The 288,358-nt window shown below is 42.2% G+C and overlaps 1 protein-coding gene across 4 annotated transcripts; it reads left to right on the plus strand.

Annotated features, from left to right (window-relative positions):
* The first annotated feature begins 10,958 nt into the window (after positions 1–10,958).
* SLC16A7 (solute carrier family 16 member 7) lies at positions 10,959–145,452 on the plus strand. 4 transcript variants are annotated; one of them, XM_075930718.1, is made up of 6 exons: positions 10,959–11,284; positions 13,919–14,046; positions 84,292–84,534; positions 128,977–129,120; positions 134,143–134,955; positions 138,443–145,452. In XM_075930718.1, the coding sequence occupies exons 3-6, from the start codon at positions 84,321–84,323 to the stop codon at positions 138,712–138,714; spliced, it is 1,443 nt and encodes a 480-aa protein (XP_075786833.1). In that variant the 5' UTR covers positions 10,959–11,284; positions 13,919–14,046; positions 84,292–84,320; the 3' UTR covers positions 138,715–145,452. The 4 variants fall into 4 exon arrangements, with proteins under 4 accessions (XP_075786833.1, XP_075786828.1, XP_075786835.1 ...); XM_075930713.1 differs by lacking the exon at positions 13,919–14,046 and having other exon boundaries at positions 10,960–11,284; XM_075930720.1 differs by lacking the exons at positions 10,959–11,284; positions 13,919–14,046 and adding an exon at positions 12,139–12,723.
* The last annotated feature ends 142,906 nt before the right edge of the window (positions 145,453–288,358 follow it).

The following is a 288,358-nucleotide window of genomic DNA, read 5'->3' on the forward strand; positions in this document are numbered from 1 at the left end:
ACTTCAAAGGGGCTTTGCAATGCAGAACCAGGGATTAGCTGGAGTCCCCAGCTGATCCCAGGCTCCTAATGTGCTACCCCTTGAAAACATGGCCATGGTGCTTCTAAGGGGCAGCACTGCATGGAGCCTGAGATCAGCTGGGGACTCCAGCTGATCCTGAGCTATATGCAGCACGCCCCCATTGAAATGCTGCCATGGCATTTCAAAGGGGAGGAGCACGTGGATTAATCACAATTAAATTTTTAAATTGCTTGACAGCCCTATTTAACTTTTTAAAATCTCAATATCTACTATCATTAACTAGTGACTGACACCTGCCATAATTTCCCACAGCCGTGAATATTTAGAGAAATGTTTTTTTAAAAAAACCTTAAAAATAAACATTGATATTATCTGACAACTATATATTAAAATAATTTTGCCAGTCCTATATATAATAAACAAACACACTAAATGTAGCTCTATATATACAGCCGAGTTTTGAACTTACCCAGGAGGTTGAATCACAGCTTATATGTATGAAAAATAGCATTTCCTCAAAATTACAGCAATGGATTGAACTAAATACCAAATAATTTGACAATGTAAATCTAGTAACTTAAGTAATTTTTTTATTTGTAAATGAGGGTGGAATTTGGCTCTAACACTTCAGCTCCTGGGCCACTGTGTACCTGGATAACCCAGGACATGAGGGCTACATCTACACTGGCATGATTTTCCGGAAATGCTTTTAACGGAAAAGTTTTCCGTTAAAAGCATTTTCGGAAAAGAGCATCTAGATTTGCGGAAAAGCATCCTGCCAAAGCACTTTTTGCGGAAAAGCGTCCGTGGCCAATCTAGACGCGCTTTTTCGCAAAAAAGCCCCAATTGCCATTTTCGCGATCGGGGCTTTTTTGCGGAAAAGAAATCTCTGCTATCTACACTGGCCTTTTTGCACAAAAGTCTTGCAGAAAAAGACTTTTGCCCGAACGGGAGCAGTATAGTTTTTCCACAAAAGCACTGACAATCTTACATGAGATCGTCAGTGCTTTTGCGGAAATTCAAGCAGCTAGTGTAGACAGCTGGCAAGTTTTTCCGCAAAAGCAGATGATTTTGCAGAAAAACTTGCCAGTCTAGACACAGCCGAGATGTTTCAGTATATCAGTTGCTCAGAACAGCTTTTGCATAACTGGCCGTGTCAAGTAATACCTGCCACTCAATACAGTGGCATTTCTTGGTCTGTAACATAACATTTGAAGACTGTGCCCAATCAGTTCCAAATTTTCAGGGAATATTCTGGACATCAGTGGAAAGAACTCCTCTTCATCTGGGTGACAATCAGAAACCCAAAATATTGTAGAAGCCTGACTTCCACACAGTATTAGTATTCATTTCATGCTGCAGACATAGGGACACCGTGACATCAGAGATTACTAAAACATAGCATTTTCTATCTCCAATTCACCTGCATATTTTAATTCTATTGATTGAAATGAGACTGTGGCAGGGTCCCCACTCTGGCCCCTTGGTCTGGGATACCTTCTTGTCCACAGATCAGCCAGAGATGTTTCAGGTGCAGTCACTCATGATTTTATTGTTAGTTCCCACCACCTTCTATGTTGTGCAAAGCTTCGTCAATTCAGCCAGCTCCTCCATCTGCCTGGGCATTTACTCAGCCACACCCTGGCTCCTTGCCCTCTCATGGCTTCCTTCCTCTGTCATATATAGCCCTCACCCAGTGAGGCCCACAGCTGCTTCTAATAGTCCTTCAGGCATGGGCTTGCTCAGCTGTTTCCCCACAACCTCTGTAACCAAGCTACAGCGGCAGAGCTCTGGCTTCGCCAGCAGTCTGTCACAGAGCCATTACACTGCAGTTCAGCACATAGGTGCTTTGACAGAATTGGGGGGTATGTTTTGGATTTCAAGCCTGGAATACATTTCATAAAGGAGGATAGCTTAAAGGAGGAGTGATAATGAAGATTTGCATTGCAGCTTCCTCCAGATTATACCAGGCTCAGGCAAGGTCAGTTACTTTTGCCTAGTGAAAGCTGGTTTAGTTCTAAATGATATCCAGTTGGGGTCACAGAAAGCACCAAATGGGTACTGTCAAGAAGAAGCTGCTGATAAAGCAACAAATGGAGGAAGAGGGGTGGGTTAGATAACATCACAATAAAAATTTAGATTTAGTGGCTGTGTCCTGAAAAATTGCTACACATTCAGGAGAAGAGATTGTATTTCAGCCCTTCACAATTTTGCTTACATAACAAATGAAGTGTATGGCTCTTTAGTAAAAAGAGTGTCTCAAGTGAATGTGTGCGCACATATTTCTTTCCACCAGAATAAATTTGCTTTTCAAACTATGGGAAAGGTGTAAATCCAGAGTAACTGAGATAAAGGTATAAGCTACTGTACAATGCAGGCAAGAAGCATAAACCACTGAAAATGCAGCCATTCTAGGATTAAAGAGTAGCTGGTCCAGACTCTCTGAGTAGAGACATATTGCACACAGCACGGAAGTTTAGAAACAGACCTGAAGAACGTTTGTAGTCAAATGAAACTGAAGAATGAATTTAACTAAATAAAATATATTAGCTTAGGATGAGATTTAGCCAGGTCCTTGGGACAAAGTCTCTTAATACTTATATAACCCTTCTGCCTGGTACAGTCTGAAGCCACAGGAGCTGGGGTCAATACCTAGGGGTTCCACTTAACCATACCAAAAAAAAAACAAAAAACAAAAACCACCCAGATCCAGCCATCTCACAGTAATCTGGGAAAATTTAAAGTCACCCCGGTGCTAATGAAGAGATGGTCAAATAATGTCAAGGGCTTTTGAGCAGAAAAGAGCGTCTAGATTGGCACAGATGCTTTTGCGGAAAAGCGTCCGTGCCAATCTAGACACGGTTTTGCGCAAGAAAGCGCCGATCGCCATTTTCGAAACAGTTTTCAGTTTTCAAAACACTGGCCCTCTTGCGCAAAAACATTTCTGGAAAAGGGCTTTTGCTCGAACAGGAACATCAAAGCATTTGCGCAAGAAGCACTGATTTCGGACAGTAGAACGTCAGTGCTTTTGAGCAAAATAAAGCGGCCAGTGTAGACAGCTGGCAAGTTTTTGCGCAAAAGTGGCCGCTTTTGCGGAAAAACTTGCTAGTCGAGACGCAGCCACTGTTTCTGAAGTCTTCCCCCCTCATCACTAGATGCTAGAGAGGAGCTGAATCAGACAATGCTTACACTTACTAAACAAAAAACAAACAAACCCTCTCCCCCAACAACAACAAAACCCCACAACCTTACAGAACCTATAATGCCCATAAGTAGTGAGGGCCTTACGTTTTTGTCTCCTGTGAAAACTGGCACTTTCAAATGTTTTCTGTCATAACACTCAATGACAGACTCCTGCAGCAACTCCTTAGACTCAGAAGATGCTTAAAAATCAACCTTCTCAAGTCCTTATTATGCTACTGTATATAAATGGAATGTGTAATAGGATACAACAGTTGTTTCTATGGAATGAGATATATTCTTCCGGAAAATCCTAAGGTACAAAATACTCTTCATTCTGTCAGATGTACCACAACAAATAAAAATAAAAGTTCCATGCAATAATATTCAAATGCAGAGCTTTTCACCTAATTGGCTACAGCTCCCAGATATTTTGTGGGGTGTTAAAATTGTAACAACCCAAAGCACAGAACTTCTTTTCTCCTGTACGCAGGCTGACCTCTCCCTGCTCATCCTTACCATTTTTATATGATATATTCTCTGCCAGACTCTTGAAATCCCCCATATATACAGGTTTATAACTAATGCTTTGCTTCAAATCCAAAACTATTAGAAGCATTTTTTTCCAGATTGTAAAAGCACATTAAAAGAAATAAAATGGGGGTCGGAGATAACTGATTTATAATTAATTACTTTGATTGTTCATCATTACATTATTCAGTTAAATTCCATTATGTCTAAATGCAGAGAATGGAACTCGAAAATCAGTGCTTCATTGGAAAGGATTATGTGTTTTATGTTTTATAGGAACTGGCTATGGTTCAGCACTGCTTATGACTTCTAAGGGACTACAGTGTGCTTGGCTAGTTTTTCTATGGAAAACAGCTGTCACTGCCTGTTATGACACCTGTAGAGTATGGCTTGGAACAGGGTAGCTCCTTTATGAAAGATATTGTGCTAGCTTCTGCCCTTATGTACATAATTGCAATACCATTGACATCAATGAGGTAGTATGTTTGTAACTGAGATAATTGGCCCCGAACACACACATAGGTTTCTTCCCCAATACTCCCATCAATCATTGCTTATTTTTGCCTGTTATCTGTATTCTTCTAGGCTTACATTTCTTCCTAGTTTGTTGATCTGTTTTTAAAGTATATTACTAACCCTCACACCCATACACCAGCCCTCACACACCCTGCCACCTTATCACCACCAGCACTATTGGCTGTTGTTACAAAAGCTATGTCTAGACTGCAAGCCTCTTTCGAAAAAGAGCGTCTAGACTGCAAGCGGAACTTTCAAAAAAGCAAGCCGCTTTTTCAAAAGAGAGCACCCAGGCAGTCTGGATGCTCTCTTTCGAAAAACCCCTGTTTGCATTCAAGAACGCCTTTTTTCGAAAGAGCACTTTCGAAAAAAGGTGTTCTTCCTTGTGAAATTAGGTTTACCGCCATCGAAAGAAAAGCCACGTTCTTTCGATTTAATTTCGAAAGAACGCGGCTACAGTTTAGACACAGGTGAAGTTTTTTCGAAAAAAGGCTACTTTTTAAAAAAAAAAACCCTGAGTCTGGACACAGCCAAATAGATGCTGAAGTATTAAGCCTTTTCCAGAACTAAAAGCAAGTATCACATGCCGTAAAAGGAATTCTTAATGAGTTATGCTTAGATTTAGAATCTAGAGGTAACACATTTTTCCCACTTTTGTCTGTCCAGAACTATGTGTTTGACTCCATCATAAGTAGTGCCCATGACAAAAGCGTCCTTTTCAATCATCTTGTGATGTCATTCTTTGTGTTCTACACTTTATTTTCCCCTATATGGCATCTGTCATAGTACAGCCATTTCTGTCTGATTATCAAGTCCACAGACTGCTGACCCATAAATTGCAGCACCTACTCATTTGTTACATGTTCTGTCCAATAAATGCTCAAATTATTTCCTAAAATAATGCTGGTGAATGTATTCGTTTTCCTGTTATGTACTTTCACTGTCTCCCACATTTCTGACTATAATTTTAGTAGGTAGATGTATCTTCTTATTATTACAGATGTCTGTCAAACAGGAAAATGCTTCACTGGCTTTTCCAAATCTTTCCTTCACTTTGTGAGCCGGCCCTTAGCAGATACTGTACACAACCTTGTCTTACACTGGTGGCAATCTTAAACCATTCCAGGTCTCCTTTCTCTCTGTCCTGAAGCTGCATAAAGTTTCATTATATAATATTTTTACCAAACAATCTTTCCTGAAATTCCATGGTGTTTCAGAAGTTTCCAGAAGGCGTCTGTACATAATAGCAAGTTCCTTGATCTGGAAAGGTACATGCGTTAGGTATATTATTAACCCATGATAAAATAGTCCCTACCTGGAAGAACTTTCAGTCTAAGTAGACAATATAAAGCGATGAACAGCAATAAATAAATAAGAAGGAAAATGGAGAAGGGAGGATAAGGTGCAATAAAAGGTCACATCATTCAGATTTCTAGTGCATATATCTTGTCTTTAATTATATTAATACCAGTTGTAAAATAAATCTAAATATTTCTCAGAAATCCACTCTTTTTTTTAAATCTCCTCCTCCCTTACTCACCCACAAAACAGAATATCCACTCATCCTCAATCACAGTACACTCTCTATTTCTTAACCCATATTCCATCTCTACATGTAATTTCAGTTTCAACTCTATGCCTAAAGAGAGAGTGTTCTTTAACCAAAATTAAAACAATACAAATACAATAATAACATTAAAATGAACGTTATCCAAATTTAAAAAAAATGTTTAGCAACACAATCTCAACAACTACAATTTTTCCAGGCTTCTTCCACTAATTTGTGAGAATCCTATATATTAAATTAAACCGTATTAAACAGTACATATTTAAAATAAAGCAACTCAAAAATTAGAAAAGGGAAAAAATAAGATACCCCATTCAATCATAATTCTGTCCCTTGTGTATATCCATTATACTGCAGCCTTTACTTATATATATAATTTTTTCCCTACATGAATGGTCAGCAGGTTTGGAACCCAGAATCTTAAGATCTTTGGCACAGACTTAATCTACTAGAACTAAAGGACAAACCTGTTGTAGAGTTAGGCCACTATCTTCTTTGTGGACCAATCCCTAGAGGGGACACAAAACATGCTTTGCCAATGGTTATATAACTCTAACCAGGGCTCGACAATTAGGGCAATCTACTCACCTGTGGCAAGTAGATTTTAACCTGGTGCGGCGTGCCAAACCACGTGGCTGGTGAGTGGGGCTCACCACCGCTTGTCGAGCCTTGACTATAACTATACCAACTGAGCATACACTAGAATTTTGTTGGAAAAATGGCCATTTTTTTGACAAAACTTGTGAAATGTCCACACTGCAATTGCGTTCTTCCACAAGAGAATTGAACAGAGGGGTTTTTCCAGCATTGGTAATCCTCATTCTATGAGGAAGAAGCCTTTTTTCCAAAATAGTTCTTCTGCAAAAGAGAAGGACAGGGACAGGGAAGAGGGAGTTCTTTCGGAAGAAGAGGAAAGAGGAAAAAGCACAAGTGCCATGGTAGCCATTCCGTCCATAGCAATCACAGCTTACATGTGAGAGAGCATCCGTTCAGTCTGGACCCTCTATTTTGAAAAAGCAGATCACTTTTTTGATGCACTTTTGCAGTGTGGACACTCTCTTTCGGAAGAAGTTTTTTTGGAAGATCTGTTCCGAAAAAAAGCTTCTTCTAAAAGAAGTCTATAGTCTAGACCCGTGGTCCCCAACACGGTGCCCGCGGGTGCCATGGCGCCCGCGAGGGCATTTCAATGCGCCCGCCAGGTGCTCGGGGCTGGCCTAGCCCTGGGCACATGGCGCACGGGCGCTTGCGGGGGGAGCGCGCTTGGCGGGGGGAGCGCCAGGCGTGCGGCACTCGGCGGGGGGGGGCGCCGGCCCCGGGCACGCGGCGGAGGGAGCGCTGGCCCCGGGCGCGCGGCACTCGGCGGGAGGGGGGGAGTGCCGGCCCCGGGCGCACGGCACTCGGCGGGAGGGGGGGAGTGCCGGCCCCGGGCGTGCGGCACTCAGCGGGGGAGGGGGGGAGCGCCGGCCCCGGGTGCGCGGCCCTTGGAGGGGGCCCTGCCCCCGGGCGCGTGGCAAGGGGGGGGCCCGCCCCCTGGCATCCGGCGGGCAAACGGCCACGCCCCCTGGCGCCCGACAACCTCAAAAGGTTGGGGACCACTGGTCTAGACATATTGAGTGAAGAACAGTTAATGTGATTCCAGTTTTTTAAAGAGGCTGAAGAGGGGATCCTGGCAGTTTTAGGATGGTAAACCTCACTTCAGTATCAGGCAATATGGTTGAAACTATAGTAAAGCACAGAATTATCAGATTCACAGATGAACATGATACACTGGGAAAAAACTCAACAGGTTTTTCCAAAAGGGAAATCATGCCTCCAAAACCTATTCAAATTCATTGAGGATATGCTGGTCAAGGAGAACCAGTGTAGGATTTGGGCTGCTATTTTCATCTGCAACAGTATTTTAAGTTTTGCTCGCCTGTTTGATTTTTTTATATTCTTATTAAGAACAAAGACAGAGATTGTGTGCAGCTTTTACCTATGCCAGATGGGCTTATAAGTATACTTAGAACAGATAATAGCACTAAAAATGTTATTGGGAAATGGTGGGAGTGTAATATATAAATGCACACTTGAAGATTGCCTCAAACCCTTATGTCAAGCAACTAGTTGGGAGGGGGTAAAGAGAGATTGGGGTAATAAAGAAGTGGAAGTGAAAGCCATGATCCTCCAAAACAAAACATAATCATAATTAGTAAGCGGAGAACATGTATTTCAAGTATAATTATACCTTCCGATGAGGGGGCATGAACATTGGGAAACAGTGTCAGAGTTGTGGGACATGTTTGCTGGAAACTTAATCCCAATAAACATCGTATTGTCTGCATTCCAGACTTCTGGTCCTCTCTCTGTCTGCATGACAAGAACTAGGGGAAAGGGTGAAGGGAGTTTCTATCAGAGTCATTGTGAATAGTTCTCTGAAAGCATCCACTCAATGTTCAACAGCAGTTAAAAAAAAAGCAAACAGAATGTTAGGAACCATTAGGAAAGGTATATAAAATGAGACAGTAAATATAATGCCAATAGTATGGCTATATTACTGTGTGCAATTCTGATCACCCCATCTCAAAAATAGATATATTAGAAATGGAAAAACTACAGAAACAAGCAACAAAATGATTAAGGGTATGAAACAGCTTCTATATGAGGAGACTGGTGCTTTTCATCTTGGAAAAGAGACAGTTAAGCAGGGGGATATGATAGAGTTCTACAAAATTATGAACGGTGCAGAGAAAATGATTAGGAAAGTGTTATTTACCCCTTCATGTAATACAAGAACTCAAGGTCAGCCAATGAAATTACTAGGTAGGTTTAAAGCAAACCTACTGAATTATTTCTTCATGCAAAGCAGTCAACTAGTGGAGCTCATTGCCAGGGATGTTATGAAGGCAAAAACTATAACTGGGTTCAGAAAAAAAAATAGATTAGTTAATTAAGGATAACTTCACCAATGGCTATTAGCTGATATGGTCAGGGATACAACCCCATGCTCTAGGCTCTGATTGCCACATACTGGGACTTGATAAAAGGAGATGAATCATTATCACTTATGCTAGATGGACCATTGGTCTGACCCAATATGGCCATTGCTATGTTCTTATGTGTGTGACAGCAATGAAATAGTGAACCCACCTAAGCCTGGGTTCCATTCCTGGATCTGGGAGCACACTGTCAGAATCAGAAGAAAATCAGAAGAACTAAGTCCATCACTTTCATACATTTATTTTAAAAGGTTGAATGGAATTTGATGTTGTAATGTTAGGCCGTGTCCAGACTCAGGGGTTTTTTCGAAAAAACTTCCCCTGCGTCCAGACTCAAGCCGCGTTCTTTCGAAATTAATTCGAAAGAACGCGGCTTTTCTTTCGATGGCGGTAAACCTCATTTCACGAGGAAGAACGCCTTCTTTCGAAAGTTCCTCTTTCGAAAGAAGGCGTTCTTCAATGTAAATAGGGCTTCTTCAAAAGAGAGCATCCAGACTCACTGGATGCTTTCTTTAGAAAAAGCAAGCCGCTTTTTCGAAATTTCTCCGTGCAGTCTAGACGCTCTCTTTCGAAAGAGGCTCTTTCGAAAGATGCTTTCGAAAGAGCCTCTTTCGAAAGAAGCCTGCAGTCTAGACATAGCCTTAGAGACCTGAATTCTTGTCCTATCTTTGCCAGTGCCCAGGTCGTGTCACACTGTTTTCTTATATATATATGAAGGAATTATAGTTTCTGTCTCCAGATATGAAAATGTGAGATTAATGAGTTATATAGAAAAAGTATCAGTATTCAATTGTTGAGATCAAAACATACAATAAAATATAATTAGGACTGCAAAGTCTAACACACAATTACTAAATGTTAGAATCAAAATAGCTCACAGAACTTTAATTTGCCCCACTTATGCATCTGTGTTATGATACAGTCTTTACTTACATGATCATATACATTTTGAACCAGACTCATCTTCAGAGCAGACTCTTCAGAAGATTTAGTTGCCACTTTAAGAAACATCACTAAACATGTGTGAACTTGAATTTTTTTTAGTATTTATAATTTGGCCAGATGTGGGCTGATTTTCACAGTAATAATATAAGACATGTCCCTTTTAAAAAGGCCATGCCAGTACTAAATTTCAAGTCCTGGACTCAAGAATGAGAATGTTAAAATTCTTCAACAGAAAGGTCACCAGAATTTATTTTTAAAAACAGTGGAATAATGAATTTTTCTGTAAACTCATTCTCAGAAACAGTCGAACAATTTTAGCTGCCCAACTTTCTAAACTACTTCCCCCTGACACAGACATCTGACATGGAAAATTTCAGCCCGAAAGGTTAAAGTGCTGCAGCAATGTAAGCAGTTGAAAACCAGATCGTGTATTTAGACGTGTCTGGCACGCAATAATAAAGGCTAGGAGAGCTTGACACTTTGCCTGCCAAATGCATGAGTGTCATGTGAAAGGTGTCACAGGACGTATCTTCATGGGCCAAGTGCCCTTGTCCTCTCCTTCTCCCTAAAAGAATCAACCAAGCAGGAAAAAACAAAAACAAAACACACACACCATACAATTGCTTGGTTGTACTGGTGGGGTGGGAGGATGTCTCAGTGTATCTTGTAGGAATCTGGGAGATAATTCTTGTCCCTGTAGAAGAGTGCAAAGATCAATTGATCTTGCAGGTGTTCCTGGGTCTGGGAATGTAAGAAATTAGGAAGGCTGCCCGCTCCCCACTAACGCCCCTCTCATTGGACACCTGCTTCACCACCACCATCCACATTTGCACTTCTGGTTAAACACCCGCTCTCCTCCCGCTACTGCCCTTCTGATCTGACACCTGCTCCCTCCCGCTGCTGCCCCCGTCTGACACTCGAGTGACAGTCCCTCCTGCTGCTGTGCCCTGGTCTGACACTCACTCTACTTCCGACCGTTACTGCCCCCCGATATGATACCCGCACCCCGCACCCACTTCCCCTCTGGTCTCACACCTGCTCCCATCCCACTACTGCCCCTTGGTCGGACCCCCACACCCCTCCCGGCCTCACTCCCGCTCCCTTTCCCCCACTGGCCCCTGGTCTCACACCCGCCCCCGCCCCCTCTTTCTCGGTCTCCTCGCGCCCCTCCCGTCCCTTCAGCAGGGCCAGGAGCCCGGTTGGGTGGCCCAGGAGGCGTCTCCGGCAGCAGCCTCCGCCCAGCCACCCGCCTGCTGCTCCAGCCGCCGCCGCCGCGGCTGGCCCTTTGTCACCTGCCCCAGGAAGCCGGAGCCCTGCACGCCGCGCGGCCAGCAGGCTGAGGCAGCCCCGCAGGTCCGGGAGCAGCAGGAGTAGCCGCTCCGCCTGCCGCAGACAAACACAGGGGCTGCCCCCTCCTCCGGCTGCTGCTGGGGACACGTCATGGGGAATAAATAAATAAATAAACCCCCTCGCCCAGTGGCAGTGAGAGGAGCCGGCGGCGGCGGCGGGATTAGAGCCGGCCCACCCAGCCCCAGCTAGAGACCAGGTAACGTACCCGAGGCAGCAGGAGGGAGGAGGAGACCGCGTCTCTTGGCCCCTGCCTGGAAGGGCGGGGGAGGGAAGGGGGCGCGCCTCAGGCCGTGTGCTCCGCGCTGCGCTCATGCTGCTGCCCCGCAGCGTGGGCAGCGGGCGGGCAGCTGCCGGGGCGGCCAGTCGCTGTCACACAACCCGCCGCCGAAGTGCTGAGGTGCAGGCGGCGGCCCTGTGCGCCCGCGGACACACACCCTGCGCAAGGAGCGGCTGCCATTGGCTCGTGTGGGGGGATGCCCCGGCTGCTCGCTCGTGGCCACTGACGCGTCCCCCGCACGTGAGCTGCTGCCCGTGGTGGGCAAGGGGCCGGGACCCCAGCACAGCTCCGCTGACACAGCCCTCGCTGCTGCCCTTGGCTTGCAGGCAAGGCCCAAGGGTGGGTCCCCCAGCCCAGCCTCACTGACTGACACGCAGGGGCATCACTGTAGCTGCTGCCGCCCTCGGGCTGTGGGCAAGGGGCGGGGGCCGCACCGCAGAGCCCCCCCCCCCCTCTACACACACACCCCATTACAATTGCTGCTGCCCTGGGGCTGGTCCCTCAGCTCAGCCTCGCTCACTGACACGCGGGCGCGCGCGCAGGGGCATCCTGCAACTGCTCGTGGCTCGCTGCGGCAGCCCGCAGGTTAACGCCTTCCCCCCACCCAGACACACACTCTGCACCAGAGGCTGCCGCAAGCGCACACACACCAGCCACCCCCGGCCGTCCCCACAGGCTGGGGCCCCCGCGGCGCGACTTACACCTGGCAGCCCTTTTGCCCTTCCCCGCCACACACACACACACAACGGAGAAACTCAGAAGCCGCCCCCGCCGTGTTGCCCCGCCCGTGGCGCGCTGCGAGGCGCTAACTACTCCAGCCCTGGTGGGGGTGTTTGGGAGACTCAAGCCACGCGGCACTGCGTCCTGGGGCTGCCGGTTATTGTGGGGAGCCGGGCTGGGCACCTCCGCTTGCAGCGGTGCGGGGAGCGCGGAGCCGGGACTGAGAGGGGCTTGGCTCACGCCTGTGTGTCTGCAGGCGCAGAAGGAGGCGGCAGCATCACTGCGAGCTTCCTTAGCCCTCTCAGCGCAGAGCCCGGCCCCTTTCTCCTCCCCCGCGCTGGAGCTGCGCCCCGGAGCCCGCCGCTGTCTCGGGCGAGGCGTGCTGCAGACTGCACAGCGACTGGCCCCTGCGCCTGCCCTCGGACAAAGCCGCGCGGTGCAGGCTGCAGCCTCCAGAGAGGGCTGGGCCGCGGGCGGCTGGCGATGCTGGGCGAGCGTAGCAGTTTGTCTGCTGCAGGCTTTGCTGCCCCCCGGGCGCCCCTCTGCAGCGGCCAATGGGAAGCGGCGCGCAGAAGGCAGCTGGCGAGGAATGGAGGATGAGGACTGTGAACGGGAACCGGATCCTCCTAGGAGGGGAGGTGGGCTCGGCCGCCAGGCGTCTCCCAGTTGGTTCTGGGGGAGCTGGCGCCGGGTGGAGCGCTGCGCTGCGGTGCTGAGTTCGCTCCGCATATGCCTGGCAAGGCCTCTTCCTTGCTCACACTGTACAAAGGCACTTACACGGGGGGAGGGGGAGACTCCGGAGAGAAAGGTGGGAACTACTTAAAAAAGATTAATGATGAGAGGCGGGGCTGAAGGCAATGGAGAGCCTGGCCTCGCAGCCCTCGGTGAGCTGTGGGGAAATATGGCCAGAATAAGTACACTCCCCCTCCCCCGAGCTCTGTATTTATTGCTCTGATTACTGCTACAATAACTTGAGTGTGGGTTATGGTTGGTAGTTATAACCCTGGCAATGTATAGAGAGAGGAGTGAACACGGGGGAATTCATTTTGTTACTTCAGCTACTTCATATACAAAACTTCCAGGATATAGCAGTGGATGCAAAGTAAACCTTCAGGAGTGTTTCCAGTTTAAAAGGCTGCCTTAGCAGGAGGGGCATAATTAGCTTTGCACCACCACCACTATTGTAGTGCAGGATGCCATGGTAAGGGGGCATCACTAGGCACTGCCATCAGTGCCTCAGCTATTTGTGGCTGCTGGAACGGCCCATATAAAGTTACAGCTGAGGCATAAGTTTAGAGCAGATCAAGAACCTACCGTAATCCATGCTGAGGTTCATTTGTCCTCTGGCTGTCCTACTATCCAGTAGGTACATTATTTCATCAGTCCCTATTCCTGATACAATATCGTAGGAATGACTCTCTCTGAGCTGTCATATCTAAGTTCAGATATCAGGTGCCCCACTAGTGAAATTGGAATCTTACTGAAGTTACTGTTGAAAGCCTGTGTGGTGAAAACATATATATTTTATTGGTCTTGATAGTAATAGTAATTATTTGCATTACTGTGCATACAGTTTGCCATGCAGGCGTGGGATTGTAAACTCAGCAGCACATCAGATGAGCTGAGCAACATACCAGCCCAAATCTAACAAGAGTTGAATCATATGAAGGTCATGTTTAAAGTCAAATATTTTGGGCAGATAGAAAAAGTAGAAAGAGAAATTACAAGAGAGGGCCAATAAAGCAAGAATAAAATGAGTGCATTTAAAGTTTGTTGTATTTAGAAATATTAATCAGATACATATTTTTTAAAAGAATTTTCTCCCCTCTCCAGATTTACACTGTATATTAAACTTCTTTAATATTGAAGATTTCTGATACTCTGAGAAAGGATGCTGAATAGATGCTGTTTCTCTATCCACTAAAATGAATTTATAAATTCATTTTGAAAGGTAGAAACTTGTAAGTATCAGTTTCATAAGAAGAGAGTTTTATGAGTTAGACCAGAACGTTTTTTCGGGTCGGGGCTGCTAACTCACAGAAGAATCAGTTGGTAGCTGTACACAAATGAGAAGCAAAAAACAAAACAAAACAAACAAACATTCCCCCCCTCCTCCCCGCAACTCACTCACATGGCCTAGGACTGAGAAGGAGAAAGACACTCCGCACATTCCCCTCCCACACCAGAGCCTAAGGGGACCCATCATAGTACAGGCAGTCCCCGCAGTTATGAACGGGGCCCTCCCTCTCCCTGGTCTCCAGCAGACCAGGGAGAGGAAGCAAAGCGGGGGAACATGCGGGCAGCGGACAGCCCAGACGTGTCTGGGCTGTCCGCTGCCCGCGTGTTCCCCCGCTTTGCTCCCCGTCCCCCTGGTCTGCAGACCAGGGGGACGGGGAGCAAAGCAGAGCAAAGCCACGGAGCCCGAGGGCAGCAGGACAGCCACGGCGCGTCTGGGCTGTCCCGCTGCCCCCGTGCTCCGCGGCTTTGCTCCGGACGCCTGTGGTACAGCAGCTGGGGCGCTGCTGGTTGGTCCTGTAGCGCCGCTCTGGGCGCTACTGGACCAACCCAGCAGCACCCCAGCTGCTCTGCCCCAGGCGTTCCCAAGTCAGCCGCTGATGAAACTGACCAGTGGCTGACTACAGGAAGCCCCTACCCCGGGCTTCCTGGAATCAGCCGCTGATCAGTTTCAGCAGCAGCTGACTTGGGGATGCCTGGGGTTCTTAAGTTGAATCCGTATGTAAGTCGGAACTGGCGTCCAGATTCAGCCGCTGTTGAAACTGGTCAGTTTCAGCAGCGGCTGAATCTGGACGCCAGTTCCGACTTACATACAGATTCAACTTAAGAACAAACCTACAGTCCCTATCTTGTACATAACCCGGGGACTGCCTGTAGAATTTGCATACTCCAGCCCCATGGTGAGGCAGCAGAGGGGCTAGAGTGCTAGCATGGGCTCCCCAATGCTCGAGGGTTGCGGGGCTGAGCCATGGGGGCCAGAGCCAGATAAGGTGGGGGCCACATTCAGCCCCCCAGGCCAGAGGAGACTCAAACTAGATCTGATACAAGCTGAGCTGAAGTTGTTGTACCATATTGTTAATCACATTTATAGAAGTCTGAACAATTATTTACAGTGAAGATTCAAAATAAGTTTTTTACTTTATTCAAAAAAAGTATGATTTAAAAAAAATACATATATATATATATATATATATACATACATTTAGCAATCCTATCACAGATTCCTAAGTGGTATATAATTTGAGACATTTATTAACTGTATTACAATATTTATTACACTTCACAATAATTGTCTTGTCAAATCTAAATTAGGTGCCTAAATTGGGGTGCATAATTCCAGAGTTACTGAAGCATCTGTTGGCCTGTCATGGGATAACCCCGATTAACCACATCTGGCCTGGCCTGCAGACCTGAGGTTACTTACCTCTGGTTTAGTATATCTGGCACATAATACCTTGCAAAGATGGCTATAAATGTTCTGTGCTGTTTGCCTGTTCTCACTTTCAGGTGACATTATAAATAAGAAGTGAGAATCATTATCTCCCATAACTGTAAACAAGGTACTCTTTGGCTGCGTCTAGACTGGCATGGGAGGTATCCCAGAAAAACTCTGCTGCATCTAGAGAATGCATCTGCTCTTCTACTTTTTTTTACTTTCTGAAGCCCTGTCTTCCTCCTCCCACGAGGAAGAAGGGCTCTTCCGAAGCAGGTTTTTTTTTCCCCAAAATTTGGCCTGTCTTCACTGGCCAAATTTCGTAAAAACCTCTTCCAAAAAATTATCAGAAAAAGTTATCAAAAATTGCGCAGCACAGTTTGCATACATTTTTCCAATAAAGCCCTGTAGTGTAGACATCGCCTGGGTGACTTTGGGCATATCACTTAATATTTCCTATCAGAGTTTCCTTAACTATACAATGGAATGTATGTACCTTTGTAAAGAGCTTTAAGGTCATCAGATAAGATAAAGCTATATAAGTGCTATCATTATTTACTATTGCTATGTTTATTATTGCCGAGGAGTAGGAAAAAGTGACCATAAAAAAGCTGCAGTCTCTTAAGTGCCAACAAAGTGTAGTAAACAGTGCACAATTATATAACAGTTAGTAGGTTTGATATTCCTTTCCTTATTCTTTTTGTGCTCCAGCTGGCAGGCAACAAGGATATCTCCTAAATGCTCTCTCTTTGTACTTTGAATGTGTGAGTAAAGAATGAAGGGTGGGGAAACTAGCTCTCACAAAAGTGTGAGCTGAGTAAGACAACACAAGAGAAAGGAAGACTTGTGAATGGAAAAGAAAAAAGATAAAAAAAGTGACAGATGTTTTAAAAAGGCAGTTACTGGAAGTTTAATTTCAGAAAGACATCATACACCATATCCAAAACACAAAATATGTTTTAAACATTTTGAAAGCTTGAATCCTTAAATACACATTTTTAAAAAGAGGCAAACAAGTTTAAAATGACTATTTTCACTCTTATCCCATTTCCAAGGAATCAGCCCTGGTTTTGTACCAACCATATAACAATTGCCTAAACATTTCCTGCACCTTACTGGTGATTTAGGTTGCCTTGGAATATACTATACAGGTTGAACTTGTGTGGTCTGGGACTCTCTGATCCAGCAACATTCATGGTCTGGGAGAGGCTGCTGACAGCTGAGAGCAGAGCTGGCTGATGGTGCCAGTGGGGCATTGGAAACTGTGGTGCAGAGCCTGCAGTCGATGGTGACAGGAAGCCAGAAAGTTCTGCTGGAGTCTACAAGGTTAGGGAGCTGCAGAGTAGAGATGTTAAGGACTAGTCGACTACTTGACTATCTGATAAGCAAATGCCTATTGGATAGTCAGTCGACTAATTGATCCTCCCCCCCGCCCCTTGTTGCCTCTCAGGTAGAGTCAGCAAAGGAGAGGGGAGAAGAGGGCATACTTCAAAGTGGCCGTTCTGCACAGCTCAGCGTGGGCTCAGCTGTGCGGCACTGCCCCTTTGAAATGCCAAAGCAGCATTTCAAGGCAGCAGCGCCATGTGGAGCCCAGGGTCAGCTGGGAACTCCCAAGCTGATACTGGGCTCTGTGCGGCATTTTCCCAGAACCCGGGAGTTCCCAGCTGAGCAGGGTTTTGGGGAAATGCCACATGGAACCTGCGGTCGGCTGGGGAGTCCTTAGCTGATCCCAGGCTCTGCTGAAATGTGGCACAGAGCCAGGGATCAGTTGGGGAGTCCACAGCTGACCCCGAGTTCTGTATGGCATTTCAAATTGGCAGAACAGCATGGAATCAGGGGTCAGCGTGGGACTCTGAGTCCCCCACTGACCCCGGGGTCCGTGCTGCACTTCTGCTTTGAAATGAACAAGAGTGCCTGCTGGGGACTCTTGTACACTTCAAAGCTGGCATACCACATGCAGCCCAAAGTCAGTGGGACTTCCCACTGGCTCTGGGCTGCACACGGAATTCCTCATTCCTCCTTTGAAATGTACAAGGAATGCCCCTGCTAGAGGAATGCGGAAGTGCCTATCGACTAGTCGAATACTCGATGGAAATTCCATCGACTACTCAACTAGTAAAATAACTGATAGTTAACATCCCTACTGCAGAGCCTGTAGCCAATGGTGCCGTAAGTGTCAGCAGGACTGCTGGAGCTCACAGGGCCACAGAGCCTGAAGGGCTGCTGCAGCCATGGGATGGGGGCAGCAGTACCAGGTGGCTGGGGAGCGCAGCTCAGCAGGGAGGCTGGCAACCCCCCAACCTCTCCTGGTACAGAAAACTCCTTTGTCCAGGATTGGTCAGGTCCTGAGGAAGCTGGACCAGGAAGGTCCATCCTGTACTAATAAATTATGAACAGATTCTCTATTAACATGCAATTGCATACTGTATTATAGAATGTATATATGGTATTTATAAGTAATGTCCTGGAGGAATTGAATCCCTGCCCTTACACTCTAAAGCATGTTCCTGTGCCACTTGAGTTGAAAGACAAACTATGGAAATAGAGTATGTATTGCAGTTGAGACACATTAAAAACTAGATATCCTGACTGAAATCTGAAATCTTGAAGCAGTGCAGGTATTTTTATTGTTCTTTTTTTTCTGTGACCCGCACACTGATGGACAGCTGTTAAATGTTTTTACATAAGAAGAGTGTTTTAATGAAATATTGATTAAGGGGAGGATGGATGTTGATGTTTGAGTCCTGCGTCCTCCTTGTTTTAGCCAAAAGACACTGTAAGCAATTGTGGTATGGTCTAGGGAATGCCACATAGGATATGTCTAGCCTACATGCCTCTGCCAACAGAGGCATGTAAAATAGGCTACCCAACATAGTCAATGAAGCAGGCATAAGGGAACGATAGACAAAGGCTTCCCCTGTTGACCGACCCACGTCTTGACTACTGCACTGTGCTGATCATCAGCTGAGCCAGCACAGCATGGCAGCCATTTTTATTTTAATGAAGTTGGGGATATTTAAATACCCGCTTCATTGACTACGTTGGATAGCCTGTCGGCAGAGGCATGTAGTCTAGACATACCCATAGGCTACGTCTACACTGGCATGATTTTCCGAAAATGCTTTTCCACGAGGAGTAACAGTTGTTCGGAATAGGAAGCCTAATCCAAACTACGTAGTACGTGCCGTGGACATTTAAAAATGGCGGCGCCCGGCAATATGCAAATGAAGCCCGGGAAGTTTGAACTAGGGTGGTAGTGTAGATATACCCATAGGAGTTAAGGGCTCCTGTAAGAGAAGAGATGATTATTCTTCCAGTCTAAGCGGAGAGGACTGTTTCTTCTGGAGCCAAATGGCTGAGATTTTTGGTCTTTTAGTTATTGCCACTACTACAGAGGAGAATTTGAATTGTTTATTTTATCCTATTAGCTGCATTAACCGTGTTTGTTTACTTTTCTTACTCTGCTGAGAAGGAGACTCTTTTGTCTTTGTTTTCCCTAAAGAGTGGAACTGAAATTGTTTAGTAATCCTATAGAGAAGGGAACATGTTTTCTTTGGTTTATTTGGTTATTTGGTTAAACTCTAGACCCCAAACATCTACTTTGACCCTATTCTCTTATTTATTTCCCCACTGACTTGAAATGTTTCTGCTGATGTTTCTGGGGAGAAAAAAAAACATGTATTTTCCTGCTGAGAAAGAGTCCTGGAGAACTTGACCTGGGGAGAGACGAACTTGTTAAGACGTGTTTGTAATTTTGTTTCCTTCAAGGGATTGGTGATTGTTTATTCCAGATTAGTATAGTATTGGCGTTTTCATTGAGAGTAAGCAGAAGTGTTATGAGAAGAGAGAAAGGGAGGAACTAAATGCTACAGAGCCTTGAAACTGAAGACAGGATATTTATTTTATATGGATCAAAGGTGGATTTGTTTCTTATTTTGGGTCAATCCAGCATCACATTCATTGACATTCTGAGTTCTGCCATCCTGCAGGCCTTGGTCATAATCTTACTATGGCTAGGTCTATACTGCAAAGATAAATTGGAAAAAGAAAAGCAATGTGCAGTATGCAAATTGCATATCTTTTTCCACTTTGCTGTCGAAAGAGGCTTTTCTGAAATTTGGCCTGTCTACATGGTGCCAAATTTCAGAAAAAAGTGCTCTTTCGATACAGCTCTTATTCCTCTGGTATACCAGAAAAGCAGTGCAGCCTAGATGTAGCTTATGAGACAATAGCTCAAGCTGCCCGAAACCCCTTTTCCACTAGGTTTGGAAGAGACTGACACACTCCAAAAATTAGGAGAAGCTGTGTTGGAAAGAAAAGACGATGACCCAGCTGCATTCAGGTCCACCATTAGGGCTTCTATGAATCCCTGACATCAAAATAAAGCTACCCTCTGCCAATGGAACCTACAGCCAGCTATAGTTCTTTGTGAGTGGGTGCTTTGCTAGTGAATAGAAATTGTAGCCTACCTCTTTATAGCTATGGGGTGAATCATAGAAACATAGAGCTGGAAGAGACTCCGGGAGGTCATCAAGTCCAGCCCACTGCCCAAGACAGGATCAATACCAACTAAATCAACCCAGCCAGGGTTTGGCAAGCCGAGACTTAAAAACCTCTAGAGATGGAGATTCCACCACCTCTTTAAATAACCCATTCCAATACTTCACCACCCTCCTAGTGAAATTGTTTTTCCTTATATCCAACCTAGACCTCACCCACTGTAACTTGAGATCATTGCTCCTTGTTCTGCCATCTATCACTACTGTGGACAGCCTTTCTCCATCCTATTTGGAAACTCCCTTCAGGAAGCTGAAGGCTGCTATCAAATCCCCCCTCACTCTTCTGTTCTGTAGACTAAACAAACCCAAATTCCTCAGTCTCTCCTCATAAATCATGTGCTCCAGTCCCCTAATCATTTTGGTTGCCCTCTGCTGGACCCTCTCCAATGCATCCAAATCCTTTCTATAGTGGAAGGCCCAGAACTGGACACAATACTCCAGCTGTGGCCTCACCAGAGCTGAATAAAGGGGAATAATCACTTCTCTAGCTCTGCTGGCAATGCTCCTCCTAATGCAACCTAATATGCCATTAGCCTTCTTGGCTACAAGAGCACACTGTTGACTCATATTCAGCTTCTCATCCACTGTAATCCCCAGGTCCTTTTCTGTAGTTCTGCTCTTAGCCAGTTGGTCCCAAGCCTGTAACAACGCTTGGAATTCTTCCATCCTAAGTGCAGGACCCTGCACTTGTCCTTGTTGAACCTCATTAGATTTCTTGTGGCCCAATCTCCTAATCTGTCTAGGTCACTCTGGACCCCTATCCCTTCCCTTCAGCATATCTATCTCTCCCTCTAGTTTAGTGTCATCTGAAAACTTGCTGAGGGTGCAATCCATCCCTTCATCCAAGTCATTAATAAAGATATTGAACAAAACCAGTCCTATAACTGATCCTTGGGGCACTCCGCTAGAAACTGACTGCTAACCTGACATCGAACCATTGATCACTACCCATTGGGCCCAACATTGGTAGCTGGTTTCAGTACAGACATATAGTTTTAAGAGCTCGATTGTGTACCCACTAATTCCCGTCTGTGGGCTGTAGCTCACCCCTCAATGTGGTTGGCCAGTCCTGCTGGTTGGAGAATGAGGGGTACAAAGTTATGACGCTTTGCATCCCCATTCTTTCCTGTTCCTGTGAGGGCACTGTGCAGATTAAGGAACTCCCTTTTCCTCTTCAGTACCCAGGATCCTGTCTGGTCTTTTTATGGGCCATGGAAAGTTCTGTATGCTGCTCCCCTCCAACCCAATGCAACACACCATAATGCAAGAGGGCCATCACATACTCAACACTGGGAAATATGACACACTGTTTAATTTTCAGATTTTAATCTTTCTCATATGTAATACACTCAACTAATTCTTGTACTTTGAGTCAGTTGTAAGCAGTGAATATTCCAAGTACATTCCATTACAGAAGACACTGGATCTTGTTCAAGTGTCTGATTGTTGCTCACTTGAATGATTTATATAGCAAGCTAACAACGTGAATTCTGAATTGCATTTACAAGTTAAAGTTTGAAATTTATGCTGTTGTTGGTTAACAAAACAGGTCAAATTTTGTGTTTGCCAAAGAGTATGCAAAATTCACTCTTGAGGAGTATTTGCATTGGTGAAGCTAGATCGCTATCATAGTCACAGAAAGCAGGACCCAGCTTGTGCACACCATCTATATGCTTTCCACAGCATAGCTAACTTACCTGGATAGATACACATTTTGCAAACTTCATGGGTTGCTAATTTTAAAAGCATAGCAAAACAAAATCCTAAACCAGTGGTCTCCACCCTTTTTAAGCATGAGATCACTTTTTTAATTTAAGCGCAATCTAAGAGCTACCTCAAACCCAAATACCTTTGCCCCGCCTCCTTTATACCCCTTCTCCGAGACCCCGCCCCTGCTCACTCCATTCTCCCTCCCTCCCCCATCCTCCCTTCCTTTCACCAGGCAGGGGCAATGAGTTGGGGTGCTGGCTCTGGTCTTGGATTAAGGGATTTGGAGTGTGAGAGGGGCTCTGACCTGACCTTGGGGCTGACAGTTGGGATGTAGGAAGGGGTTCTAGGTGCAGGCTCTGGGAGGGTGTTTGGGTTCAGGGGTGCTTGGGGCTGGGGCAGGAGCCTCGGGTGCAGGAGGGGGTTCATGACTGGTGTAGGGTTTCAGGATGTGGGCTCCGACTGGGCACTCAGGTGGCTGCTGGGTGGTGGTGCAGTGAGGCTAGGGCAGGCTCCCTGTCCTGGCTCTGCACCACTCCCCAAAGCAGCTAGCACTCTCCAACCCAAGTCCCGATATGTCCCCTCTCTGCTCTGTGGTGATAGGATACAGGGTGCGGGAGGGGGCAACTTGACATCAGTGCCTCTCTTCTCCCTTCCTTGCCCTGCACAGAAAGCAGGAGGCTCCTAGGGGTGGGGGAGGCAGCTCCAAGGCAAAGGTAAGGAGTTGCGAGGCAGTGGGGGGAGGGGCAGCTGAAGTTCCAGCACTTAATAGCTTCTTGGCCAAACCAGTCAAGATCACCTCTCAGAGGCTCCAAGATCTGCCAGTAGATCCTGATCTACTGGTTGGTGACCACTGTCCTAAACAGTGTACTGTGCTGTATGTGATTTTCAAAGGCTCATAACTTGGTCAAATTGAAATAAATTTTCTCTGCACCAAAATAAAACACTATTTCTATGCTAAATTTCAGCTTCCAACACCAAACCAGTCAGATTGTGGGTATGTTTCAAAGAATATCATAAGAATATATTTGTTGTAGAAAACATTCACACTCCTCTCATGCCAACAGGGCTATACTGATTCTGCTCAACCATAAAATAAATGTTAAAATAGAAAACAAGCCTGAAAAGTGTCAGCCTAAAAGAAAATTGTGAGTATCCAATAGCAGGTAATTAGAACATGAATGATTATAAAGCACTAAATAGTGGTTGTTGCCACTCCTGCTCTAATGTTTAGTGATCTTATTAGTGACATAGCTGGATTGTGACTGAATTATATGATATGGGAAAATAAGATTAAAGGAAATATGTCAGCTATGAGCACTACGATCTGAAAATGTATAGTATCTATGCATAAATTATTATTTGTATTGGAACAGGTAGTAGTGAAGAGTGAACTTCAGCTGGTTAGAAGTCTGAGGGGGTAGTCGTGTTAGTCTGTAACTTAAAAAAAATTAAAAACTAGTGGTCCTGTAGCACCTTAGAAACTAACAAAAATATATATAGTGTCATGAGCTTTCATGGGCACAACCCACTCCACTCATCTGAAGAAGTGGGCTGTACGCACGAAAGCTCATGATACTACATACATTTTTGTTAGTCTCTAAGGCTATGTCTAAACTACACCCCTGTATTGGCAGAGGGATGTATGAAAGTGCAAATGAAGCGGGGATTTAAATATCCCATGCTTCATTTGCATAATCACGTCATGGCACTGTTTCGAAAAAGCGCCATTTTGAAACTGAAACTGCAGTTTAGACGTGGCTTTTTCAACAATGGGGCACCTTTTTAAATTATCCTGGAGTTCGGGATCTTTCAAAAAGGCGTCCTGTTATCGAAAAAAACGCGTCTAAACTGCAGTTTCAGTTTCGAAATGGCGCTTGTTCAAAACAGCACCATGACGCAATTATGCAAATGAAGCATGGGATATTTAAATCCCCGCTTCATTTGCACCTTCAAAGTGCCTCATTTACATCCCTCTGCCAACAGAAGGGTGTAGTCTAGACGTAGCCATATGATACTACAGGACCACTCATTGTTTTTTAATTTTTCCTCAGCTGGTTAGGAGGTGCAGCTGGGTTTCTGAAAGTCTGAATGTTTACTGGAAACTTATTTGAACTTTTAAAGATTCCTCATGATCTCCTGAACTCTATTTCCACTTCTTTGTACAGTCTATGTCTGCCTCTCACTAATGACTCCTGCTACTGGCTGTCCCTCTCAGCACCCTCACTTCCAGTGACTGACCTCTTTCCTAGTCTTGCTTTTGGCGGCCTTATCATGAAGTTGTTCTCTTCGTAGGCCTGCAGATCTTCCTTTTGTGAGCACCAGGCTCACCTTCAAGGGTGTAATAGAGATGTAGCCGTGTTAGTCTAGTTTAGCGGAAACAAAAAACAGGACTATGTAGCTCTTTAAAGACTAACAAGATGGTTTATTAGGTGATGAGCTTTCGTGGGCCAGACCCACTTCCTCAGATCAAATTGTGGAAGAAAATAGGCATGACCATATATACGAAAGGGATACAATAAAAAAAAAAGTGAACGCATATAAAAAGGACAATTCAAATATCAGAACAGAGGGAGGGTGGGGGGGAAGGTAAATGTCTGTGAGCTAATGATATTAGAGGTGATAATTGGGGAAGCTATCTTTGTAATGGGTAAGATAATTAGTGTCTTTGTTAAGACCCAGGGGTACAGTGTCAAATTTAAGCATGGATGACAGTTCAGAGGTTTCTCTTTCTAGTCTGGTGTTAAAATGTCTTTGAAGTAGTATGCAGGTAATCAAGTCGTTGAGAAACTTGCAGCTACTCTCTCACACCACATTTCTCTTTTGTGGGTGTGGAAATCTTCAGGTGAAGGCCCTATTTTCTCTCTCCCTGCTTTCCCTGCCAGCCAGATGAACAAAACAAAACAAAACAAAACAAAAAAAAAGGCAAGAGATTGGGAATCTTGTGAAAGGAAGTGTAACCTTCTACTGAAGGCTGCAGAAGGTGAGGATTATATTTGCTGGCATAAATATAGAAGAAAGAGGAACAGAAGTTGTTGAACAATAGTCTGTTTCCTATTTCTAAGCAAAGAAAGGAAATAGGCTATTACTCATGATGTGTCAGTGTTCAACAAATGGTCTTTACTAACCATCTGTGTTTTGTGTTCCCCACCTTTCTTCTTTATGTACTTAAGTCAGCAAACATAATCCCCTGCTACTGTGGTCTTTAGGTCTTGAACACCCTTCAACTGGATCCTTTCTGCTTTGGCAACTGAAGTTTACCTATCACTATTCTTCTTTATCATACATTTCATCCTTCCTAAAGGAACAATGTCAGATACAAATTAAACTTTCAGACATCACAGAGATTAATTAAATGATTATATTTTCTCATTATTAAATGAGTTTTAAGCAAGAGGAAAAAACATCTCTTTATTTATTTTGTACTGGGTTTGTACATGGTAGTCCTGTAACTAATTTCAGTGTTTTAGTGAGATAACTGCCAGTCTTAGAAATTCCAATTGTAACTAATTGTTATTTTCAGATAGATGTAATTCATAGTGAGAACTGCTCCTTACACTGTGAACTTTGAAAAAGTACTAGGCAGAGCAAAATGGGAAGTTTTCTTATAAAATCTGTTTCAGACACTGGATAAATTCACTGGCTAAAATCAAAATAGCTGATGGTGTGAAACCTTAGAAGTATTAATATGAGATGTATAGTGAATAGTTAGGGCAAGTTTAGGTTTCAATTTATTTCTCTACTAGAAGCTACAGAATTTGTTCTCCGTGTCATTTAGACATGCAAGGTCAACTCTTTCAGCAAAGAGTCGTATACTGAGTCAAAATTCACACAGAAGGCTGTGAAAAACAAAATTTGCACTGAACTTATAATATTAAAATCAATTAAATCTTCTTTTCCTTATTTTTCTATTTTCACAGAAAAAGTGTGGTAATTTTATCAATCAAAAAGGGAAATGTTTCTGTTGAAAATGGTGATTGCATTTTTACACAGGGCTAATGAGTAACAATTTGTAACTTGTTCAGAGTTTTGCCTCATGCATTCATTTATTTTGCCCCATATATTCAAAATGATTAGATTTTACCCTACATCAAAACTGTGAGCTTTTGGAAATAAAATAAAATAAAAACTATGCAGATCTAAAGCCAAATCTATAATACTGTATATATTTGGAATGATATTTTTAATTAATGCAGCAGATAATAGTTATACTAATGCATAAAATTCTAATTAAACTATAAAACCTAATATGAATTTTTACTATGTCTATGAATGAATCTGACTAAAGAAATCTGCATATTATAAAATCCATATTTATAGTTAATTGCTGGATAATTTTGTTTACATTAGAAAAAAATACATATTTGCAACACATGGCTGTTACTGTTTTCAAGAGAATGCATGTGATATTTACTGCATAGCTGACTTTTGTGCTTTTTGATGTAAGCTGAAATAATAACTAATGATAGTTTTCAGTCATTGTACTTTTATTTAAGTGATATGAAAGACTCATGAGCTCTGCATGTGGAACTCTTATTAATATTATCAATAGACTGAAAATCCTAGCTGCCTTAAATGTGGGCATTCGTATTGGATTCTTATCTGAATTTTTTCCACATGTTTTTAAAACTATGCTGTCTGTGCAATATGAAAGAATTTATGATAGATTTTCATAAATGATAGATTTTCATAAATTATAAACTACATGGTGACTATCAGAAAAATCATGTGTAGCAAATAAAGAAGTTTCATGGGAGATCCTAGGTGGACTTGTATAAGAATTAGGGAAGAACACCAGTTTAACTCTGTAACTTCCCCTTTTATGAAATAGCATCGAGGCAGAAGCATCATAACTTCATACTTATAAATAATTTGAGATGCCTGTTGCTTTCGCTATTGGGTGTTCAAAATAAACAATAAAAACATACAGTGTGGTCATAAACCAATCAGAATTACAAAGAGTCTTTAAATGCTCAGACTGTTTAAAGTCCCTATTGTTATCAAGACTAGATTATTATCGTGGATAGCATCCCTCTTCTAGGTAATGTATTACTTTTTATTTTCTTTTACATTTGCCTACTGATAGTAGATAGCTTGCATGGATTTAATTAGTAATTTGAAACTAACTGTGCAATTAACAATAATAAGCCAGTGTTATACAGAATATTATGTAATGTGTACCTCAAATTTATTATGATTATTTCCTTATATAACTCTGCTTTAAAGACAGGTATGAAAACAGGGCGTTATAACAAAAATATAGCATGGTTGAGTGGTGGCACTCACACATCTTGTCATTTCAATGGGCTTTGTTCAGATACTGTACTTTTCTTTGTATATTTTGTTAGCACTTCTGTGAAGAGAAAGTGTTTATCAAAGATGAGTTATGTGAAGAGGAACTTAATGAAAAGAGAAATAGCACTGTTGTCAGGAAAGGGGCTACAGAATTAGTGGATATCTGAAATAAGTTACAGAAGCAGGAGAGAGCTTTTGTTTACTGTGGAAAGATGAGAGAGATCAGTAAATGGATTTTGACATGGGTAAATCAGATAGCAAAGGTAGATGATTTTTGTACAAGTGTGGGGAACAGAAGGCCAGAATCCAAGATGCCAACGAGGATCCACCCTGTACATTGTTAAAGTGTGCAATTATTTTAAGAAGACAAGAACAATCATTTTAACATATTCAGTTTAAAAGGTCTTACTGGGATAGGCTCTGGAGATAGGCATCTCCATTTTTATGAGGGCTTTGGGGAGACAGCAATAATAAAATCTGTCTCTGGCATAAAACAGAATGTAAAACATAGTAAAACATAGTGAGTGAAATGTGGGGCACTGGGCAGTTACACATTCCGTTCATTTTGCAATGTTTAAAGTTTTTTTAAAATAAGGGACTATAGGTTTCTCCAAAGCAAACAATATGACAGTCTGTTTTAATGAAACTGTCTCCCACCACTAGCTTTAGCTTCAGGCATTTTAAAATTAATAGACTGGTTTTGAGTAAAGCACAAGTGACAGCAGTTTTCAACTTTTTATTCATTATGTAAAAAAGTTATTTTGCTAATAGTTAAGGCACCAGTAATTTTCAAAGAGCTGTTTATGCACAATTGAAGGCAAAATGTTGGGTAAGTTTTCCATGAAGACAAATTGATGATTGGTAGGGTTGTCCTTGTGAGAGCCAGCCATATTATAACAGTTTAGAGACAGAAAGCCTGATGCTGAATCTCCCATTCACTTCTACAGTGGAAGATTAGGGCCTGAGAGGCAGATCCTCAGGTTGTATGACACAGCTGGATTGAAGTCAATAAAAGTGTGCTCAATTATGCCTTCTGAAGAGGTAATACTAAATATATAAAAAAAGAAAACTGAAAATATAGGTGACTTCAATGGCTATCTGAACAGTATGCAAAAGTAAGGCAATTAATTATAATGATGTTAAACTTGCATTACACTTTTTTATTGATCATTATTGCTTCTGTACTGAGAATCACTGATATAAATTAGATCATTTTGGGTTGGGGCAGGGTGTTTTGTTTGTTCTTAACTGGATAGGAAATATATGTTTCCATTAGAAACTGCCTTGCTTCTGACACCTGCTATGAAGACTGCTTAAATGAAGTTTTTGTTGTGGTATCTGCGGTGGAATCAATGCCGCATAATGAAGACTGCAGTGTTCCATGCTGTGGTGTGGTGGTAGCACACTAGATTTTTAAAAGTATATGAAGTTTAAATCTGTACATTCTACTGAGCATCAGGCTGAAAACACACTTGTGGTAAGAGATTATATTCGTGCCCTTGAAACCTAGATCTTTGATTTTAGTTTAGATAATCTCTGATCTCAGGTGAGTCTTATGGCTCTTCCTGTTCCTCCTAAAAAGGTCCTTCTCTTGCTGTAAATGTCTGTTATGTTTTTGTTAGTTCAAGTGTAGGCTCTAGGTTGGCCCCTGAATTTTAATTACATGCAGGTATATTTGGGTGAGATGTGAAAATGTCCTTCGTTATTCAGTGCCCAGCAGAGAAAGTGAAGCAAGATTTTCAAAAGTATCTACATTGGCTTTGTGTGGAACTTGTGCTCCTAAGTGACATAGCTCTTTTGAAAACTGCCTCTCTGCTATAGACAGAGGCTCTGGAATGATGTGGATAGCCATTTCAGTATCCATAAGCAAGGGCACTGGGAACACAAGGAACAGCCTTTTTTCCTGGGTCCTGTGAGACAATGTAGCCCTAGATTCATAGGGGAATCACAGGGGCTAAAGGTAGCAAGAGAGGATAGAGAGAGGGAATGATTGATTTTCAAGCCCCACTCTGGAAGGAGGGGCAGGGAAGGCTTAACAAATAGCTGCCTTTCAAATTTCATTCACAGAGATCCTGGGTGCTCTGAGTACATCTGAACCAATACCAGCCACAGCCACATGACCGTGCTTTATACTCCCTACTGCTCTGAGAGCATTTTCATTCTGACTTGCTGGCTGGTTGCAGCTACTTGTGCGCCCCTTCTGAAAAGTGTCATTGGTGGTTTCAAACTACGATGGTCTCACTACACCTCGCCAAATGTACTGTATATTTGAGAGAATTTGTCTGTGCATCTGTGTGTCTAGCTGTTTGTTCAAGAATTCCTCCTAAACAATAAGGCTAGGACCACCAAATTCTGCATAAAGCTTCTTGTCATAACATAAAGCAAGGTAAGGGTTTTATTATGCTAGGAAAATGGGGATGTGCCTAGAATGGGATTGCTTCTTAAAAAACAACACAGAAAAGAGACAGAATCAACAGGCATGTGAAAAGGGCTGGCTGAGGGTGTGCTCCCTATCCTGGATTATCCCAGCCTTCAGCCCCCCCCCCCCCGGACAACCCTTAGGACCCTAGGAATGTATACTCCTCCATTTAGGAGAACCAGATACCAGCCTTACCAACGACCGAGAGAACCGTTCCGCCAACAACCCAAATATGATTTCCGCAAACAGAGATCCCAGTGTCGTAGACCACCACAACAACAACAACATGCCACACCCCATCTCCCATCCGGCAAGCAGCAGGTTTGAAGGCCTGGTCAAGAGCCAGGAAGCCAATCCGCTGACCCTCTCAACTGCTACCCTTCAGTTCCACCACCCCCTCCGAGCGTTTTTCCACCAATGGTCCCTCATTACCTCGGACAAGTGGGTTTTGAACTTAGTCCAATATGGCTATGTCATCCCCTTTACCTCTACCCCGCCCAACCACCCTCCTACCCCATCCCTTTTCAGGGACCCCTCTCACGAAGCCGTACTCCTGCAAGAGGTTTCACACCTCATTCAACTGGGCGCAGTAGAACATGTACCAACACAATTCCGAGGCTGGGGATTCTACTCAACGTACTTCCTAACCTAGAAGAAGACAGGAGGTTGGCGCCCCATCTTAGACCTCAGGCGCCTCAACAAATACATTGCATACCACCGTTTCAAGATGGTTACCCTCTCAACTATCATTCCTGCAATCGACCAACATAATTGGCTTTCGGCTCTCGACCTTCAGGACGCATATTTCCATATTACAATTCATCCTGCTCACAGACGCTTCCTCTGATTTACAGTGGGTACCCAACACTACCAATACAGGGTGCTCCCGTTTGGTCTCTCCACAGCCCCCAGGGTATTTTCCAAAACCCTATCGGTAGTAATGGCCTTTCTGCGACACCAAGTCATCATAATATTCCCATACCTGGACGATTGCCTCATAAAAGCTGCATCTTTCGACGAAATGAAGGCCATGACAGATACCACAGTAGCCCTTTTACTCAGTCTTGGGTTTCATGTAAATTATGCAAAATCCACTCTACGCCCAACACAGAGACTGGAGTTCTTAGGCGCCCTCCTCGATACAATCGCAGCAAGGGCCACTCTTCCCGAACACAGGTTCGCGATAATCTGCGACCTTGTCTGAGCAACACAAGCGGTACCTATTGTCACGGTCCGCCACTGCCTCAAAATCCTCGGACACATGGCCTCTACGACTTACGTTGTCAGTTTGGCCAGACTCCACATGAAACCTCTTCAGTCCTGGCTCGCTACGGTATACAGATCCTTCAGGGACCAAATCTCCAAGTATGTCGCTATCCCACCACGCATTATCAATTCCCTGCTCTGGTGGACAATTCCTCAAAATATGCTACACGGCGTTCCCTTTCAACATCCAACTTCCACTCTCACCCATTCAGGAAGCATCACAGCCCAAGGCAAATGGTCATTTCTGGAGCAAACACTCCACATCAACCTCTTCGAACTACGGGCAGTCAGATATGCATGCCAATACTTCATTCAGCATATAGCCCACAAGACCATCACCATTATGACGGACAATACCACCTGCATGTACTACATCAACCGGCAGGGTGGCGCCCGTTCCCCTTCCCTATGCTCGGAAGCCACCAAATTCTGGACCTGGTGCCTCTCACATGGGGTCACCCCTTCCACTGTGTATCTTCCCGGAATACTCAACGTCACAGCAGACGCCCTAAGTCGCATGTTCATGGACCAGCACGAGTGGGAGATCGACAGATACGCCCTCACTCCGATCTTTCGTCACTGGGGCCAACCGGAAGTGGACCTCTTCGCCACAAAGAGCAATCGAAAGTGCCACCTCTACTGCTCCAGGGGAGCCCTGGGGAGAAGTTCCCTCGGAGATGCCTTTTCCATCACATGGGACGCCTCCCTCCTGTATGCCTTTCCCCCTCTCCCACTCCTACACAGAGTCCTGGTCAAGATCAGATCGAACCAGGCACGGGTTATTCTAGTGGCACCTGCGTGGCCCAGACGAACATGGTACCCTTACCTCCTCAAGATGATGGTAACGGACCCGTATCCCTTCCCTCCACATCACGACCTCCTCTCACAAAACCATGGTTGAACCCTTCACCCGGACATCCCCAAGCTGAAGCTCCACGCTTGGCTCCTTCATGGCTCCAAGATGCCGAAACTGCCTGTTCAGAACAAGTGAGACACATACTAATTAATAGTAGGAGACGTTCCACCAGGAAAACCTACCGATACAAGTGGACACGTTTCTCTCAATGGTACGCTCAAACCCATGCAAACCCACCACATCTTGCTCCTGTACATACCTTATTGGACTACTTACTCTCTCTGAAACACTCCGGCCTAGCACTCAGTACTATCAAGGTCCATGCTGTAGCCATAGCGGCCTTTCACCATTCTCAACAAGGCACTTCCTTTCTCGCTGACCCACTGACCAAGCGTTTCTTCAAAGGCCTGCAGAACACTTTCCCTCTGGTCCAGCCACCTGTCCCCATTTGGGACCTGAACCATGTCCTTAAGAGCCTCACAAAACCCCCGTTTGAACCAATAGCGACCTGCTCTTTGTCTCACTTGTCCATGAAAGTGGCTTTTCTCGTCACCATTACCTCCAGTGGGAGGGTGAGTGAGCTTGCAGCCTTAATGGCTGACCCTCCATACACCGTATTTTTACAGGACAGGGTGATACTCCGACCCCACCCTAAGTTCCTACCTAAAGTACCCTCCCCCTTCCATGTGAATGAACCCATACACTTACCTGCCTTCTTTCCGAAACCGCACACGGAACTGGTCCAGACCGTGTGGCACACTCTCAATGTCCGACGAGCATTAGCGTTTTACATAGATCGCATGAGACCCTGGCGAGCCTCGCCTAGACTTTTCATCTCCTATGCTGAAAGATCTAAGGGTATGTCTACACTACCCCGCTAGTTCGAACTAGCGGGGTAATGTATGCATACCGCACTTGCTAATGAAGCCCGGGATTTGAATTTCCCGGGCTTCATTAGCATAAGCGGGGAGCCGCCATTTTTAAATCCCCGCTGCTTCGAACCCCGTGTAGCGCGGCTACACGGGGCTCGAACTAGGTAGTTCGGACTAGGGTGCCTATTCCGAACTACCGTTACTCCTCGTGAAACGGTACCCTAGTCCGAACTACCTAGTTCGAGCCCCGTGTAGCCGCGCTACACGGGGTTCGAAGCAGCGGGGATTTAAAAATGGCGGCTCCCCGCTTATGCTAATGAAGCCCGGGAAATTCAAATCCCGGGCTTCATTAGCAAGTGCGGTATGCATACATTACCCTCCTAGTTCGAACTAGGAGGGTAGTGTAGACATACCCTAAGGGACAAACAGTCTCATCTCAGAGAATCTCTAAATGGATTACATCCTGCATTAAAACCCCTTATACCCTATATAACAAAGACTTTCCTGGACCTATCACAGCTCATTCCACTAGAGCGGTAGCTTCCACGACCGCTTTTCTTCGTAATGTTCCATTGCAGGACATTTGCAATGCTGCTACCTGGTCATCTGACCACTTGTTTGCACAACACTATGCTCTCTCCACCTTGATAGCATCTTCTATGGTGGTTGGACAAGCAGTGCTATCCACAGTTACTACCACACGGCTCCAAACCCAGCTCTGCGAGCCGACAACTGCTGTGTAGTCACCCAGAGTGGAGCACCCACGGGGACCACTCGAAGGAGAAGAAAGAGTTACTCACCTTGTGCAGTAACGGTTGTTCTTTGGGATGTGTCCCCGTGGGTGCTCCACTACCCTCCCTCCTTCCCCTGCTTGGAGCCTGATACTCTGGCGGGTAGAGAAGGACCGGAGGAGCCGCGCGCGCGCAGGCGCCCCTTCAGTCCCAACGACACTAGAGGGTGCTACGGCGCCTACGCGCCATGGCAGAAACAGCAAGAAAAAGTCGCACCAGCACCCAGAGTGGAGCACCCACAGGGACACATCTCGAAGAACAACCGTTACTGCACAAGGTGAGTAACTCTTTCTTCACTAGGCCAGTGTGAGGTTATTCAGCATAGGGGAAGCCTTGTGACTTCTTACACACTTGTCGGAGGCTAGGCCTGAGGCTCGTTGGTGTGCTCTGCATTGTGTATTATGTGTGTGCACCTCAGACCAGACCCACACAGACAAACCACCAGGAACAGGCTTTATTCTGTAAAAAAACATAGAACAGGATCACAGTTCAGCAGCCCCTCCTCTCTGCATGCAGCCTGCATGCTGCTTCTAGCTCAGTCCCTACTGAGACCCTGCTGGGGGCAGAGGATACATTGTGGCAGGAACCAGAAAGTGCCACAGTTTGTAGTCCACAGCTTGTAGTTCCGAGGCCTGCTGTTGACCACACTGGACCATGGGCTACACTTGTACAAAAATTGATCAGCTGTAACTAATATCAAGATAAAAGATTCTTCTTCAGAAAGACATTCTTCTTTTGCAACCCACGAATATTGCAAACTGCCAACTTGACAATTAAGAACCCCGTAAAAATTAACAGCCTGCAACCAGCAACCCAAGATGTGTAAGCCACTCAGAAAAAGCCCAAAGCTACATCTATGCTGCAGACTTCTTGCGCAAGAGCTGTTTTGCACAAGAGTTCTTGTGCAAAAGGTCTTGCACAAGAGTGCATCCACACTGCCGTGTGCTTTTGTACAAGAGCATCCATGGTAGTGTGGTAGTGCAAGAAAACTCTGATAGCCATTTTAGCCATAGGGGTTTCTTGCGAAAGAAACCCCTGTTGCCTGTCCACACTGCCTTCTTCCTTGTGAGGAGAGGAATTACTCTTGTGCAAGAATCCCTATCTTCTGATGCTTTACTGTAAATTTACTTGTACAAGTACCCGTGTGTAGTGTAGACGCTTCACAAGTTTTTGCGCAAGAACAGGTGTTCTTGCACAAAAAGCCTTCAGTGTAGACATAGCCCAAGAGAATAGAGGATCCTTATAGCAGGCAGTGAAGGCCAACAAATGTGAACTCTTTCAGATCACATAAACTTTATAAAAAAAATTGCATAGTTGGGTGGCAAGTACCACAGGTGTATGGATTTTTAATAGTTTATTTTAAAACATTTCCATAATGGGAGAAAATGCCAAATAGCATTTCTCTTGGTTGGTTGGTTGGTTGATTTGTTTGTTTGTTTGTTTGTTTGTTTGTTTGTTTGTTTTGGGGCACATGTACACAGCAGGGCTAAACTCAAAATCAGTTATAAAATTTGTTATGCTAATTGCGTAGCTTAAGTCAAAATAGCTTATTTCGACTATTGGTGCTGTCTACACAACGGTTATTTTGAGATAGAACACTCTTCTCCTGACTTTCCTTACTCCTTGTACAATAAGGGTTACAGAAGTTGGAGTAAGCATTCCTCCAGCTTGACATTATTTTGACATTATGTCAAAATAACTGCTTGTGTGTAGACGCGGTCTATGTTATTTCGGAATAACATTAGTTATTCCAAAATAATGCTGCTCGGCTTTGTAAAAAGTACATTTACAAATAGTAAATTGTGGCTCAACTTTGACAAGACAGCATCCCTTTAATTAGGGAATTCCAGTGAAAATAGTTTTTTGGAGGCCAGGGTTGAGTGCACAAAGAATGCAAGGTCAGACCTCCACTGGAATCCTGAAGTTTCTATGTGGATAAGCATTTGTCAGTGTTTTATTAACATTTGTAATGAGATGTTTAACAGCAACAGGAGGTTTGGGTGCAGAATTACAGGACTGAATCTTTTAGGCAAAAAAGATAGCCACCATGGCGTGAAATTCTTACAACTGGACAACAGACACAATAAGAGCTTGTTTACTACCTGTTCACGCCTTTCAATCTTATTAAGAGCAATAAAATAGGAATAAAATAAAGAGCACGCTATAAATCTATGAAACAGAAACCCCTATGAAATTAATTATTCTTTTAATTAAAAATGGAAAGGCATATATTTCAGTTATACTGGAAATACTATTTATTGCCAATTTCTCCTAATAATAAACCTTTAAATTTGAAATAGCTTGACCTTTTCAAAAGTCAATTGATGGTCAAAGCACTGTGACAGGAATGTAGAATAATTAAGAGCAATACCCTCAGTGGTATTATAATGGAGGCCTTTTTTTTTTTTTTTTTTGCATTTTTCCTCTGATTATAAATGCAAACTACTTTCTCCTTCAAGGGCAAGAAGTTAGGGAGAAGCTATCAGCAGCTGTGTCAGGTTCTGTTCAGAAAACCATGAAACATTATGGTGTCATGTCAACAGGCATTCCATCCTCCACTTCTAAAACAGAAAGGCATGGAAAGAACTGTCTAATTAATTTCCTACACAACTAATGGATTTAAACGATAGGCAACAGATCTATTTAAGGAACAGGTAATCTACTTAAGAAGCATTTATAACTCTATGACTAGTCTGTGGCCTAAAGCCAGAAGACCCCCTGGATGGACTACATTGACTTAGAATTCCTCTTGGACAACATATGCTTCAGCAGCAGCTCTTCTACCCTGGGAAAGGAACAGCATGTTTCCTTAGCTGCTGTACCACCACCTTACTTCTTTTGGGGAGATGCCTGTGTCAAAAACAGTGCTCACCAGACACAATATGGTGTCTCACAGGAGAAAAAAAGGAGGATGTGATCTTCAACCCTGTCATGCCACACCCGTAGAGTCCCACCCTTTAAGATTCTGAACCGTCTGGCTGTGATCCAGCAAAGCACTTAAACACATGCTTAACAGCAGAAGGCCTCTAAGATGAACTGTTATTGTATCCAGAACCACTGAATCACTGAACAACTGTGCTCCCAGCCTGATTGGCCATAGCCAGAACCTTTTTTATTCAGTGTAGTTAGTAATGGGTAGATTTTTTAAAACAAAGTGATATTTCTTATTTGACTGCTTTTTATTTTTGAACTTTTATCTATTAACTGTCATTTTACAATATTTGGCTTATACAAATATTTTACATTTAACTAAGGGTACGTCTACACTAGCCCCTAGATTGATTTAGGGAGGCTAATGAGGGCGACTGGAATTGCAAATCAAGCCCGAGATTTAAATATCCCACACTTGATTTGCATATTCCCGGCCGGTCGCCATTTTAGAAATTGACTAGCCCGAAGTAACTGCCCGCATCTACACGCGGCAGTGAAATGGGCTTCCAATTTAAAGCCCCTAATTCGAATTAGGTGGTAAACCTCATTCCAGGAGGAATGCCACCTAATTCAAATTAGGGGCTTTAAATCTGAAACCCGTTTCACTGCCACGTGTAGACGCAGGCAGTTACTTTGGGCTAGTCAATTTCTAAAATGGCGACCAGTTGGGAACATGCAAATCAAGCGCGGGATATTTAAATCCTGGGCTTGATTTGCAGGTCCGGTCGCCCTCATTAGCCTCCCTAGATGTATCTAGGGGGCTAGTGTAGACTTACCCTAAGTTTACAGTTGTCTTGAGTCAAAGAAATATTTGGGTATAATAAATTAATTTCTCCTTTCTTGGCTGGTTAATTTGGTATTATACTACAAATAAAATGTTGAGGACTTCTGCTACAGGTGCAAGAGTATGTTGGGTCACTATGGCCCATCAAGCTTTTACTACCAACTGACAGAGGGGCTCCAGAAATTGCCTCATTCTGATATGTGCCTTCTAGTTCACCAAAGAAAGTCATGTGATGTCTGTAACAGAGGCCACTAACCCCTTGAAAAGGAGCCACGCACATGTGGATTAACTCTTCTGTGTACCTGTGTCTAGTACATTTTATGGGGCCCCCTACACGCTCAGGTGAAGCAAGAAATTAGGGGTTCTCTGTGCAAGGAAGGGATGTGAGGTCTGAGGTCTGGACGGGAGGTAGGGTGCAGGAGCAGGCTGCGGGTGTGATGCAGGATCTGGGTGGAGGGTAGAGTGCAGGAGCAGGGTGGGAGTGGAGGGTCCGGGTATGTGGTAGGGTTCAACAGCAGGCTGGGGATGTGGGGTCTGGGTGGGAGGGGACAGGGGATTGGAGCTTCTATCTGGGGCAGCTGCTGGGGTGGGCATAGGTGCCTCTGTGCTGCCCCGCACTTGCAGGCACCACACCCTGCAGCTCCCATTGAATGTGATTTCTGGCCAGTGGAAGAAATGGCGGTGGAACCTGCCAGTGAGCACAGGGACAGAACTTCTCTGTGCTGTCATTCCTTGAGCTGGGGGAAAGGAGGAGGAATAACAAAGCCACTTCCCACTCCCATGAGCCTGATGTAGCCTGTGCGCCTTGATCCAGACTGTGAGGCTCGTGGTACCTCCAGCCATGTGAGGCGGGGATCCCTAAATCTTATAGGTTGGAACAAGACAAGCCTGCAGGCCATAGGTTCCTCATCCCTTTCTTAAATAAATGCTAGTGTCACACTGGTCATCAGTATCATTGTGGGATGTATGTACAAACACTGTGAAAGGAGTTATGTATTTCCCTGAAAATATGGTAAAGTCTGTAGATATTCATCTCCACCAAAGGTGAAAAACAGGATTTCTGATATACAAGGAATGTTAATTAATCTACTTGTTGATATGTAAATTGAGTATTGTCTTGTTTACAATGGGCTTCCTATTAGTAATCTAAACTGAATGCAAATTAAGGTTTGTGCGGAATACAGGAAGATCTAATAGGAAGAGAAGAATAGCAAGGGAAGTGATTGCTATCTGGTAGAAACACTTGAAAGGTTTGTTTGACTATGTTTGGGAGAAGTCAAAGAAGACACAAAGGCATCCTTCACCGAGAAAAAAAAAGTTTGGATCATGAAAAAGAGGTCTGGGACAGGCTTACTTGAAAGCAATGAAGAGAACTTTGGGTGAAAGAGAACTTCTTTAGACAAAAGAATCATTTGTTAGTTAAGTTTACTCTCTAGAAAATGTATCATTAGTTTGATTTACATGTAACTATTTATTTCCAATTATATTATTCACTCTAACTGGATCTTGACATTTTTTATTACAAATATTTTTGTTTCAGAATAAAGCAATGTGATAGGACTGAACTGAAACTTACAAGCTGGTGTGTTCTGTTCCTTCAGGAACAGCAGACCTGGTAATTCATAGACTCATGACTTTAAGTTCAAAAGGGACTATCATGAGTCTGAGTGGTTTCAAGAAGGGGAAGAACATGGTGTGGGAGTGCTGCTTCCCCCATGGCTTCCACGTCCAGTTTTTAAGCCATATTTTTCTTTGCTCCCTTCCATTCTACTAACTGGATGATCACTAGCCTCCTCAGGGTATGTCTACACTACCCTCCTAATTCGAAATAGGAGGGTAATGTAGGCATACCGCAATTGCAAATGAAGCCCGGGATTTGAATTTCCCGGGCTTCATTTGCATAAGCGGGACTCCACCATTTTTAAATCCCCGCTCGTTCGAACCCCGTGCCGCGCGGCTACACGGGGCACGAACTAGGTAGTTCGAACTAGGCTTCTTAGTTCGAACTACCATTACTCCTCATTCCACGAGGAGTAACGGTAGTTCGAACTAGGAAGCCTAGTTCGAACTACCTAGTTCGTGCCCCATGTAGCCGCGTGGCACGGGGTTCGAACGAGCGGGGATTTAAAAATGGCGGAGCCCCGCTTATGCAAATGAAGCCCGGGAAATTCAAATCCCGGGCTTCATTTGCAATTGCGGTATGCCTACATTACCCTCCTATTTCGAATTAGGAGGGTAGTGTAGACATACCCTCAGTCACCCTACTCTTTTACATAATCAGCTACTGCATCTTGGTTCTCTTTCTGAAAACTCTCTGACCAATGCTTTAGTGTCTCCTTTTTTGGTTCCTTCTTCCTTCCCCTCTATCAGTGTACCTCTTTCTGTGCATATCCCCTTTTTCTTACTATTAAATCTTATTCCTGGGTGATTTTATCCATTCTTGGGGTAGTCTAGTGCTTATAAGAGTATTCATCTACACATATCATAAGTACACTCCCATATCAATATCTTTACCTTGGCTTTTTCTCCTGTTCCAGTTTCAAAGCTCTATGTCAATTCCATGATGTTTATCTGATAGTTCAAGCTCTGCATTAGGGAAAGAGGATTCTTCAGTATACCCGGCACATCTTAAGTATGTGCAAATCAAGCAACTGTGTATATGCTTGATTTACATATCAATATAAATTTTTTTTTAAAGTCATTCTATCCCACATGTAGATACATTTGTCTGCTACCTGGTAATTCTCTGCCTATACTGTTTCAACCTCTTATACATTGACTCACACCTTGCATTCCCTTGTCTCTGTAAAATGCCATGACTAACCTTATCTTCTACTCTTTCTTTCTTGACCCACTTCCGCATTCCAAACACTTCCTTTTTCAGTGGGTCTTCTGCTATATCAAAGTAAACTCTTCAGTCCCATCTTCATATGTCTTCATATGTCTCTGACCCTACTTAGATCTCATCTCTTTTCCTACCATGCCACCTCCTCATGGCCTGCTGTCTTTCAGTTCAGTTCTACCTCCCTTTATGCTTTCTTTACATTCTTTTAATACAAGTTCCTCTGTACTTTTTCCTGTACTGCCATCTACGTCATCTTGCATACTGTGCAATTATGCCCTGCTTCCACAAGTCCCTCGTAAAATATCACTTCTTTGTTCTCTCATCTTCAGGGGGGGAAAGCAAAAGGGAGGACCAAGTGATGCACATGGGCAGTGGGTAAAACCCTGGCTGGAGAAGGCTAACTCCCCCTACCCCTGAACCCTCCCCCTCTCACCCAAAGCCCCACTAAGGAGCACAGTGAGGGGGGACAACGTGAGGCCACAGCCTCCAGAGCCTGGCAAGAGCACAGGAGGACTGGAGAGGATCCACATGAGAGGGGAGCCTGAGTAGGGCAGAGCTTGGGCATGGTCATGCCTGGCTGTTTTGGGAGGCAGCCTGCTCAATCCTCTGCCCATGCTCCTGCAGCAAATTAATAAAAACATATATTAAAAACTAAAAATAAAGTGTAACTAGTATAATTCCTGGATTCACTGCAAACACAAGAGAGCACATGATTGTATTTAGTCTAAACCTACAAGCTTCCTCACCTGCCTCTCTTCTCTGTTGTATGTTACCTTTAGGTCATTTGATTGTAAATTCAAGATTGAGACTGTAAATTCTTCAGGGCAGAAGCTATGATTTTCATTTATCTGTAACACATTTGTAGAAACAATAAAAGCCATAGTAATAAAAGGGGAGCGGAGGGTCCTCTATTGAGCCCACTGCAAGGTGTCATTTTGACTATTACAGCACACAATTCCATCTAGTTAGTTGTTAGGATGCTGTAAAAGAGGAATCTTTATTATAGTTGACAGGAAAGAAAAGGAACAAACTTATTAGGAAGGATTCTCACACATTGGCTGCAAAAGGAAAGTAAATAATTTCTAAACTATGCCACAAAGGTATGTACTTTGCACATTTCTTTCAGCAGCATGTAGAGGACATACCCACCTTGCCCCCCCCCCCCCCCCATGGGTATAACTAACAGTGTAGCCAGTTAGATATGGACTTAAGCAAATAGAATAAGACATGCCTAAGGGCATGAGTATGTTCTCACATTCACACTCTGAAGGAGAGCAGGTAGCAAGGAAAGGCTCCTTCAGCTCCCCACTGCTGGAGCCTGCCCACAACAGGAAAAGACTTTGGCAGAGAGGAAAAGCTCCAGCCTCTGCCTTGCTGCTGGCACTTTTCCCTTTCTGGCAGCAAGAAAGGCAGTGGGGAAAGGATCTGGCAGCTCTCTCTCTGGCAGCTCTCTGCCCTACAACAGTAAAAGACTCCAGCAGCAAGGAAAGACTAATGCAATGGGAAAAGGCTTTGACAGCCCACCATAGCTGGGGCCTTCTCTTGTAGCAGGCAGAAACTCCAGTAGTACTCCAGTAGTGGGGAAAAGGCTCTGCCGGAGGGTAGCAACAGGGAATAGCTGAGCCAGAGCCTTTCCCCACTGCAGTGGAAAGCTCTGCAGTTTAGAGCTGTTCAAACATTTTGCCACTATGACTCTTCTGTCACAGTCTTTCACTAATATCCGTAATTAGCTACCTGTGGCAATGTGGACCCAGCCTGTTTTTCACTGCAGTGTGTAGCTACATGTATGCTCCATGCTGCTACCAGTGATTAGTAGTGCAGATATAGACTGGGAGACATCCAGATAAAGCATATAAGCTTATCTCTTAGAGCTCGTTGGGTCTAAGATCCAAGTTGTTTATTATGTGCACCTCTCAGGGAAGAGACATAGTCTAAGGCCTTTGGTCGCACAGGCCTACTCTTCTTTGGTCTGTGGTATTCTGGGCATCTTCTGATAGTCACAATGAGGATCTCTCCCTGCCACATTGCTACACAGCTGGTCCATATCCAAAAAACTTACAGCCTTATAACCATTATGTGCTCTTCCTAGTAATTCCAGATCATATAGTTCTTTCTTCTGGTGAGCTGCCAACCTGAATCCTACCCATCATATAATGATTTATGATTACCTTTCTACTGGGACATTCCAAAAGAGCAAAACTCAGCCAGAAGTTTCATTGTTATGTTTGAAAATTACACAGTGTGTAATATATTAAACAGCATCTTTGTCAAAATCATGATCATTTCAGTGGGGAAACTACAGACTTAAAAGTATTAGGGAAACCACAGACTTATCAGTGTAGAGCAGGGGTCCCCAACCTTTTCAACCACAACATCACTTTTTGAATATAAGTGCAATGTAAGGTCTACCTCAAACACAAATATCCTTGCTCTGCCTCCTTTGTGCCCCTTCTCCGAGTCCCTAACCCTGCTCACTTGGTCCTCCCTTTCCCTTTCCTCCCTCCTCCATCTTGCCTCTCTTTCACCAGGCAGGGGCAGATGGTTGGGGCACAGACTCTGGCCTTCGGCTAAGGGATTCGAGTGTGAGAGGGCTCTGAGCTGAGCCTGGGCAGGGAGTTGGGTCGCCGGAGTGGGATCATGGTACAGGCTCTGTAAGGGAATTTGAGTTCAGGGAGCTCAAGGCTAGGGCAGGGGGTTGGATGCAGGAGGGGGTTCATGACTGGGGCAGGGGTTTGGAGTTGGCTCCAGATGGACACTGCTTACCTCAGGTGGCTTCTATGTGGTGGTGCAGTGGGGCTAAGGCAGGCTCACCCCTGCCCTGGACCTGCACCGCTCTCAAAAGCAGTCAGCAAACTCCCTCCATCCCAAACCCTGTTGTGCTCCCTCCCCCCAGTTCTGTAGCAATAGAATACAGTGTGGGAGAAGGGGCACGCTTACATCAGCTCCCCCTCCTCTCCCTTCCCTGCTCTGTACCACAGGCAGGCGGCTCCTGGGGGGCAGCTCTAAGGCAAAGGGCAGGAGTTGCGCAGCAGTGGTGGGAGGGTCAGCTGAAGTTCTGCACTTGATAGCCTCTTGGCCAAATGAGTCAGGCTCACCTGTCAGAGGCTCCAAGTTCTACCAGTAGATCCAGATCTATTGGTTGGTGACCACTGGTGTAGAGTAAAAAATATATGCAAATATTCTTCCTTTAAGACTTGTCTCAGGAAATGTTATAATAGAAACAATATTGACATTCTCATTGAGTCTCCTTGAGCTTTTTAACAGAATTTAAGAGGAATACATGAGTGTAGCTTTGAATCAGTTTGGATTCTAGTTTAAATACTAATTTACTTCTGTCTAAGACTTGTAGTTAAGATATACAAGAATACATCATTACGTGACATCAACAGTGCTCTGGATTGCTGCAAAATTGCAAGTATTTGCTAAGTCAGAGAATGAGGCATTCTGGATAAGAGGAGCTTTAGGGGGTAGCTGAGTTAGTCTGTTAGGGTACGTCTAGACTACAGGGTTTTGTCGACAGAAGTTATGTTGATAGATACTGTTGACAAAGCTTCTGTTGATAAAGAGCGTCTAGACTACATCCAGTTCTGTCGACAAAGCAAGCCGCTTTGTCAACATAACAGTGTGGACGCAAAGGACAGTGTAGATGCAATAAAGCCTTCCATCGACAGAACTCTGTCAACAAAAGGCGTTATTCCTCATAGAATGAGGTTTACATACGTCGACAAAACTGCTGAGTTTTGTCGACGTTATGTCGACATAACTGAAAGGCAGTGTGGACGCAGGTATAGCTTTGTCGACAAAAGTGGACTTTTGTCGACAAAACCTTGTAGTCTAGACACACCCTTAGGGTGTGGACTTTTGTCAACAAAACTATACCTGTGTCTACACTACCGCTGAGTTCTGTCGACATAACGTCGACAGAACTCGTCAGTTTTGTCGATGGTGGTAAACCTCATTCTATGAGGAATAATGCCTTTTGTCGACAGAGTTCTGTCGACAGAAGGTGCTATTGCATCTACATTGTTCTTTGCGTCTGCACTCTCATGTCGACAAAACGGCTTGCTTTGCCGACAGAACTGACTGTAGTCTAGACGCTCTTTGTCGACAGAAGCTTTGTCAACAGTATCTGTCGACAAAGCCTCTGTCAACAAAAGCCTGTAGTCTAGATGTACCCTAAAAGAAAAAAACAACAAATGGTCTGGTAGCACTTTATAGACTAACGAGACATGTACATGGTATCATGAGCTTTCATGGGCATAGCCCACTTCTTCAGATGACTGGAGTTATGAGTTAGGGATATGAAAACTCAAAATAAATAGGAGAGGTGAAGAGGAGTGGGGAGAGAAAAAAAGGGAGGGGGATGGGAGACAGAGCATCATTAAGTATCTGGAGAATGGGTATTTAAACCTAAGCAGATAAAAATCAAAGTCAATAGATAGATTCCTAAAACAGGAAGGATACAATTCAGGGAGCTGGGTCCTGCACCCCCATCAACAGCCAGATGGGACTCTCAGGCTATGTCTAGACTACAGAGTTTTTCTGAAAAAAAGTGTCCTTTTTTTAAAAAAAAACTTCACCTGCGTCTAGACTGTCGTCATGTTCTTTTGAAATTAAATTGAAAGAATGCAGCCTTTTTTTTGACAGCGGTAAATCTGTTTTTACAAGGAAGAACGCCTTTTTTCAAAAAAGCTTTTTTGAAAAAAGGTGTTCTTGAATGCAAACAGAGCATTTTCGACAGAGAGCATCCGATTGCCTGGGTGCTCTCTTTTGAAAAAGAAGATTGCTTTTTTGAAAGTCTTGTGGCTGTCTAGACAATCTCTTTTGAAAGGGGCTTTCAGTCTAGACGTACCCTCAGATAGCAAGTAGAACAGACAGTTTATTCATTGACAAGGATACAGCACAGCACAGACATGTTAACACAGGAACCAGAAGCAGTCAGTACAATCCATCTGGGGGAGAGGGAGGCCCAGAGCCAGGGCCCTAGATCCCCTCCCTGCATCCTAAGACAGACGAGAGGGCTCACCCGCCCCCAATTGGTCCCAGTCCTGCAGGCAGCCTCTCCTCCTCCTTTGTTCAGATTCCTGGGAAAGGTGTCACCTGGTTGCTCCCCTCACCTAGGCTCAGGTTACAAGACAGCCTGAGATATTGTTGTGTACACTCTAAGTTGGGGCATCTTCCCCCTCAGTGAGAATCACACCCAAAACTCCCATCCTCAAACAGGCACTGGATGCAGTGCCCAGGGAAACTCAGACACACACAGAAAGTTACAGTACAGCAGCACAGGACAGTAGGAATCACATACATTGATGGGCAAACAGAGTGAACACAATCTCTAATTCATCACGTAAAATAATTATAAACAATTCCTATTGCAGCCTGTATATGGAGGGTACTCAGCCCACATATTGGACTTAGTTTTCATATACGATTTACTGTTTGCCTTCACTGACGGCTTCCCCGCGGCTTTGCAAAGCTGCGCGGGGGCTCGGGCGCGCCTGGGCTGCTCTGCTGCCGGCTTCCCCAGGGCTTTGCAAAGCCGCAGGGGGGGCTCGGGCAGCGAGGCAGCCCAGGCGCGCCTGGACTGCTCCGCTGCCGGCTTCCCCGAGGCTTTGCAAAGCCGCAGGGGGGCTCGGGCAGCGGGGCACCCCAGGAGCGCCTGGGCTGCTCCGCTGCCGGCTTCCCCGGGGCTTTGCAAAGCCGCGGGGGAAGCCGGCAGCGGGACAGCCCAGACGCCCCGCGGCTGTCCTGCTGCCGGCATCCTCAGAGGCTTTGCTCCCCGTCTCCCTGGTCTTCTGGTCTCCAGCAGACCAGGGAGACGGGGAGCAAAGCCGCGGAGGACCCAGGCGGCGGGACCGCGGTGCGTTTCGGTCTGCCGCCCGTGTCTTCCTGGTCTGCTGGGGTGGGGGGGAGGGCGCAGCTAGTACACCCCCCCCCCCAGCAGACTAGGCTTTTCTCCGGACGTCTGTGGCAGAGCAGCTGGGGTGCTGCCGGTTGGTCCCGCAGCGCCGCTCTGGGCGCTACTGGTCCAACCCAGCAGCACCCCAGCTGCTCTGGTCCTGATTCAGCCGCTGCTGGTCAGTTTCAGCAGCGGCTGAATCAGGACGCCTGGGGCAGAGCAGATGGGGTGCTGCTGGGTTAGTCCAGTAGTGCTGAGGAGCGGCGCTACTGGAGCAACCCAGCAGCACCCCAGCTGCTCTGCCCCAGGCGTCCTGATTTAGCCGCTGCTGAAACTGACCAGCGCTGACTACAGGAAGCCCGAGGCAGAGTTACTCTGCCCCAGGCTTCCTGGAATCAGCTGCTGATCAATTTCAGCAGCAGCTGACTTGGGGACGCCTGGGGTTCTTAAGTTGATTCTGTATGTAAGTCAGAACTGGCGGTCAGTTTCAGCAGCGGCAGAATCTGGACACCAGTTCCGACTTACATACAGATTCAACTTAAGAACAAACCTACAGTCCCTATCTTGTATGTAACCCGGGGACTGCCTGTATATCCAAATCCCAAGACAACTTTAATATCCACCCATGAAAGCAGGCGCCTTTATAAATTTGTTTGAGGAGAACAAACTGATGTATTTTTTTAAATCTTAAGAGTAAATATGGTTTCTGGGATAAACATATTGCCTGGCCCAAATACATATAGTAATGCTATAAGAAGGAAAAATGGGAAAAAAAGAGACTTTACAAATTATCTAATCTACTCTTGGACTACAAACACAATTAAATATGCACTAATAATAATTGTATATTCATTGCACAGCATCAGTACAAGATGGAGTTAATGGTGTTTGGGTGCATTATGTGTATTTTAATATGGCATAGATTTCTTTTAAGGTTCTTTTGAACTTTGCATTTCCTGGAGTTGTAAAACTTGTTTTAAGAATAATTACATTATGTCTCAAATAGTTTTTAACCTTTAAATAACTGATACACACTCCAGTTTAATTTTAATTACAGTTTAATTTAGTTTTTTAAAATCTGGGAATATTAGTAATAAAAATACGAAAGTAAATTTCTTGATAGGCAATGTCTGCAATAAGTACAATAAATAGTCCAGATATTATTATGAGATTTATTTGTAACAACCTATCATTTTACCAGCTGCTGTATACTATATCTTTTAGGATAACTAAATAATAATGGTGTTTAACATTATATTAATTAATACCTCACCAATAGTCCTTGATGATGGGGTGTGATATTGTGTGAATATGTTAAGGGGTTAATTACAGTATATGAAAAAAAGCCTTCTAAGATGTGTTTTAGTTTTCATACATTATTTTTTGTCTCTTGGTAAGTAGCCTGTTTGTCCACAATGATCTCATGTTACTCATTTCTAACTTGGCACAGATGATTTAGATCAACAGCATGTATTAACATCTGGCTTCATAGTTTGGCTGAATTACTTGTGCAATAGCAGCATTAGATGAAAATGGCAAGCTGTGTACATAATTTTAGGCTCAAGGGCCCAGTTTCCTTGCACAAAGCTGGTTAAGCATACTGGCAAAGCAGTGAATCTGAGATGTTAATACAGGCAAATATAATTAGCTTCATAATAAAAGTTACAGCAATTCAAGAAGTGGATATAAACTGAGGAAATAGTGCTATCACTGCATAATCTGACTGGTCCAGTAGTAGTGCTGGAGATTGCTAGCAGACATATTGTTCTGTATTGCACAGTGGAATGTCTGGGTTAGAGAGGAAATTAAGACGGCAAAGCCATCTTTGCTGAATCACAGATGTCACAAAGCATAGTCTCAAGGGGAGAAATGATGAGTGTTTGCTATGTATTTATACGTTCTCTCACAGTATGTCTACACAGCAGCATTATATTGGAATAACTGACATTATTTCAAAATAACAAAATGTGCATCAATACAGCAAGCCATTATTTTGAGATAATGTCAAGCTTGAGGACTTCTTACTCTAACTCCTGTAACCCTCATTTTATAAGGAGTAAGGGAAGTCGAAGGAAGAATATTCTTTCTTTGATTTCCTGCTGTGTAGACAGTGCCAAAAGTCAAATTAAGCTATTTCAAGTTCAGATACACAATTGACATAGCTGAAGTTCCGTACCTTAATTGGACTTTTGCCCTGCTGTGTAGACATGCCCTCAGTGAGCCATCTCAGTAACATAAGAACATAAGAACGGCCGTACTGGGTCAGACCAAAGGTCCATCTAGCCCAGTATCCTGTCTACCGACAGTGGCCAGCACCAGGTGCCCCAGAGAGGGTGGACCAAAGACAATGATCAAGCAATTTGTCTCCTGTCATCCCTCTCCAGCCTCTGACAAACAGAGGCCAAGAACACCATTTTATCCCCTGGCTAATAGCCTTTTATGGACCTAATCTCCATGAATTTATCCAGCTTCTCTTTAAACTCTATTATAGTCCTAGCCTTCACAGCCTCCTCTAGCAAGGAGTTCCACAGGTTGACTACACGCTGTGTGAAGAAGAACTTTCTTTTATTAGTTTGAAGCCTGCTACCCATTCATTTCATTTGGTGTCCTCTAGTTCTTCTATTATGGGAACTAATAAATAACTTTTCTTTATTTGCCCTCTCCACACCACTCATGATTTTATAGACCTCTATCATATCCCCCCTCAGTCTCCTCTTTTCTAAACTGAAAAGTCCCAGTCGCTTTAACCTCTCCTCATATGGGACCCGTTCCAAACCCCTAATCATTTTAGTTGCCCTTTTCTGAACCCTTTCCAAGGCCAAAATATATTTTTTGAGGTGAGGAGACCACATCTGTACACAGTATTCAAGATGTGGGCATACCATAGTTTTATACAGGGGCAGTAAGATATTCTGGGTCCTATTTTCTATCCCTTTCCTAATAATTCCTAGCATCCTATTTGCCTTTTTGACCACGCGGTCAAAGTTTTCAGAGAACTGTCCACGATAACTCCAAGATCTCTTTCCTGATTTGTTGTAGCCAAATTAGCCCCCATCATATGTACGTATAGTTGGGGGTTTTTTTCCCCGATGTGCATTACTTTACACTTATCCACATTAAATTTCATTTGCCATTTTGTTGCCCAATCACTCAGTTTGGTGAGATCTTCTTGGAGTCCCTCACAGTCTGCTTCTGTCTTGACTATCCTAAACAGTTTGGTATCATCTGCAAACTTTACTACCTCACTGCTTACCCCTTTCTCCAGATCATTTATGAATAAGTTGAAAAGGATTGGTCCCAGGACTGACCCTTGGGGTACACCACTAGTTACCCCTCTCCAATCTGAAAATTTATCATTTATTCCTACCCTTTGTTTCCTGTCTTTTAACCAGTTCTCAATCCAAGAAAGGACCTTCCCTCTTATCCCATGGCCATGTAATTTACATAAGAGCCTTTGGTGAGGGACCTTGTCAAAGGCTTTCTGAAAATCCAAGTATACTATATCTACTGGATCCCCCTTATCCGCATGTTTGTTAACCCCTTCAAAGAACTCTAACAGATTAGTAAGACAGGATTTCCCTTTACAGAAACCATGTTGACTTTTGTCCAACAAATTATGTTCTTCTACATGCTTCACAATTTTATTCTTTACTATTGTTTCGACTAATTTGCCCGGTACTGATGTTAGACTTACCGGTCTGTAATTGCTAGGATCGCCTCTAGAGCCCTTTTTAAATATTGGTGTCACGTTGGCTACCTTCCAGTCATTAGGTACGGAAGCCAATTTAAAGGATTGGTTACAAACCACAGATAATAGCTCAGCAATTTACCATTTAAGTTCTTTTAGAACCCTTGGATGAGTGCCATCCGGTCCCGGAGATTTGTTAACATTAAGTTTTTCTATTTGTTCCAAAACCTCCTCTAATGACACTTCAATCCGGGACAGTTCCTCAGATTCATCACCCACAAAGGACGGTGCAGATTCAGGAATCTCCCCAACGTCCTCAGCCGTGAAGACTGAAGCAAAGAAATCATTTAGTTTCTCTGCAATGGCTTTATCGTCCTTGATTGCTCCTTTTATAGCTTGAACATCTAGGGGACCCACAGGCTTTTTAGCAGGCTTCCTGCTTCTAATGTACTTAAAAAACATTTTGTTATTTCTTTTTGAGTTTTTGGCTAGCTGTTCCTCAAAATCTTTTTTTGCTTTTCTTATTACATTTTTACACTTGATTTGACAGTGTTTATGTTCCTTTCTATTTATCTCACTAGGATTGGACTTCCACTTCTTAAAAGATACCTTTTTGTCCCTCACTGCTTCTTTTACATGGTGGTTAAGCCACGGTGACTCTTTTTTAGGTCTCTTGCTATGTTTTTTAATTGGGGTATACATTTAAGTTGGGCCTCTATTATGGTGTCTTTAAAAAGTTTCCATGCAGCTTTCAGAGATTTGGCTCTAGTCACAGTGCCTTTTAATTTCTGTTTAACTAACCTCCTCAGTTTTGCGTAATTCCCCTTTTTGAAATTAAATGCCAGGGTGCTGGACTGCTGAGGTGTTCTTCCCACCACAGGAATGTTGAATGTTATTATATTATGGTCACTATTCCCAAGCGGTCCTGTAACACTTATATCCTGGACCTGATCCTGCACTACACTCAGGACTAAATTGAGAATTGCCTCTCCCCTTGTGGGTTCCTGCACTAGCTGCTCCAAGAAGCAGTCATTTAAGGCATTGAGAAATTTTATCTCCACTTCTCTTCCTGAGGTGACATGTATCCAGTCAATATGGGGGTAATTAAAATCCCCCATTATTATAGAGTTCTTTATTTTGGTAGCCTCTCTAATCTCCCTCAGCATTTCTATGTCAGTATCACTGTCCTGGTCAGGTGGTCGGTAATATATCCCTACTGCTAATTTCTTATTATTGGAGCATGGAATTTCTATCCATAGCGATTCTATGGAACATGTTGATTCACTTAATATTTTTATTTCATTTGATTCTACATTATCTTTCACATACAGTGCCACTCCGCCACCCACCCGGCCTGCTCTATCCTTTCTATATATTTTATATCCCGGTATGATTGTGTCCCACAGATTTTCCTCATTCCACCAGGTTTCAGTGATGCCTATTATGTCAATCTCCTCATTTAATACGAGGTACTCTAGTTCACACATCTTATTAGTCAGACTCCTAGCATTTGCGTACAAGCACTTTAAAAATTTGCCACTGGTTATTTGTCTGCCCTTCCCTGATGAATTGGATTCCTTTGAATGCGGTTGTTTGTCAGCTCTGGCCCATGGTTTGCCCTCTCCCCTCCTCTCTTTCCAACTACAGCTTAGAGAATCTCTATCAATGGATTCTCCTCTAAGAGAAGTCTCTCTCCGATTTACGTGCATATCCGCACCAATCGGCTTTCCCCCATCTCTTAGTTTAAAAACTGCTCTACGGCCTTATTAATGTTTAGTGCCAGCAGTCTGGTTCCACCCTGGTTTAGGTGGAGCCCATCCTTCCTGTATAGGCTCCCCCTCTCCCAAAATGTCCCCAGTTCCTAATAAATCTAAACCTCTCTTCCCTACACCATCGTCTCATCCACGCATTGAGACTCTGAAGCTCTGCCTGCCTACCTGGCCCTGCTCGTGGAACTGGAAGCATTTCCGAGAACGCCACCATAGAGGTCCTGGATTTCAGTCTCTTTCCTAGCAGCCTAAATTTGGCCTCCAGGACATGTCTCCTACCCTTCCCTACGTCATTGGTACCTACATGTACCACGACCACCGGCTCCTCCCCAGCACTACACATAAGTCTATCTAGATGCCTCGAGAGATCCGCAACCTTCGCACCAGGCAGGCAAGTGACCATACGGTTCTCCCGGTCATCACAAACCCAACTATCTATGTTTCTAACGATCGAATCACCCACTACTAACACCTGCCTCTTCCTAACTGGCATTCCCTCCCCATCAGAGGTATCCTCAGTGCGAGAGGATACCACAACATCCTCTGGGAGGAGGGTCCCAACTACGGGATGGTTTCCCTCTGCTCCCATTAAATGCTCTGTTCCCTTGAGACTTTCATCCTCCTTAAGAACACTGGGGCTCTCAGACTGGAGGTGGGACAGTACTACAGTGTCCCGGAAAGTCTCATCAACATAGCTCTCTACCTCCTTTAGCTCCTCCAGTTCAGCCACCCTGTCCTCCAAAGCCAGAACTCGGTCTCTGAGGGTCAGGAGCTCCTTGCAACAGGTGCACACATACACCACCTGCCCAAAGGGCAGGTAATCATACATGTTACACTCGACGCAATAAACAGGATAGCCCCCACTCTGATGCTGGGCTTCTGTCTCCATGTTTGTAATGAATAAGTTTAAGTATAAACTGGGATTCTTTTTAAACTTCTGGAGTATAGATTATTCTAAGAGTTAGGTTTTAAAGAAGGACAGAAGTCACTAGTGCCCTCTAAACTCCCCCTCTAAACTCCCTCTCCAAACTCTCCTGTTAGCTGTTCCTGGGCGCGCTCTCCCTGGTCGCTGAGTCACAGGCTTATATAGCTCTGGTAGCCCCTCCCCCGACTGAGGCTCAGCCAATTAACAGAGGCTTCTAGATTTCAAACCTTTTAGAAGCTCCTTCAAACAAACAAACCAACCAACAAAACAAACCAAACAGACAAACACAAGCTCAGCACACTGAAAATAACTCCCCCCCACACAAACACATGCTTCAGAAAGCCACTTACCACAAGGGTCCCGTTTTTACTCCTCTTTTACCTGGAGAACTCCCTCTCCAAACTCTCCTGTTAGCTGTTCCTGGTCGCGCAGTTCAGTGCAGAATCAGATAGCGGGTTCAGCAGACCTCAGTCAGACTGCTCAACAAATCCACAGACTCAGTTACAGTTACAATAGCACAAATATGCTTGTGACAAGATACATAGCCACATCAGACACCTGTTTATACTCTAAGGGTGTGTCTAGACTACCTAGTTTTGTCGACAAAAGTGGACTTTTGTCGACAAAACTATACCAGCGTCTACACTACCGCTGAGTTCTGTCGACATAACGTCGACAGAACTCAGCAGTTTTGTCGACGCTGGTATACCTCATTTTACGAGGCATAACACCTTCTGTCGACAGAACTCTGTCGACAGAAGGTGTTATTGCCTGTAACATTGCGTCCAGACTATGGAATTCTGTCGACAAAGCAACTTGCTTTGTCGACAGAACTCAATGTGTCTGGACACTCTTTGTCGACGGAAGTTTTGTCGACAGTATCTGTCGACAAAACTTCTGTCGACAAAACGCGGTAGTATAGACGTACCCTAATACAAACAAGCTGTGTACTGCCCCCTGACGTGGTTTTTAACCACCCATTAACTTGTCCATGTTGATCTAATCAAAACATCTCTCTCCATCACACTGTCATCCTGGCTTTATCTTTAGCAGGGTCAATGTGTTCTCCTTATCTTTGGGGAGTATTTTGGTACCACCCTTCTGGAATGTGTTTGCATGAGTGTCCTTTTCCTAGTAATTTTTTGCAACATGTTTGTGTGTGTATTTGCAACACCAGCCCTGTTCTTGGCAGGTTCATGAATTGGACAGTGAGCGTGTAACATGATAGGGCCTGATTTGACCTGACTTCTGCTAACCCTTCTTTATCTCAGCAGGACTTGATTTTAGTTCAGGCCTGAGACCTTAGACCAGACTACCTCAGGATCTCTCTTCTACTACATTTCCTCATAGCCAATTCACAAAACTGGATCTAAAGTGAATTTTTAATATGCATTTTAACCTACAATATAGAGTGACAGTTTGGTGCCATCTCCATAGGAGGGCTAAGTTCAAAGAGAGAGAAATCCCCAAACAACCCTTCCATCATAAAAAGGTATGGATACCTCAGTTACCCACTCTTATCCCCCCTTAATAACAGTAATTTAGTTTTGCAGCGAAACTAAGAATTTCCTCTTCCAGGGTAATACAAATATAAAACTTCTATTCTGTCTTATCCTTGGGCAGCAGCTCCCTATCAGGATCTTATTAGTTTTCTTCTTTCTCCAGGTATAATTGTATCTCATCCATTTATTAACTCTCTCTGGGTCACACCCCTCATTGAAATCTCCCACCCACCCAAAGTATCACTCCAACATGCCATTGGTGGCCCTCACTGTTAGAATGGAGCTCAAAAACACATACTACAGCTATGAGACCACCAGCTCTCCCCATTTATCTTCCCCTAAGGGCAATTCCTTTGACTCTGCCTTTACTTTTCCTCTCAGTTCTTGGCCTTTTCTGGCTCTCTAGCAAAAATAAAATCCTCCTGTCCCCAGTGTATTTTACCCAACCACTTTTTAGGATGTCTTTCCAACCCATTTTACTAGATCAGGGGAGAGCAATAAATCGCCACTTCATTTTCCTATGTCTAGTAAACTCATCTACATGGCTCTGTCGATGGAGCCATCTAGTCTAGACATACCCTCATTGTGCATAGGAATGCTCAGCACCTTGTAGAATCTAAAGCTCTGACTCTCCATTTTTTAATCAAAAATATTTCATTAACTTATTTTCATATGACTTTCTAAAGTTCTTACTGTTTTTCAACTCCTTCTGTTCTCCCCGAATTTCTTTGCTGAGTTCAGCATGTTAAACTTGCCTTCCAACATTCATAGAATACCAGTACTGGAAGGGACCTCGAGAGATCATCAAGTCTAGTCTCCTGTCCTCATGGCAGGACCAAGCAGCATCTAGATCATTCCTGATGTCTATCCAACTTGATCTTGAATATCTCCAGAGATGGAAATTCTACAACCTCCCTAGGCAATTTATTACAGCTTTTAACTACCCAGACAGTTAGGAAGTTTTTCCTAATGTCCAACCTAAACCTCCCTTGCTCCAATTTTAAGCCCATTGCTTCTTGTCCTATCATCAGAGGTCAAGGAGAACAGTTTTTCTCCCTCCTCCTTGTAAAACCCTTTTAAATACTTGAAAACTGTCCCCTCTCAGTCTCCTCTTTTCTAAACTAAACAAACCCAATTCTTTCAATCTTCCCTAATAGCTCATATTTTCTAGGCCTTTGATCATTTTTGTTGCTCTTCTCAGGACCTTCTCTGATTTCTCCACATCTTTCTTGAAATGTGGTGCCCAGAACTGGACATAATACTCCATTGGAGGTCTAGTTAGTGCAGAGTCAAGCAGAAGAATGACTTCTCGTGTCTTACTCTGAATACTCCTGTTAATGCATACCAGTATCATGTTTGCTTTTTTTTTATGCAGCAGTATTGACTCATATTTGAATTGTGGTCCACTCTGACTCATACATCCCTTTCTGCAGTACTCCTTCCTAGACAATCACTTCCCATTCTGTATGTGTGAAACTGATTGTTCCTTCCTAAGTGGGGTATTTGCATTTGTTCTTATTAAACTTCATCTTATTTACCTCAGACCATTTCTCTGGTTAGTCCAAATCATTTTAAATTATGATCCTATTCTCCAAAGCTGTTGTAGCCCCTCCCAGCTTGGCATCATCTGCAAACTTAATAAGCGTACTCTATATGCCATCATCTAAATCATTGATGAAGATATTGAACAGATCCGGTCCCAAAATAGACCCCTGCAGAGCCCCACATATTATGCCCTTCCAGCATTATTGTGAACCATTAATAACTATTTTCTGAGAACAGTTATCCATCCAGTTATGCACCCGCCTTACAGTAGCCCCATCTAGGTTGTATTTTCTGAGTTTATTGATAAGAAGGCCTTGTGAGATCCTATCAAATGCTTAACTAAAGCATAGGTATACACATCCAGAGCTTCTTCCTTATCCACAAGGCTTGTTATTCTATCAAAGAAAGCCATCAAATTGTTTTGACATGATTCGTTCTTTACAAATCCATGTTGGCTGTTCCCTATCATTTTATTTTCTTCCAGATGTTTGCAGATTAATTCCTTAATTACTTGCTCCATTATTTTCCCTGGGACAGATGTTAAACTGACTGGTCTATAGTTTCCTGGGTTGTTCTTTTTATAGATGGGCACTTGATTTTCCCTTTTCCCGTGTTCTGCTATCTCTTCCGACTTCCATGACTTTTCAAAGATGATAGCTAAACGCTCAGATACCTTGTCTATCAGCTACTTGAGTATTCTAGTCTACATTTCATCAGGCCTTGGTGTCTTAAAGACATCTAACATTTCTAAGTAATTTTTAACTTGTCCTTTTTTAATTTTAACTTCTAAGCCTACCCCATTTCAACTAGCTTTCACTATGTTAGGCATCCCATCACCATTAATCTTCTTGACTAAAACTGAAATGAAGAAGTCGTTAAGCACCTTTGCCATTTCTATGTTTCCTGTAATTGTTTCTTCCTCTTCACTGAGCAATGGGCCTACCCTGTCCTTGGTCTTTCTCTGTCTCTAAGGGTATGTCTATTCTTGCCCCCTAGTTCGGACTAGGGAGGCAAATGAAGCATACCGAAGTTGCTAATGAAGCGCGGGATTTAAATATTACACTTGATTAGCGTATTCGCGGCCAGTCGCCATTTTAAAATGCCAGTCGCCCGATTTAAGTTGCCTCGTGTAGACACGGTAGTCCGATCCAAAACCCTTCCCTCGAATTAACTGTTACTCCTCGTGCAATGAGGAGTAACAGTTAATTTGAGGGAAGGGTTTTGGATTAGACTACCGCGTCTATACGCGGCAAGTTAAATCAGGCGACCGGCATTTTAAAATGGTGACTGGCCGCGAATACGCTAATCAAGCGTGGGATATTTAAATCCTGCACTTCATTAGCAACTTCGGTATGCTTCATTTGCCTCCCTAGTCCGAACTAGGGGGCAAGTGTAGATATACCCTGATATTTTTGTAGAATGTCTTTTTGTTATCCTTTATGTCTCTAGCAAGATTGAGCTAATTTTGTGCTTTTGCCTTTTTAACCTTGCCCAGCATACTTGTGTATTTATATTTATCCTTTGTAGTCTGAGCTAGTTTCCACTTTTTATAGTACTCCTTTTTGATTTTTAGATCATGTGTAAGATCTCCTGATTAAGCCAAGGCGGTCTCTTATCATACTTTCTGTCTTTCCTATGCAGTGATATAGTTTGCTTTTGGGCCTTTAATAATGTCCTTTTGAAAAACTGCTTACTCTCTTCAGTTGTTTTTTCTTTTAGTCTTGCTTCCCATGGGACCTTATCTTCCAGCTCTCTGAGCTTACTAAAATCTGCCTTCCTGAAATCATTCTCTCTATTTTGCAGTTCTCCCTTGTACCATTCCTTAGAATCATGAACTCTATGATTTTTTATTCTTTTATTCATTCCTCTCTTCCCTGCAAGCACATGCTGCTTCACATTCATAACTAAAATGACTGTGCTTATTTAAAAACATATATGGCTCCAGACAATCTAATTTTGCTCCTTGAAAATTTTAGGAGACGTTAATCTTTTCTTCCATTCCACTAATCCTAAAATCTTTGTTCATGGAGGGTCAGATTCTGATCTCTCTTATATCTCTGTAAAGTAGGAGGAACTACACTGAAAACTATTGAATTACAATAATATAAGAATAAGGTCTATATTCCATTCTAGATCTAACCTTGTTTTTGAAAATCTGCATTTCTTTTCTGACACCTTTCCCACTGACTGTAAATATACTTTTACTTTATTTACTTTACAGTAGCAGTTTTAATGTTCCCTGGCAGATTCAGAAACTGAATAGAATTCATCTTACAAAACATCCCAAGAGTTAAAGTTCTATGAAATAATTATAAATCAAGTCTTTCCCTATAACTTTTGTCATCTGTGACATTCACATCATATCTTTGAGTGCCCTATTCAGTTGCTATAATAACAACGTCTGTTGTTGGAAACTTAAAGTCATGATTGTCACATGCATGCCACCTGAATGGAAATAGGAAAATTATACTTTGACATAGTATCACATGGCATGCTTAATTTATCTGGATGTAACTGGCTGAGAGAGGTTCAGCCTGTTACTCTACTGGCATAAATTGACTTCCTTGTTGGCTTTGTGGACCATTAGTCACTAATTTTAAGTAGTAAGCAAAGTGCTTTGCAGTTTGTGTAAAGTATGGGACGGTTTCCAACAGAAAAAAAAAATAAAATGAGGATGTGGATGTTTTAAAAATATTTGTGGCTTCATTTCTAATGTTTTCACTGCACTTTAGCATTATCTTTGTTGTTGGTACATCTTTCATAACATGTTACACAATATAGATGAAAAATTACAGATGGTTTCAGAATTCCTTCAAAGCTGGAACTTTGAGCTTAAAGGAAAAATCTTCAAATTGTAAATTATAATTCAATATGCTGGCTATCAAATAGCTTAGGTCCATTTTTATATAGTTTGCTATACTGACTGAGTTCTGATATATTACCTGTAAAATATTAAACCTTTTCTTAAAATCACTGTTCATGTTATTAACAAGGGATCTCTGCTTCTGCTACAATTTAAGTCAATGGAATTTTTCATTTGGCTTCAATGGGAATTGGTCTGGAACCATAGACTTGGAAGATTTATATTTGGTAAATATTTAAGGGCCACAATTAGAATCAGAAGTCCATGATGCTGGGAGCTGTACAAAATAAGAGTGATTATGGCCTTGTCTCGACTTCCAATATAAATAGATGTAGACTTAAACTCCAAGTGCCATATTTTCAAAAAATCATTTTCCGGTTTCCATTTTTGGTGAGTGCAACTTTGTGTATTCAGTTTTTGTTAACTGTCTTTGTAAACACAAGTCCTGATGCTTCATTGTCCTCCACTTTATGGTGTCATTTACACATCTGAAAAGCAAATGAGAGCAGGACAGAGTCAGAGTATAGATGCCTAATATTTTCTGAAAATAAGACCCTTTAAGTTGTCTCAACAGAATTTTGTAATATCAGTGATGAGTTTTGAAAATCTTGGCATGTCAGTCCCATTTCAGTGCTTTAATAACAAGATCATTCTTCCTTTCTAAACCAGCCCACTTCTTTATTTTTATGATATTGCTCAAAAATTGGTAAGGCAAAACATTGGCGTGCGCACAGGGTGTGCTGGGTGTACCTGGGAACACCCTAATGTGGGGCGGACTGGCAGACTGGCTGGCTGGAGGCTGCTGGAGGAGGAGGGGTGTGACCGCGCAAGCCCATCCCCGCAAGAAGATGCCGGCGGCCGCAAAATCAGAAGCTGCGCAGCCTGGCGCGCCTCGAGGCTGCTGTGCATGCTCCGGCGGCCCCAGGCACTTCATAAGCCGGGCTGCACACGATGAAGCTGGTGGAGGATGCGGGAGGCCTTCGGGTGAGTGCCCCTCCCCTGCACACCCCCGCAACTCCTCCTCCCCTCCTGTAGGCCCCCCCTCCCCATCTTTATACCCCTAATGCCGGCCGCCGTCTCCGGTGCGGCTCTGGCGACGGCAGAGGAGCCGCTCACAGGGGGAGGGGGAAGCGGGCAGCCAAGCTCTCTGCCTCGCCAGTGCCACTCACCTGCCTGTGCCCCAGAATATTTGCGCAAGAGGGCTTATCCCTGAGCGGGAGTGTCAAAGTATTTGCGCAAGAACCACTGATTTTATACAGTACGAAGTCAGTGTTCTTGCACAAATACTCATGGCTAGTATAGACAGGTGGCAAGATTTTGTGCAAAATCTTGTCAGTCTAGATGCACCCAGTGATTTTTTAAGGTTCTGTTATTTCCATCCATCACCTAAGCAGTCATTAATTCACCTTCCTCTATTCTCTACCTCTTCTTTCATTATAGTGGTGTTCACATTAACATTTAATATAATTTTGGTTCCACGAGTCATGGTTACAAGGGGAGGGGCTCACACAGCTAGGTGCTTATAACTACAACAAAGGAGATTTATCAATAATTTGTTATAGTTCGTGAGCAATCAAGAACCCTTTCTTTACCTACATTTAGAACCCTGACAACTTTAAATTAGAGAGGGGGAAAAAGTTTATGGGAGATTATGCAGCTCCTTGAATTCTACATGTAAACAGCTTTTGGTCTCTCCTAAGTAATTTTATCAAGAAGGTGAGCTTTGCTATAAGATAAAAGCTCTTTTGGCTGCTAAATTCTCTGAATTGGTTCTAATTCCTGTAGTATCTACAATGATCTTACTGTCTAGCTATATTTATAGTAAGGGGAATCTTACATGGCACCAAGCCCATCAGATGGCATATTTATCAGGAAATAGTGAATCTCACCAAAGCAATAAGGGAACCACAGCTCTTTTTGTCTGTGCTCAATACACAGAAAACAAGTTAAGGTTTGGGAGGCAGTAAAAAGAATTTAAATGATGATAGCAGCACCTTAAAAGTTTTCAAGAATCATAAACCTACAGGGGACTAAAAGATCTGCTTCTAAGGTGAAATTTCTGTGCAATTCTTTATTGATGAAGCACTATAAAATAAAACTCAGCAGTTTGTCCCAGAAATATTTATTGCCCTTTCCAAAATTTGTTGGATGATTTCACAGTTGAAAATTGTTATATGCTCCAGTTCTTTTCCAGAAACACTTTTGCACTCTGTACAGCTTAGTTTGAGGAGAGAATGGAGATTGGAAGAACTGAGGGATGACCCTATCTATATTCGTACAGAGCTTTAAAAATAATAGGATAAAAAAGGCTATTTTATACTACAGTGCAAAACTTGCAACTTCATATTCTATTGGATCTTTCTGACTCTCTCTAAAGTTAATGAAACTCCCATTGACTTCAGTGGCCATTGGATGATGCTCAATAGGCTGCATCCAATATGATCAGGTCAAAAGTTTCTTCCTGAAATACATAGAAAAATCAGCTATTTTCAGCAAATTTTAAAAAAGCATTTAGGTCTTGTCCACACTTTTCAGCTTCATGAAAAATGAATAACACTATCTGTTGTTCCTTGAAAGACTCAAAAGGTTTCTTGTGGAACTCTTAAAGTTTTCAAGGATTTCTGGTTGCTTGTCTCAGATTATCATCATCATCTGAGGACTTGTTATGAGTGGTTTTTTAAAAATACCCTCTGACTTCTATCTATTGTACACTAACAAAAGAAGCCTACCCTACCTTCACTAGATTGTGAATAAAGCTTTCTCGGAGAGAACAAAAATGAACAAATAATATAGGCCAAGTAATCCATAAGCTAAGTAAGAAGTAAAAATCTTAGGTGAAAGTTGATTGCTTATTTTGTTACTAGTGTTAATGGTTTAACATGTGTTAAAGGTTTAACATGAATCAGCCTAGACTTTTCTTGTATAAACAACTCTCCTTCTCCTACCCTTGCTTATTGTAACACAGGGCATAAATGCATGTAGGGTCAATGAGGGTGAACCAAAGCTCTGGTCACAAGGATACAAAGGTGACCTTGTTCTATTATGATGTCAGATATTTTATCTGAATACTCAATCGACTCCTCCAGATATATCATTGAGAGGGCTAGCACTGATATTAAAATACTGGAAACATGAAGGATAGAGGTTAAATAAGAAGTGTCTAACAAGTTCAATGGGCAGAGTGAATGATAAAATGTAATCTCGGCTTCAAAAAGTGTTTATGCGCACAGCATTCTGATATATTGCTGAAATAATGTATTGCTGAAATAATTTCTTATTGTTTGTTGCAATAGTTCTGATTTTTTTCATTTTGAACAAACTCTGTGTTGACACTAAGGCTGTATCTAGACTACATGCCTCTGTCGGCAGAGGCATGTAGATTAGACACATAGGCAAAGGCAAATGAAGCCGCAATGTAAATGATCGCGGCTTCATTTACATTTACATGGCTGCCGTGCTGAGCCGACAAACAGCTGATTAGCTGTTTGTCCGCTCAGCGCGCTAGTCTGGACACTCCCCTGCCGACATCAAAGCCCTTTGTCGGCAGCCCCGGTAAACCTCATCCCACTGATCAGCTGTTTGTCCGCTCAGCGTGGCAGCCATGTAAATGTAAATGAAGCCGCGATCATTTAAATCGTGGCTTCATTTGCCTTTGCCAAAACAACAAATCTACATGGTTCCGTCGACGGAGCCATGTAGTTTAGACGTACCCTAGGATTAGTTTTAGCTTCCTTCCTCTTCTCTTTTCTGCACATTCATACTGCAGAATATGAGCAGACAATAACTGGGCTTGTGTCTAATGCTTTTTTTTGGTTTATCTGTGCTAGGAAATTGAAAAGCACAAAACTACTGCTCCAGATAAGTCATTGGCTGGCATATCATGTGTAAAGCCCAACTTAGTTTGGGTACTGAGCCCTGGCTGACTTACAACCTACCTTTCTCTTTCCAGTCCTTTGTAGCACTTAAAATCACTGAAGCATATTCTGCATCCTGGACTGGAGCTTTGGGGAACTAGATGCAGGGCACACTTGGTAGAAGTCCCTTGGCACTACAATTTGCTTTCAGTGTTGGTCTCTTGAATACCTAATTTGTTGACCTTCAGAACATAATGGAAAGCTCATCTGTTTACTTCCATTAGGGAAATAACAGTGGGATGAATTTTACAGAGGTGGTTGCTTTGCATTATCAAGGTTGCTACTAGGCTGCCCTCCACTTCGGTTTGGAAAATTTCATCAGCTTGGAAATTGTCAGATTTATTTTGAAGACACAGGAGAATATTTTTGCAAAGCCTGAAGAATTTGCTTTAATAATGTATGAGCTATATTATTAACAGTTCTCATGATCTGAAATGTTCACTTTACATAAGGTTTCTCTGTCTCTTTTTGTAGTTCAAAATTGGCTTGTTATTGTTCTGCCTTCAAAATTTCCACTTGCATAAATCTTGAAAATTTATGTCTTGGATTCAAAAATGAAGAAAATAAATTATAATTTAATCAAATTATTAATTTCATTTACTTTGGATAGTTTTAGGTCCAATTCTGTTCCCCAATGATTTCAATAGGAGGGTTTTTTTCTTGTTATTTACTTTAGCGAGAAAGTATGGCCTAAACTTCCAAAAACATAAGCTCATTTTTGTAGTCTCAATTTTTTAGTCTCCAGCATAAAACAACCGTGATGCGATGTCTTCTTCTTTTTTAGATTTAAGTCATATTGAATTTGTTCTGAAAACACTGAATAAACTAAATACTTCTTTTCAAATTAAGCCTTCCAAACCACTCTTGGAAAGTTTTGTGTAGTGTCTAGTACTTCTTGTGTCTCTTTACCAGTCCAATCAAATCCCATACCAAAGCTCTCAAAAATAAATAGATTTTACTGAGTGTCTCCAGGCAATCTTACAGTCACTTTTTAATCTTTATACAGTACAAGAGTGAGAAGCACTTTAAAAATGTAGATAGATTAGACACATTTTGACATTGGCTTATGTAACATGCAGTTTTCAAGGGCAGAAATAATAAAATGTTTAAGGATTTTCCATTGGAAAAACTAGACACAACTCTCCATCACTGAAAACTGATCAAGAAAAGAAAAAGCCTATAGAGAATATATTCTACAATAGCTCCCCTCATAAGTGATTTATTTCAGTGGCCAAAACAAAGATGCCAGAGTTGCTTACATAAAATACACTCTCATTGAAAGCTTTTCATGACCTTTGAATACATGCTGTGGTGATATTTTCCTTGTAGGCAGTGGATTTCAATGACACATTCTGCCCACAATTTCCAAATAGATAGAGGAATATGGATTTTGTTTCATAGCCATTATTAGTTTGGTCAGATCAGCCCAGCCCAGCCTTTAATATAAAGATAGGGTGCCCCCCCCTATTCATAACATATCAGATAACTTTATCTTCATTTACTTACATAATTGACACTGACAAAAACATCCCTGGGGAATTCAGAAACAATCAAAACAATCCCAAAACTTTTTTTTAAACATGGTTAAGGCTGCTAGATTATCAATTATCTATGCAATTTTCTTTATTTAGATTTAAATAACTCTAATGATGCCTATACAAGGCCCCCAGGACATTAATACCACATTAACATCACACTTAAATCTCAACAGAATTAAAACAATTCAATGGGACTTCACCCAACTAGCCATCTACAGAAGCACTTTTTCACCTCTTTATCAATATGGGATGCAAAACCTCAGCATGCTCCAAAATGCTTCTCATGTTTCTGCAAGGTTACCACATTGTGCTATTTCAGCTACGGGGAGCAAGTTCCAGAGTTTCAGAGATCTCACAGAGATTGTCCTGCCATCCATTCCCTCTCTTTAATAAAAAAGAGGATATATCTTGATCATTTCTGCTGACTGTTACTGTGGCAGTATGAAATGTGGAGAGAGGCAATCACTCATAAACCTCAATTTTTAGGGCTTTATAGTTCATAACCAACACCTTGAATTCCACTGGAGATTAGTGCACAGTCTAAATAACCCCTAAATTGTGAAACCTATTAACTAATGGCAAACATGTTCTTAATCAAAGTAAGTGATATTACCTCCACCATCTCCTCAGCTACTTGCCTCACCACGCCATCATTACTTTGTTCTGACGTAGATTGAGCTACAGCTATCATTCATAACCTTATGAGCCTCATGTTTATGGTACAGACACATAGATAAACATAATTTGTTGGGAAAAAGTCAACATGGTTTCTGTAAAGGGAAATCATGCTTTACTAATCTACGAGGGTATGTCTACACTACCCCCTAGTTCGAACTAGGGGGGGGGGGTAATGTAGTCATACGGAGTTGCAAATGAAGCCCGGGAAATTCAAATCCCGGGCTTCATTTGCAACTCCGTATGACTACATTACCCCCCCTAGTTCGAACTAGGGGGGTAGTGTACACATACCCCTAGAGTTCTTTGAGAAGGTCAACAAACATGTGAAAAAGGGGTATCCAGTAGATATAGTGTACTTAGATTTCCATAAAGCCTTTGACAAGGTCCCTCACCAAAGACTCTTAAGTAAAGTAAATTGTCAAGGGATAAGCGGAAAGGTCCTCTCATGGATTAAAACTGGTTAAAGGTCAGAAAATATATGGTAGGAATAAATGGTCAGTTTTCAGAATGGAGAGAGGTAACAAGTGGTGTTCCCCCAGGGTCCATATTGGGACCAATCGTATTCAAACGATTTATAAATGATCTGGAGAAAGGGGTAAACAGTGAGGTGGCAAAATTTGCAGATACTTCTAAACTGCTCAAGATAGTTAAGTACAAGGCAGACTGTGAAGAGCTTCAAAAAGGTCTCACAAAACTAAGTCACTGGGCAACAATATGGCAAATGAAATTTAATGTTGATAAATGTAAAGTAATGTTCATTGGAAAAAATAATCCCAACTATACATATAAAATACAATGGAGACTAATTTAGCTATAATTACTCAAGAGAAAGATCTTGGAGTCATTGCAGATAGTTCTCTGAAAACATTCACTCAATGTTCAGCAGCAGTCAAAAAAGCAAACAGAATGTTAGGAATTGTTTAAAAAGTGATAGAGAATGAGACAGATAATATTTTATTACCACTATATAAAACCATGCTACACCCACCTCTTGAATACTGTATACAGATGTGGTCACCTCATTTCAAAAAAGATATTTTGGCATTGGAAAAGGTTCAGAAAAGGACAACAAAAATTATTAGGGATTTGGAACAGGTCCCACATGAAGAGAGATTAAAAAGACTGGGACTTTTAATCTTAGATAAGGAGAGTAAGGGGGGACATGATAGAGGTCTATATAATCATGACTAGTGTGGAAAAAGTGAATAAGGAAAAGTTATTTACTTGTTCCCATAATCTAAGAACTAGGGGTCATCACATTAAATTAATGTGTAGCAGGTTTAAAACAAACTAAAGGAAGAATTTCATCACACAGCACACAGTCAATCTGTGGAACTCCTTGCCAGAGGATGTTGTGAAGACCAGGACTTTAACAGGATTCAAGAAAGAATTAGATAAATTCACGGAGGTTAGGTCCATCAATGGCTATTAGCCAGGATGGGTACGAATGGTGTCCCTAGCCTCTGTATGTCAGAGGCTGGAAATGGATGTCAGGAGAGGAGTCGTGTGATGATTACCTCTTCTGTTCATTCCCTTTGAAATACCTGGCATTGGCCACTGTTGGAAGATAGGATACTGAGCTAAATGGACCTTTGGTCTGATCCAGTATGGCCGTTCTTATGTTCTTATGTATGTGAGCACTAATACATTTGGACTATGTCTACACTACAAGGTTTTTGCGCAAAAACAATTGTTTTTGCACAAAAACTGGTGGAGCATCCACACCTCAAGCGTGTTTTTGTGCAAAAAAAAAAAAAAATACAGTAAATCTACAGGACAGAGGGCTGCCAATAGAGTTATTCCTCTCTCCATGGGGAATAACTCCTTTTTGTGCTATAGCTCTTGCGCAAAAAGGCAAGTATGGATGCTCCACAGGGGTTTCTTGTACAAAAAGAGCCTATCAGAAAAAGCACAGGTGCTCTGATGGCCATTCTGTTAATGGCAATCAGAATGTTCTTGTGCAGGAGCGTCCATGCACTGTGGATGCTCTCTTGCACAAAAGCGCATCGTTTTTGCAATGTGCTTTTGAGATGTGGATGCACTTTTGTGCAAGAAGTTTTTGCAAAAGATCTCTTCTGCAAAAAGTTTCTTGTGCAAAACCCTGTAGTGTAGACAAAGCCTTAGACTCCCCCCAAAGGTGGATAAAATATTACTACTCTATTATACAAATGACTACCTGAGGCGAAAAGGCTTCAGTTCTACAAAGTATTTAAACCTAAAGGTGAACATGAATGAACTGAACCATATGTTCAAGTGCTTTAGTGAGATTTAAATGAGCTGTGTAAGATTGCACAGAAGGGCAGTAGCAGAGTCAGGAGTCCCAGGTCTATGCCTTCAACCACAAGACTGCCTTTCCATCTCACATGACTTTCAAATAAAAAGTCCTTAAAAGCATACAAATGAGTAAAGTTTTCATAATTTTTATAAAAAACAAAGACATACATATTTCATTACAATACAGCAATATTAAACAGATATATAATTGACACTATTATTTCACCAGGAATCTCGAATTATACACAGTATGCGAACCACTTCTGAAAAAAGACTGTGAAAAGAGAAAAGAATATATATGCATATCAGTGACACATATCAGCTTCATGTAGAAACATCTATACTTGAGAGGAATGATGGGCCTGTGATTATGGTGCTAGCTTCGGATATGATAGAGCTGTGTTCATTTTCTTATTCTACTACAGTTTTCCTGTGTGAGCTCAACAATGTTACATAGTCTCTCTATACCGCATTTATCTAGACATATATAACAGAGCTTTCCTACCTTACAAGGATGTGGTGAGGACAAATATATTAATAATGATGAAATGCTCAGGTAAGATGATCATAGAAAGGCCCTAGACATGTACTTCAACGGGGCCTTATGCTTTTTTAAACTCAACCATTTAAACAGCAATATTATCAAGAAATAGCAAAAATCTATTATCAGTTAATACATTAGTTGGTATTTCCTACTTAGCAGTGTCCCATAAAAGAAAATATTAGAATACAACATTTAAGATAATGAAAATAGTGCTATTAAAAATCACCATTTTGGAATCAAATTTAAGTTTGTTTTGTTAGGATGAAATATACATTTCTTTTTTATTATTAAGAATAAAGTCCTCATATGTAGCTGTGTTATGGTCCCTGTGGTGCAAAGCTGCCATATAGCTATACTTCTTTATCTTTTGTTTAAAGAAGCACTCAATTTCAAGTGTTTTATTGACAGTTAATGAATTTGTTGTTACCTGTTATCATATGGAAGAGCTGTTTCACATTAGAGCAAGTATGCATGGTCACTTAGAACAAATCAATAGACACTTTGCTGTGGCTTATAGGCAAATAAAAGATCTTCATTTAGTGATGTGCAGCTAAACAAATATCTGCCATGAAAGCTTTTACGTATGTTGTGTATCTAGGCTGTTTAACTATCATTTATCATTTTTCTCTAATTATAGTGGAATCACAAGTACAATCTCAATCTCTAGTGCAAGGAAACAACATTGCTATTTCTAAGGCATATTTATTGCTTTTCAAAAGTCTTTCAATTTTACGTGAATGTTATTTATAAGAAGAATCTCAAGGCCTAATCCTTTTTGTTTTTCAAGAGTAGTTAAAGGATAATATTTTTCTAGTAGAACATAAACATATTTTCCTTCCAAATTATGTTAATTCACAGATAATTACATGTCTGCTATGCTTTTTTAGTAAGTCAAGCAATTTTTGATTAAACATATTAAATAATTTGTTATAATGAACCTGAGCGTTGTTGAAAATGCAGATAGGAAACAGACTATACTAACTGGCAGTGAGTGACTGAAAAAGTTTGATTGGATGACTGTAGCTCTTGTAATGGACAACTTAGCATTTTATAATTAGAAACAATGAGTAGCTCTATCCAACTAGAATTTAACAGCCCATAGAAATGAGTTATTATGCTGATAGTTCCTGTCTATAAAATTCCCCCCTCCCCATTATTCATAATGAGGTATTTTATTGTAGTTTTAGAGATACTTAATTGTGAAGTGGCATGGCAAAGTGGCAGAGATCTACATACTACCAGTAAAAATTGTGAGCAAATCTGTTAGATTTACTCGTGAGCACATCAAAATCTTGGGTGAATAGTTGTCTTGCACTTAGCTTTATTCCACATCCCTCAAAGGAGTTGTGTGTTTGATTTTCAGTGTTTGTTTCTCCATTTTACAGAACTGTATATTGAAAAGATATGCCAGTTTAATTATGTGAGTACTGTATTAGGTTTTTGTTTACAATGGTGGTTTTCATCATAAAAATTCAAATTAAGAAAGCTCTTACTGTGGATATCTAGAGGATAAAAGCTGTAGACAATATGATTCTACAAAATAGAACAGTGCTCTGATTGGGTTAACACAGTATGTATACATTTCAGCAAACTACAGTCTCTTACCTAAATTGATGTGAGATTTATCTATAGGTACGTTGATACATATTCAATATATTTCAAGTGCCATATTGAATCCTCAGGTGCACCTAGAGCAACCACATTGACACAGTATATTGACACAAGTATTATAACTGAGTGCATAATTCAATCCTAGTAATATTAGACAGTGAATATTGTAGTATAATGTTACTGTGAATGATTTTCAAAGAAGGCTTAATCTCTTGTCGAAAGGGTGTAACTCTATGGGTATGTCTAGACTACATGTCTCTGGTGACAGAGGCATGTAGATTAGGCTACCCAACATAGGCAAAATAAGCTGGGGAAGGCTGGGGAATGAGGCATATTTATAAATGATCTGGAGAAAGAATGTTCTTTACAAATCCATGCTGGCTGTTCCCTATCACCTTGCAACTTCCAAGTGTTTACAGTGTTTATAATTTTAAAAATCTTCATTGCTTCAGTTATAGGCTTAGAAATCAGATTTTTTTCCAGGGACTAATTCAGAAAATACTTTTAAACTTTCTTTTACTGCTTTTTTAGAGTGTAGTGATGCATTTAAGAGAGTGTTTTGTAGATTGTTTTCATTTGACCAAGTATAAAAATAGACAAATTGCATGTAAAATAGTCTACTATATTATTTATTTAGGATAGAGCATAAGAAATTTTCCTTGACTCCTTAGGAGATTAAATAGTAGTAGCTTAGGGTATGTCTACACTACAGCACTAATTCGAACTAACTTAATTTGAATTAGTTAATTCGAACTAAGCGAATTCGAACTAGTGCATCTAGACCTAAAAACTAATTTGAATTAGCGTTTTGCTAATTCGAACTAGCATGTCCACATTGAGTGGACCTTGAACCGAAGTTAAGACTGGCCAGAACCAGTGCCGGCAGGGCATCAGGTTAGGACTTAGAGTATGGAGCTGCTGCCTCAGGCTATCTGAGGGCTGTGCTTAACGGGACCCGACCCCCACCCTGGACAGACAGTTCTCAGGGTTCTCCACCTGCTTGTCTACCTCGATGAAGGACAGCAAAGCAGTCCTGTCTTGGAGTGCCCTGAGTGCCCACACTCGGCACATCACAGCACTCAGCCATCAGCCCAGCTGCACTTGTCTCAGGCTGCTATCCGGGGGAGTCAATCGGGGGGCTGTCAGGATCCAGGAGGCCCTGCAGGAGAACTTCTACCCCGAGGAGCCCACAGAGCCACTCCAGTCCTCCCCATCGGGGGCTCGTGCCCCATTCCTCCCTCACCTCCTTCCACTTACCCCTCCCTAGCCTCCTTTCCTGATATAAAAAATCAAGGACATGTGTATTCAAAAATAGAAACTCTCTTTATTTAACAAAACTGGAGGTGAGGGGGATTAACCTCTGGGGAGACTGGGGAAAGGAGGTGGGAGAGGGGAAGAGAGAGAGTGGGAGAGGGGAGGAGGAAACCTGGGAGGAGGGAGCTGGAAGGGGGAAGACAGGGGAAGGAGGAGGGGAAGTATAAAACTGTGGTACGCCATATCTTCAGTACTGTGTATAGATGTGGTCTCCTCACCTCAGAAAAGATGTTTTGGCCTTGGAAAGGGTTCAGAAAAGGGCAACTAAAATGATTAGGGGTTTGGAACAGGTCTCATATGAAGAGAGGCTAAAGGGACTGGGATTTTTCAGCTTAGAAAAGAGGAGACTGAGGGGGGATATGATAGAGGTCTATAAAATCATGAGTGGTATGGAGAGGGTGCATAAAGAAAAGTTCTTCATTAGTTCCCATAATAGAAGGACTAGAGGACACCAAATGAAATGAATGGGTAGCAGGCTTCAAACTAATAAAAGAAAGTTCTTCTTCACAAAGCAAATAGTCAATCTATAGAACTCCTTGCCGCAGGAGGCTGTGAAGGCTAGAACTATAACAGAGTTTAAAGAGAAGTTAGATAAAGTCATGGAGGTTGGGTCCATAAAGTGCTATTAGCCAAGGGGTAGAAATGGTGTCCCTGGCCTCTGTTTGTGGAAGGCTGCAGATGGATGGCACAAGACAAATGGCTTGGTCATTGTCTTGGGTCCATCCTCTCCGGGGTAGCTGGTGTTGGCTGCTGTCGGCAGACAGGCTACTGGGCTAGATGAACCTTTGGTCTACCCAGTACGGGCATTCTTACGTTCTTATGTTCTAAGCTCAGGGCTCAGTGTTGGGGGTCTCACTGGACCAACTTGATTTTCTTGCAAGCCTGCTCCTGGGTTCGCATGTGGCCTTTGGTGTCCAGGATGGCATCTATCCTGCCCTACACGGCCACTTTCCTGTGCCTAGTACGGAGATTGTGAACGTTGGAGGCCTCCCCCAAACCTAGATGAGGTCCACAATCTCCGCACTAGACCAGGTGGGCGCCTGCCTCTTGCGGCCCCGGACAGGCTCCTGGGAGCTGCCAGCCTGGTCCTGGGAAGAGGCGGAGGGCTGGGTGGCAGTGGGTGGCTGGCTCATGCCGTGCCAGGTGCAGGGTCTGCTGGCTTGCACTATAGCCAGACCATGGCCCTTTAAGGGCTCCGGGGACAGGAGGGGGGCATAAGAGTTTCCCTGGCTTGGCCCAGAGTGGCCACCAGGGCAAGCTGGGAAGGGCTAGCCTCCCACTAGTTTGAATTAAGTGGCTACACAGCCCTTAATTCGAACTACTTAATTCAAACTAGGCATTAGTCCTTGTAGAATGAGGTTTACCTAGTTCGAATTAAGTGCTCTGCTAGTTCGAATTAAGTTCGAACTAGCGGTTTGTATGTGTAGCGCCTATGAAAGTTAATTTGAATTAATGGCTGTTAGTTCGAATTAACTTGATAGTGTAGATATACCCTCAATGTAATACTTGGACTTACGTGGAAGATACGTGATTTCATCAATGCGAATAGTCTCGCCACCGATGCAGATCACAACTTTTCCATGCCATTCTGTTTGGTGTGATTCTCATCCATTTCCTTCCATGAATCTTCCATAAAGATCTGCCCAATGTGCTGGAAGCCTTCCTCTTGTTCTTTTCACATCTCGTGGATACCAATGGAGTATATCTGCTGTCCATCTTTATCTCTCTGTCTTGATACATGTCCAGCCCATCTCCTTTTCCAGTCATACATAATTTGGATGATACCATTGACACCACTTCTTGCATGCAGATTGTCAATGGTAATATGCTGCAGCCTACTTACACCCATGATACATCTTTCCATTGCTCTTTGGGTGGTTTTCAGCTTTGATTCTTCTGTAAGCAGGGGCGGGTATAGGGCAGGGTGAACGGGGCGGCCGCCCCAGGCCGCGCTCTTCAAAAAGCCACACGCATACGCCGTGGCGCCGCTGCACATGCACATGGCGTCACTGCGCATACGCCGTGGTAAAGTGGGGGGCCCCGCGGACTCACGCTGCCCGGGGCCCCGCAAAACTGTCATCTGCCCCTGTCTGTAAGCATTCTTTTCCAAGTTTTGAAGCCATGCGGCATTACTGGAAGGATACTGGTGTTAAAGAGACAGGCTTTTGCGGTGATGGTAAGTTGGGAATCAGCAAAAATACTGCGTAGATTCCCAACCCAACATCTTCCTCCTGCTCAATTCTGGGCCCAACTCAATATCCATCTGCAATGCTCGTCCAAGATATACATATTTATCCACCAGCTCGACGGACTGTCCATCCAACTGCATGACATACTCTGAATAATATGCATTTTTCATCCACTTTGTTTTTCCTGTGTGGATAATCAGACCAATCTCCTTTATGTTCTTACCAATGTCATTGAAGAGAATTTGCAATGTTTCAGGTTTTGACACAATTAGAACGCTGTCATCTGTGAAAAGGAGCATTTGAAGAACCTCACCATCAATCAGAAATCCATCTTTCACTTCAATCCTCTATGAGAAATCTTCCAGAATGCTGGTAAACAGTTTTAGTGAACAAATGTTCCATAGTAGTAAATATATACCTACGGATCTTTCCCAGAGTAATTTGAACTAATTACTCCCCAGTGCTTTCTGGAGCTCTAAGTCCAAGGCAGCACATCCACATTATCAGAGCTTGCCTCAGACTAATTTTAAGGCTTCTCCATAGTGTGAACACACTAGTTTGAATTTGTTAAATTGGGAGTTATTAAATGGAATTTACTAATTTTGAAATAGATTCCTAGGGTAGACATGGCCTTAAATATTCATCTCACTTACACTGATGTAAATCTGGACTAACTTAATGAAAGTAAATAGTGTAAAATTGGAATGGAATCGGAATTCATTCCTGTATGTATAATATGACTGATAATGGAAGCTTTGTTGATATAGTTTAGCTTCATCAGCCACTGGTGGCCTACAATCTCTGCTTATTTTCCCAACCTAGACAAAACAGTTCCCTGCTTATTATTCTCCTCAGATAGTACTCTCATTGTTCATAATGGAAAATACTTTCAAACAATAAAAATAACAGTTATTTGTGTAGTTTAAACATATGTGCAACATTTGATTCACAGGACACAAATATATAAAATGATAGGGTTTGCATAGTGAGCAGTGATCACCCGTCAAATGTTTCCAGTGATATATTTGCTATTAGACAAGTAACTGTATGTGATAAGATGTCTGGTTCCAGCACCCTGCATGGAATTATTTATTGATTTCAGTTGCATTTGGAATTTCTGTTAGAACAAGCTGGTTCCCATCCAAAGCTCTGGGGGTATGTCTACACTACCCCGCTAGTTCGAACTAGTGGGGTAATGTAGGCATACCGCACTTGCAAATGAAGCCCGGGATTTGAATTTCCCGGGCTTCATTTGCATAAGCGGGGAGCCGCCATTTTTAAAACCCCGCTGGTTCGAACCCCGTGCAGCGCGGCTACACGAGGCTCGAACTAGGTAGTTCGGACTAGGATTCCTATTCCAAACTACCTACTTCGCGCCCCGTGTAGCCGCGCTGCACGGGGTTCGAACCAGCGGGGTTTTAAAAATGGCGGCTTCCCGCTTATGCAAATGAAGCCCGGAAAATTCAAATCCCGGGCTTCATTTGCAAGTGCGGTATGCCTACATTACCCCGCTAGTTCGAACTAGCGGGGTAGTGTAGACATACCCCCAGAGCTTTGGATGGAACCAGCTTGTTCCACGAGGTGTACCGGTAGTTCGGAATAGGAATCCTAGTCCGAACTACCTAGTTCGAGCCCTGTGTAGCCGCGCTGCACGGGGTTTGAACCAGTGGGGTTTTAAAAATGGTGGCTCCCCTCTTATGCAAATGAAGCCCGGGAAATTCAAATCCCGGGCTTCATTTGCAAGTGCGGTATGCCTACATTACCCTCCTAGTTCGAACAAGGAGGGTAGTGTAGACATACCCTGGCTGTTCTTGACGTACATTTAAATATACAGTAAGTTACACAGCATAAATGGTTTAAATCAGTAGCCCTGCTGTTTTTCACAATATCTTTAATTTCTAGTCATTTGATCAATTTAGTTTAACCTCTTACCAAAGCTTCTCTCTAAACAAAAAGTTTGTCTTCATCTGCCAAACCAGGGAAGTCTCATTAGCTCCAATCCAAGAGTAAAAATGGTCCTGTGTTCTCTTTTAGTCAGCAAGAACTAAGGAGTAAAAGAGGAAGTCTTGTGGGAACTACTTAAGTCCCAGGTGATTCAGAGTGACATACAAAATCTTTTAGGCTCCTGAACCGGAATACCACCTGTTCTGATAGTGATAGAAATGTAGCCGTGTTAGTCTGGGGTAGCTGAAGCAAAATACAGGACAATGTAGCACTTTAAAGACTAACAAGATGGTTTATTAGATGATGAGCTTTCGTGGGCCAGACCCACTTCAGCCTGGACCACTCTACACGAGAGATCCACTTCCTGGACACCACAGTACAAATCAACAATGGAAAATTAGACACCACTCTGTACAGAAAACCCGACTCATACAGTTACCTACAAGCTTCCAGCTCCCATCCAGAACACACCACACGATCCATCGTCTATAGCCAAGCCCTTCGATACAACCGCATCTGCTCTAATCCCACTGACAGAGACCAGAAGCTTCAGGATCTCTACCAAGCATTTATAAACCTCAACTACCCACCCGGAGAAATAAATAAGCAAATTGAAAGAGCCAGACGAATACCTAGAAACCATCTACTTCAAGACAGACCCAAGAAAACCAACAATAGAACACCACTTGTCATCACCTACAACCCCCAACTCAAACCTGTCCAACACATTATCAATAAACTACAGCCTATACTGGAACAGGATACCATACTCCAAGAGGCTCTGGGAGACAGACCCAGAGTCTCCTATAGACATCCACCTAACCTCAAGATGATTCTTACCAACAACCACAGGACATACCACACTAATACCAACCCTGGTACCTTCCCTGGCAATAAACCCCGTTGCCAGCTTTGTCCACATATTCATTCTGCTGATACCATTATTGGACCTAACCAAGTGAGTTATAAGATCAAGAACACATATTCCTGCGCATCCAGAAATATAATTTATGCTATCATGTGCCGAAAGTGTCCGTCTGCTATGTACATTGGACAAACATTTCAGACACTTCGCCAAAGGATTAATGCCCACAAAACAGATATCAGACAAGATCACAAAGAAAAAACAGTTTCTTACCATTTTAACCATAAAGGACACTCTCTCAATGACTTAACCACCTGCATTCTGCTACAAAGACCTTTTACATCTGCACTTGAAAGGGAATCCTCTGAACTGTCATTCATGTTAAAATTCGACACTCTCTGGGAAGGAATGAACAAATACTCAAACTATCCTACCCATTACCAAGATAGCTTCCCCAATTATCACCTCTAATACCATTAGCTCACAGACATCCCACTCTCCCCACCTCTAATATCATCAATTCACAGACACTTACCTTCCTTCCCCCCCTCCCCCCGCATCCCTCTCCTGTTCTGAAATGTGATTTGTCCTTTTCATATGTGTTCATTTTTTTAAAATTGTATCCTTTGGTATATATGGTTGTGACTATTTTCTTCCACTATTTGATCTGAGGAAGTGGGTCTGGCCCACGAAAGCTTATCATCTAATAAACCATCTTGTTTGTCTTTAAAGTGCTACATTGTCCTGCATTTTGCTTCACCTGTTCTGACTCACTGATTAAATCCACTGGGTCTATCTGCCATGAGTCAGTAGAGTCCCTGTAACTCACTGTAGAGTCTTAGAATATGTTAATTTACTTCAGAATGTGCTCTAGGGAAGAATTCTATACTAGCAAGGAGATTGGCTGGTGACTTAGTAGGCCTTTCCCACATCTGCTTTTCATGGTGTGTTGCTTTTCTGCTTCTTTTTTTTTCAAGTTATTAAGACTATAGGAAACAAAATATCAAGGGAAAGAAGAACAGATAAAAAATAAAAGAAATTAAAACATGTGTAAACTTCCTCCAGAAAGACCAAGATCAGTGCTCAATAGCATTGTGAGTAAGCATAAACATTTAAAATATGTGTGAGTGGTGGGAACTGGTAATGGGAGAGCTACTCACTTATGTCCTGCTATTCCATATGATTACTGGTATTTCAGCTGGACCTGTGCTATTGACTTGTGCTTTTGGCTGTATAGGAGATGGTATTAAGGATCCAATTGATGAGCAATGACAGATCACCCCTCCCCCCCCACACACACTGAATCCCATAGATATCAGTTAGGCTAAGTACAGGAGCAGAAATGCATGCACACTTACTACAAGATATTGAGTTAAGCCTTCAGGAAGTTTAAAGGCAAAAAGGTATGCTGCATGTAGCAATTATAATAATACATAGATGCTCTAGTGATAAGATTTTTGTATATATAGACATCAAATATTGTTTGGTGGGCTGAAAGAGTGACCTAGAATGGACAATGATGCTCTCAAGGTGTGATTCCAGCATTGTATTGTATTATCAGATACTTCCAAATGCAAAAGAGTTTCTTTAAACCTCTATCACATACTCTCTGTCTCTAATTCATATACATAAGGTATATACATGTACAGATTGAACCTTGCTGGCCTGGCACCCTGAGGATCTGACTGGTTCTGAAAGAGGGAGTTTGCTGGACCAAGGGAGGTTGGCCCCTCTGCTGATAGACTCTAGGCTTTTCTGGGATCTGTCAGCAAATTGCCAGGCTTCTAGAGTGCCCCTGGGCCACTGGCTTCCCAGCTCTTTGGCCATCCCCGGGCTGCTGTGGCTCCACTTCTCCAAGGATGCCACACTCAGCTGCTCTGGGGCAACCAGAGCTCTGCTGTCCTGGCTGCCAGGGCTCTGCTGTCATGAATTACCAGGGCTTCACTGCTCTGCGTCTGGATGGGCCTCCCAGCTCCTCAGCCAGCCCTGGCCCTGCAGGGACTCTACAGTTCCAGGGCCGCCAAAGCCCAGCTACTCCAGGGATCCTGGGGTTCTACTGTCCAGGGGTCACCAGGGCTCTGCTGCCCCAAGGCCGCTGGGGCTCCTCTGTCCTGGGACTGCTAGGACTTCATTGCTCTGGAGTCACTGGGGCTCTGCTGTCCCAGGGGCTACCGGAGCTCCATGGGACTGCCAGCACTTTGCATCCCTGAGGGTGCCCCAGGACTCCAGGCCTCTGCTGCGCTGAGCCGCGGCTCTCTAGTCCAGAAGCTCTTTGGTCCAGCAACGTCTGTGCTCCTTCCTGCCAGACCAGAGAGGTTCAACCTATATAATGTACTTTATATATTTTAACACATTATGCAACATTTTGTGTATAAAAATATTTTGATAAAATCTAGTTTTTATGTATAAGCTGAATTTCAATAGAAATTATAAAGACTCTATGACAGCAGTCTACTCATATATGCATCTATATGTCATTTTAGAAAAGCATGACTCATGACTTTTTGCTACTAAACTGATTAAACTTAAACTGACAGGAGAGTCACTGATCAGATTGATGTTCTCAATGTCCTACATTCAATAGAGTTTACTCTTGATTTATTAAGTTTCTAGATAAACATGATTTACCTAGTTTCTTGTGCACCTATTTTTTCTGTGCTTTTTGGTAATTGGCATAGTAGAAAGATTATCAGTGCCTTTATATTTCTGTTCCCTCCAAGGTTACTATATGTAAAAAAACCCAAAATGTATTTCATTTCCTATTATAGTCATTGTTTTTGTGATTTTAATTATTTTGATTCATATTTTCTAATAATGATGGAAAATGTTTGTTTTGCTAAATTTTATCACACTTAACAGAAGGCTACTCTGGAGTATTAAACTTTTTCTCTGATGGTGTAGAAGTACAGAATGATACCTTCAACAAATGCATATATTTATTTTTTTGTTTTTGGTTTTTTACTTATTGACAAACAAAGCTTACGATGAATAAAGTACTTCAACTATCAGTATAGACTTCTGTTCATGATTGCTATATGTGACAATGTTACAATAACAGATTAACACATGATAAGTTTTGATTAATGCAGATTTACAGGCCTATTATTATTATTAATGAATCAATGTTATCTTCTGTTCATTTTGTACTTTGCCAAAAATGAGTATTTTATTAGATTAAAAAAACATTGCAGTAATGAATGAATGTCAGTCACATAATTATCAGTCTGCTCCTCATCAGAACTTCAATTTGAAGTTTTGTTTTTCGGTTAGAATTACATTTAGAGACAACTGCATGTTAAAACCATCTTTTGAGTTATGTAAAGGAATTCCCTCTGTCTAAATGTTCCAAAGAAAATTTGTAACAAGCTATAGAGGGAGTCCTATGAATTCTAATGAAAAGGCTGATGTGATAAACAAGAACTCTAGAAAGAGCTCTGCAATTGTCAGTACTGTGGACTTCAGGTATTGGAGGTCAATCAGTGAACAGTGCCAGGTGTGACAGAAGTTTCTCTTGAGGGGTGACGATGGGGATTCAGGGATGTAAATAATTAAAATACATGTTTCCTTAAGATTTGAGGTTAGTTGTATTCAGTGCATGGGAGTTGATCTGGGAGGGTCCCCATTTTGGAGTGATATAACATGCCTCTTGACACTTTAGTGGGTTAGTCTGAACCCTCTTGTTCTTCTCAGCTATTTAGTGGCACTGCTTTAGAGGAAGACCACAACCTTAGCATACTATGCATGGTTTCTCTGTATCACTTTCTTCTGCATCACTTGAATCTATGGCAAATTACAGAAAAAAAAGAAAAGGAATGTACCTACATAAATAATATGATAAGCATCTTTCCATAGGCTCCTTTTGGTGTCATTGTAGAAGTATGTCTGTGAGAGATACAGCAATGTGATATCCTCATAGGAGGATATGTCCTGTGTTAGTAAAAACTTCCTCCATTAAGGAAGAGGGAGGTTTTTGATCTCCCCAGGTCTAGTGTTTTACAATGGGTGGCAAAATACACATTAGAATTTGATTAAATCATCTTAGACTTTAAAGTAAGTTTGTATATACATCGCTGTGTCAGCTCATTAACGCTTGGCCAAAGTACATAGTAAATTTGTTATTAAACTTCCTCTCTTCTCCTGTGGAAGTCAAGCACAATCATAAATTCTTCCTTCCTTGAATTTGTTTATGCTAAAGTCTTTTCTTTCTCCAAATTATGTTAGTTTTGGTACATACTGTTCTTTTGTGAATAAGTGATTTTTTTTATTCTCATGGCTTAGACAGACAAACATTTTGCAAACAGACATTTACTTAAATGTTCTTGTATTCAGTTACCAGTTCCAGGTAATACACCAGGCAAATAGAAGTCATTTTTTTACTATTGATGTAAGTTAGGTAAGAAATATTGAAACAAACACAAATATGACAGAGACTAAAAATTAAAGGGGGTGGACATAATAAACAGCAAATCCACTTAGGCATTATTATATGGCTGGCAGACTTTACGATGGCCAGGCAAGAGATTTAAAAAATAGCAATGTGTCATAAGCAGTTATTATATTATGTAGGTACATCTTGAGAAAACTTTCAGTTTGAGTCAAACACCTGCCTCTCCTGTAATAAAATGTAAGAATTTTAATATTTCTTTGATTGTGAGGCCACATCAATTCAGTTCTCTTATCAACTACTTGTTTTTAAATGTAAGAAATGTAATTTTGTTGTTTTATCAACTTTTTTTTAATGTAAAGAATGTTTCCTACCTCCACTAATACCATGTCAAGAAAGATGGCTGAAATACCCATTCTATTTACTGGAATAATATAGTATTGTAAATCTCATATGATCTCAGTGTGTTTTGAACTCAATAGTTCCTAGTGTGAGCTTTATTAGTACAGAGAAACAACATACTTGCCCTCTCTTAGCAGATCTATATATTGGTTTTGATTTTTCCGCTCAAATTATCTATGTAATTTTAATTTTAGTTTTCAAATCAATAAATTATCTTATTCTTATATTTCTCTGATATTACAAAATATACACTATCCAGAGAATTTTTCTCTTCTCTTCAATGTCACTTACATTTTCTTATTTTCAGACTGGACACAAATGACTGATGGGCTTCTCCTCCCCTCCTTAGTTATAGTAACTCTCAAGTAATTGATTTTTCAAGCCTACTTTCCACTTTTCTAAGTTTCTTTACAACTTTTTTCAGTGTCTCTTTAAACACTTACTGCTTGCCTACTTTTCAGTGTAATGTAGCATTAATGTCAATTCCTTTTATTGTAATTATAATTGATTGGTTTTTCCAGGGCACACTTAGGCCATGTCTACACTACAGATAAGACTGAAGCAGCTGCAGTCGATCTTTCGGGGTTCGAACTAGCAAGTCTAGTGAAGACATGCTAATTCGAACTGAGATGGCACTCCGGACAATTCCAGACGTCCTGCTTCTATGAGGAGTAAAAGAAGTCAAAGGGAGAGTGTGCTCCCTTTGACTTCCCACAATGTGGACAATGCCAAAAATTGAGTTAAGATACTTTAACTTAAGCTATGTAATTAACGTAGCTGAAGCTGTGTATCTTAATTTGAATTTATTCCCTAGTATAGACCAGGGGTTAGAGAGTTTTTACTATGTCAGAAGTTCTTACTATTTCTACAGTTTTTCCCTTCAAGGGTATGTCTACACTGAAGAGTTTTTCCGGAAAAACTGCCATTTTCTGGACAAACTACACTTATGTTCACACTGCAATTGTGTTCTTTTGACAGAAAGTTGAAAGAACGCAGGGTTTTTTCCAACAGTGGCAAACCTCTTTCTTTGAGAAAGAAGCCTTTTTCCAAAAGAGCTCTTTTGTAAATATGCGTGTGTGAACGGGAAAGAGGGTTTTTTTTTTTCCGAAAGAAGAGACCTTCAAGAAAAAGCACATAAGAACATAGAATGGCCGTACTGGGTCAGACCAAAGGTCCATCTAACACAGATGCCCTGGTGACCACTCCATCCATAGTAATCACAACTTAAATAATGTGGACACTATCTTTCGAAAAAGCAGCTCGTTTTTTTGATGCACTTTTGCTATATGAACACTCTCTTCTTTGAAAGAAGTTTTCTGGAAGATCTCTTCCAGAAAAGCTTCTTCAGAAAGAAGACTTCAGTCTAGACATGGTCCTACAAGTACTGGAAAGATTTCTTGAAAGGATAACTTTCAAGCCAGTAGATATATTTGAAGTGTGACCCCTATGTAAAGTTCAGTAGTTTGGAACTGATTTTCAGCTTTAGCCTATAATTTGAATCCAATCATATGTCCTGAGAGAGAGAATCTGTCTCAATTTACATTTTATTACACAATATGAGGACTCATCACTGAGACTTAGACAATATACATTACAATGTACTATTGCCCATAAGAGTATTACTAAATGAATAGGGAGAAAAATTCTCTCTCCGTTCAGAAACTGATACTTTCAGGTAAGCATATGGGGTTTTGGTAGGAAAACATACAGAAAATGTGTTAAATCATCCATGTTTGATAAGAAAAGAAAAGAGAGACAATGGACTGGATTCTAATCTCAGTTATGCTGGTATAAGCATAGAATACCTGAAATGATTTTTACGGAGATATTTTCTAGTATAACTAGAATCAGATTCTGTTTCTTTTTTTTACAATGTACTGAAAGCTGCAGAGCTTTGTATCAAGATGCATTATTTGCCGATAGTTATGGGTCTTTCTCTCTCTCTCTCTCTCTTTCTTTCATGGTAGTTATTTTTTAAATAGATATACTTTATTTTTTTAAGTTGCAGGACTTACTTTGTTTATTATTACTTTAAACTATATTACATTATAGAGTTAAATGTTGGTATTGTATACATTGGATTGGTATAATCGTAATGGGTCTAAAATATTGATGCATGAATCTGAAATATCTTCAGTTCAAACTGCTGAAATATAGAAAAATAGGTTCATGTCTGAATTTTTGTAATATGTATTTTCTGTATCTGTCCAAAAGGTGTGTCAGCAGATTAAGGAAATTCTGATCAGTGGTTGGTAGGAATCTCTGCAATTACCCTGTAGCTCACCCTCAGTTGGTATGCCCACAGGAATGAAGTAATGTATTTCATGCTAAGCAACATTTTTTTTCTGGATGCTTACAAGAAGGGTTAATGAATCAGCATGTCTTTTGGATGGCCAGAGGGGATTTTTTTTTTTTAGTTTTAGCAGTTCAGGCCCTGATTCAGCAATGCACTTAATCACGGGCTTAAGTGCTATGCAGAAGTCAATTCTCAGCTAGCAATCTTTGTTCCCATTGTCTAGATTCTTTATTTCTTTCAAATAAAAGATCTGATTCTCCCCTCACATCTGTGAAACTCAGTGGAGTTACATGAAAGAAAACAAGCTAAGTGAAATCAGAATAAGAGATAAGGGTTCTTTTTGTATATCGCATATATTATGTGTTATATGTATGCAACAGATCCCTTATTCCTGCCAAAGCCAGTCATGTTTGGTGGGATAAAAAAGCCAAATTATTTGGGCTTCTTCAACTTTGCATAGGAGCCAAATGTTTTTTGTGTTTTGTTTTGTTTAGCCTGGTGAAGTCTGCCTTGATAAAGGAGATGTTTACAAACTTCTTAGAAAATCAGAGTGCAGCAATATTATGCATGGGCTAGGCTGGTAATAGCTAATCATAAAGCCAGCCCTTATGCTTGTTTTCTAGCATATATTGCATGCCTTGCTAGATACACTTTACTATGATGATACTCAGAGCACAGTCTGGAGAAATTAATTTAAGATAACACAGTTCATTTTTTACATCTTGCCAATCCTAGTCATATCATTGACACCACTGATACAATTTGCTATGAGAAATCAATTACAGGAAGCCCCACTGGCAAAAGTATGCCTAATGGGAATATACACATAATTCTGGGTTTGTAACTGTGGTTTGTTGTTACCATTTGAGCTTAAAACAGAGCTGAAATGCCCAAAAAAGGCACAGAAAGGGAGGTCAGAGGCTTTATTGCATTCTCTGCACATGTTCTGGAAATGCATAGAAGTAAATACTGAGGCTAGGTCTACACTAGGGGATAAATTCGAATTAAGGTATGCAACTCCAGCTATGTTAAATACATAGCTGGAGTCAAAGTATCTTAAATTGCACTTTGGTGCCATCCACACTGCGGGAAGTCAAAGGGAGCACACTCTCCCTTCGACTTACCTTACTCCACATAGGAGCAAGACTACTGGCACTGACGGAAGCACCTTCTCAGTTCAAATTAGCATGTCTGCAACAGATATGCTAATTTGAACCCCAGAGGATTGACTGTGGTAGCTTCGATTTTCTCTGTAGTATAGACTAGCCCCGAATGAATGATGCTCCATGGTGGGAGGATAGCAGGAATGGGAAGTGGACACTCTAGCCAATATGTTTTCCATTGACACCAGTTGATTTCTATGCAGGATATCGATGGTCTTGGTTTTCAGAAACCAGATGAGCAAAATACAAACGTTAATTAGACAGACGCCAACAGAGGTGGATTTGATTTGCTTATGAATTCTTGGGCTTCATAATTACTTGCCCAAAGATTAGTAAATTTTAAGTAGATATTACTGATAGCTTTTAGAAACAGTAGACTGCAACTTTTCACTATCAAAAGGTAAAATCAAGCTTTACTTTAAAGCTGTGTTTTAATTAAAAAGACACATCCTTAAGACACTGGAGCTATGTCAGTGTGCACCAGTTGAGAATCTGTCCCAAAATGTCACATCTCTATAAGTAATTAATTGCTAAATATAACTCCAGTGATTGGTTTAAATGTTCTGTATCTGATACTGTATTTTATTCCCTGAATAACTATTGCGAAGTAATACTCCCTCTCCCTCTAGGATAGACACGGCTTTAAGGCAAGTATCGGTACTATGGCTACATCTAGTCTGCACCTCTGGTATCCCAGAAAAGCAATGCCAAGTCCAAGGAACTCAGCGAAATTGGAACTGGAAAATTTTTTGAAAAAGCGGATGCACTCTTTCGCCGTCCCTGTAAACCTCGTTTTAGGGATGTGTCAAAAGGAATGTGTCAAAAGAGCACTTTTCCCCAAAATTTGGCACCATGTAGATGAACCAAATCTCAGAAAAGCCTCTTTTGACAGTAAAGCAGAAAAAGATACACCATTTGCATACTGCAAATTGCGTTTCTTTTACCAACTTACCATTGCAGTGTAGACCTCGCCTTTATGTCTTCTAATGTCTTCTGGTAGAATGTTGGAGTTTGTTCTCTATTGTGATTATGATTTATATGTAGGATAATATGTATTTGTTAAAATCAGTATACTAAAGCAAAAAAGGACACTATTTGAAACATTGTTTCTTCTTTTTATTTACAGCTTAGCTGGAAAATAGACAAAGCCTGACAATGCCGCCAGCAACAACAGAACCACAAAGCACTCCCCCAGATGGAGGATGGGGCTGGGTTGTGGTCTTTGGGGCTTTTATCTCCATTGGATTTTCCTATGCATTCCCAAAAGCCATCACAGTGTTCTTCAAGGAAATTCAGGAGATCTTCCACACATCATATAGTGAAATAGCTTGGATATCATCAATTATGTTGGCTGTTATGTATGCGGGAGGTAAGGCATTTGAGAAACTACCAAATAGTATAGCTATTTAGAGTTTTGTGTAGTTTTAAATATTGTAAACTTAATTCCTGTTGCTTGTGCACATACTCACCATACACTGACTTATCATGGCATAGTTATAGCTACTCCATAATTAAGGTTGCATCTATGTTTCCATCATTAACCCGAATATTGAACCAACTCCTGATCTATTTTTTTTCTAAAAAGTAATATCAGTGAAGGCTAGGTCTGGAAGCAAGGTAAGGTTGTTATACTTGTCCTGGATTGGACAAAAAGGTTCTTCTAAAAGATTCTAATGTTAGCACTTTATAGTCAAAAAGCCCTCCCAAAATTACTCACTCACTCACTCACTGGTTCATCTAGTTCAGATAGAGGTCTTGATACTTACTGCAAGGTGTTGAGCATACCAGTGGGGTGCTGAGTGCTTTCATGCTCAGAGCCTCACAAGAGTGCCCCGTACCAAGTATTAGTTGATTGAACTTAAATTTAGAAAATTCAGATTATATTAATATCAAATGTATGTGCCCCCTGTGGTCTCTCTGATGGCACTTTCCCTCAGATATTAGATTTCTTGTTCTTACCTGTCTTCGGTGGAATCTCATGACTCTTAGACCAAGACCTATGTATACCAGATGCTTATTGCCCTGGAAGTCCTACTGGTTTTCAGGTATCTGCAGTTCCTTCCTTTGAGGATGGAAAGGCCAGTGAATAAATATTACAAGATATCATGTTTTTTAAAACAAACAAACAAACAAACAAACAAACAAACAAACAAACAAACAAACAAACAACTGCATTTAAGGCTAGAACAGATAATTATTACACATTAGTAAAAAAGGACTAAAAATAAAACTTGTACACATATCTATCTTACCTAAAGTACTAGAGTCCCACAACGACAGCCAAAGCAAACTTTGCTTCTTCAGGCATCCCCATGAGCTGTTCTGTCTGAGTATCTTTCTCCATACCCTGGAAAGTACAATTTTAAAACCCTGTTGGGTTTCTTCATTCTCTGGGAACTTCTTTAAGTGTTGGTGGGCTTGGCTCCCCTGATCAGACAAGTACTATAGTTTCTCCAGGGGATTAACTCAGAGTTATCAGAGACAGTAATTCTGGTTTTGTCATTCAATGGCAGTGGAAGATAATATGTGACTATTATAAGACATCACCTTCCTGTCTGGAATGTTCCACATGGTCCTTCAAGGGACAATGTTTAGTCAACAAATATTTGTACTTAAAATAGGCCAGTTGCAGATTAAAGGTATGTCTATACTGCATCCCTCTGTCGGCAGAGGGATGCAGATTAGGCAGGTCGACATTGCAAATGAGGCAGGTATTTAAATATCCCGTGCCTAATTGGCATAAAAATGGCCCTGCATTTTGCCTACTCAGCACTTTGTCGGCAAAAAGCGGCAGTCTAGAGGCGGATCTGTTGAGAAATAAAGCTTTAATATCAGGCCCTTTAAACCTAAAAATAGCCTATTAAATAATTGCTAGACTTATGATTTCATTTTTAACAAAGTAAGATCCTAGCCCCTTTCCTTATAGACACAGACCTCATAGCTCCTGGCCTGGGATGTTGAGGTAGGAGTCCTAAGGCAGGTAATGGAGTGACTATAGTACTTTGTACCATGTCTGTTCTGGGGAAGGCTGAAGGCTCTTGCATTAGCTCCTTCTCCATGAAAAATCTGGGAGGCATAAAAGTGTCTTAAAGCCATTTTTGCTTCCTTTTCCCCTTAGCTGTGACTTCTGTGCAGGGCCACTGAGGGCATGGAGTCTGTTTTTAAAATGCTCTTCCCTGCAAAGGTTTGTAAAAGGTAGATTTTCCCAAAAACCTTAAGTAAGGCCACTAGGGAATTACTTCAAAATAATTTATTTTGAAATAGTAACTCCTGAGATACCTATTTTGAAATAAGATTATTTCCTAAGGAAAGTAAGAGTTATTATTTCAAAATAACCAGCCCCTTATTTTGAAATAACGTGCTTGGTAGTGTGGACACTCTGCTTGTTATTTCAAAATAACTTCCTAGTGTAGACCAGAGCTAAGTGTTTTGTTCCCCGGGATTAATGTTTTAATTTACAAAACCATCAATATAATCTGTCAGTTTGGCCTTTAATTTTTCCCAGTACAAATGCTAATGATGTAATATTCAACAAAGTGAGTATTCATTTTAGTGGACCACAAAGCAGTTTATTTATATTACCACTTATTTTTATTTAGTATTTCTTCAAATCCGATAGCCGGCAATTTGCGAATTTCCCATTTAATCTAGACTAACCAAAAGACACCTCAGTCAATGTAAATAATGTCAGTACAAGAAAGCTATGTGAAGCTATTTTGATGTCTTGTTACAATACTAACAGTGGTCAACCCTGCCCAACATAACCTTTCTTTGAAGCTACAGCTTCTGTATAACTACTTCCTAAAAAATAAACCATTTAGACAATCACTGGCAGAATATGAAATAGGCAATCCCTAAGAAAAATATTTGAGAAAGAAGTCATTCTATTGTTTCCCCTCTCTGATATGGTCATATTTGCATTCTAGCATTTGATGTACTGTAATCTGAAATAAGCAGGAGGTACAAGCTGCACTGTTTATTATGAAGTGAAATAGGCATATCTAAAAGGTTCCTGGTACACTTTGTTCATCATACTGCTAATTAAGGTAATTTGAAAAAAAAACCTTAAGATCTGACAGTCATTATGGCTTAGCTTTCAATCTGCTAATCACCTCAGTGGGGTCACTGAGTAAGTTAGATTCTTTTCAGAGGTTCTTTGCTTTAGAGGCTGCAGCCTCTTGCAGTAATTGCATCTGTGTGGCAGTAGCAAGATATTAACTTACCTTTCAATGTTTGAAAAAAATGAAACTATTAAAAGGCATTCAGCAAAGAGCAAAAAGAATGTTAATTATGTTTGTCACTTACTTCGTACTTAGAATAAATGGCATTAAAGTATAGCAGGCCATCTGGCAATCCATATGGTCTCCCAGAGTCCTGGTGAATTCTAACAAATAGGTCAAGCAAGGTGTTCATCCCATTAGGAAAGCACTAAGCAGAGACGGCAAACAATATGAATTAAATCAATATGGAATCTTTCCCCCCTTTCAATCTGATATAATGCACACTTATATGGTTTTAACAATGAGCACATATGAGCAATCTTTATCGTTTTTTAGTTATTTTCTGTTTGTTCAAGCTGATTAAATTGCTAATGCTGAAAATAGAGTCTTCTGTGTGATCATAGTACATAGACAATGGGCAGCCAGTGGCAGTGAGAGCTACCCATATTGTTCAGTCTGTGTAGTCTGAATCATCCTCTCTAGAGAAGAGCAGTAGTTCAGTCTCCATGGCAACTCATTCTTCTGCCTCTCTTGAGCAGAAACTGTCAACTGTGTTAAATTAAAGGTGATGGTTTTGTGATGGATTCTTGATCATAAGGGACTGAGATTGAGACCACCTAACTTATTTTACTGGAGGCCAAGACACAAAACGTCATGATGTCAGTGGCTATAATGCAACTTATTTTTATCTACCTATAGACCTACTTTTATAGTTATAAATATAGATAGATAAATCCTTGCTTTCTCTTTATTTCATAAATTCATGTTTTTACTCTGCACAGAATTAACATCCAAAACATAGCCACAGCAACACAAAAGGTTTCCTCCAAATGGTTGCCTTCCGAGGGATCAATCAACCTTCCATTAAAGCCAATGGAAAGATTCTCATTTTCTGCCACAGAAGTTTGGTAGAGTCCTTAGTGACAACTATGAAGACAGTTCCATGTGATATCTCAGTTCACCTTAGACATGTTTCACCCTATGTGTTAGTTTTCCTTTGGAAATAATATTTGTTTTTACCATTAGACTCTGTTTTAATATTGGATTTTTCAGTGCTAACTTCCATGGGGGCCCAATAATGATTATTTGGGTTTGGTGCTAGATTTAGAAAGATAACATCACTAAGGCTATGTCTACACTACAGAGTTTTTTTGGAAAAATGGCCGTTTTTCCAAAAAAAAAATTCACTTATGTCCACACTGCAATCACGTTCTTTCAGAAAAAAAAATGGAAAGAACAGAGGGGTTTTTCCAACATTGGTAAATCTCTTTCTACGAGGAAGAAGCCTTTTTTTTCTGAAAGAGCTCTTTTGGAAAAAGACATGTGGATGGGGAAGAGGGAGTTCTTTTGAAAGAAGAGGAAAGAGGAAAAAGCACAGTTGCCCTGGTGGCCACTCCATCCATAGTAATCATAGCTTAAATGTAAGATAGCATCCACACGAATGGATGCTACCTTTTGAAAAAGCGATTGCTTTTTCGATGCGCTTTGATAGTGTGGACGCTCTCTTTTGGAAGAAGTTTTTTGGAAGATCTCTTCTGGAAAAGCTTCTTCTGAAAGAAGCCTGCAGTCTAGCCGTAGCTTAAGAGCTAATCCTTCAACTCTTCAGAACTGCAGAATGGAACATTTCTCTGAAAGAAAGGTGGGTATCTGTGATTGAAAGAAAGAAAGAAAGAAAGAAACAAACAAACAAACAAACAAACAAACAAATGCTATTTCCTTGTACAACTTCAAAGTCCCCTGCCATTGTCTGATAACTTTTCACAAGGAAACAGACAAATACTATGTAGGGTAAGATAAGATGGTGTCATATTATAGTCTTTATTAATTAAAATAGTCTTCTTTCCCTCCTCATCCACAAGTTCTGGTAGTATTTAAAATTAAAGTCCCACATGCATGATATAAAGGAATGGCACTAGGGGTAGACCATGGTGTCAGTGAAAACTAGCATGATGCTGAGTGCCCTTAACCAAGGCTCCCTCTAAGTTGCATAGAAGCACAGCCCTGCAGCTGCTTAATCAGCAGCTCCCCAGTCAGGTAGCTCCCTAGGGAATCTTGCCCTTAATTCCCACTGTCTCAACATCTATTTCAATGGGGGTTGAGGAACCAGAATCTATCAGGACTGACTCTTAACAGTTGCCATAGTTCATCCAGAGAAAGATCCATTTCCATTATGAGCAAAGTATTTTTTTTAAATAGATCATTTATAAAGAAATTTATGATTCTTCTGGAATGAAATTTGCTATAGAATCTTAAGTAATAATTGTGACTTTTTTATATTAGATAGGTTCATATGGTGAACAAAAATTACAGTTCACTTTTTCTTCTTTCTTTTTTCCATATCTGAAGCTATCTGTGTATTATGATACTTATTTTTATATAGCATCAAACTTAGAAAAGGATTTGTTCAGAGGACAATTAAAAAATAACCTACATAAAAAAGTTTCTCTCTTCTTTGTTATATATTAACCAGGAAAATAATTTTTCACGTGACATGTTCAAAATGTTTGCAATTTTACGTCAGTGGGAGTTTCATTGATATTGCTGTGAAGATGAAATGACATGCTCTGTAGAAATGACATTTTGCAAAATTCATGTAACACAAACAATACATGGCTGCATTTTTTAACTTTTACACTAAATCAGGCCCCTATGATTTTTCTGTTGAGGTACTGAAAGGTTTGTCCTGAGTTTTACAGAGTTTGTCACACAAATCAGAGTGGACATGAAGAATGTGATTGAGAAACTTTCTTGTTCTGACCTATATCCCTTGTTTTGAGGGACGAAGCTATATTCTCCACCAGAATATGTAAAATGATGAATTTTAATAACCTAATTTACAGTGTCCTTGAAAACAGAACTTAACAACTTTCCAAATGCCTCATGGGCATCAGGGAATAGTTCACATTTAGTTTAAAATATATGTACAACATCTATGTCAAGTTAATTTGAGACTGCAGATAAAGGAAAGGGAGTCATAATGAGATGACACAAGAACAGAGAACTGTGAGTCTCATTAGCAAACTGAGACAAATAAAAGAAAAGAAGTTTCAAGAGTAACACAAATAGTATAAATGTACAGTAGCTTAATTTTAAAAGAGATGTGCATGTTAAAGAAGCCTGAGAAATCCTTCATAGGCTAGTATAACCTTTTCTTTCTATGCCACTTTCAAGACTTTGCTAATAAGATTGAAGGTATACTATATAAGATGGTTTCTAAGTACTGTCATAGCAATCCTCCTCCTAAATCCTCAAGCTCACCTAATGCACAGAAAAAAAACTAGCTTAAAACTGGACACAGAAAGAAAGATACAAAAAAAAACTTCACTTGTGACTTTTTTAAAATGTTGCTGTTTTCAAAGTAGACTAAACATTTCTTCTACTTTTCCTTCTTTGCTTATTTTCATGTTGGGCTCAGATTCAATAATAATCATATCTTCCCGGAGGTCACCTGATCTTCCCCTCAGGAAGCCTTCCTAACAGTTAGGAATATGTTGCTATGAGGAGAAATTCCATCTGATTTCATCTTACATTCTAATGTTTATCATAATTCTAAATAATTGCTTTAGAAATATTAAAAATGTCACAAAACTGTCCCTCAACCTCCTCTACTCCAAAATTGTGATAAATGACAATATAGTGTATACTATAAAATATGTTTTCAGGTTAAATTTTGTATGTGGCATGAATTATTCAAACCATTCACATTTACATACATCCATGTAAAATGAATTATTTTATTTATCATTCAGCAGAGCAACTATTTTCATCCCTAACTACCAGTTTTACTTGAATAAACTTTTTTTTTTAAAGCTGGACACTTACATCAGCAAAGTAGTAATACTACCAATATTTCTATCCAAAAATAAAGATTCTTTATTCCTGTCCTGTTTTTTCTGAGTAACCACTCATTGAAAAATAATAATAAATAGAATCATCATAAAATACAGTCTCTGAGGACTGAAACCTTTGGTTTGTTTAAGATAGATATCAACTTACAAATGTCCTTTGATATGTGCATTCAACTTGTAAAGCATTCTTACTTTGTGTGTGCTAATAATATTGGATTAGTTCCCATATAGGTCAGCATATAGTTAAGATAAGTATGTCATGAGACAAAAAAGGTTGAGAAACAATGGGTTAGCACATACGGAACTGTGAGATACTTAGGCAGATACCCAAGAAAGTACCCAGGGGAAGGAAAAGTCTATCTGGTCCTGCTGTGTATACTATTGTAATCATATTGCCACATTAAATGAAATAATAAACTTCACATATTACAAAGTACCCTTTATAATGCATAGCTATTCCATTGTTTTGAAATCTGTAAGAAATATTTGCTTGTTTATTTTTGAAGTTGAATGGATACTCATTTGTGAGATATTTCCATTTGTCCCAGAGTCAAATAGCTGTGACTATTCAGAAGAATTCAAGTTAAGATTTGTAAAGATATGTGGTTGATTGTGGAAATAAGTAGATCATAGACTAATTAGTGAAAGATGGGTACTGACCCTGAGGGAACTCCAAAACACAAATAATGAGACCCAAGTGACCTCGCTTCTGAGAGTAGTATATCAGTTAATTTAATTAACTGGTTTTCAAGCTTTGTGGGCAGATCCCATGCCATATCCACCACCTAAGGTTTCTCAATACTATCAAATCCTTCTTGTGGCCTTTTTAGTAGTCTGTCATTTTTAAATTTACCTTTTACAAATGATCAATTATAACTTTATTTAAAAGCAAATTATGCAGCTTTTTTTTTTCCTCTCAGGATTTTAGGAGTAACAGGGAACATGACCAGACTCTTGCTCGTTTTCCCGCACAAGTCTCGGGAAGCTACTCCCTCTTCCCCAAAGTAAAAAAGTAGTGACGCAGTTGCACTACAGATTAGCATTAAGTGTATTCAGATGAAGAAATATTTCTTCTAGCTATGCTAACTTTGACAACCAGATCAAAGAATGTGATTAAACTAGGCGACTTTGTTGTGAAAAAAGATGTTGATTTCTTCACTTAATTCTAACACCCCTTGCAACAATTTCCCTCTTGATAACTTCTGCAAGCAATATGCTCTGTTCTCATTCCTCTGTATAAAGCTTTAAAATTATTATAATTAAATGCATTGATTTGACAATTTAATTGTTCTCTTCAAGTTCCTGCTGTTATGATGATTTATATTACAATACCAAACAGGGACCCCAACTGAGCTCAGGGTCTCATTGTGCTAGATGCTGTACACTAAAAGAAAGTCTCATAGTCAAAAACCTTGCAATCTAAGCATGGAAAGACAGATAGAGGGGTTGAATGGATCTATTATTATCTGCAGTTTATGAATAAAGAACTGAGGCACAAATAGATTAAATGGCTACAGGATACAAATGTTTCTTTGTCAATGCTACACTTTTTAAATGGTGAGACCACTTATGGTGCCATTGCAATTTGATGGAGCTCATGAAATTATCTAATCTAATCTATCTATGTTGTTCACTGAGTAGTTGTTTTTTTTACAAAGTTTCCCTAAATAAAACTTCCCTAAATCACATCATCCACTCCACTAAAAATAGTTCAACTGGACATATCTCTGATTAATCCAAGTGCTCTGCCAAGTTTACCCTCTTGTAGTTGCTTGATCAACTGAAGCATGACATCTCTTCTGCTTATTGTGTGCTGTAAAAGTGGAACATACTTTATGTGAACCAAGTTGAACATAGTTTATTTTCAGCAGAGCTGCCAAACAATTCATATGAAAGACCAGTATCAGTTGGCCATAACAGTTCTTCTCTGATGGGATGAAGCACCATATACTTTGCAGTTCTGTGTGACATTTCCTTTGACTATCCAGCAACAGAAATGGGTTGAATTGATTATTTCTTCTTTTATAAGAATAAGCTTTTTACTGTAGTGGAAATACTAGTTTGAATTTGGATTTTATCTCTACCTTGTATGTTTTTGTTAGTACTAGAATGTGTTTGGTTTTTAAGTATGTGAACAATAGGGGAAGGCAAAACGAATTTTCTCACCTTGCAAAGTCTGCCTAAGGCTCAGGCTCCACGGTTTCTCTGACAATAGAGGCACAAGGTTTGATCCCTATTTTCCCAGGGGCACATATTACCATAAATGGTCAGGGAGGGAGTGGCACAGACTTTTTCAGTGGCCAGGATTGACACAGTTGAGAGACTGAGCTTGAAGGACTGTAGCTGTGGGTGTGCTCTCTCCAGGCAGAGGAGAAACCAAGGAAGAATGATGTCTCCTTGAGATAGAATTCCTCTCAGAACTTCTCCCGTGGTGGTTCTCCTCTGAAGTGTTCCTTCAGTACGTCTATGCCTAAATGTCACAATTAATCCCTGCAATTACATATTTCAAACAAGAATGCCTAAAGTTTAGCACCTGAATTGGTGTTTATACAGCTAATTAAAATAGCTCTTATTTTGACAAGTACTATGAATTAATTTCCTAATTTCAGCACATAGATTCTATATCTATTTCTTGTCCTCTGCCAGACAAAGTACAGTAAAAGTAAAGAACTAATTCTGGAGTATAAATTCTGCTTCGATGAGGGGAGAGGATTTGCTATGTCTGAAGAATCTTCAAGCAATATTCAGATTGAAAGCTATTCATTCTGGGATATTAATTTAGGTCTGGGTAGATAAAAAGCAATTTAAAATATATTAGTTGGTTTTGTTGAAATTGGATTTTTTAATTTAAATATGAGTTTAGTTTTTAAAAATAAAATTATTTAAAATGAAATTTGAAATTTACAATCTAAGTTAAAGCCTAAACTTACTATAAACTATTAAATTCTCTGTAATATCTTGGGATCAACACAGCTACAAGAACACTATACTAAGTTTTAAATAAGTTAAACCACTGAACTAGTGATAATCACCAGCTAAGTGCGTGGAACCAGAGTCTGTAACAGCTTTAGCCTCCTCTGAGATATAAAGAGTATATTTTCTTCATTTCATGTTAACAAAGTATTTCAATTCAATGTCTAATTAATTCAAAGTTAAGTAACAAATTAGGAATTGAAAAAAAGCAAATGAGCTTGTCATTCATCAAACTATGAATAAAAACTAAGTGTGAAAGGATATGATCTTCAAGTTGTGAAACCTCAAAGGGCACGGTGACCAGAAACAAACATTTCCCTTCTCTAACTACAGATAATTCCTTTGTTTAGTAAATTTGTTAATTTTAAATAAACATCTATAGTAACATTTCTTATGTGTTCAGAATATGTATGATAGTTTTATTCATCTGAAAATGTAAAATATTGCATTATCTGGTTTTACCGAAAGGAGAGGAAACACTGGATGTAGTTTAATCAAGCCACAACTTTATTATTAGATGACTGGAACTAACTGGCAGATAAAGGTGGACAGTGCATGTAGCTCCATGATCATTTCAATATTAGCTTAGTTGCTTCTACTACCACCCCCTTTTTCTTTCTTAAATCCCAGCTTAACCCATTGCTAGGAGCTTGTCATCCCTTATCCTTGGAATAAAGGATGAAATGGGCTATAAAGGAAGAAAGGGTTGCTTTCCTGAAAGAAGAGGCCTCCAGGAAAAAGCACATGTGCCCTTGTGATCACTCAGTCCATAGTAATCACAACTTAAATGCGAGATAGCATCCAATCAATGTGGATGCTATCTTTTGAAAAAGCAGATCGCTTTTACGATGTGCTTTTGCTGTGTGGACACTCTCTTTCAAAATAAGATTTTCCAGAAGATCTCTTCTGGAAAAGCTTCTTCCAAAAGAAGTCTGCAGCCTAGATGTAGCCTGTATGTCTTCCCAATGTTGTATCCACACTGGACATCCTTTCCATAATTATATAGTTAGTGCAAAATCATAGTTAACTCCTTTCCCTATTCACTATAACAAAGCCTTCCCAAACCCACTGTGAGGAAGGCCACTCCACCGTGGCCATTTGGTGATGATGAAAAAAAATCCTAATCAGCCACCCAACAAAGGAGGAGCTTGTGCAATGCTCATCCTAGGTCTTGACTGACCTGGTCTTTTGCCACTTCCCACCCCTGCTCTTCATTTTCCCTCTCCATTGCACCCCTTCTCCAAAGCCCCTTCTCCTGAGCAATGCAACCTGGGGAATTACTGAAGGGCCTGGTGCAGAGTGAAGGCAGGGGTTGGGCTGTGGGAAGTGGAGTGACCCAGTTGCCTCCTTTGCTGTGCTGCCCATCTCCCAGCCAGGTTGCTCTGCTTCACTGTGGCAGTGTAAACTGGAGCCACCCAGCTCCAGCCTGTCAACATGATAAAACTAACTTACAACCTTGAGCGACAAAAGTTTTGCAGACATAAGTGCGGGTGTAGCCATGGGTAGAGATGACCTTAAATAAAGCCACCATGGTCTAAGTAGTTGCTACTGAAAAAAAAAAAAAATGGAGAGGTGAAAATAGGGAATCAGACAGTGGAGCTATTGGGACATGCACAGATGAATGGCAATCTTCATCTGCAGAGTTGTGCTGGTGTTTCAGACATGTAAAAGAGCCCCTGAGAATAAATCCAGACCTTGGAACTGATCCAGAGCTCGGAACTGATCCAGAGCTCATGATGCCTCTAATCCTACTAATATTTAGGCATGTGTGTAGACCAGAGCTTCTCAAACTAGTTACCATTATGGGCTGCATGCGTGGTCAAAGATGTGTTGCGTGGGCTGTGTCCAATACTACATGTATGGCCCTGTGAATGGCACATGGGCCACAACTGTATGCAAGTGGGCGCATTGATTTCAAAGCTGTGAGGGACTATTGAGGAACATCAAGTTAAACAGATGGCTGAGGGTATGTCTACACTAGAAACTTAAGTCAAGTATTAGGCTGACTTACAGCCATGGCAGTAATTATTGTGGTAATTCATGTCCATACTGCAATGGAGGAAGGTTCCCAGGACTTCTTGGCCCACACCAGCTGCCAGCTGATAGTGGGGTCTGGCCCTCTTTTTTTCCTCCCAGCTCACAAGTGGGATCACCACCTGCCTGGGCTTCTTGCCTTGGCTTCCAGCTGGGAGCAGAGTCCCTTGTCTCCTGGCTTACAGCTGGGAGTGAGTCCAGCTGCCCAGCTCTTCAGAGGAGCAGGAGGTGGGGGACAGCTCTAACTGCCCAGCTTTCATGTCAGTTTTTACTGCAGGAGATAAGACATTGACAATATAGGCAGCAACCTGATGTTTTCTATGCAGTGTTTACATAGGCATTGCATTGCCCTAACTACAGCAACATAAGCCTTACACCTCTTATGGAGCTGGAGATATTATGTTAGTAGAGTAGGACACAGACATCTCTGGGAGGAAGGCTGTAGTGTAGACACTTATAAAATTAGGTCAATACAAGCGTCTTTAGGTTGATCTAACTCTGTATGTAGACCAGCCCTTAGTTTCTTAAGGACCAGGTCTTAAATTAGTTTAGCTTCAGTGGCCTACTTCCCTTAGGCACTTTTGATATTCCATCTTTAATATGTTATTTATTCCCACTTGTTAAATGAAGTAACATAAAATTGTATATAAAGTATTAATCACTTCTCTCCGAGGAAAAATATGAATAAATAAAATAGAGAAGATTAACCACTAAGATGTAGAGCATTTGAGCAAAGATGGGGTTGAACTCCTTATTTAGATAACCAGTTGACTAAGCTCTTCAGTATAAAACCTATTTGCTGCTAAACTTATCTCTGCTTCTTATTTTGCTCCCATTTATGTAGGTCTTAAATCTTGAAAGGAATGATCTTTTCCACATGGAATGTACTTTACATTTTTACATTATCTAATGGGATTGCTCACTATCGCCTTTTCCTTTCAGCACTGTGTTATAAAATAATGAAATTTATTATTATGATTTAGAAGGAAGAAAGAATCCTGCAGTGCATACACTGAGCTTCAGCACAGGCCAGTAAAGCACTGTGTCACTGCTTGCCCTGCAACTCTGGGAGCCTTGAAAGGACTTTGTCTTGTAAATGAAACTATATCTCCCCTATGTTGATTTTTTTCTGATATTTCACGCTTACTACCTAGTCAACCTTGCTGTGTCCCACAGTCCTGATACCAATAGATCACATAAAATCATGCTGATCACACTCTGGCTTCCACAGCGCAGGTCCTTCTTGCAGAGTGACCTCAACAGACTCTAAGTCTTGAATTTCCACAAACTGTCTATGCTGTAGTGTCTTGCTGAACACTTACAGAAGTCACTAAATTTATAGCTCTCTTAAAAGAGCAGGACCAAGCAGCTCATTGCCTTGGGTGAGGTTAACAAACATTCTATGTTAATCAAAGCACCGAAATAGTTTATAGTAAAAGTTAAACACATTTACTAATCAAAAAGACATAGGTTGAAATGATGCCAAATTGGAAGGGGTTATAAGCAAGCAAAAGTTAAAATTATGCTTCTAACATGAAAACTGTTTTCAGAAATTACAATCTTTGAGAAGGTTTCTCATATATTTCCAGATCCAGGGGAATTGACAGTCATGCCTGGCTCCTGGGCAAGGTGGTGGGGGGCCTGGATCTGTGCTCAACACAACCTTGAACATGCCCCCTCCTTCCCAGAGTGTGCAGCATTCCACCAGTGATGTAAAGGGCTCAGGGTTACAGTCACCATCTCTGTGAGCTCTGGACCCATTAGAATTGCTAGATCTTGGCAGGCCTGTCATTCTCACAGATGTAAATAATGTCTCAAGTGTAAGGCAGTAGAGATTCAGGCTCTGTGACAATTGAGAATGCAGAATTTATTTAGGATTAAGGAAAAATGGCAAATTAGAAATTTGCTTTGATCACTGCCTGTTGATACATGCTATAAAAATTTAAGTGGCAAGTTGTTCAAGTGCATGCATCAAATAGCTCAGCCAGGTTACTCTCTAGTCATTCCTCATTGAGACACATTCACTTTACTAGAAAATCATTTTTTCCTAAAGAAAGAAAATAATTTGTTTACTATTAAACCCAAACAATTTTCTCATCACAAGCACATAAATTAAATTCTTGGAGAAGCTGATATATTTCACTGGATCATTTTAATATGTTCTGGCTGAAGAATATCAACATAAATCCTCAGATAAAAGGTGGTTCCAGCAATGATTGATGTCTAGGCAGCATTTTTAATATAGATCATAAAGCCAGTAGTTTAATGGCTATTAATTTATTTTTAATTTGTGATGCATTACAATCATTTGAAGTAAGTTACTTTCCATTTATTCATGGAGAACAAATAAAATGTCTGCTAGTGGTGTGTTGTTTTATTTCTTGATGTCTGTTAAGTAAATATGCCCTTTTCAAAGGCCAAATACATTCTGCCACAAACTCCTGTATGATGGCATTTGGTTACTAATTCTTTTCAGCAAAATTCACATTTCCCTACACTAGGGTTGCCAGGCTGCCTCTGTATTGAGCCAGACAGCCTGGGATTTTTGCCTCCTGGCTGGGAAAAAAATTCAGAAAGTACCGGATATTTTAGGTATCCAGTATTTTCTGAATTTTTTTACCAGACAGGAGATGAAAATAACAGACTGTCTGGTTCAATACTGGACACCTGGCAACCCTACTTGTCACCAGGGCACTTCCCTCTGGCTGGTGTCTCCCCAGGTCCTCACTTTGCGTTCCAGTTCCAGGCCTATGTCGCTCCCAGACCACAGTGAACCCTTTGGCAGTAACCACTATCGTTATCTCTCAGTCCCCCTTCTGAGGGGAATGTCTCTGTACTCTGGGGTCCTCCCCTCCCAGAGAACCCCGAATACCCCTATGCTCACCTTGCCTCAGTGACCCACTGTCAGTCTTCATCTATCCTCTGCCACGGGGGCAAACTGCAGTCTGAAATGGCCACTCATCACTGGCAAGGGGCCATGGACCTGCTGCCTTTGCCTATCCTCTCTGCAGCCTTAGTACACTTAAGCCTTGCCTCAGACCCTGCAGCCTGGAAGTAAGGTCAGGTCAGAGCTCCCCATCTCTGCCTGCCTTTCCCCAGTACTGTTTGTAGATCTAGTATTCTCCAGCCTTGTCTCAGGCTCTATAGCCTGGGAGTGAGGTCAGGCCACAGCCCCCCAGCAATGCTCTATCTCAGGAAACCTCCAGCTTTCCTAGCAGCCAGGTCTCTCCTACTTCCTAGCTAGAGCAACAGTGTGTGGCCTCCCTCCTGGAGCCCTTATTTATACAGCCCCCAGATGGACCCTAATAGGCATTATCAGCCTCAGCTGTGGACTTTGCTCTCAGCCTTCTCCCAGGGCTGGGTTTTAGCCTTAAAGGGCCATTGAAGGGTAGATCCCCCCCATCGCATATACTATGAAATACTCCACTGACATTTTTGCTGAAATCTAGGAAGCATGTCAAATTTTGACAAAATATATGCTGAGTTGAAAAAATTAAAGGCAACATTTTAATTTTCTTGAAAACACAGTATAATGGCCTCCTAGGAACATCCTCTTCATAAACAGGATTAGGTCCATAGGTGATAGAACTAGTGGTGCTGGGGGTGCAGCAGCATCCCTTCCTTCCCCCATCCCTCCTCCGGCTTAAAATGGTTTCCATCATATACAGGGTTTATGGTTTGGATCAATGGCTCTCAGCACCTCCATGATACAAATTGTTCTGGCACCCCTGGTTATGACTTTTTAACAACCTAAAATACTTTGCCAACTAAAAATCCAGTCCTGATTTAACATTAGCCCTCATGCATGCTGAAACAAGACATTGGGAGTAATATTTGACAGTTTCAGCTGAAATTTTTTAAAAATTGGAAATTTCAATTTTAGTTTGACATTTTGAAAATGAAAATTTTCAACATGATATTTCCAAAATAAAATGTTGTTTTTAATTGTTAGAGAGACGGTGTGGGTGAGGTAATATCTTTTACTGGACCAGTTTCTGTTGGTCAGAGAGACAAGCTTTTAAGCTTTAACAGAGCTTATCTACACTTGCAAGAAGACTGACAATCCAGAGGTTGATCTTCTAGCATTCGATTTAGCAGATCTAGTATAGACCTCTTAAACTGAACACTGAGGGCAGATCCCACCAGTGTCTAGTACTCCTCCTTCTAAGAGGAGTGAGGAAAGCCAATGGAAATGTGTGCTCTATTCAGCTTCCTGCTATGTAGACACCACCATGTGTCAGTTTAATGTAAGCCAAATCCAGCTATGCATTTTGCATAGCTGGAGTTGCTTACTTTAAGCTGATCTGCCTACTCTAGTGTAGACCAGGCCTTATTCAAGCCTTTAGCTGCTCTTCAGATTTTTAACTGTTAATGAATTTTATTGTTTCAAAGTCTAATTTTAAATCAATATTTTGAAATGTTTTCTTTACTCAGATGAATTTGTTGTTATGTTTGTTTCAATTATAAGAAACAAAATAATTCAGTTTTAGTTTATTGATTTTTTTCCAGCCATTGAACCAAAAAAAAAATTACTTAATCAGCTCCGTTTGGGAATTATAAGCAGAGTTGTGTGGCCACTCAGACAGTCAGATAGGAGCAATGACATTCAAAGTACTACGAATCCTAAGAATTCAAAAATCATGTATCACTCTCTCAGAAATCATAGACTGATGTTAATGTCATGAATAATCAAAATAATAAATGAAGGGTTCTTTTCATTTTAAGCCATTAGGAGCATAACTAGGGCATTGTCCCACTACCAAGCCTGTTATTTTGAAATTTTGGGCTTTTTATTTCAAAATAATAACTCCTTCTTGTGAAGCAGAATAAGTAGGGTGGTAATGTAGGCAACCGGAGTTGCAAATGAAGCCCAGGATTTGAATTTCCCGGGCTTCATTTGCATCTTGCCGGGCTCCGCCATTTTTAAATGTCCGCTAGTGCGGACCCGTGCCACGCGGCTACACGCGGCATGGACTAGGTAGTTCGGACTAGGCTTCCTATTCCGAACTACCGTTACTCCTCGTGAGTAGCTGCGCGGCACGGAGTCCGAATTAGCGGACATTTAAAAATGGCGGCGCCCGGCAAGATGCAAATGAAGCCCGGGAAATTCAAATCCCGGGCTTCATTTGCAACTCCAGTTGCCTACATTACCACCCTTATTCGAACTAGGGTGATAGTGTAGACATACCCTCTGTCTGTCCCCACTAACTTTGCCTTTTCCTGGGTTATCATCAGGCCTCCACAGAGTGTTTGATCACATCTTATTACTGCAGCATTTAAATAGACAGACAAGAGAAGAGGGGAGAAGAAGAGCAGGAAGACAAAAAAAGGAGAAAAAATACATTTCTGTTTTTATCCCTAAACTGTAAGGCCTGGTCTACGCTAGACCAGGATGGTCAGCTTAAGGAATGCAACTCTAGCTATGCAAAATGCATAGCAGGAGATGGCTTATCTTAAGCCAAGACTTGGAGGCATCCACATAACATTGCTCCCATCTGCTTCCCATATTCCTCTCAAAAGGAGAATTGCTGGATGCCAGCAGGAACTTCCTTCAGTATTCGCTTTAGGAGTCTATATTTGGCCCACTAAATTGAACACCAGAAATTTGACCTTTGGGGCCTCAATATTTCAGTAAGCATAGATGTGCCCTAAGTGTCATAAGAAAGTCTTACTTGTGTTAAATGCTTTTTTAATTTTGATAAAACTGCAGTGTCAAATAGTGATGAAATTTTCATGAAAAAATTAGGAAGTATTCTACCCTGAATCCTGCAAAATGAAAAATTCTTCCAAATTCTGAAATTCTTCACAAAGTTCTTTCCACAAATTTTGCCCAGCTCTGGGGTGGAGTAGAGGCTAGTGGAGCAGAACTGTATGAAATAAATATGTTTTAAAGTGGATTTGATAGATAGTGAGACCTTTGAGATAAAGAAAGAGGGAAGGTCTTCATGGTATAATAAATACCTTTCAAGCATTTTAAAATTCAGTGCACTCATACGTGCTAAGTGTTAATCCTCACCTAAGAATGGCCATACTGGGTCAGACCAACAGTCCAACCCATTCAGTATCCTGTCTGCTGATAGTGGCCAAGACCAGATTCCCCAGAGTGAGGGAACACAAGAAGTAATCCTCATGTGATTCATCCCCTGTCACCCACCTCCAGAGAAACAGGCTAGGGACACCATTCCTGCCCATTCTGGCTAACAGCCATTGATGGACCTAACCTCCATGAATCAATCTATCTAGCTCTTTTTTTAACCCTGTTAAAATCCTAACTTTCACCACATCCTCTGGCAAGGAGTTCCAGAGGTTGACTGTGTGCTGAGTGATGAAAAACTTCCTTTTGTTATTACTACTGCCAACACTGGAAGATGGATCTATACAGAGCTTCTGGTTCCATTCAATCTTAAATCTCCTTGTTTCTAAGTATTTAAATTATATTGCTTCAAGTCTTTTTGGTCCATAAGGAAAAAACAAATAGTGTAATATGTAGATGTCAGCCTGTCATTAAAGGGCCCCATCAATCTCTGTAGATCTCATTTTTAAGTTGCTTGAAAAAAACAAGGATTCTCAGGATTTGTTGATAGCAGAATTTATTTGTGGGTTTTCTCATCTTGTCAGCTTGCCCATTTATTAAGTATTCACAAGGATCAACACAAGCTATCATGCTGACATAACTACAATGATATAGTAGCCTGAATTTCTATCATGTGACATAAAGTCACTGTCACTTAATTTTGATCTTATTGACAGTTTAGGTCTAATTTTTCCAAATTATTAGTTTTAAATTCCCAGACTGAAGCATACAAATGTAAGCATCAATTATACATTCTAATAATTCCATAATTTATCTTCATACAAGTTAAAACTAAGATAATCTAGTTTGAAACATCTTTTAATCTACCATGAGCCAATTACATTCATATTAGTGGGTTTGAAAGACACCCCAGAAGATAATTTGATAGTTTGAGTAATTTGCAGCATCTACAGCTTCTAAAAAGTTCACACTGTAATTGCCAAGTGTGCTATTTGGGTTTAGGCATTGTATCACCATATGTACAGTTTTATGCACTTCTGCTGTAATAATGAAACAAATCTGTGATTCACTGCTAACAATTACAGTACTTCAGCACCCATCTCTAAATACTAAACATAGCAGTGTTAGCCAATTAATCTTATAGCCAACACTTATTTTAAAATGCATCTTGTTTTTATGCAATTTGAAGCCTGTCATCTTCATTGTACAGACAGTGGTTTCACAGGTTCAGTTTTTCATTACCGTTGTTCCCTAACTCACTTCACAGTTTAGCTGCCAGTATAGAGTCTGTTTGATGTTGATTAGTTCTTAGTTAGTGTTAGTCTGACAGCTGTGTTATTTAATAGTTTACTCAAGTAGTAGAAATTACCTTTTCAATTAGACACCTCTGTTTGTATTATGATAAAGGGATAAGAACAGTGAAGCATCATGTTCAGTAAATAATATTAATAGATGTTTATTTTATAATAATAATAATATATAGATACTTATTTGTTATTAAAATGATCTGGACAACCTGAATAAATTATTTGAAGTAAATAGGATGAAATTAAATAAGGACAAGCACAAAATACTGCACTGAGGAAGGAACAATCAGTTACACGTGTACTAAATGGGAAATGATTGTCTAGGAAAGAATACTACAGAAAGGGATCTGCGGATCATCATGGATCACAAGTTAAATATGAGTCAACCATATAACATTATTGCAAAATTAGAAAACATCATTCTGGGAAGTATTAACAGGAGTTTCGTATGCAAGATGCAAGAAGTAATTCTTCCACTCTATTCCACGCTGGATTATGGTATCCAATACTGGGTGCCACATTTCAAGAAAGATGTGGACAAATTGGAGAAAGTCCAGAGAAGAGCAACAAAAATTGTTTAAGGCCTAGAAAACACCTATTAAGGATGATTGAAAAAAACTGAGTTTGCTTTATCTGAGAAGAGAAGATTAAGAGGGGACATGATAACAGCTTTCAACTACCTAAGAATTGATACAAGGAAGAGGGAAAAGAATGGTTCTTATTAACCTCTGGGGATAGGACTAGAAGCAGTGTGCATGGGTTGCAGCCAGGGTGATTTAGGTTGGACATTAAGGCCAAGTCTACACTAGGAAACTATTTCAAAATGAGTAAATTTGACTTAATAACTCCCGATTTACAAATTTAACCTAGTGTGCACACTACAGGGAAGCCTCAAAATTAGTTCAAAGTAGGCTTTGTTATTGTGGACACGCTACTTTGGATTTAGCCCCAGGAAGCACTGGGGAGAAATTAGTTCAAATTACTCTGGGAGTAGTTATTTCAAAATAGCACCACCGGAGTATCCACACTACCATTATTTTGAAATAACTATTTCTTAATTAGTGTTACTCTTGATGAAAAGTAGGAGTACAGATTCAAATTCCATGGCCCATTATTTTGAAATAACGGGCATGGTAGTGTGGACACTCCACTTATAAATTCAATTTTTGGGGGGTTATTTTGAAATAAAGACCTAGTCTACTAGAGTTCTTTGAGCTGGTCAACAAACACGTGGACAAGGGTTATCCATTAGATATAGTGTACTTGGATTTCCAGAAAGCCTTTGACAAGGTCCCTCACCAAAGTCTCTTAAGTAAAGTAAGTTGTAATGGGATAAGAGGGTCCTCTCATGGATTGATAACTGGTTAAAAGACAGGAAACAAAGGATAGGAATAAATGGTCAGTTTTCAGAATGGAGAGAGGTAATTGGTGGTGTCCTCCAAGGTTCGTGTCGGGACCAGTCCTGTTCAACCTATTTATAAATGGTCTGGAGAAAGGGGTAAGCAGTGATGTGGAAAAATTTGTAGATGATATTAATCTAATCAAGATGGTTAAGACCAAAGGAGGCTGTGAAGAGCTTCAAAAAATATCTCACAAAACTAAATGACTGAGCAACAAAATGGCAAATGAAATTTAATGTTGATAAATATAAAGTAATGCGTATTGGAAAAATTATCCCAACTATACTTACAACATGATGGGGACTAATTTAGTTACAACTACTCAAGAGAGAGAGCTTGGAGTCTTTGAAGATAGTTCTCTGAAAACATCCACTCAATGTTCAGCAGCAGTCAAAAAAGTAAACAGAATGTTAGGAATCATTTAAAAAGGGATAGAGAATAAGACAGAGAACATCTTATTGCCTCTATTTAAAACCAAGGTACGTGCACATCTTGAATACTGTGTACCGATGTGGTTGCTTCATCTCAAAAAGGATATCTTGGCATTGGAAAAGTTTCAGAAAATGACAACAAAAATTATTAGGGGTTTGGAATGGGTCCCATCTGCAGAGTGATTAAAAAGACTGGGACCTTTCAACTTAGAAAATAGGAGTCTAAGGGGGGGTCAGCCTATGGAACTCCTTACCAGAGGAGATTGTGAAGACTAGGACTTTAACAGGGTTCAAGAAAGAGCTAGATACATTCACTGGATATTAGCCAGGATGGTTAGGAAAGGTGTCCCTAGCCTCTGTCAGAGGCTTGGAATGGGTGACAGGAGAGGGATTGCTTGAAGATTCCCTATTCTATTCACTTCCTCTGGAGCATCTGGCATTGGCCACTGTCAGTAGATACTGGGCTAGATCGACCTTTGGTCTGACCCAGTATAGCCAATCCTATGTTCTTAAGCGGTCTCCAACCCAAAATATTTTCCCCTCTCCTGACATAAATATAGACAATGTTAAAACCTTTTGTGTGAGACATAATATTTTACTTTCTTTAAAAATGAAGCCTGGCCAACAAGTCACTAATTGGGGGCCAGACCCCATCTGGTCATGAGCATCATAACACTTCTTCATACACATACCCCATACTGGCTCTGAGCCCATCATACACCTGAACACTGTGCCCTGATCCCTGAGCCCATCATGTCTCAAAACTCCTGCACTCCCACATCTCCAGACTACTGCAGCCCTACATCCTTAACCCCCTGCCATAAGATTGACAGAAGAGAGCCTGAATGTGTGCACGATGCTGGATTTGACCAATTATGATGTAAACTTCAAAGAAACGTGTGAAAAGATGTAGTAGCTGAAGTCCGATTAAATAAAGTGTGCAACTACAATGTATCAGAGGGGTAGCCGTGTTAGTCTGAATCTGCAAAAGTGGCGAGGAGTCCTGTGGCACCTTATAGACTAACCGAAGTGTTGGAGCATAAGCTTTCGTGGGCAAAGACCCACTTCGTCAGATGCATCTGATGAAGTGGGTCTTTGCCCACGAAAGCTTATGCTCCAACACTTTGCTTAGTCTATAAGGTGCCACAGGACTCCTCGCCATTTCTGAGTACAATGTTTCATTTATACTATTATTAATCATTATGTCAATTTTCAATACCATTCAGTTACATATTTTCAGTCATAGAAATGGGCAATCTTATATGACTGTTTATTGACCACTTGTTCTGAATTTTTATGTAGTTTGGCTCTTTGGTTTGAAAAGGTTGCCAGCCCCTGGTCTAATGCTCAGTATGGCTATTCTTAAATTCTTATGTTTTTATTAATATCATTGGGAGGTCCACTGTCAAATGAGGACAATGGTCTGAATATCACCATAACAAATATCAAGACTTAACACTAAAGTCTTTGGCATTACAGTGAATGTGTTTCAGAAAATGGTTTAAAACTGAGAACGTTATATTCTTAGTCATTTTCATTTAAGCAAAGTGCGAATGCATAGTCTTAGTCTGTGAAAATCTGTTTTTTAGTAAGATTATTCGGAGAGGAAAAGAACTACTATAAATACTATACTGGTTAGCTATAGATAAGTACAATATTGCTATGAACAGTGGGAAATTTGTCAATGACACTGGAATACTTAATATGCCCAATCTTTATTTTGAGGTTAGTAATATTTTGTTTCAGTTCCATGAAAGTAGACAAAGTAGATAGGCTCCATGTTAATCTTTTCAAAAATACAATACTTATATCAGCAAAACTGCACAAGAAAAGATATTGCCAGACTGTCCTAAGTCTTTTGCTTGTAACCATCCTCACAGAAAGAAAAAGAAACACCTGAGATTTATAGGTAATATTTCAAAGAAGTGGACCTGAGCAGGAATGCTGTTAAGTGTTTTACTGGGGGTATTGCTATATTTAGAATCATGCTTCCTGAAATCACCAGTGAAGAACTAAAAAAGTATATATTTCATGAGTTTTATCATTAAAATAACAGTTCTGTATCTTTAATTTAGTTTAGTCATTAGTGGTTCCAGTTTGGTTTTTCATTTGAGGATGAAGCAGTCTTTTGTGACAGTGGTTCATTGTTCAGATGACAAGTAGTAATGTTAAGATAAAATTTCTAAACATTTTAGAGATGGAAAAAACTATGTTAAGTTTAGATTCATGAAAGCACATGAGCCCCAAGGGAATTGAATTAATCATAGTTAAATGCTAAGCTGGAAAAGTTCAGTCTGTCTTTTCTTCTCATGGAAACATTTATTAATTCTGCAAAGGACCTTACATTTACCAGTGAATTTGCTAATGTTCATGCTGATATAGTTACCTCTTAAATTACAAGCTGCTGGTATATGTCTAAACATTTTTATCCCACCTCTCTATTTAAAATATTTGAAGTGGCTTACCATATTTTTAAAACTATATATATATATAAAAGGAAAATACAAGACCCCAAGGGGGATGGGCATAAAACCTGCTAAAATGCTTTGAGAGGAGCAGCATACACACACAAATACACACACATACACAACTCAAACACCAATAAAAGCACAGGTAAAAAGGATGGCTTTAGCCTGATGCCAAAACAATGACCAGCATTGGCACCAGGTGAATGTCCTGGAAGGGAGAATTCCATAGCCTGGGGGCAAAGGCTGAGAAGGCCCTGTTCCTTGTAGATGTCAGCTTTATCTCCATAAGTGGAAGAACACGGAGCAGAGCCTCCCAAACGGACCTCAATACCCAGGCAGATTCATTTGGGAGGAGATGGTCCTTGAAATACCCTAGTCCTACCTGTTTAGGGCTTTCTAGGTCATAACCAAGACCTTGAATTGTGCCCAGAAACATACCAGAAGCCAGTGTGGCTGGTGGAGCAATGGCACAATGTTCTCCGTATAATTAGTGTTAGTTAAAACTGTAGCAGCCACATTCTGGAACAGCTGAATTTTCTGAAGACTGTTCAGAGGCATCCCTACAAAGAGCACATTGCAGTAGTCCAGTCGGGATGTGACAAAAGCATAAATCACCATAGCCAGCTCATTCTTATTTAGGAAGAGTTGTAGCTGGCGGATCAGCCAAAGCTGCCAGAAAGCGCTCTTGGTCACTGAGGAAATCTGGTTCTCAAATGTTAGAAAAGGGTCCAGGAGGATTCCTAAGCTGTGTGTCTGTTCTTTCAAGGGAAGTGTGACCCCGTCCAGAACAGGTAACACATCACATTCCCGGATAGATGGCTTCCTGACCCACAGGACCTTGGTCTTAACTGGATTCAGGTTATCTGACCTCATCCAGTCCATCACAGCCTCCAGCCACTGGTTCAGATCAGTCACTGGTTCAGATCAGGAACCTTGCGGGACTCCATAGCACAGTCACCGTGGGGTTAAGCAGCACTGCCCCCTAGCTCCACCTTCTGAAAGCATTCCAACAGGTAAGACCAGAGCCACCACAAAACTGTGCCTCCGATACCTAACTCCAGATGCTTCAGAAGGATACCAAGAGGTCCAAGAGAATCAACAGGGACACACGTTCCCTATCTATCTCCCAGTGTAGGTCATCTACCAGTGCAAAACCAGGCCTGAAACCAGATTGAAATGGATCTATGGTTATGGTTTTCTGAGAAGAGCATTTGCAATTTACATATAGTGTGCTGATTCGGTTTCTAGCTATCTTCTTTACAATAGCATGAGGGACTCTTAAAAATAATATGCTCTATGTCACATTGTATCTATTTATATTAATCTCTTTCATAGATATTTTGACTCCATCTCATTACAGGTACTACCTATTCTCTCCCATTCTAAGAATTAGAACCAGCAAACACTTATCTATGTGTATGGCTTTACTCATGTAATAGTCTTATTTAAATCAATAGAAATATTCAAATAAGTAAACTTAATCAAGTGCTCAAATGTATGCAGGATTTTACTTAACTCGTTGAAAGTGTGACGTGAAAAAATATTGTCCCATCAGCATTTAAGAGGAAATTCTCCTCTAAAATAAGTTGAACTAAAGAGACCTGATTCTGAGGTCATACAACTCTTTACATGGGGGTAGGGGAGGGCGGGTCAGCTCAATTGTATTTAGCTTTTTTCCAAAATTGGGACTATTTTTTAATACAATTGATAATGTTTTCTCCTGCTGTGTTACAACAAAGAATTACTTAATGTATTAATTACTGTTAGTTTTGTTCATTTGCCTTATTGTGACAAAAAAGATCCACAATCGCACAAGAGATAATAAATATCATTGATGACTTGCCATATAAATAACAATCAACATGGGTATTAAAAACTGGGACAATTCCCACTCTAAAAAAAACTGAAGCTAGACTTGGAATTTTTGCTGTGTCACTGTGTATGTGTGTGTGCATATATAAAACTGCATTAAATTTTAAGTTAAAGTTTCTAGAGTGCATCCACACAAACCCTCACCATGGCAAATGAGGAAACAGCAACTAAGTCATTCAGCAAAGCTTTTCCACCTAAGTATAACCCACAGCCCACAAATCTCATCCTTATCCTGAACCAATCAACAGTCTTAACTGACCATCTCTACTTCTCCGGTGCAACAGATATGCAGATTTCAATCCTGTAATGTTGACATAAAATATAATCTTTAGAGCAAGCACTAGTAATATAGCTCACCCATTTGTATAACTATTTTTAGAAACATTGCAGAAAAGCAGCGCACAGCTACCTTTACAATTTGACATAAACCATTGCTATTTTACGTATATGAGTACAAACCCATGTAAAGTGAAGTCTTACAGGAAGAAGCAGTCCTTTTGCTGTGTTTGCAGGGCACTGTCAACAATAAAGCCATGCAGATATGCCTGTTCAGTTTTCTGACAACCTAATTAGCCTGAAAGATCTTCCTGCCTGATTGGCTGAGGAAGCTGGCAAGCTTGCTCTTGAATTCAGCAGCATCAGCAATGTTCTGGCTACAGAGCACATGTCTGTAGCCATGCTTCTTCCTGTGCTCATCCTGTTCCAAGCCCCACTTTTGCATTGTTCTACTTTGCTCCAGCATGGGCTCTCTCTGGCACCTAGCCTTGCCCATAGACACAGAAATGAAGGGTGCGGGAGGTGGGGATGCAGCACCCCTCGACATTCTTACTTCCCATGCCTATGGGCAAGGTTTTGCAACTGGCTTCCCTGTGCCCAGGGGCCAGCCTTGCCAGTTCTGGCTCCACCAGCCCTGAATCCCAGGCAGCCTCTCTAAGGCCCTGCCAGCCCCACCCTCTTCAGCACCCTCCCAGGGTCCTGCCACCCACTGTCCCTGTGAGCTCTGCAGCCTACTATGATCCAGGCTACCGGCACTGGAAGCTCCACTGCCCTCAGGGTCCTGCCACTGGCTTGGAGCTCCACAGCAACCTCCAGCTCTATCTAGGTTGCCAGCTCTCTTGGACTGGACACACAGTTCAGTGCAAGAGAGTTGGCAACCCTAAGGGTGACCCTAGTTTGTGGTGGTGAGGGAACAGGGATTAGAGGGGGGCAGGTGAAGGTCATCATCTCACCCTAAAAATAATTCCAGTGCCATTGGCTTTGCCCTGCCTTGCCTCACTCCAGGTAACTTGGCTCTGACTCTTTGCTCTGATTCATGACTTCTGATTTAGTCTCTGACCCTTACTTCTGGCATCTGACTTCTGACTCTTGTTTTGACCATGGACTCCAACTCCTGGTTCATGCATCTGGCTGTGACCCTTGGCTGTGACATTTGGCCTCTGATTCTGGCTATGAGTTCCAATTCCTACCACTAATGCATATACTCACAACTGCCTGCATCCTGCTTTGGTCAGTTTGAGCAACTATCGCTGCAAAGAGCATCCCCCATCCCACTATTGTCCTGCTAAAGACAATGGGTGGCTTACAGACCCTACTGGTCTAGGCTGCTGCCTGGAAGTGCGGAATGCAATATTACAAGAACTAGCTGCATCATCTCAAACTCTGATTTGTAGTGCCAGCAAACCAGATTCCCCTGCCTGACACATGTAATAGTCATATGATACATGTTGACGGTTTCTAAATCAGTGATAATTCCTCTTTCTTCAAAACCTGCAGACGTTCTCCACTTACCAATCCAGAATGGAATTATCAGCCTTCTGACTGGTCCCGTCTCCTAGAGAAAACAAGCATGGACAAGCTTGAGATCATTATTCAACCCTGGCTGTAAGCCCTAGTGACCTGAATAATAAGCACAGAGCTGCCCTTCAAGTGTTGCAGCAGGGATGCTGGACTGTTGCTAAGTATGCCCTGAAGTTCCGCTGCTTTGTAGCAGACGCCAAGTGGAAGAAGGCTGTGCAGCATTATCATTTTTGTCTCTGGCTATGTGGCAACATCAAAGATGAGGTAGAATGGATGAACTCCCAGGCTGGCCTGGACTTCTGGATTAATCTTAGCATACAGATGGATAACTGCTTGAAAGAATTTCATCCAGAAAAAGGACCCTCTTCTGAGCCCCGCCAGCCTGGTTGTCTCCAGTCCCCCCAGTCACAAACACCATCATCCACTATTTAAGGGTATATCATTTTTTAGACTTCATTAAGTTAAATAAGCAGTTCATTGAATTTTCAAGTCTAATTACTTCTCTAACTGCACTTGTAGGAAAAAGAGTCTAGTTTACCTGGTCCAAATGTCCTCCAGTTGACTACAGTAGAAGTTCATTGTAAAACCCATCCTGAGCTATGCGGACCCCACAAATCCATTTAAGGAGGAAGCCAACTGATCTAGTATCACATTAGGTGAAGTACTGTCCCAGCAAAGAGATCCTAAGGGTTGATTTCGCCACTGTGCCTTTCACACTTCAAATTAGCCCCCACAGAAAAGGATTATAGTAAACGGGACAAGGAGTTCTTAGCCATCAAGGCAGCACCCAAGGAATGTCATCATCATGGTCTAGATAATACTGAGTCCTGCCATGAGTGGAGGGGACTGACTTATATGACCTCTTGAGGTCCATTCCAGACCTATGATTCTAGGGTCATCTGTAGGAACAAGGGCATAATTTTTGGAAATCCGGGGGTGGGGGTGGGGAGGGGAAAGGGATAGCAGCCATCCATACCAGGATGCTGCTTGCTTTTCTTCCTATTCTCCTAACTATCAGGGAGTGAAGGAAAACTATACAGATTTTGTGAATCACTTCTCTGTTCCTCCCCTCACCAGCCAGGAGCAAGAGGCATGCACACAAGCCATGTCCTTTCCCCTCACTCCCTGATAGCCAGAGGAATGGGGGAAAAAGCAAGCAGCATCCCAGTACCCACGGCTGCTGCCCCCACTGCTCTCCCGCAATGGTGCCCTTGTTTGGGAGCCATGTTTCTCATGCAGGCTCTTACAGATCAAAGAACCTGGAGTACCTCTGAATGGTCAGATAGCAGGTCCACTGGTCCATCTTCTTTGCTCATTTGACTTCATAGTTATCTGTTACTTGAGAACAAGCAATGGGAAGGCTGATGCTCTGTCCCATAAGGATGAATACTGGAAAAATGGTGGGGAGATTCCTTCCACGATTCTCAAGACAGCCAGTTTTATCAATAGCACAGTGGAGAATAGTCTGTTGTCAATTTATTCCTTGTTGACAAGCAACCTCTTCATTGGTCAGATCTGCCAGACCCTGGGTAATGTGGTGCCTCATCAGCCCCTGTCTTCAAGTTCCAAGACGTAGATCTCTACTACAAGGACTGTATTTACATATAAGATCTTCAGATTCTGAGGATATACCATGTTAAGCAGACAGGGGGCTGCATACAGGGGAGTTTAAGAGGGAGAGCAAGAGATCCCACCACTGAACAGGCTGCCAAGTAACTGTACTAGCTTTTGGTGTGAGTGAGTTTGCTCGACTGTTTGAATTTGAATTTTGATTCTGATTTCAGGTGATTTCAGTTTCAGTTACTGTGGCACTTGGGATTGTCTGTCTGGGAGTATTTAATCCTTCGTTCCCTTGATTGCCATGGATCAGCCTTCCCCTGTGGCTAACAAGAGATAGGCCTAACCTAGGTGTGAGGAGGTTTTAAAAGCCAGAGGCAGAATGACCAGGGGAGTGAAGCAGATAGGGGCTGCAGACAGAGAGTTTGAAAGAGGGAAAGCTACTATGGTCAGGAAGACCCGCAACACCGGTGCCAGCACTGCTCCTGTCTCCTCTGCCTTTGCATGTAGCCAGACAGACCACTTGATCATGGATGACTCTACCCAAATCCTGGTGTGGTTTTGCAGGGACGGTAGCTTTCAATTCCCACTTTCTGAAATCCAGGCTGGGGGAACCATCGAATGTGAAAGATGCCTGCTGGGGAATCTCTCAGGAAGCAGGTGAGAGAGCTATAGGAGGAGGTGGCTAGGCTGAGGAGCATCTGAATCTATGAGCAATTCCCAGACTGTATTCATGTGCAGACAGCTGAGGTTAATGTAGCTGTCCCACTACAAAAGGCCACTGACACATCACTGGTGGAGGAGGAGACGACTCGGGGCATACTGACAGCTGGTCATTTCTGGCAGCAGGCAGTGCTCTACCCCTACTCCCAACCCTCCCACCTTGGTACTGGAGAACTTACTCTGTTCTTGATACAGGAAATAAGGAATCAACCCCAAAGCGGAAGAGGAGAAGCCTTTTACCCCCAAGTCTGGGAAGTCTGCTGCCACCACTGAGAGAAGGAAATAGAGAAGTGGTGGTCAGAGACTCTTTTCTAAGGGGGACGAAGGCTCCCATCAGGTTGCTCTGACATGTCATCTCAGGAGGCATGCTGCCTGCCAGGGGCCTTGTAGTGGGTTAGACATGCCCCCCCACTACCATAAGGGAGAAAATACCCCTCCGGAAGCCATTTTGGGTGCAGCCTAGCCCTGCCCCATCACCTGACTGGAAGGTAAGGAATGTGGCTAGGACTATAAGAACTGTGCCAGGGAGCTCAGTCTGGGTCCAGCCTCTGAGGGACACAGAGGCCTGTCCAGAGCTCCTGGCTGGGGAGGCTAAGACCTGGCCTAGGCCTCCCACCGCTGCCTCCCCTAAGGCCAGCAAAGACTTCCCTGTCAGGGCCGCTAAGGCCTGGCCAAGCTGGCCAGCAGAGCTACCCTCTGATTCAGAGGAAACCGGGGCTCTGCTGGTACCTGGGGATGCAGAGGATTGGCCTGAGCACAAAGTCCTGCTCAAGCCCTGAGGCCTGTGGACACCCAGGGACCCTGAGGGCTTGCCAGAACCGGTGGACCGGCTGGAACCCCGATGCCTGCCTGAACCCTGGGGCCTGGTGAACCCGCTGGACGCTGCAAGGTTCCAACCCACCGAAGCCTGGATTGGGCCGCCTGGACCCTGCTGGGACGACACAGCCCTCGACTCCCTGACTGACCTGCCGGAGACACAGGTACTTGCGAGGGGGGAGATGAACGCTGGCCCAAGGGGTAGCACTGGCTGAGAGCAGCCCATGGCCAGCACGTTGCGGGCTGGAGCCCCTGCTGAGCCAGTAGCAGCTACACTGCTGCATCCTGGGCTGTGGCACAGTGGAATGGGTGGGCATGCACCCCCCTGCCACCCACCAACCAGGTGGCATTCTCCCCCTTGCCACTGCTGCAGGTGCACTACCTGCCCAGCTCCTGAACAAGGAGCTTCCTCAAACCAGAGTGTTTGTCGCCCCGCCCTGCTCCAGGGCCAGGATCTATAGACTGTGTTTTGCTTCCCCACCCTGCTCTAGGGCCGAGGCTTGCTTAGTGTACTTGATGCCCTGCCCTGCCCCAGGGCCAGAGTCTGCTTGTTGCATTAGGTGTCCCCTCCCTGCCTGAGGGCTGGGCCCTATTCACTGTGTCTGTTTACAGCCACGCCTTGTACTAGGGCCTGGCCGCCATTTTGACTGCCGGAGTTTGTCAGTGGCCACGCCTTGTACCAGGACCTGGCTGCCAGTGCTGCCCTGCCTGGAGCTAGGGCCAGGCTGCCATTATGACTAGTTGTTCCTCCCTGCACCAGGACCCAGGCTCAGGTACTGTGTTTGCCCCGCCCTGCACCAGGGCCCGGGCTCAGCTTACTGTGTTTTGTCACCCCGCCCTGCTCGAGGCCTGGGCTTGTTTAAACCTGTGTTTGGTGCTCCGCCCTGCTCAAGGGCCCAGGCTTACATACTGTGCTTTGGAACCCAGCCGGGATCCGGGCCGGACCTTTTAAAGGTGCAGGACTAGGGCTGTTGTCCTGCCCAGAAGTCTACATTAGACTTCTTCCCCCGTGGCCCGGACCTGAAGCAAGGCCGGGCACGTGAACTATTACTTCTCACCCTGACCTGAAGCAAGGCTAGCTATAGACTCACTGACTTGGACTATTTTAAGTCACGATAGTGTAGTGGGGCGGACTGGCTGCCTGCTGCGCCGGAGACGGAGGAACCCTCCCGAAGGCCTACCGGCCAACAAACAAGCCCCCAGAAGGGGAGGGAGCTTAGAGGCTGTTGTGGGCACCACCTACTGTCCGAGCTAATTCACAGGACCGACGGCTGGTGTCACTGTGGCGGTGAGTGTACCCTGTTACAGGCCTGTATTCAAGATGCTACGGAAGCATTGTCGAGGATTATCTGGACCTCTGACTACTACCCTATGCTACTCATCCATGTGGACACTAATGATACTTCAAGGTGTGACACTGAGTGGATCAAGAGTGACTAGAGGGCTCTGGGAATACAGATGAAGGAGTCTGGAGCGCAGGTGGTATTCTCTTCAGTCCTTCCCGTCAAACTAGGGGCTCAGGCACAGACAGGTGCATCCTGGAGGTGAATGCCTGTCTTCAAAGATGGGGTCACCAGGAGAGTTTTGGCTTCCTTGACCACAGGGACTTGACCAATAGGGACTGCTAAGCAGTGATGGGTTTCACCTTTTGAGGAAGGGGAAGACTGTATTTGGATGCGGACTGGCTAATCTAGTGAGGAGGGCTTTATACTAGATTTAATGGGGAAAGGTGACCAAAGGCCACAGGTAAGTGATGAACATTGAGACCTAGGAGATGTGTCAGAAATGTCATGCTCCTACAGACCACCTACCCAGGTAGAAGAGGTGGATGAGGCTTTTTTTAAACAGCTAACAAATTCATCCAAAGTGCAGGATTTGGTGGTGATGGGGAACTTCCAACTATCCAGACGTATGTTGGGGAAACACAGCAGGGCACAGGCTATCCAATAGTTCTTGGACTGCACTGAAGACAATTTTTTATTTCAGAAGGTTGCAAAAGCTACTGGGGCAGGAAGCTGTTCTAGATTTAATTTTAACAAATGAGGAACTGCTTGAGAATTTTAAAATAGAAGGCAGCTTGGGTGAAAGTGATCATGAAATCATAGAATTCATGATTCTAAGGAATGGTAGAAGGGAAAACAGCAAAACAGAGACAATGGATTTCAAGAAGGCAGATTTTGATAAGCTGAGAGAGCTGGTAGGTAAGGTCCCATGGGAAACAAGACCGAAGGGAAAAACAACTGAAGACAGTTGACAGTTTTTCTAAATGACATTATTAAGGGTCCAAAAGCAAACTATTCCACTGTGTAGGAAGGATAGACGGTATGGCAAGAGACCACTTTGGCTTAACCAGGAGGTCTTGCATGATCTAAAAATAAAAAAGGAGTCTCATAAAAAGTGGAAACTAGGACAAATTACCAAGAATGAATATAAGCAAATAAAGTGAGTATATAGGGGCAAGATTAGAAAGGCAAAGGCACAAAATGAGGTCAAACTAGCGACATACATAAAGGGTAACAAGAAGACTTTCTCTAAATATATTAGAAGCAAGAGGAACACCAAGGACAGGGTTTGCCCATTGCTCAGTGTGGAGGAAGAAATAATAACGGGAAACTTGGAAATGGTAGAGATGCTTAATGACTTCTGTGTTTCGGTCTTCGCTAAGAAGTCTGACAAAGTAATGCCTAACATAGTAAATGCTAGTAGGAAGGGGGTAGGTTGAGAAGATAAAATAAAAAAACAAGTTAAAAATCACTTAAAGTTAGATGCCTGCAAGTCACCAGGGCCTGATGAAATGCATCCTAGAATTCTCAAGGAGCTGATACAGGAAGTGTCTGAGCCTTTAGCTATAATCTTTGAAAAATCATGGACTTTGGGAGAGATTCCAGAAAACTGGAAAAGGGCAAATCTAGTGCCCATCTATAAAGGGAAGTAAGAATCATTCGGGGAACTACAGAGCAGTCAGTTTAACTTCTGTGCCAGTAAAGATAATGGAGCAAGTGATTAAGGAATTCATCTGCAAACAGCTGGAAGATAATAAAGTGATAGGTAACAGCCAGCGTGGATTTGTAAAGTACAAATCATGTCAAACCAATCTGATAGCTTTCTTTGATAGGATAACAAGTCTTGTGGATAAGGGAGAAGCGGTGGATGTGGTATACTTAGACTTTAGTAATGCATTTGATATGATCTCACATAATCTTCTTATCAAGAAACTAAGCAAATACAACTTAGATGGGGCTACTAGAAGGTGGGTGCATAACTGGTTGGATAGTTTTTCTCAGAGTAGCTATTAGGTTCACAATCCTGCTGAAAGGGCATAACGAGTGGGATTTCGCAGGGGTCTGCTGTGAGCTTTTTACAGAAACTACTCTTAGAAGCCAAGCCTAGGGATGCTGGAGGGACAGGGGGGTATTGTTAGGAATAAGGATCTGCAGCTTTAGCCCTACTCCTTCCTTTGACTCAAATTTGACCCTGCTTTGCCTCATCCAGGCAACCTGGACTCTGACTCTTGGCTGTGATTCCTGACTTTGGCTCTCACCCTTGGCTATGATACCTGGTACCTGAGGCCAACTCAGACTCTGGACTCTCATTTCTGGCTACAGATGCTTGCTCTAAGCACTTGGCCAGCTACCTACTAAAATCACTAGTAACCACATTTCCCTGCCAAGCATCTAGTGTATTAGGGTTCTGCTCTCTGACTGGGGCTTCTAGGTGCAAGCACAAATCTAATAAATAATAAATTCTATTTCTGTTGTTATTATTATTAATAAAAAAGAACCATGTATAGTGTAATACAGGCAGTCCCCGGGTTACATGGATCTGACTTACATCGGATCCCTACTTACAAACGGGGTGAGGCAACCCCGCACTAGCTGCTTCCCCCCAGCAGACCAGGGAGACGCGAAGCTAGCACCCCTCCCCAGCAGACCAGGGAGACGCGGAGCAGCTTTTCTCAGCAGACACCTCAGCTTGAGAATAAAGGACTGAGGGAAGTGAGGTGTGGGAGAATAAAACTGAGCTCTGGAGAAATGTTTGGCTAGAGTTTCCCCTACAATATGTACCAGTTCCGACTTACATACAAATTCAGCTTAAGAGCAAACCTACAGTCCCTATCTTGTACGTAACCCGGGGACTGCCTGTACATGAAAGCCAAACCAACTCTATATTACTCAACAAACTCATGAACAAAAAACCAATAAACATGGTTAATGTTCAAAAGTTGTTCAGAGTGAAGAGGGTGATGGGTGATCAAAGTAACATAGTTTAGCTTAAGATGAAGAACTGATGCATGGAGTGCAGATGGGATATTGAATGACTTAACTGCTTTTGCCATACTTTATATGCTTTGTGCTAATGAGCGATGCAGTTTAGCAACCTTAAGTCATCATTCCCCTTTATTTCAAGGAAGAGAGAATATGTAGATATATGTACTGTAAATTTTAACAAGTTTTAGCATCTTAAAACGTATGTATACTTTTTTGGGTTCCCTTCTTCCACGATATTTTGCCCCCCACCCCTTCTTGCCCTTCCCTCCAACCCAACAGCAGGGATCAAAAGCTTTTGGAAATAGACATCATATCATCTTATAAAGCACATTAATCCCCAATTAGAGCTACTCAAAAGTAAAACAGATTTTTAAAGCATTGTCCAAGGATGTGAACAAGTTTTAAATATGGTCAGAGTAAAAATTTTATGTTTCACCTAACACCCCAGAAGCTATTTTGCAAGCAGTACCAGGAAATTACAGAAAGCATTTGTTGCTGAGTAAGTAGTTTATAAAGGGAAAAGTAAGGTTTTGTTTTAGCAAATTAACCTAGGGCTTTTTGTAGAAACAAATCAACTTATCATATGCAAATAGGTTTTGTAGGTAGTAAAAAATTCAACCAACATTAGTGGTTGTTTTTTTTTTTTTTTTTTAAGATTGTAGAGCTCCTCAGACATTTCCAGTTTGGTAGAAAACAGAAACAATCTAAATCCAGACTGAGACTGACTGCGAACCATATGGCTATACTTGCAGTTGTGTTTATATCATCTCACTTGGCAGTGAATTCCTGCAAGCTAAAAATAAAACTGTTGTGCTTATTTTCATTTTCTTTCATGATTTTTCTGTAATGTACAAAAGTGTCACGGTGTTAAGTTTGACTTGTTTCAAATCATGGTTTCAAAGTGATCAAGCATGCTGTATGGGGTTTATTGTTGACATATGCTTAATTTGTATTAAGCAACCTCTAGTGTAGTTCAGTATAGATGTCAAGACAGATAAGAAAATTAAAAGTGGGTGGTACACTAAACACAACGGAAGCACAAAAAGGTATTAGATCCACCACAAATTAGGCAATGAGAAGTTAAATTAGAAATAAGAACTAAGAAAATACAGTAATTCCTCACTTAACACGTGCCCGCTTAACACATTTTCATGATAGCATGATTTTTTGGGGGGGAGCATTTTTTGAACAACACAACCCGTCCCCGCAATAACACGATTTCCCTTTCCGGCTGGCTGGTCGCCGGCAGCTGCGTGAGGCTTCCCCTGCCTCCCAGCAAAGTGGCAGAGGTTCACCGCTCGCCGCACCATTCTCCAGCGACCCGCTCTAGGGATGCTTCACTCCCTCTCTCCGCCCCCCATTTACAGCTGGCAGCTGGGTTTCCCCAGCTGGCCGGTCGCTGGCAATTGCGAGGGGTTTCCCTTGCTTCCTTACAAAGCAGCGGAGGTTTGCTGCTCGCCGCGCCATTCCTCAGCAACTCCTCATCACCGGATGTGAGGCATCCGGCCCGAAGGGGTCACCGGGGAACGGCACGGTGAACAGCGAACCTCTGCTGGTTTGCCGGAAGGCAGGGGAAGCCTCGCGCAGCTGCTGGCGACCAGCCAGCTGGGGAAACCCAGCCACCAGCTGCAAGCCCCTTCCCTTCTCCAGAGCCAAACACCTCCCCTCCCTGCTATTACCCAGTCCCCTTTCTCTCCCAACCTTATGTCCCGGTCCCAGCAGCTAACAAGTGCAGACTGGATCTGCGAGTGCACGTGCGCTTGAAATGCAACCCCCATCTTTTCCATTATTTTCAATGGGAAAATTGACCCCGCATAACATGTTTTCACTTAGCACGATCATTTTCTGAAACGTATCTACTGTGTTAAATGAGGAATTACTGAACATTAAAACAAAATAATTTACTTATTGAAATAGATCTCAATGCTGCAGTGAGCATATACAGAACACGGGAAAGACTTGAAGTTGACCTCTGTGTTGAACTAAAGGTCATTGGTGGCAGTTTGATACCTGTGCCAGCTAATCCCTGGTGTTGTTATCTTTTGCAGTCTGATTTGATATCATCCAGATATGTTACGTTACAGAACACTTTTTTTTCTATCAGAAAGAAAGTTACCTGTTTATGGGAAATCTGTCTAAGAGAAATGTATTTGTTCTTAGTGTTAAACTATAATTGAACAGAGAGAAGAAAGCAGGAATTATAGTGTCCTAGAGTCTTTTCTTGCTATAAATTAGTGGAGTATAACTAATTTATTCAGACTCATAAATGTTGTTCTACCTGAGAGCTCTGCAGGATATAGATTTCATGCCAAATAAATCTTTCTTTATTCTATTCTGTGGCCTTAAAGCTGATCTGCCACTACCATTCCTTCTTGGAAATATGAAATGGAAATCTCTAGGTATTATGAAATGGAAATGTTATCTGGTTTGCATCCTTTGAACTCTTTAAAACCTTAAATACAAAGCTGTTTCATTGTCTCCAGACTTAGATCATTCATGAACTGTGTATTCCTTTCATGGATGATAAAAGATCAGAACAGGTAAGTGTGTGAGTATGTGTGTAATAAATGTATAACACGTAAAATGAGTCCTAAACATTCAATTCAGTAGAAATATCATGTTACGATTTTTAATAGTAGAATATTTTACTGCTCAAGTTCTTTTAAGATCATATTAGCACAGTGAGCAGTTTTAAGAAGGAAAAAGGTCATTCCTTCAAACTGCTTCTTTTTACCTTATTATACAGTCATGTGTAGTCTTTTTCCATCATGGCTGAGGAAAAGAGGAAAGATTAAAATGGTGAGAGGAAAAGAACAACATAGGAGATTGGTGTCCTTTTATTTAAAGAAAAAATAATTATATTTATTTAAAGAGAACAATAATATTCTATTTCTACATTAGAATCCTTCATCATCTTCAGCCAGATCTTTGGCTGGTGCAAACTGACTGAAATGGAACTGTAGATCTATCCCAAATGGGTTTAATTTACCACTATGCAGAGGAGCAGCACAAGGTGAATTGATCTCTAAGGGTGCATCTACACTGCAGGGCTTAACTCAAAATTAGCTATGCAAATTGAGCTACATCAATTGCGTAGCTTATTTCAAAATAGCTGAAATTGGGGGTGTCTGTTTCGAAACAGAGCACTCTTCCTCTGACTCCCTTTACTCCTCGTACAATGAGGGTTACAGGAGTCGGAGTAAGAAGTCCTCCAGCTTTACAGTTCTTCAACACTATTTTGAAATAACTGCCTACTGTGTAGATGCGGACTAAGTTATTTCAAAATAACGCTAGTTATTGTCACATAAGTACTCAAAATCAAGAGTGCCATTTTAGGAGGGCAAAGGTGGGGCTCCTTGCTCTTCTTTTGCTTCTTCCTCATTGTGAACAAGGGGATAGTACACAACTCATAGAATCATAGAATAATAGGACTGGAAGGGACCTCGAGAGGTCATCGAGTCCAGCCCCCCGCCCTCAAGGCAGGACTCAAGTCACTTACTCCTCTTCCCACTACCCACACCAGCCAGGAGTCAGAGGAATGCATGCAAGCTTTGTACTTTCCCCTCATTCTGACAGTCAGGGCAAGGGGAAGAAGAGCAAGCATTGTTCTGGAATGTGCAGTTGTAGATCTCCCCCGTGCCCTCCCAAAATGCCCCGTGCCCTTGAGTGGCACATAAGCTTTGTGTTGGCCCTCTGTACAGAGGTAATGTCCATCCTTACACCTTTAAGAGCCTTCAAGTGCGGGTCAAAGAGTTTATTATGCCAGAAGTCTAGGTTAACCTTCCTCTGCGTAAAGGTACTTTATATATAGCCAAATGCATGAAACAAATACTAAAGCACCTGCAGAATACATGTCAAATTAATCAGTAACTTAACCAACAATAAAGATTATTCTTTGGGTTTACATTAGTGGAATAAAAAAGAATGTAAATGTAAAAGTAGTGCCATTCACGGCAATCTGGCATCCTGTGGTGTGCAAGATAAGCGTAACTTACATACTGACAGGGCAGACTTTGTTGCTCTGTGCCTTCTGTAATCATTTAGACCAGTATAAAATTGATGTAAAATGTTCCATTCTTAGCACCAGTGGAAATGATTAAGTAAGCCGCAAGGCAATAGAGAATCAGACCTAGAAGATGACATGTATAAGAGGAAGAGCAACCAAACAGAGGGGTGTAAAATAAGCCACACAGGAATTAGGCATTATCACAGGATATATATATGGCATGGAATCATCGTGAAGAATTTCAGAGTAATGATTTTGAGAGATTGTTAATACATGCAGATTTAGTGTTCCCACTAGTGACAGTTTAAGAAAAAAGCTCCAGATAAAAATCCAGAGTCCTTTGCCATTTGATAAAGCTGCAACTGTTGCCATCTTTCTCCTGATAATCTACTGAATAGTCCATCTGTATTTCTTACTTTGATAAGAGTTCTAGACTTTTATTATCAAGCTGGTCATCTACTGTGACCAAGTTCCTTCCAGTTTAGTCAAACAGGATACTTCTATGATGTTTCAGTTATCTGAGGAATGTAGTGTTTGGGAGTTCTCAGACTGCTATAAAGGATAAGTTTAGATGCTAAGAAAATGGGAGAAACTTTGCATAAAAGCCAGCAAAAATGTTTCCATTTTTCATCAGCATTTTCACTCTTCCATTTTCATGATTTCTCAAAAGAGCAAGGCTAGAGAAGCATGAACGAGGAGAAAGTTGGAAACCATTTTTTCCTGTATTTGTTATACACCTCAGAGGCCTTACATAATAGTGAGAAGTTTTTAAGAGAAAAGCAAGGAGAAGAACTATTAGAAACATGCAAGAGCATTCTTAAGTATCTCTGGGAGGCCAACAGAGCAGACATCACTGACTGGCATGTTTGTTATGAATTATTCCCTTTAGAAGCTGTTTTTACTTTCTCAAGGGATGAACTGTCTTCCCTCAGGATTCAGGAGGAGGGGTGAAAGCTAAAGCTTTTTTGGTGGAACTGGGACTGTCGCTCCTTTTTACATTTTGCTTGGGATGGTAACTTTCCCAGCCATGGACTTTGGGAAAACTCCTTCCTTTCCTCAACCTTAAACATAACTGTGTTGCAGTTGGTCAAAGTTGGAGCCTGGAAAAATCAAGCCATTGGAAAGAACCTGAGATAAAAACAGAAGTATAAATATCTCTCTTGAGAGCAGACCTCTGGGCTAAGCAGTCTTGAGGCATGACGTCTAGTAGTGACTAAGCATAAAGGGATGGCTTTTGCAGAATCTTACGTTATTGTTAATTCCTCTGTTGATGAATCCAGGCCCCAAGAAGAAAGTTTTCTATTTTCTGTTTTAGTAGAAACAGTGTATTGTCAAAGTTTTGCACATCTCTTTAGACTGACAACCTCAAAAAGCATTTGGCTACCAGAGCTGGAGAAAATGTTGAGTGTACATGTGTAGCCTAGTGGTATAAGTCTTGCCCACTAGGGTTTCCTTCCCCGCATTACCGGGGACCCACTCACCCAGGCGGGAGAGTGTCATTCACTCTTCTGCAAGTCGTACCTTGCCGTGGGAGTTTAAACCTTTGACTTCCCACTGAGTGGAGCTCCGCTCATCAGGCGTATCGGGGGCCGAGGAGGTGAGTAGGGCCTCAGGCCCACTCCCACTCCGAGCCTCGACCCAGGGCCCTAAGAACCGGGGGAAATTCGTTCCCTTTGGTTCGGTTGGTGTGGGTTACCTCCCGCAATGTACCAACCCACGAGCATTCCTACACTGTGCTCCATCATTTCCTACCTCCGTCGGTCGTCTGCTCTCTGCTCCCTTCTGCTCCAGAGAGCTCCCTTCTCCTCCGGAGAGCTCCCTTCTCGCTCTCCTCCTCCTCTGCCAGTGACACCCCTTTTCAAGTGTCCTGTCAGCTCAGCATCTGACTGGGGGGGCATGGCGTGCCGCAGTCAGCCTCGGGTTGCTACCGTGTATGCGCGGCCAAGTCGGGCCGATGTGAGCGAGCTGCTCCTCCCCCTTCCCTACGCTGGCGGTGCACTTTCCGAGCGTCCTGCTGGCTCAGCGTCTGATGGAGGGGACAGGGCGTTCTGCACTCCGCCTTGGACGGCCTCAGCACATGCGCAGCAGAGCCAGGGCCGAGGCAGGAGAGCCGCTTAGCACCATAATGCCAGGGATGGTGCGGCTTTGGTGCGAGGTGCCAGACGTCCCCGTTACACACCCCCACCCCTAGTTCCCACTTCATCCTATTGTCTTTGTGATCATTTGTCTGTGGAAAGAAAATCTGCGTTCGCATGTGTCTTACCTGGTCGGTGCGCAATCTCCAATTGGTAGGGCTATAGTGAAAGATACCATCTCATCACTCTTGGACTGGAGTCTTTCATCGAGTTCATCCATCTCAATGGAGTGTGGTTGGTCTCTAGAGTGAATGGATTTCCTAAAAGATAATACCTTAGTGAGTCAATTGCCCATTTTACTGCCAGGGCCTCTTTCTCGATCGTAGCGTAATTCTGTTCGCTAGGCAAAAGTTTCCAGCCTTTGTGGAGGACAGGATGTTTGGCTCCCTCCACCTTTTGGGATAATACCGCTCCCACACCTGTCCCTGAGGCATAAAAGGTTTAGAAAAATCTGGTTGCACTAAGGCAGGAGGATGGCTCAATCGCTCTTTCAGTTCTAGAAACGCGTCTTCACACCGAGGTGACCACTAGACCTTATTGGGCCTTGTCTTCTTCACTAGGTCTGAGAGGTGGGCCGCTATTGTTGCGAACCCTGGCACAAATTGACAATAATACCCGGTTAAACCTAGGAACTGCTGAACTTGTTTCTTTGTTGTCGGGGCTGGGTAGTCTCCCAGGGTATGTCTACATTAGCTTGTTAATTCGAGTTAGGTAGGCAAATGAGGTGACTGGAGTTGCAAATGAAGCCCAGGATTTAAATATCCTGGGCTTTATTTGCATGTTCCCGTCCGGTCGCCATTTTGAAATGTCACTAGCCTGAACTCATTGCCGCATGGCTACACACGGCAGTTAAACGTTAATTAAGACCCTATACGAATGTTTCACTGCCGCGTTCCTGGGATGAGGCATACCTGGGAGGTTAACCAATGCCCACATGCAAGGAGGCACCAGCGTGTCCAGACTGCCCCGGCATAGGGGGACAAATGCCTTTGTCAACCGTGGAGTGTCCAGACTACCGTGCTGAGCCGACAAACAGCTGATCGGCTCAGCACGGCAGCCATTTAAACTTAAATGAAGCGGCGATTATTTAAATGTACACTTCATTTTCCTATGCCAGGTACTCTAATCTAAATGCCTATGTCGCCAGAGGCATGTAGTCTAGACGTACCCAAAGTGTTTCTGACCTGACCAGAAATTAAAACTATCCAAATCTCTTAAACTCTGCTGGAAACCTTATGGCAATTATCCAAGCTTCAGTGTGATTAAACAAAGGATTGCATTTTTAAACTGATTTTTTAAACTGAACTTCCATCTAGGACAGGAGTGGGCAATAATTTTTGATGCGGGGGACACCCCAAGATTTCTGAAAGTGGTCAAGAGCTGCACTCTTCCATGATATTAATGGCAGAGGTGTGCAGTCTAGGATGAAAGTTGGGTGCAGAAGGGAGCTTGAGGTAAGGGACTGGGGTGCAGGAGGGAGAGTGGGATCTGGGAGGGAGTTTGAGTGAAGGAGGCAGTTGTGACCTAGGGCAGGGGACAGGGATGTGAGGGTTTGGTTTGTGACCTAACGTAGAAGAGGATTATGATTTGAGTTGCCAGATCTGGGACGGGGTATGGGTGCAGGAGGGGGGCAGAGGGTTGGGGAAGAGTGGATTTGGGGTGCCTAAGACAGGCTATAGCCAGGAGACTTACCAGCCTGCAGAGCTAAATGCTTGCAGAGCTTAAATTTTCTCAGACTGCCTGCCTTCCCCATGCCTGCACAGGCTGCACAACCATGTGCTTGTGTAAATAACTGAGCCAGAGGAGAGAAGGACACAGTGCTTTGAGTGCTGCCTGTTATTCAAACAGGCAGCTCCCATTGGCCAGTTTCTGACCAGAAGTCGGCCAATAGGATTGTGCTGGGGGTGGGAGTTATGCCTAAAGCCTTCCCCCCTCCCCTCAGGGCTTGCAGTTTTTAAAGAGAAATGGATCCACAGCCGCTTTTCTGAGTGGTGTGCAAGGCTGCGGGGCAAGTAGGGGAATTTATCTGGGGTGTCCTGCTACGTCTGCAGGCCAAATCTGGTGGCTTGGTGGTCTGAATTCAGCCTGTCGACCATATTGTGCCCAGGCCTGATCTAGCATGACCAGATGTCCCAATTTGATAGGGACATTTCTGATATTTGGGGGTTTGTCTCATATAGACGCCTACTACTGCCACTCTGTCCCAATTATTCACACTTGCTATCTGGTCAACCTACTTCGAACAGGGTGAATGAAGACTTATGCTGAAAATACTGATGGAATAGTATGGGCCTAAAACATTTGTATCACCAATAGTATCAGTTTTAAGATAGATCTGTCACTGAACCCAAACTAGGATGAACTTCAAACAATGTATGTAACTAGTTTTTGAGAACTTGATTTGGGCTGTCAATAAAAATGTGGATGTATATTTCTTCAGGTGTTTATTATAGGAAATATATACAGCAACCAATACACAGTTGGAACCAGAATGATTTGCAGTAAACCTAAATATAATGCTTAGCATTTCATTTTATATCTGGTGACACTTTTGTTACCATTTTAAATATTTGCATTTTTTCTATTTTCTCACTTGGTTTTTAAATTCAATTAATATAATGCTTACAGAAGAAAAACTGTTAATATTGGCCAGGGTCATAATCAGGTGTAGTGCATGCTTCCTAAAGCAGCTCTGGTAACTTCTTTATCTTGATTTTTAACACCATGTATTTCTGTTGTGAGTCTTTAAAGAACATACAGAGCACATCATGACAGATTACATACTGATTCTTTGTTTGGTATGGACAAAATTACACTGGAATAAATAACATTTGAAACTAAAAACCAGGTCTGTAGCCATATAGTTTATAAGTCAGTTATATATGACCCATTTTAACGTGTTAAGCAAGTGAGTAACCTCACTGGCATAATTAAGTATGTTGTCCTAGTTAACAGAGTGATTACTGGGAGTTCAGAAAGATCTTTCTTTCTATCAAAAGCTGTTGTAATCAAACTCTTTTACAAATCTCTTCCACTCTGTTAACTATAGTTTTGATATAGAGATACAGAGTGCCACAGTGATTCTTTCCAGGTTGGCAAAATGGTGTTCTTTTTGGAGATTTCATGAGAACATAAATTCAGTAAGCATCAGACCACAGTGCAAGATCTGTTTAAATCTCTGAGTTTGATTTCTCAATTCCATGCTTCTCAGACAGTGGGCCTAATCCTGCATTTCTTGCATACCCATAACTTCCATTGACTAGGCCCATTGTTGTCTTTGAGAACTATGATTAACAAGCTTGCTTCACTTATGTCTACATCCTTTAATGGACTTCCATGTCTATAGGTTATTACATAAGGCCAGTCTCTGCAAATGCATCCTTGAAGTGAGTATCCTTTTGATTTCTACTGTGTAAGTTCTTGTGTGGTCAGACTCACAGGGAAGGATTTGTACTGTAGAAGCAGGACTAAGGAAAAGGGGATTTGGGTGACCATTTCCAAATTTGTCAGTAGCAGAGCAAGAGTCTAGGTCACTCTGACTCCTGCTAACGCGAGAGCCAGAAGAGATGCTGTGTTCGCCTTTCTGTCTCTCCCATATTGATTAGAGTAGAATGCTTACCTCAGTGAGAGCCTTGAGATTAGACAGTGTCCGATGGGAACTGAGTAGGCAGGGAAGTAATTGTTTAATGTTATATGTAATAGAAAGGTATATATATTAGCTTTTAATTGTTTTGTATTTGAAGATCCGCTTATAGATATCTTCCCTTGCAATATTGCTCGAATAAACTGCCTCTAGCTACTTGTTGCTTAAAAACAATGCAGAGTGAAGGCTTGTTTTCTTCCACAGTACTCACTGAAAACACCCAACTGCAAATATATTTATTACTACATGATGGATAATTTATCCTTTTCCTGTCCATAGGTCCCATAAGCAGTGTCTTGGTGAACAAATATGGTAGTCGGCCAGTGATGATAGCAGGAGGTATATTGTGTTCATTTGGAATGATTGCTTCCTCTTTCTGCAACAGCGTCCTGGAGCTATACATATGTGTAGGAATGGTTGGAGGTAAGTGACAGGTTCAAAAATGGTAACTCATCCAGTTAATTTCTCCTATCCTGAACTGTGCACCTTTAAATTGATTTTTAGGATATTAAATTACTGCCCAGGATATTTCATGCACCTCTGATTATTTTGTTCAATAAATGCCCTATGTACGTGACATCCTGTACTGCACTATAATTACAATACAGGAATTGACTGACTCATGACTGCACTTATGAGAGTCATTTGTATTGGATTTTTCATTGATTTTTTTTAAAACCTTCAGACATCCCATACTTTGAATAAAACAGCAAGACAACTAGAGGTCTAGTAAATATGCAAACTCTAATACTAAGCTTCTATAAGCTCACAAAAATATATTCATACCCAGCTCAGAGTATGCTGGACAGGGCCCAGCTGGCCTCAGAATAAAAGTACAATTGCTAATCCACCAAAGCTCTGGAAGTGATCAAAAGGAGGGAATTAACGTGATAATAAGGTGCCTATATTAAATTACCAACCACCAAAGGGATTCTAATTTTTTAAAAGCATCTCTTTAGAATAAACAAAGAAGCGTGGAATACATAATTGACATCTTATTCTGTCACTGCAACAAAGCTTCTGTTTATCTGTAATTGACTTGAGTAGAAGTTAATCATTTTGAAAGAACCCTTTCTTACTGAATGTCGTGGGTTTCTTGTTTGTTTTATTTTATTTAAGAGCTCACATCCCTACTTTTTTAGAGCCAAGCCCAGAGAGCCACTACCTGGCAGAAGGAGTGAGCTGCTTATGGAAGAAAAGGGAATGAATTCTTCCTCTTAGACCTCATAGAAGGCGCATTGCTTGTAAAGCTCTGCAGCTCCCGTGTATCTCCATCTCAGGAAAAGGTCATCAAGTGGATCCTCTGACTGCACACCTGCCCCGCTCTGCTACACACTTATGCATTGCTGTTCAAGGAGCTACGGCTATGCACCTCCTCCCGCACTGCCCTTTTCCAACCCAAATAGAGTTTCCAGTTAACCAGTGATTCCACTACCAGTTGTGGCTGTGGGACAGTATTTCTTACAAAATCATTATTTTAAAATAATTTTACACCTTACTTCGGATACATGTCTCAAGCTCATCTGAAGAAGCGGGCACCATGAAAGTTCATGATACTATATATATGTTAGTTTCTAAGGCTATGTCTACACTGGGAAATTATTTTAAAATAATAACTCCTGAAATAACTATTTTGAAATAGCGTACCCACACAACAAGGCACCATTGAGAAAGTGCAGATTAATATTGAAATAGCATGCCCACACTGATTGGAGCGTGAATCACATTTAAAGCCCCTCTGGAAGCAGTCCGGGGAGGACATCAGGAGAGCAGTCACTTCCTGTAGCCATTTCCTGAGGCTAGCTGAGACTCATGCTTAAGGGGCTCCTCTCTTCAGCTGCATCTCACACTCCTCTTCTGCATTGACTACTCCCCCCAGGGACACCAAACTCACACCACATGCTCTGGTTGCCCTTGTGGATGCCACATCACTTTCATCATGGAGCCAGAACTTCTGCAAAGCAGTCACCAGCTCTTGGGCCTCCTGCTGTGCCTCATGGCACAGTTCACACAAACTGCCCATGTGGTGCTGCAGGAGGACGATGACCAGTATGGACCGGGGGACCTCTTCACCCTAGCTCTGGTGTTCCTCCTCATGCACCACTCTCCCTTCCATCTTCCCCTAAATGCCATTTAACACAGATTCTGGCAGCGGGAGACCAGTTCTGACTGGTGGGACTGCATTGTCCTATAGTGATGGGACAACCAGCAGTGGCTCCAGAACTTCCACATGCGAAAGGCCACATTCCTGGACCTCTGTGAGTGGCTTGCCCCTGTCCTCCAGCAATGGGACACCTGGATGAGACCCACCATTGCCATCCAAAAGTATGTCACTATTACACTTTTGAAGCTCACCATGCTGGACAGCTACCACTCCGTCAAACTGGACAGCTACCGAGAACCAGTTTGGCATGGGAAGATCAACTGTCAGGGCTGTGCTCATGCAGGTTTGACTATTTCACTATTTTACTAGGAGAGTGGTAAAGTACTGGAATGTGTTACCTAGGGAAGTGGTGGAATCTCCATCCCTAGAGGTTTTTCAGTCCTGGTTGACAAAGCCCTACAGGGGATGGTTTAGTTGGGGTTGTCACTGCTTTGGGAAGGGGGTTAGATTTGGTGACCTCCCAAGGGCTCTTGCAACCCAATGAGTCTATGTTTCTATGGTTCTATAGATGGTGAAAGCCATCAATGCCATCCTGCTGTGGAAGTGCATCACCCTGGTCAACGTTGACCCCATCGTCACTGGTTTTGCTGCCATGGGCTTCCCCAACTGCTATAAAGGCATTAATGGCACCCACATCTCCATCCTGGCCCTCGATCAACATGCCTCTGAATATATAAATAGGAAGGGGTACTTTTCTATCATGCTGCAGGTCCTCGTGGACCACAGAAGCTGGTTCACAGACATTTACATCAGGAGATTAGGGAAGGCGCATAATACCTGCATCTTCAGGAACTTGAGCCTCTTCTACAGAGTGCATGCTGCCACTTTTCTCCCCAACTGCACCATCACGGTCAGGAAGGTGGACCTCTCCATGTGCATCCTGGGTGATGCAGCCTAATCCTTGCTTCCCTGGCTGATGAAGCCCTACATGGGCAAGCTGAACCCCATTAAAGAGACCATCAACACCAAGCTCAGTAGGTGCTGCATAATTTTGGAGGGTGACTTTTGCCATCTAAAGGGGAGGTTGCACAGTCTCCTCACCCACCTGGACCTCAGTGACTGAAACATCCCCCATGTGGTGGCAGTCTGCTGTGTGCCCCACAACCTTTGTGAAATAAGGGAGAGACTTTCCTGCCTGGGGCGGGGAGGGAGCTGAGTCTGTGTGCTTGGCCAGGGCTTTTGAGCAGCTGAGCACCATTGCTGTTCGGCAAGCTCATTAGGAGTCTGTGCTCATCTGGGAATCTGGGAGGAAGAGTTTCAGCCAAAGCCAGCTGTGAGACTCCCCTCTGAGCCGCCCCACAAGGGGCCTCCTCATTGCCTCTATGTACCTTACCTCTCCCACCCCTCCCTTCCCTTACCCTCCCTTCTCACACTTCCCTGAAAACCAAATAATAAAGCCTTGTTTGTTTGGAAACACAACTATAATTTTTAATTTGGTGAATATACAACAGGGGAGGGACTGGGGAAAGAACCTGGAATGGGGAAAGGGTGAGAAATTTCCTCCTCCCCCTAAGGGATGGGATTGGGACTGGCACCTTTGTGAGGCTACAGCTGCCTAGGAGGCTGCATCGTCACATGTTTGTGGGCCTCCGCAGCCTATGTGAGGCATGGGGGCAGGTACAGGGAGAGATGCAATTGCTGGGAGTTGGGGATGTGTAGGCTTGGAGGTGGGAGTGCGGGTGCAGGGAGTTGCGGGGTGGGAGTGGGTGATGAGAGTTGGGGGGCAGGAGCAGGTGCTGAGAGTTGGAGGGGGCAGGTGGAGGGAGTGACTGGTGGACCGGTCCTTAGCCATGACCATGAGCTCCATGATGGTGATGCCTAAGGAGCTCATGGCCTAATGATGGCATGACGACTGTTTCCACATTGTCTGCCTCAGTTCCCAGTCAGCCTGGAACTCCTGGCGTTTTCCTCAAAGTTCCACACCACGTGCTCATGGGGTCACCTTCACCTTCAGCTTTCACGGAATCGAGAAGATGGTGTGGGAGGTGGTGGACACATCACCCTTGCAGCTGGGCCAGCTGTGAAGAAAAGTGACAAGGGCAGTTATCCCAGGAGACACTGTGCATGAAGCCTAGCCCAAATCTCTGAACCAATGACGATGGGTGCATTTTGGCTGAAGTTGACAATGTTGGGGGGAAGTGACTGTCCCTCCTCTCAGGAGGGCATCTTTTTGCTCGTAAAAGCGGCAGGTCTGTGGTGCCACCCCAGAGTGGGAACTTTCCTCCCTGGCCTTTGTTTAGAACTGCTGTAGTTCTTTAATATTCATCCATACCTGGTCCATTCTGGCAGCCATCCAACTGTACGCATCTGCATTTTGCTTGCTGGTACAGAGATCCTGGATGTTTATCTCCTCACCCCAGATCTCGATGAGATCCAGGATCTCCAAATCAGTCCAGGCCCGTGCCCTCTTTTGCCCCGGACAGCGGCTTCAGAGGTGGCTACAGACATGCTGGCAACCAGGGGGGCCTCGCAGGGAGCACTGGTATCTGCCATGGCTCACAGACAAGCTGCTGTGTGGCACGAGGCTAGCAATGCTGTCCTGATGCCACAAGCCCTTTCCCTCCTGCCTGAAGCTCTAAAGATTTCAGGAGAATGGGAGCATTGGAGTTTTCAGGAGTGTGGCCAGAGTGACCACAAGTGCAGCTGTGAGAGGCCTCTGGAGGCCAAATATTTTGAAATAACAGTAACTGAGTGTCCACACTAACAATATTTTGAAATAACAATTTTGAAATAAACGTTATTCTTCATCACAAGCAGAGGTTATTATTTGGAAATAACAAGCCCGTTATTCTGAAATAATTTTGATATAAAGGGCTTGCTGTGTGGACACGCACCGTGTTATTTCGAATTAAGGGAAGTTATTTCGAAATAACTCCCGAGTGTAGACATGCCCTAAGGTGCCAAGGGACTACTGATTGTTTTTAAAGTTACAGATGAACACGGCTACCCCTCTCAGACTTTGAATACATGTTCAACCTTAAAAAGAGATACAGGGATAAAAGGCAGTGGATTTATACTTCTAAATATAATCTGCTCTCTTTTGTAGATGAGGTGACATTTAATAACTTTTGTTAAATGAACCAGGAAAGAATTATTCTACAGCTTAGTAAAATACAAAAATGGTGTATTCAAGGTCTTTCATTTTCCATTGCCAATAGCTTTTTATCTTCACTGGGAATCTCTAAATGGCATTTTAGGTTTTTTTGAATAATTTTGCCTGATTATCATGAAAGGTTTTCAATGTATTACATACAATAACAATGGGTTCTTTTCCTGTTTAGGTCTTGGCCTAGCCTTCAACTTGCAGCCTGCCTTGACTATGATTGGAAAATATTTCTATAAGAAGCGTCCCATTGCTAATGGACTGGCCATGGCTGGAAGTCCAGTGTTTTTGAGCACACTGGCACCTCTCAATCAATTCCTCTTTAATGTATTTGGATGGAAAGGAAGCTTTCTCATTCTGGGAGGACTTCTTCTGAACTGCTGTGTGGCTGGGTCACTTATGAGACCTGTTGAACCAAAACAAATTCCTCCTGTGAAAAAAGATGTTGAGAAGGGAGCAGGAGATACTGACTTGCACATAAATAACAAGAAATCATTCTGGCAAACCCTGAATAAATACTTAGATTTATCTCTCTTTAAACATAGAGGATTTCAAGTTTATTTGTCAGGAAATGTTATTATGTTTGTTGGCTTCTTTGCCCCAATAGTATTCTTAGCTCCTTATGCCAAACACAAGGGAATTGATGAATATTCAGCTGCTTTTCTGCTGTCTATCCTAGCTTTTGTAGACATGTTTGCTAGGCCTTCAATGGGACTTGTCGCAAACTCCAAATATATCCGGCCCAAAATCCAATATTTCTTTAGTTTTGCTGTCTTGTACAATGGCATATGTCATATCATGTGCCCACTGGCAGAGGACTATACAGGCCTGGTGGCCTATGCTGTACTTTTTGGGTTAGCTTTTGGAATGGTTAGCAGTGTCCTTTTTGAATCGTTGATGGATCTCGTTGGTGCTGCCAGGTTTTCCAGTGCAGTGGGACTTGTCACAGTTGTGGAGTGCTGCCCTGTTCTCATAGGCCCCCCTCTAGGAGGTAAGGATTACTTTTTTATTCTCCTTTTAGATGACTTTGGACTGACTGTAAATAGTGAAGTTATTATAATATTAATCTAAAGTATTAGACATGCATGTTTATGTTGCCACAAGAACTATAATGTATTCGTTGCTTTTTCTTTTGCATTGACGTCTTCAACATTACTTTTCTTTTTTGGCATTTCACAGATTTAGATTATATTGCCTAGGCATTCATGGTAGGTAGTATGCATGGTGCATATCATAGGTATATAGCTAAATAGTTAGAAACTCAGACATAGGCAAGCTATGATAAGAAATATTTGCTTTCAGAGCTAGCCTACCAGTCCTTTTTTTCAAGCGCTTTACTAGGGCATGTCGAGACTTGCTTTCACTTTCAAAAGAAGATATGCAAATTCATGCTTCTTTTGAAAAAGAAAGTAATTGAGATGCAGTTCTTTTGAAAAAAAAAACCCTTTTTCGAAAGAACCGTGTAAATCTCGTGTTTTTTAGGAAGAACGGTTTTTTTGAAAGTTTTTTTTCTCTTGAAAGAATCGCATCTAGACTACTTTCTTTTTCAAAAGAACCTCTTTTGAAAAAGTGCTCGGAAGAAGATATGCAAATTCACACCAAATTTGCATATCTTCTTTCGAAAGTGAAAGCATTAGTCGCGATGTCATTAGCATATTTTCTGCCGATGCTTTTTGAGCAAGAGGTTTTTGCGCAAAAAGAAGCAGTGTAGCTGCTTCTGTTTTACACAAAAACCTCCTTGTGTGCAAGATCCTTATGCTAATGACATCGTGACTCACGCTAATGAGTCTGTCATTAGCATACTCTTTGCCACAAAAACTTTGTAGTGTAGACAAAGGTTCATGCGCAAAAGGGCCTTGATAGATGCTGACCTCAGAGTACTAAGCGGAGTATTGGTCTTCATTAAAAAAAAGATTTTCGTATACTAATCACTTTCAGAATTATAATATAGAGATGGAATTTTCAAAAGATGTTATTAAGGGGATTGGGTGCTCAAATCCAATTGTAAACTCACAGACCAAATATTAATTTGAACTAAATATATACAAATATATACAATTGAACTAAACAATATTACATTTTGTAAGTCTGAATTATCAGTGTAGATCCTAATGCTGCGAGCAGTTACAAACTGAAGTGAAAGTACAATTACTGAAGTCATAGGGACTGCTCACGTGGGGTACACTGCATGCTTATTTCAAAATAAACTATGTCTAGACTGGCATGATTTTCCGGAAATGCTTTTAACGGAAAAGTTTTCCGTTAAAAGCATTTTTGGAAGAGCATCTAGATTGGTACAGACGCTTTTCCGCAAAAGCACTTTTTGCGGAAAAGCGTCCGTGGCCAATCTAGATGCACTTTTGTGCAAAAAAAGCCCCGATTGCCATTTTCGCGATGGGGGCTTTTTTGCGCAAAACAAATCTCAGCTGTCTACACTGGCCCTTTTGTGCAAAAGTTTTGCGCAAAAGGGACTTTTGCCTGAATGGGAGCAGCATAGTATTTCCGCAAAAAGCACTGATTTCTTACAGTAGAAAGTCAGTGCTTTTGCGGAAATTCAAGCGGCCACTGTAGACAGTGGGCAAGTTTTTCCGGAAAAGCAGCTGATTTTCCAGAAAAACTGGCCAGTCTAGACACAGCCTTCCGGAATAATTATTCCAAAATAGTTTATTTCAAAATAACACATCTAAACTGCAGAAAAACCTCAAAATGAGTCAGGCAGGCTTCCCTAATGTAGACATGCTATCTCCATTTACAGCCCCAGGAGACACTGGGAAGGAATAACTTAGAATGGCCCTGGTGAGGTGATATTTCAAAACAGAAGCTGTGGAGCCTCTACACACGCCTTATTTCAAAATAGCTATTTTGGAAATAGGCATTGTTCCTCGTAGAATGAGGTTTACAGGTTTTGGAATAAGCTGTCCACTATTTCAAAATTATTTTGAAATAATGGAATGGCTGTGTAGATGCTCACGTTGTTATTTCTAAATAATGATAGTTATCTCAAAGTAACAGTGCAGTGTCGACGCACCCTAAATATTTCCAGGACTCAGACTATGATTTGTACTGAAATAACATTTGTTGAACTTATCTCTTAATGCAAATTTGAATGATGCTATCTCATTTTTTATTTTACTAAAATTAATATTTCACAATTATCAGGTAATTCCAAATGAATCTGATCTCATCTTATGCTCACTGATGTTGAAACACACAGATTCCTCTAACACAGGCACTTGGCATGCCACCTAGTGGAGGAACTTGGTCTATGACTAATAAAATCCAGTCCCCTCAAGCATTTTTGAAATCAGTATCAATATTAAGTCTAATATTAATGTAATGTTAAAGTATTCAACTATTTTATTTTATTCCTCATTTAGCAGGCTACTGAAAAAAAATCATCTTTATTCTGATATGGAAAATTTGTTTTTAAATGTTGCAGTTTCCCTCAGATCAGAAATTCCAAGCTTCAATCAGGTCTAGTTAGTATGTCCACTGTTCAAAAAAGCATTTAAGCACGTACTTAAATTATATTAATAAACCCTTCAATAAGGCTACTCGTGCTTAAATTCAATAAACCCTTCAATAAGGCTACTCGTGCTTAAATTAAAATATGTGTTTATGCTCTTTTCTTTACTGGGAGATTGTCTTTTAATTTGAAAGTTTAGAAATGCAACAGAAATACAAGAATGACTCACTGTGAAAAGGTAGTCAGAATACATTTTTTCTTTGAGCCAAATGGCTTATGTATATTAACCATGCCTGCTCATTGTGGCATTCTGTCCCCTTCTGATACTGGTAAAGCCATCTAGAGATTAATAGTCCGGATACAACCTTGAATAGCAGAGCACATTTTTTTAGCTACTAATAACTCATGTGTTAAGACATGATGTCACAAATTTGATTTCCATTGATGAGGTGAGGAAGAATTACCTATACAAGTTTGGGGACTCACTTCAGAGTTTGAAACTCAGTTTTCATGGCAGTGGTGTCTGCACACCCAGGTGAAATATTCTGTCTTTGGGGTCAGAATAAATGGAGCATAAATAGCAACTGCACAATGACCCATGGTGATAGGAGCTGAGAAAGCAGACACCTTTCCAACCTCTTGTCTGCCAGTGCGCCCTTCCCCCCACTGAGAGACATTCATTTCAAAACAACAGTAGGGGGGAGGGTGGAATTCAGCCCAGAGCAGAAAAATATACAATCTACTATTATTGACTAGACTGTATGTCCTTAGTCTTTCAGTTATTTCACTACAGATATCAAATACAATACATGCCAATCTAGCTAATATAAGATTTGCACTGTACATCTATCTATGAAAATGCCGAATCTTGGACAACGTCTATAGCATTGAAAGTACTTTGAATGCAGCATATTTCTTGATAATACCAGCAGGAAGGAAGGACCTGGAATTCATTTCTGTCTACAGTCAGTATATTTTCAAGTTTTATTCTGTTTTTGTTTCTGTCTTTCAGGTTGGTTGGTGGATATAACTGGAGAATATAAATATATGTATATTGTCTGTGGATCAATTGTGATTGTGGCAAGCATTTGGTTATTCATCGGTAATGCCATCAACTACAGGCTTTTGGCAAAAGAAAAGAAGTTAGAAGATGAAAAACAGAAAGCATTAAAGAATGCTGATCCCAAGGAAGCAGAACCTTTGACCAACAATGAGAACGAGGAGGCTGCCAACAGGGCTGACAAAGTACTCAATGATACTTCAGAAAGGGAAACTAATATTTAATATGAAATATGGCTCAGATGTCAATGTTTTTGACTTCTATTACGAGTATTTTGTTGAGATATAGGCCAGGTTTTGTAGAAATAATGATCAGCCAGAATACTGGATGAGAACAAAAATTTGCCCAGTGCCAGGATTCCAGACAAATTGCCATCTACAGTTTGTTTATTTATTTTGGTGATGAGAATTGTAGGTTTCAGAGACAACGACTCTATTCCCATGAGTCCTCATGTGCTATGACTATGGGCAATATAGGTCAGATAAAGTTAGACTTTACGGTCTTCCATGACAAATTATCTTGTTCCAAAATAACTTCTAATGCAACAGTATGTGTTTAGTCTTGTTTCAGAAGCCATCTGTCTTAACCCTCAGGACTGCCAGTGCCTGTCAACTTCTGCCCACCAAAATATTTTGTCCTCTGGTCACATATTTAAGCAGTTACTTTTTAACTCTGAGAACACTCAGGCTGCATAAATACAAACTGGCTTAAAAAGCTGTGTGTATTAAAAAAGAAAAGATGAACATGTCAGTGGTACATAGCTTGTAAGGCTAGTTAACATTTCATTCACTAGATACGTAGACTTAAATTAATGAGAGAGACTAACTGGTTCAGGGGATAGGAATGGTTCAGCTTTTTATCTCTCATGACCTAATCCAATATCCACTAAAGTCAAAGTGAGTCTTTTCATTAATTTCAGTGGGCTTTGGATCAATCAGTCCTTTGGTAATTAATTCAAATCACAGCCATATGTTTATTCGCAGAAGGTCATTATCTTTGATAGCCTATGCAAAAGGAATTTTAAGACTTAACTTTGGGTCCTTGTGCCCAGGTAACCTAATTACAATTCTCATCTACCCTCCCAACACAAGTCAAAACTAACTCCTTTGTTGACTGTATGAGCAGAAAGGCCAAGAACTGAACCTTCTGTAAAATAATTGAGACATACTGACAGTGCAAGGTGGGAAACCTGGCATTGTTACTGCCTGTGGTAACTTTTTCTTTTTTTTACTGGATTTTGGTTTTGTATCAGTATTGCATAAAATGCACATTCAATTTCAATTGAAAAAAACATTTTTTCTTAAAGGAGTACAAAAGTACAAATATTAAACAGTATCTGCTTATGATTTCTCTTGAAAGTTAATACTGAAAGCTAATTTAATGTTTGTAGAAGTTTCAAAATGATGGCATGTGAAATTAAAATATTTCTGTTTTATTTAGGTGAGTAAAGAAAGGTGCTATTCATAAATATCGAAGGCAGGCACCTCCATATGCATGCATCTCAAATTGTGAAAATTAAAGGGCTGATTCATGCAACATTTGTGAACTAGTTATACACTATTGACACTTGATTCAGAAAAAAAACATGCTATTTTGCAGTACATTTTAACACATCCCTTTTTATGAACATATTAAACAGACTGATAAACTAAACAGAAGATGAACTTTCAGATACATTTATCATATAACATAAATAAATAATTAAATCTGTGAAAAATTGGGAAGTTGTGTGTACATTTAAGGTAGACTTGCCCTAATACTCTTGTTTAATTTGATTATTTACATCAGGGTTTTGGGGTTTTTTTGCTTTTGATGTACTATTATATTTAATCTACAATGTATTGCATAGCAGAAGCAACACGTTGTCCTTCCTTTCAACAATTCAGCATTGTTTTCAGTAGTATACTAAATCCACTTCCAATGCTGTGCAGGAAGGTAAATTGACATTTTCCAATGCTCTTTCAGCAAAGCTGGACAATTAAGAGAAAAATCTAGTGATTTTATAGGAATCTCAGTAATGTCTAATGCACAGGACAAGCAAATCTTGAAGAAAAAAAACCCCATTGTTACTCACTTTGGGCTGAATTAAGAGTAGATTCAGTGCTGTGTAATAGGTAGTCATGGCTATGTCCCCACAGGGGGTTGGTCACAGTTCCTGCACTGCCTTGCCTTACTTCCAAAGATCAAAACATTGGAATAAGCTAAACTGTGCCTAAGGGCCACACAGTGGAATCCTTACTTATGCTAAGAAGTACCTTATTTCTTAAGTAGTACTATTAGTAACTTTTTTAGTGTTCTGCACCTCTTTTTGCTCCTAATTCTGGGAAACACTAAGCAACTCCCTCTTTATTTTGGAAATGAAGGGTGCTGAGCATAGTACTATTAAACAGGTCTCAGCACCTTCCTGGATGAGGCCTTTTGATTCTCAGATTGGTGACAAATGGGTCATTTGGCATTTTCCTTATTAATATTTTCTCCCTCCATTGTCTTATGAAACTACTAACCAAAGTGGTGTAATCTATAGGAAAAAGGTGCTTTTCATCTTCATAAATGGAAAATACTCAATATCAGCAGCAAATAGACAAGCCCTTTACTTGATTAAACTGATTTCTGAAGCACTGGATAATAGCTTTCAGAATAAACAGGTGATGATTTCTGTCCAAGAGCACTTAGGTTAGTGCTGCCCTTGGCTTCTTTTTGTCGGACCTCTGCCATAGAGTTAGTCTCCCTTGATGCACGTCAGTTTGGGTTCTCATATTACACAGGTGTAATATAAGAATAACATAAGAGTGGCCATACTGAGTCAGACCAAATGTCCATCTAGTCCAGTATCCTATCTTCCAACAGTGGCCAATCCCAGAGGTGTCCCAGAGGGAGTGAACAGAACAGGTAATCATCACGCGATTCCTCTTCTATCATCCATTTCCAGCCTGTGACAAACAGAGGCTAGGGACACCATTCCTATCCATTGATGGACCTAACCTCCAAAAATGTATTTAGCTCTTTTTTGAACCCTGTTAAAGTCTTGGTCTTCATAACATCCTTTGTCAAGGAGTTCCACAGGTTGACTGTGCACTGTGTGAAGAAAAACTTCCTTTAGTTTGTTTTAAACCTGCTACCTATTAATTTCATTTAGTGACCCCTAGTTCTTAGGTTATGGAAACAAGCAAATAACTTTTCTGTATTCACTTTTTCCACACTAGTCATGATTTTATAGACCTCTATCATATCCCCCCTTAGTGTTCTCTTTTCTAAGCTGAAAAATCCTTGTCTTTTTAATCTCTCTTCATCTGGGACCCATTCTAAACCCTAAATAATTTTTGTTGCCCTTTTCTGAACACCACTAAAATTGTATACTAGTGTGAGGTTCAGGACCACATTAATTGCAGTGGTGTTAGTCGTGCTACCACATGGCTATTTTTTTAATCACCTCTTAAGAACAGAGCTTCACATGCAGTTAATTCTTCTTATTTTGGCTTTCTCTCCCTCTGTACTATCCTTTTTAACTACAAAGAAATGGTTCACACCAATGAGTCTGGTTATTTCTTTTATTTTTTTTCAAGTTTTAATACAACAGCAACCCTATTCTCATTGAATTATTTCAGGCTATCTCCACTTCTGGACTATTCCCAAACTCACTTTCTGCTATTAAACCTTCTGTCATAAAAAGCCACATACCAGAGCCCTCCACACTAAAGAGCAGGGATTGTGAACTATCCTGAAAGTTCTGCAAGGTCTCTTTTCATGAGCATTGCTCTTCTTTACAGGGTGAAATCCTGCTGTAGAAGTCAGTGGCAAAACTCCCATTGATTTCAGTAGGATCAGATTTCATATCAAGTCTCTTCCTTTTCTGACTCTTGTACTTCTGCCAAGACTTTTCAGCGAGGATAAGGGAGATTTGTTTCAATGTTAATGTAATGGGCCAACCTTTGATCCCAATGATGATGTCAATAGTAGTTGTACAATTTGTTTCAGTAAGCAAAATCAGACTACCTTGCTGTAAGTTAGGCTAACATTTTTACATAGTGCAAAAATGGGATGAAGGCAACTTTTGCCAATTTCTCTATAGGTAACTATATTTTTTACTCCTATACAGGCATATAAATGGAGCTTTTATTGTTTTCTACCAAATACAGAATTTCAATTTTAATAAATGTTCTATGTAATCTTTATTTGTGTTGTTTTGATATTAGTGGGTTTTTTGTTTGTTTTTGCATTTAACATGTAGAAAATCTTTTTCAGCATAAATTGCATCTTCTTCTGAAATTTGGTATTTTTGTTCTGTCATCTTCTATCAATTACACTTTAGACAACCCCTAAAGAATGTTAGCAAGTAATTAGAAAGCCTCCCAAATATTTTAAAACTCTAATGGTAATATTTTTATTTTATTATTATTTAAAACAAACATTGCAAATTTAGGATCAGAGTCTCAGAAATCTGGGATTTCTCTGTTGACCACCAGCTGTAGCATTGGCCCACCAGGAGAAGTTTTGACCCTTTACTGGCTTGGGTTTTTACACATATCTTCACTTTTAATACTTGCTATGGTATCATACCTAAATGAAGTGTCCTGTTGACTTTTGGCTCAGATATAATAGGTTATTATATATCTTTAATTACTGGGATAGATAGACTCAGATCATGGAAACAAATTACAGAAATGTTGGTAGATATATATTACACATTTCTCAAAGGGAAAATATTACAGTAATGTATTTTACAGGTTTGAAACCAGTATTTCTTTTATTTCAGAAATAATAAGGGATTTGCTATTGCTCTGTTTTTTTGCTTTTTTGTTTTTTTACAGGGAGGAGAGTGATCACAGAAAGTAAGACTGGGTCCAAGGTGCAGTTAGTCCCCTTCATGCCTTTTGTATAACAGGAGAGATGCCTTTCTTGCCAAGGATATCCTTATTTTCAGCTCAGAACTCTATTCTTGCCATTATAGGGTTGCCCAGTGAAATCAATAGATTCCTATTCAAGGGGGTATCGGTCAGACCCTGACAGTGAATCCTGACCCCCAATGAAGTCAGTGGCAAAACTCCCATTCATTTCAAAGGAGGCAAGATTTCATCCCTACTTTTCTACTATATATACCTGATCTCAGGGGTACTATATATAATATAATAAATACTAGCTATGTGACCAATGGCAAAGTAGACTGTGCCTGCATAATTTTCCTAATGAATCAGTCCTTAATTTTCACATGCTGTATAGTAATAGTATTTTAATAGTCTATGTAAGACATATAGATTATTAAATATAAAAGGTATATTTAAATAAATACCTGAACAAATATTACTCAAACCAAAAGAAAGTTAACTAGCTCTCTTTAAGCCTTTCTTCAGCAGATTGTAGTCTCCATTCTTCATATCTATTTGAAATGTGTTTTTTTCTTTGCAGATTTTATATGTATTTTAATCCACTTACAAATGTTTTATTTATCAAGCACAGTTCAGAACCCTTTATATTTATTATTCTTTTACTATACCAAATAAAACATTTGTAAGTGAACTAGAAAAAGTACTTGCATGCATGAAACTGAATTTTTTCTACAGAAATATATTTCATGATTTTTAATTTTTTTCTAGTTTATTATACAAGAAATTCATTCAAAGAGAGCAATGTAATATCCCTACCACGTCCCACATGTTCAATATGGCCCAAAATATCATCAGGTATTGTAAATGCTGTGTTAAAAAAAAGAGTGTTTTTTATAATCTTACTATAGAAATATTGTATAGATCAGGGGTTCTCAAACTTCATTGCAGCCCAACCCCCTTCTGACAACAAAGTTATCACATAAATCTCAAGAGGGGAATGTCAGAGCCTGATCCCCATTGCTCAGGTGGGAGCTAGAGGGGTGCTGAAGCCCCAACCCTTCTGCCCCAGGTGGTGATAGAAGAGAGCCAGAGGTCCATCCCTGCCAACCTGGGCGGGGATAAAGCTAGGTCTTCAGATTCAGTGCTGGGTCCCAGTAATTCTAATTCTCGCCCCATTAATATGTGATTATGACCCACAGTTTGAGAACCACTTTTCTATTAACAAATGATATAATTTGGGCTGTATTTCATCTATACGATTACATACATTGATGGCCTGATTCTATGAGGCACTGAAGGCCATTAAGTTCCTGTGAATTCAGTGGAAATTGAAGGTGCATCAGCCACCAGGAGAAACATAGAACCTTCAACAGTTGGGCCAACATTGGGGTTTTAGAAAATGTCTCTTGGTGTAGTTTTTGAAGTGTAATGAATGTCAAATTTAAATCAACAATATCATGCGGTTGACTGTATCTTTTTGTACCTTTTGTATATGTGTTTCAATCTGCCTGAAGCTACACATTAGAGAGAAAAAAATGCATTAGCCTATGACACAAGGGAAAGTTTCACCAGGAAGAATAGAGTGCATTTTCAAAATTGTGTGTGAAAAAGCACCCTTCTTTAAATGAAGTATTGGAGCATTTTCCATCCAGCACCTTCTTTGAAAATACACTTCTTCTGTTCCCTACCAACAGAATGTGCTATGCAATAATTAGACATGTAGTAGCCACTCCTATTGACTAACAAGATTTTTTTAAAAAAATTTCAATACTGTATATTTTTTACTTGAACATTTTGATTAGAAATTTTTGGACAATCATTTATTAGTTAGAGGTGCTATTCATATTCCAAAGATGGTTAGGATGACAATAAATGTGTCTACATTCAATAAGCTTTTTATGTCTCAACACACTTTCATTATTCATACTGTATGTTAATACTGTATACATGATTATACACTCTATTATGCTGTATTCATATGTATATTTATTTCTTCTTGCTCATTAACTCCTATTCCAGGCCTGTATTAGAGACTAATGTGTCCAGTTTGTCCCTCATATTTATGGAATTACAAGGAAAATGACCTATGATAAACAATTTAAGAAGTGAAAACTGAAAATAAAATTATCATGTAAAATTTGTGAAAGAATTTCATCTTTATGTGGTCTTTGGATATATGCACACAAATTTATTTACACACATAAAATATACTTGATTTAGTTTCATAGAAATAGATTAATTAGATGTGATAGTTTCCTCTTGATACATGTATGTAACTCCCACTAAATAATCATGAGAATTATTCATGTCCATCCACATGGCTCAAATCCTCAATGTTTAAGCAATTATAGCCCATTGAAATCAATGCACCTAAATATCGTTGAGGTTCTGGAACTATGATTCTGAGACTTGAAATGAGACTTTTTGTTTCCCTTGTCATCTTCTAACTTTTCCCAGATCATCTATGCTAATTGATTGGCCAAATTCTTCTCTAACACTACTCATAACTCCATTTGCCACAGTGAAAATAGTTCTGATGTAGTGCCAACAAGATCAGACTAAGATCGGTTATTTTAAACTCAGAAGCATTATTTATCATCCATTTGATTTTTCAGCCTAACGCCAGGATATTAATGTGCATCTTCTGCTGCACATTGGTATACTGGAAAACAAGTGTGTATAACTTTAGAATACAGTAAACTGGTGAATATGCCTCAGAGAAAAAACTAGAAATCAGATAATCTTTGTTTTTAGACCTTTATGGTTCATTTAGTTTAAATTCAGTTCCATTTTCTGTAACATTAGCTACAGCCTACCTAGTCAGAATATATTGATTCAGCTATCAGAAAATGTAGAATTTTGTTTAGACCCCTTTCTATTTAGAATGCCTCCATATTACTTAGATTCTTAAGAAATAAAATATAAAACATACACCATAAATAGTAAGAACGGAGCTTCAAAGTGGCTTCCTGGAAGTTTTGTTTTATTTCCATTGGGATATTGCTATTAACTCTATTAATCACAGTTGATAACACTCACATTTACATGTATGAGTAGTCCCATTAAAGCCAGTGAAACTACTCATATGCTTCAAATTAGGCACATGGTTTAGTGTTTTGTTGAATCACAGCCATTCTGAACATAGTTCAAACTTATTCCCTTGCCAGGATTTGGAAATGGCTTGCTGGAGTTCAACAACAACAGAATTGAAAATTTCAGCGTAATGTGTCTCCCTATGATTGGCTGTTAGTATGTTACCCATGCAAAAGTTATTTTGTCCCACTGAGGGAGACTTTCGAACTTCTTATATTCCTAGTTGGTGTTAACAAGTTGCATGTGTCACTCTGTCTCAGCAGTAATTACCCTGCACCTTTATTCAGGGTTCACACCTCTGACATCTGGATGACTCAGAGAACTCCTGTGCACAATCCTAGAATCTGGCATCCAAATACAGTTTGTGTGTAATGATCTTTAAAATAACAAATTTGAAAACATTTGCTATTTTCCCAATGCTTCTTTCTCACCTAATGGCATAGAGTTCTCAGCATTTCACTTCTAGTAGTGCTTTTAGCATAAACTATGGCAACCCCTTTGAAGCTCAAATACACTGAATTTTATGTTCAAAGATGTGCAAGGAAAAGAAAATAAATTGCCTGTATAATGAACGAAGAAGTTGCACAATTAGCAAATGCAGTCTTGTGGTATCGATGTTGGTTCCAGGATGATGAGGTGAGACAATATCTTTTATTGGACCAACTCTCAGCAACAAAAATTGGTTCAACTAAAGCTATTAGCTCACCCACCTTGTGTCTCTAATAATCAGCTAATAATATTCATTGCTAAAGTAAACATGTCATTTGCAATAAGAACAATTCCTAATCGTTAGGATGTCTCAGGACTTGTAATGTAGCAAGTACTTGTTTAGAATGATGTAATCCTTTGAGACCTTGTATTTTCCCACAGAAAAGTCCTTATATCTTGACCACTTTTGTAAGTTTTAAAGATTATTCAGATCCCTCATTTCTTTCGTGTGCCTGACAGTGAACACATCAGACACCACTATGATAGTGAAGGATATTGATTAATAGGTCAATGTATATTATTTTTCAAAAACACATTAATTAGTACATAAGAAACTTATTTTCTTAGTGAACTGTTAGCTCACCGCAATTCCACTGAAGTCTGTTTGTTCTCACAGGTGTACAGAGCTACTTCACATGAAAATAGTCCTAGAAACATATCAAAATGTCAAAAATGGGGTGGGGAAGACTTTTTGAAGTAGTCTACTATATCTGACATTGTTTTTCTTTTAGGGTATATCTAGACTGCATCCCTCTGTCAGCAGAGGGATGCAGATTAGGCAGGTTGACATTACAAATGAAGCGGGGATTTAAATATCCCACGCTTAATTTCCATAAAAATGGCCACCGTTTTTGCAGACTCAGCACTTTGTTGGCAAAAAGCAGCAGTCTAGAGCGGGATCTGTTGAGAAAGAAAGCCTTTTTCGATAGATCCTGTAAACCTCCTTGCCAACAGAGGGATGCAGTCTAGACATACCCTCACTGCTAAATTACCAGTGCCACTGAGAACACTTGGAATGTGACTTCATTAAACTCCATTTTAAAATTGTGGTTCAAAGACATCTTATTTGGGGATTTTAGTGCCCAGATTTCAAGTGAGTCATCAAAAACCTAGATGCCCTCTGGAAATATACTACTGACTCTATCCACTAGTTCAGTAGCATCTGTCCCAAGTGTACAATTACGGGATCTAAAAGAGTCAAGAAAGACCTTTAAATCTATTTGTGTTTTTCATGTGCATACCTTCTTCTCCTTCATTGTTTTGACAGTGAACATGCTGGAAAACTAACCAAGCATGTAAAATGTCTAATATTTCTACTGGCTGCTTGGATGAGTGACATTCTCTGCAACACATTACAATGATACAACAACAAAACAGCCCTTTGTTTTAAGCTTGGGAAAAGTGAAGTACAGCAGGTCATTTTGTGAGACTCCTGACCATACAATATGTAATATTCATGTCATGTAAAGTTGATTCTTAGCACCACAGAATGTCTCATAAGATGCATAGTGTAAAACTTGCTACTCAGCTTCCCAGTCACCATCCTGACCATAGAGTTGCAAATTATTTGGAATAGTCACAAAATTAGATGCCAGAATGATAACATTTGGAAATCCAAGTAGCTAATATTTATTATTGTGATATCAGAAGTATTTTATAATAAATTTTAGATTCTAATATAATTATGACTCCTCTAATCTGTTTCAAAATGAGTCATAAAGAGTTGCTACACTACAAACAGTATTTTTAATACTGCTGGGTAAACTAAGAAAGGTTTGGAAGTATATTTCTGTACATGAGTTAGAAACTTATGCAAATTATTCAGACTTCTGGTGTGTGTGAATTTGGGATGGGAGATTTTCTCTTGAGATTTTCCTTACTTGCTACTTTTGATCATGCTAGAAAATCTCCAAAAGCAGACTGTGCAAAATATTCATCTCACTGAAGTTAAGCACCTAAATACCTTTGATATCTCAGTCTAAGTTCTTCTTCCGAAGTTCACAGAATCATATAGAATGACTTGCATTGAGTTCAATGGGCTTCAGATGAAATCTCTGCATTCAGCTCCTTCTGGAATGCTGGAAAGGAGAGGCATGAGAACATTAAAAAATGAGGAAAATGTGAATTACCCTGATTTCTTCAGACCTGCAAAGGGTTCTAGTTAGGTTTAGTGCAAGTTTGGACAAAAGTCTGTGATTACCAAGAAAGGATATTTTATGTTATCTAATGTGATTCAAGCTTCCCATTGGACAATATTAGTACAAAGTTTTTCAAAAAATGGTCCCTTAAATTAGACTCTTAAATCCATATTTAAACAACCAAAATAGACAGATGCTCGGCACTTCTGAAAATCAGGCTAAAAGCTCTCATTGACAAATATCCAAACAATGCTGATTTTAAAACACATATTGGTTCATGTTCACAATTCCAGTCTGGCATAATTGGTATTGCTAGTATGAAAGTAGACCCAGAGTCTTTATTCGGTTTGGAGCGCCTTTACACTATGGCTGTGTCTACACTGCCTTTGTGCAAAAAAATATGCAAATGAGGTGAAGCATGGAATATTGCCATGCCTCAGTTGCATAATTAATGAGGCTCCATTTTGTGCAAGAGGTTTTTACGCAAAAAGGAGACGTCTACACAGCTCTTTGTTGCGCAAAACCTCCCTCTTGCACAAGAGCTGTTCTTCCACTTTTTTCAGGAAAAACGGCTCTTGTGCAAAAGCCTCTTGCGCAAAAAGCAGCCACTCATTAATTATGCAAATGAGGTGCAGTGAAATTCCACGCTTCATCTCATTTGCATATTTATTGCTGAAAACAGTGCAGTAGAGACATAGCCCAGGTGTTACATAAATACAAAATAAGAGAATAAGATTTTACAGTCTAGGTGTGGACCAAGGGTTTGAGAACAGTCCACATTACTGGAAATAAATAAACAAACCATACACAGAAACCAAAGTACAAAACAGGATTCCTTATTTTTCATTTTGCTAGGGGGCTGTGCCTCCTGCTTGCTGTGCTCTCCAACTCCCTTCTGGGCCACGGATGGCCCAGGGTCGAGACCACCCAGCCCCAGCTCTTCCCCCCTTCCCTCTTCCACTGCCAAGGAGGGTCCGAGTCTGCCCCGTTCCTGGCTCTTCCCTCCTGCCCCTGGCTGCCAGGGAGAGCCCAGATCCAAGGCCACACTAACTCTTGGGCCCCCCACCTGGCCCTGGCTCTTTGCCCCCCACAGCCACCAGGAGGGGCTGAGCCAAGACTGAGCCAGGCCCAGCTCTTTCCCTGTCTGACAGGAGAGGCCAGGGCAAGGTTCTTCTCATTCCCCCTGACAACGAGAAGGTTCCAAGGCTGCCCCATCCCCAGCTCTTCTCCCCTGCCCCTGGTCACCCGGGAGGGCCCAACCTCATTGCCGTCCCAACTCCAAGGTCACCCCGGCTCCTGGACACCCCGCTCCCCGATGAGCCTCTGTCTCCCCTTGGCCCTGACTCTTTGCATCCCCCCTTGGCCACTAGGGGAGGGGACTGGAATGAGGTGGCATCTAGCTCTTCCCCCTGCTGCTGGAGGGGGGCAGGCCAAAGCTGCTCTGGGCCTGGCTTTCCCTCCAGTCACAGAAGCAGGCTGGGGGTACAGTGTCTGGCAGGAAGGAGGGGAGCAGGGTGCCTGGCTGAGGGGAGGGGAGCAGGAGCAGTCTGAGGGCAGAGTGTCTGGCTGGGGGAGCAGGGATGAGTGTCTGTCCAGGGGGTGGGGGCAGGAGCAGGCTGAGGGAAGGGTGTCTGGGCTGGGGGGATTGGGGAAGGATGTCTGGCTGGGAGAGCGGAGCAGGGTGTCTGGCTGTGGGGATCGGGGCAGGAGCGGACTGGGGGCAGGGTGTTTGGTGGGGAGAGCAGAGCAGGAGCAGGCTGGAGGAAGGGTGTCTGGTTGGGGGGATTGGGGCAGGGTGTCTGGCTGGGGAGAGTGGGGCAGGAGCGGGCTGTGGGCAGGGGGAGGGGAGCAGGGTGTCTGGCCAGAGGGAAGGGGCAGGAGTGGGCTGGGGGGGGGTGGAAGGGTGGGAGTATTTACAGGTCCTAGGCATGCCTCCCCTCTCCCCCCCGCTGCTCCCATTAGGCAGATTCTGGACAGTGCACTCACTCACTGCTGTTTCCCCAGCCCAGGAGGGAGAGCGCTTCTTCCCCACACAGCGAAGCTCGGGACGCTCTCTCCCTCCCTCTTCCCCACAGCGGGAAGCCAGCATTGATGCTCCAATCGCATGGGGGAGGAGGGAGGAAGAGGCTGCAGTGCCAGGCAAAGGGAACCTGGGCCACTCAGGTCAGCGCTGCTGGGCGCCTCTTTGCCCGCCTTGTGGAAGCACCACTTGTTGCTGCAGCCCCGCATATGGCTGGGTGGGAGGGAGCCAGTCTGGGCTTGGAAAATGGGCTGGACTTCAGTCTCACTGGGCAGCTCAGTGCTGGGCTCAGGATGCAGCCACTTGGGGCACAGAGAAGGATGGGGTGGTGGGAGACCGGGGACAAACAGGGACTCGCATGCACCTGGTGCTTCTCCTGAGCCCCAGGCCTCGCACGAGCTGAAGCAGCCCCTGGGGGACGGGCTGCCCAAAAGGCTGCAGTCGGGTCTGAGCAGGCAGGACCCTTGGGAGGTGGAATCTGCCACCCCTGAACAGTGTTGGAGCAGGGAGACCATGCAAGGGCAGAGCCTGTGGGACACAGAGCCATGTGATGACATCATTCTGTCATCCCACAGAAAAAGTTTTTTTATATATAGAGAGAGAAATGTCTCTCTCACACACTCACACTTAAATAAACTTTAAATATATTCCAAGGAAATGCCTGCCAATGATTTTTATATACCTGCTGTCTTCATTGCTTTCAAAAGGTAGCACAGCATTTCATCTTGATAGAACAAATAAATTTAAAAAAAATCACAGGCAGATTGACATTAATGATCTGCTCTTTTTTTTTCTTTTTTTTTTTTTTTTACTTTGAAACAGCTCATGTTGATAGCAAATAAAAGCTCCAAGGTTTCATACAAAATATTCATAAAACCCACAATCTTGTTTCTTATTAACATGTACCTTGGATTTGTTAAATATGAGGAAACTAAGTTCAATTTGAATGATTCCCTATAGGGCGGGCATGGGGAACCTTTTTTCAGTTGGTGGCCACTGACCCACAAAACATCAGTCAGGGGCCACACAAAAGTGAGAAACAAAAAAATAAAAATAAAAAATGAAAAGAGAGAGACACTCACCTCAGGGTGCCAGGGCTCCTCTTGTACTTCAGCTCCCCATAGGGGGGTGCCAAGACTCAGGGTCTGTGTCTAGATTGGCCAGTTTTTCCAGAAAATCAGCCACTTTTCCAGAAAAACTTGCCAGCTGTCTACACTGGCCGCTTGAATTTCCGCAACAGCACTGACTTCCTACTGTAAGAAATCAGTGCTTCGTGCAGAAATACTATGCTGCTCCCATTCAGGCAAAAGTCCTTTTGCACAAAACTTTTGCGCAAAAGGGCCAGTGTAGACAGCTCAGATTTGTTTTCCGCAAAAAAGCCCCGATCGCGAAAATGGCAATCGGGGCTTTTTTGCGGAAAAGCGCATCTAGATTGGCACGGACGCTTCTGTGCCAATCTAGACGCTCTTTTCCGAAAATGTTTTTAACAGAAAACTTTTCAGTTAAAAGCATTTCCGGAAAATCATGCCAGTCTAGACGTAGCCAGGGTGTTTCTAGACTACACAGTTTTTTTGAAAAAAGTTGCCTTTTTTCAAAAAAAGTCACCTGTGTCTAGACTGCTGCCATGTTCTTTTGAAAGAAAATCATGGTGGTTTTTTTAACAGCGGTAAACCTCATTTTACAAGGAATAATGCCTTTTTTGAAAGAGATCTTTCAAAAAAAGTCATGTGTAGATGCGGGGGAGCCTTTTTTTTTAAAGGCCTCCAAGAAAAAGTCCTGGTGGACACTCCATCTCTACTATACACCTCTATTGTTCCTGCCAGTGGCCATGTTTAAAAGCCACAGGCAGCCAGAGAAGCATTGTGGCAGGAAGCCAGGTACTAGCAGGACCCTGACCGCATGGCTCTCCCTGGTACTGCAACATAGAACCATGTCACAGGTACAAGACCCCAGAGACCCACCAGGCCCTTCCAGGGACACATCCCAGGACCAAGCAAGGGGCCATTTTGTTTTATTGATCAAGTTAAAATGCAGCTTCCCTGAGGAACCAGGTAAGCAGGAGGATTGGGAGTGTCGGGGGCCCAAGGGGGTGAATGTTGGGGGCTGGGCCCAGTTGTCGAGTATGTCTTAGGGTTGCCAGGTATCCGGTATTTTCACCTCCTGGCCGGGAAGAAAAATCAGACAATACTGGACATTTTAGCTGTCCGGTATTTTCTGATTTTTTTTTTACTGAACAGGAGGCAAAAATACCAGATTGTCCGGGTCAATACCGGACACCTGGCAACCCTACCGTCAACTGTCCCTGTTGATCGATCATGCAGTACCATGGAAAAGTAGCCCTTTCTGTTTATATACTGAGCTGCTTGATGGGGCACTGCCCAGATCAGGATGTGAGTCCCATTGAGTGCTCCACCGCTGTTCGGGAATCCTAGCCCTGCAAATCTGGCCATGATGATGTCCAGGTCTCCGAGATGGACAGGCCTGTACAGCAGCTCCAAATTGGTGGCCCTCACCACTTGCAGAAAGGGACAAATAGAAACACACAATACAGGAAATTAGAGGGGGTGCCTGAGCCTTTGAGAGATGCTTCCCCACCCCTCCCCTCCAATACCCCAGGAGGCCCCCCACAGGTTCTCCCCCCTCTGCACCAGGGCAGGATGAGGCCAAGAGGGCTTCTCCCACTCCCACCCCATTCCCCACTCCCTCTGCCCTTTCCTGACGGTCCCCCTTTTCTGCTCCCCCCCCCCAAGAGTGACTTACCTCCATCAAGATGGACCCTACAGTAGACCTCTCCATGCCAAACTGGTGTCCCATCGAGTGGTAGCTTTCAGGGGTGGCCAGCTTCCACAGGGCAATAATGACCCACTTCTCCAGGAGGATGGCAGTCCACAAGTGGGTGTCCTGCCGTTTTAGGGCAGGGCCAAGCCAGACACACAGCTTCTGCAATGTGGCCTTCCACATACAGAAGTTTCGGAGCCAATGCTGGTCATCCCACTGCTCCATGACGAGATGGTCCCACCAGTCAGAACTAGTGTCCAGCCATCAAAATCGCATCTCCACTAATAAGTTTGGTGGCAAGGCTTGTGGTCCTGTACCCTGGGTGAGGGGCTGAAGGTTGGGTTCTAAGTCCAGATGGGGCAGGAGCGTCATGATGGTGTCATGGAGGTTCAGCAGAATTTCGATCATGGCAGCGTGGGGCCATGGAAAAAAAATCAAAAACCAGAAAAGCCAACACAAAACCAAACTGCTGTGGTATCCAAGAAAGCAGGGCAATCACAGCACACACTGCAAAAGCGTTGCTGTCCGTCTGAGAGGTAGGCAAGCCAGCTGCATCAGCAGAGAAATGGCTGTCTGGGGGGTCCCTTTAAACACGTGTCTCTGCAAAGGCAATGCAGCAGCACCCAGAAGTAAATGCTGCCCCCATACCCTGCCAGAAGTGATTCCGGGTGCCCTTTTTTTCGACGAAATGTCTCTGTCTTACTGTTCTTTGGATCCAAGAGTCTATAAAAGGGGTTGGGAACCTACAGCCCATGGGTTAGTTCTGGTCTTGCCACCATAGCAGATAAAGCCATTGCTTGTGCACTAGCCCCATAGCAAGTCTCTGAGGGTACGTCTAGACTCGAAATAGAGCATCCAGACTACTTAAAGTGGATCAAAAATGTTATCCCGGAAAAACCCTGTAGTGTAGAAATAGCCGGAGGACTGTTCCAACAGCAGGACAGGAGCACAGCCCATCTTGTCCCTGTTCTACCTCCAGTCAATTGTGTCACCCCCATTGAATACCCATTAATAACGAAAGATAATGGAGCAAATAATGAAGTAATCAGTTTGCAAACACTTAGAAGACAGTAAAGTAATAAGTAACAGTCAATATGGATTTGTCAAGAACAAATTATATCAAACTAACCTAACAGCTTTTTTTTGACAATGTAACAACCCTTGTGAATAGCTGGGAAACAGTAAACATGGTAATCTTGTCTTTAGTAAAGGTTCTGTTACTGCCTTGTATGACTGTCTCATAAATAATCTAGGGAAATACATGCTAGATGGAACTACTATAACATGGGTACATAACTGGTTAGAAAACCATTCCCGTAGGCTGTGTCTACACTGGCACATTCTTGCCTGAAAACGGCTGCTCTTGTGCAAAAACATGCCGCCTGTCTACACTGGCCGTGTGTTCTTGCACAAGTAAACTGACGTTGCACGTAGAAAATCAGGGCTTGTTGCACAAGAACTCTGACGCTCCCTCTCAGGAAGAAGTCCTCTTGGGCAAGAGCTTTTCCAGAAGAGGCCAGTGTAGCCCCTATGGTTAAAATGGCCATCAGAGCTTTCTTGCACAAGAGAGCATCCACACAGCCATGGGCGCTCTTGCACAAAAGCACATCTCTTGTGCAAAAGCACATCTCTTATGCAAAAGCACATGCCAGTGTAGACACTCTCTTGTGGAAGTGTTTTTGCACAGGAACTCTTCCGCAAAAGAGTTCTTCTGCAGGAAGCTGCCAGTGTAGATGTAGCCAGAGAGTAATTATCAGTGATTCACAGTCATGCTGGAAGGGCATATTGAATGAGGTCCCAAAAAGATGAGTCTTGCATCTGGTTCTATTCAATATCTTCATCAGTGAGTTAGATGATGGCATAGAGAATACCCGTATAAAGTCTACGGATGGGGTTGTAAGCCTGCAGGAGGATAGGATTAAAATTCAGAATTATCTGGACGAAGTAGATAGATGATCTGAAGCAAATAGAATGACATTCAGTAAGGACATGTTCAAGGCACTCCATGAGAAAGGAGTGTTGCAGAAAGGGATCTGGGGGTTGGTTACAGGGCATCTGCCCCACACTGTCCTTTTAAGAGTTAAAACCCAGCCCTGGCAGAGTGCTGGAGTTGCGGAGCGGTGGAGGCAGCACCTGTGTCAGGAATTAGCCAATTAGGCCCCAGGTGAGAGTAGTATAAAGGCTCCTGGAGGGGTGGCAATAGACTCACTCTTGTGCTAGCTGTGGAGCAGGAGGGATCTAGCTGCCAGGGAAACTAAAGGCTTCCTGACTTAGAGCAGGGTTGGGGAAAGGTGGCAGAGTTGAGGCAGCTCTGGCCAGGCAAGCTCCCAGGCTGCAGGGCCTGAAGCAAGGCCTCAGGGCAGTAGGGCTTCAGGGAGGCAGCCAGGGGAGGCAAAGGCAGCAGGTCCACAACCCTTTGCCTATGATGAATGCCCATTTCAGATTGCAGTTTGCCTCTGAGGTAAGGGGCTAGATGGAGACTGGCAGTGGGTCACTGAGGCAAGGTGTGCTTAGGGAGTTGGAGGTTCCTAGGTGTGTGGAGGCACTGTGGTAGGGCAGTACCCAGGAGAGAAGGGTGCCTCAGTCTGAGAGGGATGTGGGTCCTAATACACAGAGGCGGAGGAAAACAGGTAACAGCAGGTGAGACACTAGCTGGAAGGGGGTGCTTCAGGGCTGGAAAGCTAATTCCCAGAGTGCCAGCAGTAGGTGCCCATGGTGCTGAGTCACACTGTTACAGAGTCATAGGGGCTCACAAGCTAAACAGGAGTCAACAGTGTAACACTTGCAAAAAAATAAGTGAGCCTCCTTCTGGGATGTTAGAAGGACTGCTGTGAGCAAGCTCTACTTCATGTTCATAAGGCCTTAACTGGAATACTGTGTCCAGTTCTATCCAGTTTTGTGCTCAGAGAAGAGCAACAAAAATAATTAAACATCTAGAAAATGTGACCTATGAGGAATGAAAAACTGGGTTTGTTGAGTCAGGAAAAGAGAAGACTGAGAGGAGACATAACAGTTTTCAAGTACATTATTGGTTATTACAAGGAGGAAGGAGAAAAATTGTTCGTGTTAACCTCTGAGGATAAAACAAGAGACAATGGGCTTCAATTGCTGCAAGGGCAGTTTAGGTTAGATGTTAGAAATGTTTTCCTAACAGTCAGGGTGGTTAAGCACTGGAACAAATTGCCTTGGGAGGTTATGGAATCCCTATCACTGGATCTCTTAAAGAACAGGTTAGACAAACACTTGCCAGGGATGGTATCAATGTTATTAAGTCCTGCCATGAGTGCAGGATATTGGATTAGATGACCTCTTGAAGTCCCTTCCAATCCTCCACTTCTATTCTAATTTTCCTGGCTACAGTAAGGTCACTTTATGGTGATGTCTGCTCTCACTTCAGTGCGTCACTGAAGCACATGTGAGTGAGTTGATATGCCAGGCTGGCAGTAGCAATAACTGGAAAATCCTGCTTGTTCCACATTTTATTTTCATCTTGTGAATGTTTTTAAGTATTTACATAGAGCCATACCTGGGTCCTATCTCTGTTCCCATTGCACCCATTCTCCCCCACTGCCCATAGCACTCAAGTTCAGTAGAGTCTATAAAGGAATGCTATTATTCAGAGTTCTGTGAAAATTCTTCCTCACTTGGGGAAACATCATATAGAAGCACTCAATTTGCTCTATCCTCTGGTTATTTAAGTAACTTCCAAGTTCACTCATCTTAGTTCTTAACTGTCCTAGATGCTACAGGCTGGAGTAAAGTCAAGCTACTTTATACTGACGGTGATCTGCAATATAAGCCCAGGCATAGAAATGGCAGAGATGTTGGCCCAGATGCTCTAATACAGAGTTTCCCTTGAGTTGTTTTCACAATAATATAGAATTTATTTTATCAGGATCCCCATACTGATAAATATATGAAAGCAAATGTAAGGGTTTCAGGCTGTGTAAATATGATTAGCAATGAAAATGGGAAAAACCCTCTAGGTGAGGATCACCAAGGCTTATAGTTGACTATATTAGTCCCTGTATACTGCTAGGATTTTACCTACAAACAAATCTGCATACACCTGCTTTCGCTGCAAACTCTCTCTGTTTGGGAGAGATGTATCTGTGACAAGAGTTTGGAAAAATGCATTTTAAAAAACTAAAGTTAGATTGGGCAGATGCTATCTTGTAGAAATCTTTAACACCCCAGCATAGAAGTGCAAGTATCATAGTAAACAAAAGCAATACAAAAGCACCGTTGTCCAGTGCAGGAGATCCAATTTTTGGTGTTGGCCAGTGTTCTTGGAAAGGATTGCTGTTTGAAAGCTTGTATTCCAGGTAGGTAGTCTAATTTAGCTAGTAAGAAAACAGTATTGCAGCAATATTGCATCATAGCTCTCCCCCGATTTGTTGGACAAATCTTATCCTAGTTGATCTCTCTCCCCCTAATATAAATATTGGGTGAATGATGGCCAAAGGCTTTTGCAACAAATCCAATGTGCTGAATCAGTGATTCTTATGTTCTCAAAACACCTGCTATTTTCCTGATTGCCCTTGTAACCAAGGGTGCCGTTTCCAGAGGACAGGGAGGGCAGCAGCTGTGTGTACCAGAATGTTGCTTGCTTTTCTTCCCATTCCCCTGACTATCAGGGAGGAAGGGGAAAGTCCGCAGCTTCTGTGCATGCTTCTCACTCCTAGCTGTCGAAGGGAGGGGGCAGAGGAATAATTAATGAAATCTGTGTGCTGTTTCCTTGTTCCCTTGTAGTCAGGAGAATGGGAAGAAAAGGGAGTAGCATCCCAGTACATTCGGCTGCTGCTCCGCCTGCCCTCTCGAAAAGGCGTCCTTGCTTGTAATACCTGAACAATGCCACAAATGTGCATGCAGTAACGTTTTAACACGAGGTGCTAACTTTCTGAAATAAAATGTGGCAGAGCAGCTACTCACACCCTCTAAGACTCGGGAGCTATTCGGTTAAGCCGATGGGTGACAGAAACTCTCACTCTCATACTAAGTTCAAAGCAAATGTTTGCCAAATATAGTTGCTGATTTCTAATGAGGGCTTCTAAGCAGTCAGTGATAATAGATACACACACTTGCAACAGTGCTAACAGATTATGTGCTAGGCATTTTATATTATGGAAAGAGTATGTAAATCATAATTGTTGAGCAATATATTAGCATACCTCAGCATCTAAAAATGGGGTTTGACATTGGAGGCCTTATGCCTTAGAGTCTTGGGGTATGTCTACACTACCACCCTAGTTCGAACTAGGGTGGTAATGTAGGCAACCGGAGTTGCAAAGGAAGCCCAGGATTTGAATTTCCTGGGCTTCATTTGCATCTCACCGGGCGCCGCCATTTTTAAATGTCTGCTAGTGTGGACTCCTTGCCGCGCGGCTACACGCGGCACGGACTAGGTAGTTCGGACTAGGCTTCCTATTCCGAACTACCGTTACTCTTTGTGAAACGGTGAAATGAGGAGTAACGGTAGTTCAGAATAGGAAGCCTAGTCCGAACTACCTCGTCTGTGCCGCGTGTAGCCGCGCGGCACGGAGTCCGCACTAGTGGACATTTAAAAATGGCGGCGCCCGGCGAGATGCAAATGAAACCCGGAAAATTCAAATCCCGGGCTTCATTTGCAACTTCGGTTGCCTACATTAACCACCCTAATTCGAACTAGGGTGGTAGTGTAGACATATCCTTGTTTTTGAGTTCTGTAAATAAAACCATATAGTTATAGGAGAAAGGAAATTCCAACCAAAGCATGAGTGTGGGGGTTTTGTCTCTTCTGAATTAGCCATTTGTCTGAATGCCCTGAAAGAAGGACAGGAAACACTTGATAAGGGTTTTGATCGGGCTGCAACTTCATTATACGGAAGATAAAGGTACAGTACATGTTACTGTAAATCATTACTAGGGCTCCACCAGCCCCCTTTGATTTCTATCAAGGTCTCTCAGCCAGCCCATGGCTTGGGCCTTACTATCCACCACCCCCAGAGGAGAGTTAAGGTAGGCAATGGACCAGGGAGGAAGAGTTTGGCTCCCTGCCACACCAGTCAGAGGAATCTCCACATGCCCTTCCCAGTTCTGTTCTTTTTGCCAGTACATCCTTAAGGCCTTTATCTGGCTATTTGTCCAGTCTCTGGACATCTGCCACAAGAAGGCACCAGAAATTTGCTTGGCTGCGTCCCCCGCCACACAAGTGTGTTCTCAGACATTTCCCAGTGGCCTCTTGTGTAGTGGCCTTGCTGGGTGAATGGGTCTTTCAGGAGAAAGCACTCATTGGCCTATCTAAGATCAACAAGGGGGGGGGCAGTCATTGCACTCTCCTTCATGCAGGAACTGCAAAAACCATCCTCCCCAGTGGGCTGTCGAGGTGATCCATACTCTGGAGCCCAAATTCTCCATTCCCCTGACCACATCATATTGCGAGGTTCCAGAGAGCCAGGGGCATCTCCTCCAATTGAGATCTTCTCATCTAAATAAGGCATGACTTGGCGTAATCCAACTGCCTGAATAACTGCCCATTACAACACGTGCTAAACTTTTCAAATGCTGCACAGGATACTGAACAATCCATGGGCACAACCTTGTTAAAATAAAATTGCCCTTCAAAAAAAGAGCCCAGAAAGTCAAAGTCTGATGGGTGCGCTGGCAGCACTGAAAAAGCTGATGTGTTGTCACATTTACCCTTTAGCACCCCAGGGCCACAGGCCCTACCCAGAGGAACTGCTTCATCAATGGAGAAATAGTGCCGGGTCTATTCCATTGTTAACAGAACTGCCTTGTGGGTATAACAGGTGATGAATTAATAGATATGTCCTTGGAGTTTCTTGGGGACCAAACCCAGGTGGGGAGATTCTTAAGATTGATATAGGTAATTGCTCAAATGGCCTGGCTGTCCTTTCTTCCCTTAATTCCCGTGCAATCTTTTCTTGAACAACACGTTCCGTCCCAGTTACTGACTTTATTTTTTTTTGACCTCGCATGGATCCTGTTCCCCACAAATAGGATCCAAAATTAAAAAACAAAAAACTTTTCCGCAAATATGACCCATCTACCTTTTTGGGGTTATCCCATAGAAGAACTCTTAGCACTTTTGTGATGGATGGGAGGGGTACTGTCCTGTTTCTAAACATCCCAGCATTCAGAAACTAAAGGGTTAAGCCCACATAGTTAGGAAGTGTTGGCAGGGAGCCAGGAGAACCAATGGGAAGAAAGTGTTGAGATTTGAAAGGAAAGGGAATCTTCTTCCTTCTGGTTGTCTTTTGGGGAGTTACAACCAGGAGCTTGGAGGAAAAGTTGAATTAAGCCATGCAGGGATAACCATGCCTAGAAAAGGAATACCTGTGCCTAGAAATGGACTGAACCTGGAAAGTTCAGATATGTGATAGATAGGGAATGTTCAGATAGACATGATCTGTGCTGAGTCCATATCCCCACCTCCTTACACTAACTAACTACAGATGAATCCCAGGAATACAATTCTCTGTGTTTTAATCTTTTCTTCTCAGTTGCTCTATAACACCTAGCAACCAAGTATGCTTTACCAAGTATATCTTTTTGCTTTGTTAATAAAATCACCTTTTTAAGACTATGATCTGCTTATTGGCTGTGTCTAGAGTGGCCAGTTTTTCCGGAAAATCAGCCGCTTTCTTCCTACTTTACGAAATCAGTGCTTCTTGTGGAAATACTATTCTGCTCTCATTCAGGCAAAAGTCCCTTTTGCACAAAGCTTTTGTGCTAAAGGGCCAGTGTAGACAGCTCAGATTTGTTTTCCGCAAAAAAGCCCCAATCGCGAAAATAGAGATCGGGGCTTTTTTGCGGAAAAGCGCATCTAGATTGGCCACGGACGTTTTTCCGCAAAAGGTGCTTTTACGGAAAAGAGTCCGTGCCAATCTAGACGGTCTGTTCCGAAAATGCTTTTAATGGAGAACTTTTCCGTTAAAAGCATTTCCGGAAAATCATGCCAATCTAGACGCAGCCATTGTGTCCTGGAAGGTAACAGGAGATCTGTGTGTGCATGCCTAAGAATGAGAAGTCAGCTATCAGAAATTTCAGGGTTTTTTTCTAGTTCTCTTGTGGCAAAAGAGCTTGGGGTACCCCTCTGGAAGAAGTTCCAGGTGATTTCTTCCTGGGTTCAAGAAAAAAGGATTTTTTTTCACTTGGGTGGTGGCAACATACAACCCAAGATCAGGGAATCTGTTACCTGGGGGAGTTTTTAAAACAGAAGCCTCTAGAGGCAAGATATTTGTAAGGTCTCTTGCGGGCCTCCACTTTCTGCACCCAAAGTGGGGAACAGCCTTGACAACTTCCATCTTAACTGGCATTGGTGTCCATGTCCACTGCACCATCCTCAACAGCAATTGGCACTTGAGCCCTCCCGCCCTATTCCTATTTCCTCCCTGGGATCTTCCCTGATCACTCTCACAAAAATGGGCTGAACAGGTCCTCAAACATGTCTCACAAATGTGCCTGAATTTACAGGAGCTACATAAACAACCACCATTATTAACTGCCCAGCAAGTATGATTACATGACTCGGGCCAATGTGGTATGAGCAAAACACTCGTGTCTGTGTGAACTCTTAGGGTGTGTCTAGACTACAGGGTTTTGTCGACAAAAGTGGACTTTTGTCAACAAAACTATACCTGCGTCCACACTACCGCTGAGTTCTGTCGACATAACGTCGACAGAACTCAGCAGTTTTGTCGACGCTGGTATACCTCATTTTACGAGGCATAACGCCTTCGGTCGACAGAGTTTCTGTCGACAGAAGGTGTTTTTGCATGTAAACTGTCCTTTGCGTCTACACTACCATGTCGACAAAGCAGCTTGCTTTGTCGACAGAACTCAATGTAGTCTAGACGCTCTTTGTCGACAGAAGTTTTGTCGACAGTATCTGTCGACAAAACTTCTGTCGACAGAAGCCTGTAGTCTAGACGTACCCTCAGTGTCATCCACTCCAACCCCAGTGCCTGGTGAGATATGTCCTGCGTGTGTTACTGCCCTTAAACAAAACTGCTTATCATAATTAAACCAGGACATGCTCCCAAATCCATTGTGTGGCCTAATTATGTCCATATACTTAAACAAGGCAAGGCTTTTCTCCAGGTAGACCTGCATTATAATACCTGCCTACATGAAGAAGGATGCCTCTCAGATATTCCATTTTTTAGGTATTCTTGGCCAGTTGGGCAACTCCCTATTGTGTTTGCTCTATCCTTTGTATACTGTCCATCAACACCTCCCTGTGCAAGAAAGATAATACATCCACATATTTTCCTCTTAGGATTTTCTCCTTAGTTGTACTGAGTAGGTGAATTCCCATGGGGTCAGCCACCAGGAGTGTATAGAGGGGTATCTGCAAAACCCTGTGTCTCCACTCTGCTCCATGAGTGCTTGCAGGACTGGGGCCATACTTCTGATGGACACAGGTGTGTGAGTTGGTGGCTCATAGTTGCAGGATCATACTAGCTTTGAAAATTCCAGCCGTATGTCTTACTCAGCAGATTCTGCCATCTGTCTGCGCAGATGTTAGCCTGGGGCAGGCAAGATCCAGACTGGGGGTGAGATCTGACCTGCCCAGCCTTTCATTCTGGCCTGTGGCCCACCCCACTGGATCCCACAGGAAGGGAGCAGCCCCAGGGCTCAGAGCAGCTGGCTGTTCCATCTGCTTCTTTGCCCCATGGGGTGGGGGGAAGCTTTGTGTGCTGCGACCCGCCTCCTTCACCCAAACTCCTCAGACCCTACACCCTCTTCTGCACCCCAATCCTTTACCTTGAGCTCCCTTCTACACCCAACCTCTGTCCCAAACCCCACACCTCCTCTATAGAAAAGTGCAGCCTGGACCACTTACCAAAATTGTGGAGTGCCCCCCCAATCAAAAATTATTGCCCACCCCCATGTTAGACTATTCATTGGATGTTCAAGTAAGTGCTGGAAAAGCATGAGACCTGAGTGCAACTCTTTTGAAAATCAGCCCCAGTTGAGATACGTAGGTATGTATGAAAAAAAATAAGCCTTCTGGCATATATTTGTGTAGGTTGTCTAATCTCATTTGTCTATACATTTTATTTAACCTTCTATATCTGCTAAGAGTTCTCAGGAAAATGTAATTTATACTAGAAAGTGATTACTTCTTCTGGCTGTTTACTCAGTACATCTTACATTTAATGAAAGCTGGGATGTAAAAAGGTCAAGCAAGTTTTGTATGGCCTGAAAGTAATGCTTTTCAGATCAAATAATTTAAAAAGCCCATGATTGTATTTAGCTTTTACATTTTACCTGCACTTTCATTTTTCACAGCATGGAAATGTACAGGCTTGTAGGAATCCTCTATATTCAGCATGAATTTCCTGGGGAGCTCTTCAGGTAACTTCCAGCTGAATTTCCATCTAATTCATTTCCATTTAAAATATTAATTATTAAAATTATTATATAGTTCAACTTTTTTAGAGCTCTCCTGTTCAGAGGGAACAATCCTCATTTAATGCATGCAGTTTCTTCATATTCATAATTACCCATCTATTTTATATTTCATCCCCTTAAGCACTTCTTGTTGGATTATTTAAAAACCGGATATAAAGGAAAGGGTCAAAAATGTGGTCTGGTTGCACTGATCAGTAAATGGGAACTCAGCTTCCATGACAAAGAATCAGGCAATCTCACAGAAAATAAAAGAAACGGAACCTGAGACATCCCTTTAATCAAAGCCAGAAGCGTATTTGCTACTCTGTTCATGAAATCTCCATTTAACAAAGAAATGAAAGCTACCCTTGACCCTCTCCTTCTTCAAGACTCTACAGCTGAGGAGTGAACTGCAGAGAATAAAAAACTCATGTCTGAGCCTTCAGAGGAGGTGATTTCTGTCTTACTCTCAGATACTGAGTACTCAAGGGGAGAAAAATCTCTTCGTTTTTAAAATAGCTTGAGGAAAGAAGCCTGTCTAGTATGCTGAAGTGACATTTAACACTCGTCACAGGCCAGCCTGGTGTACTGGAGCAGTCTTTTACTCTGCTACACAAGAACTCCAGGTTAAAACCTGTCCTTGGCTTTCCTGCTGGTTTAGTTTAAGAATCACTTGGCCTGAATCTCCACTGCCATGCATGTTGGGTAGCCAATTTCACCTATGTAAAGTGGTTCTAATATGCTACCAAATCAGAATGATACACTCACTTCCTTACACACACTTTTCTCATACTTATGCAAGCTGCACAGCATTGGCAAATGATGACAACAAGGCTACTATACGAAAGGCAACATGAAAGAAAGTGAATTCAAATCCTCCAAATTTTTTCATTGCATCTTTAATCAAAATTTCATTTTTGCAATGTTTACATCAAAGGCCTCCTTTAACAGTATCTCCACAGGAAGCTCTAGTCTCAGTTATAAGATCTTTCAGAGTGTCAAGAAAGTTGCCAGAGTTACTTCTGCTATAAGTTTGGATTCAGCGCTAATGGGAACAGATGGGCGGGGCGACAGAATGGGACACAATGGGTCAGAAATCTTTAAACTATATGAATTTCCTCTCAACCTTACTGCTAAAGAAATGATGTATGTCAGTTACATCACCTGATGACTAATCATTTTATTAACTCCCTGTGCAAATCATATGTTATTTAGAGCATTCTCAAGCCCGGTGCTAAGAGATGTACATTTTTCATGAATAACTTGGGGAAGAAATGAAAGATTTGTTACTTCATGTGTCTAAATCTTTATTAAATTCTAAAGAACACAAATATACCAAATGCAAACAATAAAAATACAAATAAATAAAACCACCCAAGCAAACAGACAAACCATACCTTGCTCGACCTGGCATTACACAATAGAAGAAATATGCCTACCATAGCTAGGGGGGTCTGATAACCAGTCAGGGACACCATTTACAGCCACGTAACTCAGGGCTTTGTTTATTCTCCAACACAGAACAAGGAGGAATGTAGACAATAGCCCTGTTGCTGTCTCAGATTGTGGGGTTCTTTGGCAACTAATGGTTGTGGACTTCTCCAGTCTATGGAGGTCTGCTTGCTCTTTTGCACTCTTGGTTCTCCCCACAGCCCCTGGGACTGGGACTTTCATTTATCTTTCAGCTAGGAATAATACCTATTCATTACCTAGGTACTGTTCCATTACCTGGGAGAGCTGATTCCCAACACCTGCCTTTGGGCTTCCCGCCACAACAGGGTCCTTATATAGGAATGTGGTGGCCAACCAAGTGGATTCTCCTGGCTTTGGAAGCAAAAACACCACCAAAGTCTGCATAGAACTCATGGGCTGCTTCTTCCTGTGTTTTCTCCTACGGATACCTCTGTGCCCGCCTAAGTCTCCTAAGTGCTGGGGGAGAGGGAACACCTCTCCCAGGCTTTGCATGATTATTAAAGCCAGTTGACATGAGATATTGTGACCTCTGTCACTTCCCCAGAAAGTGCATTTTGTAGCAAGGCACCTCAGAACCTTGAAGGACCTCTGCCGCTTCATTAGAAACTTACTTTTGGAGAAAGGGAGCAGCACTTTATTCTCCATTGAGAAACTCACAGGCAGATATTTGTATTATAATGTTGTTCTTGGGCATGCTGCACCAGCTGGAAGTTCTCCTTGGCAAGGTTCTCTACCAGATTTATGCAGTTTTGTATATTTCTCTCACAATATAACTTGGGAAAATGTACTCTCAGCTCTCCCCTAATCCATCAGCTTCTTAGACAGCAGGGCTCTCATTTATGTCCCCTAGCCTGGAAAAAGACGCAGTCACAAGGTTCTATTCAGTTGGTCAGCTAATTCCGAGCATCTACCTTCTGAGTTTCCTTACATCACAGGATGGGGCTGCATCCTTGTCTATCTACATTTGATGTCTGCATTTTTTGCTGCCTCAAAACAAAATATTGCATGCACCATTAAAAGGGACACTCAGTATCAAGCAAACAAGCACATTTACATAGCAACCATAAGAATATTTAGAGCTGGATGTCTGAGTTGACACTCCAACTTTACCTCATGCTGCTTTATCTTCTTTGACTGCAGTATTTATGCCCAGTGACATAAGAAGGAGCTGGAGTGTCAGCCCATATATTCTGCCTCAACTATAAATCTAAATGAAGTTCTTAGTATATTTTGTTATTGTTGTCACTGAGCTAATACACTGATAATTTAGAGACAAGTCCATTAGCATGTTGTTGTAACTGATCTAATATCCTGATACTCTAAAGACAAGTCCATTAGTAGAATTGGCCAAAGGTCAACCAATGAGAGATGCTGTATTATGTGTGTTTTGAAAGTAATCTAATTGGCTCTGGGAATCTTGCTTCAGAAAGGTACATTTTTGTAACAGATGACACATAATTATTAGGCATAAGACATTGGTCAGGTTTAGTGAGCAGGAGAAGAAAAAAGAACAATTGGCTAACCTATTCCCTCTCTCTGTCAATAAAGACACTTTCATGAGATCTGCTTGATTTTATTTAAAAATTTTCAAAGCTGTAAACATTTCTTCTCCCCTTCTTTATGCTTTTCAAATGGATTGTCCAGTGACCCTTGCTATGCTTGCTTTACTCTCTTCTCCATTTTTCCCATCTCTCACCTGCCATGACCCTACTTGATTAATCTGACAAACAAAACAATACTAATTTTAGTAAAAGAAAGGCAAAGGGATACTGTGACGGGTCTGCCAGGACTTGCACTGTGTCCAGCGAGGCGGGGGGGGGGGAGGTTGGCGAGGAGCAGCGTGGTGAGCGGCAAACCCCTCGCCGCTTTGCAGGGAAATGGGAGAAACCCCATGCTGCCGCCGGCGACAGGCCGGCAGGGGAAGCCCAGCTTCCGGCATGCAAGCAGGGGTAGAGGAGAGGAAGCGAGGCGTCCAGGGGGCAACACCAGCCCACATCAGGACGCCAACGAGGGGCGGCGCCAAGATGGCGCAGAAGCCGGCGGGCCCTTTCAAGAGGACATTCAGCCAGCAACAATGGGAGGGCCGCGATTTGGGAGGACCTTCCAAAGGAGTGGCTGGAGACAACAAGCTGGAGCAGACCTGAGAGGAGAGAGGCTTGGGTCAGATGTCAGCTGCCACACAGACGACGGTCCAGTGAGGAGCCCAGTAGGAACAGGGGTTAGAGGTCCGGAGACGCCAGACAGTGGGAGGGAAAGGAAGCAGCCCGGGGCAGAGCCATTCTGGCACCCGTGGGCTAACAAGTTTCAGGGGGACATCCTGTCAGCCAGGTAGGGAGTTACAAACCCCTACATCTTAGGGCCCTGGGCTGGGACCCAGTGGTGAGGGAGAGCTTGGGTCCACCTTCCCCCTCCCTTCGAGGCGGTTGACCAGGTTGGCTAGTATGCTGCTGCAGCCGTAGTGCTACTCTCACAAGTATTGTACTTCAGAGGGGACAAGGGAGTGGAGAGCGCACGGGTTTTGGGGTAACGTAAGGTGGGCATAGCACTGGGCTGCCGCCCGAACTCAGGGCTGGGGAGCTCAGCGTTAGACAGATCCGCTTAGATAGAATAAAACTTAATGATTGGTAAGGCCTTAAAACCAAATATTGAAAGTAATCCCCAAATTTTGTTTTTGTATTTATGGATTTTTATTAATCTGTCTAAATATAATTAATATACCAAAAATGATTCTGAACAAGTAATAGGTGTTGAAAATTAGATTGGAAGTCTTTTAATTCCTTAATTATAGACATTTAAATGTAATGGTGTCTTCTCAGTTCATGATCTTCTGAATGTAGAATAGTGATAGAAATGTAGCCGTGTTAGTCTGGTGTAGCTCAAACAAAATACAGGACTATGTAGCAATTTAAAGACTAACAAGATGGTTTATTAGATGATGAACTTTTGTGGGCCAGACCCACTTCCTCAGATCAAATAGTGGAAGAAAATAGTCACAACCATATATACCAAAGCATACAATTAAAAAAAAAAGTGAACACATATGAAAAGGACAAATCACATTTCAGAACAGAAGGGGGATACGGGGGGGGGGGGGGGAGGGGAAAGGAAGGAAAATGTCTGTGAGTTAATGATATTAGAGGTGGGGAAAGGTGGATGTCTGTGAGCTAATGGTATTAAAGGTGATAATTGGGGAAGCTATCTTTGTAATGGGTAAGGTAGTTGGGGTCTTTGTTCAGCCCCCGCAGAGAGTATCGAATTTTAGCATGAATGCCAGTTCAGAGGATTCCCTTTCAAGTGCAGATTTGAAAGTCTTCTGGAGTAGGATGCATGTGATTAGGTCATTGAAACTGAAAAAACAGTTTCTTGCCATTTCAACCAGAAAGGACACTGTCTCAATGACCTAATCACATGCATCCTACTCCAGAAGACTTTCTGGGTGGGTGACAACTTTAACTGTGTTTCCATAAGCTACTTGGGTACCTGACATTTTTTTTCAGTTAACTTGTTCCTGATGTTAACAGTGTTCCTGTCAGATAATAGTAATTAATTCCTATTTAAAAAGAACATTATATCCACTCAGGTCTAATAGTAACATGTTCTAACATCTTGTGTCATGCCACTTAAAGGACACTGATTAGGTTTAAAACTTTGGATGTTTTTTCTAAAATGTATACACTTTGAATTATTTTGAGAAAATTCCTAAAAAGCTGATTTATAGTGACTAATTTAACATTCTGGATGCAGTTCTTAAAAAATCATTGAAGGTCTTCCCCTAGCATGTGAAACTGTCAGTAAAAAATCCATGTTCATTATTAATCAACTAATGAGTAAAGGATCAGAAATCACTGGAAGAACCTGAAGGGATGAAGATACTTATTTTATTCTAATGAACAATGTAAGAAGTGGCCACTCCCTTAATATTTAGTACTTTTGACCTCAATATGTTATTTTGAATCTATAGGTACATTATTTCAAGATTATATTTCTTTTTTGTTCTCTCAAAGAAAAATATTTGCACATCAATATTCTTTAAATATGAATTTTAATACTTAGCTCCTTAAGAAATTAGTTATCACAACTTGAGAAAGCTTCTTACGTTAATTGATAGCAAGATTACAGTGTCTTTGCTAAGGTATTCCATGGATCATGGGCCACAAATAAACAAAATTTAATAATCAAAAAATGTTTAACCAAAATTCCTACAAATTGGAAAAGAACTTTCCAGGGAGTGGGTAACAAGGTAGGTAATATCTTTTATGAGAGCAGTTTATCTACCCAGTCTTTCTAATATCCTGGGATTGACGTTGCTCCAACTACACTCCATATAACCGAGGGAGGTGGGAATTTTAATTAGAAAAGCTTTAGGAAAATATAACTCCAATTCAACATTCTCTGGGATATGTACATGTTTATGTATTTTAAAAAAGGCTTTTAACATTTTTAAAGTCCTGGAAAAGGTTTTACATGAACTCTCAAATGTGAGCATATTGGGAAAATTCTATCTTGGCAGCTATGGCTGATGGAATAAACAACAGGTGTTTCCATGACAAATGACTAGAGGACATTTCCAAATTCTCTTTGCATCAATATTTCTAAAAGTACTAAGGGAAAACACCACAGTGCAGATATTGCTTCACTTATTGCCATAAGCTGACATAGTCTACCAAGAGTGCATCTTAACAACACTCATACATATTCAACTTCCCACAGATGCACATGGAGAAAGTTGGGAAATAGAGGTGCTTTATGATTGACATAAAAGATGTCGAGCTGGGTGATACCCATGTGCTACAGGCACTTACGTTGCCTCACTAGCTCTCCCAATAGCTTCATGTTGATATTGAACACTATAGGGCAGAGGGTCCAGAACTAAGAGATCTGGAGATAAATCTGAATATAGTCAGAAATAAATCAAACCATTTTAATATAAAAATAGTTATTTTTCATCAGGTAGGCAGGTAGGAAGAGGAATTTCAAATATCCCCAGGCCTTTTAATAGGGGAATGGTGCATACCTGTGTAAGTCAGGGCAGTGGCATTCAAACTGATGAGCAGAGTGGTTAGAGTGGGCATCAAGGGGTAACTTCTGGAGGCTAGTCCGGGTGATATAACCAAGTGCACTGCCTACACTGACGCTGCATTGCTTTAACGGCTGCAAAAATCTCTGTGCCACTTGTAGTGCTTTTATTATGAATAGTAGCAGGAGAGTTATATCGGCAGGAGCAGCATTTCAGTATGTCCACCTCCACGGTTTGACAACAGAAGCTGACATTGGTTGACTAAACCATGTAGTGTAGACCAGGCCTACGTGTACCCTCATGATGAATGAATAGCATTAATTCTCTCTCTGCACAGGCTTTTTATTTGGAGAGAAGGGAGTAATGTGAAAGTTGACCCTGGTTGCAGTGATAGTTTTCACAGACATAGACCACTATGACAGCAGCGGTATCATGGGGAGATCAAATTGTTCAGCCAGCTCTAATGATCCAAGGTGCTTCTTTAACATTTCTGAGAGAATGTTAATAAACCAGATAATATGAATAATTCATTTAATGCTGTGGAATATTTTTAGGGTCGGTGTCATGCATTTATAAACTTATTTTAGTGTGATTGCCACAGAAATCTATTTTTCTTCAGTAATTGTTAGAGATATATTTGTTTGTCCTACAGCCATATCACCTTGGGTTATGATCCTGCCAGATCTGATAAACTAAATGAGTTTGAGTCTGGATTGGAGACCCCCAAGGAAACTCTACATGTCGCAGGAATTAGTACTGATGATTCATTAAGTGGCACTTTTCCCTCTGTATCAGAAGCTGAACAAATGTCTCCCTCTGATGCTAGAGGACACTGTGCTGCTGTCGAAAGTGCTCTCCCTTAGATTAATTTTTTTTAAAAAATCTTTTTTTCCCTTTTTGCAGCAGTAGCTGTATTAACCTCAACGACCTTCTCATTAATTGCAATTGGTTACTTTATACTCATGTAAATTTCCCCCTTCATTTGCTATGATAATGTATAATTCACTTTCTGTCCTTAGCTAAATTGTACAATAATGTTTGAACATTGTTATTTTCCATCTAAGAGCTGGTTGCATTTTAGAGGTGGGAGAAGGAAGAAGGTTCTTATATATTCAAATTGCTATGAACACTATATTTCTGAAGCAAGGTGCTATGTTCATTCTTTTTTACTTCCGATAGCTCAATAATTATGTACATCTGAGGCACAATAAACAAAAAGGCTATAAATAGATTGTGGCAACATTTTTTGCATGAAACTGTTTTTGGAAAAAACCCCACAGAGATTCAGAAACATCAAAACATTTTTCCAAATTCACTACAAATACAATACAAATCCTTGACAAATTATTTTGATAAAATATAATCTGAAAAAATGAAGATAATTTATTTCAGCTATTCACATTTTTAAAACAAAACAATCTGATTTAGTTCCAAATGACTTCTTGTTTCAAAATTCCCTTTATATTGGTTGTAAAAGTAATCAAAATGTTTTGACCTAGCAAAATGAAAAAGAAATGTTTCAATTTGTTTGTGTTTTTAAAATTCATTTTTTAACTTTTTGACTCATTGAACAAATGTCAGTTCAACATGAAACAGTGTTTTCCCAATTTTCCTCTTTGCATTACCAATTAACTGAAAAATCATTATTCACACAGCTTTAGATACAAAGCCTGTTTTAACATTAAAAATATTTCCAATCACTGTAGTTGTGGTTATAATCTCAGTGCAGTCCATTTTAATTTTCTAATCAACTGGGACTTGTCCACGTTAGAGTGTTCTGAGTTTGGTCTCTCACTAGCTCTGCTTTTGAAGATATTCCACTTTGCATGAAATAGCTTAATATTCACTGGGCCACAGAGACTAAAAATGATGATATAGCTTGGCAGTCAAGGCACTTACTGGGATGTGAGAGATCAAATTTAAGTCCTTGCTCCAATGAATAATTAGATATTTATACAAAATATAATAGCTTTAACAGGAAAGAATGAAAGAGCCCTTCCGCACAGTAACCTCTATCCTGGGGTGTGTCTAGACTGCATCTCTCTGTCGACAGAGAGATGCAGATTAGGCACATCGAAATTGCTAATGAAGCGGGGATTTAAATATCCTGCATTTCATTAGCATAAAAATGGCCACTACTTTTTTTGGCACGGAGCTTTGTCAGAGAAAAGTGGAAGTCTAGAGTCTGGTCTTTCAAAAAATAAAGCCTTTTCCAAAAAATGCCTTATCCCTCGTGAAATGAGGTTTACAGGATCTTTCGAAAAAGGCTTTATTTTTCGAAAGATCAGCCTCTAGACTGCCGTTTTTCTTTGACAAAGCTCCATGCCGAAAAAAGTGGCGGCCATTTTTATGCTAATGAAGCACGGGATGTTTAAATCCCTTTGTTAGCAATTTCGATGTGCCTAATCTGCATCTCTCTGTCGGCAGAGAGATGCAGTCTAGACACACCCTTAGTGGTTAAGGTTTTCTGCTACGATGAAGGAGGGGTGAGTTCAAATTCTTGCTCCAGAGATTCAAATACAGATCTCTGAGTACTGCATCTTAGCCACTGAACTAGAAGGTAGGTACACGCTCTTTTTCCTGCACTTGCCTGATGAGTCAGGTCAGATAAGTTTTCTGGAAAAAACTGGTGGGCTGGTTCATATGCAAGTCACAAATAGTTTCAGGTTGACTGAAACTGAATGCATGGTGAATAACCTATTTGTCCAGAAAAATTCTCCCAGATCTAGTTTATAATTCACCCATTTGTAGCACATAATACATTTATTAAAAGTTTAAAAAGCCCTGGGTTTATCACCCTGATATTGTACTTGTCAATAGGTTTCAGAAACATTTGGGAAAATATATAGTGTACTATTGTTTGCAGATCACAAGTGATTTTTAGCTCTGTGTAACGAGTGCTAACTTTACCCCTCTAAAATATATGTTGTGAATGCCCCTTCTAGCTTCTCTTTATGTTAACCTGGCATGAGAAACAGTAAAACATAGATTTATTAAACTAATAATAAATAATGAAATCTGTGAGTATGTCTACACTACCCCGCTAGTTCGAACTAGCGGGGTAATGTATGCATACCGCACTTGCTAATGAAGCCCGGGATTTGAATTTCCCGGGCTTCATTAGCATAAGCGGGGAGCCGCCATTTTTAAATCCCCGCTGCTTCGAACCCCGTGCAGCGCGGCTACACGGGGCTCGAACTAGGTAGTTCGGACTAGGGTGCCTATTCCGAACTACCGGTACACCTCGTTTCACGAGGAGTAACGGTAGTTCGGAATAGGAACCTAGTCCGAACTACCTAGTTCGAGCCCCGTGTAGCTGCGCTGCACGGGGTTCGAAGCAGCGGGGATTTAAAAATGGCGGCTCCCCGCTTATGCTAATGAAGCCCAGGAAATTCAAATCCCGGGCTTCATTAGCAAGTGCGGTATGCCTACATTACCCCGCTAGTTCGAACTAGCGGGGTAGTGTAGACATACCCTGTGACTTTTGTATTATTTAGACAGGCTGTTGAAGCTTTATTAGGCCAAAGCAGATCCATTTGTTCGGTGGTTGTAGTTGGTTTTTTTTAGTAGAATTTGGATGAGGCGGTGTGGACCCTAGAAACTAATAGAAAGTTACAAGCTACAGTTCTCCAGAAACTTAGGAGGAGGGAGATCTTAATCTGGGAAAAATCTGTACTATTCAATTGTAATATCATCAAAATAAAGCCAGGATTGAGACCAGTTCATTAGTAAGTTATTTTCTCAAGTTTTTATCAGTGTTGGTACAGATTTTAATTCAATTTGATTACCAAAGTAATCCTCAAGCAAACATTTGAATAAACAGTTAAAAAGGAGCTCAAACTGTTTATACCAATTATTCACTCTTTGGGTTTAGTATTAAAGCTTCTTCAGCAGAATGCAAATATTCTAAATTAATTTAGAACATAGAGTTGGAGTTACTGGTAAAATGGCATGTCATACACTAATTTCACTGAAGAACTAATAAACTTTTGTATGTAAGAGACTGAGAAAAGTTGGATTATGTTTATTTACATTCATCACAGGAGGTACTATGATGAGTAAGTCTTTAATTTTTAAAGGGATTTAGGCATTGTGACATTGCATTGCAATGCCTAACTGATAAATCCAACAGCATTTCGTCTCCTAAGTGCCAAAACTTTTTAAAATTAGACGTAGGCTCCCAAATCAGTTAAGCATTGCAATGGTCTTAAAATCTTTAAAAATCTAGGCCCAAGGATCTAATCCTGTAAACCTTTGCCTGAGTAATGTTCTTACTGGAGTATCTCACAGGTATGACAATATTTGGGGTCTAGTTTATGTTTATAAAGTGCTTAAAAATCCTCTAATGCAGATAATTTAAATGGATATTTTTGTATTTTGTGGGTGTTTTACTGACCATTCTCCTGATTATGCCATTCACACTCAAGATGAGTAGAACCTCAGTCGCATTGATCACTTTCAATAGAACTATTTTCATAAGTAGTGTGCTACTCTGCATGAGTGTTGGATGGCAGAACAGTCTTATGAAAGAAATATATCTGACAAAAGGAGAGAGAGAAATTAAAAGTATTATATGCATCCATAGTAGGTAGAGTCAAAAAGCCATTATAGAGAAACATGGAGAAAAGCTAAAACTTCCCCAGCTGGCAAGCTTCTTGAGAAGAAACAAAAATGTTCTGAGCAAAGTAGAAACCCATAGCACATATACATCTTCTCGTGTCAATTAGACTTGCAGACATTCCTTTGTTATTGACTGTAGCTGTGGATAATTCAGATGAAAAACATGGTAATGCATTTGCTAGCCGTTAAAGATCTATACCAAGTCACCCCACAGCTCCTAAGTTCTTCCTGACAAACACTCCATTATCACAGGGACAGCACTCACATCACAGGGACGAGGACTTCCTGGTGTTTTCAGAGTGTCACCGTGCTGATATTTGGAAGCACTGGAGCAGCTTAAAAGCATTGTATTAAAGTACCTTTGCTACTGAAAATGCATAAGAATGCTTTTCATAGGACAAAACCTTTTGAAAGGTTATATAGTATAAGAGTGAACATGTCTGAAATGTACTCAAATGCCTTCAGGCATCTGTAGTGCAAAACCAGCTGAAACATAAAATGGCATGGACCTGACCAAATCAGGAACCTCAGGTTAGCCAGTAACAGGCATTTAACTCATACTTTCCCTTCAGTTTACAGATGTGATTTGGGGGAGGCATGAATACTGCACGTTATTTACCTTATCTACTTCTCTGGGTATGTCTACACTACAACGTTAATTCGAACTAACTTAGTTCGAATTAGTTAATTCGAACTAAGCTAATTTGAACTAACGGATCCAGACTAAAAATCTAGTTTGAATTAGCAATTTGCTAATTCGAACTAGCATGTCCACACAGAGTGGACCCTGAACAGGGGTTAAGGATGGCCGGAAGCAGTGCCGGCAGGGCATAAGAGGAGGACTTAGAGCGTGGAGATGGTGTCTCAGGCTAGCCGAGGGCTGTGCTTAAAGGGACCCGACCCCCACCCCGGACAGACAGTTCTCAGGGGTGCCCTGCTTGCAAAGCAGTCCTGGCTTGGAGTGCCTGGAGTACCCACACTCGATACATCACAGCACTCGGCCATCAGACCGGCTGCACTTGCCGTAGGCTGCCATCTGGGGAGAGGAGGCAATTGGGGGCCTGCAGGAGAGCTTCCACCCCAAGGAGCCTGCAGAGCCAGCCCAGTCCTCCCCATCGGGGGCTTGTACCCCATTCCACCCTCACCTCCTTCCACTTACTCTTCCCTAGCCCCCCTTTCTGATGTACAAAATAAAGGACACGTGTGTTCAAAAATAGAATCTCTCTTTATTTAACAAAACTGGGGGAAACTGGGAAAAGGAGGTGGGAGAGGGGAAGAGAGAGGGTGGAAGAAGGGAGGGGGAAAACTGGGAGGAGGGAGCTGGAAGGGGGAAGCAAGGGAAAGGAGGGGGTGGGGAAACTCAAAGATCAGGGGTGGGAGTCTCGCCAGGCCAACCACCTCCCAGCACGGTGAGGGAGGGGGCCTCGGCATCCCCGGGGGGATGGGGTGGAGGGTGCGGAGGTTGAGGTGGGGGGTGTGGACATTGAGGAAGAGGGTGTGGGGGTTGAGGAGGAAGAGGTGGGGGGGCAGGAGTGGGAGGAGGGACAGCAATTGGGGGGGCAGCAGGTGCAGGACCAGCACGGGGCACCATGCTCTGCAGCAGGACCTGCAGGTTTGTGCTCAGCCCTTGGACCTCAGCCAGCAGCTCGTGGCGGAGCTGGAGGTCTGCCTGCATCCAGGCCTCCAGTGTCAGCCCCTGAAGCAACACCACCCCTGGTGGCCCTGGCGTACCCCTGCCACAGCTGCTGCACTTTAATGTGCACCTGCTCCCGGGAGAGCCTGTGTCCCTTTCGGGCCATGGCAGTCGCTATGCAGCCATAGATGGCCGCATTCCTCCTCCTAGTGCGGAGATCATGGAGATTGGGGGCCTGCCCCCAAACCTCAATGAGGTCCATGACCTCCGCACTAGTCCAGGGGGCCGTGCGCCGTCTACAGCCCCTGGCTGGCCCCTGGGTGCTGGGGGACTGGGCAGGGGATGGCTTGCTGCCACTGGCTGCCTGGCTCATGGTGGGGCCACTGGTTCGGGGCACAGACTGCTGGCAGGGCTGGCTGTCTCAAGTGCCATCTGGCCAGAGTCTACCCCTTTAAAGGCCCGGGGCAGGGGGAGAGTAGAGGAGTTTTTCTGGTTGTGCCCAGAGAGGCCACCAGGGGGAACCTGGGAAGGGCTAGCCTCCCACTAGTTCGAATTAAGGGTCTACACAGCCCTTAATTCGAACTAGTAAGTTCGAACTAGGCTTAGTCCTCGTGGAATGAGGTTTACCTAGTTCGAACTAAGCGCTTCGTTAGTTCGAATTAAGTTCGAACTAACGGAGCGCTAGTGTAGCGCCTATCAAAGTTAATTCGAACTAACATCCATTAGTTCGAATTAACTTTGTAGTGTAGACATACCCTCTATAAGGCTACATTTTTATATATTGTTGTTATAATTCTTATTCTAAAATTCTGAACACAGAAATTTATGGTCACTGAAAAAATGGTTACCCTTTGTTTCAATTTTATCTGCCAGCATTATGACACAAGACACATGATGTGAAAAGGAAATATCCACACTATGATCCATTTTTTTTTCTGTACTAGCATAAATCCCATTAGCTAACAGAGTTAGGGTATGTCTACACTTGCCCCCTAGTTCGGACTAGGGAGGTAAATGAAGCATATTGAAGTTGCTAATGAAGCACGGGATTTAAATATCCTGCACTTGATTAGCATATTCACAGCCAGTCACCATTTTAAAATGCCGATAGCCCGAATTAACTTGTCGCGTGCAGATGCGGTAATCCGATCCAAAACCCTTCCCTCAAATTAACTGTTACTCCTCATTGTCGACCGGCCACGAATATGCTAATCAAGCACGGGATATTTAAATCCTGCACTTCATTAGCAACTTCGGTATGCTTCATTTGCCACCCTAGTCCGAACTAGGGGGCAAGTGTAGACATACCCTGAGTCTGTACTTCAAGCAGTACACATGAGATCAGAAACTGTTCCAATTGTTTATATATTTTTGCATATGAATTAACACTTTGGGTTCTGAAGATTTTCTAGGTTTCTTTGTAAAACTGGATCATATTGTTAACACTTTCTCATATCACATCACCTGCCTACAGTCATTAAGCCATTAAAGAAAAAAACATGATGTGATTATTTTTAAAAAAGCATGATGTCAGCATTACCCTAAACTTTTGTAATTGAGGATGGAATATGAAATGTTATAATGCTACCTATTTCAATAATTTCTATTTAAATGAGTAATATTACTAAAGAAAGGTCAAAAGATGAGGGCAAAAACATGTGAGAGTCACATTAATACCACCAAGTTTCAAGTGATTTGCTTTATTTCTAAGGAAGAAGCATGTTCACAAATGAAGTGACCTGACCATTTTCTGCTCATTTTCCTTGCTGACAAACTGTCATACCAAAACTCCCTGGCCTTCCAGATCAATACATGAGACTCTTTGGATGTGCCTACACTGCAGTATGAGCCTGGCCTAAAGGCTAACTCACCCTTACTTCTACACTGCAATTGCAGTAACCTAGTTCCTCTACATGCAAGAACCTCTAGATACCAAAGTAGCTTTATTCATATTTACTCAAAGGCCAAGGGATCTGATAACAGACTTGAGGGCCTGGTCTGCACTACATGGGAAAGTCAAGTAAGATATGCAATTCCAGCTATGTAACTTACATTGCTGGAGTTGACATATCTTAAATCCATGTCCAGACAGAGGGAGGTCGATGGGAACAAATGCTCTGCTCAACTTCCCTTACTCCTTATGAGAAGCAGGAGTATCAGCACCGACGGAGGCACCCTTTGAGTTCTATATAGCAGCTCTATACTATACCCACTAAATCGAACCCCAGAAGATCGACCACTGCAGCGTCAATCTTCTATGTAAATGTAGATGTGTCCTAGGAGCATATGATTAATTCTTTGTAGAATAAGCCAGGGCTCTTAATATCCACATATATTATCTATGTCTAGAGCCCCTATTCAAAATGAAGATACACCTATATGCCCTTGTGAGGAAGATGGACCCTTGCCAACCTCAAAACAGTAAACCCTAGGTTAGCAATGCACTTCAGCCCATGCTTAACAACATGAGAAGTTCCATCGACTATCCTGGGAGTTTGAGTGCCCTATGGCAGGGTGTTGTCACTAAAGCATAGTACCTTGTCCTGGTAGTGATTGGTGCCACTCTGAAAATGAAGTTCTTCCTATAGCTTCAAAATACTGCACATAATAAGCTACCCTGTGATCCTTATCTGCTTCTTTTAACTATCCAATTTTTAGGTGCTTATAGATTACCAGTTTTGCCTGTTTGGTTTTCCCTTTGATATTTACATACTCTTTGCTTCTTGTTTCCTGCCCGCTTCCATTTTTTTCCTTCCCCCACTCTCCCTTCTCCCCTATCTATTTTGAGTCTGGACATCCTAAACTCAAAACTCAGGTCATCTGAAGAAGTGGTCTATGCCCATGAAAGCTCATGATACCATCTACATGTTTTGTTAGTCTATAAAGTGCTACCAGACTATTTGTTGGTTTTTTAAGTTTATTCTGAACATAGTAAGTCCATTTTGTATTTCAAAAAATGGTTTAGTCAGTGTTTCCTGCTTCTTACATTTGTTGAGAAATCATTTACAAATTGAATCAAAAGTTTATTAGCACGCTCTGTATGTTAGGATTTAGAAAAACAAATTATAGTAACACTTAATTTCCTCACATTAAAAATTATTATTCTGGAGTTCCTAGAAAAGGCCTATTTTGTAGCCAATTTTAAAAGTAAGAAAAATATATAGCTATAAACTGCATTGGATGAAAAAAATTCAGGTGCTAGTGGACATATTTAATTAAAAAGTTTTGTAAAAAACATACATAGTATTAGGGAACAGGGAAAAGTATTATAATCAGGTACATGAAGACCAAAGAACTCTATGGGCCATTAATTTATATTTGCACACTACATTACCATCAGATCAATAAAATATTCAGGCAGTATTGGCACATAGTTTTGACAGATGAGATGCTGGAGGGAGCATTCTACCTTCCATTTCTCATGCACAGATGAGAAGTTTGAATCTTACTGACTCAATATACCAGTGATTAAATGATGCAATGACCTCCTGACTCAACCAATTTAATTATTAACAATGCTAAAACTAGCATGTTCATAAGGAGCGGTACTTTCTCCTACACAAAACCTGCACAATGTTAAGGGCTAGTCAGTCGATACAGGGTACTTCATTTCTTGTGGACTTTATTTACATATAACTAAAGTTCACACATATGAATGAGGTTAGTGTTTTCATCTGAATCATTAGCAAAATCATGTTTGCTTTTTTTGCAACAGTGTCACACTATAGATTCATGTTTAGCTTGTGATCCACGACCTATAGATCCCGATCTGCAGTACTCCTTCCTAGACAGTTGCTTCCCATTCCGTATGTGTGAAACTTATTGTTCTTTCCAAAGTGGAGTACTTTGCATTTGTCCTTATTAAACTTCATCCTATTTACCTCAGACCATTTTTCTACTTTGTCCACATATTTTTGATTTATGACCCTATCCTCCAAAGCACTTCGTATCATCTTCAAACTTAATGAGCGTACTCTCTATGCCAATATCTAAATCATTGCTGAAAATATTGAACAGAACCGGTCCCAAAACAGATCCATGTGGAACCCCACTTGTTATGCCCTTCCAGCATGAAATCACATGAAACCCTTGCACCCTAGTCTAGTGCCTCAGGTCACAATTGACTCCTTCACCCAAATTCCCTCCCAGATCCCATACTCCCTCCTGTGTCCTAATCTCTTACCCCTTCTGCATCCAAACTCCATCCCAGACCCCACACCTCCTCCATTAAAATCATGGAAGAGCATGGACCTTGACTAAATGTTGGAGTGGCTGCCCCCTTAAAAAATTATTGCCCACCCCATCTTATGGCAAGTCACTTAAGGAACACAGGTTTTGTGAGATCCTTTGTAAATCTTTGCAGTCAGTTTTGGACTTAACTACTTTGGGTAATTTTGTATCATCTTCAAATTTTGCTACTTCACTGTTTACCCTTTTTCCAAGATCTTGTATGAATAAAATTTGTGGCTGACAATGCTGCATGCAAAATCCAGCCTCTACTGCTCCTGCTAAGTGTCGCTTTCACACAGAAGTGCTCCTTTTGCTTCTTGTCCTCACAGAGGTACCAGCAAAGGGATAATATATGTCCTGGGAGCAAAAACCACTCTCGAAGTCCAAGGGAAAATCCAGTGGGATCTCGGGCTCCTCCTCTCCTAAGTACCCTTTATAATAAAGTGTTCATAGGCCTCCATCTTGAAACGATGCTAGAAAGCAGGATTTCCCATTTACTAAAGGAATGGTTTTCACAGATAAATGGGTCAAGGTAATGGAATGTCAGGGATAGTCCCTCAAGCTGTGGGCTCCACCCTATCTGTTCTTCATCCAGTTACCCAGCTCCAACAACTATGTCAAACACAATCTGATCCAGAGTGAAATACAGGAAACCCTTGTGATTCGCAGAATCACTATTTGTGGTTCTGTGTATTCATGGGTGTCTCCTGGTTGGGGTGGGCCATGTAGGCCAGTAGCTTGGAGAGTTCCCCACATCTCCTGGGAGACACGGTGAGTCCAGGAGTTATGGGGAGCTCGCCATGGGAGCTGGGAGCCATGGCTCCCACTATTTGCAAATTTTGCCATTTGCTGTGGGGCCAAGAATGCACCCAGGGTTTCCTATATCTCATTTTCTTGATATGGCAGTGATAGAGAATTTTCTATTCCCTCAGAAGAAAGCCTTTCTGGGTTCTACTCCATCTTCCTCATTGTACAGAAGTATGTAGAGGACACTCGACAAGTGGGTGAAGACTTAACAAGTAGATGAAGAAAATAATGTTTCAGATGGGCTTCACAGTGTGATCTTGTCTTCAGTAGACCTACCTGACATGCATTCCTATGCCTTTGCAAATTACTGAGGTTCACGTATGGCAAAAATATTGTCAATACTGAATCCGACTGTTCAACCTGTGGTCAGTCCCCTGGGTTTTCACAAAGATATTGGTATCCATAATAGCCAGATTCACAGGGAACTTACCAACACTATGATGAAAGCTCCAGTCAGAGTGTACAGGGCCATGTCTCAGACACTGAATCTCCTCCAGGCACTTGGCTTCATCATCAATGCCAAGAAAACGGCCGTGTCCACACTCAGGGGTTCTTTCGAAAAAAGTACCCTTTTTTCGAAAGAACTTCCCCTGCGTCCAGACTCAAGCCGCGTTCTTTCGAAATTAAATCGAAAGAACGCGGCTTTTCTTTTGACGGTGGTAAACCTCGTTTCACGAGGAAGAACACCTTTTTCGAGGGAGATCCGTTGAAAGAATGTGAGTCTGGACGGGGGGAGCCCTTTCTTTCGAAATTATTGGCCTCCAGGAACAAGCCCTGGTGGACAATCTGGGCCATGGGTTGCACGTCTGTGGTTCCTGGCTGCAGCCATTCCTTAAAGGGACAGGCGCACCCTCACAGCCACTTGTTGCAGACAAGGAGCCAGAGCACACGGCGACCTTGCTACAGCATGTCACAGCCCCAAGAGCATCCTGGCCCTTCCACAGAGCCTTCTGGGGACCCAGCCAAGGGCTCCAAGCGCCGGGCACCATCCTGGTCCGGCGTTGAGATCAAGAGCCTGCTGGAGCTGTGGGGAGAGGAGGAGGCCTTACAGGCCCTCAAAAGCTGGCGGCGAAATGCCGAAATTTATGGCCGCATGGCTGAAGCCCTGGCCCAGAAGGGCCACTACCCCCGCACACAGGACCAGGTGCGCTCCAAGGTAAAGGAGCTGCGGCAGGGCTACGCTAAAGCCAGGGAGGAGAGCTCCCGGTCTGGGGCAGCCCCCCACTACTGCCCCTACTACCCAGAGCTGGACCAGATCCTGGGTGGCAGTGCAGAAGCACGCACACCACGGCGGTTCGTGCAGTCCGGACTGGCAGACCCGGTGGTGGATGCTCCAGAGCGGGAGCTACAGCAGTCTGGAGACGGGGACATGGGCCCAGAGGAGGAGGACACCGAGGAGACGGCGACCCTCACCCTGGAGCCAGTCACCCAGACCTCTGAGGCCTCCCAGGCATCATCTGGCGCGGGAGAGGAAGCAGCAGGTGAGTACAGTGAGTTTGTGTCACACCCGGGGGGGGGGAGGTAGGTGGGTGGGTGCACAGTGGGTGATGCACAAGGGAAACCTGTCATGCTCAGGCTGATGCCCAGGTCACACACACACACACACACACACACACACACACACACACACACACACACACACACAGTGTGACCTTCAGAATGTCTGCTTCCCCTGTCTCAAGGGAGAGGGCATGCCCTTTTGGACAGCTGTTGCACACATGACTGATTGTGATAGAAATGTAGCCGTGTTACTCTGATCTGAGGAAGTGGGTCTGGCCCTGGAAAGCTCATCCCCTAATAAACCATCCTGTTAGTATTGTAAGTGCTACAGAGTCCAGTTTATAGGACTGATTGTGTCTTCTTCTTTTCCTCCACAGCCGGACCAGCCGTGGAAGAGGGCCGCAGCACCCCAGCCCCACCTCCATCTCCATCTCCACCTCGGAGACATGGGAGCCGCAGACACAGGCGTGTCTACGCCGACATCCTCCGGCAGCACGTCGAGGCTGTGCAGGAGCAGAACGCCATCCTGCTACAGAGGGCGGAGGCAGAGGAGCGGTGGCGTGATCGGCTCATGAATGAGCTGGTCCTGCAGCGCACGGTGCTGTACGCCACCCTGAGGGAGGTCAGCGGCTTGCCTGCTGCTGTGCCTGGTCCTGCTCCTCCAGCACCCCATGACCCCATCCCACCAAACCCCCCTTCCACAACAGCAGCCCTTTCCCCCCTTGGACCTCCCTCTCCCCCAGCCCCCCCAGCTCCCCAGCCCCTCTCTCCCCCTGGCCCTCCTCTCCCCCAGGCTTCCACGTCCCAAGAGCCCCCCAGCAGCCAGCCAACCGACAGGTGCATCACCCGATCCCGTAGCCGGGGAGCACCCCAAACACGAGGCCCAGGCAGGAAAGGGAAATCTGCCAAGCCCCATTCAACCTGATCCCCTTCCCCCCTCCAGGTTTCCAGTCCCCTTTCCCCCTCCAGGTTTCAATCACCCCCATCACCCCACTTATTAAGCAGAAACAAAGGGTTAAAGGAACTGTTTGTTTATTGTATATAGTTTGGCAACAACAAAAATGAAATTTTTTTTTGTTATTTTGCCACATTGTTTGATAATATGTACAAAATTATAAATAAGTAAAGAGAACATTTTATTTTGAAACACACCCTGGTGTAAGTGATGTGTCCAAACTGGGTCAGGAGATGGGTTGTGGAGGGAAGCTTCTATTGGGGGCCAGGGCCCAGTCCCCAGGCAGACGCCCCTCAGTGCACTCAGTGGCCTCCACTGGAGAATTGCTCCCGGAGGGCCTCCCGGATGCCAACTGCAGACCGGTGAGCCTGACGGATGGCAGCTGTCCGGGGCTGGGCAAAGAGCCTCTCCTGGGCATCAGCAGCTCTCCCCCACCCTGGTAGGAAGGCCTCCCCTTTCCTCTCCACGAGGTTATGGAGGACGCAACACGCGGCCACCACTTCGGGGATGTTGGTCTCCCCCATGTCGAGGCGTGTGAGCAAGCACCGGAATCTGCCCTTTAAACGGCCAAACGCACATTCGACCTGGTTGCGAGCCCGGTTAAGGCGAGCATTAAACTGCTCCTTGCTCGCATCCAGCTGGCCGGTGTAGGGCTTCATCAGCCACGGCATCAGGGGATAGGCGGCATCAGCCACTATGCACACCGGCATGTGCACATCCCCAACCGCAAACTGGCGATGGGGGAAAAATGTTCCTGCCTGAAGCCTCCGGTAGAGGTACGAGTTCCTGAAGATGCGGGCATCGTGTGCCCGCCCTGACCACCCAACACAAATGTCTGAAAACTGTCCACGATGGTCGACCAGGGCCTGGAGGACCATAGAAAAGTAGCCCTTTCGATTGATGAATTGGGCTGCTCGATGGGGCGGTGCACGGATGGCAATGTGTGTCCCATCGAGCGCTCCTCCGCAATTGGGGAAGCCGAGGGCAGCAAAGCCGGCCATGATGCTGTCCAGATCCGGTAGACAGATGAGCCTGTTGAGCAGCTCCGAATTGATGGCCCTCACCACCTGCAGAACGAGACAGACAACAAAGTGTTAGAAGGGGTGCCTTATGTCTTAGGAGGAGAACCCACCACCCACCTTCCCTCTCAAACAGCCCGGGAATCCCCTCCTCAGAACCCCCCCCCCAATTCAGGGTGAGTGGAGGAGCTCCCTCCCACTCCCACTCCCACTCCCACTCCACTTGGCCCTTCCTGACAGTCTCCCTTCCCCCCACCCCAAACTGTGACTGTCCCCAGACAATGACTTACCTCCATCAAGACGGCCCCGACAGTAGATCTCCCCACTCCAAATTGGTGTCCCACGGAGCGGTAGCTGTCGGGGGTTGCCAGCTTCCAGAGGGCAATGGCGACCCTCTTTTCCAGGGGGATGGCGGGCCGCAGGTGGGTGTCTTGCCGTTGCAGAGCAGGGGCGAGCCAGGTACAGAGTTCCTGGAAAGTGGTCTTTCTCATGCGGAAGTTGCGTAGCCAGTCTTGGTCATCCCAGATCTCCATCACGAGCCGGTCCCACCAGTCAGAGCTGGTGTCAAACCTCCAAACACGCCTGTCCACGAAAAAGTTCGGAGGCAAGGGCAGTGTGGCTGCCGGACGGGGGAACCCCTCGTCCCTCTGGTCTGGGTCCAGCTCGGGAAGGAGCCTCATGATTGTCTCACGAAGATGCAGCAACAGCTGCAGTATGGTGGTGTGGGGCCATCGCCTGCCCAGGGGCAGCTCTGGCTCCATGCCAAAAATAAGGGTCTGCAAGCAGAAAAACCTCAAAAGAAAAAAGCTGCTGGGGTGTCCCAGGAAGCTGAGCACTCCAAAGCAGCACTGCAATGCCTTGCCAAATTCCTCAAGGGACAGCAAAGGCAGCTGCAGGAGCAGAGCAATGGGTGTTCAGGAGTGTCCCTCTCACCACGCGTCTCTGCAATGGGCAGGCAGGCAGCACCCGGAAGGAAATGCTGCCCCCATGCCCTGGCAGAAGCAGTTCCGGGTGGCTTTGAATTTCGAAAGAGCGTCCAGCAGTCTGGACGCTCTTTTTCGAAATAGCGGATCGATCTTTCGATCCGCGCATTGTAGTCTAGACGCGCTCTTTCGAAAGAGCCTCTTTCGAAAGATGCTTTCGAAAGAGGCTCTTTCGAAAGAAGCCTGCAGTCTAGACACAGCCAACGTCTCTGGTTACTGTGAGGGGTTACATCACAGAAGTCCCCTTGGGGTTGTTTCCTGGTTTGCTGATCAAGCCACTGATTCCCATCTTCCTGCTTTCTGGGGTTCCCTGCAACTCTGTCAGCTGGGCCAGAGCCTCAGGTCTCTCCCAAGCAAGAGAAAGTCCACTGAGTTGCTTTCCATTTACTCCACACTAAATGAAGGTAAAATGTATCCTTATATAAAGAGGGGCTAATAGTGCTAACATGGTAAAGTGAGAAACACAGGGGAGTTTATGGAGTTTGTTTGTATGTTTGCTTTTGTTTAGATACTTTAAATCAAGCTTCATTCCAGAACTAAGGCTTATAGACCAAACTACCCCTTTAAAAATCCCTTCCTTTGGGGCTAACCCTTTCTTGTGCAGGGTTTGGAAGGCTTCCTCCCTGTTGCTGGCAGTACTCCTGTGTCACACTACACAATGATCTGTACCAATTATTTGTCCCTCCAGGTAGGCCTATTCAGACCTCTGAGGGTATGTCTGTATAGCAAAGTTATTTCAAAATAACTCCTAGCATCTACACAAGCCAACTGCTATTTCGAAATTAATTCGAAATAGTGGAGGGCTTATTTTGAAATTAGTAAACCTCATTCCACGAGGAATAGTGCCAATTTCGAAATTGCTATTTCAAAATAAGCACTGTGTAGATGCTTATTTCGAAATAGGGGGCCTCCAGCCCTTCCCAGGGTGCCCTGCTGGCCATCTTGGCCACAAGGTAACTTCTGACCTGATGCCCTGCCGGAACCAGTTCCGGCTGGCCTTAAATGCGATTCAGTGTCCGATCAGTGTGGACGCACTATTTCGAAATAGCAAAATACTATTTCAAAATGCATTTTGTGTGTAGATGCGTTATTTCAAAATATCTTATTTCAAATTAACTATTTTGAAATTAGATATTTCGAAATAATGCTGTAGTGTAGACTTACCCTGAGATTTCCTCAAGAAGCACCGTAATTTAGCCATGCAACAGGTCTTTCACTTTTCTACTCCTATTAAACAAAAGATTATTCATAATCTCCTTTGACATAAGTATACGTTTCCATCTTCATGGAGAGTTTGTGCCAGGAACACTGTATTTTAAAAATAACAAATAAATTGATGGGTGAGGTAGATGACTCCATTGTACTAAAAATGGTAAAATAAATTAATGCAATTTGCAGTGTTCTAGCCTAGTACTTCATCATTTCATTCTTTTTTTCTTTAGTAAAATTAGATCTCTCTCTCAGATAATTAGGCAAATTAGTTCAGTCTCTTCTGTGAATCACACATGAAAATAAGAAGATTGAGACCAATCTTTTCATCAAAAAACTCTCTTGCTTGATAAACAATTGAAAGAAAATGAATATTCTTAAAGAGATTAATATTTCCTTTCCTCCATTCTTTATAAAAGAAATTAGAGATACACTTTTCAAAAGTATTTAGGTACATAAGTCCCATTTTCAAATAAGTTTTAAGCGCTCAGGACAGGAGCCTATATTTCTCTGGAAGTTGGTCAGAGTTAGAGTTTGTTCACGCAGAGACCTAGGGCATCTCTAAACATAAAATGCTGGACCTCTGCAGTGCTTCATTATAGAGACTGATAGGAGGGACTTACCCTTGGAGGTATTAGCTAGGTTGATGAAAGAATTCTAGGTACTTAGAGAAGCTTAACTATTCTCAGTTAAGTTCACATGCCTGAGAGATATAGTTTTTCAGAACTAATTTTCCAGTGTAGACCAGGTCTTAGTGCTAGGGTGTAACTCTATGGAGTACTAGTTTGCCGCTCACTAAGTCTCTGTATAGACAAATCCTTAGGCTCCTTAATCCCTTAAGCATCTTTGTAAATGTTACTGCAGATGCACTGTAACACTTTCATTTACAGACATCATCTTCTAAACTTGCAGTCACAGCCACCAATGGGGCGGGGGGGGGAGGGGGGAGAGGCAGCTGATTTAAGAGGACCCATCATGGATGCTGGAGCACCGGGCCTTTTAAATTGCTGCCGGAGGCCTGTGTGGCATAGTTTGGGTGGAAATGTGGTCTGGTTGTGGGAGGCTAGCCCCCAGTCATGCCCCTTCCACCCCAGATCCCTCTGCCTTCTGGGGGGCAGCCTGGAGGAAGCCCTGTTCCCCCACCACATTGCTCAGGGCCCGGCAAAAAGTCTGTTATCAGCCCTGCTTGCAGTACTCACAAAAAGAAAACTGGCCATAAGTGTTCTATAGAAAATTCCTCTACAGCTCTGCCAATGCACCTTCAATCTAGTCATGTGTCTTTAATATTCTAATCCTGGGCTTTTTCTGATTAGAAACTGAAAAAAACCCAACTCTGTTCTAAATTATAGTGTTTTTATGATAGCAGCTACTTTTTATTGCAAAAATCATTTCACTTTTGGTAACACGAGATCTACCGCCTTGATCTAGTTCCCCAGAAGTATTCATTTCATTTTCATTTCATGCAATATAGCAGGAAACTAAGTGGAACATTAATTCTGGCATCATCGTAAGTGAACTGAGAACACTGCTGAACTTTAAAAATACAGGTAAATGTATGTACTTTTATTGTCTTTTTCCTCTGTAGCTGCAAAACTTGCAGCCTTTCCTCAGATACACCCCTTGTTAAAATCAATGGGAACAGTATCCTCCTAAGGTCTACAAAATTCTCATTGACTTTCATTGGAGTGATACCTGAGAAAGAATTAGGATTTTTCTTTCAGTGTTAATAGATCTTAAGTAAGGATTGAAATTTTACATTAAGTCATTGTGGCACAGTAGAAATCTCAAACTCGTTAAAAAAACTCCCCTCATTAAGGTCTTTTTTTATGAGCAACGTGTCCACATGGGGAAGTTAGGAGGAATAGGTGACCCACCTCTCCTTTTGGGATGCCCTAGATATCCCATCTCTACTCTTGGGATATTTAATTACATAAGTTATCACAGACAGAGAGTACCATGTCAATACCTAGGTCCCCCTTTTCAGTGCTGATTCCAAAGGAAGAATGCCAGCTATAAAAGCAATACTAGCTCTTACAAACTTTGAATTATCCTTGGAATTTTCCCATTCCCATATGGGGAAGACTACCCCAGTGGTTCTCAACCAGGGGAATGCATGCTCTTGGGGGTATATTAGAGTTGCCAGTCCTCCAGAATTGTTCTGCTACAACGTCAGAGTAAGGTATTAACTAACTATGCTATAGTTTAGGGCCTTGCTATATGAAGAACCTCTAAAAAAGAAAAAAAGGACTCTATTTTAAATATTATCAAAACTGGTTGATAGATAAAGGAGATATGGGAAAAAGAAGATTCTCTAAATAGTGACATTTTTGTTCAAATAGGAAAAAAACATGTCTGGCTATGAAAATTCCCTTACCACAGTCTTACCCTTCACTAATTACTCATTATTGACAAGAAGGAGGCCAGGGCTGAGAAAAAATTGGGACTGCACTTATTAATTTAATATTTCTTTAAGTAAGTCTGCTATCAGTTTCCAAAGGCAGCCTTTTGTTGGCCAGTTGCTACTGGTAAAATTCAGACTCTGCTTCAGAACTTATTTAAATAAATAATCTCACTGCTGATAAAATCAGGAAAAAGTGTGAGGTCAGAGCTGGCAGTGTCATGAAACAATCCTGCCAAACTCATATTCAAATAAGATTCATTGTAGGACTGACATTATGTATAGCATCCTTTGCTGGTAATAGCTAGAAGGCCACCATCTTTGCTTACAGTCCAGCACACTCAGTCATATAATGTCTTTGCTCCAGTTTTTCTTTTTTTCTTAAATGTGATTGTGATTTTTCTTTTTTTCTTTTTTTGATCTGCACATATGTGCAATTGTGTAATGTGCTTGTTGCTTTCTGCTTCATGCGCTATCCATGTTTCCCATGATTAAGTTTGCAGGAGACTGTCTTATAGAATTGGTTTGAGTGGATCTTGAAGAAGATAAATGTGTGTTGACTTTCCTCTGCCAGTTCTGGAAACCTTCACTGTATTTTTATAGTTTGGCAAAAGAAATCTCCCAACAACTCATTGATTCATAGCAAAAATTAAATTGGAATAAATATTTGTAAATACATTTTACATAGTCTGGATGCACTTCGTATTTGCCTAACAAAATTAATCAAATTTTTTCCTCCTTTATTTATATGAAAAGAAGGATCATTTTCCTTTCTATACCTTTCATGGTGTGTGTGTGTGTATCTATATCTATATCTATATCTATATCTATATCTATATCTATATCTATATCTATATCTATCATCATCTCCTTTCTTCTTTTCCTGTGAGAACATAAAGCTTTTGGCTGCGTCTAGACTGGCAAGATTTTGCACAAAAGTGGCCGCTTTTGCGCAAAAACTTGCCAGCTGTCTACACTGGCCACTTGATTTTTTGCAAGAGCATTCAGGTTCTACTGTCCGAAATCAGTGCTTCTTGCGCAAATGCTTTGTCGTTCCTGTTCGGGCAAAAGGGCTAGTGTAGACAAGCAGCTAAGACGTTTTGCGCAAACGCAGGCTAAACGGAAAAAAGCCCTTTGGACGCTTGCAGACTCCGTAGCTGCAGTCAGCTCCCTGGACTTCCTGTAACCTGAGCCCCCTTAAAGCAGACGCAGGAGACCATCTCAGACCTCTGGACAGAGGTCTGCCACATGGCCCCTGCCGTCCAGCAGACACCCCGCAGCAGGATGGGAGCTCCAGGGGGGGGATCAGCCACCCGCACCTCCAGCACAGGAGGCCCCCAGGGGCCGAAAACGATGAGACCCATCCTGGTCCTTGGGGGAGCTGGACACGTCCATGACACCCAGTCTTGGCGCTGCAACGCCGAGATCTTTGCCTGCATGGCCCAGGCGCTAGCCCACCAGGGCCATCCAGCCCGGACCCTCGAGCAAGTCCGGGCGAAAGTAAAGGAGCTGCATCCGGGCTATGTGCGGGCCAGCGAGGGCCAGGGAGCAGGAGCCAACACCTGCCCCCATTACCACCGGCTCCACGCCATCCTCGGCCAGCCAGCCCCGCAAGCCCCGGACGTCCCCATTGACAGCAGCATGCGCCCCCCCATCACCCAGGCCACCGAGACGGGGGAAGGAGACAGCAGCAGTGTGTCGGAGGACGAGGCCACCACTGCCACCCTGCAGGCCCCCTCCGGAAACCCCGACGTCTCCCGTGCATCCTCAGAGGCCAGAGAAGGATCCACCGGTGAGTGTTGCACTTTGCACTCACAAGGGTGGAGGGGGGGGGGGAGGACAGGCGCCCAGACGGGGGAGAGGGAGAGCACGTCACTCAGGCCACATGAGCTGCACAGGCTATGTAGCATTAGGCAGCATGCAGCACGTACAACCATGTGGCCACAGCAGGCAGCTCCAGGGCACGCCTGTGACCGTGCTGCTCACACACATCCAGCAGGACTGGGAGGAAGAGTGGATGCTGGCTGGAACCAGCCAGGGCCCCAGGCACCTCCACAAGGGTGCAGCACGCGGAACGGCACACTGTTCCATGCCTGGCTGTGAGGCACAGCCAGCTGCTCCTGGGAAAACTACAGCATCACAGCCCGTGAGCGTGGTCCCCACTGAGCTCCTCGCCTGCTCCCAGTGCTTTAGCTGGCTCCCCGAGGGAAGTCCCCACTGCGGCCACACATGTCCCTGGGCTAGTGGGAGGGTGAAGGGAGGAAGCGCTTGGGCCGCCCTTAGGGCCGCCTGAGTTTTGCTGCAAAGATGGGACACTTCCCAGTCACTCTCCTGGTTCCGTACAGGAGACATCCCCCATGATGCGTGGATGAGACAATGGTGTAGGGAAGAGGGGTTTAGATTTATTAGGAACTGGGGACACTTTTGGGAGAGAGGGAGTCTATTCAGGAAGGATGGGCTCCACCTAACCCAGGGTGGAACCAGACTGCAGGCACTAAACATTAAAAAGGCCGTAGAGCAGTTTTTAAACTAAGAGATGGGGGAAAGCCGATTGGTGTGGAGATGCACGTAAATTGGAGGGAGACTTCTCTTAGAGGAGAATCCATTGATAGAGATTCTCTAAGCTGTAGTCAGAAAGAGAGGAGGGGAGAGGGCAAACCATGGGCCAGGGCAGACAAACAACCACATACAAAGGAATCCAATGCATCAGGGAAGGGCAGACAAATAAGCAGTGGCAAATTTTTAAAGTGCTTGTACACAAATGCTAGGAGTCTGACTAATAAGATGGATAACCTAGAGTACCTCATCTTATATTAAATGAGGAGATTGACATAATAGGCATCACTGAAACCTGGTGGAATGAGGAAAATCTGTGGGACACAATCATACCGGGATATAAAATATATAGAAAGGATAGAGCAGGCCAGGTGGGTGGCGGAATGGCACTGTATGTGAAAGATAATGTAGAATCAAACGAAATAAAAATATTAAGTGAATCAACATGTTCCATAGAATTGCTATGGATAGCAATTCCATGCTCCAATAATAAGAAATTAGCAGTAGGGATATATTACCAACCACCTGACCAGGACAGCGATACTGACATTGAAAGGCTAAGGGAGATTAAAGAGGCTACCAAAATAAAGAACTCTATAATAATGGGGGATTTTAATTACCCCCATATTGACTGGATACATGTCACCTCAGGAAGAGAAGCCGAGATAAAATTTCACAATGGCTTAAATGACTGCTTCTTGGAGCAGCTGGTGCAGGAACCCACAAGGGGAGAGGCAATTCTCGATTTAGTCCTGAGTGGAGTGCAGGATCAGGTCCAGGATATAACCGTTACAGGACCTCTTGGAAATAGTGACCATCATATAATAACATTCAACATTCCTGTGGTGGGAAGAACACCTCAGCAGTCCAGCACCCTGGCATTTAATTTCAAAAAGGGGAATTACACAAAAATGAGGAGGTTAGTTAAATAGAAATTAAAAGGCACAGAGACTAGAACCAAATCCCTGAAAGCTGCATGGAAACTTTTTAAAGACACCTTAATAGAGGCCCAACTTAAATGTATACCCCAAATTAAAAAAACATAGCAAGAGACCTAAAAAAGAGTCACCGTGGCTTAACCACAATGTAAAAGAAGCAGTAAGGGACAAAAAGTGGAAGTGGAAGTGGAAGTCCAATCCTAGTGAGATAAATAGAAGAGAACATAAACACTGTCAAATCAAGTGTAAAAATGTAATAAGAAAAGCAAAAAAAGATTTTGAGGAACAGCTAGCCAAAAACTCAAAAAGAAATAACAAAATGTTTTTTAAGTATGTTAGAAGCAGAAAGCCTGCTAAAAAACCTGTGGGTCCCCTAGATGATCGAGCTATAAAAGGATCAATCAAGGACGATAAAGCCATTGCGGAGAAACTAAATGATTTCTTTGCTTCAGTCTTCACGGCTGAGGACGTTAGGGAGATTCCTGATTCTGTACCGTCCTTTGTGGGTGATGAATCTGAGGAACTGTCCCGGATTGAAGTGTCATTAGAGGAGGTTTTGGAACAAATAGAAAAACTTAATGTTAACAAATCTCCAGGACCGGATGGCATTCATCCACAGGTTCTAAAAGAACTCAAATGGGAAATTGCTGAGCTATTATCTGTGGTTTGTAACCTATCCTTTAAATCGGCTTCCGTACCTAACGACTGGAAGGTAGCCAACGTGACACCAATATTTAAAAAGGGCTCTAGAGGCGATCCTGGCAATTACAAACCGGTAAGTCTAACTTCAGTATCGGGCAAATTAGTAGGAACAATAGTAAAGAATAAAATTGTGAAGCATGTAGAAGAACATAATTTGTTGGACAAAAGTCAACATGGCTTCTGTAAAGGGAAATCCGGTCTTACTAATCTGTTAGGGTATGTCTACAGTACCCTCCTAGTTCGAACTAGGAGGGTAATGTAGGCATACCGCACTTGCAAATGAAGCCCGGGATTTGAATTTCCCGGGCTTCATTTGCATAAGCGGGGCGCCGCTATTTTTAAAACCCCGCTGGTTCGAACCCAGTGCAGCGCGGCTACACGGGGCACGAACTAGGTAGTTTGAACTAGGCTTCCTAGTTCGAACTACCATTACTCCTCGTGAAATGAGAAAGCGGGAAATTGGGAAAGCGGCAGACATGTTAATGCAAATACCACGGGGATATTTAAATCCCCCACAGATTTACCTATTCCAAAGTGCTACATTAGCATCCCTTTTCCGGAAGGGATGCCAGTGTAGGCACAGCCTACTAGTGTGCTGTGACATATTTTTATGTCTGATTTTGTAAGCAATCAGTTTTAAAGTGAGGAGAAACTTGGGGTACATAGACTCCTTGAAGAGGTACAGTAATCTGGAAAAGTTGAGAGCCCCTGCACAATACTTAACTTATGAGAGTTAGTAAGATTGTGGCTCAGAGTCTTACAACTCCAGGCTTTTATGCAAGACTTGCTGGAAAGAATAACTACAGAATTTTGCTTATATTTAATTCAGAACATAGAAATGTGCCTGCCTTTGTGCTGGAGTTCTGCTATGCAGAAATTCCCATCAAAGAAAACCTCGGCTTGAAGAAGGCATTTTAAAAGTACAACATTGCATCCAAAACAATAAACAATGGAGTAAGACAATTTTAACTTTGTTTTTCATTCTGTAATGATACTGCTAGTAGGTACCTGCAATGTTCCAAGTGCAAATATCTTACCTCTTGTGGCTTCTATTTCATTTGATAATGGTGACTTGTCCAAAGCCTTCTGAGCCAAAGAATGATATCTTCTAGGCAGCGAATCCATCCTTAGACAGCATACTCGTTAATGTGCAGTTAATTCTTCATAGCTAGGAAAAGAGCACAGAAGTGTCATCTATAGAGGAAGAGATATTATTGTAAAATGCAACTTGCTTTTATGGCTGGTATTATCCTGAACAATATATCTACAATCTCTGTGTAGAGGAATTCCTATTTTGCCTTAAGTCTTCAAAGTGTGCCTGTAATATTTTGGCCTGACAGATGTTAGAGGGTTTGTTTTCTATTTGATTTGTGAAAATCCAGTCAGTATGCTGAGCTCTCATTCACTCTACTTCTTTTAATGCACTTTCTTCTGCGAGAAAATGGCAGGTTTGTTTGCCATTAAAGATTACTTTAATGGTGGGAAAATCTTCCTCATAAAGTAAACATTCCATGTGGAGTGGGGGAAGAGGCATTCAATTCAGTGCTTTTGTGAAATCCGATTTGTTTCTTTGAAATATCATCTTTCTCATATCTGGTTCTTCCACTTCTGTGGTATTCCTGGGCTGTAGGATTTACCCTGAGTTGTTTGCTAGTGGAACAGAGAGTGTGAAGAGCATGCAGGAGGACCAGAAATTGTTTTGCACCCAAGTCAGATCTGTTCTAGCCAAATTATTATTTGTCCATGCAGAGCCGGCCCAAGGTATGGGCGAGGCGGGCTACTGCCCGGGGCTCCCCATTATAGGGGCTGCCACGCGGGGCTGCTGGGCTGGGCTGCCAGGCCAGGTGGGGGTGGCACTGCACATGCTCTGTGTGCCCAGGGCGGGGCCACGCATGCACCAGGGGTGGGGCTGCGCATGCGTCAGGCGCCCGGCGGCAGGGGGCGCCATGTGCTCAGGGGCAGGGCCGTGCGTGCATCATACTTCCATAGGTGGCGCTGCACTCATGGGGGCGGCGCTGCACTCCCGGGGCCCGGGGCATGTGAATGGCTTGAGCCGGCCCTGTGTCCATGTGGCAAGGGCCCTTCTTTCCCTTGTCACCTTTTGCACATCTCCCCTTAGTGGGAAGGGCCTCAAGTAAAACACCCCTAACTGCTGTTAGCCTTCCCCTTGATTGGGGTGGGGGGACTTGTAGTCTTTCCCTGGGGTAGGTATCCCAGCTTCTCCTTCTGGAATTTCTCACTCTCCTAATGTCCCTTAACTCAGTAGGGGTGTGTCTACACAGCACAGTTATTTGAAAATAACTAATATTATTTTGAAATAACAATGCAAGCATCTGCACATCAGTTCTGTTATTTCAAAATAAGTTCAAAATAATGGAAGGCTTATTTTGAAATCTGTAAATCTCATTTCATGAGAAATAATGCTTATTCCTAAATAGCTATTTCAGAATAGCAGTAGTGTGGATGCTGCTATTTCAAAATTGCTGCTATTTCAAAATTGCTTCTCCCCAGGGCCATTCAAAGCAATTACTCCCCAGTGTCTCCTGGGGCTCTAAATCAAGGTAGCACATCCACATTAGGGAAGCCTGCCTGCCTCAGACTAATGTTGAACACCCCTACCCCGCCCCCAGTGTAGAAATGCTATTTTGAAAGAAATCTATTTTAAAAAATTCCAAATTAACTTATTTCAAAATAAGCGTGCTGTACAGAGATACCCTAGCTGTTGGTATTTCTGCCTACCTGTCTCTTCTCTGTCCACCCAACAAGAGAGGCTTTAAAAGGTCTCAGGCAGGGCTAAAGAGGAATTAGCTGACCCTAATTGGTCCAAAAAAAAACAACAACAAATGGTCTGGTAGCACTTTATAGACTAATGAAACATGTAAATGTTATCATGAGCTTTTGTGGGCACAGCCCACTATTTCACATCCCCAACTCATAACTCCGGTCATCTGAAGAAGTGGGCTGTGCCCACAAAAGCTCATGTTACCATCTACATGTTTTGTTAGTCTATAAAGTGCTACCAGACCATTTGTTGTTTTTTTCTGTAACAAACTAACTTGGCTACCCCCTGAAGCTCCTAACTGGTCCAACATAGTCCTGTCGCAGCTGATCCTAATCTGCTTGAGACAACCCCTTGTCAGCTGCTCTTGCTTCGTCTGCAGTAAGCCACTTATAATTAACAGAAGAGCTGGCTTTTTATCTTTCTAGGGCTGCCTTTTCCCACTCTATTACAGCCCTCTGGTTTGACTTGGTCACAGTCCATCATTACCATAGTATGTCTCACAATCATTAAGACATTTATCCTCACAACATTGTACTATTATCCTGATTTAACAGTTGGGAAACTAAGGCACAATAATTAGGCTACGTCTATACTTCAGGCTTCTTGCGCAAGAACCTTTTTGAGAAAGAGATCTTCCGCAAAAAGTTCTTGCGCAAGAGAGCATCCACACTGCATGGACACTCTTGCGCAAGAAAGCTCTGATTGTCATTAACAGAATGGCCACCAGAACACCTGTGCTTTTTCCAATAGGCTCTTTTTGCACAAGAAACTCCTGTTTGCCATCCACACACACCTTTTTGCATAAAGAGCTCTTACGCAAAAAGGCTTATTCCTCATAGAAAGAGGAATAACTCTTGCGCAAAAAGCCTTCTCTTCTTACGATGTACTGTAAGTTTTCTTGTGCAAAAACGCACTTGTAGTATGGATGCTCCATGAGTTTTTGCGCAAAAATGGCTACTTTTGCGCAAAACCTCTGCAGTGTAGACATAACCTAAGGGTATGTGATTTGCCCAAGGTCTTACAGGAAGACTGATGGAGCAGGAAAATGAACACCATTCTCTTTTCTTCCAGGATCATGCCTTCTTCATCTATTATTCCTTTATAATGCCAAGTATTTTGAGAGGGGATACCAACAGAAGTTTCTTTGTTGTTATTATGTACCTTATATGTTAGATATATAGACCATGTCCCACTCAAACTATGGCTAAATTCTGCTTGTCTTACTCCTGCAAATAGTCCCACTTATATAAGTGGGTGAAGCAAAGTAAGATTTGGCCTTTAGAGTTGTATCAATTTCAACAAACCTTTGCAACCTGTTTATTTTATTTTACTTAATAAATCACCTCAGAGACCAGAGGTGGAGCTCAGGTACAAAGCTTACAAAGTCATTATATCTGGAAGTTGTGCTAATTACTAAGGTGTGCCAAATAGGAGAGTTATGTGTGACAGGCTGCTAGAAAGAAAGCTGGAATCATCACACTCATTTCACTTATAAAAATCCAAGCTGGCAGGAAGCGAAAACAGCACCACAATGAGAGGCAGTTGCCTAATTAGTTTAGCACCACAATTTCACAGATTTATTAAAATTTTTAAATGTCATGAGTTGTGAACCATGAGCATCAAAAGCTTTCCAGTGAGAAACCTGTAAAAGGAAAATGTTGTTATAGAAGTTTGTGTGAGTGGCTCAATATTGGGTCTGGGAACGATCGTTCTGAATTCTCTCAGCATCAGTGGAGGAGTGTTGCACTAATGCTTACAAGCCCATAATGGGCCAGATTCTTGGTTCTGCCGCAAACATTTGCACCTTACTAGGAGCACCAAGGAGCAAAACAACAGCCAAAGGTGACCAAGGGTATGTTAGTTCGAACTAACTTTCATAGGCGCTACACTAGCGCTCCGTTAGTTTGAATTTAATTCGAACTAACGGAGCGCTTAGTTCGAACTAGGTAATCCTCATTCGACAAGGATTAAGCCTAGTTCAAACTTACTAGTTCAAATTAAGGGCTGTGTAGACCCTTAATTCGAACTAGTGGGAGACTAGCCCTCCCCAGGTTTCCTTGGTGGCCTCTCTGGGCACAACCAAGAAAACTCTTCTCCTCTCCCCCAGCCCCAGGCCCTTAAAGGGGTAGACTCTGGCCAGACTGCACTGGAGACAGACAGCCCTGCCAGCAGTGTCTGCCCCTGACCGAGTGGCCCCACCATGAGCCAGGCAGCCAGTGGCAGCGAGCCGTCCCCTGCCCAGTCCCCGAGCACCCAGGGGCCAGCCAGGGGCCGTAGACGGGGCGCGGCCCCCTGGACTAGTGCGGAGGTCATGAACCTCATTGAGATTTGGGGGCAGGCCCCCAATCTCCAAGATCTCCGCACTAGGAGGAGGAACGTGGCCGTCTACGGCCGCATAGCGACTGCCATGGCCCGCAAGGGACCCAGGCACTCCCGGGAGCAGGTGCGCATTAAAGTTAAGCAGCTGCGGCAGGGGTACGCCAGGGCCGCTGCAGGGGATGACACCTGCCCCTACTTCCCCACCCTCCACCAACTCTTGGGGGGCAGGGCAGTCCGCACCAGCCCAGGAGGCAGAGAGCCGGGACCAGAGGGCCCTGACCCGGGCACACCGGAGGGGCCACCGCAGGATGTCCCAGCGTCCAGGGAGACCGTACCGGGTAAGTAGTTCGAATTAAGTAGTTCGAGGGGGGAGGCGGGAGGGAGACCAGAGACCACACGCGTGGGCCATGCCTTACATGGATCACGCAGACACTTGTGCACGTGCTCGCACGTGCCATGCCACCCTTGGGCATGTGGCTCCAGCTGCGTGACACCCAGGGGCCATGGCCCAATAGGCACATGCTTGTGCAAAGAGACCTGACATGCTCCCGACCCCGGGGCAGGATCCAGCAGGATGCTTTCCCTTCACATGTCCCCTCTACATGGAGGCGGAGAGATGTCCCCCTCCCCCCCACCGCCCCGACAACACTATACATGGCACAGGGACATGGGTGTGGTTTTGGGGCAGCTCCCAGTCCCGGGGAGAGCCAGACATCCTGACCATGGCCTCTGTACAAGCACAGCAGCTCTGACGGTGCAGGACATGGTCACCCTCACGTTGCGGGGTGGGGGAGGGGGCTGGGCATCATCCTCTGCGTCCCCAGGGAGAACTGACCACTTCTCTTCTTTCTCTACAGCTGCACCAGCTGCTCATGCAGGGCGCACCACCCCGCCTGGGACATGCTCCCACACCCGTGGCCTGCTCCGGACCACCACCACAGAGCAGGAGTATTGGGACCAGCACCTGGGGGCCCTGCGAGCCGTGCACCGCACACTGCAGGCCTGGATGCGGGAAGACCTGCAGCTCCACCACGAGCTGCTGGCTGAGGTCCGAGGGCTGAGCATAAACCTGCAGCTCCTGCTGCAGAGCATAGTGCCCCGTGTTGGTCCTGCGCCTGCTGCCCCCCCAACTGCTGTCCCTCCTCCCATTTCTGCCCCCCACACCCTCTTCCTCAATGTCCACACCCCCCACCTCAACCTCTGCACCCTCCACCCCATCCCCCCGGGGATGCCGAGACCCCCTCCCTCGCCGTGCTGGGAGGTGGTTGGCCCAGCGAGACCCCCACCCCTGATCCTTGAGTTTCCCCACCCCCTCCTTTCCCTCGCTTCCCTCTTCCAGCTCCCTCCTCCCAGTTTTCCCCCTCCCCTCTCCCAGCCTCTCTCTTCCCCTCTCCCACCTCCTTTTCCCAGTTTCCCCCAGTTTTGTTCAGTAAAGAGAGTTTCTATTTTTGACCACACGTGTCCTTTATTTTGTACATCAGGAAGGGGGGCTAGGGAAGGGTAAGTGGAAGGAGGTGAGGGTGGAATGGGGTACGAGCCCCCGTTGGGGAGGACTGGGCTGGCTCTGCAGGCTCCTCGGGGTGGAAGCTCTCCTGCAGCCCCCTGATTGCCCCCTCTCCCCAGATTGCAGCCTGTGGCAAGTGCAGCCGGGCTGATGGCCGAGTGCTGTGATGTGCCCAGTGTGGGCACTCCGGGCACTCCAAGCCAGGACTGCTTTGCAAGTGGGGCACCCCTGAGAACTGTCTGTCCGGGGTGGGGGTCGGGTCCCTTTAAGCACAGCCCTCAGCTAGCATGAGGCAGCATCTCCACGCTCTATGTCCTCCTCTCATGCCCTGCTGGCACTGCTTCTGGCCATCCTTAAGCCCGGGTCAGGGTCCACTTAATGTGGACATTCTAGTTCGAATTAGCAAAATGCTAATTCGAACTAGTGTTTTAGTCTGGATCCGTTAGTTCGAATTAGCTTAGTTCGAATTAACTATTTCGAACTAAGTTAGTTCGAATTAACGTTGTAGTGTAGACGTACCCCAACTGAGTCTTCTTATTTGGGAATTCTGAGCTAGCATTGAGACACCACCATCCCATCGCAGGGACTGTGCTCCAAGTATGTCCAGGTATTAATTCCGTTAATAATTGAGAGTATTCTGAAATAACATAGAGTGCATCTACCCTACAAGCCTTTATTTCAAAATAATGTTGAGCTGGAGGACTTCTTACTCTGACTCCTGTAACCCTCATTTTGCAAGGTGTAGGGACGTTGAGGGAAGAGTGTTCTTTCTTCGACTTCCTGCTGTGCAGACAGCACCTAAAGCGGAGTGAAGCTATTTCAACTTCAGCTACACAAGTGACGTAGCCTAATTCAACTGTAGCCCTGCTGTGTAGACATACCCTGATCTACTCTTTGCCCAGCAGGCTTTATACTGAACTGTCTTTTGTCACAATTCACAAATAACAGTTTTATCTGTTTCGGTGGCTATCTTCCCTCCTGACTAGAGCTGCTGCCTTCCCTATTTCTCCCTGAATAAGGAAGTAGGTGTGAGATCTCACCTCCTTGTGAGCCCTTCAACATCCTGCCTATAGTTGAGCCCATGACTATTGCCCTGTGTCTGTGTAGAGGTGCTTACACAAGGTAATTGGAACGAACTGCAAATCTTTTTGCCCTCAGCCTGCCTCAATACCTGGACACTTTGCCCCAAGTTCTGGGGCTAGAACAAAACACAGAGGGTCTCCAGGCATGGAACTCTTCTATTGCTCAGGCATAGGCCCATTGATCAGGGAAGTGGGGTGTGCAAGGAGGCTCCTGGTGTGGACACCGCTATTGCAGAAGTGGCCGCAGCTTGAACCGCAGGCCCTTTAAATCATCACAGGAATGCTGCACGGTGCCGTCTAGGAGGCTCAGATGGGCAGTGGGGAGGGGTGTGGAGCAGTCTGGGCGGTGATTTAGAGGCCCTGGAGCTTGGTTCTCCCAGCCCTATCTCTTCTGCCCAAGGTCCTATCCCTTCTGGGAGTGCACAACTGCCCCCCACATTGTCCAGGGGTCCCACAATCTTGACAGCCCCCCGATCAGGCATGACTTCCTACCCACTTCTCCACCCTGTTGCTTGTGTTTAGTTGTCACTTGGTGGTTTGAAAATCTAACAGATCTTTTCTCTTCTTGTTTCCTAACATGTTCCTTCCAACATCCATGAAGCAGATATTACTAGACAAGTCAAGCACATTTACTATGATATATGCATAAAGCTTCTCCATGTTCATGCAAACAAAAGAAAAACATTGCACAAATGTTCATAGAACAAGAAGTTATAAATTTATGAACATGAATAAATTAAATTGAGAATATTCTCATTGGGAATATTTCCCCCCTCTCACTACACATGCCACTGTCAAATTTTTTCCTAACCGTCAGAATGAATTACTGGTTGCTTGGCTCATGAGATGGGTACAAAACAAGGACCATGTGAGGTCTTGTGTATTGTCATCAGACTAGTTCTTTCAGCCTTAATTCCTAATTCTTAACACTTTACTCTCTCAGAAGAACACATATTTCCCTTGACATCCTGTTTTTCTGTCCCCCACTATCAGGACTGTGCCCAGCCTTGCAACTCCTTAATTAGGTCAGGGAGCAATGTCCATGAAATAATCAAAATTTCTTTGAATCAGCTGGCTTCTTGGTTACCTAAGACAATGAGAGTTTCTTGATTCCAGTTTGATATTCAACCATTCTAAAACTGAGTACAATATTCTGCATTGGTGCATGGGTAGCTATCATCAGTTTTCTTGGTGAAGAAAATACTGAATCACTTACATGTTTCTGTTCTCATTCTCACTGTCTACACCATTTTATTACAGAAACTTGCGTAAGTATTGCTTTCATGATATTCTTTTTCTTTTCAAACATCAAGGAACTGTGCTTTTGTAAAAATCCCAATAACTCTTACCTTCAGATTAAATTATGAACATAGAAGTTTAGTTTCTTTACTATTTCAGTGATGAATGTGAAAGTTTAAAAACAAACTGAAATCAAATTCCCACATGTCTATACTGCACAGTTTTTCCCAAAAACTACACTTACGTCCACACTGCAATTGCGATCTTTCGACAGAAAATTGAAAGAATTCAGGGGGTTTTCCAACTTCAGTAAACCTCTTCCTATGAAGAAGAAGCCTTTTTCTGAAAGAGCTCTTTTGGAAAAAGGTGTGTGTGTGGACGGGGAAGAAGGGTTTTTTTCGAAAGAAGAGGAAAGAGGAAAAAGCACAGGTGCCCTGGTGGCCACTCTGTCCATAGTAATCACAACTAAAATGCAAGATAGCGTTCAATCACTGTGGACGCTATCTTTCAAAGAAGCAGATCGCTTTTTTAATGCACTTTTGCTGTGTGGATGCTCTCTTTTAAAAGAAGTTTTTCCAGAAGATCTCTTCCAGAAAAGCTTCTGAAAGAAGCTTGCAGGTTAGATATAGCCTAAGTCAGGTGGTAGAACTTAGGGAGGAAATATATCAGATGTTGTTTTCACTTACAGGTTGTTGATAAGTTCAGGACCCCACTGTGCTAGGCTCCATACAAAACCTAGCCTCTGTCTCCCAAACCTTGCAAACTAAATACCTCAGAGAAAATAAGTATAATTAATTTTTCATCTTTGGGATTAAGGAATTCAGGCACAGAGATACAAAGCTACTTGTTTAAGCTCATAAAGGAAGCATGGGATAGAACTAGGAATTAAACTCAAATGTCTCTAATGTTGTTAACAAAGACCATCTTTCAGTGTCAGCTCCCATCTGTTTAGGAAGAGTTTTGAGCTGGCTTCTATCATTACAAATGAATTTCATAATTGCAGGAGTTTTGCATCTGACAGAAACCAAGAGAAGTTATAGTCTTGTAAACCAGTGTCCTACTTGTCCTTATGCTTTCCAGTACTCTGAATTCAATGACAAATACACATTTGTGTTCAGCATAAGCTGACCAGTCACAGGAGTGTTTTGCTTCATTGTCAAGGTGGCTACATGCCATTAAGAGAAAGGAAAATGGAATCTGAGCCCCGGCACACTGATTGAGCCAGATGGATGCTGCTTGTCCTATAACAGATACGATCGAGTAGTAATCATAGGGGAAACCACAGCTGCCTGGAGTCTCTTTCTTGGAATGAGTCCATGTTCATTGTGCTGAGGATACTTAAAGCAACAGGGCAGGGATGAAACAGAAAAATAATATAAATTACCAAAAGATTTTTATGCTTGAATCCTGCTACCTACATAATATAACATAAGAACATAATATAAGAACAGCCATACTGGGTCAGACCAAAGGTTCATCTAGCCCAGTATCCTGTCTTCCAACAGTGGCCAATGCCAGATGCTCCAGAGAGAGGGAACAGAACAAATAATTATCAAGTGATCTCTCTCCTGTCATTTATTTCCAGCCTCTGACAGAGCCTAGGGTCACCATTCCTACCCATCCTGGCTAATAGCCATTGATGGACCTAACCTACATGAATCTATCTAGTTCTTTTTGAGCTCTGTTAAAGTCCTGGCTTTCACAACCTCCTCTGTCAATGAGTTCTACAGGTTGTGTGCTGCATGAAGAAAAATTTCCTTTTGTTTGTTTTAAACCTGCTACCTATTAATTTCATTTGGTGAACCTAGTTCTTCTGTTATGGGAAGTTAATAACTTTTCCTTATTCACTTTCTCCATACCTATCATGGTTTTATAGACCTCTGTCATATCCCCCCTTACTCTCCTCTTTTCTAAGCTGAAAAGTCCCAGTCTTTTACATCTCTCTTCATATGGCACCTATTCCAAACCCTTAATCGTTTTTTGTTGCTCTTTTCTAAATTTTTCCCAATGCTAATATATTTAATGGCTAACATATTTAATAGTCCATTAATAGCTATTAGTCAGGATGGGTAAGGAATAGTGTCCCTAGCCTGTTTATCAGAGGGTGGAGGTGGATGGCAGAAAAAACTTTGCTTGATCATTACCTGTTCGGTTCACTCCCTCTGAGGCATCTGGCATTGGCCACTGTTGACAGACAGAATACTAGGCTGAATGGACCTTTGGTCTGACCCAGTATAGCCATTCCTATGTTCTTATGTTCTTATTTTTTTGAGATGAGGCAACTACCTCTGTACACAGTATTCAAGATGTGAGCGTATCATGGATTTAGGTAGAGGCAATAATAAGACATTCTCTTTCTTATTCTTTATCCCTTTTTAAATGATTCTTAACATTCTGTTTGCTTTTTTGACTGCCGCTGGACACTGAGTGGATGTTTTCAGAGAACTATCCACAATGACTCCAAGATATTTCTTTTGAATGGTTATAGCTTAATTAGTCCCCATCATTTTGTATCTATAGTTGGGATTATTTTTTCCAATGTGCATCACTTTGCATTTATCAACATTAAATTTCATTTGGCATTTTGTTGCCCAATCACTTAGCTTGGAGAGATCCTTTTTAAAGCTCTTCAAAGTCTGCTTTGCTTTTGACTGTCTTGAGCTGTTTACTATCAACTTTAAATTTTGCCACCACCTCACTGTTTACCCCTTTCTCCAGATCATTTATAAATAAGTTGAATAGGATTGGTCCCAGCATGAACCCTTGGAGGACACCACTAGTTACCTCTCTCCATTCTGAAAACTTACTGTTCATTCCTACCCTTTGTTTCCTTTTTTTTAAGCAATCAGTTCATGAGAGGACCTTCCCTCTTATCCCATGACAACTTATTTACTTAAGAGCCTTTGATGAGGGACCTTGCTTTCTGGAAATCTAGGAAAAAATATTCACATTGAATAGATGTTGCAGGTAAGGAGGTTCCATGGAACTCATGTAATTTAAATGGTGGGATTAGGATTGACCTAAAAGCACCAACAAAATTGTTTATTATGATAATAATTATTTAGTAATTCTTTTGCAGTGGGGCCCAGGAGCTCTAGTCAAGAACCAGGACTCCTTTGTAGTAGGTACTATACCATTGTATTAGGCACTGTATAAATGTATAACAGAACAATGGTCCCTGTCCCAACTAATGTACAATTGAGACATAAAACAAGAGAGAACAGATGGACATAGACAGCTGGGACAGTACAAAGAAATGATATTATTGGTCAGTGTGATGGGCACTGGTCTCTGCCCTCTAACAATCTAGCCATTGTCAAGTATTTTTTATGCATTGTGCCAAAGTAGAATTTTGAGACGAGATTTGAAGGTGGACACTACGGCTACAGTGTGGGTTTTTTTCGAAGAAGGTATGCAAATTGCACTTGCATTTGCATATCTTCTTCCAATTCCTTTTCCAGAAGAGGATTTTCCGATATTTGGCCCATGTGTATGGGGCCAAATGTCATAAAAGAACCCTCTTTCAGAAGCCCCCTTATTCCTCATGAAACTAGGTGTACAGGGGGCTTTTGAAAGGGTTTTTTTCTGACATTTAGCCCCTGTAGATGGGCCAAATATCAGAAAATCCTCTCCCAGAAAAAGAATCGGAAGAAGAAATGTGAATGTGAGCACAATTTTACGAAACCCTCTGTCCCCCACAGTGTAGCCATACCCTGAGGCTTTGCCGAAGTTTATGGGGACTTCTATGTTTTGGAGGCAGTGTGCAAGAAAGCACAAAGGTTCTTGCTAGAAAATGTAACAAGCAGATAGTAGAGACCTGTGTGAGTCTCAATAGTCAGTAAGAGATGATAGTTTAGATGATAGGTCTGTATGATGTGTAGTCCAACTATGCAGGAGCTTCATATGTGTTGGGTCTATACCAAGCCACTAGGAAGGATACAGAGGAAGGGGATGCAATTGTTGTAAAAATACCAGACTATGCCCATAGCTCTCAACCTGTCAAGTCCCAAATGGGTGTGTGAGAAACCCAAAAGGAGGATGCATAACAATTAGTCATGAGGATAATTTTAAAACTGTGGGACTCATTCTTTTAAGGCAAATATTTCAATAATGTCATTGAGTAATCTTTTTGTTGCTGAGGTAAATAATTTTCAACAATAAGGTTACGTCTAGACTGCAAGAAAGATGCTTTCGAAAAAGCCTCTTTCGAAAAACAGGATCTAGACTACAACCAGTACTTTCAAAAAAGCAAGCTGCAGTCTGCATGGTCTCTTTTGAAAAAGCACAGTTTGCATTACATGGTGCCTTTTTTTGAAAGAGCACTTTCAAAAAAAGGCATTCTTCATCATAAATTGAGGTTTTCCGCGGTCAAAAAAACTGCTGCATTCTTTTGATTTACTTTCAAAAGAACACGGCAGATGTCTAGACGCAGGAGAAGCTTTTTAAAAAAAAGGCCATTTTTTTTGAAAAAACCCTGTAGTCTAGACACACCCTAAGCAATAGGATGTAGAATTTCTATAGAACCTAGTTAGTTTGGGGACTAAAGTGAATAATGTCCCTCAAAGATAAGGGGGCATGACTTTAGTTTAGGAGATCTAAGTTTATTTCTTGACTCTGCCATGCACTTCCTGTGTGACTGCGGATAAGTCTCTGAATCTATGTCTATATCAGTTCCCCAGTTGAATATAGAGATGCTAATTCTTTCTCCCACTCTTTTCCTGTCTTTATGTACATTATAAACTATACAGAACAGGGATAATCTCTTACTAATATTTATACAAAATAGCATAATGCCCCCCTAGCCTCAGTTCAGGGCTTTAGCGCCTCTCACAGCACAAATAACAATAATAATCACATAAAGCTGAAGATGGTGGATCTGAATTACATGTTTCAGACAATCGTTTCTCACACTAAAAAAAGGCATCATTATGGTTACTTCAGGCTCATTCCCCTGTAGGGACAACAAAGCACTTCCACTGCTAATCTCTAACCTAGAAAAGTGCAGTTTTCTCTCAGGATATGTCTAGACTACATGGCTCCGTTGACGGAGCCATGTAGATGAGTTTACTAGACATAGGAAAATGAAGTGGCGATTTAAATAATCACCACTTCATTTACATCAAAATGGCCACCGCACTGTGCCAATCAGCTGTCTGGCGGCACAGCGGAGCAGTCTGGACACACCGTGGTCGACAAGGGAAGCCTTTGTCAACTGCTCCGGTAAACCTCATTTTATGCGGCATAACGTAGCGGTTGACAAAGGCTTCCGTTGTCAACTGCGGAGCATCCAGACTGCCTCGCTGTGCCACCAAACAGCTGATCAGCACTGTGTGGTGGCCATTTTGATGTAAATGAAGTGGCGATCATTTAAATCGCCACTTCATTTTCCTATATCTAGTAAACTCATCTACATGGCTCCATCGACGGAGCCATGTAGTCTAGACATACCCTCACTTCCATCCACGTAGGGTAGATGCTCTCAGCCCAATGAACTGAGCACTTGACACAAGTTTGTTTTCAGCAGTCAGCAGCCCTTTAGATAAGGTGTTCATATACATAGGTTCCATGAAGGGCCCATTCACAGATATAAGGCCCAATCTGACACCCTTCATTCATATGAGTCGTCATATCAAAATCCTTACTTTATAGCTTTTTTCTTGCACTTTCCCAAATTTTTCTTGTTACACCTTGGGATTATAAGTACTGATCATTTATTCTAGAAAATGTAAGTTGCTTCAAATGAGCAATATTGGAGGCTTTTTTGCTAGATGACTAATTAGCATTAGCAAGCTCTTGTCTCATAGCAACACAGATCTGATGATGAACACCTGCCAGCCCAGATGGTTTGGGGAGGAATTTTCTAGTTTAATAGAATAAAGTATTGTTGCCGAGCTGCCTGGAGCCATTATTTAACAGGAAATTTGCAAAAAGTCTGAAAAGTGATTATTGTGAAATTTCAACAAATAAACCTCTCTAAAGTTGTCATGTTCAAATGTCATCACTTGCAGAGGTGCGGCTGTTCACAATCATATAAATAATGGATGGCTGTTACGTCTTCCTACATCCATATGTGTTACAAACAGCATTGAATTTCAATAGGCATGAATGCAGTAATTCTACAAAATCAATAGGGCTGCAAAATTACAAAACAAGACCTTAAATTATAATTCTTTTTATAATCACAATCCATGTTGTAATGATCTGGATGAGTTCCAGGAGATCATCTTGATAAAAACACAGACAAGTGTTCAAACAGATATTTATTGAGATGAAGTTTCTAATTTATGGAAAGGAGAGCTGAGTAGAAAACACTAAAATACAGATGAAGATGGGTTGCTGCTCCTTATATGTGTTCATTTTTTTAAATTGTATCCTTTGGTATATATGGTTGTGACTATTTTCTTCCACTATTTGATCTGAGAAAGTAGGTCTGGCCCACGAAAACTCATCATCTAATAAACCATCTTGTTAGTCTTTAAAGTGCTATATTGTCCTGCATTTTGCTCCTTATAGGTTGCACCAAGCCTGTAAGACAGTAGATGAAATTCTGATTTCACTGAACTCAATGGCTAATTTCCATTGACTTCCATGAGGTTAAGATTTCACCCACACAAGAATATCTATCAAAGTACCAATTTTTCTCAAACTCTTTCCTAGACTCTTTAGAGTTTCATTTTTATACCAGTCAAAACTTTGTATTTCCAGCATATCACCATTGTAAATTGGACTAACACTTAATTTCATGCACTTAAAGGATAGATTAAGTTTAAAAATTCCTCTTTTACTGAAAGACTATTCAATCAGTTTCAGTAACAACACATACCCATTGTTTCCATCAGGTTGCAAAAAACAATATGTAATACTATACTGAAATTTTCTTTTGGAAATGCTGGAGAATGTTCATATGGTGTATTTTCTCTGATGCTTCTCAATATTTAATTTGGATAAGTGAAACAGATTAGGGATAAATGTCAACTGCAGTTATTGCAGAAAAAATGACTAGTTAACTTAATTTCTCAAATTTACTTTCCTGCATTACTACCTAGTGGGTTAAGTTTACAGTTTATTTTTAAAAATACAATAAAAAATCCCATTTTCTTTCTGTTTTGAACATCCCATCACTGCCTACTTTATCACATTCTCATACCAGAATTTAGTTGGCAATTTTATTGATGCATAAATCTGATGAAACACTAGTTTCAATTTGTGATGCTTTATTGACACAGTAGTGCTGATGGCAATTTTTTGTTTTTTGTCAGTAATCTAAGCAAAGATGGCTGAGAAAATGTACAAGGAGTAGTTAAATGTAGTAGCAAGGCACAATTTTTTACAGTTTCTTCTCCATTGATATATACACTTTAAATTATGTCTTGAGTTTGAAAAGAGAGTATTTCCCATTCATTGCACTTCTACCATAGAATATATGTAAAGGTTGTGGAAGAAAACATTCCACAAGGTACTCACACCTTTCCCAGGTTTATGAGCTAAACAGACTAGAAATGAGTTTGAAAAGAACATATAGTAGTCCCAGTCCATTTATGACTAAAAGAACAATCTTTCATCATATTGGGAATGGTCCATAATCTCATTTAAAAATCAAACCACAGGATAAAAGGAAGAGCTGACTAAAAGGAAAATATAGTGGGCTAACAGGAGATGCACCAAGACAATTTGTTGAGGTGAAATATCAACAAGTCCAAAAACCTTAAATGGATACATACGTGATTCAGTTAGTCTGGTTACCAACCTGCCCTCACTTCCAAGCACAAACACAAAGCCTACCTAGCCTTTGCTATTAAAATTTGTTAGACACTGAAAGATTTGGTGTATAATTTGTCTGGAAATCACACAAAATCCAAATGCAGTGGATTGCGTGATAATCCCAGTAACATTAATATTTTTAATTTAGAGTCTAAGGAGATTGAAGAGGTTGCTGTGGCTTCTAGGTCTTTTGGTTTATTAACAAAGGTAAGAGTTTCATGAATGAAAGACACAGTTCTCACTTCATTTCCTGGCCAAGATGGCAGCAAGTAGAATGGAAGAAGGCTTTGTTCCTCAAGAATTCTCTGAATATGATAGGAGAAGAGTCTGTCTGTTTAAAGACTGGTGCTGAAGTTACTGGGCACAGAGGGCTGTATCCTATCATGCTACCAGCCACAATTGTAAGCCTTTTTCATGTGGTGCCTTGACAATATCTGTGAGGAAGATGATGGGAACTGCTCTGGAGAGCCAGGCAATAGGAGTACATATGCAAAAGGAAAAAAGGTTTTGCTTGTGCCTTCTTGCTATTAGGGAGCAGTTGTGAAAGAGAGCCCTGGATCTGGAGGGATGGAACAAAGCATGGTTTGTCCTCCATTTCAGTCTTAAGGAGGTGCACAAACACAATAGAGCATTATCCCTGTGCTACTGATACAGTCCAGCTCTGGCAAAGGCCAGTTTAGTGGCCACACCTGTGGACTTCTCAGCCCCAATAAGTGGCAAGAAGGTATTACTGGGATCTCCATTCACTCTAGGTGGCACCACCCAGATTATTCAGTGTCTAAATTTACCTGAGGAAAAAGTGGCTCACAAGAAGTATATGTTAGAATCTCCAGGGGTGGGGTCTTTTGTTCTTCTTGACCCTGAGATTGCCAGCAACACGAGGGAAGCTCCCATGCTGATCAGAAGCCACAGAGGCTTGTCGTACAATCCTAGGGCTAGAAAAGACCTCAGGAGGTCATCAAGATCAACCCCCTTCCCAAAGCAGGACCAACCCAGGGCCGGATAAGGGGGGGAAGGCTAGCCGGGCAGCTGCCCGGGGCACCAACCTTTGGGGGGGCACCTGATGGCAGCTGTAAGGGGCGTGGCATGCCTGGGTGCATGGCACCCCTTAGAGCTGCCATCAGGTGCTGTGCACCCAGTTGCAGCTGTAATGTGCACAGCGTGCCGGGGGCAGGGCCACACATGCACCATGCACCCGGGGGTGCAGGGCCACACATGCCCACTGCCCGGGGCGCAGGAATGGCTCAAGCTGGCCCTGGACCAACCCCAACTAAATCATCCCAGTCAGGGCTTTGTCAAGCCCGAACTTGTCATGAGTGACCAATTGAGGAACAGTGATAATGAAGGAAGGACCTGAGGTATCTCTTTCTACTCAGCAGTCCCTGAATCCACCTAGGAAGAAATCCCATGCAGTAGTTGCAATCAGTCAGTATTGGATTTTCAGGAAGATGCCTAGCAATGGCTGCATTGTCCTAGGATACCTCAGCAGAGACACCTTTGTGCTACATAGGGTATGTCTACACTACAAAGTTAATTCGAACTAACAGACGTTAGTTCGAATTAACTTTAATAGGCGCTACACTAGCGCTCCACTAGTTCGAATTTCAATCGAACTAGCGGAGCGCTTAGTTCGAACTAGGAAAACTTCATTTTACGAGGATTTAGCCTAGTTCGAACTAGCTAGTTCGAATTAAGGGGTGTGTAGCCCCTTAATTCGAACTAGTGGGAGGCTAGCCCTCCCCAGCTTTCCCTGGTGGCCACTCTGGCCAACACCAGGGAAACTCATCTGCCCCCCTCCCGGCCCCGGACCCCTTAAAGGGGCATGGGCTGGCTACGGTGCCCGTGTCAGGTGCAAGCCTGCCAGCACCCAGCCAGCAGACCCTGCACCTGGCACGGATCGAGCCACCCACCCGATGCCCCCCAGCCCTCCCCCTCTTCCCGGGATCAGGCTGGCGGCTCCCAGGAGCTTGCCCGGGACCGCAAGAGGCGGACACCCGCCTGGGCTAGTGCAGACATCGTGGACCTCGTCCACGATCTCCACACTAAGCACAGGAAAGTGGCCGTCTAGGGCAGGAGAGCTGCCAGCCTGGCCACCCAGGAGCAGGTGTGCAAGAGAATCAAGGGGGTCCACTGAGACCCCCGACCCTTAGCCCTGAGCTTACAATGGCTGTCCTGGGTCAGACCAAAGGTCCATCTAGCCCAGTAGCCTGTCTGCCAACAGTGGCCAACCCTAGGCACCCTGGAGGGGATGGACCGAAGACAGTGACCAAGCCATTTGTCTCGTGCCATCCCTCTCCAGCCTTCCACAAAGCTTGGGCAGGGACACCACTCCTACCCCCTGGCTAATAGCATGACTAAGATCCATGACTTGATCTCACTTCCCTTTAAACTCTGTTCTAGTTCTAGCCTTCACAGCCTCCTGCAGCAAGGAGTTCCACAGGTTGACTCTTTGCTTTGTGAAGAACAACTTTCTGTTACTAGTTTGAAGCCTGCTACCCATTCCTTTCCTTTGGTGTCCTCTTGTCCTTCTTTATGGGAACTAATGAAGAACTTTTCTGTATGCACCCTCTCCACCCCACTCCTGCTTTTAGAGATCTCTATCCTATCCCCCCTCTGTCTCCTCTTTTCTAAGCTGAGAAGTCCCAGTCTCTATAGCCTCTCTTCATATGTGACCTGTTCCAAACCCCTGATCATTTTAGTTGCCCTCCCCTCTCCCAGCCTCTCTTCCCGTCTCCCACCTCTTTTTTCCAGTCTCCCCCAGTTTTGTTCAATAAAGACAGATTCCATTTTGGAAGACACGTTATCTTTATTTTGTACATCAAGAAGAGGTGAGGAGGAATGGGGCACGAGCCCCCGATGGGGAGGACTGGGCTGGCTCTGCGGGCTTCTGGGGGTGGAAGCTCTCCTGCAGCCCCCCAATTGCCCCCACTCCCCAGATGGCAGCCTGCGGCAAGTGCAGCCGGTCTGATGGCCGAGTGCTGTGATGTGCCCAGTGTGGGCACTCAGGGCACTCCAAGCCAGGACTGCTTTGCAAGCGGGGCACCCCTAAGAACAGTCTGTCTGGGGTGGGGGTTGGGTCCCTTTAAGCACAGACGTCGGCTAACCTGAGAAAGCATCTCCACGCTCTAAGTCCTCCTCTGATGCCCTGCCGGCACTGCTTCCGGCCATCCTTAAGCCCGGGTCAGGGTCCACTTAATGTGGACATGCTAGTTCGAATTAGCAAAACGCTAATTCCAACTAGTTTTTTAGTCTGGATCCGTTAGTTCGAATTAGCTTAGTTTGAATTAACTAATTCGAACTAAGTTAGTTCGAATTAACGTTGTAGTGTAGACATACCCACAGGGAACATGGATAAAGTTCCCACTTGAGCTTTTGTTGTTGGGACACTTTTGTTAACATTTTTAGGGTTCTGTCCTGCATGTCTGCAAGCCATGACATATGTGCCAGGCAGCAGACCCCTAAGCATTAGCTTTTATTTTTATGTTGAAGAGGGTTTCTATGGGAAAGTTTGGAATTAGGAAAGTGGCTAGAAATTGGGTAGATATTCTTTATTCCTATCTGCCTTTAAGCTTGTGACTATTTCCTTTCTGAGTGAAAATATACCTGAAGTAGATGTTCTGCACTGACTTCCATGTTATGTCACAGTCGAGTAGCCTCCAGTTAAACTTTGTGATCAATTTAGGGTTTAGAATGGTGAATATAAAGGCACTTGTGAACTTCATGGTGCAAAATCTCCCCAATATATTTCATTTTGATTCTAAACAAGCTTACTGTTGGTATCCCAGGCAGCCACACACTTGTTATACTTGTAGCTGATTTTTGTGAGAGCTGTTGTGTGCTATGTTCTGCTGTGAACTGTGGTTCCAATGCATATAACACTGAGGCCTGCAGGGATCTTGTTAGAGTCAACATGTGTGGAAAAAGTGGACATGTTTCTAGGCATTGCCTGAAGGCTGGTTCAATAGGAAAAAAACATTGTTCCCAGCCTCCCATGGACTCTTCTTCCTTCTCTGAGCCAGTGCCCAGAGGATTTAAAGCATCCCTTAATTAAAGCCCTATTTTGAGTGGCAGGATCTCTCTTCTTATGAGGTAAGAATGGATCCTATCCTTCACTGGCACAGGCCTGGAAAAGGGCCACAGTGAAGGAATGGACATCAATGAGAGCCAATATGAGACAGACCAGGACATGACCAGGAAATGTCTATCAGGGATGGTTTAGACCGTATTTGGTCCTGCCATGGGGGCAGAGGACTGGACTCGATGACCTCTCGAGGTCCCTTCCAGTCCTAGTATTCTATGAAGCTATGAGTCCCAGTAATATACAGGAGATGATTAGAGATGGGGGTTGGTGAGAAGGGAGAGAAACTGGGGAAGGAACATGCACAGGCACAATTGGTTATGCAGAAAGCTTGGTCACCAGACAGGGATTGGCAGGTTATCACAGAATCATGGACTCATAGATGAATAGGATTGGAAGAGATCACAGAAGCTCATCTAGTCCAACTATCTGCTCAAAGCAGGACCAACCCAACTAAATCATTCCCGCCAGGGCTTTGTCAGGCCTGGCCTTAAAACGTCTAAGAATGGAGATTCCACCACCTCTCTAGGCAATCCATTCCAGTGATTCACTGCCCTCCTAGGCTACATCTAGACTACATGGCTCCGTCGACAGAGCCATGTAAAATCGTTTATTCAGCAAAGAAGCAGGGATTTAAATAATCCCCACTTCATTAAAATAAAAATGGCTGCTGGGCTGTGCCGATGATCAGCTGATCCGGCACAGTGCAGCAGTCTAGATGCAACGCAGTCAACAAGGGAAGCCTTTGTTGACCGCTCTGGTATGCCTCATGAAATGAGGTTTACCGGAGCGGTCGACAAAGGTTTCCCTTGTTAACTGCACCGCGTCTAGACTGCCGAGCTGTGCTGGATAGGTAAAGGCTGTATAGGTAAAGGCTTTTCAGATAGGTAAAGGCTGGTATAAAATTCCCCTTCATTCTTCTCTTCTGTATACTAAATAAGTCCAGTTCCCTCAGTAATGTGCCCCTGCCCGCTAAACATTTTCATTGCCCTCTTCTAGACTCTCTCCAATTTGTCCATGTCTTTTCTGTAGTGGGATCCTCAAAACAGATGCAATGTTTCAGATACGGCCTCACCATTTCATAATAGAGTAGAACAATCACTTCCCTTGATCTACTGTCAGTGCTTCTGTTTTAGTGAACATTCCTGCCAGAAAATGTATTTTCTAAAGTATTCCATAAAAGTGAACACAACATGAGCACACATAGATGAAGATAACCTGTTTGAAAATTTAAATATATTTATTTAAATTGATATTTAGATTTTGTTCTTTTCAGTACTTGTCCGGTTTCATGAGATAACTATGTTCTTTTTCTTCATGGTCATTAATTAGAGATGTTTGCCTAACTATTTTCCCTGAGATGAAATTTAGAGCCTCCCTATCTGTGAAAAGAGTCTGATTTAATTTTAACAAGCTTTTAGACATTGAGACCCTCAGTGCCTTTCAGGGTAAGGCCTTAATCTTTTCAAAATGTCATGTATACCAAACTATAAAGGAAAATATGAATATCCCACTCCCATATTTTCTATGCCCAAAATAAGAAAATGGCTCACATAAATAGATCATATCTACTGTGTTCTTTCTTGATAGCAAAGGTGAATATCTAGATGTAGCAGGGGGGGAGGAAAAAATAATAGACTCCAGAATTAGAATTTCACTCCATTGAGACTTAGGTCATATCCCACATTAACACTTGAATCCCTTCAATAGTGTATTGCTATAATTCCTCTGCCAATTCATTGCCATTTCTGTTGCAGTCAGCACATTTGAAACCACTAACAAGCACTACATCCAGAAGGGCTGACTTAACAGGTTAAGAAATGATGGACTAGCAGGGGGCGCAGCAAGTACAAGGAAGAAAGATTGGTGTTTATATAGAAAGAAAACAAAACAAAAAAAAAACCCAAGGTGGGAACAAAGGGGTAGAAAGAGATTTAAAAATTCCTACAAAGGGCTGAATTGCTATCCCTCATTTTCATGTGGCTGTAATCAAGGTCTTTAAAGCCCTTACTAGGATCCTTAATTTTAGAACAGTAGCACTGGTCCCAGCTTCCAGGCAGCTTGCTTGCTATAGCTCTCGGTCTTTTGTAATATGCAGTCAGCCAGCTCTATCCCCTGCCACCTGTGTCTGTAGGGGTATGTCTACACTACCCTCCTAGTTCGAACTAGGAGGGTAATTTAGGCATACCGCACTTGCAAATGAAGCCCGGGATTTGAATTTCCCGGGCTTCATTTGCATAAGCGGGCAGCCGCCATTTTTAAAACCCCGCTGGTTCGAACCCCGTGCAGCGCGGCTACACGGGGCTCGAACTAGGTAGTTCGAACTAGGATTCCTATTCCGAACTACCTAGTTCGAGCCCCGTGTACCCGCGCTGCACGGGGTTCGAACCAGCGGGGTTTTAAAAATGGTGGCTCCCCGCTTATGCAAATGAAGCCCGGGAAATTCAAATCCCGGGCTTCATTTGCAAGTGCGGTATGACTACATTACCCCGCTAGTTTGAACTAGCGGGGTAGTGTAGACATACCCTAGAAGTTCAGAAGCAGCCAGTGATAAGAGTAAAGCAAGCAGCCAGCACTCCATCAGAAGAAGAGGTCGTTTTGGAAGGAGAAATTACTATTTTCATGGGATGTTTTTTTTTAATTGGTGGAGAACTGGGGTCTGCTAGGCTATTTTTGCTCTATTTCAATAAATATGGGGAGTGGCTTTTTTGTTTTTATCTTATTTGCTTTTTTCTATCAGCAATCTAAGAAAAAAAAACCTTACAATTCACTCAAATGCATATATTGGCATTCTAGCAGCCTTAGCTCCTTGGAACAAGTATTGTCCTTGTTGAAATGTCTCATATATTGGGAACTATAGATTTAATAACCCCTCTGTAAGGAATCAAAGGGCTTCCTAGCTCGGTGCCTCAGGAAGGCAATGTGGGCAGGTCAGGATCCTAGGCCCAGCTCAGTGGGTCTTATGAAGAGCACATATCTTAGGGTGTGTCTAGACTACAGGGTTTTTTCGAAAAAAGTAGCCTTTTTTCGAAAAAAAACTTCCCCTGCCTCAAGACTGTGGCCATGTTCTTTTGGAAGTAAATCGAAAGAAGGCGGCAGTTTTTTCGACCATGGTAAACCTCATTTTATGAGGAAGAACACCTTTTTTCAAAAGTGCTCTTTTGGAAAAAGGTGCTATGTAATGCAAACTGTGCTTTTTCAAAAGCCTTCCAGACTGCCTGAGTGCTCTCTTTCGAAAAAGCAGCTTGCTTTTTCGAATACTAGTTGTAGTCTAGACGCTCTTTTTCGAAAGAGGCTTTCAGTCTAGACGTAGCCCCTGCAACTGCAGCCACATAGAATCATAGAATACTTGGACTGGAAGGGATCTTGAGAGGTCATTGAGTCCAGTTCCCTGCCCTCATGGCAGGACCCAGTACTGTCTAGATGATCCCTGATAGACATTTATCTAACCTACTTTTAAATATCTCCAGAGATGGAGATTCCACAACCTCCCTTGGCAATTTATCCCAGTGTTTAACCACCCTGACAGTTAGGAAGTTTTTCCTAATGTCCAACCTAAACCTCCCTTGCTGCAGTTTAAGCCCATTGCTTCTTGTTCTATCCTCAGAGGCCCAGAAGAACCATTTTTCTCCCTCCTCTTTGTGATACCCTTTTAGATACCTGAAAACCGCTATCATGCCCCCTCTCAATCTTCTCTTTTTCCAAACTAAACAAGCCCAGTTCTTTCAGTCTTCCTTCATAGGTCATGTTCTCTAGAACTTTAATCATTCTTGTTGTTCTTCTCTGGACCTTCTCCAATTTCTCCACATCTTTCCTGAAATGTGGTGTCCAGAACTGGACACAATACTCCAACTGAGGCCTAACTAGTGCATAGTAGAGCAGAAGAATGACTCTCGTGTCTTGCTCACAGCACACCTGTTAATGCATCCAAGAATCACTTGCTTTTTTTGCAACAGCATCACACTGTTGACTCATATTTAGTTTGTGGTCCATTATAACCCCTATCCCTGGGCTCCTAGCCGCACTCCTCATGCTGGCTGCCTCTGGTGCCATTCCTACATGCAACAATCCCAACTGCAGTCCCCATGCCCAGGATCCAAGCTGCTCCATGCTGGCTGAGTCTGCTGTCAGCTGCTTGCACTAGGGGGTTCTGCTGCCAACCTGGGGTGCCAGCTGCCAGCCTTGCATGCTGGGGCTTTGCTCCAGAAAAGAATACAAATAACCAAGGCTGATGTAGGAGTCCTTTAGTCTGAAGTTGTTCGCTATGGCTAACTAAGTAGAGTTGGTGGGCCAGAGAATGAGAGTAATCCTATAGTCTGGTTGTGACTATGGACTCTACATGGAAGACCCAGGAGTCAGACCCCTGCTCCATTTATTTTTAATGCTTTATCCAAAGCGGAACAGTGTCAACAGAAGACACTGAGTTTAAACCAGATCAGCAGGGCTCGAAAAATAGTGTAATCTACTTGCCCGTGGTGAGTAGATTACACCCCGGAAGAGCCGACGCAGAGCGATCTGCGCATGTGTAGAGCGCAGAACCGCGCGGCTGGCGAGCAGGGCTCGCCGCCACTCAGCGAGCCCTGCAGATCAGAATATTCCATAACTCAATGGCAAGAGCATCCCCTCTCTTGAAAATGGCATAAAAATTCCTTAGTTTTTTCCTCCTCTGGCAGAGAGGGAGTTAAATCCAGGTCTCGGACACCCACAGGTGCGTGCTGTAACTATAAAGTTATAAGGTTAGATCTTTCTCTACCCATATTACATACAGTGGGGCTACGTCTAGACTGCAAGCTTCTTTTGGAAGAAGCTTTTCTGGAAGAGATCTTCCGGAGAAACTTTTTTCGGAAGAGAGCATCCACATTCAGCAAAAGCGCAACGGAACAGTGACTGGCTTTTTCAAAAGCTAGTGTCCACACCGATTGGATGCTATCTCACATTTCAGTTGTGAATACTGTGGCTCAAGTGGTTACCAGAGCACCTGAGCTTTTTCCTGGAGGCCTCTTCTTTCGAAAAACACTCTCTTCCGCATTCACACACGCCTTTTTCTGAAAAAGTTGTTTTGGAAAAGGCTTCTTCCTCATAGGAAGAGGTTTACCGCTATTGGAATCCCCCCTACACCCTCATTCTTTCAACTTTCTGTCGAAATAATGCAATAGCAGTGTGGACATAGGTGTAGTTTTTCCAGAAAAATGGGTGTTTTTCCAGAAAAACTCTGAGGTATAGACATACTCTGAGGTAGGTACCTAACTCATCCTTAGGAGAAACAAGTTAGGTGCATAAACTTCCTCACATTAGGAGAGAGGTTGCCAGATGTGGCTCACAAGCAGATAAAAATATCTCCCTGCAAGTCATAATTACACACACATCCCTGTGAGATGGGTGAAGCTTAAGACACACCTTTCACATTGGCATCTCTCATTGGCTGGTTTAGCCAATCAGCTAGATTTCTAGGTTGCATTCTTAGGTGCCTACCTCTTCCCATTTGTTATGTGGGGATCTTTGGGTTCAGCCGAGGGGCTGGATTCCAGCATCCCCACTCCTAAAAATGTTCCTGTGCCACTGCTGACAACAAAACACGTTGTAAGAGCAACACTGCTACTGTTCAGGAAAGTTGACAGGATCGCTGGACTCATGGGCAATGCGGGGGAGGGGAGGAAGCTGGGGAGCACAGGCAGCACACTACAGGAGGAACAAGGCCTCAGGTGCAAGGGATGTGGCTGGGGTAGACACACACACACACACCCCGCTGGGACTCAGAGCCAGCCGGAGAATGCTCTGGCAGCGATCCTAAGGGCCAGGGCTCTGGCTGATGGTGCTGCTGCAGTAGCAGTGGCAGCGGATGCAAGTCCCCGACCTTTAGAATCGTCAGACCCTGGGACAATTGCCCCTCTTGTTGTTTCCCTGTCAGCAGGCCTGATTGTGATTTTGCTCTAGATGCAGTTAATTGTAGCTTATATATAGCATTTTCTGTATTTATCACAGGCAGTTTACAAACAAGGCTACAGAGTACCAGGAATGTGACTACAGAATAATCAGTTTTTCTTCATTTATTCATTAATGAGCTGAGAAATACCACAGAAGCTATACCTTAGTGGTTTCAGTTCCATGCTAATCACTGGTGACTCATCCAAGTGTGGCTGTTGCTTGTAAAGAAAACCAAGCAAGGATAAGAATGAGACTCCCTGACAGTGAGGCAGTTCCATATTAAAAGAAAGAAAACAAATAGGGAAACTTTGCTAAATAAAGTCCTGCAGTTCAAATTGAGATATTGTAATTAGTTGATGAGTTGAACTGAGGTTCAGTTTTGTTGAAATTCTGATCAAACATACATTTGGCTTTTCATCTAAAGTTTGCCCAAATCCAAATGTACAGAGTTTTGCTGCCCACTGTCTGCAGCTTCTTGGGTAAGCCTCTTACAGCCGCATATCCTGTTTCCTGTCCCTGTGATCAGTGCATATACCCCAGCACCTATCAGCCCTCTGTGTGACTGTTCTTCAGCGTCACTTTTGCCCTTCTAGCCACTTCTCTTGTCCTCCCAGAAAACTGTCCAAGCAGGGCTCTTTAGGCACTTGGCTGCAGGCTTTCTGCGCAAGAACTGTTTTGCGGAAGAGTTCTTGTGCAAAAAATCTTCCACAAGAGCCGGTCCACATTGCCATGTGCTTTTGTGCAAGAGATGTGCTTTTGCGCAAGAGCATCTATGGCAGTGTGGACACTCTTTGCGCAAGAAAGCTCTGATGAGCATTTTAGCCATAGGGGCTTTTTGCGCAAGAAATTCATGTTGCCTGTCTACACTGCCCTCTTGTGGAAGAACTCTTGTGCAAGAGGGCTTATTCCTCGTGGGGAGAGGAATAACTCTTTCGGAAGAAGCCCTGTTTTCCAAGTAAATTTACTTGCGGAAGAACGCGTGTGCAGTGTAGACAGCTGGCAAGTTTTTGCACAAGAACAGCTGTTCTTGCACAAGAAGCGTGCAATGTAGACACAGCCCTAGTGCCTCTTGGTGCTCTTTTTCCAATTCCTCCTAAGGCCCCCAAACACAAGAAATCACTTTTCCATTGACCTATTCATTGCCATTCTGACAACCTCAGCTTTCCCTGGACCCACCTCCCTCTGACCATTATCTCCCGGTTACCAGATTTAGGCTTCAATAGAGAACAAGCAATAGGCTTCTAGCTACCTTCTGTTTCAGTAGTCTTCTGCTTAGTTCTGGTCACAATCAGAATGAATCTCAGATACAAAAATTAACCATCCATGCCCTGCACACCCACACTTTTTGTCCTAAAAACTAGCAGCATCATAGGTCCCCCAGGCTAATCACCAGTCCACCAAACTAATTTGTTTTTTCTCTGCCATTGTCCACCAGTGAATAAGTGCACAAAAAGTATGAATTAGTGTTTCAGGTGTGTTTTTTATTCCTGAAGACAGGCTGATCAGGGGCTCTGCTGGATTTAGAATAAAACCACAGAATTTACCATTGCCAGAATCTCAAAGAAAATACATGGCAAATGTCTCTCCTTCCTTATCAATGCAGATGCTCTGGTGACTGAAAGAGTCCCAAAGCCAATTGTCCATAGCTCTGGTTATGCAACAGTGGGATTTTCTGCTTGGAAGCCAGCAAGTTCCAAATGTGAACAGTAGAGGAGCAGAATAGTGAAAAGTGTTTCCTCTGAACCAGAGCAGGTTCCTTGGGGGCACCTCGCTCGGAGCTTACTTCTAATGTACAACCTGCCATGAAATACCTGTCAGTGTCTATCATTGTACTTGATGGGAACCCTGGTATTTCAAAGGTGGAATAATGCTAGAGAGAGACAATCATCTGGGTCAATGTTTCCCAAACTTTTCAGGCCATGACCTTTTTTAGGGCTCTCTCCCAATAATGTGACCTACAGGCTGGAAGATGGGAGGGGGGAAGGGTTTGAGGGAAACCTGCACCATACTTAACCACCCATGTATCAGTGTCAGGGGCAAGGAGTTGAGAGGGAGCTTTCTCTGTGGCGGCTCCTGTGTGCCACAAGGTTGGCCCACCTTTGTCACAGCATCACTCAGATTTGGCCCATCTTCCCCATGGGAGTTGGAGAGAAGATGGGCTAAATATTTTATAACCCCCTAACCACGGTACTTTTTGCAACCTTCAACCCACACTTTGGGAACCACTGCACTAGACAATTCAATCAATTGAATGTTGGAAATCCTTTGGTAGAGGAATGTGGTACCTAGTGCAATACAGCAATAAAAGTACCAAGAACGAACTTTTCTTCATTTGTTTGGTAACACAATAGTTTATATCTGTAATGTATATACAATTAGTATCTTTACAGTCATGTTTAATAATCATTTATTCATGGTTGGTTTTTTCATTCATCACTTGCTATGGATTTGTTTGCTGCAGCAGTTGAACTAAGTTTGCGTCTGTTTTCTAGTCCAAATATTGACAGTTACCTCTGCTGATCAGAAGCTTTGCTTACATTTTGTAATAATAAATTGTTTCTTTTTATAGCAATATTTTCAAAACTCTGCCTCCAAAGAGGAATAAAAACACATCAGTATTTTCCAGAGCTGTCATCTAATTTGTTACATTCCTCTGTCTGGCCTATTTCAGACTTGTTAATATTATGAATACAGTCAGCAATGCAATTTGAAGTAACAGATTAATTGCACTTCTTCTGTCAAGTTGCATGAAGCATAGGGCTCATATACAGCGTCCTTGTGGGAAAATGATGAACTGTTGATTTGAATTCTTCAGTTAATAATCAATACCCCCAGAATAGCATGATTTGTAACAGCAGAAACTACATCAATTCATGAGTCAATCCGAAAAGCACTGAGGCTGTTTTCATTCTGTATCCCCTTTTTGGCATTTTATTAGATGACATGGTAGTTTTTCAGTAAACTTGGAACAGATATCAATTCCAAAACCTGACATTACAAATTGCAATCACATGTTCTGTCCCTTGGTCCAGAAGTAACACAATCAAAGTGTAAAATCTGCAAGATCTGTACTATCTGCAGTTCATTCAATTTTCTCCCTTTGTTCCTTGGTTTCATACAAGTGCAGAAGATTATATTGAAGAGCAAATGTTGTCAATATAACCAAGCTGAAAGGATGGAATAAGTCTGATTAGGGCCATTTTTTAGTAAGTTATCGGATTCTAAGAGAGAGTTTAGTTTTACACAATATGAAAAAAATATATACGAAATGAAGAGAAATGAAAAGGATTCTTGTAAATAAATTAATTTAAAGTTAGTTATCGGAACACAGATGTTTCGTGTGTCATACCTATACAACCATTTCACTAAATTCAGATCACTAATTAACCGGCAGCTGTTTCTCGTTCAGTGGTAAAATGATTCATTGGAGCCATTTGCAAAACCAAGTATGTTTATACTAGAAATGTATCCAACTGTCCCATCTTTTCCCAAAATTATTTAAAGTGGAACTAAATGTTCCAAGCCCAAAGAAAAGTTCCAAACAATAATGTAAGCCTGCCTCTTATTCCAGCCCTGACTGATGTTTCAACCTATATGTAAGAGGTATCTCATGACCCAATAGAAATTCTTAGACTGAAGGAAAGCAAAGGGGGTAATGCAAAATATTCCTTGAGACTATTTATCTGAATGATAAATTAATTCATTTTGGGTAAGTTTCACCTCCTTTTAGGTTTGTTTTTCACACACATTTCATTAATATAGCATACTGGCATATGGAAAGAAAATTTTAAGTGACTTTTTATATTTGTTCTTATTGGATTGAAACTCTTATCCAATCAGTGAACAGAAACGATCCCATGTAATTTAGCAGATCCATCACAACTAAGTAATAAAGCTTGAATTAAGAATATTCTTAACTGAATTGTGTTCTGTAAGGATCAATTATCAGCTCAATATGTTCAAAGCAACAATGCAAGCAGAAAAGTATACCTCTATCAAATAAAATGTTACAAATTATTTGGTCTGTTCAAGATTAAGATATGAAAGGCTGTTTTCTGTATCTTTGCTAAGCTGGGGATAGGAGAAATTATCTGAACAAGAGAAAATAAAAAAGTTTATGGATAGATTGTCAGACTCAATAAATGAGAGTATCAAAGCACAAAACAATACCATTATAGATCTACAAATTAGCCATTTCTTAAAATTATCAATGATTGTTTAAGTTTTTCTGCACTTTTCCAAATTCCCTTATAGAAGCCAACGTAAGAAGTGCCTTTCTATATAATCAAATCAAAGTCTGCATTGCTCTGTGCATTGATTGAATTTGGCAAGAGCAAAAGTTCCAAGCAAGTCTATCATGAGAAGGTGAAAGGGACAGAGAGATTGAGAGTCATTAATAGCAATTTGGTGAAATTCAAAGGCTTTGAAAGTTTTATTTGAATATTATTCCAGAATCTGGGTTGTTTCACTAATGCATTTTTAGATGTCAACACTTTGTTCTGCAGCCTTGATATAAAAATATCACAGAAAATTAGGTTTTGGCAAGATTTCCAGTACTCCAGTAGCTGGTAAGACTAGAAATACCACAGAAAGGAGAAACATCTAACAGCTGCAATAAGCCAGTTCAGCTATGATGGCCATTAACTATGATAAAGAGAAGTGAAGAATGGCTCATGGGAACTGTTATTTGTTTTGACTTTTTGTTGGACTTTAATTTAGATGGAGAGATAAATTGTATACTGTATTACTTTACCAGCTGAGAGGAAAACTTAGGCATGGTTGAAAAGGCAATAGCAAGCCATAGGTATTTCTGGAGAGGTAAGTCACTCTGGAATAATGGTGCATGAAATAAATAGCTTTATTTTACAAATTAGCAAGGGACAACTATGCAAGATTGGGAGAAAAGTTTCTGAGCCACCAGTAAGTTCTAGGTGAAATATTGTTGATATATAATATCATGGTGTGAGTTTGCTAAAATGTGCTTTTTCACTTTTTCACACTTTTATATAGATGACAAGTACTCTTGTCAAAAGTACAGTATAAAGTGTGAGATGTAAAAAATCTAGATAAAATTAGTCAGACAGAATTATTATGCTAAGTAGCTGAATAGGACCCATGAAATGATATTATCTGCTATGTAATGGGTGGGGGTGGGGGGAAAAAGTAAAAAAGGGTGGAGGATTTTTCTACTTTATGTGTTTAAGTGTTTAAGAAAGTTGCTAGATGAGATTAAAAAAGAAAACATTTACTTCAGTTGGAACTGCAGGAGCTCAGTTTTGAAAACCAGGCTACTTTTATTTATTTGTCCAACTTTAGTTTCAAAGTTTGACCCATAGTTTGTCCTATGGATCCAATCCTATAATCTATTGAATGCTCTCACATCCCCTGATTAAATAGAAATTAATTGAAGGTGCTAGAGGATGCAGTCTTAGCTGATTTATAAAAAGTCACACAAGGAGATAGAAGCAAAACGACCTCTTTGTTTGTTTTCCCCTAGTCCTCAGCCTCCCCTCACTTGGGCATATTGCCTCATCTGGAGCAGTGGTTTTCAAACTATGGGTTGCAACCCAGCACTAGGTCATGGAATGTCAGGCACTGCAGGCATTGTTGCAGGGTAATCAGTGGAGGTGCTAAAGCAGGATACTTTCCTGTCCTGGCACTGCAGACTGCGCTGTGCCCCAGGAGCGGTCAGCAATAGGATCAGCTTCTTGGGGGAGAGGGCTCGGCACACTGCCCCTGTCTCAAACACTAGCTCCACGCTCCCATTGGCTGGGAACCTTCTGCTGGCTTCTTCTGGAGTGCAGCATGGTCTGTGGTGCCAGGAGAGGCAGGAAGCCTGCCTTAGCACCCACGTTACACTGCTAACCGGTAAACGCTCAACCCTCCTGCCCCAGCCCTGATCCTCCCCAAAGCCAGAGCCCCCTCCTATACCCCAAAGCTCTCATCCCTGGCCCGGAGCCCAAACTCTAGTCAAATTATGTTGGGTCATGAGTATCAACAATTTTCTTTGACTGGGTCATGAGAAAAAAGTTTGAAAACATTGATCTGGAGCACAAGTGATATTGTGATGTGTCAAATGTCATACCAGAAAATATTGTGGTCAGATTTGAGAAATGTTGTAGATGAAACCTAAATCAGAACTCAGACTACTAATTACCCTAATGTTGCCAAAACCTTCCAGTCTAACACACTGCTTTTAAAGAGCAGAGAAGGCCTTCTAACTTCTGAATTCCATCAAGACTCTGAAATGAAAGCAACTTTTTGTGCCAATTTTTACGGCAATCTTGTTCCATTTTTTTTGCTCTCTCTCTGAAATCTAAGAGATGACAAGCTCACTTTGACAGGGTTTTAATTAGTTTCCATATGTGATCTATTTGTACCATGTGGCTCTGAGATTTTCTTTGTGGATGGGAAAAAAGGCAATTTAAACAGTTTCAATTATTTACCTGCATCAGTTCTAATGTTCCCAAACCAGATGGCTTTAACACTTTTTGTTTTTGTTTTGTGTCTTTTGGATTTTTCTTCCCCTGTCATTCTAGCTTGTTTAGATAGACTATTTTTCTCTCTGAGCAATTGTATTAGAAGAAGAAACAAAGATAGACAGGAGGTCAACTGAAGGATTTTCGGCTGTTAAACTCAATTACAAGCAATGAAATGAATTTAAAAATGTCTTTCCTGAAGGGTAAATGTATGCTGTTCTCTGATATCTGACATGACAGTGCTTGAAGGCCCTTTTTGAGATGAACTGAGCTCTAATTTTTTTATTATTATTACTGTGCATGTGTATGTGTTTTGCTTCAGCTGCCTTCAATTTTCATGGGTGCTCTAAAAATACTGTCAGGTATAAATCACTTGCTCTATTCCCAGGATGATCTGTTCATCTGACAGGAGCAATTTATTTACAACACACAATGTACAAAAATGTTTTATTCAAAGTTGCAGCAATATTAAACAGCAAAATGAAATGTTGATGGACAATTTGGATTACATTGACAGGAAAACAAAACCCAACACCCCACCTATTCTTAAGGAAAGTTGATTGATTGCTTTATTTTAAAAAAATTACAAGGAAGATGTTTTCTTTTTCGAATCTTTTCTGTGATTCACTCTTAGTTGGGGAGTTGACACATTCCCAGTTATGTAATTATCTGCTTTGCTCAGTCTTTTGGGTGGCAGGCTTTTTTCTGTGCTGTCCACTATTTTTGAATAAGCACAAGAAAATATTTACATCTCTGTGTTGAATTAATAACTAGACTATTTGGAGTTTCTTCTAAAACCATATTTATTAGTTGCAATTAAAATTTTAGGATCTGATCTATCATCATCATAAAGAATATTTTAAAAAAGCAAATATATAACATTGTAGTGAATATCTATAGAGATAACCTGTATTTTCAGATAATTGAGCTGGATAACTTCTTGGACCCTGCTAAAGGAAAATACTTAAGTATATGCTTACATGATCCCTATTTAAGAAAGATCTTAAGAATGTTCATAGAGGGTAGATCATCCTGCCTGACCTTCTGTATAACACAGACTATATCATTTCACTCAATTATTCTTATATCAAGAGCAATAACTTCTAGAAAAGAAACCAGTCTTGATCTGAGGACCCAGGAGACAGAGAGTCTATTAGTTGGAAGTTCTTATCTCTAAGTACATACTTAAAGTCAATCATTGACTCAGGGGGGTTAAGCATGTGCTTACTATTAAGGAAATATTGGAGTGCTTTTCCAAATAGAGGTGCTTTCCCAAATCTGAACTTTAATTGAGGGCCTGGTCCCACAGATATCAGTGGCAAAATTCCTTCTTATTACAGGTTGGATCTCTCTAGTCTGGCATTCTCTGGTCTGGCAACATTTGTGGTCTGGTATGACTTTAGTTAGCTGGGTATGGCCAACTTATGATGGGTATGGCCAACTTTCCTGCAGCCCCATAAAGTTTGTTTACTTCCACCAGTCCTGGCTCTCGGTGTTCTGTGCTGCGATGTATCTTTAATTTACCCCTGAAAATGTTTTTGAGCTCTTAAAAGATATAGTCCTGTGGCACCTTAGGGTATGTCTACACTAGCCCCCTAGTTTGAACTAGAGAGGCTAATGTAGTCATTTGAAGTTGCAAATGAAGCCCGGGTCTTAAATATCCTGGGCTTAATTGTATGTTCCCGTCCGGTCGCTATTTTAGAATTCCACTAGTCCGAAGTAACTGCCCGCGGCCACACGCGGCAGCGAAACGGTTAATTCAAACTAAGTCCTTGAGGATATTCCATGAGGAGTAACAACCATTCCATGAGGAGTAACAGTTAATTCGAACTAAGGACTTAGTTCAAATTACCGTTTCACTGCCGCATGTAGCCGTGGGCAGTTACTTCGGACTAGTGGAATTTAAAAATGGCGACCGGATGGGAACATGCAAATAAAACCTGGGATATTTAAATCCTGGGCTTCATTTGCAACTTCAAATGACTACATTAGCTTCCCTAGTTCGAACTAGGGGGCTAGTGTAGACATACCCTTAGAGACTAACAAAAATATATATAGTATCATGAGCTTTTGCAGGTAAAACCCACTTTTCCAAATGAGCTGGAGATGAAAGTTCATGAAACTCTCTATATTTTTGTTAGTCTCTATGGGGTCATGGGGATAGTCATTTTTTTAAGTTTCATATTAACATGGCTACCTCTCTGCGAACTTTTAGGAACTCGGTAAGCAGTGGAAGTGTTGGTAATGCTGTTAGACAATATTGATCTCCCATAGTCTGGCAAATGGTCTGGTTCAGCACCAGTCAGATCCCCAGGGTGCCAGACTAGAGAAGTTCAAACTGTAGAATGGGAACAAGGTTGTATCTTGTGGCAAGATAAGGAGAACTCAGACTGGTGAGAGGGGGAGAAGAGGAAACGGAGGAGGACTATGACTCAGGCTCACTGAAATGATCACTCTGAAGGGCTCTTTCCAGCTGTTCTTAGAATATTCTTGTGGTAGGAGATTATGAGGGGGTTTTAAGACACTGTGATTTTTAGGAACCTGACTCATGATATTTGAACATTTCAGGTTGGCAATGAATCCCATATTGGCAGTTTCTCTGAGGGATCACTTGTTCTTTCTAAATGGGTAAAAGTAAAAAAGGGGAGAGAACCACCTCTATAATCTCCTCTGGCTGTTTCATGTGAATTTAGATGTACTGCAGATTACAAGAGATCACAGAGGCAGGGAATGCCTAGTCTGTGATCCTGCTGGGCAGGCACTAAACTTCTGAGCAGTGTCAAATCTGAATGAGTTGTGTGCATGCCCAGCAACTCAAATTTAGACTCCCGGGGAATTTTATTGATAGGAACTTAGTTTAGGCACCTATAGAGTTAGGTACCAGGTGAGCCGGGGGTTGATAATGCTACTGGCACTCTCTATGTTTGACTTAGGTGTTCTCTTCCTGAAACCTATCCTGAAGTTATGTTTGGAACTCACTGAAAATGCAGCCTTCTCTGAGTTATGCAATTTCTAATAAACCACTGCACCACTTCATAAAAAAATTGAAACTTACTAGTAGCAACCTCTTCATTCACAGTCCACCAAACATGCCAAATATTCACAGGATTGGAAGGGAGGCTTTTTCTGAAGAATGCTAAAGAGAAAAAGCAGAGATTTTGTAGTCATGACAGTTTAGGCTGTCAATTCCACTGACTGAGTTTGTGAAGAGCTTCAAAAAGATCTCACAAAACTAAGTGATTGGGTAACAAAATGGCAAATGAAATTTAATGTTGCTAAAAGTAAAGTAATGCACATTGGAAAAAATAATCCCAACTATACATACAATATGATGGGGACTAATTTAGCTATAACTACTCAAGAGAGAGATCTTGGAGTCATTCTGAATACTTCTCTGAAAACATCCACTCACTGTGCAGAGGCAGTCAAAAAAGCAAACAGAGGGTTAGGAATAATTAAAAAAGGGATAGAGACTAAGACAGAGAACATCTTATTGCCTCTGAAATAAAACCATGGTATGCCCACTTTTTGAATACTGCGTACAGATGTGATTGCCTCATCTCAAAAAAGATATATTAACTTTGGAAAAGGTTCAGAAAAGGGCAACAAACATTATTAGAGTTTTGAAAAGGTCCCATATGAAAAGAGATTAAAAAGACTGGGATTTTTCATTTTAGAAAAGAGGATACTAAGGGGGGATAGAGGCCTATGAAACATGACTGGTGTGGTAAAAATGAATAAAAATAGTTATTTACTTGTTCCCATAACATATGAACTAATGGTCACCACATGAAATTAATAGATAGCAGGTTTAAAACAAACAAAAGGAAGCTTGTCTTCACACAGGATATATTTGGCCCGTGGAACTCCTTGCCTGAGGAGGTTGTGATGACGAGGACATTAAGGCTATGTCTAGACTACATTCCTCTGTTGAAAGAGGAATGTATATGAAGCAAAACAAAAGTGCAAATGAAGCCCGGATTTAAATACCCCGCACTTCATTTGTATATTCGCGTCTGAGCGTTTTTTCAAAAAAGGGTTTTTCGAAAGTGAAAGTTCACTTTAGACACGGTTCTTTTGAAAAAAAAACTTTTTTGAAAGAACCCATACGCCTGAAAAAATGTGCCATTAACTTCAGTGGGAGTGTTCTGTTAGTAAAAGATTTACTTGACTGTTTCAGTGGTCTTGATAATAAAAACATTAGTAGGAAGATACCTAAGTACTAAGCAAATTAGTGCCTGTTATGATTTGAATTGAGAATGTAATGTTAGAAATAAAGATAAAAGATTGGTAGAGTGAGTAAAAATTCCTATCTAATTAATATTACTAGTTTTACTTTGGTAGTGCCTAGAGGTCCCAATAAGTATCAGGGACAAGTGCTCCAGTATAAACCCAAGATCCCTGATCTGTAGCATTACCATTGTAAGGCAATAAGCACACCGTGAGAGGAAAGTAAAAGCGACTTCCTGACTTTTGGACACCTGTCTCTGATGTATGTTTAAATCTGCAGAGGGGAAGCTTTAACATGTCACTGTGACTGGCAGGAAGTTCCTGAGGGATCCAAGGACAGCTGGCTTCCATGGAATCGCACTGAAGTTATGACTCTTGATCTTCTTTCCCATTCCACTTTCAACATGCTACCTGCCTCCTCCTATGTCAATCTATAGAGTTCTCAGTGCTGGCCCTATCATGTGACAAACACGTTACAGGAGATATTACTTTGATATCTAAACACATACCATCTACATGTTTTGTTAGTCTATAAAGTGCTACCAGACCATTTGTTGTTTTTTTCTGTGACACACTAACTCGGCTACCCCCTGAAGCATCTCATAATATTTATCCTCGCAACTCCCCATGAGGTAAGGAAATACTGTTTCACAGCTAAGAATTGAAACAGTCTATGTAACTTGCCCAAAATAACAGAAGAGAATGGGACTCAATGATATGTTAATGCCCGAACTATTGAAGTATCCTTAGTCTGGGTATATGTTCATGTATCTTTCTCTCATGCACATACACACACTGACTGGGTATTTCCTAGTTAGCATGGTCTCATGCCCCAGTCACGTCTCATTGGCTGAGTTGATGGAAGAGTGGAATGTCTTCTGTTCTTAAATAGACTGAGGAGATGGCGAGCAGCACATTCTCTAGAAGTTGTCAGGGATTAGAACCAGAGCATCTTTTTTTGCACTCTCCCTTGAGGCAGGTGACTTTAGGATAATGAGCCATCCTCCACAAAGCATGTTAAGTGTAACGAGTTTTTTTACTATTAATAATAATAATAATAATAATAGTAAACTTATTTCTTTTGTTACACACACACACACACACACACACACACACACAATGCTTTTTTTTGTAAAAAAAAAATAATAATAAGGTGCCGGTACTGTGTCTGGAGATGCCGGTACTGCATACTGGGCAGTACCGTCACAAAAAAAGCACTGCATATATGTGTATGTGTATGTGTATATATATATATATATATATAAACCCTTCTCCCTGTAATTTCCTCTCCAGTTCATCCAATGAAGTGTGTTTTGGTCATGAAAGCTCATTCCCAAAAAATCTGTTAGGGTATGTCTACACTTGCACCCTAGTTCAAACTAGGTATGCAAATATAGGCATTCAAAATAGTCAATGAAGCGGGGATTTAAATATCCTGTGCTTCATTATCATGATTTCACAGGGTGTTACTCTGATCAACAGCTGTTTCTAAAGTGAAAGTTCACGCCAGGACGCGTTAGTTCGAACCAAACCCCTTGATTTGAACTAACGTTACTCTCTAAGGGCATGTCTACACTAGAAAATTATTTCAAAATAACTAAATTTGAAATAGTAACTCCTGAAATTACAACATTGAAATAGCATGTCCTCACTACAAGGAAGCCTCAAATTTAGTCGGAGGCAGGCTCTGTTATTGTGGATGTGCTACCTCAACTTAGAGCCTGAGGAAGCACTGGGGAGGAATTACTTAGAATTACTCTGGGCAGTAGTTATTTTGAAAGCTGTGGAGCATCCACACTCCACAAACTAACTATTTTGAAATAAGTGTTATTCCTGAAAGAAAGCAGGAGTACAGATTTTGAAAAATCCAGCCCCTTATTTCAGAATAACAGGCTTGGCAGTATGGACGCTCCACTTATTATTTTGAAAGAAAGGGGGTTATTTTGAAATAACTCCCTAGTGTAGACCAGGGTAAGGTGACACAGGACACCTTGTTGTTTTTGAAGTTTCTAGTGGTGCAATATATCATGCATGGTAATTGGCTAGCACTGAGCCATTAGCTAGGTCCTGAAATTGTTCTTTCAGAAGCAGAGCTGCAGGAAAAAATATCCAAAATGCTGTAATTCTGAAAACCCATGATCTGTTATGATACCATAGCTACTAATGTAAGTTTCAGTTAGAGCTTTTCCAGTGTATTGCTACAGAGTGTATGACTTGTATAGCTCATGCTCGGTGGCTTTGTGGCTGGACCACATAGAGGCTTGAGTCTGCTGCTACCTTTGTGTTAATAGACTTTTATGTTTTAGCTACAGCCATTGAGTAGGTGTGGGTTATCTTTATATTAAAATTATTTTATTAAAAACATTTTTCAATACAGTACAAGGTATATTTGGGTGATAACACAAAGATACAACTCCCATCTCACCTAATCCTACCAGGTGATTCTACACAAGTCTAACTAGTAATGTACCCACACAGTGGCATAAGCAGTCGTGTCATGTGCAGAGCACATATCAACAGCATTCAGGAGGGTTTGCACTCAGCGTGCCTAAGCTGTGCTACCACTGCCTGTGAACCACGGCTACATTACTCTTTATACTCATGCTAGTTTTCATTGAACTACTGCATGTATGCACAGGCAAACTGGGAATCCACCCCAGCTCAGAGTATAGGCATAGCCTGTCAGATTCAATCAGGTTCAACAACAAATCTGAGGTAACCTTAGCTACACAATAGTTTTGGAAGCTCACTATCTTTTTTCCAAAGCATACCACATAATCTACTGAAATTCTGTAAAGCCTTGAGGATATATTCAATAAACATCCATGTACCAAAATAATTGTTCGCTATTTGCAAGGTAAACTACTTCAGCACTTTATCAGTCAGGTATTCCCACATTGGATCAAATAATGGCTTTTTTTACAACTAAAGGATTAGATACCTTCTGTGGGAAGGGGAGATTTCTGGAATAAAATTCAAACTCCATACAAGTCTTCACCCTCTTGTTTGTCATTAATTCCATAATTCTATTTTTGGCTCATAGTGTGCTATTTTTGTTCATCTCAACTGCAGTTTCTAGCTTTTGAAAATTTAAGAATCTAATGGCAGTGGTGATGGTGAAATATCAGCTAGCATTAACAGAATTCAGAGACAAAATAGGAAATCCTAGCCCCATTGAAGTCAATGGCAAAACCTCCATTAATTTCAGAGTAGCAAAGTTTTTCATTCACAATCTGTAACTTTTACTCTCAGTAAAAAACTTTTGCTGAAATGATTGTAACATTAGAACACTAGTATCATTAGAGCTGAGTGCTGAACTGTTTTTTGTCAGAAACAAAACCAAATTCAAAAATTGCAACAAAAAAGCCCCAATTTTTTTAAAATCAGCTTATGATAAAAAAAAAAACCATTTCAGTTGACCTTAAATACTGAAGCTTGAGAAAGCAGCTGTTTCTTTTATATCATTTAGCCTACTGTTTATACCACTGATTGGCAACCTGGGAGAGACAAGTTCAATTCCCCTCTCTTACCACAATGGGGACGGGATTTGAACTTGGGTCAGACACAGCCTACATGAAATTCTGCTGAGGCACTATGCTAAAAATTAGTCTAACATTTGATTTGTTAACATGAATTTCTTTCACTTTTTCTAATCTCCTCATCCTGGATTTTATTTTAACTTTTTATATTAACACCAGTGGAAAACAAAATAAAGCCATACAAGAACTCTCAAATTTTCTCAAATCAATACACAAATCTATTAGTCACTTTGCTATACCACCTTACAGTCCACTTGATTAAAAAAAATCTCTCCTAGGGTATGTCTACACTACAAAGTTAGTTCGAACTAACGGACGTTAGTTCGAACTAACTTTCATAGGCGCTTCACTAGCGCTCCGTTAGTTTGAATTTAATTTGAACTAACGGAGCGCTTAGTTCGAACTAGGTAATCCTCATTCCACGAGGATTAAGCCTAGTTCGAACTTACTAGTTCGAATTAAGGGCTGTGTAGACCCTTAATTCGAACTAGTGGGAGGCTAGCCCTCCCCAGGTTTCCCTGGTGGCCACTCTGGCCAACACCAGGGAAACTGTACTGCCCCTCTCCCGGCCCCGGACCCCTTAAAGGGGCACGGGCTGGCTACGGTGCCCGTGTCAGGTGCAAGCCTGCCAGCACCCAGCCAGCAGAGCCTGCACCTGGCACGGATCGAGCCACCCACCCGATGCCCCCCAGCCCTCCCCCTCTTCCCGGGACCAGGCTGGCGGCTCCCGGGAGCTTGCCTGGGACCACAAGAGGCAGGCACCCGCCTGGGCTAGTGCGGACATCGTGGACCTCGTCCACGACCTTCGCACTAGGCACAGGAAAGTGGCCGGCTAGGGCAGGAGAGCTGCCAGCCTGGCCACCCAGGAGCAGATGTGCATGAAAATCAAGGTGGTCCACTGAGACCCCCGACCCTGAGCCCTGAGCTTACAATGGCCCTCCTGGGTCAGACCAAAGGTCCATCTAGCCCAGTAGCCTGTCTGCCGACAGTGGCCAACCCTAGGGACCCTGGAGGGGATGGACCGAAGACAGTGACCAAGCCATTTGTCTCATGCCATCCCTCTCCAGCCTTCCACAAACCTTGGGCAGGGACACCACTCCTACCCCCTGGCTAATACCACTCCATGGACCCAACCTCCATGACTTGATCTCACTTCCCTTTAAACTCTGTTCTAGTTCTAGCCTTCACAGCCTCCTGCAGCAAGGAGTTCCACAGGTTGACTCTTTGCTTTGTGAAGAACAACTTTCTGTTACTAGTTTGAAGCCTGATACCCATTCCTTTCCTTTGGTGTCCTCTAGTCCTTCTTTATGGGAACTAATGAAGAACTTTTCTGTATGCACCCTCTCCACCCAACTCCTGCTTTTAGAGACCTCTATCCTGTCCCCCCTCCGTCTCCTCTTTTCTAAGCTGAAAAGTCCCAGTCTCTTTAGCCTCTCTTCATATGGGACCTGTTCCCAACCCCTGATCATTTTAGTTGCCCTCTCCTCTCCCAGCCTCTCTCTTCCCCCTCCCACCTCCTTTTCCCAGTCTCCCCCAGTTTTGTTCAATAAAGACAGATTCCATTTTTGAACACAATTGTCCTTTATTTTGTACATCAAGAAGAGGGGCTAGGGAAGGGTAAGTGGAAGGAGGTGAGGGAGGAATGGGGTACGCGCCCCTGATGGGGAGGACTGGGCTGGCTCCGCGGGTTCAGGGTCCTCTTAATGTGGACATGCTAGTTCGAATTAGAAAAACGCTAATTCGAACAAGTTTTTTAGTCTGGATCCGTTAGTTCGAATTAGCTTAGTTCAAATTAACTAATTCGAACTAAGTTAGTTCGAATTAACGTTGTAGTGTAGACGTATCCCTAGTTACTTAAATGTTATTTTACTATAGTCTGTTATGTAAACCTCCACTAGAAACAAAAGTAGGGTTTAGCTAAATGTTGTCAGTTTTAATCATTGATTTTAGTATCATTTTAAATCAATAACAATAAAATACATACAGTAATTCCTTGTTTAACATGTGCCTGCTTAACATGTTTTTACGATAGCACAACTTTTTTCTTTGAAAATATTTTTTGAATAACATGACCGTCCCCCGAATAACACAATTTCCCCAGCTGGCCCATTGCCAGTGGCTGCGCAGGGCTTCCCCTGCCTCCCTGAAAAGTGGTGGAGGGTTTGCCGCTCGCCATGCCGTTCCCAGCTGACTTCCCCTTGCCGGACGCAGTGCGGGTCCCGGCGGACTCATCAAAGGGGCATACTCCCAACTCAATCTCCTTCTTCTCTCCTCCCCTCCCCTTCCCTTCCCCAGAGCCAAACACCTCCCCTCCCTGATGTAACCCAGTCCCCTTTCTCCCCCAGCCTTATGTCCTGATCCCAATGGACACCACCGCTTGAAACGCAACCCCCACCTTTTCCATTATTTTCAATGGAAAAATTGACCCCACATAACACGTTTTCACTTAGCACGATCATTTTCTGAAACATATCTATAGTGTTAAATGAGGAATTACTGTATTTCATAAATATAACCATTCCTATGTATAGTTATTGTGCTACCCCAAAAAGATTCAGACGCTAAATATAATAACTTACCTCTATGGTGTGTGTATTGAGGATAATTATGTGCAGTTTACTTTTAAATGTGCATTGTGTTGTAATTCTTAATAAAGAAAGAATTATTACCAATACCTACTTTTCACCAATGTCTACTTTTCTTCTTGTAGTCCCACAGTATCTATTCCTTCAGTGACCATTTGGTTCTGACTTCAAGACATTGCTTACTATGTTCGGTCTATGTATACTAGGACTGAGAGAAGGATAAACTAATGAAAAGATATCAGGTCTATGTGGGTGAGAAGGCTACCAGCCATTAATAGTCATGTATGGAGTGTGCAGCCTTCCTCTAGATTGGGGGCTGTGAGTTTCATGCACCTTCACCCACATCCTGGGCAAGATATCCACAGAAAGCCAAATTATTCTGAATTTGCGTAGGAATTAGGTCAAAAAATCACCCTTATTGCACAATGTTGATGTCTCTACCATGCCCAGTTTTAACTGCAGATGACCCTGGTGACAGCTGGGGTGCTGGATCAGATGGGTGCCAGGTTTGGGGGGTTGTTTTTGTTGTTAGCACCAAAAAGGAAAATAGAATGATTGAAATAAACTGGTTCAGTTATACCATAAGTAAACTCATTGTTTCTCTAGCCACCTAGAATGTGCTGGACACATGTGGAATCTCATGGAACCATCCATTCTGAGAACTAGATTTTCTTCAGACCTTCTAGAACATTGTCAGCCATGCCCTTTCATTCAATGAGATATAAGAACTAACTGAAGTGAGAACCCACTGTGATATTGTGAACCTTGTTTTATTGTGAAAGTTTAATTGTGATTTAAGACTTAAAGAATATAAGTAGTGAATAATAAAGAACATATTTAATGAGACATCGGAGATATCTATCAAACCTCTATCTATGCAACAATATAAAATAAATATTGTTGCTGCTTTTGCTATGTAATATGTAATCCTGGATGACTCTCTAAGGTTGCGGAACAGAGACTTTTGTTCTCCCTACTACGGTCCATTTTCCCCCTTGAAGTTTTCAGGAACTCAGTATAGGAAGCAAAAAGTTCAGTTGCAATCTAGTTTGTAGCGAGGGACAAATTTAATGGGAAACTATCTGAAATAGAACAACATATATGGATTTTAGGCCACAGTGATTGTTCCAGTGCAGAAGATATTGAGGAGTGAAGTGTAAATGACAGAAATCCTATTACTACGGAATTAGCAGATTTACCTAAAGATTAGGAACGGAAATGTGAGGAAAGTGGTGGAGAATTATGCAGTTTTCCAGACAGCATACAGGTGAGTGATGATAAGAAGAATATGGCTAACTTGAAAAGGAGAGTAATGATAAAAAAATATTTGGTTTATCTGAAAAGGAAACAATAAAGAAAAATCAGCCTTGCGTGATGACAGAAACACCAGTGAGAAAAACTGCACACCACCAATAGACATATCAGATCCTGCTTTATGGCCAGTGATCATAAACTCTCCTGATATTCATAAAATTTTGAGCAAAACAGAAGCTATGCTGTTTCCCATTAATAAGTACAAGTGACACTTCTCAAAGTTACACCCTGAAAGAATGCTCAAGAACAGTGAGAAACTGAATCAGCTTTGGGTAGTTTACTCAAAATCAACTGAACAAGTGCTCTGTTTTTGTTGCAGACTGTTTGACAAGAATGCCATTCATTGCTTGCACTTTCCAGGTATAATTACTGACACAATTTAACTGATGCTCTGAAGCAACATGAAAAGGCAGCCAGCAATTTTACAGCCTACTGCAAATGTATGGCATTTGAGTACATGCATACAATACATGCATAGGCAGTGCAGATATGAAGGGAAGAACGAGTGGTACTCAGGAAAAGAACCCAGAGCTTTTTTTGTGTGCTTTGTGGATTCCATTACCTCAGCCTACCCATGTCAAATGCAGCATCATGTTCTTTAAATTCAGTATCTCTCTTTGGAGTACTGCAAGGGAACTTCATCCTGTTTTCAGCATCTGCTAGTGGGGAAGATAATCTGACCAGGAACCTAATAAGTGACACTCACTGGAAGAGCCTCATTGGCTCAGACTAAGGTCAGTGAAGTAAGCAACTGCAGTTTATGACACCCCGATGGAACTGATACAATCAAGTAAAGCCAGGGACAAATTTCAACACAAGATACAAAGCCAGGCAAACCACATCACTGACTTCAATTTTTTGGTCTCAGCTGTGGTTTGGCATTTTATTCTGTTCCAAATTCTCCAATTTATTCATGGTACAAAGAGGAAAGACACTTTCCTAATGTGTGGACAGCCTTGAGAATTCTGCTTGTACCGTTGGTTACAGTCACCGTTGGTGAGCACAGCTTTTCAAAGTTCAGGATCCTTAAAACATATCTTCAGTTGACAATGGCCCAAGAGAGACTGACATCACTTGCTATTTTATCCTCACTTGAAAATTCCATTGGGCAGTCTCTGGATCTCTTTAATGCTGTGCTTTAGTTCATGGGGGGCAGGGAAAGGTGAGAAACATAACCTTCTGAATTAAGGGATTAGAATGAACATTCTAAGGCAGTGACCTATTATAACTCTATTAAATTCTGGTCCACCCAAAGTTGGTGCACGTTCAATTTCTTGATGTTAGTACAATTCAGTTATTCTTAAAATTTAAAAAGTTTGTGTAAGCTTAGAGGATAAATCATGCATGCAAATCATGCATCAAAGTCATGAAATGGGCTACAGATGCAATAAAAATAAGGTAGTCAAATGTTTAACAAATGGAAGGGGATGCCAAAGATTCTTCTCACTTGGGGTGCCATTTGGTCTAGGACCACCCCCTGGTCTGCACAATCATGCTGTCTGACTGTTTCCAAGATGCTCCTGGGATTGCCAGCACCGATGCCTGCCAAGTTGGGTTCTGTTTGATTAATTTGACACATGGCATGATGACATTCTCTCAGTCTGACACGTTTGAATTCTGTCTTTCAACATACTGCCCCAGGCCTGTTTTTTCTAGCCTCCCACAAGTTGCTGTCATTTCTAGCCTTCAGCTATAGAGGTACAGTCCACTGACTCCATCTTCTATAATTACTAACCTAATGCATTATCAGCCTTGTCTACATTAAAAAATCTGTGTTGAAGTAAGTACTTTGGTTCAAACTCATAATGCAGACCTGCTACACCTGGAAATATTGTAGTTTAAACCCAACTGAACAATGGTGCAATGAATCCACACTAGGATTCTGACCAATCATAGTTACCTTGATGTAGTTACACCACTGCCAGTTTTCTTAGTGAGTTGAGTATAATTCAGGTCATGTTTAATGCTATCTTCACTAAAATGTGGTGCAGATAGCAACATGGCTTGATATTGTGTAACCTCTCTATTTTTTATAAATAATGGGAAGATATGTTTCATACTACTGAATTTAGTAAATTGAGTGTGTAAACAACAGAAGAAAGGAGGACTATACATTCATATGTACTCATCATTTGTTTCTGACAGCTCTACTTTAGTTTTAATTTATAACTCTTCATAACTTACTAGTAAATGTAGTACAGAATCGTTTGTAAATCTAGTGAATTCTTAGTCATTCAGTTGCACTATCACACTCTGTCATTAGATCTTTACAGAAAAGTATGATGGCACCTTTTGTGTGCAAATATTAAAATCTCAGTTGCTCACCATGACTTGAGAACTATCTACCTTAATCCATTCTGTACATGTCTGATGCTTTCTGAGAATGAAATCCAGTTTTAGAAGGAAGGATGGCCATTCTGTCATAACCCAACAATATGGATAATTGGACTAACAGTCAAAGCTTTTTGGCCCCTAACTAGAAAGGAATTGATTTCTAAACCCTCAATCTGAAATGCATCACTAACTGAATGATTGATTCACCAATTGATCCTTTGTTCTGCATTTTTCCTAATGACTTATCTACTACCCTTGTTAGAATAGCTATAATGACTATGTTTAATATCCTAGTAGCATCCTAGGATTAGGGTGACCATATGTCCCATTTTGGCTGGGAATCAGGATCACCCCCTTTTTAAGTAGTGTCATGGCCATCTTGATTTATCTGGCAAAAATGGACATTTGTCAAGCAAGTGGGATGCAGAGGAATGTGTAGTTTTTGGGAGCAGTGATGCTAGCCCCATACTGGGCAGGGAGGCAGGCTTCTGACATAAAGCAGGACCCAAGTGAGCAGTGATGCCAGTTCCAACCTTGTGTGGGATTATGGGGAAAGCAGCAACATCAGCCCCAGCCTTTGGAAAATATGATCACCCTGTTTGGTACATGCATTGCTGTTCATCCAAGCATTGTCTACTTTCTGGAGAGGGAAGGGAGGATCAGGCAAACAACTCTGGCCTACCCTATGAGGAGGTGGAGCTAGGTTGAGAAGCTCAGACCAGGGGAAAGAATCCTTTTGGGAAATATGATCACCCTTTCTTCCACTATTTGATCTGAGGAAGTGGGTCTGGCCCACGAAAGCTCATCATCTAATAAATCATCTTGTTAGTCTTTAAAGTGCTACATTGTCCTGCATTTTGCTTCAACTATCCCAGACTAACACGGCTACATTTCTATCACTATCCTACCTAAGATACTTAGAGATGGTCAAAAGTTTTGGATGAATAGTTTATTCACTGGAAAATGTAGTTTTGGTCAACCAGAAACTATTTGTGAATTTGACACAAATTGCCAAATAGCTTTGGTCAAAAAACCCCTCAAAATATCAGAGGGGGAGGGGGTGGAAGAAGGAGGGTCTCCCTTATAAATTTTAAGTCTGTAATTAAAACATTCAGTTCCACAACCACCTTCTCTCTGAGATGGAGAAGGATCTCCCACATTGTAAGAGAATGCCTAAACACTCTGGCTTGCCCTGGCTCAATAACTAGTCACTATTATTAATGCTCATTCATAATGACAATAAATGGTCACAGAGAGAGATTGGGGGCAGGGGTAATGGAGATGGACATGAGTTTTGGTCCCCTTGATAGAAAGATGAACAGCTTCAAAAAGACAGAGTGAGAGAAACCAACCTCCGAAGACCTAAGTGGCTGGGCTTCAGCAGAATTTCTGCATCTTGTTAAAGTCGGTGGATATTTTTCCAGTTACTATTTCTAGTCATCTTTTATTTAAAAGGGAGGCAACAGAAACTAATGGTGAGAACATAGAATTGATTACAGAAATTTGCTGTGTGATCTTAAGCGATTTGCCAAACGCATCTGTGTGTCTGCTTCCTGCCCCATTATACCTGGCTGTAAAGTTTAATCCATCTTTTGTGAAACGCCTTAAGATGGAAAAACCTGTATGTAATCTTATATTAAAAGAAAGGCTTTAAGGCAGACACCCACAAAAACTGTAATGTCAAGATGCTCATTCATTCTTTGCTAAAACGTGTAGGATACGTCTACATTGGTAAGATTTTGCGCAAAAGTGACCGCTTTTGCTCAAAAACTTGCTTCCTGTCTACACTGGCCGTAAGTTCTTACATTAGAACATCAGGGTTCTTGCGCAAGAACTATGATGCTCCCGCTCAGGAATAAGCCCTCTTGCACAACTGTTCCTGCACAAGAAGCCAGTGTAGACAGGCAACATGAATTTCTTGCTCAAGAAAGCCCGATGGTTAAAATGGCCATTGGAGCTTTCTTGCGCAAGAGAGCGTCTGCACTGGCACATCTCTTGAGCAAAAGCACATGCCAGTGTAGACGCTCTCTTGCGCAAATACTTTAACGCAAAAACACTTGCGTTAAAAGTATTTGCTCAAAATCTTGCCAATGTAGAATGTGACAGCGTCAGACCAGGGAGCTGCTGCAGAGAAGGGAAAAAGCAGCCCAAAAGGGAAAAACCCTGTAGCAGTGTCTACATTGGCACCCCTTTCCGGAAAAGGGATGCTAATGAGACACTTCGGAATTGCAAATCCGCGGGGGATTTAAATATTCCCCGCGGCATTTGCATTTACATGGCTGCCGCTTTTTTCCGGTTCGGGATTTTTGCCAGAGAAAAGTGCCAGTGTAGACGTGATTCTCCGGAAAATAAGCCCTTTTCAAGTAGGAATAAGAGATCTTCTGGAAAAGGGCTTATTTTCCGGAGAATCGTGTCTAGACTGGCGCTTTTCTCCGGCAAAAACCCCAAGCTGGAAAAAAGCGGCAGCCATGTAAATGCAAATGCCGCGGGGGATATTTAAATCCCCCGCGGATTTGCAATTCCGAAGTGTCTCATTAGCATCCCTTTTCCGGAAAGGGATGCCAATGTAGACACAGCCTGTGAGAAGAAGCAGAGAACTGCAGCCCAATTAGATGCAGCTGGGAGGGAGCTGGCTCAGGCAAATTGGGGCCAGCTGACTTCTCTGCTGTCTGTCTGGGAACCTTTAAAAGCCTCAGCAGTTGGAGGCTGGAAGGGAGAGTGAGAGGACGAAAGGAAAGTGGAGGAGAGACAGAGAGAGGAAGAAATTGGAGAGAATAATTTTAAGCAGCATTAGGTAAAGGCAGCTAGGGAGGGAGCCTATGGGTCCTTGGCCAGGCTTCCTACCATTGAGAGCTGCTGCAACCCCCCTCCCCCAAACTTGGGTGCTAAGGGGATGAGGCCTACCCAGTGGTGGCTTAGGGGAAGAGGGGCCCTTGCCACAAGACCTAGCCATATTGTGAGACAGCCCCAGCCTCAAAGTGCTGATAGTCTAATTTTCTTTTGTATGGCTAGTGTAGAGCGGCAATTCCAATTTCACTTGAAGTTGATTGAACCAAATTGCTACATCACGAACTGTAGAGTTTTATAGCTGTAATGCCTCCTTTAAACCTATAAATTGGGCAATAGATAAGTGACATGTTCCATAGTCTGTCATGGGGAACCCCACTTGAATACTAGAAAGTCCTTGATTTTTCCATTTGTGCCTTAGGTGTCTGCATCTACTGTAGTTGATTCAAATTTAGTTCTGAGCTGATCAAAATGATGGTGCCAGCTCACACCCAGGAACATGGTATGGATACCTGAATGGTATCTGGCACAAAGTGCTTATTTTTAAAAGTTTTGTTTTGCTCAATCTACATTTCAAGCCTTCTTTTGGTTGTAGCCTGAGGCTACATGGATGCTAAATAAATGTTCCCAGAAAATCTTATGGGATTTAAGATGTTGGAGGTGACCGGGGAGCGGGGAGAGGAGGAGCGGTGTGGTCAAGATCTTGGTGGATAGGAAGACATCTGTTTTCTTGGATTTGTTCAGCTTTCATGAAATGTCACAGCAGTTTCACATACTGGTAGGGGAATGAAGTCAGAACAGGTAGCCATAGTGCTGGAGTAAACTTAAGGATTCCCATGATGCACAGCATCACAAGTATTCAACGGGGTCTGCTCCATAGCAGAGCTACTCAATGTATGAGATATTGCAGATGTTTGCAGTATCAATTCTGATGCATCCTATACCCGATAATCCAGAAACTGTGTTAGCTCTTGTTTTTTATATTTGCAACTATTCTCTCAAGAAAATCATGGAAAGGGGAAGATGGTTTAGTTTCTCTCTTAGATTAGAGTATAACTGTGTCGTATATTTTTACCACAGAGCCACTTTCACTACATTTTTGGCACTCCACTTATCAAGATGAAATGTGCTTACTATTGTTTTTCCAGGGTTTGGTTTGAACCTTCCAGAAGTATTGTTCCATAGTTTGGACATCCTCAGTAATATTTTCTCATTGGCCTGGAGGAATATTTTAATTCTCCTGGCAATATCATCTGCACATCAAAATTGTTGTAATTTTGTTGGAGGCATGTCACTTATGTAAATATTAAAAAGGGTTTTCTAATTAAACAAAGGTACAAAAGGCTAAAATGCCTTGCTCAAGGTCACTCAGACAAATACTCAGCATTAGAACCTCACATTCATGGCTCCCTGCCATACTGCTAGTGTACCACACAACTTCCCAAGTTAGATGTATTTTGTCTAGATGACCTATTTGACCCTGGGCCAAAGACCAAATAGTTTAATCTGTTAATATGTTTTTACCAAGTGCCAGCCAAAATAGTCACCACATGTTGGTTGAACATTCTAAACTCCACCACAGTATGCATATAAACAAGAGCCTAATCTTAAAAGGATGGAGGAGGGGGGGACTAAATAAAAGTTTGTCACTCAGCCTTGCTGTAACTGGTTAGCATAGCCTTAGTTTTTCTGTACTCGGATTTGTCTTGGTGGAAACCAGAAAGATAGACACACTGAAAATAAAGATAGTGATAATGTCAGATTTTTTTTACATTTTAGAAAAGATTTGTTGCTAGTATAGAGAAACTTAGCAAGGGGCTCTAGATGTAGTGAATTGGCAGAAGTTGGGTGCAGTCTGTTAGTCTATTGATTCTAGAATAATACACAGGATTTTGGATTCTGAATGGTCATTTAAAAAGCTATGATTTAAAGAGTAACAATTTAGAGGGGAAAATCCCAGCTCACTAGAGCCAAGTATGTTAAAAAAATCTCAGATACTTATTATAAATTGGTGCAATGCACAGTGTCTTGATGTCAGGCTAACAACAAGATGATGAGATTCCAAAAGACATCTCTAATGTTCTAGGTAACATGTCCAGGAGCAATTAATGGTTATGACAGGACAGAGATGTAGGAATATCTACAAAGATTAAAGAAGGATTAAAGATTGTATGGTGATCACAAAAGAGAAGAGTTTCTCATCTTCCCTCAGTAAAAACAGAATTTTTGTTTTCCTCAGCCAGCAATAGCCACGTTACCTGCTACCAGTTTTCCAAGTTGCATGTGAATGCTTCAATTTGACTACCCCAAGCACTAACTAAAGCAGTTCTGCCTTCCAGAGACAATGTCCTCAAAAAATGATATTTCAGAGTATCAACTAAAAGAGGGAGGGAGATATCAGTCAAAGTGTCATCTTATTATCTGACCACCTCTATTAACATGTCATGAGTGAATGTCAAAATAGTAAGTACTGTGTACTAAAAAACAACTCCTTGCTCTTGGTTTTAAAAGAAGTCACTTTGAATGATCCCTTTTAAAATATAGGTTTCATTCTTAACTTGATTCTGAATGGATCATTAGCAAGACAATACTAGAGAAGATAAGTTATTTTTCAATTACAGTATTTACTAGGAATTAGCTAATAGGGATCTAGAAAACTGATTTTTAGATTGAAACTCATAGTTAAAATTGCCACAGTATATGTCACATCACAGAATGGTACAAAATTGTTAAATATACCATTAAATGCAGGGTGTCAGGATTTTCTATGGCAGTACACTAATCCAAAATGTATTAACAGTAAAAACATGAGACCCTCAATAAAGCTAATGCCAACGGTTACATAGGTTTATTCCTTTAACACACTTCTGAGAGTCTTTTATGAAAACACAATTGTAACTTACTATCAGAGAGAAGTAATTTTAAACCCCCGTTCTCCATAATTGATTCACTGGTGAACAAATGTACTGACTGGCCACCTCCAATGTAGCTGAATTTACCTGGCAAGTTCTCATGATATATTTCTTCAATTTTGTTGGTCATTCAGACCCAAGTCCACAAAGAGACAAGGTGTGACACTGAGACTGGCAATATCTAACTTCTAGCTGCCCAGAATGTCTCAGGAACAACATTGACATCAACAAACCCTGATTTAAGTATCTAAACTCCCTATATAACAAATGAGAAGAGATAGGCACCCAAGAATGCAATCCAGAAATCCATCTTATTAGGCAGGGAGATGCCTAAACTAGCCAATGAGAGATGCCAATCTGAAGGGTGTGTCTTAAACCTAGCTCTTCTCACAGAGATGTGTGTGTAATTATGACCTTCAGGGAGGTAGTTATATCTGCTTATGAGCCACACCTGGGAACCTCTCTCCTGATGTTTAGGCACCTAATTTGTTTCTTCTAAGGATGAGTTAGGTATCTGCCTCAGTCTATATAAAATGATTAGAGAAAGATCTGACCTTATTACTTTATGATTACAGCACTCACCTGCGGGTGTGGAATACCTGGATTCAACTCCCTCTCTCCCAGAGGGGGAGAAAGCATTTAAACATGGAGCATTTCTACCTTTTTTAAGGGAGAAGGAATGTGCTAACTATTGAGTTATGGAATATTGTGATCTGGTATATTCTCCATGTCTCCTGGTGACACTGTTCCACTTTGGATAAAGCATTAAAAATAAATGAAGCAGGGGTCTGACTCCTGGGTCTTCTATGTAGAGTCCATAGTCGCCAGACTATAAAGTAAATCTCATTCTCTGGCCCATTAACTCTTTGGTTAGTTAGCCATAGTGGAACAACTTCAGCAGGAGAGACTAAAGGAGTCCTACATCAGCCCTGGTTATTTGTATTCTTTACTGAAATAATAAAATATAAATAAAATAAAATTATTCTGCCTCCTTAGCTCCTTTTCCTGCCTCTTGCCATGCACCATGCCTTCATTTGGTGAAACATTGCAATGACAGTCTACCAGAAAAAGTCAGTGCATGCAAAACTGACCTTTACCTTGTCATCCATTGTTTGTTTCCCAGCTCTGTTTATGAATCATGTAAAACAAGAAAATAAGTCCTCTGATTTTCAGCATAGATTTTTCAGGCTAGAAAGGACCATTAGGATCATCATCATCCATAGACTTTGGATTTACCAAGGATTGCCTGTGTCAGGCTTATAACTTCTGATAAGATATGGCACTTGTCACTTGTGAAAGGGATTTAAAAAAACTTTATATAGTAGCTCCTTTGAGATGTTTTTCTACTCTAAAGATTGACTAAAGTACACTTCAAAATATCTTAGGCTTTCCCTATTTGGACTGAAAATCTCAGGTGAATCAGTTATGAAATTCCCAATGTTTCCTACTTGTAGCAAACTGACCAGGGATAATGCCTATCTGATCATTGGTAAAAAACAAAATGGAAGGGAAGTCTTTTTCTTTGCAGAAACCGTTAGCAACTTGCAGAGGAAAAACTTGTTCAGTGTGAATGGACCAATGATAGGAAATAAAATATAATAAAATCTGCACTGCGAGACCTATAATGAATTCTCTGAATAGCTGAGGAGGTTTATTAATAGGTGTGTTTTAAATTTAGATAACATAACACTCATACGGGAGCTAATATGATTTCTGATGTTAAATGTGAATTGGAGGTTTTATGGGATACATTTTAATGGGCTTCAACTGAAACAGGATTTTTAATTTTTTTATTTTTGTGTAAATTGGAGTTAATGTCACAAACTCCTTGAATGATTTAACAAACTGTGACAAATCTGTCAGCACATTCTGTATATTAATTTGAGCATCATAGTATCAGGCAAATTTATCTTCACATTTCTTTTTCTCTCAAGTGTCTGTGAGCTTATAGTGAAGTCAGCTGGGATAAATGGAATTAAACCTGTAGCTCAGATCTGTCCATGAGCTGAATTTGTGTTTTTGTTGTTGCTACGATTTTTCTTGTTTTGTAAGTATTAGCTTTTGCAACTGAGTGCTGGGTCAATAACCACATGCTGAGGTATTCCTTATGAGAATATAATATTTAAATGAATGTGATTTATTATGACCCACCTCAAACTGTCAGTCCTCAAGCAACATTTTCTCATTTTGGCTTAGTTCTGCAGGGAACAGAATGACTCTCTTGAAACAATGAACATTCTCAAATCCTACTGTACCCAATGGGTTTTCAGGGTGCTTAACGTGTTATTGAAAACTCAGCACCAACAAATACAAACAAAACTCTACGAGGCATGGTTTAAATAAATTAACCACAGTATTGTCACAGAAACTGAGCATCTGGGTTGGCTTATAACGAGATGCTATAGAGCAGTCAAGGTGAAAATAAAATATAATCTTCAGCATTCTGTGGGAAAAGACAAATTATCATCTCATACTCCCACTCTCTCTCACTCACATACTCAGTGGCTCACTCACTGTCCAATATAATTTACCAGCACAGTCCAAATTGAGGAGGGAGAGGATTACTAACCAGTCGTAGCTTTAGGTCCCCTTTCCGGGGTAGCCTCCATTTCCAAAGATTCCCATTTTTTCTACAATTTATATTTAAAGAAGCAGGCTTTACGAGCATGAAGAATATATAGAAGGTATATGTACATGATTCAAGTGTCATAGAAGCTAGTCTAGTCTTTAACTAGAGTCCTGGTGGCAGAAATATTCCAGTGGTGCTACAGGGAGGATCCCTCTAGCCCCACCTCCTGAAATTTTTGTGCATCTATCTAGGGCTAGGTTCTGGGGCCTGGACTTACTAGTTATTTCTGCTGCTGTAGTGCTTGCGGGCACCAATTGAGAATCAGGGCCTCATTGTGCTAGCCACAATCCATAAATGCAGATTTTTAAAGCTATTTATGCATTACCGTGCTCTGTGTCAAAGTGCCTAACTGAAAGGAGCCCAAAGTTCATTTCTAAAAAGGGGTTAAGGAAAGAATTTAGACTCCTGAGCGCCTAAATCCCTTTTGCAAATGATATTTAGGCTCTTTAATCAGTTAGGTGTTTTGGATGCCAAGTGCTACATTGCCTAACTAGCATTTTAAACTAACTGATGTATAAAGTAAGCTCTTTGTCTGACAATGATACAGTGTCCTTGCTACGTTGCTATGTCCTTTTATGAGTGCTTCCTCTGGACTATGGAGTCTTTCTGAAGGGGAAGTGGAATCAGTTTCTAACTGGAGATGTTCCAGATCTGCATTTCCTTGTACTATAAACTGAAGAGGAAAGGGTATTTGGAGATATCCCTAAGCTTTAGCATGCAGAATCCTGTGGTGCTATCTGCTGGTACCTCTGTGAAGGTATTTCTATACTTAGGAAGACTTGCTGGTTTCTTTTGATGCAATAAGCATTTTCTAATCATTTAGGGTATATCTAGACTATAGAGTTTTGTCGAAAAAAGGACGTTTTCCTGATAAAACCTGAGGGTATGTCTACACTACCCTCCTAGTTCGAACTAGGAGGGTAATGTAGGCATACCGCACTTGAAAATGAAGCCCGGGATTTGAATTTCCCGGGCTTCATTTGCATAAGTGGGGAGCCGCCATTTTTAAAACCCCGCTGGTTCGAACCCCGTGCAGCGCGGCTACACGGGGAACAAACTAGGTAGTTCGAACTAGGCTTCCTAGTTCGAACTATCGTTACTCCTCGTGAAATGAGGAGTAACGGTAGTTCGAACTAGGAAGCCTAGTTCGAACTACCTAGTTCGTGTGGCCGTCTACAGACACATGGCTGCTAGCCTGCGGACCCAGGAGCAGGTCTGCTGCAAAATAAAGGACATGCAGCAGGCCTACTCCAGGGCCTCCCCACCAGGGGCCGACCCAGAGGCCTGCCCTCATTATGAGGCCCTGGACCACATCCTGGGGGCTCACGCAGTCCATGCCCCCTGAGTGGTGATCGACCCCAGGGCAGAGGGCTCCGTCCCTGACACGGAGGAGGAAGAGGATGTCGAGAGCCAGTAGCCTGCAGGGAGCTGACCCAGGACCCCCGAGGCATCCCACAGAATCCATCTGCTGTGTAGTCCGAGGCCGAGGAGGGCTCCATATGTGAGTGCCATCATGATCCCCTTGTGTGTATGGGGTGGGGGTGAAGAGGGAGCCCAGGGACCATGTGCCTGGGCCTTGCCCACCATGGAGCAGCAGCTGGGTGTCATGCAGGGTCTCTGGCCTGTTTCCCACACGCCAACCTCGCCTTGCAAAGGGGGGCTGGGTTTCACCCACTGTGTCCCCATTGAGAACTGACTACTGCTCTTGTTTCACCACAGCCGCAGCACCTGGAACTGCAGGGTGCACCACCCCGCCTGCAACAGCCACCCGCACCCAGGCCAGCAGGTGCACCCACAACCAGGAGGAGTACCAGCGGTGGCACCTGCAGCTACTGGAGCAGCAGCTCCGCACCCAGGACCACTGGGTCTGGGAGTACCTGCAGCTGTGGCAGCAGAGCTTGGAGGTGCTGGAGGAGCAGGGCCATGCCCTCAGAGGCCACCTCCAGACCCTGGTGGACAGGTTCCTGCCTCCTCCTGCTCCTGCCACTGCCCCAGTTCTTGCTCCTTCTCCCACCCCTGCTCCCCCTCCCGGCCCCGGAGCCCCCACTCACTTCCTCCACAGCTCCTGTCCCTCCTGCCCCACTCTCCACACCCACTCCTCCCTGATGTCCCCGCACCTGCAGTGCTGTGAGATGGGAGATCCAGCAGGACCCCAAACCCTGAGCTTTCCCTTCCCTTCCTCCCCCTTCGAGCTCCCTCCTCCCAGGTTTCCCCCGCCCCTCTTCCACACTCATTCCTCCCACCCCCCCATCCCAGTTATGTAAAATAAAAAGAGCTTTTTTTTGCCAAAACAGGGGTCTTTATTTGACATTAGGAAGGGGGGTTAGGGACGGGAAAGGGGACGTAGGGGAGGGTGGAAGAAGGCCCCAGTGGGACATGCAGGGAGAGTTCAGTCCTCCTCCACCAGGAAGCTCTTCTGCAGGGCTTCCCGGATCTGGATGGCCCACTGCTGGGCCTCCCGAATGGCGGCGGTGCAGGGCTGCGTGTACTGGCCAGCCAAGTGTTCCACCTCAGCCATCCAGGCTGCCAGGAAGCCTCCCCCTTTCATTCACATAAATTGTGCAGCACACAAGATGCTGCCACCATGGGAGGGATATGTGCTCGGCGAGTTCGAGGCGGGTGAGTAGGCATCTAAATCAGGCTTTCAGTCGGCCAAAGACCCCTTTGACCATGATGCGGGCCCTGGTGAGCCTGGCATTGAAGGCCTACCAGGAGGGATTGAGGTGTCCCGTATAGGGCTTCATCAGCCAGGGCTGTAGGGGGTAGGCCGCATCACCCCCCAGGGAGATGAGCATGTCCACATCCCCAACCCTGATGTGACAGTTGGGGAAGAAGGTCCTGGCGTGCAGCCTCTGGCACATGGAGGAGTTGCGGAACACCCTGGTGTCATGTGCCTTGCTGGACCAGCCCACATTAATGTCCGTGAACTGGCCCCGGTGGTCAGACACGGCCTGCAGAATCACGGAGAAGTAACCCTTGCAGTTAATGTAGAGGGAGGCCTGGTTTTCCAGGGCATGGATGGGGATGTGCATCCTGTCAATGTTCACCCCACAGTTGCGGAGGCTGAGGGCGCCGAACCCCTGGATGACCACATCCAGTCGGTGAGGCAGACCACCCGGCAGAGCAGCAACCTGTCGATGGCCTTGACCACCTGCAGAAAGACACACCAAACCATGAATCACTGGGGTGCCCGGGTGGCTGGGAGTATTCATTTCCTGGCACTGCCCCGCGCCCCACTCCTGGAAGCAACCCCCGCTGCGATCCTGGCTGCCATGGATCCTGGCTGCCTGCGGCATGTATTACGGCCGGGCAGACCAAACCCTCCCTTGCAGGACACTTTCACCTCCTCCCCCCCATTTTCTCTGGGGCAGCCCATCGTCTCCTTGCAGCCCCCCTCCCCTCCAGACCAGTGGCCGGTGAGTGCTGTACCTGCATGAGCACTGCTCCAATGGTGGATTTCCCCATGCTGAACTGGTTCCCGATGGATTGGTAGCTCTCCAGCATGGAGAGCTTCCACAGGGCAATGGCCACACACTTCTGGAGGGGGATGGCAGGCCTCATGCGAGTGTCCCGTTGCCGCAGAGCACGGGCGAGCCACTCACAGAGCTCCAGGAAGGTGTCCTTCTTCATCCTGAAGTTCTGGGTCCACTGTTGGTCTCCCCAGTGCTCCAGCATGATGTGGTCCCACCAGTCGCTGCTGATGTTCAGACGCCAGATGCGGCAGGGTATGCTGGCATCCGGGTGCTGCTGCGGCTCCTCCGTGGCCCCCAGGGAGGCCAGGGGGAGGGGCAGGGGGCTGACATGCACCAGATGGTACCAAGCAGCCTCCACCCATTGCTGGCAGGCTTGCAGCAGCAAATCCAAAACCTGGACCAGAATGCCTAGGGCAAGCTCTGGCTCCATGGTGCCAACTGCGGCACCAATGAGAACCACTGACACAGACAGGCAGAGAGGAAAACGCTTTGCTGTCCCTCGACGAGGTGGGCAAGCAAGCGGGAAAGCTGAGAACCGGCTGTCCACGGGGGTCCCTCAGGTAGCCTCAGACAGCAGCCACACAAAGAACTACTGACCTGATGCCCTGCTAGAACCAGTTTGAGCTGCCCTTAAATGCGACCAGCATCCAATCAGTGTGGACGCGCTAATTCGAATTAGTTTTTAGGTCTAGATGCACTAATTTGAATTAGCTTATTTCAAATTAACTAATTTGAATTAAGTTAGTTTGAATTAGTGCTGTAGTGTAGACATACCCTAGCTAGATAGCTAAGGAAGCTGCACTAAAAAAAAGAGAGAGATTTGAAAGAGATGTTTTGAAAGCCACTTAACTTTTACAAGGGGGGAAATGGCCAATTCTGACTCTTTTTTGTTATGCATGTTTGGCTTATCCGAAATTACCACAATGTTTCATACACCACCAAAATTCACAAGATCAAATTCATAACACATGTGCTTGCTGTGCAAAACATAAATTGTATCAGTGCTGAGTGAATGGATTTGTAAAACTGCCTTTTAGTTGGTTCCTAGCACCATGTGCCGAGCAAAGTTACTGCTGATTCTGTCAGACAGCTGGAGCTAAGGTCAGAGTGGATAATCTGATTGATAACCATTAAATTTACAAATAGGGTACCAAAAATAGATATTGGAAAAACTTAAAAAACAATGAATAGCCTTTCAGCGCCTTAGAGACTAACAAAAATGCAGAAAGTATTGTGAACTTTCATGGGCATCTTCAGAAGATGTTTAAGTTTTTCTAATATTTCGAAGGTGCTGCAAGACTATTCGTTATTTTTTAAGTTTTTCCAGTTATAGATTAACACAGCTACCCCTCTGAAACTTCAAAATAGATAATTGTTACACATACTATGAAAGCAACATAATCTTTTCACTGTTCCCTTTAGGACCATGCGATGATTTTACCCAGTGTTCCTTCTCTCTTCCAGCCAGGTATGCACAACGTAGCCAAGGAATTTGAAGGGAGAAAAGTGGACAAACAGGCAAATCCCACAGGCCAAGGTACTACCTACATAAAGAATAGTCTCACGGGATAATCGATTTATTGGATCAGGACCAGTGGTTGTGCATAGCTGTGGTTTTATTTTGCCCAGAGCCATCCCTAAAATGTCTAAAATAGATGTCATTTATACTGTGTAAAGCAGGGGTGGGAATTTACTGGCCTGCTGGCTGGAGCCAGTCTGCCAGGGTTAGGTCTTGGAAGGCCCCCACCACTATATTCACCTGTGCCTCTACAGATACGGGTGATGGCTGCTTCTGTTGGCTGCAGATCACTATTCCCAGCCAATGGGAGCTGTGGGAAATGGTGTCCCAGTCTTTGCTGTTTTCCAATGCTCCCATTGGCTGAGAACAGCGATCCACAGACAATGGGAGCTGCACTTGCTGGTACTTGCAGAGGTGCAGGTAAATACAGCTGCAGCAGTCCGCCCCGGGGCAGACCCTCGCAAACTGCCATTATTGTATTGCTCAAGTGAATTCTTGGTTGTTGATTTATCCCTTAACTGTTCTAAGTATTTGTGTGATGAGGAGTTCACCCCACACCAGCCCTTGAAAGGTTTATTGTAGCTGGTGGACCAATTAACTGCCTGTGCTGTACCTGCAGGAGGAACCAGGGAGCAAGGAGGACTAATTAAAGGAGGCAGGTCACATGGACAGGAACAGGCGCAGTGTGTATAAAGTCAAGTAGCTGAGGGCAGGATGGGGCTACAGTGAATATACCTGTACTCTCTCTGGGGCTAGAGAAAGCAGGGGACTGGGCCAGTAGGGAAGGGGCTACCTGGAGGAGGGTGGGGAAGGAGACTGGGACACAGTATAGGAACCAGTTCAAGGAAACAGTTTCAAGGTGTGAGATAATGCAGACCTATAGAGCTACTTGTAGGATCCCTGTGATGAAACCTTGAGGAGAGGGTGGGTCTGTGGGGAAGTGGCACCATATGGGGCTGTGAATTGGAAGGCTGCCTGGAACAGCTTGTAGACATACCCCTTAGAAGTGGGAAAACAACAGTGACCTGGCTGGAGAATGAAGCAATAAAGAGAGAGAAGTTAAGTCCAAAGTGAGAGACCTTCAGGAGGAAGCAGCCTACTGGTGAACAGAGCACACTGTCACAATGTATTAGGAAATTGTTTTACTCTATCTGAGCTTGAATCATTTAAACTTTTTTGTTAAACAGATAAATGGGATTAATGGTCCTAAGGAGTAAAATGTGGCTGTGTAGTTGGTTTGTGAAAATGATTAACTGACTCTCAGAGAGTAGATAAAAAAAAATATTTCACCTAAAGAAAGTTTTAATTGAAGAAAAATACAAATTGTCACAAAACTCTTTAATCATTTGCATGATGTCATATAGCTGGCTGTCAAACATAAAGCTTTTGCTATTTTTAATTCTCCCTGATCTTCCTTCATCAAAAGAGATGGAAGGAGGGAAGTGTGACACTTTCTTTCTCTAATTAAGAAAACTGTTTTTATCCTTTTCATTTTTTCAAAAAAAAATTTAGATAAATAGTTTATTTGAAACTCACTGTCTGTTCCTCTGTTGGTCCCACATTAATCCTACTTGCAAAGTTTAGAGGAAAACATGGTTTCTTGCTTGGAGGTAGGTAGGAGGAATCTGTTTTCAAACACAAAATCTGGAGTACAGCTAGGTGAAACTTTCTCTCATGAATAGTTTATGCACTGAAAAAATACAGCTTCAGTTCAACTGCAATTACTTATGAATTCAATATGTTCAACTCTGGAAAAGGAACTGTGACCCAGGTCTTCCCATTTCCTCCAGTGGTGCATGTGGGTGCCAGCATCACTAGGCTACTGAATTAGCTAGGGTTGGAAGGTTGTTCTCAATCTCTCCTGTTGAAGCTGTTTCACTTAGTGTACAATACCTGAATGGACACTGTGCCAGAGTGTTTATGAGAGTGATTCTATGGACTGGAAGAGAGCTCCCTGCTTTTCTGAGACCAGCTCATGAGTGTCCTGCTCTTTGGGACTAAGGTATCTCAGCAAACATAGAACTGGCTGTTCCTATAGTGGCTTACAGAACATGGAATAGTTTGTACTCTGAAACCCCATTTTTTGAAGCACGCAGCTTTGAGTTAAACAGCCAAACCCACATGATTCTGGGGTTGCCAGCCCTTAATTCTAATAATGACCTTGATGACACTTAATAATCTTCATGGAGTTGCTTTGTCTCCAAAGCCTGAGGAGCCTTCATGTTCAGTGCCTATGTAAACATAATGTGATATGAATCAAGGACTGATGATCAAACCTTGATTTAAATAAACAAAAAAGAAAGGGGGAAAAGTCTGTTAAATGCAATGTACTTTTAATTTAGCTACAAATAATTCAGTTGATGATAATCTGTTCAGAGACTGTAAACAGTGGAGAGCTCCCTGCTCATTGTCTCCAGTGAGATGATCTGTCTGAAGAGTACTGATTAACATTCTTTTAAAGAGCTCAGCTTGTTTCAATGAAAATCATGATTGCTTTTTGATATGGCAGCCGCTGAGAGTATTTACACTTCTTCCCACTTTTAACTGTATGCTGCTAGAGGCTTTACACTTGCATCCAGGCGTGACTTAAGTGATCCAAAAGCATTTGTCACATATCCTGGCAAAATTAGAAGCCTCAGTGTAACTAGAGTTGAGTGAATAATTTGTGATGAATAATTTATTCAGCAGATTTAATTCTTTCCTGTTGGAATTAGCAGTGAATAAGTGACTTTATGAATATTGTTTGCTGTTTGTCACTGTTTAATCTTTTGGGCAAATACATTCCAGCTGATGGGTTGCTTGCAAATTGTTTAAATGAGTATTCAGTGCTCATTATTGGCTGTTCATGCTCTACAATTGTTCATCTTAAGTACACTTACCTGGAGATCCATGCTGCAGGGATCGATCTCTCAGGGATTAATTTAGCAGGTCTACTAAAGAGCTGCTAAATCAACTTCTGAGATTGCGCTCCCATCAATTCCAGTAATTCATCAGGTCAATATGACTAAGGGGAGGCAACAAGAGAGTTTCTCTCATTGACCTCCTGCAGTTGTGACACTGCTGTAATTCGAACTAAGGAATGTCAACTTCAAGTATGATATTCACATAGCTCAAATTGCATACCTTAGTTGGACATTGATCCCTAATGGAACTGGCCTTAGTCACATACTGGTGTTTTTGCTCCCTGATTTGGATGACCATAGATTTCTGAACTGGAGAAGTGCCTGAAAAATTACTGAGACTTTAATTATCTCCAGGCTAAGATTTGATTTTCTTCTGAAAAATAATTCCATCTACCTGTTTTTTTTTCAATCAATGTCTAATTGATAACTACATGAAACTTCTACTGGTCATACACACTGCTAGACCTAAAGTCCACTGAAGCCACTGGGAATTTTTGCAGATTTGTAATTAAAGGCAGCAATCATAGAATTGTAAGTAAGGAGATCTTTCTTTCTTTCTTTCTTTCTTTCTTTCTTTCTTTCTTTCTTTCTTTCTTTCTTTCTTTCTTTCTTTCTTTCTTTCTTTCTTTCTTTCTTTCTTTCTTTCTTTCGCCTGTGCATAAGCTAGAAGGCAGGCCTCATACATCTGTCTAGCTATGTGCTTATATAACTTCAATTACCAATTTCCCCTTGAAGGGAAATTTTAATTGAAGAAAAAATAGGAATTGTCACAACATTTTGGAATCATTTGCTGGATGTCGTATACCTGGTGTGTGGCTTTCTTCATCAGAAGAGACTGAAAGAGGGAAGCATGATACTTTCTCTACCTAATTAAGAAAATCACCATGTTATTTGAATTCCTTGCAAAGATTAATTCTTTTAATATAAAAGCACCTCAGAGCTAGGGAAAGAAAACTCCCATTGTATAAATGGAGGACTGAAGCTGCCTGTTTAACATCAGATGAAAAGCTAGCAGATCTGGGAATGGAACTCAGAATTCATATGTTCCCTGTATTAACTGCAAGAGCATCCTTTTCTCCTAGGTAACTCACCAGTTAGCTCTGTTTCTACCTAATAGCAGTTCTAGTAATGGCAGGTCACAGCAAAGTGCTCCACTCAAATCAGTTTAGTGCAGTTTGACTAAGAGGGTGTCTGCACTACAAAATTTCATCACCAAAACTAATGTCAACTTGCAGAAGTTGACAAAAAAAGGTCCCCAAAACATGTTCACACTTGTTCCTTCTGTCTACAGATTTTCCTCAATTTTAGCTCTCTGGTCAACAACATGAGAGTATGGTATCCCCCAGTGCCTGGTGACACCATCTGTCAGTGGGCACTATGGGAACACGAAATGGAGTACAGTGCAACTTGGGACCAATCAAAATCTTCCATCAGGCATTGCTTTGTTTCCCAGTCCTCCAGAAGTCGGTATTACATTTGCTCCATTTTCAGAACTTCTATTTTCTGCTGTGTACACCAGCATTTGCAGGGAGAAAGCATAGCACGTCTCCCTTATGCTCTTTTCAGACATCACACATTGCAGCAGAGTTACTCTTAGCATTACTGACAGAGGAAGAAGTGTTGCAGGCAGCTGACATTCTGTGTGAGATGGACAGGAGTAACCTGTCATTGGATCTGGCACTCACAGAGCATCTGTAAAAGATAGACCATGACATTTGGGCTAGGGAAATCAACACTGATTGGTGGGATTTCATTGTTGTGCAGAGCAGAGCTTTAGGATGTGCAAAGCAACCTTCCTGGAGCTGTGTGCAATGACAGCAGAAGGAGAGCTGCCCCTTTTGGTAGAGAAGCATGAGGAAACTTCTGTCTGGAAGCTGGTGGTGTCTCTCTGCTACCAGTCCACTGCAAATCAGTTTGGTGTGGGGAAGTCTACCATTGGGGCTGCACTACTGAAAGTATTTAGCACAATAAATAACATTCTGCTTTGGAGGACCATGACTCTGGGAAATGTGCATGGCAGAGTGGCTGGCTTTGCAAAGATGAGCTTTCCTAAGTGGGGAGCAGGGGAGCAATAGGTGGCACAAATATTCCAATTTTAGCACTAGCCCATCTTGCCACAGAATACATGCATAGGAAGGGATGCTTCTTGATGGTGCTGCAGGCACTTGTGGATCACCTTGGGTGTTTCACAGACATCACAGCAGGGTGATCTGGAAAGGGGTATGACACACACACCTTCATGCACTCTTTGCTTTTACAGAAAGATGCAGATGGGGACTATCTTTTCAGACGACAAGATTACAGTGGGGAAAAGTGAAAATGCCCATTGTAATCCTGAGAGACCTTACCACCTTTGCTCATGAAGCCTGACACAAGTCACTGGGACCGCAGTAAGGAACATTTCAACAACTGGCTGAGTCAGTGCCATGTGGTAGTAGCCTTTGGCAGATTTAAAGGGAAGTGGAGGTATCTCTGTGGCAGGCTAGACCTTATAGAGGAGAATATTACTATGGTCATAGCCATACTTGCACTTACATAATCTCTGTGAATTCAAGGGTGAACTATGTGCGTGAGGTGGAGCACTGAGGTATAGTAGTGCTTGGCTGCAGAATTTGAATAGTCAGAAACCACGGCTTTCAGAAGACATAGAGTGCTGCTATTAACATCAGGGAGGCTTTGAGGACTGCAGTCTACCTCTTTTGGGTTTGCTTCCCTTCTGTATCCCATTTAACATACCATGGAAAACATATCCATGCGGAAAATGATTGAACAGCCTGTACCTGAGACCAAAGTGATTGCTATAGGTATAGAACAGAAAATAACATCATTGTACCATTGAAATAGCCTTTATTGATCAAAACAAATCACATTGAAATAGTATACCAAAGCACCCCTGTTTGCTGGTAAGGAAGGGCCTTGGAAAAGCACAAAACCTCGTAACAGTGTGTAGGTCCAAGTTGTAAGAGGGGCTGGAGTGAAAGGGAAACTGAGGATTCCCAAAAAGTGAATAGGAATGGGTGAGCATACAGGAGGGTTGCTGGACATACACATATTTATGTAGGTGCTGCAGGGATGGTCAAAGCCAGATTTGCTCATTTTGCAGCTTAATTTAAACACTCGAGTACCTCTGTTTGCTCTTCCACAACCTTGATCACCTGCAGACATAATTCACCTCCAGGAATCTCTGGAGCTTAGAACATCAGCCCGTACTACATGAGCTAAACCCCAGCTGGCTGTTACAAAAGGTTGTAGAGCAGACTCATTATTCTCTCTGTAAGTGGTCTTAGCACCACTAGATAGGACAGGACACCACGGGGAAAAGGTATGTGGCTTACACATGCAACAGGAAAAGTACAAAGGTAGGTTGAGAACAAAGTCTGTGGGAATCCCCTGCTCCCATTCATGGTGACAAGAGTGATGGTTGCAACACAATCACTTCCTTACTGTGATCCTCATTAATTAATTTATGTATTGGCCTGCTGCTCCTGTTCAACATGTTGAATCCTCCCCCTTCCATGTTAACTCTCAGCTCATCCAGAGTTTTGCAAATGGCTTCAGGGACTCTCCCCAGTGCATGACTGTAGCCTCACATGTAGTAGTTTGTGTGACACATTAGCTGGCTCTGAATGTTATTGCTTAGCAAAATTGCCAGTCTGAATATTTATGAATAAAAGGGTTTGTTCCTCTCTGGCTGCATAACTTGAAGTGTCCCCAAGAGAAATGTGGTGTCTCTAAGGAAGACAGAATATTGCTGTCATACTACTCTAATGACCCAGCTGCAAAACTACATGGAGATATGTAACACAGCAGATACAAACTACAACAGGTCGGAAGTCAAACACAGTAATGTTGGTTGAAAAATGCAACCAATGCATCATACAGTGTCAATGGCAATGAACTCAGTAGTTTGCTGTATAGACAAATGTTGGTATGTTTATTTATCTCAGGACCAGATTCTGAAACCCAGCTGATGCTGAATAGCTCTTTATTTCATACATTGGGCCCCTTTTTCTGTGCTATTCTCTGTGAGCAAGGGTGTTAGGAACTGGCCCCCACTGACTTGCTTGTTTCACTTAATAAGCAAGTGCATGTGTTACTGACAAAGTTCTGTCAGCCAGGCTATGTATTTTAAAGGGCTCCTCTCCCATTGGCATTTCATGTTGTTTTTGCCGAACAGGGTATTTTTTAATCCCTAGTGAATTAACATTGTGCAACCCAGGAGTGAAAAAAATGGGGTAAATCTAATGTATTTGCAGCAGTCCTTGAAAACATTTCCATTTCTCTTCTATTAATCCTTGGAACAGTACTCCTCTCCATTGTTGACCATGCCATTGAAAGTGACTATAATTTTCAGCATTTCCCTTTTCCGTCTCCTTTCCCCAATGGGAGCTCCTTCCTCCTGCTTGTTTTTTCTTGCCCCGCCAAATAAAACTAATCCTACCCTGCTCCCCACGTGTTCACACTCTTTTGCTGACATTCACAGATGTCTTTATTAATTCCACTCTCAATTTTCACTGCCTCCATATTAGTTTCACACTGCTACCTCTCCACTCTGGTTGTAGATGGTTGGCTGTGTTCACCGTTTCATTACTTATTGATTTATTTAATCTCCAGAGAGTTTAGGAGCCCTAGTTATAGATCAGATCCCCAGTGGTCTGGGTGCTGTAAAAACAAAGAACCACAGATAGTTCCTATTCCTTAAGAATTTACCATCCAAGATTAAGGTAGGAGACAACACGTGGGTACAACTAGATGGGAGGAGAACAAGAAAACAATGAGGGAGATCAGGATATGCTTTTTATTTTCCATCATGGAATCATAGATCACGTGGCAGGGACCTCTAGAGGTCATTGAGTCCAGTCCACTGCCCTCACAGCAGGACCCAGTACCATCTAGACCATCTCTGATAGATGTCTATCTAACCTGCTCTTCAATATCTCCAGAAATGGAGATTCCACAACCTCCCTAGGCAAATCCTGAGGGACAAATCCAGAATTGGCATTAAAGGATGTGCTATGTATCCAGAGAGCAGGCCAGCGGATAAAGAATGATTTCTCTAAGCAGACTACTAAATTGAGATGGGATGGGGGACTCTTGAAACAGGCTGTTATGTAGGGCCAATCTGAGACTACAGTTTATTTCCTCATCCCTGAGCCTTTCTGTCCCTCAAATTCTAGAACTATTTTTTTTAAAGAATTACATCTATTTGGGAGTTAGCTTAATCTACATGATAGAGATTAAACCACAAATATATATATATTTCTGATTTTAAATACAAGTAAGATCATTCAGAATTAAAACAGACATTTTTGATCTACCTCTCCTCGTTGTTACCATCCAATGTCTAATAATGTACAAAATGTAAATGAAAATAGCCCGTGAACTGCACCCATTCCTTGAAAAACAGCACACCTATAAGTTTTGTTCCGCCAAAATATTGTCTTTGTGACAATATTTGGATGTGGCTTGTATGACAGGGAAATTATCAGAAGAGCAAGACATATTATATTATTTCATTATGTGTTGCTGTTATCTCCCTCTGGTGGTTCCTTCTCTATTTCTATACATGATTTGAAAGAAAAAGGGCTAAATTTTAATCCTACTTTAAATTGAATTCCAATATTGTGCCTGCAAGATTTGTGTGTAACCAAGATAGCAGGCCAAATGATATAAAATAGTGGTATGCACCTCATTTCATGAATTCTGGCTTACATTTTTGCTGAAATACATAGCAAAGTTCAGATGTTTTTTCCTTGGAACTCATTAGTCAGCCCAGGGCTATTGTATTTAATTGGACTTAAATGAAAGGTTAAATAGCTTCCCACTGCTTTTTGCATTTTAATATAAACAAAACTATCAATTTATTTTAAATGCCACTCTTTTATATTTTTAAGTAGTAAGATGTCCAGTATATCCTTGCTATACCGTTTTCAGACTCTTTTGGCTGGAAAATGCATATTCTTGGATTTCTAAAATCTGCATCGCAATATAGGTGTCTCAGCACAACAATCATACTCATTGTTTTAAAAACACAAATTCTTTCCCCTGTGATTTTCTCAAGAGACTGTTTTACTCTATGATATAGCCTAAAATGTAGTGTTATTTGGCTCCTTTAGAACTGGAATGAAAAATGCAATTTGCCATTCCATCCAGTGCCTCTGCCTTGTTAACAAACAAAAGAGCAATAAGATTTTATTGCTAGCAATATTCAGCGCTCAGTTAGTTTGTTTCCTTTGATTTGTCTTATCAGGCAGGAAATCAGAATTCTGATATCTACTGCTGAAAAGCACCAGATAAGAGTTAGGTATTATACGTGCCATTTGGAAATCTAATTGTGAACATGCAAATGAAGCAGTCTGGCTGCCTGATCTACGTATATTGAAACCAAAGAACTTCTTATTGGCAACTGACAAGAGGGCGCAACTGGGCAAAAGGGATTTTTTGAGTCCGACATGTGGATTCGAGTTCACAAAAGAGTGTCTAATGAGGTCTCAAATAAAAGCCTATGTCACACTAGTTAATCATCAATATCATTGTGACATTTATGTACAGATCCTTATTAAAATGGTGGGTGTGGGTGTGTGTATAGTGAAAATATGTTCTTATCACCTATGACTAGGGGTTGGTCACCAGCAAAAGTGAAAAAGATTTTCTGACATACCAGATGTCTATCCACTATCTGTTTGCATGTAAATTGACTATTAGCTCATTCACAATGGATCTCCTCTCACCAGGCTGAACTGAATGAAAAAGAAAGATTATGAGGAAGTCAGGAAGAAATGAAGAGGAAGAGAAAATATGGCAGGGTGGGAGAAGGAGAACCCTATCTGGAGTTGCAAATCCAAAGTTTGCTTCACTATATTTGGGAATCATAGAAGACATCTTGGCACCCTTCACTGAGGGTGTGCCTACACAGCACCCTAAAATCAAAATAAGATACGCAATTTGCTCTAACTTATTTTGTAACATTTCAAATTAGCTTATTTTGAAATTTGGTGCATCTACACAGTGCCAAATTTTGAAATAACGTACTATTTTGAGACATCCCTTAACCCTCATGGAGCAAAAGTAACAGGAATGCCGAAATGGCGCATTCAATATTTTGAAAAATATTTTGAAATAACAGGCTGCTTGTTAAGAGTAAAAAGTAAAGGACAGCAATTTCTTCCATAAAAAATGTGTCTAAACCATCCTTGGTTGAAAATACCGAAGTGGACTTTGATGAATGAAGCTTCCTTAGATAAGAGAATAACTTGTTAGTTAAATGTAATCTCTAGAAAGTGTTATAACTGCGACCGGTCTATTTTCACTTGCAATCACTTAATCCTACTTTCTATACTGGATAAAAACACTTTCATTTATAATCAAACCCAGTGTAAATAATTGATATGGGGGAGCATCAACAGCTATGAATATCTCGCTTTCATTGGTAAAGAGGGTGAACTTATGAGCTTTCTCTGTGTAAAACTTTCATACAGCGTAAGATAAATTTATCTGAAGTTTTGATTCTTTCTGGGCTGTGGTCTTGGGTGCTGTAAAGTCCCTATAACTGAACTTCTTCCAGAGCTGAGCTGCTTCAGCATCTGTGTTATTCAGGGCTGGATGGGCACAGTTACACTAACTCTGTGCTCTTGCTGGGGGAGATCAGAACTTCTGTCCTATCAAGACAGGATAGTGGAGTGCCTCTGAGGATAGGTAGGAGGGACTCACATAGGTGAGCAACATTAGCACACCAGGTGACAGTCACAAGGGGTTCTCTGTGATCCAATCTGTCAGCATCCAGGCAGAAACTACTAGCTTAATCCACAAAGGCTACACACATAATTACATAGGACATATTGCATTACTTCATTACAGTTCCAAAGTAATTTGTTAAAGAATCCTCAATTCTTACTTTGGTCTTGGATCATTTTTAAGCTTGAATGAGGAAATGATGAATAAGCTTGATGAATAGCTGGATCTTTGGAGAATTCTACTGTAGAGGAATTAGTTAAATGTAATGTTTGGTGGCATGCTATGAGAAGTTCACTCATAAATTGAACTTAGCAAGGCTGAAGAGGAAGAACATCAAACAGCAGGCAAGGGTGGAGTTTTGGGAGGGTAGGAAAGGCAGCAGCCATGCACTCCAGGAAGTGGCTTGCTTTTCATCCTATTCCCCAGACTATCAGGGAGTCAGGGGAAAGTGATTGCATTCTATGCCTCTCACACTGGGCTGGTGAGGTCCCAACATAAATTGCCTCAGAGGTGCCAACGGATGGAAAAGTGGTGGTCATGGTGAGTGCCAACAGTAAGTACAGGGAAAATATGCTTTGACTGGGATTAAATACACAGTAGAAAGTCTCTTAATATACTCATTGAAGATGAGTTGTGGATTATTGTGACAGGGTACTGGCTGAACCAGACCTCTGTCATACCAGCTCCAATTAAGAAAAGTTAATTAAAGCTGGCTGAGTAAGCCCAAGGCTATATGGCAAATGGGGAGCAGCTCTGGCCTCATCAGCCAGAGGAACATAAGGCTGGCAGGAAGGAATGTGGATGAGAAAGGAAAGGGAGGAGCCAAAGGCTATGCTCCCTTGCTGGTCGCGGAAGCTATCAGTCTCTATGGCTGCAAGCCTGAAGCTGTCTGTAAATATAAGGTGGTAGCAAATCACACTGTCAATAAGAATATGGTTGATTGAACAATAACAGAGATCTCTGGCTGATTTGTGTGTGTGTAGAAGTGCCAAGGAGCCCATTTGCACTCTGTTACAGATATGGACAAGGTTTCTTAGCAATCCTATCCCCAGAAATGAATCAGAGTCAATGTTTATGTGTTTACTTGGCGGGGGTTGTTATCATCAGGAGTGCTGACCAGCACCTGGTGACTAAGGGGTTAGCTAATGCCTCCTGTACCTGGCCAGGTATCTGGTGGTCAGCCAATAACAATGCAGGTAGAAATGTCAAACTAGAAGAGAAGGGGTTTTCCCTCTCTTCTGTGTTTGAGAGGCAAAGCAGTTTCTTCCACGACTGAGGGCGATGGGAGACACTTCTCTCTCCAAGAGTGGACTTCTTAAAATGTGTAAGTAGAGAAAAGTTTAGATAGTCCATCAGGATTTGTTGTTTTCCTTGGTTGGGGATTTGGAATAATGTCTGAGCTTAAGTGGGTTTTTTTCTTTGTAACTAAGTTTTAGCCCAGGGGGTTTCCCTGAGTATCTTCATCGATTGGTGGCTCTTTCCATCTAGCCACTTTAGGTTTACAGCTTTTGTTTTGTTTTGATAATAAAGCATTGCTTTCTTTTCTAATCAACCGGGAATAGTTGATTGTTGTGTCCTTAGGACTCAGTACCTAGTTACAAAGGCAGAGTCCATTGTCTGAGAATTCCCTCTGTTTTTCCCAACTCCAAAGAAAAAGGAAGTTGGGGCAGGGAGACAGTTTTACCTTAGGGAGGAGAGTTCCCAAGTGATCTTTTCCCTGTTTTTATTCTTGGAATTACTTGGGTGGTGGCAGCGAATTCCTCAAACTCCTGATATTAGGATTTGGGTGGGAGGGGGGAGTTTTTGTACCAGAGCCTGTAGAGGCAAGGTTTTGAAGTACTGTTGCAGGCTGCCACTTCTGCATTTGATTTCCAAGTGTTCCCAGGCTATGCCTTGATATCCTGTCCCAAAAAATCATGATCCAGGGACAAGATGAACTCTTGGAAGGGTACAATGCCCATCTTGAACACATTTGACTTAATGTCAATAATAGAAACACAACTCTTACTCCAAGAATAGAGGTCCTCCAGTTAGTAGAAATGGGTTGAGTCTGAAATTGTTCAAAAGCCTTTTCCCATCAATACAGTGATGGCAAATGTGACAAACCTAGAATAATAATGCACACATATATTCAAGACAATCTGGTCTACCTTTGTGTTGTAGACCTGGAATGCATATGACCAGGTCTCCCCACACTCACAGTTTTGTACAAGACAGATTTCTGGCCAAATTTTTGCAACGTGGTGTGGGTCTGGAACTGGGGGAGTTGCTACATTGTACAATGTGAAATAGATGTTTTGAACTGTGGCTTTTAGTCATCAGATGACACCTCCCTTATCTTTCTATCACTAATATACCTATTAAATGAGATTTTATTATACTAAGCTCTCACAGTTACTGTAAAATTTCTGTGTAAATGACATGCTCTGAACTAACAAATGTGCCCTTATTGTGTATTCAGAGTTATATCTTCTTTTCTTCAATGAAAACAGAAAAGGGAAGTAAAGGCTTAATTCTCCATTAACTCCATACAGAGCTGAGGTGTGAAGGGGAACCAGAGCTACTAGGTGACAGAATCCTCCCTGAATGTTAACTGCTTGGCTCAGAATAAGCTAAAGCTTCAGGTCATCTGCCAGCAGAGAAATGGGTGTTGTAGACCCTCATCTACTATGTCTCACTACCTCATTCCTACACCAACTGATTCAGCTTGATTCCAGGGGAAATCTCTGGCCCACAAAAGTGGCTCTGAGAATTTATTACTTTTTACTCCTGTCAGCTTCGCAGAGCCATAACTGCTGTGAAAAATTGAAATGGATTGTCCTCTGGCTTGTGCATTATCAATGGAATTGGGAGCTAATTTCTATTTGTGGAGCTGCCGGTGTAGCCCATGTTGTCAAAGGATGACACTGCCAGTTAAACTTGAGCAATCTCAGCAGGGTAGAACAAAATTGTTTTTACTTTCCTTTGCCTCCTACAAATGATCCGTTATTAAGTGATTTCTTGGCATTGGCCTAGTAAGAGCTTGCATAGATCTCTTTTGTACTATTCCTCGCAGAATTTTGTGTGTAATGATATGAAATATAGTAGTTTTTATTAAAGATTGTTCGGTCTTCATAGTCTGTTTATGATTGTATGACTGATACATATCAATACAATTTAAAAGAAAACTGATCATAATCTGACCTCAGTTGAAGCCCAGAGACATTTGTATGATTGCGTTATAAACCTCTCTGCACAGAGATTTACAATAGAAACTCTGACAATCACTTAGCCATAGCTTCAAATGAGGCACAAGTATATTATTTATTGCATCTACATTTGCAGTCATATAAAGTGCATGCAGTAGTCAGTGGTGACATGAATTATGAATATTTATTGTGAAATATCAAATTAAGTATCATTTTAAGGAAACTAGACAGTAAGTACACAGCATAACCAATGGAAACTGTGACTTGCATTATTTGTCCTGCTGTATCTCAGGATAACTTTGAACAACTTTGGTCATTACTGTTATTAATGTATATTACAAGACCACCTAGAGGCCACAGCCGAAACTGGAAAGCCTTTATGCTAGGCATTGTCCAAACAGCCAGCAAGAGACAGTCCCTGACCTAAAGAGATAATAATCTATCCAGCAATAGGCAAACAGGGGAAGGGGAAAGGAACTGTGTGCCTCTTTCAGCTTTAAGAACATGAATGTTAAAAGCACTAAAATGATAACATTCACTTTTGCTCTAATTATAGTTCATTCCCCCTCCATAAATCCATGATCTCACAGCTTTCAAATGCCCCATCTTCTCTATCTCTTGCATGAAAAGGTGGACTTTGCAGTTTCTGTGGAAGACAAATCAACCTCAGCTCTGGCAGGCCAGGGTGGGCATGTGTCAGAGAGCTATGGCACGTGCCATGGTCCAGAGCCAAGAGGCACTCACAACGAGTCCCTTGTCCACAAGTGCCTCTCCACTGGGTTGGGGAGACTCAGGCTTGAGCAACGCTGCTGATTGCAATTGTAGAAATGTGGAGTGAGAAGAGAGATGTCTCAGGAATTACAAACCAAAATCAATTAGGCCTTTAAATGTGAAAACAAACACAGGCAACCAGTGCGGCTCGTTGTTACTTGCTCCCAGTGAAAGTGCTGCTTGAAATTGAGATTATGGCAGTCTTTCTTCTCCTGGGCCCAAACAGAACTGTCTCCAAGCCTGAATCTCTAGCAAATGCTCCACTGTTCCACTACACATATGGCATCAGTCATATTGGAACTGCCTGACTGGGTATTTCACACACTGAATGATGGGGGTGAAAACACAAAGCGAAGCCCTCCAAAAGATTGCCGTAAAGGTGGATAAATGTTCAGCCTTTGGATCGTCTGACTTGAAAAGAAAGCAACACCTCTCTCAAATAGATCAGTTCTCTCCTGCTGGGGTTCTGCATTCATGTCAGGAACATCTCCCAGTGATGTGTCTGAAAGGCAATTGACAAATCTCACAATATAGCATGGATTGATTTCTTTTAATGTAATCAGAAGGAGAGTGATCAATGGGATTCTTTATGCCCACATCTAAAGCAATACTGAATAGTATTAAGGACATCTGATTCTGAAGACAGCAGATACTTTCCTTGCTGCTTAGCCAATATCATCTCAATTATTTCTCCCAAGGTTAGAATATATGATACTGGACTGTAATTGGCAAGGTTATCATCAGCATTAAGTGCTAGTGCCTTAAGCAGGATCTTCACTAATGCTTTCTGGAGACCCTCAGAAATGAGCCTGACTATCTCTACTAAAAATACATGATTAACCCGTAGCTGGCTTTCACCAGCTGAGGGAAAAATGAACTTACTATAGAAGTTATTGTCCTGTGTTTATAGAACGACTGAACATAGAAGTGAGCATTTTAGTTCAGTGGCTGAGCCAGTAAAACATATTGTTTTGACTTAATTATCTTTCCATTTCTCTTGTTGATTCAGAAAACAAAAAACACTTTGTTTAACTCAAATTAGTTTTTCTTTTTATTGTATATTGTATATATTTTTATTTATATATTTTTTTATTCTGATATATTGTTTTGGTTTTGGAGTTTTTTTACCTTTTTGTATATCATTTGTTCTATTGTAGCTAAATCTCTAAATGAAACCTCATTTTAAAATTGTAAGTGGAAACACTTTGTGTATGCCTACACTAAAGATAAGATCGAAGCTGCCACTGTCGATTTTCCAGGGTTCGAATTAGCAGGTATAGTGAAGACACACTAATTCAAACTGAGAGGGCGGTCGATGCCGGTAGTCCTGCTTCCATGAGGAATAACGGAAGTTGAAGGAATTGTGTTCTTCCTTTGGCTTCCTGCAGTATGGACAGCGCCAAGGATCGACTTAAGGTACTTCAACTTCAGCTACGTTAATTACGTAGCTGAAGTTGTGTTACTTAAATCCACCTTATCCCATAGTTTAGACATACCCTTTGTTATAAACATTGTTGTAACAAAATCTTTAGACTTCTTTGAAATAATTTTGACCTGAACTTCCTATTTTCAGAAAATAAACAGTTTGCCCAGTTCTCATGAGAATCCTGGACTGAACCTCAAGGAGGTACTGCTTTGGCCCCATAGCAGATTCAACAATGAGATCCAAAAAATAAATAGTAAACTCTTTATCATGTAAAAAATTCCACTTAGTTTCATATAGAAGTGTCTTAGGTTAACCAAATTATCCATGACTATCTCTGTCATTTATAGCTACAGGCATTTTAATCTTGTAATCCAGACAAATTTAGTGAAGTGCTAAGGTACATATTTGCATATGTTATGCATAAAATTAATTTAAGTGTTTTTTGATATACATACAGTGAGGTTTTAGTCATGCCTGTCCCAGAATACTAGAGAGACAGGGTGAGTGAAGTAATATCTTTTATTTAGCAGTAGTGTGGCTGCTCCACTGTTGCTATTTCGAAATAACTACTCCCCAGAGTCATTCAAAGTAATTACTCCTAAGTGCTTCCCTTATGCCTCAAAAAAGAAAGTAATACAGGATCTTGCACAAAAGATTTTTTTTTGCACAAAAACCTCTTCTGCAAAAAAGATCGGAAGAGACTATGCAATGAGCGCTTTATTTGCATTGCCTCTGCCGACAAATTCCTGCAGTCTAGACGTAGCTAAGGGTCTTCAAGATACTTTTTTCAATTTAGAAATTCACCTAAACACTAATAAGGACCACCTATTAATGTTAATTTAATTTTTTGAAAGTGTTTTTTTTTGTAATAATGGATCATGATACTGACTTTTTGTAGAACACTTTGAGAATTAAGAACAAGTTTTTTAAAGCTAGATTTATTTTATTTTTATTTATTCTATGATGAAGCCATTATTTTTAGCTTCTCGGGCAAAACCTTTAGGCAAAACTCACATGAGAGCAAACATCTTTGAACACTTTAAAAAACAAACAAAAAACCTTTAGCCCTTTTCAAAAATTGCATTACTCAGCAGTAATTTCTTTTGAGGTAAGAAAAGTTCTTTATGAAATTCTTCACTGTGATCAGAGTGTTGATACTGCTAAGCACAAATGCACCTATTTTCACATCTTGTTTTACTTCTGAAATGACATTTATTTAGGCAGTGCACTTATTCTTTCTATTTCTTTTCCATCAGCCAAATGTCAACCTGACTTCTTAAGCATCTTAAGAGGCCTGCTTACAATTTCATATTGCTTCCCTCAAAACTCTTATGTGCCATTCCTGGTACTGATTGTATGAGTGGAAAATGAACAAATTGAGCTTAACAGATTCTCTCACTCTGAGAAACCTGGGTTAGAGAATATCGGTAACTCTGGTGTGTTTGGAGGAAGAATTATTGCCTGTGAATTACAGGCTACATGTTATTAAATTATAAGTTTCATAGTCTCTGATGATTCTTATTTACACATCTTAGCGCTAAATATTTCACAGTGGTATAATGTGGTTTCCAGTGGCAATGCTATGCAACAGATGATACTTTTTGTCAAAGGATAACTGAGAAGACATGACAGGCACTGAGGAAACCAGTTTATCTAAGAAGCCAAGTTGAGTAGAAAAGTTTCCCATAGAAATGAGAGAGTTAAAAATAGAGTGCCTGATCTATCCATTTGGGATGTTAATATTTCTTATTAAGCTAATTTAATTCGCTTAACTTGAAGGTCAGAGGTTCATGACTAGTAGATAATCTGTAGCTAAATTATGGGAGCTTCAAAGAATTTAAAATGTCTCCAAGGTAATTGTGAATTCTATTGTCAATATCTTCCCAAGCAGTTGCGTGTTTGTTAATTGATTAAACATTTTATATAACCAGTCCATGGAGCAGAGTGAAGAAGCAAGTGGAAGATTCTTAGAATGAAAAAATAAAAATAAAACAAAATAAAATGAAAGTTTGGAAGGAGAGCAGGTGTGAGGATGAATCAATTCTGTTTTAAACAAACGTTATCTAAAATATTTTGAAGATCACTTGACACTTAGATCTTGCAAATCCTATGCCAAATATTCAGAGTGTCCTTATTTACCTGATATGATTGTTGGTTTTTATTAAAAAAATATTTAGCCCCATATTTTGTGAGTGATTACACAAATACATTTGCCATTAACTTAATAAATATAAATTTATCCATGAAGAAGAGGGGAGTTTGGAAAGCGGGTTGCATTTCTTTCTAAATTGGATACCTTAAATTAAAAAAAACTCAGAATTAAGAGTAAGTAAATTGGCACACCATCTTGATAATATATACTATAGGAAAAAATATCATTTGGCACATATATAATATTTTATATCTTTGGTGTGCTCTGAAGTGATTTAATTTAGTCTGAGCTAAATTGAAGTTATCACTAATCTGTACTACTTACGTTTATGCACTCTGTATTTTGCTCCAAACTGGTGATTTCCAGTTCTAAACAAAGATTTAATATTAGTATTCAATGAGGTTTCATAGCACAAAGACTTCATTATCTCTGCAAAGAAAATATAATGCACTACAATAATACGACTGGCCCAGTACAGATTCCTTTATTTATTCCATATAATTTCTTACTGATCAATTAGTCTCATATAAATCAAAGGTTGGTAATTCAAAGTACCTTTCAAAGTACAGCTATTAAAATCTGGCCCTAAATTAGCTAGCTAGCTAGCTCGCTAGATAAAACAGAACTGAGTTAAACAAAATGAGCAAAAATATACCATAAGCGGCCCCATTCTTGTAACTTTAACTTGACTAGTACCTTATTCTATAAGTGAAAGCAGTGGGACCACTTATGGACTAAGGTACTATTCAGTGTTTATCTTCATTTTTATTCGCTTAATCTCAAATTCACAAAACCTAGTAATTTATAGTGGCTTATCCATTCATTATGAATTAGCAAGTTTATATTGTTCTGTTTTTCAATAATGCTGTTTCAAACTAATGATTAAATTCACCATCTGAGGAACTTAAAGATATTTTACAAAGGTGGGTAAGTCTTGTCATTTATTTACAAATGAGAAAATTGAAGCTGAGGCCAAGAGAGATTAAAGGTCCCATTCTTATAACCTTACCTTGACTTACTGCGTAAGTGAAAGCAGTGGGACCACTTACGGACTAAGGTACTATTCCATGAGTATAAGGATAATGGACTCTGACCCCATCACAACTTGCTCAGGGCTGCACAGTGGTGTGCAGCAGAACCAGGATTTATAACCTAACTATCCTTGGTCAATCTGTGCTGTCACCAGCAGAGTACACTGCCTTTTCGGCTAAAATAGTCATTGTTTTGTGGAAACGAGCCATTGTTGGATGTAAGATTCTGCTTTTTAAAAAGTGTAACAGTTGAGCTGTTTATGCAAATGAAATCATAGATCAGATACTCCTATGATTAATTAATTATGATTAATTGGAGGGTTTTTTTTATCTTGAGCCAATGCTCTCCTCCCAAAGGAAAACATGAGAGAGTAGTGGAAATACTCATAAACCTACTGTAGCAAACCTTAAAAACAAGGAGAAGTCCTGTGGCACCTCAGAGTGTGCACACACACACATACACACACAGTATCATGGGCTTTTGTGGGCAAAACCCACTTCTTCACCAAAACGTGACACGGCATGCCACCAAATTGCAGATGCTAGAAGTAAATGTGCACAATGGACAGTGATGGGGCATTAGATGTGAGTGTGGGGGAAGCCGGGAGCTCTGAGTTAGTACCAAGAATTTTTCCATGTGTCTGGCTGTTTGGTCTGCCAAAATGCTCAGGGTCCAACTGAGGGTCCATTCTCAGTATTGGGAAGGAATTTTCCCCCAGATCAGATTGGCAGAGGGACTTTGTTTTTTTGGCCTTGTTTTGCGACATGGGTCACTTGCAGGTTTGAACTAGCGTAAGTGGTAGATTCTATGTAACCTGAAGTCTTTAAATCATTATATTAGGACTTCAGTAACTCAGCCAGAGGGTAGGGCTCTGTTACAGGAGTGGGTGGATGAGGTTCTGTGGCATCTCATATGCAGAAGGTCAAATTACGATGGTCCCTTCTGACCTTAAAATCTATGAGTCTATTCAGGGGAAGGGAAAATGGAACAGAGCTCAAGTTAATAGTGACTGAGATGTACAAATTTACAAGGACAGTTTTATGTAGTTTCCCAAGAGGACCATGCTGCATAAAATGGCTAGTCCCTGGCTCTGCTCTCTTTACCTAGATTCTCCTCCAATTTTCTGCAAATCTCCAACCATATGTTATTTATGTATACAGATGTGGTCTCCTCACCTCAAAAAATATATTTTGGCCTTGGAAAGGGTTCAGAAAAGGGCAACTAAAATGATTAGGGGTTTGGAACGGGTTCCATATGAGGAGAGGTTAAAGCGACTGGGACTTCTCAGTTTAGAAAAGAGGAGACTGAGGGGGGATATGATAGCGGTCTATAAAATCATGAGCAGTGTGGAGAGGGCCGATAGAGAAAAGTTATTTATTAGTTCCCTAAATAGAAGAACTAGAGGACACCAAATGAAATTAATGGGGAGCAGGTTTAAAACTAATAAAAGAAAGTTCTTCTTCACACAGCATGTAGTCAGCCTGTGGAACTCCTTGCCAGAGGAGGCTGTGAAGGCTAGGACTATAATAGAGTTTAAAGAGAAGCTAGATAATTTCATGGAGGTTAGGTCCATAAAAGGCTATTAGCTAGGGGATAAAATGGTGTCCTTGGCCTCTGTTTGTCAGAGGCTGGAGAGGGATGGCAAGAGAGAAATTGCTTGATCATTGTCTTCGGTCCACCTTCTCTGGGGCACCTGGTGTTGGCCACTGTCGGTAGACAGGATACTGGGCTAGATGGACCTTTGGTCTGACCCAGTACGGCCGTCTTTATGTCCTTATGTTAAGTGCAACAGCACTTGATGGGCTTTTAAAGGAGGGAGTCTGCATAACCCTGATTCAGTCTAGAACAAAGAAATTTTGGGAAGTGTAGTTAAGGGACCTTGGAGAATGGAAAGTAAGCAAAACAAGAAAGGATAGTTTCTGGTTCCCTATAAGAGATGGAGAAGGACCTGCATTGGCACTTTCTTTGAGGCAGACTAGAAAAGTTGGGCTAACGTCTAGGGGATGACTTCCTCTCTAGGGTCTTTTGATCTTTATACAACAAACACAATTATGAAGAAACTACATGGATCATCCTTGGGACCCAAATAACCATGTTTATTATATATATACAGACATGCGAGTCTAGCAGGACTGATGTTTTGACTGGGTTCTGACAGCTTTTACAATATAAAATACAGTTAATGGAACTGCAGCTCTCAGAAATTATGTCAGAAGAAGCTACCTTATTAGGATACACAACACCCTGGGAAGAAATTAACACTGGGACTCCCTATTGGGGCTAAGAGTATTTAAATAAAAGAGAATCCAGCATGTGACAATGGAGAAAAGAATTGAGGTCTGGATAGAGCCCACAGATTGCTGCCTAGGAAGGGCAATGGGAAAAACCATGAGAAAAGGATGAGGAGGAGGCCTGAAGAAGGACAAGCAAAGTGAAAGAAGGGAACAAAAAGTGCTTTGAATGTGTTCTGAGCTCTACCTTAGTTTTCAGGCCCATGGCTGGCTCTTTCAAGGAAAAGCTTTAAGTATATAGAGGAGAACAAAGAAAGACTGGTGGGAGCTATTGTTTGTTTGGGCTTTCTGTTTACCTCGGAAAGCATGGAGTACTCCTAGTATAGCCAGGTACTCAGTTAAACTCCTTTACTATTTGAGAAGGACGCTGAGATATAACCAACTGTGGAAACTGAGGATGACACCATGGGACAAGGTGAGATTTCTGTGGCAGGCCATTTTAATGGCAAACATTTGATGTTGTTATTGCTACTGTCAGTTTGTGAGTTTGGTTCATTATTACAAGTGTTGCTTGCTCCTTTGCTTTTCTTCTTCATGTGCACAGTAATATCTAGGCTGTTTGGTTTTCTTTAAACTGCAGCAAAAAGGTAAATTAAATTGCAGAGCAACATTATTAAAGCAAAGCCCAAACTAATTAATGTTACTATATTTGCTTGGTGCCACTAAAGGCTTGTGCTAAACCTTCAACAAAAGTCTTAACCCTTTATTTGTTGAATGCTGATCTCAGGCGCAATGTTTCTTGTACTGAAGAGAGTACAAACCATTCAGTGATTTATTCAGGTATTGCACATCTCTCTGCACTGTCAGATTAGTGTTGAGATCTGCCAGACTTAGAGGTCCCTCATGTCCATTCTGCCTTCACGTAGCTAACCTCTTTCATTTAGCCAGGAAGCCTAATACTGTACTTTGTCTTTTGTACTTTTGGGAGCTCCTGCAAGCTGTTCACTTTGATTCAAACAAGCTCCCGTAAGCTGTCTCATAATAGATTTGGCATCCAAGGGCCCAGATTCATAAAAAAAAAAATCTTCGACTTCTGTGCAGCAGAAGGACCTCATCTGCCATTTGATAGTTTGGAAGATACAGTAAACGTATGTTTTGCGCAGTGTGGTTTTCCAACCTGTTCTAATGAGGCAGGACGATGTGTCACCAACAACCTATTGCCAAGATCTTATCTTCACCTTGATTTTCTAATGCCACAATGCTTTCCCTCAGTTGCTGCTACTCTGCAATAAGCTGTCACTTTTATACATCATAAAGAAATACTGGAAGTGGAGCAAGTCAAAGCTGAAGCAAAACTGCATTTGTAAATTATATCTGTGATGTTTTCCTTTCTTACAGGAGCAATTTCATTGATCTCTGAGAGTACAGCTTTCAGAGACAGCTCAGAGCACTCAATGGAAAGACACCAGGCCGAGACTAGAGCAGAATTTGGCCCGTTCCCAAGAGCTGAACATTTACTGTAATTAAATATCCCAAATTTTGTCTCAGTGTTGACAAGTTACTATTGGCTTTTCCATCAGGGAGTTTCTTTATCCTTCTCCAAGTAAACAGTGGGCACTAAGGCCTAGAGACTTCACTAGAGTAAATTAACATAACTCCACTAACTTCAACCATTTACATCAGCTGAGGATCTAGCTCTAAATTAGATCTAGTGGATTTTTTTTCAGTTTTGGGGGGAGGTATGGACTTACCCATATTGATTTTTTTTCATAGCTGAGTTTGGTTTTTCGCATAAGAATGGATCAGACCAAAAGTCCGCCCAGCCCAGTAACCTCTCTTTCAACAGTAGCTAGTGGCAGGTGCCCCAGAGTGAATGAACCGAACAGGTCATCATCAAGTGTCTGTCCATGCCCAGCCCTGACATCCCCCTGCCATTTTAATTTTCACCCTCCATCCTTTTGCAAAGGGGGAAAAAAGGGACAGACAAGGAGAAGAAAACCAGTTTGGGGAAACCAACACAATTTTGTGCACTTTTGAATGACAGAAAATTTGCTTTGTTAGAAATTTTTAAACTGCTCTTTCCTCTATATCAAACTCTGAAGTTAATTCAGTCCCTGAATGCTGCAGAATAAAAGAAAAGCAAATTAATAACTAGTGAATATGAACAGCAGATATTTTGCATCTAATTAGTTTATACTTAAAGTATTTTTTGATTGTCAATGAACTGGGGAAAAATCTATAAAACATCTAATTAGCATCTGAAGTAGCTACTTTTTCTAAAGCATTCACTACATTTTTCATTATATGCAAATGAGTGTTATTTAAAGCATATTGAATGTAATTAATTTGAAGGACTCTTTAACAGAGTATGCATATTTAGAAGAAAATAATCCATAAAACTCAATAAATATCAATGTATTCATTGATGTGATATTGCGCTGAAAGCCTCTTTTTATGCGTAACAATGTCACTGAAATATTCTTTTTTATATTGAACAGTACATTAGATAATAAACACTCATTTAAATAGTGTTATGACAAAACAATTACAAACACAACTCAAAATAAAGCCTCACTTTAGAATCATCATGTTCTACTGAATTTAAGAATTGTAGCACTAGCTATGTGGGCAATTCTAGTCATTCCATAATGCTTGGATATTGTTCCATCTTGCAAGTAGCTGGGGACAAAAACATTTCTTTGAGATCTTTCTCCTGTTAACAAAGTGTTTGCCCATTTAGAATCCTCCATTGGTTTTATGTGTGCTAGCCCTGTGGCCTGAAGCCCTAGAGAGAAAAGACCTCACTAGTGACAATTGGTGAATGGAGAGAAGAGTGTCTTAAAGTTCCTGGGGAATTCTAGTTTGACAGGACTTTATAGGGGAGGGAGCCATTTACTTGCACCTGTTGGTGAGCAAGGGGAAATACCTGAATGGGCCAGGCCTCAACTGCATTTCAATTATGTGATAGTTTGGGCTAATTTGGTTAAAATATTTTGAGTTTGAGCACAGTAAAATGCTATTACCCTTCTTGGGAAATGTAAGAATTGTACTCAGTATGCCTGCTGTGAGGGGTCACCCTAACTGCAGTGTTACTGCAGTCACATGCAATTGGGTAAAGGAGACTGTCAGAATAAAGGTTTCTTTCAGCTGGGTTTAAGTCTCTGATAGGACTCCGCTAGGGGTCCTACATACCAATCATTTCCTTTAGATGACACAGCACAGAGGTAGCTTTAAGACAGAGAACAGGTTTGAAGTGATAGGGAAGAGCTGAGCCAAGGTAGCTTTGAGATGGTGAGTAGAGTTAAGCTTAGGTGGTGGGCAGAGCTGAGCGGAGGCATGTGACAGTATAGGTGGGTTGCATTGAAACTACAGAGAAGAGCAACCTACCCCAGAGAATCTGGTGTGTGTGTAATTAAAGAGTAGTAGAGTCCTTAGAGAAGTCCAGGAAGGATTTTCCTTAGAGGGTGAAAACTGAACTACTAATTGTCTTAGACCCCTCTATCCCTGGACAAAAACAATGAGTGGGGAGTTTGGCAGTGGGAGTGGGGAGAAGTGGCTAGAATGTACTAGGTATTCACAGCTTTAAGAGGAAAATGGAGAGTATGATTAGTGCCAAGACATCCTGGAGAGGCTTCCCTAAACAATGTTGTTTGATTTTTATTTTCTGGCTTTATTCTTTTGACCTCTTCCCTCCTAGCCATCTCTCCTTCCCCTCTGCCCCAATAACATTATGTTGTAAACCTCTGGACTCAGTACTTGCAAGTGGGGAAGTATTGCTATTAAGAGTGTCCCCAGGATGATAGATAAATATAATGTTTGTGGGTGGGGGGTTCAAGCTGGTGTTTGTTTTAATTTTCCGATTGAGCCTCTAGAAACTTGAACGTGGCTACTGATAACAGCCTGACAGAAAGATTACACATATATTGACTTAGTATATGATCACAGATTACTTATCCCAAAGGTTCGATAGACATGAGACCAGCATAAAAACAAACCAAAACTGAAGGGCTCTCTTTCTCTCTTGAGTTTTGAACTGTTTGAGTGTAGTGGGCTCATGCTTTCAAACTTTTCTCTGCAACCACTGAAGCATACAAAATTAATTTTTATATCAGTGAATGCTGTCATTCTCAGAGAATCATTTTAGAAGGTGGCGCTTTAAGTGAAATGCCTAATATGACAACACTCAAAGTGCAATTGTAAGTGTTAACACTTCAAAAAGAAACATAAGAACAGCCATAATGGGTCAGACCAAAGGTCCATCTAGCCCAGTATCCTGTCTGCAGACAGAGGCCAATACCAGATGCTCCACAGTGAGGGAATACAACAGTTAATGCTCACATGATCCCTCTTCTGTCATCCATTTCCAGACAGACAGAAGCTAGGGACACAATTCCTACCCATCCTGGCTAATAGCCATTGAAGGACCTAACCTCCATAAATCTATCTAGCTCTGTTTTTGACTCCTATTAAAATCCTAGTCTTCACAACATCCTCTGGCAAGGATTTCCACAGATTAACTGTGTTCTGAGTGAAGACAAACTTCTTTTTGTTTGTTTTAAACCTGCTGTCTATTAATTTCATTTTGTGACCCCTAGTTGTAATATTGTGGGAATAAGTACATAACTTTTCCTTATTCACTTTTTCAACACCTGTCATGATTTTATAGACCTCTATCATATCCCCCCTTTGGGTGTGTCTACATGGCACCATTATTTTGAGACAACTAGCATTATTTCAGAATAACAATGTGCGCTTCTACATAGCCATTCCCTTATTTTTAAATTATTTCAGAATAATGGACGGCTTATTTCAAAATCTAAAAATCTCATTCTATGAGGAATAACACATATTCCAAAATAGTTATTTTGAAATAAGGCATGTGTAGATGCTCCATTACTGCTATTTCAGAATAGGCCCTCACCAGGGCCATTCTAAGTTATTCCTTCCCAGTGCCTCCTGGGGCTCTAAATCGAGATAGCATGTCTACATTAGGGAAGCCTGCTTGTGACTCATTTTGAGGCTCCCCTGTAGTTTAGATATGCTATTTCAAAATAAGTGTGCAGTGTACACCTACCCCTAGTTTCTTCTTTTCTAAGTTGAAAAATCCAAGTCTTTTAAATCTCTCTTTATATGGGATGGTTCCAAACCTCTAAGCACTTTTGTTGCCCTTTTCTGAAGCAACCGCATCTGTATAAAGTATTCAAGATGTGCACATACCATGGTTTTATATAGGTTTTATATATATTCTCTGTCTTATTCTCTATTCCTTTTTTAAATGATTCCTAACAATCTATTTGCTTTTTTGACTGCCACTGAACATTGAGTGGATGTTTTCAGTGAACTGTTCACAGTAACTCCAAGATCTCTCTCTCTTGACTGGTTGTAGCTAAATTAGTCCCCATCATATTGTATGTATAATTGGGATTGTTTTTTCCAATATGAATTACTTTACATTTATTAACATTCAATTTCATGTGCCATTTTGTTGTCCAATCACTTAGTTTTGTGAGATCTTTTTGAAGCTCTTTTTTGCTCAGTCTGATTTGGTCTTAGATATCTTGGGCAGTTTGGAATCATCTGAAAATGTTGCCACCTTACTATTTACCCCTTTCTCTAGATCAGTTATAAATAAGTTAAATAGGATTGGTCCCAGGACACACCTTTGGGGGGGGGGGGGATCCCACTAATTACCTCTCCCCCTCTGAAAACTTATGATTTATTCCTACCCTTTTTTTTCTTGTCTTTTAACCAGTTATCAATCCATGAAAGGACCTTTCTTGTTATCCCATGATAACTTACTTTACTTAAGAACCTTTGGTGGGGGACCTTGTCAAAGGCAGTTGGGACATCCATGTACACTATATCTACTGGATCCCCCTTGTCCACATGGTTGTTGACACCCTCAAAGAACTCTAGAAGATTAGTAAGGCATGATTTCCCTTTACAGAAAACACATTGACTTTCCCCCAACAAGTTATGTTCATCTATGTGTCTGACAATTTTATTATTTACTGTAGTTTCAACTAATTTGCCCAGTACTGACATTAGACTTACTGGTCTGTAATTGCCAGGATCACCTCTAGAACTCTTTTAAAATACTGGTGTTATGTTAGTTATCTTCTGTCATTAGCATGGAAGCTGATTAAAAGGCTGGGTTACAAACCACAGTTAATAGTTCTGCAATTTCCCATTTAAGTTCTTTCAGAACTCTTGGGTGAATGCCATCTGGTCCCAATGATTTGTTACTGTTAAGTTTATCAATTTGTTCTAAAACCTCCTCTCATGACACTTCAATCTGGGACAATTCCTCAGGTTTGTCACCTAAAAAGAATGGCTCAGGGTTGGGAATCTCTCCACTATCCTCAGCCTTAAAGAGGAGACAGATTTCCCATCTCAGCCCTAGAAATGGCCATTCAGGCCAGAATTGCATGGACACACAGAATCATAGAATACTAGAACTGGAAGGGATCTCAAGAAGGCATCAATCAAGTCCCCTGCACTTATGGCAGGACCAAGCACTATCTAGATCATTCCTGACATCACTTTAGCTTCTGCAGGCATAGTAGATGTCCTAGGACCGAAAATTTCTATTTCCAGAGCTGTCAACCCAGTTATTTTAAATAGCACTAAATTATTTTTTTAAGTTGAGTTGTGTCTAGTTTGTCATTTTTCTTTCAAGAGGCTTTCTATTAATATTAACAGAAATGAGCAAAAGCATTTAAAGCAAAGATTTTTTCCCAAAACAAGGGACTAAAATTAGGATCCTAAAACTAAATTTATTCACCTATACTAAGTGACATGCATTCAGAACTGTAGTGCATCAATGACTCCCCTTTACCATAAAAGGAGTTGTTGGAAGTTGAGCATTTGTGAAAATAGGGCAGGTATCTACATGGCTGAAGCTGGAATTAGACATCTGACACCAAGATCCTGTTTTGGAAAAACTTGATGTACAGTGTTTTGGTTTAATACTAAGTAATTTAAAATTATTTATATATTCTTGATCTCACAACACTTTTCATTTAGCAACAGTGCTTTTATTTTAATTAATCAGTCAGCTATTTGTGTAAATTTTATAATATGTATATTTTTACTTTAAAAGTTTATTGTGTAAATTAATATTTGGCTACTTGTTGGCTATGCACAAACAAAAGCATGTCACTCAGCAGGTTAACTGTCAGTTACACAAGTACTGCCTTCTGAAGAAACTGCTTCCAAGAAATGTATTACAGAATATGCCATTTTACCATGTCATTGGTGAATTCAGTCTTTCCGGATTATTTTGTACATTCATAAATCAGAGTGTAAACATCACATAGTTCAGCATCTGTGCTTGGTCTCACCTTTATGAGTAGATGAAAATCACTGAGCACTGTATGTGATCCCCTGTCCACCCCCCCCCCCCCCATGTGCTCGAGCGTGTATCACTATTTTTCCTCAGAAGAAGGCCAGGTAAATATTTGTTTAAAATAAGACCATAGGACCATGTTTGCAACATTTTTTGTGTGCCTCAAGTTTTGCACTGAAGACCTGGCTTTTAGAAGTGTTCAGCAGTATAAAAATAAGCAGGCAAGCAAGCAAACAAACAAACAAACAAAAAAATGCAGAGAGAAAATTTCACATATTTTTTTCTCAACTACAAAATGTTAATTTTGTTCTTTCAAATATATCAAAATTAGGAGATTTACCTGACATTGCTCGAGTCCATAACTCAATTAACTTTTATTTTTCTTCATTTAAATCATTGCTCTGGAGTGGCACTAACTAAAATGGGTTCAGCATGAAAACTTCCCCAGGGAGAGAGGACTACCCCAGCCCTCTATCATTACAGCAATTTGGTGACAGTGAGAAGCACTTGTCCATGGTTGCTGCAGCTTCTGTGGGCACAACTGGGCAACTGGGGAGGGGTGCATATTCCCTAGCTGAGGCAGGTCCAGGTTTGTTGGCCTCCTGCGCTACCCAGCCAAAGAGAGGAATGCTGCAAACTGCGTTTTCTCCTCGCTCCCTGACGAAAAACTTTCCTGTATAAATCAGGGGGGGGGGGAAGCTTCTGCCCCCTGCCTCCCTAAAGGGTGCCTGGGGGGATGGGAGGCCCAGAACTGGGGCAGTCCCAGATGTGGGCAGACCATGTCCCACTCAGTTCCTTTCAGCTGTCTGGGAGGAGTTCTGGGAACAGACAGGCAGATACATGCACAGACACAAATTCTCTCAAATATATAGTAGATTCAGGAAACTTTGACCAGTTCTACTGACCAGTCGCAGTACTTACTACTGTCATCTGAGGTCCTTGGAGCTAGACACTTCTAAAGTTCTAAATTCCGCTTCTAAAGTGGATCTCACGTCCATTTCTGCCCATTTAACTGTCCAAAGTGGCTGGACCAGCATAAAGGTTCTGCATAGGAGTGAGAATAAGTGAGAGAACACGGAATATTCCAGAAGCATCATTGTGGCTGTGTCTAGACTGGCAAGTTTTTCTGCAAAATCATCTGCTTTTGCGGAAAAACTTGCCAGCTGTCTACACTGGCCGCTTGAATTTCCGCAAAAGCACTGACAATCTCATGTAAGATTGTCAGTGCCTTTGCGGAAATACTATGCTGCTCCCGTTTGGGCAAAAGTCTTTTTCCGAAAAACTTTTGCGCAAAAGGGCCAGTGTAAATAACAGAGATTTGTTTTCCGCAAAAAAGCCCCGATCGTGAAAATGGTGAAAAGGCTTACTGTGCAGTCACACTATTAAAAGGCTCAGCAAGAATCTAACTCCATTTTTTTAAAATTAGCAACCAAAAATGGAAGTCTTTTCATAAGTTGGGACATAGCATCTATTTACTTGTGACGGGTTGTGATGGGGCGTCCCTGTCCCGTCCCTCCTCCACTGCCGGTGAAGCGCCGGGCAGCCGCCGCGGTGGGGAGGCTCACCTCTGCGCCGCCTGCTCTCGCGCCACTCAGACATCGCCCGGGCTGACATCAGGCGGGGTGACGTCGGGGAAGCCCCGGGGCGGGCAGAGGGAGTGAGGAAAGGCCCCGCCTCCCAGGAAGGGGGTGGGGTGCTGGACATCCCAGAGCGGGGATGTCATGCAGGGATGCCGGCGTAAGGCGGAGCTGTGGCCAGACGTCAGCACAGCCCACGCCGGGGAGTGGGCGAATGGGGCGGCGGTGGCCATTTCAAAAGCCCCTCCAGCCCAGCCAGAAGAAAAGCCCTGAGCCTGGGAGAGGAGAGGTGCGGGCCCTGGGAAAGCAGCCAGCTGCGGACAAGAGTGGTTGCCCTTTCATCCGCAATCCTGTCCCAAAAGGGGAAGGTGAGCTCCATGGTGGAGGGACCCTCGGGGGAAGGGAAGTAGCCCAGGGCAGAACCCGGCGTGGTTGGCTGGTCAGTGCGTTTAGGCGGCTCGCCCCACTGACCAGACCGGATCCTCCACAGATCTGGTTCCTTAGGGCCCTGGGCTGGGGCCCATGAGTGAGGACGAGTCCGGGCCCCCACTTCTCCCTTCCATGATACCCCTTGCCGTGGTATCGAGGGTGTCGGGGTGGCACGATTAGCGGTGACTGGGAGGGTAAGACGGAAGCAGGGCAGGGTGATAGTAATGCCGGTGATGAGCACCCGAAACAGACTGTAGGCGGTCCAGCGTTGGACTGAGTGGAGACAGTCGATTGGGGCACTGAGGCACGGTGGAGGGAGGTGGTTACGGGAGCGCCTCCTGACACGGGTCTTTATATATAATGTATACAGGCTGAACTTCTCTGGTGCAGCAACATCTGTAGTCTGGCAGGAACGCAAGTTTTGCCTGTAATGGATGTAAGGGGTACTGCCTGTAAAGGGTTAAACTCAGAGAATCCCTGTTGCCATGGAGCAAGGAAGTGTTAAGATTTGAATTAAAAAAACCTAGGTTGCCTTCTTTAGTCTTCTTTGGGTGAGAGAAGCAACGGGGGTTGTGAGAGAGATGGAATGAGTTTGAGAGGCAGAAATGAAATTTATAGCAATAACCATGTTTAGGAGAACAAAACCGTGAAGGAAAAAATGTAAGTAGACAGGAAATGTTTATTTAGATGCAATCAGGTTATTTTTCTTTGTTTTGCAGTTTGGTTAAATTCCTCTATGCTGAGTCCATATGACCTTGGGGAGTTTTTAAGCAGAAGCCTATAAAGGCAAGGTATTTTAAAAGTCACTTGTGGGCCCCCACTTTCTGCACTCAGAGTGCTAAAAGAGGGAACAATCTTGGCATTCCTGGACCAGACAATTCTGGTGACTGGGAGTGGGGGCAGGCAGATATTGCAGCAGCAGAGGGGCCAGTAACAATAAAGCCAGTGGCTGGGAGACCAGCTGGGGCCAGGGCTAGTGTCTGGGAGCCCAGATCCAGGCTGGGAGTGGAGCTGGAATAGCAGGCAGAGCCTGGATAGGGGTGGGGGTGGAGTCTGGTGGGCAGGGTTAACAGCAGTGTCGGTGAGATTGTTATACAGAATAAAGTGATATATTATCTTTATCTACTAAAACTGGGGGAAATGGGCTTAAATTGCAGCATGAGAAACAATCACATTCCAGGTATAAACCATTGTTCTGGCACAACCAAACCTTTACCTTGCTTTAAGTTATAATAAGAGGAAGCTGCATGCCAAATTTGATGGTCCTAGCTCTTACAGTTTAGGAGGAATTCTTGAAAAGCCAGATAGACACTCATTCACAAACAAGTTCTTTCAAATATATGTTAGATTAGTTGTCTTCCTGAAACAATTATTTTTGTTGAGGTCAGTGTTGTTTTCATTCCTGAAGCCTAGAGTAGTTCAGGATAAGTTTTGTAGAGCCTGGAAAGAAAGGATTCATGCACATGTATGTACTTAATACAGTGGTCTAAAATGAATGACCTTAAAAGTTTATGTTTATAATCTGCAATAGTTAAATTTACTCTTTCTAAGGAGCATGAGACTGAAAACATTCAAACTATTCATGTTTTAATGTTTCTTACTATATTTTCTCTTTGGGTACAGCTAGACTACATAGTTTTTCCGGGATACCTCTGGTATCCCAGAAGAACTGTTCTACGTCCAGGGAACACCTTTGCTCTTCCGCTTTTTTTGCGGAAGAGCAAATGGGCTATTTCAGAAGCCCCTGTATTCCTCTTTCCACGAGGAATAAGGGGGCTTCTGAAAGAGAGTTTTTTCCTACATTTGGCCCAGTCTAGATGGACCAAATATCGGAAAAGCCTCTTTTGACAAAAGAATCGGAAAAAGCTATGCAAAATATGTAGTGCATTTTGCATAGCTTTTTTTTAAAAAAAGGTGTAGTCTAGCCATACATTTGGGGTCTAACTTTCGAGAGGGACCAATCCATAACATTCCATGACCAGTCAGGCCCATTCCCAAATGTTGTACGATAGTGATATAGTGAATTGTGAAGACAGATCAAGACCATGGTTTTCTTGCATGCATCTTTATTATATAGCAATTGCACATATTTTTCCATTGTGATTTGAAGGGCTCTGCATTCTCATAGATATTCATATGCCTTTGAATCACTCCTAAATAACATACTCACCTTTGGCAGATAGATCTGAGAAGTTTTGAATCACAGAAATTAATTATATTTTCAAGCAAGGAAGTATTTTTCAGAGGGTAATGATTTTTCATTTTAAGGTGGGTTAAAACTAGCACTGACTGACTGAACTAAAGACATTTAATGAGGCTTAATAAAATGCATTCATACTTTTCAAAAAGCAGCTCTACCTCTAATGCAAAGAAAATATTTGATGAACATCTATTCTTAGAACTGTGTATATAAATTACTATTTGAGGTCAGGGTGCTAGTAAAGTAGTTATGGATGGTGTTATTTGTAATGAACTATGTAAAAGGGAAAAGTAACACAGGAGCTTTAACGGTCTTAAAGAAAACTAAAATGGTCTATTTTTGTCATGATCCTGTCTGCCAGTCTCTTTGGGTGTGTCTAGACTACTGAGTTTTGTCGACAAAAGTGGACTTTTGTCGACAAAACTATACCAGCGTCTACACTACCGCTGAGTTCTGTCGACATAACGTCAACAGAACTCAGCAGTTTTGTCGACGCTGGTATACCTCATTTTACGAGGCATAACACCTTCTGTCGACAGAGTTCTGTTGACAGAAGGTGTTATTGCCTGTAGGGTTGCGTCCAGACTACGGGGTTCTGTCGACAAAG

Source organism: Pelodiscus sinensis, chromosome 1, assembly GCF_049634645.1.
Source record: "Pelodiscus sinensis isolate JC-2024 chromosome 1, ASM4963464v1, whole genome shotgun sequence".
In the NCBI taxonomy this organism is placed as follows: domain Eukaryota; kingdom Metazoa; phylum Chordata; order Testudines; family Trionychidae; genus Pelodiscus; species Pelodiscus sinensis.

What these genes read in the sequence shown, in the direction of transcription:
- SLC16A7 (XM_075930718.1), top strand. Translation starts at nt 84,321, where the DNA reads ATGCCGCCAGCAACAACAGAACCACAAAGCACTCCCCCAGATGGAGGA. An exon ending in GGCTGTTATGTATGCGGGAG is followed by an intron (nt 84,535 to 128,976) that starts GTAAGGCATTTG and finishes TCCTGTCCATAG; the next exon opens with GTCCCATAAGCAGTGTCTTG. An exon ending in ATGTGTAGGAATGGTTGGAG is followed by an intron (nt 129,121 to 134,142) that starts GTAAGTGACAGG and finishes TTTCCTGTTTAG; the next exon opens with GTCTTGGCCTAGCCTTCAAC.